The 235,289-nt window shown below is 41.1% G+C and overlaps 4 protein-coding genes and 1 long non-coding RNA gene across 25 annotated transcripts; 1 reads left to right on the plus strand and 4 right to left on the minus strand.

Moving 5' to 3' along the window:
* Window positions 1-37,611: 37,611 nt before the first annotated feature.
* BIN1 (bridging integrator 1) lies at window positions 37,612-125,432 on the minus strand. 14 transcript variants are annotated; one of them, XM_051786935.1, is made up of 20 exons: window positions 125,246-125,429; window positions 92,119-92,199; window positions 88,374-88,428; window positions 87,877-87,971; window positions 85,934-86,029; window positions 81,330-81,437; window positions 78,674-78,766; window positions 73,365-73,450; window positions 71,943-72,018; window positions 69,813-69,895; window positions 67,103-67,153; window positions 62,255-62,405; window positions 58,092-58,220; window positions 55,126-55,233; window positions 53,090-53,113; window positions 48,446-48,538; window positions 47,561-47,671; window positions 46,181-46,282; window positions 44,928-44,978; window positions 37,612-43,204 (listed from the first exon to the last, which is right to left on the minus strand). In XM_051786935.1, exons 1-20 carry the CDS (start codon window positions 125,327-125,329, stop codon window positions 43,097-43,099), a joined length of 1,785 nt encoding a protein of 594 aa, XP_051642895.1. In that variant the 5' UTR covers window positions 125,330-125,429; the 3' UTR covers window positions 37,612-43,096. The 14 variants fall into 14 exon arrangements, with proteins under 14 accessions (XP_051642895.1, XP_051642897.1, XP_051642896.1 ...); XM_051786937.1 differs by lacking the exon at window positions 78,674-78,766 and having other exon boundaries at window positions 67,109-67,153; window positions 125,246-125,423; XM_051786936.1 differs by lacking the exon at window positions 44,928-44,978 and having other exon boundaries at window positions 125,246-125,422.
* Window positions 125,433-138,495: 13,063 nt separating this feature from the next.
* LOC127470899 (cytochrome P450 27C1) lies at window positions 138,496-156,255 on the minus strand. 3 transcript variants are annotated; one of them, XM_051786950.1, is made up of 9 exons: window positions 155,764-156,255; window positions 151,170-151,306; window positions 149,528-149,727; window positions 147,019-147,228; window positions 145,583-145,746; window positions 142,792-142,958; window positions 141,930-142,008; window positions 140,740-140,943; window positions 138,496-139,004 (listed from the first exon to the last, which is right to left on the minus strand). In XM_051786950.1, exons 1-9 carry the CDS (start codon window positions 156,085-156,087, stop codon window positions 138,888-138,890), a joined length of 1,602 nt encoding a protein of 533 aa, XP_051642910.1. In that variant the 5' UTR covers window positions 156,088-156,255; the 3' UTR covers window positions 138,496-138,887. The 3 variants fall into 3 exon arrangements, with proteins under 3 accessions (XP_051642910.1, XP_051642909.1, XP_051642912.1); XM_051786949.1 differs by having other exon boundaries at window positions 151,170-151,360; window positions 155,764-156,242; XM_051786952.1 differs by having other exon boundaries at window positions 151,170-151,287; window positions 155,764-155,912.
* Window positions 156,256-156,425: 170 nt separating this feature from the next.
* On the plus strand, window positions 156,426-164,135 carry LOC127470914 (uncharacterized). 3 transcript variants are annotated; one of them, XR_007904453.1, is made up of 4 exons: window positions 156,426-156,561; window positions 161,753-161,846; window positions 163,653-163,729; window positions 163,818-164,135. It is a non-coding gene; the product is annotated as an uncharacterized LOC127470914 (long non-coding RNA). The 3 variants fall into 3 exon arrangements; XR_007904454.1 differs by lacking the exon at window positions 156,426-156,561 and adding an exon at window positions 156,568-157,506; XR_007904452.1 differs by lacking the exon at window positions 156,426-156,561 and having other exon boundaries at window positions 161,701-161,846.
* Window positions 161,030-179,012, minus strand: ERCC3 (ERCC excision repair 3, TFIIH core complex helicase subunit). The gene is made up of 15 exons (XM_051786924.1): window positions 178,959-179,012; window positions 178,664-178,869; window positions 177,365-177,601; window positions 176,669-176,718; window positions 175,243-175,378; window positions 174,869-175,033; window positions 173,640-173,844; window positions 172,412-172,726; window positions 171,093-171,277; window positions 167,716-167,918; window positions 164,168-164,264; window positions 163,863-163,980; window positions 163,015-163,133; window positions 162,412-162,564; window positions 161,030-161,840 (listed from the first exon to the last, which is right to left on the minus strand). Exons 1-15 carry the CDS (start codon window positions 178,975-178,977, stop codon window positions 161,706-161,708), a joined length of 2,343 nt encoding a protein of 780 aa, XP_051642884.1. The 5' UTR covers window positions 178,978-179,012; the 3' UTR covers window positions 161,030-161,705.
* Window positions 179,013-179,303: 291 nt separating this feature from the next.
* On the minus strand, window positions 179,304-231,865 carry MAP3K2 (mitogen-activated protein kinase kinase kinase 2). Of its 4 annotated transcripts, XM_051786933.1 has the most exons (18): window positions 231,589-231,864; window positions 231,244-231,377; window positions 212,375-212,444; window positions 209,960-210,078; window positions 208,317-208,357; window positions 205,749-205,848; window positions 203,745-203,858; window positions 203,010-203,109; window positions 201,941-202,071; window positions 199,771-199,850; window positions 197,819-197,886; window positions 194,764-194,859; window positions 193,208-193,414; window positions 192,323-192,471; window positions 190,357-190,488; window positions 188,920-189,049; window positions 187,649-187,826; window positions 179,304-185,929 (listed from the first exon to the last, which is right to left on the minus strand). In XM_051786933.1, exons 3-18 carry the CDS (start codon window positions 212,376-212,378, stop codon window positions 185,704-185,706), a joined length of 1,875 nt encoding a protein of 624 aa, XP_051642893.1. In that variant the 5' UTR covers window positions 212,379-212,444; window positions 231,244-231,377; window positions 231,589-231,864; the 3' UTR covers window positions 179,304-185,703. The 4 variants fall into 4 exon arrangements, with proteins under 4 accessions (XP_051642893.1, XP_051642894.1, XP_051642891.1 ...); XM_051786934.1 differs by lacking the exon at window positions 231,244-231,377 and having other exon boundaries at window positions 194,764-194,856; window positions 231,589-231,865; XM_051786931.1 differs by lacking the exon at window positions 231,244-231,377 and having other exon boundaries at window positions 231,589-231,863.
* Between the last annotated feature and the right edge of the window lie 3,424 nt (window positions 231,866-235,289).

Below are 235,289 nucleotides of genomic sequence, written 5' to 3' on the forward strand. Positions count from 1 at the left end.
CCTGCACTGCAGATCAGCTGTTCAGTGACAACATGGTAGGTCTGGCACTGCTGTCACCTGCACCTGATCCTCTTGGCTTGAGACCAAGCGCACCTTGCTCATGCACTGACAAGTGGGAGAAAGTAGACATGTCCTTCCAGAAAACCAGTGTCAGAAAGCTCAGCATCAGCTGTAAAGGCTTGTAATTTGTAATACAAAAGAGAAATCAAGTGAAAAAGGAAGTGTTCCAGCCTGTCAGTTCACCACAGAGTTTGGGTTTGTTTGTTTTCTAGTAAGACAGTGATAAATTGCAGCTTAGACTAATGAAGGGTACGGGGTCTCTGGGACCTGAAACCAGCATCCTTGAAATCTTATGGTGTTCAGTGAATGGAATAACTCAAAATTTGAAACAGTGTAAAAACAATATCCAAATATCCATGTTTTGTAACCTGCTCGGGGATTGAGATTTGTAGCAGAGTTGTTCACTTCTCTACTTTGCTTTTTAGATCTCTGGTAAACTGTTTAGTTTCTTTGTGCCTTTCTCCCATAAAACAGATTAACTCATTATCTGACTCTAGCTAGGACTTTTGAAGAAGAAGCATCCAATATGCTCAGTGACTGAGCTTGGATGAGGGAAGTGTTGAGGAGAGAGTAAAATAGAGCAGTAGCAGTCGTATTACATGACATTAGGCAGAACTTAACACTTTTTACTTTGGTTAGGTTTGATTCTGCCAGTTCCTTGCAGAAAGTCCCAGCCACAAAATGACCAGAGCCATCTTGATATTTAAATAATAAATAATGCTTAAAAAGTCATAGTCTGATAAGAAAAAGCTTGCAAGTACCTTGTTCATCTTTTCATATTCACAGACTTAGACTAGCAGGCTAACTGTCGTTATTAAAGAAATCTCATACTAAAGAAAACTGCAAGGAACCACTTCTCACACGTGCCCTTTTAGAACTTAGACTAACTAGTTCCTATAAAGCACTAGTTCATTATATACATAGATATACATGATGGTTCCTCATGCATCCATTAAAAATTAATCTACATTATCAGCACTTCTATAATTTTTATTATCATTAAGGTCACCATAAATTTTAATATGTTTTCCCAAACCTCTTTTAGCTACCCAGAGTATTCATACCTTATCAAAAAATTGTTTAAACAAGTAGCCTCCCAACCATCTTATCAATATTTTCTCATCCTATTTTCATCCTCTAAACATATTCCACTTGAAAAAATTAACAGCAAATGTGAATCTAAAGCCTTGAGCATGAAAGATATAATTCGCATTTGTGGGGAAAAGTAATTGGCTAAAAGTAGCTGATTCCTATTTCTGTAATGCCAAACACCAAAACTCCTAAATAGGTAGAACCTTTAGAAATTGAGATTCCTCCTACTTACAGTTATTAAAATATAACACCCCAATATTTTTGCCAGCAGTATCAGATGGCAGTATCAGATAGAAAGCAGAGGGTATGCTAAATGTGAATATAAAACACATGAGTTATTGAAAGGAATTTGATCTTATGGTTAAAAGTTCTGCAGCTAAGAGACCTAAGTTTGACTTGTGACTCTTTCTTCCATGGAAGAAAGAGTCAATTAGGAAGTCAATTAATAATTCGGTGCATCCATTCATCATCAGTAAAAACAGGTATTGCTCTCTCACCTCCTGGAAGAAGTTGTCTTGAAGATAAATACCTTAATGCTGTGGAGTGTTCAGACACTGCATGGACTCATTGTCTGAGTACTAAGTGCTCGGTTTTCTGAACCAGTGTTGTTTAATTACCGTTCCATCCACAATATTGTAAGAAATCAAATCCCAACTGAAAATAGCTATTCTTTTGTTATTTCATGCTGCACTATCGGAAAACTTAGAGGGGCTGTGCTAACAGAAAAGGAAACTGACTGTTAACAGGAAACAAACTCGAACAAGGTAGATTTTTTTTTGGTCATATCAGGAAATATGACCAAAAAAAAAATCAGGGAGATAGGGAAAAACTGCAGAAATAACCACTCTGCTTTTAACCATGTGGCAGAAGCAGTGTCCTTTAGAGCAGTACCATTAGGAATGGAACATGGGAATTCTGATTTTGTATATATGTGCCTTTATAAATGTACCTACATATATTTATTCATGTATTTATTCACATATGTAAATGAGTATTTTTCCAACTGACAGTCATGAGTTCTTTATCTGTCCCTCCAATATAGTTCACTGAAATGGGATGTATTATAACATAACCCCATACTAGTAACAGTTTTAAAATATAGAGCAACAGACAGTTTGAAGTGGTCCCAATTCATCTGTGATGGAAAGCAGAACAAAGACACTATTTTCAGGCTATAAAGAAGAAGGCATAAATGTTGTGCAGATCAAGAATCTGAACCTTTTTCCATTTACCCCAATAGAAGTTCCATATTAAATTAAAAGGATCATACTGAATTTTTAACAGCATGCCATAGCACTATTCTATTGTCACTTCACTCAGATCTAATAGTAAGCAAGCCACAGAGATAGAGAGAGGCATATCTCAGGATTTCAGGCCTGATTAAAACCTTTGGACTGTGATAAAAAGCACAAAAGCTACTGGGAAGTTGGGTGTCCAGACACCGTCTTTTAACTTTTGTCGTTTGATGTGTTGCTGATGTACCCAGGATGATTCTTAGAAGCCAGGTGAGTAACCATACTAGCTTTTTCAATAAAAGACTACAAAGCAATGTATCTAGGGTTCTGGAGAAATAGAGAAAGTTAGATACTCTCCTTTTCACCTCATGAAATAAACTATGATGATAACAATCCTGAAACATCTGTCTGTGTTGCCTTGCATTATAGAAATCTCATCAAAAACTAATTAAGAGCCAAATCCTATTCTATCTAGTTTAAGACATATTTCTATAAGCTTTTAGTGCCCCTTTTGAGCTAATTCTGTGATCTCATGAAAATAAGGCACTTATCATTACTCCCAGACATACAAAGACACAGGTAGGACCCGAGCAGCCCTTTTTTCCTGAGGACCAAAATAGCACTTTGCTCCCAGGTTTGGATCTGATGCACAACAGAAAGTGTCAGAAGGTCAACAAATATAATTAAATTCAAAGCACAAACAAGCAGATCTTCACTTCAGGCCACATCTCCAAACAGCAGCCAGTTGGCAGAGAGGAGCTCAGCAGGTTAGCCATGGCCTCTCTGCCCACTTGCTAGAACAAATGGTGCTATTTCAGTCTGCCATGCTGCAGGCAAGCGATTAACTCTCAGGCTGATGAATTGAGAGCAGAACTAAATGGAACAACCCAATTTTTCCATGGGGTTCACTAATCACAATTCACCACCTAGCAGGAAGATGTGTAATCTTAGATTTTTGCAGCCTTTCTGCTGGGTAACATGATTATATTGTAAAGCCACAATACAGAATGATGCTGTATACCTTTATGGAGCCTCTGATGGTTTAAAGGCATTGTAAGAGAAAACTCAACCCACATTACACATAGAATATAATTAGCTGCTGTTACAGAGAAGTTGAGAAGACAGGACTAAGCTGATCAATAAAAAGCCTGCAAAATCTCCCTGCAATGGAGCGATGTAGGAGAGGTAAACTCAGAATGAGACAGAAACCAAAAGAAGTGCAGGAGAGAAATCCTAAAATTAAAGAGAAATAAGGAGGAGTCATCACCTGTGAGGTGAAGAAAGCTATATAGAAGGATATGAGATTGAGCAGGACATGGGGAAGCTGAAAAAGGATTTCCAACAGACTGAACCAAAGCTAAAGAAGACAGGTTGTGAGAGATTGGAGGAGGAGCAGGCAGGTATTCATGGAATGGGACAAGAATAGTTTTAGTGGAGAGTTTCAATAGAAGAGGCCTGATTGAGCCAATATGAGGCAAGGAAAAAAGAAGAAGGTTTAAGAAATTTGACTTGAAAAGTGACAGGGGAAGTAACTTTCAGTAGAAAAACAAAGGAGAGCTGACAGAAACAAAGAAATGGGTGCAAAAAAAAGAAAGTCAGCAAACCCCAGGAGATGTGATCCTTTGGGAAACCAAGGGAGCGTGCTGTGTCATTCACACCTTATTTCATGGTTGGTTCTGGCTTTTGACAGGAGGTTCCACTTTTGCTTCATCCATAACCCTAGAGAAAAAGTCAAAACAGTCATTAAAATATGAGGCATTTTCCCCACTTACTTCTGGGACAGAATGGCAGGAATTTTGTTCCTAAGGAAAAGGTGGTGGTGACCTCTGACTCAAACAGGTGCCTTCTCCACCTAAAAAGTCCAAACCCCACAGCCCTTACAGGTCCCTACAAGAGGGGATGCATACAGCTGATACACAGCTCCTCAGATCTGCTCGGTTTCCCTTCTCTATGATTATGTCACTTTACTTGGCTCAGAGCAGCTGGCAGGAAGGAGCCTAATGGATGTGTTCAGATTGCTCACCTTTCACCTCACACCCATCCATTAACACCTCCCAGCCTGGAGAGAGAGCAGAGATGCTTCTGCCTTGCTGCTTGGCTGTTAATAACAAACAGCATTGGATGGGAAGCCTACAGACTCCCTGGTGCTAAAAGGAAAGAGTTCTCTCTGGCTTGTCTGACCACTTTTTTGCAGGTTGGTTTTCAATTGACTTTTAGGCTACCCTGCAGCAGAGTGCTCACAAAAGGAATAAGTCTGTTCTTGCACATGGGCCTTTCATCTGTATGGTAAGGTGGAAATAAAAGACTGTGCCACAGTATTTAACTAAGGATTCTAGAGCAATTGGCTTCCCATTCCCCATGGATAGCCTGAGATCACGCCTAGAAAGACTAATTGCCACAAGAGTGTTATGATCATCCAAAGACATTACTTAAACACATTCTCCAGCCTCTGCAGTATGTGTCTAATGGTAAACTGCTACCAAATTTAAACTAAGGTCCATAGAATACAAAGCTGGGAACCTTGGGGTCTTATAATTTATATTTCCTACAGAAGCTGCTGAGGGAACAGGGCTGGTTTAATCCCTCCCACCGGCAACACTCCCTGAAGCATAAACAGTACCCTTGGAAGCACCTCTCTCCCCCTCACCGCCAAGGCAGTCCAAACAGAAAGGCTGATGTAGGTTCTGCAGTGTGGGTGGCTAAATTGGCCATATGAGCTCTGGAGTCTCCAAAATGGAGAAAGTAAAAAAACAACCAAAAAAAACCAAACAAACAAAAAAATAAAGCACCAGCAACAAAAAACAAACAAAAAGCTAAACAAACAAACCAAAAAAGCCCAAACACACATAACTGTTTGGACTTAATCTCTTATTATCATTATAGTGCTGATGACACTGGTCTTTACCGCAAGGTTTTATCACATGCTATTTTAAAAAGAGGGGGTTGGGGTAAAAGGATTATTTTTGCTTTAGTTGCCTTACCCACGTGATCAGTTCTTTGAGATGAACTAGAATGAATGTCGAGGGGAGGGATTGTCTAGATACAGAAGGAAATCTTTCATCTTGAGAATTAATCAAACCTCCACAGAAGTTCAGAAACTTTCCAAAAGCTTTTTCCAATTTTTTGATCACTCCAGAGATCTTGTTTACAGCAATACACTGCAAGTCTGATCTTTAGAGTGGATTGGTATACAACCTTTTCAGTGCCTCATAAAAGGGAAAGATACAATCTGTAGCAGTCTATAATGTGCTTAATGCAAAATATCTGAGCAATAGCAGAACTTGCTCTGCAAAGGTAGGTCTTTTGGGAACTCGTGGAAACCACCTGAACCATCAGTAGACTGGAGCAGTCTGGAAAAACACAGGTTCACAATTGCTACTAAGATGTTTTATCACAGTTTTCTTTTCAATATTTTATAAGCTCAACACACCAATTAGTATGAAAATTGGACACTCACATCTGCTCAAAAGCAAGCTGGGGGCAAGTTAAAAAGGCGCCCTGTGCATCACACCTTTACTTGGAAACCATGGTTTATTAGTCATGGAAAAGTCCATTTTGCAATAGGAAAAACTGTAAACAGAAAAATTCCCTGCAGCGTTTAGTAACCTCGGAGCCCCTACACAGCCCCTGCCAGTTACATACACAGTAACCCCTTCGACAAGCAAAGTTCATACCTTCTCCTATGAACTACCTGCAATGTTCAAGAAAGGTGGGCTTTAGTTCATATTTGCTTTTCTCTCCCACACATTTTTTATAGTTAACATATTAAAATCAGAATTGGAAATGTAATAAACATTTCTTCTCAACCAGAGCAGAGTTTTTTTGAAGTCTGTTCATAAAGTCAATAAATCACTTAACTTTTAGTAGGATTATTTAGATGCTGCATATGCATCTATATCATCACACTTGAGACATAGGGCTTCACACTTGATTATAACAGCTTTAATATGATTTGACATATGACCTGGCAGCAACAAAATTCCTTGGTATGGCAATTTAGGCACCCTTTCCTCTGCCTTTTTTCCTGTAAGGAACAATACAGCACACAGATGTTAGTCTGATGTCCAGGTCATGGGAGTTTCCAATGTCTCTAAGTGGTCACAGCCCCAGGAACATGGGGAAAGGACTTGAGAGAAAGAGAGCAGATATTCATTCTTCTGTTTTAGAAGTGAAGCCTCAAGGCCTGACACACAGCATGCTCAGATCCTCTGAGATGGGATGCAGTGCTACCAGGGCTTTAGAGAAAGGGGAGGGCTTTGAAATTTGTAGGGCACTGTTCTCAGCATGCAGGTAATGAGATCACACTACATTGAAAGTCAATGAAGACTTTGAAGTTCTGACTTTACAAAAACAAACTGATTCTTACATTTTTTTGCCTTTCCCAAGCTTGCATTTCTGGCAGGCACCTGAAAAGAAATGGTAACTACATGTAGAGTAAATATAAACAATTACTGTGTTTTACCCATGTGTTATCCCAGTGGTACTTGGCATTTTAAGAGCTTAAAGTTTAATTACATTTTTGCTTTTGGTACATTGGACAGCCATTCACCTATGAAGAAAAGCATCTGAGAGGGTTTCAAGCACATTTAAAACACTCAGAAGCAAAAATTGCTGAAGTGTGTGAGGCTGGCTCTGTGTTTTGATGTGCTATAGAATAATGTATGGAATTATTTATACATTCGCTAAGTGGTGCATTTTCACTGTGCTTTCAGCTAACTTGCAAACTCCACTGGTCCCATCTCAGGAAAACTCTCTCTCCATATTTGTTAACGCTTCCTTGACCCATAGCACACTATTGTGTGGAAGGAGATATCTGAAAGTCTGCCCAGACTGCAGCGTTACAAGAAAAGGTGGAAAGAGATGACTGAGAACATTTCAGTCACTCCATTGCTCACAGAATTTCTTATTTATTCAGATTTCCCACTCCCAGCTTCCTCTGATGACTTTGGTTTCTGATGCCTTTCCTGCCATTCCTTCATGAGACAGGAGCTAGGGACCCTTCATGTCGAACATCTCTGAATATGTTAATTAGCAAGGAATCCTTGTTACAACATTAAGCTCCAAAGGTCGTCCACAAGGTCATAATGTTATCAACAAGAAGTCTGTCAGGGCAGGCTGAAATGGCCATGCAGAAGGCAGCTCTTGATGTTCATCAGGTGGGCAAGGGGGGCAGGGAAATGGTCATCACCATAAATCGCTGCAGAGGTTTCCTACTTGCCTGGTTACCTCCTGAGTCATGTCACCTACATGTGTTTGCCTCCTACGTCCCTCTCTTGCTGTCCTGAGCATTCACCTGCTGCCAGGGGCATGGAGCCCCTGCTGTGCTCAGCTCCACCAGTCTGCACTCTGGAGTGGGGGAATTGATTTTGCTAACACATGTCTAAAAACACAGCCTTTTCTGCTGTGGTAAATCAACACAGCTCCACAGGATCAGAACAATAAAACACAAAGCAAGCTGGGGGTCTATTTTCTCTGCCTGAAGGGTGCTCCATCATGCCAAGCTATGATTACTACAGTCCCACGCCAGCAATCTCCTCCATTTCTCAGGTCCAGTCTTGGTAGTGGGGTACAGGAGCACATGGTTGTTTGTTTTAATCTAATCACTATTTATTTTCAGTTATCTGGGAAAAGAGAAAATCTTTCACACATAGAAAGCCCTGTATTTCTTTACTTTTGGCTATGAGTGCAGAAAGACAGGACCTGGCCACAGAGGTTCTGTTTTGGGGAAAAGATGGGAAATGCGAAAGTGGGCAACAAAAGTATAAAAAAGAGCAAAAAGAAACAGAGGGAAATATATGATCAAAGAGAAACTTCTAAAAAATGGTCTAATATTTCTTATACATACATGTATACATATATGATTACATTTATATGTGTAAAATCACTGTGTACCTACATATGAAAATATGCATGTACGCATGTGGGCTTCACTAGAAAAGCCATTATTTTCATTCTAATCTGTGAGGGAAGTATGCAGCCTGGTGTGGTTGTTCAAAGAAAGAAGGGGGAGCATTTGACGACTCTAACTCCTAAACTGCCTCCTGCCACTTTCAGTGAGGCTTTTTTCCTCACTCAAAGCTGCCTGAAGGATTCACACATGCACAGATACACATATGCTTATCTCTTCGCTCAGATGCTTGAAAGGTTGTCCTGGACAGCAGTTACCTGCTCAGACACAGGGAAAACTTCTCTTTCACCAGCAAACTTCCTGAGAGGCCTCTGGACTTCCTCGCTTTTGTTTCATGTTTTGTTACTTTTTCTTATTTAGCTGAAGAAAATGGTTAAAGAGAAGTCCAGCTCCCCACAGTGCCTTTCAAAACCATTTCAAATGTACCTCACTGGGCTGAGACAGGTGTTTTTCTCTTCTTAGGAAAAAGAAAAAAAAGAAAAATAATAGAGAGTCCTTTTGCTCCTTTTTTTCCCACCCTACAGACTCTCTTTTTAAAAAGACACATGTGTTTCCACTTCTGACCAAAGTTTCACAGCAGGAAGACAGCATCTCCCCTACCACCAGCAGCCTCCAAGCCTCACTCTGTAGCCTTTCCATTCCACATGGAAAGGCTGCAGAGCTTAAGGTGTTACCTTTATTTCTCTCTGTAGTAGCTGGGCACAAATCCCAGGGTAGCATCACACCATGTTACTCCTTGTCACTGAAGAAGGAGAGGTTACAAGGACATTTTCATTTCAAGACCAGAAAGTCAAGTGTACCAATTGTTGATGCTTCGGAAGCCTATCTGAAAAAGCATGGTGGCTGGGCTCCTAACCCATACATCCTAACCCACACCATAGAATCATAGAATCAGCTGGGTTGGAAGGGACCTTTGAGATCATCAAGTCCAACCCTTGATCCACTACCACTGCAGTTACTAGACCATGGCACTAAGTGCCACATCCAGTCCCTTTTCAAAAATCTCCAGGGACGGAGAATCCACTACTTCCCTGGGTAGCCCATTCCAGTGTCTGACCACCCTCTCTGTAAAGAAATTCTTTCTAATATCTAACCTAAACCTCCCCTGGCACAACTTGAGACCATGCCCTCTCCATAACTCTATATGCTCTTGCAGAAGTGCTCCAGAGACACACTGAGGGTTAAGGAAGTGCAGTGACTGCCTGCACTCCTAGGCTGGACGGTTCTACCAAGTCCTGCCTCAAGGACTCACTAGGTATCAACACAAAGTTTGAGGTTGTCTGCAAGACTAGGTTGTGTGCAGGCCATCTGGACCTTAGGCAGGACTGGATTAGACTGTGGCACCTCTTCAGGCTGCTGGATGTGAAAACATACTGAACCAGGAATCTATCACCTCACAGAGGGCTACCATCCCAACGAGTGAGCCGTCTTCCTGCCATCCAGTTTTCTTTCCTGAGGACTCACTTCTCATCCCTGGTGTAGGATGTCCCCAGCTCACACCAGGGAGGTGAAACTTTCAATAATTATGGTTTTATCAATTAACCTTTCAGATTCCAACCCTAATGGGACTACTGCTGACACCAAGAGAAGGGATAAGGGGTGTTGTGGGATCAGCCCTTGCTAAACCAAGGGCCAGATAAGCAGCATTTTAAGACGTTGGAAAGTTATATCAAATACGATTTATAATCATTACTGTTACAGAGCAGATTCAATGAAAAAAGATAGAGCTACTTTGACAGAAATAAAGGCAACTACAAAATAACCTTTCTGAGGCACTAGCATTCCCATGCAAGAGTCTGAAACTGAATCTAGACTGCAATGAAATAGTTTTCTGAAAAACCATGCTACAGTCCATTGGCTGGGTCATGCACATGAGCTGAACTGTGACTCTTGGATCTAAAGGCATCAGTCACTCCTGTCAGAGCAGTGTTAGTAGTTGTGAAGCAGGAACCAGGATCTGATCTTTGTAAAGGGACATAAACAAGTTTGGTCAACATATTATTTGCTGTGTGTCTACACTGACAGCTGGATTGGATCCAAGACCCCTGGCCACCCTCTGATTTACCGGAGCCTTTTAGCAACCACATCTCTGCTTTAGCTCAGTGGTGAGCCAGAATTAGCCAGATCTCAGTCCTGCTGAGATCCCCAAAGAAAGGTTGCGGTAGGTCAAAGCAGCAGTAGCCCTCGGCAGAAAATGTCAGGTTTCTGTCAGTGTCCAGTCAGAGGGATTGTGGCAGCTCTGTGGGATCCTTTTCCTAAGATAAACTAGGTAAACATCTCATGCTTCTAAAGCTGATAGAGAGTCTATCCTAGAATGCTGTCACTTGGAATTGGACATAAATAGTTACAAAGAGTTTTGTAGCTGAATTAAGACCCTCTTCTCTTGGCCATCAGTGGATACTCACTTTCTCATCTTCTCAGACAAACTCTTACACTGGGTTGCCAAAGGAGCAACAATGTGTTCAGCTACAGTGTCCCTGCAGAAACCTGTCTTGGTTCATTATATCAAAGTCACTGTGGCTCTCCTGCAGGCTCTCATGTCCTCCAGTTTGGAAAAAGACAGCACAAAGTCAGGGCAGCGAGAAAAGAGATACTTCTTAGAAAGTCCTCCTCAACCTTTACTAAAATACAGCAAGATCTGAGCCCACCCAAGGGACACTCAAACCAAACCACATTCAAAGCTCAGGCTCAAAATCAGGCTGGAGCAGAACATCATGTTGCTGATCAGTACACTATTACACAGCAGCTAAGCAACACTAATTCTCCTCCTCCTTAGGCCTTGGTAACATCCCAGATAATACAGCATGGCTTATCTCCAGCAAAAAAAGGTTACACCATGATGCACCAGCTGCAGAGTAAAACCATGTGAACAGAAGGACAGTCACTAGTGCACAACTGCCTCCCAGTAACACAATGGGTTGCTTTAATTTGGAAAATTGTCTAAGCTCCATATTTCATAGTATCTCTTTTAATATGCATACTGGATGCTGTTTCTTACGTCAGCCTGTGTAGCTTAGGGCTCTTCTGTCATCTCTTATGGAGCACAGTTCTTTAAGCTTCCCAACAGCACCCTGTGCAGGTGCTGGGGACAACCACAGGCATTACCCTCCACACCAGGAAGACATGCACTGCTCCTCACAGGCCATCTCATCAACCTCTCCAATTGTACGGGAGTGATCCCTATGCTGTTTTATCCATTTTAAAGTCCATTAAGGCTGACACTTATGCAAATGTAAGTGTCTCATCCTTATTAGAAGGGATGTTTAAATTTGAGCTCCTAAAAGAAGAATATGTGTGCAGTGTATCCTTCAGGAGCCTCTCACACACCTGCCTACTGAGACATATGGGTCATTTCAACCAGCCACCCATCTTCTTCCCTGTGAAACCATGAGCTGCCTGCACAAGTGCCTGAGGAAAGCCAGAGCCATACTGACACCAACTGACTTGTTCTATGCCTGCACAAAGGACAGAGAGACATTTTAATCTTCATTAGCACAAAGCCATGCATCTGAAAAGGAAAAATCAAACACTAGGAAAGGGCAGGAGAAGCCTGAAAAATCACCACAAGGCCACCTTCCCACCCCTATCTTGTCATATCAGGAAAGGATACTCTGATCAGGACTGTAAATGGTACTCCTCTTCGTGAGAGAAGTTGAGATGAGTAGTTTTCTCCCATGCTCTGTTTCTCACAGATGCCACTAAATTGTGGTCATACAGAGCTAAGCTGTCATCCCTTTCCTGGAGTGACTTTGCCTACATGTGGCACTTAGGGACAAGGTTTAGTGGTGGACTTGGCAGTGCTGTGTTAATGATTGGACTTCCAACCTAAATGATTTTATGATTCTGTGGCCATGTTTGGTCACATTGCACTGTTTATTAAGTGATCTTAAAAACATTTTTGAAAGGTGACTCCTAGCACTGACATCCTTGCAGAGAGGAGGAACTGAGGCACATCATCGTGAGGGACCTCGCCTCTAGTCTCAGGGATTAGGAGTAACTGTAGCTGGTTTTGCAGCCTCAGAGTAATTCAGGCTGCACAGTCCAGGCTGGTGCTAAGTAGCTGCTGGCACTGTCAGCTTTTGTTCCTACAAGGAAATAATTCTTTGATCATGAGATTTCTCATACACATATATCTGGCATATACACATAGAATTAGTTATAACTGCCTCAATTCTGAGCCATGTGAAGTCATTAAAATTCATTCCAATTAATGGCAATGAGCCGAAAACAAATCCAACACCTGCAAGCCAGAGAGAAATCAGCAGTTACAATACTTTACATATGTCACCCTACCTTGGAAATTTTGCTGGAGCTTTAATGTGCAGGCTGTGAACTGAAAATAAGGATTTCTCTGCTCAGACAGATCTTTCCCACTAAGGAGTCAAGGAGATTAGAAAAGCCAGTGCCCAGTTAACCTCATTGTGGCACATTGCATGCAGCTGGTCCAGAACTACCTGCTTGGAGGAATTTGGAAACCTTTTTATCACCTTATAGCCAGGGAAAGTGAAGCACAGATGGAAAGGCACAATACACTAGAATCAGTCTCTTCTGAGTCTCACCTTGAGGAAGGACATACACAGTTTTTGACCTGATCTGGGTTGAACAAGCAGGCAGAGTCTGCAGTCCTGCTAGCCCACACTGCTTCAGAGGGAGCTGGGAGACAGGAATAACCAAGAAACCCATCTGCCAAAAGCAGGTACATGCTGATGGTGAGAACAACCCCACAAGCTGCTGAGGCCCAGCTGCAGCTGCCAACCTCTGCCCAAGACCTCTATTGATCAATTATAGCTCTCTGGGCAGGGAAGAGAACTTGAAAGCACAAGAGCACACAGGTCGTTTTCAACAGCCCAAAACATCACAGCCTCTCTCATCTCTGCACCAGCCTGTGAACTAGAGGGGATGGAGCTGCATCCCCTCCACAAAGCCATTTCCAGCTCTAGAAAGGTTAAGTCATGGGGATTTCACTTTAGTCTCACACACAGGAATATGCAAACTGCAAAAAAAGTAGCATTTCTTTGTGTCACTCCATCATGCATAATCTGGCCTGATGGAGCTTTTGGGAAGGGAGGTAGGAAAAAAAAGAAAAGATAAAAACTTCTGAAATTCATGTGAACTATTTCCCAGGCTTTTGTAACACAGCAGCACTTCAGAGACAGAGCACACATTGTGTTCATTCTCTCTCCTATCTGCAGTGTTGATATTTGCTTTAATGATTTTTTTTTTTCCATTTCTTCTCTTGGTGTTCAGTGGGAATCATCTGCATCTCTTTTTCCCTACCAGGAGTGAATGAACCATAAGTGCATTTTCTATTCAACTTAACAGACTGATTGACTAAGTTTCACTATTTCCCATCTGACTTTCATTACCCAGAATAAGATGGTAAGTCAACCTGAACTGAAAGTAATTAAGGGAGCTTTGGAAAGGTGGGGGAAAAAAAAAAAAAAAAAAAAAAAGAAAAGAGGAAAAAACCACTCTCTCCTCAAACACATAATTGTACAAAAATAACACAAAATGCAAATGACTTATAGATGCTACAATCTGGCTCATTTATTGTCACTTTGAAGACAGTAACTACAAAGGGCTAATATTTTTAATCTACTGACACAGTAGCACTGCTAAATTGTGCTATTTAGCATCTTCCAAAAACACGTCCTGGGTTTGTGTAAACGTGCCTGGAGGAAGCTAAAAAGTCATTTCCCATTCTGACATTCCCCAAAATACCAAATCAGGCAGGATATGGGACAGACTCACATGAGCTAACACTCTACCTCTTGGATTTCACACAAAGTGAAGTGCAGCACCTTCATCAGCATGGCTGACTACAAGGTCAAAGGGATATGGCTTTAAGGGCTGGGCTCAAGGCCAAAATATTTCAAATGTACCTTCTCCAAACTTGGATCTGCACTTGACAGGCAGGATTTCTTTTGTAGCTATGATCAGTAACAGGAGCTTCCAGTACTTGGAGATGACAAAGGCAAAATCCCAGAGAGCTATAAGGGTAATCACAGAATCCTGTTGGAAATGATCTAAATGTATTCCAGGTTACTTTGGAAAAAAAAATCAGACTCATGGGGACAACATGTGCTGAGAATGCCTGTGATGTCACGTTGCACCTGCTTCATCCCATAAAAATTCTCCTTTCAACAGGTGCCATTAAAACTCTGGTATTTGATGGCAAACCAGCAATCATTTTGGTTCAGGATCAGGGAGAAGGCAGGCAACAGGGCATGGTACAGTCTGCCTCTAGCCCAATATAAATTACGCTCCTTCAAAAAATCACACAATGGTGATTTCAACCTAGACATTATGTTGCTTAAACCACAGGAAGAGATAATAGGCTTCATATATTGTCCATCAGTCATATTAACAGTAAGAGGAAGCAGCAAAAACAAGCAGTAATGACAGCAAATCCCCAGGAATGAAGCAAGGATCAGCAGTGCAGGAGGAGGAATACATGGCACCAGCTTGTTTGAGTCCTTACCTCTAACAGCTGATAAACTCCTGCCATTGAATCAGCTTTTGGTCACTTATCTAAATAATGTTTCCCGTATAGCAGAAGGCTTCAGCAAGACAGGAAGAGCTAATCTCTGACATGAAAGTCTTCCTTCATCTCAGCAGTACAACAAAATGAATTAAAGATAAAAAATGGGTCAGGGCTTTACTTTGGGGAAGGACAAAAGCACAAAGCACAGAGGTTGTCCTTCCCCCAAAACTTACCAAGTGAAAAACAGCCACGTGACTGCTGCAGCTGCTGTGAAAGGTCCATGAGAGCAACAGATTTCTGGCCACTGTGTTTTACTCATGATCGTGGACTTGAATCACATACTGGATGTGTATTCATAGCCTTTGGGGGCTTTCAGATAACTGAACATTAAAAAATACTTTCCCTCGTTTCCAGGCAAATGTGCACTGCAGGGGATTTATCCTCTAAATAAGAGATTTATGCTCTAAACAAGCTTCTCTGTCACATTAAAAATAGTGAAACCTCTTATATCTTATAACAAAGAAGACTACATCTTCAAATAGTGTGTTTAAACATCCAACATAATGAAAGAGGATAATTTATGCATCCAATAAGAATCTGTCACTTTGTTCTGTGATGGTGAACAGTGTGAAATTCATCACTTATGCTACCTCCCAGCAGGAACTGTAGGGAACATGGATGTGAGTGGAGTGCCCTGGGTAGCTGGAGTCTGGAACGAGCATCCTCTACCAGTTTTTGTCAGGTTATGAGACTCCAGCATGTCCTTTGGAAGTTTACAAGCAAGAATCTCCGTAGATGAGAAACAGGCAGGGGATACAGGTGTACTGCTGTCTGTTCACCTGGCTTGTTTATAGGCTCTTAGTCTGTGTTTGTTGCTGGTATCCACATGCCTTCCTGTCAGCTGAGAAATAGTATGATCCACACTGAATCTTTCATCTGTGCTTAAGAAAGAAACATATCCAATGTCTTGCTTCATCAGCGACGTTTTTCTTCCTTCTGAGTTTTATCAGAAGAGCAAGATCTGGTTTATTTGGTTTACCAAATATGGTAAGAATCTGTTATCCTCATAGCACATCTGGTCTCCAGTGATATCAAGATCATTTATGAAAATTAAGTCTCTCCGAGTTACTTAGAGGACCGTTATTCTTCAGCTGTAACAAAGCAAATAGTAACAATCTATCCTAAACCCTACCCACACATACCAAATATATCTATTTCTCTATCATCTACCATTAAAATCTTCCTGTCCTCAGGCTCTTTCTATGGCACATCTAAGGTTCCAGCGTAGATAACAAACAGCCATTGGACAGCATGCCCTTGATACAACACTACATGTCCTCTGTGGGTTGACAGTGCTCAGCCAACCCTTTCCCACGTTCTGCTAATTTCTAGTGATGCCAGGTCCAGCTGAGCCAAAAACACATCAGCTATTCATAGCAGTAGTTCTGGAAGCAGTAGTGGCATGAGTTGAAATTTTTAGCAGCAACTGTCCTATCCTTCTACCTCTGCAGCTGCCCTGTGACCTAAAAGAAAAAAACTTATAATTTTTTCATGAATTATTTTTTAATTCACTCAGTCCTCTGACCCTGTTCCAGCACCTTTGCACAAACAGTGACTGTGCAGCAAAGGTAATAAGACCAGGAACAGCAAGGGGAAGGAAGGGATTGAATACCTGACTCAGTGTCATCATGAAAGCTTATATTGGGAAATCAAACCTGAATGTTCTCACATGCTTCTGAGACTTTAGAAACCCTTTTCTCTCTAATTGTTTCACTGATTCGTGTAATTAAATAAAAGTAGGACAATTGTCCTTAACATTTATTTACCTGGAAGTTTGCTGCTTCTGTTTCAGGCCCAAAGAAAGGCTGTTGTCCCCACCACTTCCATCGATTTTTAATTTTTTTCTAAGTATGGCTCTTGATCTAATAAGAAAAGATACTATCCCTGTCTGCCAATCTTATCTCAAGTATTTATGGCAATTACACTACTAGGGGCTGTAGAGTTATTTAGTTGTCAATATCTGATCACGAATTTATTTGTTCATAATATTTTTTTTTAATTTACCTGCAAGGCTGATTTTTCCTCCTTCTTTATTTCTATAGCAATCAATCTTCCCTTATGACAATGATCCTAAGCACCAGAAGCAGGAAAAAAGGCTCCCACCATGAAAGCCCCTGTTATTGGCTGCCTTAATGATGCAAGGCCAGAAGATGAGGGAGATGTTACTTTTGCTTGCTCTGGTCCAGTAGTTTTTGCGGGTTTGTGTCCTGCTTTCCCTTGAATCCCTATGCCTATGGTGTTCACTGACTCTGCACCTACCCACATCTCTCACTGGGCATTCTCCTACAGAGAAATGTAACTTCTTCAGGATTTCAACCTACAACACTTAGCAGAGTCTGGGTTAAACTTAACCAAATCTAGAGAAGCCAGGTCTGGTGCAGAAGCAGAGATCCCCCCTCCTCACCTTGCATCTAAATTGTGTAAGTACAAGCACATAACAGCTGCAGAACTACATTTATACAGCTGGTCCCATGCACCAGTTGATGGTGTAGATGTCACCATACCTTCAGAAAGCTGACCCCAAGTCTAGTGTCTGGGAGAAACCCACTACAGGGAGCAGGATAGACACAGCCAGCAACCACAGAAGTTTCCTCATAGAGAGGTTACCTTCATAAAGGACAGGTTCAAAGTTAAATTCCAGGTTAAAAAAAAGAAAGAAAAAAAAAATCAAGCTGAAAGCACAGCTGGGGTTGAAGGCAAAGGCAAGAGAAGAATCCTACGGGAATCCAGTAGGGTCAAACAGAAAGCCTTTGGGATAACAACAGATGATCTCTTATCAGATATACCAGGAATCACCATTATTATGCAGACATTATGCAAACCTTATACAGTAAAATCCTGAAAAAAATAGGTGTATAAAGGTTTAGTCAAAAAGCCTTCCTTTTTTTCACCTTTTAGTGCTGTCTGTGTCATACAAGGAACTCATGGGTCAGAGCCTCTAGCTAGAGTTTTATAGATGAGAAAATGTGGATGGGAAGGAGATATCATCCTTTCAGGTTGCCTGAATTGTGCTTATGCAGAGAGACCCCCCTTGGCTGCTTCATCTTCCATTCAACTCCTTTGTGTTCCTGGGGAGCTGGTCAACCTTCCTTCACTCATCCTGTTTGACCAGTTTGGTCATTTGGGGGGTGTTTCAGCAACCTGCCAGGTTCTTCCAGATGAAATACAGAGAGGAAGACTTTTAGAAAAAGGGCAGCTCAACAGAAACACTGTCCTCCTTATTTTTGTAAACACAAAAGCTCCCCAAACTTTTGATTTGGATTTGCTTTTAGAGGACATTTGCATGTCTGCAAAGCTCTGCCTGAACGCCAGGGCTGAGCAGAATGGACCCACATGCTGGGAAATTATCCAACTGCTAATTTCAACAAACAGAGCAGCTTCTGATCTGGAGCACACTGGAAGGGCAGAAGCTGCCAACCACTTTCTGCATGTGTCGAGGCTTTGTTCCTTTAACTTCAGAGGAGCCATTTTATCTCGGCACTCCAGCAGTGAGCAAGTGGAGGAGCCATGTCAAATGAAAAATAAAAATGAGCAGTGCCTATAAAAGAGAGATATCATGAGAACCTGCCACTTGGGAATAATGAAAGGCTCGGGCAGGTTGCGCTGATTGTGCAACCTACCCGAGGCCTGTCAGCTCTGATAACAATGGCAGCCATCAATTCCTGCAAAAATGGCAACAGCGTGAATTGGAAATTGTGAAGCACCATTTAGGGTTGAAATGAGATTTTCTTCAGAATGCATTTGTCGGCATGTTCCCGTTCACTTGAAAAGGGATGGACAGATCAGAAGGAACATGAAGTAGCCAGGATTGGGAGGTTTTTTTTTTTATTATTCCTCCCCCTCCTTACAAAGCAGTTATAAATGCCAAGAGCTTTCACAAAACAACAGTGGTTTCAAAGCTGCCAAAGGGCAATTTGAAAGTCAAAGGTATTTTCTTCAAATTACCTTGAAAAACGATACATGTTATGAAAGGAGTTTACTTTTTGGAGTGTTAAAGAGATACCAAAAATCCAATTTTATAGTCAGATTATGGAGACAGGCAGTGGGGGGCTCTGTAAAATTGTCAGAGCTCCTCTTTAGATGCCACAGATGTCTGTTTGCCTTTCACAGACGCCTACAATGAGGCATCAGACCGGACTGAAGGGGACAAAAGAGTTGTGGTTGTTTGGAAAATCTATTTTGTTAGAATATTAACAGAAAGAGTCAGAACTTCCACGAATGTTGCCTATTAATAGTGGAAAAAGCACACAGCCTGAGACAATGCTGGTCATACTCCCTGGAGAGAAAGGCTAAAGGCAGGTTGAGCCAGAAGAAGAAAATAAGCCCAAGACCCTCTTTGTCAGATCTAGATTACAGTATTTAGGATGTAGATTTTTAATTTAGTTTTGTCCCCACACTCTTTGGTGCGTGGAAAGGGGTTTTTTCTTTTCATTTTTCTACACAGCATGGCATCTATTATTCCCAGGGAAAAGAGCAAATCAAGTCAGCCCCCCAAATGCACATTTTCTAACTCTAAGAGTGGATAGATGGAGAATAACAGGACAAGTCTTTGAAAAAGGAAAATTGAGTCTGGAATCTGAACAGGATGAACACAATCACTGTGTTCAGTGTAGAGGAGAAGGTAAACCTCAGGATTGAATTTTGCCCCAAGATGAGCAGGAAAATATAAACCAGGGGATGGGTTCAGTCCTGTTACACAATAGAATCTTTCTGCTTGCAAGTCCCAGTTCTATTTTCCCTCTTTCTGTGTTCTTGAATTGCTTTTGATCCTTCAGAGAAAGAAGAATTGTTAAAAAGGGGCTACTTTTTGAAAAGCTTAACACACTTAGTTTCCAGCCAGTAGATATTTTTCTCTGAAATTACAGATTTCTTCTCCTTTTTTCAGTCCAGACTGACCAGTGACAGCTTTGTCCCTGTGGGCAGAGATGGCGCTCATCGACCCAAACCCAAACATGACAGTAACGGATGATGCCCTCAGACAGTTTCTAGGAGATAAATTCTAACTCAACTAAGTCAGAGCAGTCAAATCCAGCTCCCACTGGGGTCAGGTGTTCCACATTGTTCTTTAAGTCCCTCAATGAGCACCAAGTAGTCAGACAAGGAGGTAAGACTGATGGGAACTGGGAAGCCTTTTCCATCTCTCTGTTTCTTTAAAACTGAAAGCAACAAGTTGCCTCCTCTTCTCAGATAGTCCCTTTTCTGGTGAAACCAAATGTGGTGGACCCTTCAGAGAAGACTGTCCTGCATCCCCGAGCTGTGCCCTTTTGCCTGTGCTGTCACAAGCCCCATTGGGAATATTTTGAAACTGAAGTCTGTGACTGCATAGAATTTTAGAGGCACTAGAACTTGCTTTGTTTAACAGACAAGGAGCCACAACCTTGGTTAGTGCTCTCTGTGAGCCCTATGGAAGGAGAGACTGAAAGCACACTTTCCTCAAACTTTCCCCTCCACTTGTGACCCTTAAAAGCATATCTGCAATAAGGGAGCAAATCTGGCTTTGTGATTCCTTACACACTGTATTCATACAATCCAGGATATTTCAAAGAATCATTATGAATAGAAACAAGCTTCAGACAGTAACTCACTGCATTACTTTTAACTTGTGGTTTCCTTGCCAACTAAGCTTCTACAAATGCACTAGGACTGACTGGAGAATTTCTTTATGAATCAGAAAGGCCAAAAGAGAAAAAAGGGGGAAAAAATTGTTTTACACTTCCCATTGTTGCTTGATTTCTATTTAAGCTTCAAAGCTTCAAACTTCTTTCATCAAACAGATGGCAGATCTGTGTCTTCTGAGGCTGAAGTGTACATAGGTGCACACACACACACTCAAAACATCAATCCCTATCTGTCAGCTGCAGTAGACTCTTTCCTCCTGCATTTTACAGAGTAGGCTGAGGACCATGTTCCTCAGGCTACGCTGAAGTGAACAATTATGCAGCTGAGATAATAGATTCAGACTAAGGAGGATTGAAAGCTTTTTTGTGAAAAAATTTGTTGTTACCTTAAAAAGATTTGTGAAGTTTACAAAGCCAAACACACCGAAATCAGGAATTAAGTCCATTTGGTAAACAAGCTCTAGTTTGTTTGTAAATAACATGTGTGCATGTCATTTACACATGAACATCCCCCCAGTACCAGAAGCTCTGATTGCACCTGCTTTTTGAAAGCCCAAGTTTGTTGCTTCCTGACTGTTTCATGAAGTTTCTAAGGAGAAACATGGCTCACTCTGGGAAAATAGCATTCCTGATTCACATTAATGGCCAAATTGTTTCAGCTTGAGGGGGTGGGGGCATAGAGGGGCCATTTCCTCAGGTGGAATATTAAAAAGTAAGGCATTTGACCATTTTTGGTAAGTGTGGTTTGCCAGAGACATTACGCGGAGAGGCCCTGAGGGTTGGTGTTTCTCTGGCTGGTTCTCGGGCGCTCTGATTACAGGCTGCTCCCAGCCAGCAGTTACAACTGGAGCAATTTTTTTCCTTTTATATTTTATCCTCAGATGTTGGCTTTTCAGTCTTACCATGTGTAGGCAAGAGATCACAGAATATACTGTTTTGGAAAGGACCCACAAGGATCATAGAGTCTAACTCTTAAGTAAATGGCCCATACAGGGATGGAACGTGCAACCTTGGTGTTAATTGGCACCACACTCTAATCAACAGAGTTAATCTCAGATGCTTTGCTTTGCACTGAATAACATATTTTGCAGGCAGAGAGCACAGCCTGGGGGAAAGAGCAGCTCTGTTTCCAAGAAAAGTCCTTGGGGAGCATTTTTTGGGGGGCTGGTTGGAGCCTTGTGTACCCACCTTGTGGGAAAGCCTGAAGAGACTCAAATGGCAGAGCTGGATCTTAGTCACACACAGAAGTGAAAGGCACTGGACTGTCAGCACAGCAGCAGTGGCAGGAGCCAAGGACTCATAGTCATGCCTCTCTGGTGGTAGCTGCAAATAGCAGCCCCCTTTCAAGACAAGTCTAGCTATTCTGGGTGTCCTGTGCCACGCTTTGTTGTCCACTTCAGATGATGGAGTGATGCAAATTCTGCTTTCTTCCTCTGCCAGAGATTTCTATTCATTTTCATCAACATCATAAACCATCTTTCAGTGATTCATTTGTGCTAGAACCAAAGGGTTTAACCCTTCCCCCTGCCCTCCCTTCCTCATCTGTCACCCATGGTGACATGGTGATAATAAATGCATTAGAGACTGGGAGATGTTCACAAGCTGGTGGGTGCAGGAGAAGGCTGATGCATCTTACTTGGGCCAGCTGGGAAAGGAAAGCCTTGGGAACAGCATGGGGCTTAGTGTGTGCTTCCAGAACAGCCAGGGCATGTACGACGTTATTCACCCATCTTTGATATTCCACTTTCATCATCATCAGAAAGAAGTAATCAATTAAAAATTAATATCCCAGCTCGGAGGTAGCAGTATTATTTCCTAATAAGCTTCTTGCCAGCCATTGCAGTAAATCTGACATGACATAGTCATAAGAGGAAAAGTATAAAATTTCACTCTTTTTTTATAAATGTCTACTCAAAATTCATCTCCATGCTTGTAGAGGTTTCCAGGTATAGGGAACCTTGTCCCTCCTTCTTAAGCAGTGTAAGAAGCAGTAGTTAACAACAACTAATAGTAATATTTGGCTTGATGAAGCCTTTTGCAGTGTTTGGCAACACCCTCGTCATTAAAGACCTCTTTTTCCCCTGGGGTGCTTAACCATCACCATCCACCCACTGTCCAACAATTTCTTTTGTGTTAACTCCTGGCAGTCTTAGAAGGCTAAAAAGTGAGAAAGGTCTCATACTTTGTCTCACTAGTAGTAGGACCTCCATTCAACTACTCTCCTTTAAAATTTCTTGTCCAGAACATTCATAACCCATAACACAGAATTTCATCCCCTTATTTATCCTCCCTAAGGTCTCGTCCTTCCCAAGGGTGCTGGGACCTGATATGTTCTTGCCCCAAATCCTAGTGTTAAGAGCTAGAGAGAGGTTTTACTTCTTATTAACCCAGTACCTCCTCAAATCTAGCCTCTGCAATTCTCAGACTGAGTTATGTGCCCCACTGACTCAATGCTCAGTGTTCTTAGGCCATTTGCTAAGTACAAGCAGACTTTGTTCAAAGGAGGATATTTTTGGGCAGAGGGGATTTAGCAATTGAAGGAGGAAACAGCAGCAGTCAAAAGAAAATATATTGACTTGTCCATTGTGAGCTGAAAAGTCTAATAATAACCAATAAAGTTCCTCTACTCCCCAGCCAAAAAAATCTTTCTTTTCAGATTAACTCATCGCTTCTCAGGCTCCTTGCCTTCATCCCTTTAATGTTTAACACAATATATTAAAGCAGAAAACAATGCCCTCAGCTCTTTTTCAGGAAGGACCATGAAGTAAAGTATATAATAATCTGCCTCTTTATCTTTTCTCCAAGGGAATCTTTGCTCTCCTTCCCTCATAAACCTTCCTGGTAAACTGGTGCTGCTGATTATCTCCTGCTCTCCATTGGACTGGCTCTACCATTTGCTTTCATTCCTTTTTTGCTTTGACGTTTTTGCTCAGAGGTTCAGTCCCCAAAGTCCCAACAACCAATAAAACACTTGCAGAACACTTTGGGTTTGGACTGGACACAGTGCATGTAATCTCTTTCTGAAGAGAAGTGCTAGAGACCTTCACTCACCTCCAGCTTCTGGACAGAGAGTGAGATGGGAGAGGAGGAACCACACGTGGGGAGAGATCTGCCCCTTGCACAAGTGAGTGCACACATCTGGTAAAGTCCTTCATCCAGTAACGTGTGTTCCCTCAGGTGTTGCTGGCCTCTGCCAGTGTCTGACAGCCCCAGGAGAAACTGGATCCCATTTTATACTGGAAAATGGCAAAGCTGACCAAGGGCAGAGCAAGCATCCAGCCTCCCAGGTGACAGCAGCACGCAGAGCACAGACACCCTGTCTATCAGCCCTCTGTCTAAACCACAGGGCTATTAAGCTAATAGGCATTAGTGTATGATTTTTCCCACAGGAGCATTTATTTCCTTGTGTGGTTAACTGCTCTGTCTTGTATTTCTCACTGTCATTGCTGCATTGGCATTCTGCAAACCTCCTTATTTGCTGTTCTTTGCCCTTCTCTCTTGGGTTTCTGTCTGCACTGGGATTGAGGTAGACTGAGGCGTATTTCATCTTGCCTGCTGCAGTAGTGATGTTTGCCATGAGAGAAAGGGTTTGATCTGGGAGAAGGAGGGGGAGGATTTAGAAGGAGGAAAACAGTGAAAGAAACATGAAGGAAAAGCAACACAGGCAGAGAGAAGAGATTGAAAATGTTGATTTGACATCTGATGCTTCCAAGAAATTCTTGGCCATATCTACTAAGCAGGAGCCTTTGTGCTGCCTTTCTAGCAGCAGCAGGAGAGGCACAACAGCAGAGACTTGTGCTGCAGACAGTCAACAGAATATCTCATCCTCCTAAAAAGCAACTGCTGTCCCTGCTCTGAGGAATAAAATACTCTACCTGGATTTTGTGGAGTTTGCAAATCCTGGGAAACTGTGTTTGACTCCATTTTACACATTGCTACTTCTCCTTATTCTTTCTCTTTGCCTTTTTCTAGTTCAAGCCAAAGAGTCTCCATAGCCTTGGCAAAATATGGTATATGGCTAGGGGAAGTGAGCATAGGACCAGAAAGCAAATCTGTTTTCTGATGGAGCTCTTTCCCTTTGGGCAACACCGGGTTTAATTCCACATAGCCATAGAGATACAGAAAACAGATCTGGAAACAAGTGCAGATGGTCATCCACCACCATGACCTGCTCTGCCTAAGCACTGTTGACACACTGTTTTATAAGCACAACTAACCCCTGTATGGCTCAGGGTTATTATTTCACTATGCAGGGAGCAGAACTAAAGCACAGCAAGGGCAAAGGAGGGAAACATGGTGAGGGAAACCTCCAGCCGGATGAGGAGCAGAAGTCATAATTCAAAAGCCAGTTAGCTGTCTTGGGCATTGCCAAAGGTCAAGGCAAGCCCTGATGCTGTCTAGAACAAGTGGAGACACTTGCTTCCCAAATAGCAAAGCTTCAAGGATATTTCAGGCCTTAAATCTGTCACTGTACCAGGTTGGGATGTTACCTCTAAGGCTGGGATAATCCTGAGTGATGCATTGCAGAGAAGAGGCACACAACATACATATGCATTCACTTATACGTGTCACACAGCAGGATGCCTGTGACAGGACACCTTCCTACCAGGGCTCCTGAAATTCTCCACCACAAGGCTGACAGGAAACCACTGTAAATTTCAGGGTCTTGGGGGTGGATTTATGATTCATATCCAGATACATAAATGTATTTCTATATCTCTTTATACATCATGAGAGCTGCCTTATTTCTGCCTGGGAGCCTCTGGACAAATATACGTGCTTTTAAGCACATGGGCCACAGGTTTCACATAAAAAGCGCAGAGCATTCACATAGCAGATGTGTTGTCAGGGAAAAGAATACAGCTTAGGTACCTTAAGTCAGACTACAATGGATATCCAGGAAAAATAATGGAAATTCTTAAAATCAAGCTGAACAATGATTTTTGTGTGGATAAAGTAGACATACCTAGGAAAAAATGTAATATTCCTTTGTATTAATATCTATTTATATAACTTTATCTAATTAGGTAGGTAGATTATATGAAATAAATAGATTTCATGGATGACAAATTGCATAGGAAAATAAATGAAATATATTTAGTAGGCAGATTTTACATCCATATATCAGTTGCTTGAAGTTTCTCAAACACATAAAACTCTGTCAATCATCCCCAGGAGACAGGTCAGTGCTGAGAGCACAAATTAAACAGCAACTAGCACACCACAAGGTGTTTCAGACACGTGTGCCACTGCTACCTCTCAGCCAGATGATGTCCAGACAAAGTGCTGTCATTCAAAGGCTACACTTTCCTTTGGGACTAGACAGTGCTAACGATCAATGGCGTGGCATTTTATATTGTTCCTTTCTGATGCTTCCTACAGAGGTTGCACATTTTTCATTGCTACCACTTGTAGCAGAAATGTGTGCTTGGCACATCTAGTGACTTGAAATTCAGAAAAACAGAGAAATTTGAAATAACCTTCTTTTCCTTCAGGGCAGTGATTTAATATTGCCAGATGTGAACCCAAACTCAGTCTTGCCATAAAGCCACTTAAATTCCAACACAGCATGACTGAAGAGAGAGAGGTGTTACCAAACAGTGACTTTTTCAGTGTGCCCTTAATTAAACCCAGCATGGCAGGACACAGATTTCTGCAGTTTGCATCTGTGGGCTTTTTCCTATGAAACCCTAGATGCTCCTTCTGGGAATACAACTCCCTGTGTGTCAGCAAGGAAATTAAATCAGTGCACAGAACGCTCCAAACCATGGGGCAGCACTGCCACCCTGAGCTGCTCCTGTGGATGTACACACCAGCAAGGCAGAGCAAGAAGTTTAGCTGCATAAGGCAACAGGATCTTTGTGTTGACTGGTTCAGGTAGCAGCTCCCGTAGCCATGAAGCAAACTCTCAAACTGCTTCTGGTTTCAACAAGATCCTTTCCTCTCTGCATCACTTTTGGGTTACATCCCAGAAGCCATAGATTGTGTGGGACCCCAGGAATGAGACTCTAGACCCCGTGTCCTTGCAGCAGTGCGGGTGTACTCAATGCTCCCAGCCTGGCTACTCACAGTTTGCAGGTTCTCAGACATCTGCATCTGTAGACTGGGTTGTTTCAGAGACCTGAGCATGGATGATACCCCTCTATTCATATCACACTCATTCAAAGTCATCCCAATGACACAAATCCAGCATCCAGGTTGATCCTCTGCCTTCTGAGGGTACTGGTGTATGGCTGATCACTCATGTGGGTCTTAAAATGAGTTTTTATCTCAATATCCACAAGTGTTGGTCTTATATCAGGTGGCTGGACTGTAAACTGGAGTATTAGAAGCCACTTTTCTTCAATGATGAAGAAAAGCCCCCACAGGGCTGAACGGAGAATGGGTCTAAATTGGCTTATATCTGGATAGACATGATGTCGATCCAGATGTCTATCTAACTTCTGCTTTGGTCATTTGTCCACAAAAGTAGCACGACTGTTTTCCTGCTCTGTGGCAATGCATGCACTTAAGAGAGTGTGGAGGTGTCATCTGAGCATAGGAAATTTCAATCCCCCTTCAGGCTCCTGAGAAAACTCAAACCATTCCTGTCCACACGTGGTGCAACTCAGCTCCCCACACTAACCCAGGCCCACTTGCCAATGTTGTCTGTACCTGAACTAGCTGGCTTGATTCCTCTTTGGTCGACAGGGACAGCTTTGTCTGGTCTACATCTGGCATCTACCACCAGATAAAATGTACTGTAACCTATAGGTGCTTTTCTTCTCCCCTCCTGGGCACTGGACAGCCAGCTTAGCTGTAGGTACCTTCTGTAATAAGCTACCAAAGTGGAATAGATGTATCTTATTCCTAAAGTCCAAGTAATATGTTAACCAGGCATGGCACCCATATCTGTGATCTGTAGATAAAAGCCTGCCAGGTGTCAGCTATAACACCAGTTCATCAATCCAGATTCTCTGTGACACACCCATTGCTGAGCCTCCCAACCTTCATCAATGGGAGAAATTCTGCAGTTCAAACACAACAGATGCAATACCAAGTGTTTAAGGGACAGAGACTTTGCTTGGCACTGTGACATAAAGGCCTGTACCTGGGTGTTTACCTGCAAACTGTGGCTGCCTCAACTCTGACTGTAAGATTTCTTCTCTCTTTCCACAGTGTGCTATTCCTCTTTTACCAGGGCCACCCATCAAGCATTTTTCCCTGTTCACAACCTGCCTCCTGCAACTTCCCCCATGGCTGAGAGGTCATGCTGCTCCCAAGGGACCTGGCCACTTCACGGGGACTGTTTTGCCTCCTCACAGGAGCTGAGCCACCTGGAAGGAAGAAATAAGCCCTTGCACAAGCGTGTCAGTAACACAGCGGTTCCGTGAAGGGTTCATGGAGATACCCTGTCTGCAACATCCTGTGCAACACTCACCACACTGACTCTTTAACATTAGGCTGAATTTAGGAGCAAAAATAATTATATTCTTTATAATGCACAGGTCAGTGCTATAAATCTGGCTTTTATAAGTGCCTGGTGTGATCAGTGCTTTCACAACCTTTCAGTATGGTTATAACCAATCCTGTGGCTTTCACTCACCACGGGGTGTTGCAAGTGGAGTACTTTGGTCCAGCAGCCCAGGTACTTTTACACCACCAAAATTTGCTTTGTCACAGAGTCCATTAAGGGGAAACGGTGCTGTGCTTCAAAGCAAGTCTTTTGTACCCCTGTAAAATCATATAAATCTACCAGTCTCACTGCTGGGAGTGACTGCAAACAGGCTGAGGGAGTTTTGCAGAGATCCAGGGCTATTAAGTGCTACTGACTAGACTTGAAAACACAGGGCACTGCTGGTTCTTTTAAAGTCTGTGCTAATGACTGCAACACACTCCCCAGTTTCTCATCAGAAAAGTTGGCCTTGCCTTCTATTTTCTGATGAAAAGCCTGCCCAGCTGTCATTACGCTCTGCCCTTCTCCATCCGACGGCTGGACCACACCACTGGGTGCAATCCAGCCTCAGACAACAGAACTTTTATCCTCTGAGGAGTGGGCAACACAACTCACTTCCCCGTAGTAAAAAAGTAGGAAAGAAATTACAACTCTGGCAGATGTAGGGCTTTATCCTAATTACAAAACTCTTTTCTCCAGCTGAGATGAGGCCTGTTAGCTTTCCTCCATCCCATCCCATGGACCAGTGACACTTGCAAGACAGTTTGCAGCCACAGCATGAGGCTGCATGCAAGGAGCTTACCTCTTGCTGGGGCTCCACAGTCTCCCTCCTGCTCCAACTTTTTTCCCCCCAGATGCAGAGCCAGGCTGAGACACTGCAGAGCTGAGGTCTGCTTGAGATGTTTCTGCTAAAGGAAGGCAACCGCTGCATGGTGGCAGCAGCAGGGTCATATCAAAAGCCCAAAATGCCGTAGCGACAAGTCCTACAAGAGCTGTAAAGGAATGGTTTGCAAGCAAAGACTCACCTCTGTCAAAGCCCAGCTCAGGAGCCAGCCATGACTTTGGTTGTAGCAAGAGAACAAGACCTGAATGTCATAAGGAAGAATTAAGTCTGAAAGAAGCCAGAAGAGGAGGGCACTGTTTGTTCTCCATGTCTGACAGCTGAAAGTGGTCTGCTGCCCTGTAACCTTGAATCTGAAGAAGCAAAGTCGCACAGTGCTGTCTTTGGTAACACTGAAAGACAATATATCATTTCTGCAATGGCTTTTACAAGAGAGATGTGTTCGTTCCAGACCATTCCAAAAGGAAAATCAACGCCTAGGAGACATATTATGCTAGCCTAGCATAATACCAGGCTTTTGTAACAGTTTCCTGCTGAGAAACATGAATAATATTACTTTTGGAGAGGAGAAGCAGCCCATCTCATCCCACAGGAAGCCCCTGACTATGCCCATCACCAATGAGCAGAGAGAGAACAACCGTCACTCTCAGCCCACAGCAGGCACTCACAACAGAAGGTGCCAGCATAGGGAATGCCACATCCACTTTGGGACACGACCCCTGAATGCGCTGGTGAAACACACCACGGGGCCACTTCCTACACAGGGCTCTTATGCAGGTATGTGGCCTTTCAGGGCACTGTTTTTCACATGCAAAACAGCTCCTCAGGTTGCTGCCTGCTCAGGTATGGGCTGAGCTTCTGCCTGCAGATGAGGGCAATGGAAAAGATGTGACAGAAAATCTTATTTTATCTGAATATCTAAAGGAGACAAATATGCTAGTAGTTTCTGATGAAAATTGGATACAGTGGCCATCAAAACCTGCTCAGGGACTAAGGAGGACATGGGGTGAGAAACCTCTAATCCAGCCTCAGTTGCTGTGTTCTTAAGAGCCTAGGACTCCATAACCTCCTGTGATTATGCAGCAAGTCTGGGGCAGGACAAAGACCAAAGCCAGCTCTCTTGAAGCCTGTTTCAGCTGAACTTCCTTTCCTGACCCATCTACTCTTCCTTAGAGATGATCTCTAGTATTTCAGAGGCAATCCTTTATCAATGGAAAGGACATAAAATTATATATTTATCTTGTTTACTCTACTTCGGCATTGGGTATTTTTGTAACTGCCAGCTCTCCATGACACGAGTATGTTACTAATGTTTATTCTTAAAAATGGGACTTCTCAGAAGAATCTTGGCAGTTCTGACACAAAAACACCCATGATTTGAGTAAGATTTAGGCACAGAGGCTTCTCAGTCAGTCCCCACAAGCATTTATCTGAATCTTACAGCACCTCGACTCCTTAGAAAATCCAGCCCCAACATGACACTGTAGTCTCCCACTAGAATGTCTGAATTCTTTCATAATCAACACGGAAAACCAGCAGCCCCCATGCAATTATCCAGCTGACAGCTGCTTCCACTACAGCAGTGCCTACATTTGTATGAGTGAATATCAAAGTGGGACAGCTTTTGTACATCATCACAGGAGTATTTGGCCATAAGATGACTAAGCAGCCTATCAAAGCTGATGCATGTAATAACACAGATAACAGATAACAGTTTCCAACTACAACACAATGTATTTATTCACTTTTTACTCCCGTTTTCTTTCCTTATTTTTCCCTTTTTCTCCACTCAAGCAACTGCCTAGTTACTATCTCACACCTGAAAACAGGTGAAGTAGACGTGCTTTAGGAGTGCTGTTGCTGTGTGATATTCCATGGGTGTCAGCAGCAGTGCTGTCTCAAAGGCTTGCCCTGGCTACCTGTCCTGCAGAGAATTGCTGCTGAAACATTGCTCTCTTCGCTATTGTTGTGCCAAAAAGTCGCTTCACCTTTAGCCATGGAGAGCCCAGTTTTGTTTTCTGCAGCTCGAGATCTTTCTGCTCAAGCAAGTGTGATGGTTGGCACCAGCCCTGACCACAAAACCAACCCCTCAGTTTCAAAAACTAGGCTGAGCCCAGTCCTTCCTTTAAGGCCAACAATGGCTTGTTGAAGCATCCATATCCCTGGTCATACAGACTAAGATGTGAAAACTGCTTGGATAAACAATAAAGGGCACAGGCCTGGGGAGGGCAGAGGCAGGAATGACTTCAGTGCTATACATGCGTGGTCTACTACACACACAGAGAGGATGCAGTCCAGTTGCTACAGGCTCTATACAGAATGATGCAGCCATGACAGCTAACACTTTAGGAGGTTGTGTCTACTTCAGGCTATGCTTAATCCCTTCAGTGGCAGCATCATTTCTAAACCTACACATTAATAAAAAGGGGGCATAGGAAGAACCGTTCATCTCCCGGTGCAAGTACTTTGACAGAACCTAAATGAGGCCTTATAGGAGTTAAAGAGCAACAGAACAGTAGAAAGTTCAAGTGGGAATGAAGAAAAGTTATTACAGATTTAAACAACTGTGTAAAATCCCCAAAGCTTAGAATTAAAAGCTTTTTAAAAGCCTTGGATGGACTCATAGAGTCATCAAAATTTAAAGGCAGAACTATTCCAAAGTAGATGCTAACCAGACTTTTAACTCTACGATGGAGAAATAAGTGGAGCAGGAGAGGATTTTAAAAAATAAAGAAGAAAAAATTCCTTCAAAGCCTCTAATAGATTTGGGCTGGTCAAGCTACTGATAGGAGCACTTCTGAGTGGCTGTAAATCCCACACTTAATCTGCAGTGTGGAGCATGAGGCAAATCCACAACTGGTAAATGTATAAGAAGTTGCTGCAAAAGTCTGGAGTGAGCTGGGTTCCTCACACAGCCTTCTTCCAAGCAGCTCACCTCTCCAGGGCTTGCAGCCAGCATGCCTGAGGTAGGGGTCCTGTAAGATCTTTAATCTAAAGGTGTCACTGGTTGTGACTCTAAACATTGCCTTTCATCTGTCTTCCCTTGTCCTTTCATGCTCTTTAGCCTATTAAATATGAGGACTATTGTATTTCAGGGCTGGGTACATCCTTCTTGAGATTCAGAAACAAGGATCAGAGGGAAACAGAGGCACAGAGAGTACACACCCGAAAAGTCTCCAGAGAAAACTGTCTTTTGGGCATACTGATTCATATTGAAAAGCTTGGAGTTTAGCACTTTCTTTTTCTGGATATTTTTAATACTATCGCAGCAATTGCACTTTCTTTCCTCTTGAGTTTCCTAACACACACTAAGATCCACAGGATTCCCTCCTGCTGTTGGAGATAAAAATGGTGCAAGCCCAGGGCTCTTCTGAGGAGTGCTCTGTTTATAAGGCAAACAAAGCTGGTCAGCACTCCTCCAGCTGCACCACCTTACATCAAAAAAGATGTTGAATTAACAGAATTGTAAAGTTTTGTAGAATATTTGTAGTAAAAACGTTATGTTCTAGTGGTTTTGTTATCTAGTTTTCACTTTCACTGTGCATAATAAAAATGGAAAAGCTGAAACAGGAAAATACAGAAAATAGGAGTTCTGTGATTGGTAGAACAATATTGTGCATCAGCTCATTGAAACTCAATTTTAACTTTTTATCTCAATTTGCTTTTAAGGTAAATTTGGAAGTTGCAGGCTAACCCACAAGTAGCAAATCAAACTTTTGTGTCAACTCAAATCCACATTCCTTCCTGCACCACCTTATTCACACAAAATTTATTGTATTAGGACAATAATGGCAGAGGAGAACCCCCTCTTTTTTTCCCCCCAAATTTCCAGCATATACTGCTTATAAAGAGCTTGAGCATCAAAATGAATCACAATCAAGTAACAGGCCACAAGAATGGCACCTGAAAGGAGGAAACCAACAATATAGTCTAGTTTCAGGCAGAGAAGACCTTCCTGGCTGTCACACACTCATCAGGAAACCATTTGTTTATACGTTATTATTATTTATGATAAATGGAGTGTGCTCTAAACCCAAGGCTGGAAGAAGCTGTGCAGCTGGAATAAGATGCTCCTCAGATGGCTGCTCTGGGGAGACTGAAATGTTTTTGCAGAGCTAATTGCCTCATAAATTGGTTTTATTCTCCTAGCTGAGGCTAATGTCTTCTTTTAAAGTTAATAAAAAGAACTCAATTTGCTGATTGCTCTGGACTGGTACTAGCAAAAAGAGCTGTTCAGGGACTCTGGAAGGGCCCAGACAATTCCTCAAAGCCATTGCAGCTTGGTTGCTAAGTGGTGACAAGCAAGGTGTTCCCTATCTGCTATTTAATCCATTTTTCAGTGATGCTGTCACATTGGGCACCTTGGGTATCCCCAAAAACATTGATGGGGAGAGATTATAATTGACAGCCTCCTGTAGCAGACCCTAGGGCTCAGGAATTGAAAGAACAGAGCAAATGTTTATGCCAAAAGAGCACGTTATCAGCAAGCATGATATGAGCCACAGTGTCAGAGCAGCGCTCAGACCCAGACCAGCCTCACGCACTTCAGTGCACAGTATCAGAGCCACCTCATACCCATCCCATTCCATGGGTCAGAGCCACCAGCTCACTGGCACACCACTTACAAGTGCATCCCTCCAGAGATCAAACTCAGAGCAACTCTGCAAAGGTTTATCAAATGGGGCCTGGAGAATTACACATAAAACTGGTGCACATTGACAGCCCCCATGCACAGACAGGTGCTGTGTCCTGTCCCACCAGCCGTCACTCACAGCTAGAGCCTGGGAGCAAGTGGAAGACCACCAGCATGTACTTTTGTGCCCTGGTCAGGTAAGATATCAGCTATTCCCAGCTGGTGATCGTTACAACCCAAACTCCCTGCCCTTCCAGTCATGAAGTAAAGGAGCTCCCTATCCAACACATACCATGTGTGGTGGCTGGATGCTCCACGCAATCATTGCAGCACACTTACACCAGCTGCAGCCATCACACACAGGGGAGCTCTTCCATAACCTGAGATAATCGAGAAGGTGACAAACCTACAGCTTCTTATGTGGACAAAAAATTTCTCAGGAGTTAAGAGGGGACTGACTCCAGGAAGAAAACCTTAGCAGATATCTAAGGAAACTGCTTAAAATTCGGTGCCCCTCCACCCTCCAAGCACTGAAAGGATCAAGTCCTCTGCTAGTGCTGAGCACAGGGAATTCAGCTCTGATCCTCAGCTTAATTAAATAGAAATATGAAGTAAGAAAGAAAGGCTAATTAGATAGAAATGCAGAGTTACAGGATGTGAATGCTGATTAACCTAATAATAGACAATAATGCTGTTGAAGGAAGTTAAATGGATTGTTTAACGGATGGAATGATCTATAGTATGTAATATATAAAGTACTTAACAGTAAACATTTAATTACCAACTTCAATGGCATTTTTCTTCACCATATGGAGAAAAAGTGCTTCATAAAAGAGTTACTGGATGGGAGTAATTTACAGTCCTGCAAAAACATCTGTATCATACGGGAAAGAGCAACAATTCCTCAGACACAGCAGAATGCCTGAAACACAGTGAGCAATGCTGGGAGCTGCCAGATAGAGTAGAGCAAAGCAAATCAAATGCCCGTATCCCTGATCTGGTACATCACCACCTCTGTGGGGCAGGACCCATGGCCTTCCTGTGCCTCCCACAGGAAAGAGGACTTAGGAGGCAGAAGACAAACATGACACTTCACACGATGGCTCCAGGTGAAACTTGCTGAGGATTTAGGAAGGTGGTCACTTGTCACAGAGGAGCAAAGCCACCCTCTGGTGTGCATTATAGGGAAAGTTCTTAGAGGGCTGAAAGCATCTCTGGTTAATGTGATCATCAAGTGCAAAGCCATGGCCCAGCCACTAACACACCCTGTTCCCAGCACGGATGCTCTCAGTTTGAGCTTTCCTCAGATTTCCTCAGAGGGGCCAGGCAGAAGTCTGGCATACGGAAGGTGTTTTTCAGACATTAGGGATGTTTTGTACTGAGGTAAGGCGCTCACAGAAGCCTCGAGTGCCTCCATGTGGCCAGCTCACACCTAACCACAACATCACCTTCTACAGCAAATACAGCACTTTGTGCAAAATCAATAGTCATGTCTCTCCTGGAAGCCTTTAATAGAGATGTACAGAGGCAATCCTGGACATTAGAGAGGGGAAGTCACTCCATGAGGCTCTCAGGGGTCTCTGAATTACTGTGTGTGGCACAGGAGTTACTGAATATGCTTGACTTCTGCTACAGTAGCGAACATTGTGACAGTTACAGAATGTGCCCTAAAGGGGAACAGGATCCCCTTTGGGATACAGAACAACAGGCTTGCACTTCTTACTAGCACAGCAGCAGTCCTAGTACTATCACATTAATTTCATACTTTGGGCTGTGTCACGCTGCTCAAACAATGTGAACTTGTGCAATTTAATTTTAATATGTTGCACTCCTGCTAGAGCTTTACTTTCTCCTACCTTATCGCAAAGCAGCTGGGACAGAGGTGATGACCTGCACTTGGTGGAGCTCAATCCCCTCCCGGGCAGGGTCACCTCTGGAGTGGATTGCTTCCTCTTCACTTGGATTTCAAAAAGCAGCCTTGCTTGCATGTCCTCCTTACTGCATGGCTCTGTCATCCCCCCATGCCTGATGCAGCATAGATGGTACCTAAATTTCTATATATTAATTCATGAATAAGTGCTGAGACAAGCAGAGTACATATGGAGAAGTCAGCCTCAGTAAAAGGGAACATTTCAAAATGCAGACAAGAAGTGAGTTACCACCAGTGTTAGGAAAAGGAAAGCTGATACTAGATTGGGCCCCTGCCAGACAGTTGGCTACCTGACTCCGATAACTAATAAGTCCCCTTACAGATCTATTCCCCCATCTATTCCCCAGAAAAAGCGATCTCACCAAACACCTACAAGCAGTACATCAGAACAGCTCACAGATTCTGCCCATTGCTCCTGGCAGGGGGCTGCGCCTTGCACGGTGAGAAGTGATGCCTACTCCATTACCTGCACCACGGGGCCAAGGGGAGCAGGCTGGCCATTAACTGCTTGTGATGAGCTAATTAATCATGGGCATTTGCTGAACTCCTGTTCCAGCACCATTATTAATGGCTCTGTGGATTGGGCCGCATAGCAGACGGGCAGCAGAGGCTCCTCCACCTGCTGAAGCAGCAATCCTGCTCTGCTGAGGGCATCGGCTTCACCCACCCAGCAAACTGGAGAAATTGCCAAGAGCTGCCCCAAACTCCCATCTCCTCCCCAGGGTTGCAGAATGACTCCTAGCTCCACTTGGGCTCAAACTCCCCACCACAGTGTCTTCCCAGGTGGCACAGGCTGCCACTGAAGGACAGCCCTGCTACCCAACCACTCCCTTCATGTGGGGATGTCATGGAGCGACTGACACCAGTCACCACCAGTCCTCTACAGCACATAATGCCCTGGCTTCCACCTTGCCTGCTCCCAAGCACCCTGGCCTCACCTGGTGCCACATGTGTATTCTCCATCTTAGAGACTTCCTTCTCCAGCTGTGTTCCTGTTCTTCCCTCAATGTGCTGAGGGTTTTCAAGGCTGGACCCAGGGAACCATGAACCTAATGCTGTTCCAGATGTGCTGCCAGGGTTTATGAGGCCACAGCCTGCACACAGCCAATGAGACCAAGTGCTGCTTGTTTGGAGCAAGAAAACATCACTGGGAATGAATTATGCAGCTGAGCAGAGGTGGCTGACAATGAACTGTTCACTGCTTCCCCTTGGCCGGCCATCTTCTCCCTTCCCCTGTTTCCTTTGTATTTCTGGGTGATGGGAATGAAACTGTATGAGGAAGGGCAAACAGAAGGCATGCACAGAGCCTCCATGCCTCCCGGTCTCGCTCTTGCCCTGCAAGCTTCCAGCTGTAGCAGAGCTGGCCCGGCTCAGCCTTCTAGGAGTCATCATGCCACGCTAAGGCAGAGCCCGAGTCACCAACTGCAGTGATAGCTTCAGTGGCACAGCCTGCCTCTTCCCCTCTGCCACAAGACTTGATTCAGGTCCATTCCAGTGATATAGAGGTGAGAGGGTAAAAGGCACTAAGTGAAGGAATGATGTGAGCACAGCCTGGTCAGCTCCCTGTGCTGGCTCTGAGGCTTGAGCACCTGCATGCTAAAGCTAAAGCGGACTCTGGCAGTCCATTAATCAAAATGCTAACTGGCACTGATTTCCATCAGATCCTAGTCTAGCCTTTGGCCAGAACTTGCTATTTACACACAACGTCCCATGTGCAGCTATGCCAAGCCCGTCTAGAATGGGCCCCAAACAGCCAGCTATGAACTGTGAACCTCTCTAATCCTGTCCCTCTTAAGTCCCAGATCACTGTAGTGAAAGGGCAGCAACACTCCCTTTCTACTCCATTAGAGAGCAGATCCCAAAGCCAGCCTGGGAACAGAGATCAGGTGTGGCAACAGGCCAGAGGGAACTGGGAGAAGTTTGGCCAGATGGGGTAGAGTGCCCTTGTGGTGTCATATTCACAACAGACTTGCCTTAGAGAATGAAGGTCACATTATTTAGGGGTTAGTAGCTATTAAAAAGCAAAGATCTCAAATCCTTCTCTACGCTGCATTTGTTTGGTGTCTGGTCCTCACAATCAACTGGAACAAAGATGGCTACTAGAAGAGTTTATTGTACTGTAATTGTCATTCAGGGAAGGACTAGCATTGCCCTCTCCATCCCATGTGTTTGTAAGAACTCCCAGTGTTAAAGGTGCCTGGACACCAAACCACTTTGAAGCTACTCACCTCTTTGAGGAGAAAAATTCCTGAATTGTTTCGGCTTCTTAACATAAAGGTAGGGAAAAATAAGAGAGAGAGAAACGGACGCAGGACTTAGGATGACACAAATTATATTTCTGAACATCGCCAAGAAACAAGATGGGACAAATTCATCTAGCACTTGTCACTGGAACTGGGCATCACAGCTCTGAATACAATGGGAATTGTTCAGCTTTGTTTAAACAAAACAAAAATTAAAATAATAAAAAAAAACACTCAACCCCCAAACATTTCTCAGGTCATTGTGATTAAACTCAGATACTGAATAAACAGAAGGAAAAGAGATTGCTAATACATTGCAAAAGTAGTTCCCATTTAATTCAGTTAAAGAGAAGCAATAAGCCCAGGACTGCATCTGGCAAGTTTCAAGTAGGGACCTTCTACATGAAACGCAGACTAGGGTCAGGATTAGCAGAATATGCTGCAAAAACAGGTGAAGGAATTATAGCCATAGGACACATCAAAGCACAAGCTCATACAGACCAGTCTTCACAGCTGTAGCTTGTCCGTTTAGTTTCACAAGCAAAATTTCCAAAAGGACCTTCTAATTCTCAGACCTCATGCATCAGCTACAGACCTGATGCTTCATGAAGACTGGTGGTACAATCCACCTCTGGGGACCACAGGGACCCTTTCCATCAGGAGTCTGCTATGCAGAAATGTCTGAACCAGAGCATGCATGCAGAGAGGTGTCTGCACCAGTACCCGGGTGGCAAGGAATAGCTTCCCCTTTGGCAGCCCAGAGACAAAAAGCTGTTGCTTGTTTTCCTGATATCAGCACTATAAAGCTGCATTAGGGCATAGGATTTGCTGCGGACACATCTGTGCATCTTCTAGCTTTGCACTTTTTGCTGATGGGACATGGCCTATGCTGCCATCATCCTCAAAGAGCATGGGAGAGGCTGGGAAGTGGGAGGAGCTGGAGAGTGAGGCCAGATGATAAAAACACACAGGCTACTGAAATCAGAGGCTACTGTGTTAGATGTACACAGGCTTGTCTGTGGAAGATCTGTAGGTCTTCCTAGAAAGGGCTGAGAGACACCTCTGCATCCTCCACCAAAGAACATTCCCTGTTTTGGGGCATTGACTGCACAGCACCCAATACATTTTCAACACTAGCAGAGCATTCAGTGTGTCTAACACAAAGCAGGAAAGAGGAAACTCTAAACTCAGTGCCCTTGGCAGGTGAAGGGCAATTGTTATCATATTGACCATGCACATCTGTATTTGTATTTTGTTCTTAGCCCTAAATAAAGAGTTTCTGAACTTTCCTGGAACTAAGAGGTGAGGCAGTCAGCACATCAATCCAAAATGAAAAAGATAATGGATCATCTCTCCATCCTCTCCCAGCATTTCCTTAGCCTTGGGCCTTTTGCCTCCGAGACTGCTGCAAAACTCAATTGAGCTGACATCCCAATTCCAGGCAGAATATGGAGCCCTCACTCCTGCTTCACCTCCCCTTTGACTTGGGCGTGTCTGCCTTGGCCACAGTCTTTGGATAGTGGGGCAGGAAAGGGTTCTGCAATTGTGAACAAAGCTTCAAGGACTGTGGCAAACAAATCATACAAAGTAACACCAGCTCTGAGTAGCTGGAATGAACCTGCACAACCCCTTTTACTGCATCACCTTCACAGCCAAGAAACACAAAGGTGATAAAAACAGACAGCTGAGGAATGCCCATGGAAAACAGCAGCATATGCAGGAGTCTCACCTGGAACACCACATTCATCTTTATCCTGGGACCTTCCTTAATTCTATCTAATAAAGATATACTACTGACACTGCTAAGACAGAAAAAGGGAGAAAAAGCAATGCCTTATTTCTTTCTTATCAGTTGGGCAAATGATAATTCCCACTGCACAATAGGATTAGGCTCAAACTGGAGTAGTTTCATAAATCTATAGTCATAAATCTGTGACCAAACTAAGACCAGAGCAAGAGTGTTTTTCTAAGCCAGGCTACAAAACCAGTCAATGGCATGGGATGAGAGATGCTTTTATTGTTCACCCAGTAAAACAATCAAGTGGAAGATTATTAAATGGGGAAACAGCAGCTTTGCTGGGCCAGATACCAGGTATTCCCTGAAATGTATCCAGTGTGCCTGTCAGTGGAGCAGAACTGGGCAATAGGCTTCTTTGGGTTCTCTTCAGTGGATAATGTATTCGCAAAAAATACAGTTCAGGATTAACTGTAATCAGTCATCAAATTAAGAAGAAAGGCAAAGGTAAAAAGACTACTAACATTAAAACATTTTCTTTCAGCATTTTCAGAACAGGTTTCACATTTTTACTTCAAAGCAATTTGTTACAGCCCAAGACACAACATGCAACCTTAGAAATGAACGTTTCATTTTGGCATGAAAGGATTTGTTTGTTTGTTTTAATTTTTCCCTTTTTCATTCCACTGAGAAAATGGGGAAAAAAATTGTCTCAGGCCACCCTTACAACTTTTTTCCTCAGATTTTTCAGTTCAGCCCGCAAACTGAAAAACCACTGTGGGCACAGCCTACTTGGGAGTTCACTTGTCCCTCTTTCTATTTGAATCAGACCTAAGCCAAAGAAGATGGGAAATTCATTTCATCAGGTAATACCAACCAGAACCAAGGTATTTAGGAGATGCAAAAATACTGAAAATGGGAGGAGTCATGGCCGTTTACAGGAGGCTGAACATGACTCAGGAGATAGATCTCCTGGTTCCAAGAAACATTGCCATCTACAAGCTTACTGCTATGTCATCCTACTCTCACATAAGGCAATTTATAAACTGTGGGTCTGATCCTGCATTTTCAGAATCTGACTGAGATGTGCTGACACCACTTATCTGTGAGCAATGCAAGATCCAGGTAACCCACCCTAACCTGCTCTAAACAAGGGAGTTTGGGGCTTGGGGTTTTTGGGTTGGGGGAAGCAAATGGAGAGAGGCACAACACCCTCCCCACTGGCAATATTGGAGCATCACTTGTGACCTGAAAACAACATCCCTTTTTCACAGAGTGCTACCACTTCTGCAGGGACAATACAGTACTGGATAGTTACTTTGCAAGCTCAGTAAAATGAAAAGGCCTTACAAGGATCTTTGTTGGGACAGTCATCTGGTTTAAACACAGCAGAGGACAACAACAACAGCTAAAAAAACCCACAATAAATTAGGTATCAGCACAGCTTTCTAAATGGTCTAGAACACTTACTACAAGACGAAAATCACAGCTCTGGTACTTAGAATCTTGTCTTTCTTTTAAAAAATCGAAAGCTATTATCCACAGGTTTTGCATAAAAATAAACATTTTAAGCTGACAGCATTATGTTAATTGGATCAACCCGTTTTTTAATATATATATATTTCTATGAATATTTAAATGTATATTTTATATGAATAATCTTCAAAGGAGTAATGGGAGTCACAATGCATAAAAATAGATATTTTGGAAAAAAAAGAGTAATAATAAAGACAATCCTGATGAAAAAAAAATATATATATCAAACAGGGCAGTATTCTAAAGTAACAGCTCACCATACTACAACTTGTGGAGTCCAGTCCTTCCGTATTGTGAGAAGTTACTCCTAAATATGATTGGGCTTTCTAACAGTGATGTAAAATGAATTCCTGCACATTTAGTAAAAAAAAAAAAAAAAAGAAAAAAGGAGACGGGATTTGGGTATGTAGAACAGATTTGATATCTATTAATTGCTGTAAATAGCTAGCATGGATCTTCTTTCAAACTGAAAGCAGAAGGAACTCCAAAAATTCATGCATTTATAAGAATATATATGCTAATCAAAATCAGATCAGTCCCTCTGAACTAATTGTTTTTAAAAAACACAATTTTTGTCCTACAATGTTTTTTCTGTTGTTCTATGAGTAACCCAAACAGACTGGAAAAGGTGGGCTTTTCAGCAGTCTTTGTCAGCATTTTGTGCAGCTTTGACAAAAGCCAACTCCTAACAGTTCAAAAGATAATTTCAGAGTAATCCTGTCCCTTTGCAGCAGGAGGTAACCTCACTGTTAAAAATCCCTCAGGGCAAAACAATCTTGGGGCAAGAGGGGAAGCCATAAAAAATTAAAATAACCTGACTTGCTTGCCAGCTGCATCAGTATTCAAGTAAAGTTTAAAGTACCTTTGTGGGACTTTAGAGTCTTGGAGAGTCAGACCGGCTTATTTTAACAAGTGTAATATGCACTTAGAAATAGCCTTGTCATCTGCTTGTCTAAACTCAAAAAACAAAACTCAAAAACAAACAGAAGCAAAGGAAAGGTAGAGGAAAGGACTCAGCATCAGTATTAGACTGCGGAGTGTCTCCTTGACACTGACACTTTGATATTCGTGCCTTCCTTTCTAATGCATTAAAACATCCTGAAGTCACGCAGCCATTTTAAACGAGCATTTCAAGAGTCCAGTTTTTATAGAGGTTAACTTGATCATCAGCACAGCACTGGAGAAAGCTGATCTAATGATATTTCACTTACAGAACTCTTCAAAGGAAAATAAGTAATACAATTCCACAAAAAACAATGCCAATGAAAAACACAGAAAGCAAGTTGTTTTTAACTCGGTGTTTTTTCTGAGATATTCTTACAGGAAAAAAAATAATTCTTCCCTTATCTCTTTCTTTAAAAGCAAATTTTCTAACCAGTAGATTTTAGAGCTATCTTCCATCTACATGAATCTAAGCTTTTCTGAAATCACCTACAGGGTTGGGGGGGAGGGCCAGAGGTTTCCCTCTCCTAAATTTCACAGACATCCAAATAGGATGTTTGTTTTTCCTTGCTTCTCTTCTTGAATTTGTCCATTCCCCTTAGGATTTCACAGGCTAACACTACTGTGAGAATTTAAGTGTCTGCATTTGAAAGAACTTTGGACTGAGCACAGCTTCACACATTTCACCTTCTTCATGCCCTTTCCATGTAGTTTCTTCTATCTTTACATGTACGAAAATCACAGTTGGTGTAACATTGTCTTTAAAGGAAGAAAATAAAATACACGCACACACATACATTGTATTGGTGAACACTATACACTAAGTATTTTTTTCAACAGCATAACAGAAAGTCTGGCCTACTGTAGGTTGAACATGTAGGGAAGGCTGAATTTTTATGGTTGCCATGCAAGTCACCTTCAAGACAAAACAGATTAACCCAGCCAAGAGCAAATGCACCTTCTACTCTCAAGCTGTTAGACAAATACTGCCTTTCCAGGGATCAGGCTGACATCTCACCAATTCAGTCAATGCAGTATTTAGAGAACCACACTGAGTTGCTTCTGCATCAGTCCTTTGAATTCAAATGCTGTTTAAACCAAAGGGGAAAGAGGGTATCTGAATTGCCTTATTATTATTAATATGTGTATATTTCAATAACACTTTGAATTTCAATTTACTTCTGAAACCTTGCCCTTTGAGAAGAACACACCCTTTAAGCTGACTTTTTTCAGGCTTCTGATCCTTTAAAATTCTCTCTTCTTTTCCTTCTGTTGTTCTTTTTCAATTATCTATCAGAAAACTTGCTTTCTTCCAGCAGAAATGCAGCTGGTGGGCTTGAGCTTTCACTGCACCCGTTCTGTGAAATTCTCTGGGAAAACCCCTCGGCATTGGTCAAGTTCCTTATGCTGGATCCAGTCAGACTCCTTCACACCCATCAGCCATCCTTCATCCTGGAGGAGAAGACAGAAATCAGGTGCTAAGGGATAGATGTGAGCAGGGATTTTTGTTACAGAGTGCAGGTCAAGGAGGTGTCAAGGCATTATCAAAGCCATGCTTGTATTTGGCTTGGAGACAATCCAGGAGGAGTATGGGGAAGAAGGAAAAAATGCATTTGTTCCCTTTTAAATGGAGAGAATGCTCCATCCCACCAGAGCTCAAATTTAACCCAGACTGTGCAGACACTGTGAAACTGTAAAGAATGAAGTGTAACAGAAATATGTTGTAATTTACACCCACTGAAGCAGGAGAAATTCTGCCAAAAGAGACCCTAGAGCTACAGGATGGGAATCACCTATCTCACCTTTCACCATCTAAACATGAGGGGTCCAGCATTTTCCATAGTCATAAAAGTGACAGACACATCCAGAGTGTAATTCAACCCATTCATCTTGGGCACAGGTATCTGGAAAGGATGAATGAGTCCCTGGAGATGCGCATCCCCTGCTCCAGTCAGAGCACCTGATGACTGGCATTTTAGAGCTGGTACAGGCAAAATAAGTCTTGTTTGCTATGCTGAAATTCTGATCCATGAGAATTGGGAGCTGAGAAGCTCAATTCATCTTCCCAAAACTCAGGAGTCTGTTGGGCTTGATGCAGAGTGAGGTCAGCAAAACTCTCAAACTTTGGCTACACACTCAAGGTCTCTCTGAAGGGTCTTCCCTAGCCACCAACCTATACATCTATAAACACAGATGAATTTTCACTGAGGCAAATGGAGTCCTGCTTGGCAGAATCCACTCATGAGGAGAACCAGACTTTTCACCTTCTGCCTGCAGGCTGTCTAGCACTGAGATTTCTGCTCCATCCTAGGCACGTGAGGAAGACAAGATATCCAAGGTAGGAAGGCTGCACTCCTTGCAGCTCAGGTGTGCAACCACCCTATTTTCTACACGCCTTGGAGCTGCCACCATGGAAGCACCCCTTCAGCATGCAAATGTACCCTCTCATGTGAGCCATTTGCAGTGGGGTAGCCTATGGGTTAAGGGTGCAGCATGAGGCAAAAGAGCTGCATAGCTCTGGGTGTCTGCAAGCTCACTTAGCCCTTGCTGCTGCCTTAGATTTGAACATTCAGGAGATGTCATGAGAATGGCAGGAGATGGGAGCCCATCTGCAGCAGCCAGCTGCAGGGGCTGTGGGAGGATTGACATGCCATAAATCAGGAATACAAACAACTAGGCAGAAGACATTGGGCCCAAGTGTCTGGAAGGCAGCTTCCAGCTCACAGCACGCCAAGTACAAAAGCTCATCCATTTGCACATAGCGTCTGTGCCATACAGCATGCAGCACTCCCACCTCATCCTGCTACCAAGGGTCTCCTCAGCTGTAGGGATTAGACACAAGGACCCAGACTGAGCCCTGACAATTTTAAACCATGCCACTTAAGTGCCAGCTTAGAAGCACTGCTGCCCTCAACCCTTTCTTCTATCAAGAGAGATGAATCCAGGCTTGGATGATATATCCACAAACTGATACCTAAGCTGCAAGATGGGGACATGGACCACAGTCTGTCATCCTAAGCTTCCTCCACTCACGTGCATAGTTCATGCACATGTTAACAGCCAGCATTTTCTGGCTGGGGATGGTTGAGGTTAGCTGTAGCACAGGATGCACTGTAGAAGGGTTAAGGGGCTTCAGTGCAGCTACAGTGTTATGTTAGCAACACTCAGAGCTCACCCTCTGCAGCTTGGAGAGTCTCGAGTTCATGGCTGTTGCACCCACATCCAGCTAGAGTGCAAACACAGGGCGTTGAAAAACTGCTCCACAAACGCCAACTCCTACCACAGAAACTAGGGAAGCTGTCAGGCTTTTCCCCGTCCAGAAAGCTTTCTGAGAAAGAAATGCTCAGAAATGCTTTTGTAGGGCAGTTCCACTCAGTGAAGAGTCTTGTCTCCAGAAGGAATCACTTTGTGTTCCCCAAAGAGCCCTTCCCCCCTAGCTCTGTGGGAACTGTTGGCAGATTATAGCTCCATTTCACAGGTATCAGCATGATCTGCCTCCATAATTCACAAAGCCAACAGAGGATCCACATCTTCTGAGGTAGTGAACTACCTCACCTTCCCTTTATCCCTTGTGGAATCCAGACCTTGTCTGGACTTGACCAAACCCAAAGAGCTGATGACTGCTGAATCAGTTTGGAGAATTTGTTTCTTTTCCAAACAAAAATCTGGAGATGTGAGCATGAATTTTATAAAATCACCATCTCTCTCAGTGGAAGTAGTAAAGCTGCTGCAGATTATCAGCTGGGTGCCCCTCAAACACAGCAAGTGAGGAGGACTTAGTCAAAGCTTCCAGAAATAACTCAAAGAAAAACATGGCCAATTAAATTCAGGTTGAAGATGGGCAGCAAGACTGTTCTTCAGGGCTGAGAGACCTGCACCAGCCTTTGATTCTGCTGCCATCTCCTGACCAAACACAGTCGTTTGGAAACAGCCATTGCTATGGTGAAGTATAAGCCATCATCCACCGCCAGCTGCTTTCTTGGAGCTCCAACATTTCTCAAAACAGGAGAAAACATCATCATAAAGTGTGGATCACTCCTTTCAATGCTACGGTCTGCACTTTAGTGATCACAGGGAATGTGCATCAATTTAAGGGGCAGTGAGGAGGCAAAATATGGGCTCTGTTGGGCTCCCTGATCAAGAAAGCCATAGTATTGGCTCAAATGTTCTGACAGGGACAGGAACCCACTGCTACTCCATATGCTTTACGTAGGATAATGTCTCTACTTTCCAATAACAAGCAGAGTCCTCCCCTTTGTTGCAGGAAGCCAATCTCAAGCTCAAGGACAACCGGTTCTCTTGCCAGCTCCCAGCCACAAACTAATGGCTCTGCATCCAGCCAGCCGACTGTTAGTGAATAAAGAAGCAGCTCTAGAAACCCCACTGGCTCCACATGGGCCAGGCTCACACCCCATCTTCCCCACTCACCTGCTCCTCAGGGTTCTCAAATGGAATCACAAGCACCACATCCCCGGCCTTCAGCTGCAGCTCATCACTGTCAGTGGCAGTGTAATCGTGCATGGCCTGGACCTACAGGGAGAGGAGAAGTGGGTGAGCCCAACCTTCTCTCACCCAGCTCCATAACAGGTGACAAGGCTTTCCTCTTCATTGATTCACCGGATGATTCAGGTTGGAAAGCACATTTTGAGGCCATCTGATCCAACCTTATGCTTAATGTAGGGTAAGCTTTGATCACAAATGTCACATCCAGGGGAATAACTGCTTCCCTTAATTTAATGACTACAGGCTTGTTCATACAGCCTGGCATGCAGCTCTCCTTGGCCACAACAGAATCCTGGTGAGTCTTATGCAACTTGTTACGTATCGGCACCTCCCTGTCCTTTAGGAGAGTTGAATTCTCATGGTGTGGGCACAAAAACCTCACAGGGTGGAAAGCCTGTGTCCACTTGAATGGTGCCCTGTATTCTTTCTGCAGCTGGACTGCAAGACTATTAGGGATCATAGCTTCCCACCTCTGTCACAGCAAGCAGGGAGAAGAAATGTAGGAAAGAATATTAGTTTGGATGATGATATCCATGTTTTCTCTTTAGTATTCAGCCTAATGCCTTTCAACATCTGTGTTACAGCTTTTCTACTTCAAACCACAGCTCTCCACTTTGAGCACTACAGTCCATAATACTACCTGTAACCAGCCTAAATGTTATGAGCCTCCTATTGTTCATCGGCTTTTACCATTCTTCTGATTTTAGTAGAATCCCAGAAAAAAAAAACAATGGACATGACTAAAGCAGAAAAAAGCATTTCTATAGCAGGATGCTGTCATTTCTCACTTTTCAGGGCATGATGCACCTATGCCATATTGCATTATACACATTACATTTGTGGTCTATCCTCATCCAGAATCACTCCTTCCTCCACACCTATGAAAAAAAGCTGCAAGTGATCTTCGGCGTATTCAGAACATCCACCCAACTTCCCTTCCTACTGCTTTATTTTTCTCTGTTCATCCTGGCTTTCTCATTTCTCCAAACACAGTCCTCTGTTTCTTCTGGTGTTTCCAACTCTTCTCCAATTACCACTTGCACCAAGACAAAAACAACTGCAGCAGAGAGAAGGGGTATTTCTACCCAGCACAGTAACACCTTTAGATGCTGATGCTCTTACCAGTCCTTTGAAACATTTGGAACTGCATGAAGCTACACTGAGGAAGGTGTATCTCTCCTTCAACTTCCTTTCTGCCTTTTAATGTGGCATAGCCCATGGACATGCTGAGCGAAAGCAACTAATTCATTACAGGAAAGAAAAGATAATCACCAGGAACTCAATGCCCCACCGCCACATACTCACCTTGAACAGAAATCCTGGGGGCATGTCAGCTCTTTCAGATGAAGCACCTGCTTCCACAGCGCCATTGACAGTTGCAGGGAAAGTTTCCACAACAACAGCAGGCAGAGAGGTCTGGTAGGCAGCGGCAGCCAAGGAAGGAAAAAAGCCATTGAGAAAAGAGAATCCAAAACTGAAGCTCCAAGTCCATCCTGGAGGATCCACATCCCAACCATCCCATGGCTTCAGTGGGTTTTCCCCGCACACCAGACAGTGACAAAAAGACCCCAAAGGACAGCAGAGGCAGTAGTGAGAAAGCAGGACTGGTGACTGCTGTCTTCCTCTGCCTAAGACTGCAGAAAGGCAGAGATGATTTATAGTTTTTCTTGGACCATAATGCCCAGTATTTCCCATTTGCTGTGGTCACAATGCATTCTTACAGAGCCCTTGTGGAACAGACAACTCACATGCAACAGCCTGTAAGAACCAAGCTGCCATGAGTTGGGACCTACTCCAGTCCCCTAAAAACATGGCAGTGTCACCAAAAAAAAGAGGAAGCCTGGATATTCAGGGGACATAGGCAGAGCCCAGGGCAGGTAAAGTAAATGGCAAGCAAGGGGGAATCCAGCAGACAACACAAGCCTAGGACAGCATGGGCTGTGGACTGGCTTCACAGGATGGGTGAAGGGACAATTCTTTTAGTGAACCTTCCAGCAGAACTTCTCCCTAAGCACTGCACAGATAAAATGCAACAACTAAGCCTCTGAACAAGAGCACTGCAACTCCTCATGGGGCAGGGATGTGCTTTTCCAAGCTATGCAGCTCTTTTCCCAACCCAGTCTCCCACATCTTCTGTATAACAAAGGGATGTGATGGAGAAAAGGGACTGCTGTCCCTTGAGGTATTTACCGATCCTGAGTCAGCTTCAGTTTTAGATGCTTCAGCTCCAGCTGCTGCTTCTGATCCAGCTGCTTCAGCTCCTGCATGGGCTGCTTCTGCAGGCTGCAACACAAAAGTTATCCCGGTGGGACGTTATTCTCATTCCAGCTACATGTGTGAGCAGCAACGTGCAGCCAGCCTGCCCAAGTGCTCTGCTGCTGCCTGCTGCCACCTGCTGCAAACAGGCGAGACACTGCAGGTTCTGGCTATGTTTCTTCCTCCCTCTTTCTCTGCAACCTACAGAAATTACCACATAGCCTGAATTGCCTAAATTCCCTCACTCCAGGCTCACAGCAGGAAATCAGTGAAACTCCAGAAATTTCGTGCATCTCTTGCTTTTCACGATTTAAACTGCAGACCTACTTTACACAGTATCTACCATTATATCTAGATTGCCCACTTGTACGTGAATACAAGTTCTCTTGCATGCCAAAGTACAAGGATCTCTCAATAAGCTACTTCCAAAGATACAATTACAGAATATTTAAGCACTTGCCACCTCCCAGAAACAGAAGAGCATGGTAGTAATGTGTTCAGATTTGGAACTTAGTCTGGACCCAGCATCAACATGACATTAACTCTGTTTTAACACAAAACTAAAGATATTCATTTGCCCCTCCCAGAAATTGCAGCAATGCAGGAAGTATGTTGCATCTGGTAGCATCAATGCTGTAGATCATCCCACTGGGAGATGGGCCAGGCAGCATCTGGGAAGACTCCCAAGATTTGCCATTTTTAATACATGGGAATAACCAGCTTTAGTATACCTACATGCCTCATACATTTGATAAACATGTTGTCCTGGTTCAGCTGGGATACAGGTTATTTTCTTCCTAATAGCTGGTACAGGGCCATGTTTTGAATTAGGTTGAGAGTAGAGTTGATAACCCACTGACATTTTAGTTATTGCTGACCAGTACCTACACTAGGTCAAGGACTTTTCAGCTTCTCATGATGCCCTGACAGTGAGGAGCCTGTGGGGCACAAGAAGTTGGGAGGAGACAAAGCCAGGACAGCTGACCCAAACTGGCTGAAGGGATATTCCATATCACATCTCATCATGCTCAGTTTGTAAACTAGGGGTAAAGCTGGCCAAGGGCCATTGCTCAGAAATGGGCTGGGCATCAGCGGTGATGAGCAATTGTTCTTCATTTGCATCACTTGTTTTTCTTTAGTTCTATTTCTCTCTTATTGTTATTTTCCTTTCCATGATAATTGATTATTATTATTTTATTTGAGTCAAGCTGTTCTCATCTCAACCCACAAGTTTTCTTACTTTTACCCTTCCAATTCTCTACCCCATCCCATCAAGGAGAGGGAAGTAAGCTGTCAGGGAAATGGTGCTTAGTTTTCAGCTGCAGTTAAAACATGACACATGTACCCCTGAATACAATAATATCAAAACAAGACATTGTCCAGATTCCTTAATGTTGCAATTCTCATAGTCCCAACCTTAAAAAAGCCCAGTGTAAAGCAATGACCATGGTAACCCTTAAATATACACCCATCTGGCTACTAGCCGTGCACTGGCACAGTGCTCCAAGTAGTATTCTAATAGCAGCAACAACAAAGAAATATCTCCTTGATTTGATAAAAATCTATTACTATACCTTCAGCTGCTCCAGTGGTGTCATCTAATACATGCTTTCCTCTCCTATCACATCCTTCCTCATGTCTCCCCATTACCATGTCCACAGGCCTATACTGCCAGAACACATGACAAAGAGCAGAGCTGTTCCCATCCAACAGAGGATTCCCTCTGCACCTTTGGTAGTGCTAAGGAAAATATATGCATATGAAATGATACAAAGGCTTCTCCTGTGTAATTGGATTCACTCCCAGGTTGCTTTTTATTTGGATTCAGTGAAACTGGAATTGGGACTGATGCCAGGCCAACTCTATCTGGCCAAGCATGTTTTTTATGTGGACAAGTGAAAAGGAGCTCAGTATGAGGGTTTTTTTCTTAAAAGCAGCTAATTTGCAAAAACAGTATTTAATAATCAGAGAAACTGAACCTAAATTAATCCCCTGCATTTCAACATGTCAGCTACTAATTTTTCTATTTTATATACCTGTGGGGCATCCCAAGGCCTATAAAAGCATTTACAGTTGTGGAAAGATACCATAGGGAGAAGAAGAATTGCTCACTGCTGTTACCAGGTTTGAAAGCTTGGCTTATTCCAACAGCAGCATCATACACACCAAATACAAGTTTTCCAGTCTGCAGAACTAAGGAAGCTCTGCTGCATTCACATTTCTATGCAGTTGTTTCTCTTGGTCTATGGGACTACATAACCATACAACAAGTCTCTCATTAGCAAATTTGCAGATGACACTAAGCTGGAGGGGGGTGGGTGTCGATCAACTGGAAGGCAGGAGGGCTCTGCAGAGGGACCTGGACAAGCTGGAGAGTTGGGCTGATTCCAGCGGGATGAGGTTCAACAAGGCCAAGTGCCGGGTCCTGCACTTTGGCCACAACAACCCCATGCAGTGCTACAGGCTGGGGACAGAGTGGCTGGAGAGCAGCCAGACAGAGAGGGACCTGGGAGTTTGGATTGACAGGAAGCTGAAGAGGAGCCAGCAGTGTGCCCAGGTGGCCAAGAAGGCCAATGGTATCCGGGCCTGTATCAGGAACAGTGTGGGCAGCAGGTCCAAGGAAGTGATTCTTCCCCTGTACTCAGTGCTGGCGAGGCCACACCTGGAGTGCTGTGTCCAGTTCTGGGCCCCTCAGTTCAGGAAGGATATTGAGGTCCTGGAGCAGGTCCAGAGGAGAGCAACAAGGCTGGTGAAGGGACTGGAGCACAAGTCCAATGAGGAGAGGCTGAGGGAGCTGGGATTGTTCAGCCTGGAGAAGAGGAGGCTCAGGAGAGACCTCATCACTCTCTACAACTCCCTGAAAGGAGGTTGTAGCCAGGTGGGGGTTGGTCTCTTCTCCCAGGCAACTATCAGTAAGACAGAAGGGTATGGTCTTAAGCTCTGCCAGGGGAGGTTTAGGTTGGATATTAGGAAGAAATTCTTTATAGAGAGGGTAATCAGGCATTGGAATGGGCTGCCCAGGGAAGTGGTGGATTCTTCATCCCTGAAGGTTTTTAAGATGAGACTGGATGTGGCACTTAGTGCCATGGTCTAGTAACCACGGTGGTAGTGGATCAAGGGTTGGATGATCTCAGAGGTCCCTTCCAACTGAGCTCATTCTATGATTCTACGATTCATCAACAGCAAAAACACTTCAGAAAGCTTGAAGAGGAGGATTCCCCAGCTATAGGAGCTCTTTTTTGACCATGTATGGTATGCCAAGGTGAGAACTGGTATGGTGAGAACATCTTGACTAGTAGCATTCCCTGGTTGAGTAAACTGTCCTTTGGGTGAAATCAGTTTCCAGGAAGGGAGTAATGGCCCAAAACACTTTTTACACCCAAAACTGTATGTACAGCTCAATCAGAAACAGTCATACCTCACCCCTGCCCATCCACTTCAAAGGAATAAGATTTTTCCTTGCTAAACCAGCCTTTCCTCTCTTACAAAGACAGACTGACAATGCACATACAGGAGAATGACAGGTGTTAAACACTGATGGCTGATAAAACACACAAGGGAAACCTCTTCTTCAACATCACCCAAGCTCATGGGAAGGAGAGTACCAGCTACAGGGAGTCCTTAGGCCAGGTTCTCAGCCACGGCTAAGTCATGTCCTCCCAAGTACTCACTCTAGGTAGTGATCTGGCCCTGGGGAATGGAAAGGTTGGTAGGACTCAATTCCCCAGCATAAGCCAAGGCTGTGAGCTCACACACTGGATACAGCCAGCTCAAGCAGCAGGCTTGAGCGCCCAGATCGAGTGTTTTCTGTCCCCACTGCTGGCTGTTGGTCCAGAGAGACTAAAAAGTAGTTATGCTTGAAATATCTCACAAAGAGCTAATGTGCAGCAACCTGAGACCTTCCCAGGCCAGATGGATATAGAGGGCATAAATGAGGGTCTGGTTTTGGTTCAGATGCGGAGCATGTATAGGGTCTCCCTTGTCAGTAAGCTTCAAATTGAGGTTGAGGCAGATGCCAGGTGAGTCTTGGGCCTGCACCTAACTTTCGGTGTAGACACAGGGGGAGCTAATTCACATCAGCCTTTCTGACAATGACGGTCGATGAACAGGAAACACCACAGATAATTCCAGATGTGTACATACCCAGTGGTACAGGCAGTAATGATGAAGGGCAGCTGAGATATTTATGCATTGCACACAAGACCAACAGGATGTACAGAATTTAGGAAATACTGCGTTGTAGAGAGTGAGCATGATGCTGCAGTGGTGTTAAGTATGAGGTGAAAGTCACAGCATTATGCCAAGAGAAAGATGAGTGAGTTAGCAAGAAAAAGGATGGGTTTGTGCACGGGTAGAGTCATAAGTTTTAGAGTGCCAGACTTGACTTTCAAACATGTCCCATGGTTGCCCCTGGGGCTTCACAGATGGTGCATAAGTGCATTCAGCAGTACATATAGCAACTTTGATTCGGGGTGTGCAGAAAGGAAGAGTGGTGAGGGAAAGGAGACAGGTATGCAGAGATGGCATTGGCATGTGAACAGTACATGATGAGAGATGAAAGCCATATGAATTTCTTACCTCCCATAAATCCCAAGGTAAAGACTAAGCATGTCAAAGAGCAACAAAAATAAAACATGTTTATACGTGATTATTTCAGTGAGTACAAACATTACAGACGCTGATCAGACTGAAGCAGACATACACATTCAACAGCACTTATCTCTGCAATTTTTTGAAATATTTGTTACTACTTGAATTTATACACCCCTCCCCACTGCATATTCAAATCTAAGCACCAAGGCACTTGAGTAAGGGTTTTTTCTACCTCTGGTATGAAGGGAGACAGTCAAGCCACATTCAGTTATCAGTGGCAGACCACATAGTCAGAAAAAAAAACCAACCAAATAAACAAAGAAAACCAAACCAAACTCATGAGTTTGTGGTCCATTAGGGTTAAATGTTTCCCCATATATCTACGCCCAACAGAGTTAGCATGATTTCAGAACAAGACATCAACTGGTGCCCCGACCCTGGCAGCTTTCAAGGCCAGGCTGGATAAGGCCTTGAGCAGGTGTAAAGTGTCAGTGTCAGGTGCAAAGTGTCTCTGCCCATGGCACATGACATTGGCACTAGATGACCTTTAAGGTCCCTTCCAATCCCTTAACATTCTATGGTGTCTTTGGATTAGTAGTGAAATATCTTAACCTCTTTGACATACTGCTCACCCTATGGGAAATAAATCTGACTGCTTTGATAACTAGGTGGTTTTCACTCGGTTTTATACTTTGGTTACCATTAGAAATTATCAATTTCAGACTCTTTCTTTTACAGACTTCTGAAGCTAATAATAACTACATTAGAACACCAAATATTCCATTGCTGAGCAGTTTTGGAAAACCAATTTAGTGTAATATTTGTTGCTTGCTGAAAGGGTAACAAATAATTCCATTTTAAGTTGAATTTATACTCATATCCTATGTCAGTATAACCAATTATCTAAGCTATAACTGGTGATTCAGAAAAAAAATTCTAGTAAATAAATCTAAAAAAAAGCTTATCCTGTAAATTTATCTTGCAGCTTGTTCTGTAAAGCAAGTTCTGTAAGGCAAGTAGACACAAAATGCCTATCTGCCCACTTAAAGTTCCAAAAAGGGGTAGCTTGCCATATTGGCGTATATCAAGTTATGATGATAACTGCTACCTTGCAGATACAGTATTTTAATTCAGGAGAATCAAATGCCTAATGTTTGATCTCTTTAATAAGAGAGGTCTTATTCCTACAAAAGTCTGTGCCATACAGACCTACTTGACATGAGAAATACGGTAAACATTCCAATTATGTTTATTACAAATTTTAATGGCATCCACAAAAAATAAGCAGTCCATACATATTAAATGTAAAGTCTCAGTGAGGACAACAACCAAATTCAGGATGCATTTCAAAGCCTCCAGCCATTTAGACATAAAATGAAGTGCAGTGGTGGTGGACAGGATGGTGAACAGGACCAGTTACAGATCAGACCAGAATTAGGGCTTTTTGATACCACGCTGTGTGCAGCCCTGTGGCCAAGGAGGAAGCTACTTCTTAACTAAGAACACAGGCTATGTTACACACAGAAAAAGAAGGGTTTCACATCACTTGAATATCCCATCTACAGCTTTATTCACCTTAAGTCACTGCAGATTATCAAAGTGTCTATTAAAAATCCCTTAGAGAGCAATTTATAACAGGAACACAGAACTCAGGCTGAATTCTTACCCATGGAGTCACAGTTTAAATCCATATAGCAGACAGAGGATGCTAAACTAAGGAGGGACATACATTAAGTTGAATGAGGTGCCAATAAGTAGATCATAAGAGCAAATCACAAGCATCCCACAAACACCTAGTGCCAGACTGTGGCCAGGCTAGTAGCCATCTGATTCTCACTGGACTTGCACATCCAGCAGAGAAGACCAAGGTGCCCACCTCTAGTGCCCAGGCCTGGGCTCCCACACGTAATGCCCAGCCACCCACAGCTCGGGTCCACATTATCATTCAGGTGACTGCAAGTCACAACACACATGGCAACAAGTCAGTTACAAAGGGAGAAGGAACGGTGATATGAACCAACCTGGGAGGCGGGTGTGGGGGTCTTCCCCACAGTGGCATCTGGTTTAATGGGATCAAAATCCAGATCCAACAGGCTGGCTCCCTCCTGGAAGGGCCCAGGGGCATCAAACTTGGCAGCAGTGAGGAAGAAAAGCAGTACGAGCATTAGACACACACGCGCGTGCACAGTACAGGGAGGGCATGTGATATCCCAGAGCTAAAGCTGCAAGCGCAGAAGACATGGTGGCAGTGCAAACACCTGATGTGACTCCTGACTGTCTGCATCCTGCAAACACAAGCAGGTAGCACAGGGTGCCACTGTAAACCAAATCTGAGCCTTTTCCACAGGACTCATTCATCATCTCACCTGGCCAAATGAACTGACGTGGTGTAAGCACCTAACCTGCTGTAGTCAAAAGGATCACTGCCACTGCCAAATCAGAAAGGCTGTTCTTCTATTTATATCTATTCCTCACAGCTCATCCAACTGCCTTTGTACTGAGAGACCAAGACTGACTCCCTCAAACACATACAAAAGAGCTGCCATCTATACAATCTATCTCAGGAACAAAAATCCAGGGACAAAACCACTCAGACTGCTGGAAGGCAAGTCTGGGAAAACTCAGAGCTAACTACCAAAGCTCCTAATTTCCTCCTGCCTTCTGAGACAGAAACACAAAATACGGCAGCTCACTCTAGTAAGAGATTTGAATCCCTTCCAAGTTCAAAAATGCCATTTTCAATGGTTTCCATTTCTGGGCAACCCAGAAATATACACACACAAGTCTTCTGAAAAACCATAAATTTGAGAAGCTTTGCTACTCTCTACAATTTCAGCAGCATAACTCCCTTTGAGTGATTAATGCTCTGCCTAAGGACAGCGATGGCACATTTGCTCATTGCCATTAATAAAACAGTCACTACAGAGGACACGAGTCATTAGTATTCAAAACCTGACTATCACTTTTGTGTTTTAGATTTAATCTAACCACTACAAGACACTCCTTTCTACTCTGCTTCAGAGGAAGCTGCTCTCTCCAGGAAGTCAGGAAGATTTGCCCCTGTTTCCTCTGATCTCCCAGGAGACTGGCCTTACTGTTTCAGTGACCTTTTCAACAAATGTGGCAGGTTGGTCTCCACAGTTATATCATAGCCCCACAACAGAAAAACTTCTGGAAAGTAGCAAGACACACTATTTAAGAGAAGTTCCCTGAATACTACCAACACCACCATAATTTTCACGTCCTCTAGTTTCTCTTACTCCAATTCTCTTAGAGATGTTTCTCTCCCTTATGAATGTGTCTTTTTGGCATCCACAAGGATGAGGACAAGGAATCAAGCTCTCTCATCTCCCAATAATAAACCCTGACCAGTATGCAAAAACCAACTGGCAATCTACTATGCTCTTCCAGCACATCCAAGCTACCCATCAGAGCAGTTCCAAACCCAATCTTGAGTTTCATTTGGTAGTGATACATCAAAGGCTGCAGTCATGGAATAGCCTTACCTGCCATTCAAGATTTAAATGCAAGGGCTAGCACCCTTTGCCTTTATCCAGATCTTCCACAAGACAGCTCATTGAAACTAAGACATCTCTCATTGGAACTAAGACATCTGACAGGAACAGCCCTGGGCAACACACTGAGTGGTAGGAGCTGTTGGGTACTTCAGTGAAGATTGTTTTGGCAATCAGAGTCCTCCCTTGGAACTACCATCTAATTGAAAGTCACAGCAAATGCCACCCTGGGTCAGAGCACTGATCAGGTGCAGAAGAGCCAGTCTGACTAAGGGGCTGGCATTCACGTGGAAATACATGATACAAACCATGGAGCAGACAGAGCTGTCCACTACAATACAGGAGAAGGAAGCACAGAAAATGATAGAGTGTTGCTCAGCTGCCTGTGGTCCCCGCCTTCCAACACTGATGTCAAATCATCTCTCTGCTCTGCAATGCAAAATCTGACATGGACTTCATTCCCTCCCCACTTCATCTCTGCTCCTCAGCAGATGGGTGGAAGGTGGCAAACCAGAGGCAATGGAGCAGCATGATGTAAAGAGAAGTTAAGGGCTGAGTCACAGATGAGCACTAATAGAGACATTATTTGTGCTTTAACAAGTATTTAGGGAGAAAAATATATACACATGTATACATATATATAAATATATAAAGTATATGCAGGTATTTCATGATACAGCCAGAAATCTGGTCAGGCTCTTATATACATAAGGACTGCCATTCACCTAGATCCAACACAGAACTCCCTACCTGGGCATCCTCTCTGGCAGTGATGTAAATAAAAGTGAAAATGAAGAGGAAAATATATAATTTGAAAATGTTTTTCCTTTTTCAGGGCTTCTTTTCAGGTGCCACCTGACAAGAAATACTGACAGACTGTGTAAGCAGTCCTAACTTAACAGCAGGCCCATCTAATTGCAGGCCTCCATTCTTTGCAAAGGGAACTTCATGCAATTCCTGTTGGTCTTTCCTAGGCAGGAGTGGGCTTTAAGCCACAAAACCCATGTGTAAAGGCATAGACAACACAAAACTGCCTTCTCCCAAAACTGGTAGAGATACCTGGGTCACCAGTTAGGGCTATACATGAGCAGAAAAAACATGCTTCATCCATACTCAGGATCAGTGAGTCTGGAGAGAGCATATCATTGGATATGAAGACAGCTGTAATCCATGTGCATTGCTGCTGAACAAATGCAGTGATTACTTTCTGGCATCTTGACCAGCTGCATTTCTCCTATTTCTTCTATGAATGAAAGCTCTCAAAGGACAGTGTGTTACTCAAGGCTTCCTTCTAGCCACCCTCCCCTTTAAGGTAGCCTCCTATCTAACCTACTGCCTTCCAAGGTCCAAAGCTGAGCTTCCTTTCCTCCTTTACCTGACCAGGTTTCATAACTTAACACCTCCAAAGAGAAGAAAGGTTGAAAGGAAAAGTTCAGAGGCAGACAAAAATTAGGCAGGGCATAGCAGCTAACCTGCGAAGGGGTTGTCACACTTATCTCAGGGACAAAATTGTCATCAAACAGACTGATGATGTTCTCCTGCTTGATCTCCTTGGAGGGGGTGACTTTTGGAGGCGGAGGTACCGGAGGCCCTTTCCTCAACTGCATGCAAGTGAGCACACGGCCACAGCACAGACGGCGACACCCAAAAAAACCAAAGACAGGAACCAGGTTAGTCACAAAAACTGAAGGTGAGGGGAAACCACAATCACTGGCTTAGAGCAGGGTCCAGTCAACTCCATCTGAAGAGGGAGGGAGTAGGGGGTGAAGGGCTGTATTGAAACAAAACAAAATAAACAACCACACGCCTCCAGAGAAGGTTTGGCATCATTAGTTACACTTCAGCCGTGGGCAAGTTTCCCTCTGCAGAGGAGAAGCGTAACACAATTAATATGCATTGACAGGACATGCATACATAATTAAAGCATGTGCAACCTTCAAAAGAACCACTGGGAAGGGAACAGATCAATTACTGAGAACATGATCCAACAGAACAGACCAGCGCTGCCTCCCTTTTCTGTACTTACCATACCTAAGGGAATGAGAGAACAGGCTCAATTTGCCCTACTATGGACAGGTGACCATGAGGACAGACTGATCTGCCCAGTACTGGCTCTCTGGTGCACTGGTTATCAGTGTGCTGTAAGAAAGGTCTGAAGGAGCTCTTGATGGTATCTTAGCTTTAGACAAGAACAACTCAAACTTTCATGAAGCCACAACTGCTGTGAACCCAACTCTGCTCTCAGTTTCACCAGTGAGCACTGACACTAATGAAGTCATGTTTTCCAAATGGAGATCCCAGGGAATGCATAAAACCATCTGACCCGGTAACTCTAATACCCAATAGCCACCATCATGCTAAAGACTCAGCCTGACACTGCATTCACAACCCTGTGGAAGTTGTGGTAGACCCTCCCTAGATCAACCCATCCACATCCTTTTCACCTTCTCCTGTGCTCAAAGCTTAATGATCATTTCCAGGTCAAATCAGACTTTGAGGAGCTTCTACTGTGTTGAAATAAAGCAGCCATACAAGTTCCCAGCACCAAAGCAATGCTTAGCACTGACAATGCTTTCCATTTACAATACAGTTTTACAGCTACTTGATCTTCTCATCATACCTAGGATCCCAAGGCAGACTGAGAGACCTGACAATGTGTACCCAGTCTATCAGTGTCAAGCCCAGATCTGAAACACAGAAATCCTTGGCTCCTAGTCCTGTGTTCACATTCTTCCAACTTATAACTGAGCTCTACAAGGATTTATTTAGATTCCTAAAGATGTGCCTGGTCTTCTACAGGGTTAACCTACTTAATTGAGAGTGAGTGTGTATGAAAACACACAATTTTCCCCTGTATAGCTAACTAGGGGAAATAATGAAAATAATGTGTTCTTTCAACTTTTCACTGTTTGCAGAAGGTGGTGTGTCCATACTCCCTGAGAACAATCCCTTCCTGAAAATCCCCTGCTTGCAAGATGAGATCAGAAATTTCAGAGAAAAGCTATTCTCAGAACCTAGACACCCTCTGCAGAAATGAAAGGCTCCAATTACTAACTCTAAAGTAAAAAATATCAAAACTTTTCTGCTATTTATTTCTCTAATACAGTTAGTCTCCTTCCTTCCGATGCATTAGTGTTTTGGAGATGACCACTTCCACACTGTCCAGCATTACCTCCAACAGCAGTCTAAAATCACATTTCAAAGACAAGATGACTGATGTTGGGTTATACCTACAAATAATTCACTCACTAAAAACTTTGTTGTCTAGAATAAAGCAAATCCTCTAAATTTTTTCTGCTGATTTGGATCCCCCTATGTTGAAATTCAACATAGTTGCACTGATTTCAAAAGTCTCATTACAGCATTTCAGTGGTGTAACTGAGAGCAGAAGTCTGACCTTTGAAGTTTCACGGGCTCCCTGAAGTCCTGTGTCATCATCAAATCACTACACAGAGAGCTGACAGCATTCATTTCTTCCAAAAGACAGAAATAAACTGTTCTCAAGAATTAAAGGACAGTAAAAGAGGTTTGGTGTTTTTTTCTGGTATAGGGAACAGTTCAAAATTTAGATAGCATTTATTTGGTCACTCCTGTTTTGTCGTCTTTCTTTCCACAGCCTTTGCTTATGGTTTGCTTTAGTATTTCAGACATGAAGAGGCCAGAGAACTGTTCTTGCTTTTTGCGTTTTGGTCCATCCTCCCACAGAGGGTGAGGCCCTCCAGCCTCCCTTGGAGGACTGTTGAACAAAGCACTTACCCAGAGGTCAAAAGTAATAAGACCTGTGAAGACGTCAGTATTAAAGTTGAGCAGACGCTTGTGTTTCCCAGCTGGCTGGCAAGCTGACACGCACTTTCTAGACTTTATCCATACAGACACTAGGCTTGGCTCTGAGTATGAAACTCCTGCCCTTGTCTTCCCTCCCTCTGGAGCCAGCTCCATCTCTTACCAGGTAGTGTGATTATGGAGTGGAGCTCTTGCTTTTCACTGTAGTGATGCCTGGGGGGATGAATTAAATATAGACTGGGAACGAGCTGCCAGGTGGTGGCAGCATTAGCTGCAAATACCATTTCAGTCTCATCCTGAGGCCCATCCAAGGTTGCAGGGCTGCACTGGAATATTCTGCTTGCTTGGCAAGGGGTGCTTCTAGCCCCATTCCTGTGGGCAGGCAGGCAGGCAGCAAGTGAATAAGAAAGCACTTGCGGGCTGGCAAAAACAAAGGTTATCTGTGCTATTTAAAGGAAAGGGAAGAAGCCAAATTCATTAAGACAAGTCCACAGACAGGGTGAGTGAAGTCTGCTGTGAACAGCTTAATAAATCTGTACAATTTCTTGTTTAAAATTTTAGCCAAGTTCTGTAAATCTCTGGGGAAAAAAAATCAAAACCAAACCCACAACAGAAAGGCAATTGTGGATATACTATCTTCTCTCCCCCATACACACAGTCTACTCCAAGGTCCTAGCCTTGGTCATGGTCAAGCCACTCTAGGCTGTGCAGAGACACTGGAGAAGTCCTGAAAAGACACTGCCAGTCATCCACACATCTCACAGGACTGGAACTTTTTGCCTATGCAAAAACATCCCCTTCCTGTCCCTGCATAATCATAAAAGTCAAAAATGCAGTAGAGAGAAAAATATTCTGAGAGGCTCTCCAGAAACAGGAGACAGCCTACCCCACAGGCCTGGATTTGGAATAATGCTGCTACATATGGCAACGACAAAGAAGTTATGGGTTGCACCCGTCTCCTTTCAGAGGCAATAGGTTTTCCCATACCAGTTTGGCCAGAACCTCTCTCAGCTTTAGTTCTTCCTGGAAGACTACATCCTAGTGTCCCACTTACTGAGATACAAAGATTGGGACCAGACATAAATTTGTTCTAGTTACTACTTTTCCCTACTAAGCTTTTCTCCCACTCAGCAACAGAGGGACAGAAAGAGGAAGTAAATGTTTTATTTTCCTTAAATCCCAAAGTCAAACATATCATATGATATGCTGAGTAGCTACATCTACTATTTTGAACATGCTGCTGGCTATCTCCTGTGTATGGAAAGACCTAACAAAGGGCATATAGAAGACTCCATATAATGGACAGTCTTCCTGGAACTCATGTAATTTCTTCATAGCATAAGAATATAACCCCTTTATTTTTAGCATAATATGTTATCTTGGTAGTAAAGTAAAACATCCAAAGTACAGATGTTCTCCTTATTAATAATAATTTTTTTTATTTTAACCTTCTTCATCTACAGAAGTTCTTGAGAAGAAATTGGACCATTGAATTCCACAGGTTAATTCAAATGTAAAGAACAAACTTCCTCGTCTAGCTACAACTCCATCCTCCCTGGATCTTCTTGGTCATCATATCAGACAGCAAAACATATTACTGGCCTTCACCCTGTAAAGCCATTCAGAGATACTCAGTTCTTCCCTATATGATACAGAGATGACCCAGAAGCAACTCGAATTCTCAGGAACTTTCTCAGGAACCAGTGAAAGAGAACAACCACCATGTCACATTCTGTGTTCTCAGTAGCAGGATGAGGTCCAAAAAAGCAACTGCTGGATGTCTTTGACTCACAGAGCTTGTGCCATCAGTGGTCGTACTGTGGAGACATGGTCAATGTCATGGGGACACTACCTGAGATGGTGACTTTGGGATGCTTGCCCCAGGCGCTTCCAAAGTGGATGGTTCCAGCTCATGGTTGACAGTCTTGGTCTCAGGGCTGGTGATGGGAGATCCATCTGGTGGAGGCGAGGGGCTTTTATTTGCTTTCGCTGGGGTGCTGTCACTGAAGGAAGTGGAGAGAGAAAGGGAGAGATAGGGAGAGAGAAAGAGAGAGAAGTCTGAGCCAGGCCTAGGAGGAGTTTTGCTAACCAGACCAGACCAGTGGCCTCCATTATCTCTTTGCTTCACTGTCCAGATACATGATGAAGATATCTGAAGCCTCAACAAGCTTCTGAGAAGCATCTTTGCTGAGTCACTTGCACTCCAACACACTGCAGCAACATTACTTTGCAGCACTCACTTTAGCTACTCACTAAATTCCTATAGAATAGATACACTTGCCTCACACACAAGAAAACTAAAAACAAAACAACCAGGCATACTGATTTTGCTAGATTCTAACCTACGTGCCTGATATTAAGTCACAGTCTTTAACACTGGGGAAGCAGATGGGGAAAGGAGTTCTTTGCTTTTCATTTAAGTTCTACAGATTAGAATTTTTCTGTGTGGTGGTCTACTGACACTTGCATGGGTTATGACTAATAGATACGTAATACCTGAATAAGGCTGTAACCATAGTAACATTTACTTCTATGCGGTACAAACTGGCTAAGCCAGAAGAGAGGCAAACTAGACAGAGGTTTCACAGATCATTCTAGACAGCAAAGAAACAGTGAGGTTCCAGCTGGTAATAGATATTTCACTATTATGAAAAGTCTCACCAGTTGGTCTTTATTCCAAGACTGCTTCTGACACACAGAGGGATTCTTCAGGGAATTAAGTTGCAAGAAGCTACACCAATGGCATTTGTTGGTTCATAGCTTGGACAGATTTGGGCAGATTTTTCAAAGGAATGACAAGAGGCACACGCCTTTCCCTAGAGGGGTGCCTTGGCTGAGTGTCAAGTCAGTGCTTTAAAGTACAGAATTATGAAAATTTGGTAAAATATTGTTACCAGAGAATTTCAACAGGGATGAAGGTAACAATCAAATTCTCAGGAACAGCTGAATCATCTTGGTTGAAAGTCAGCTCCCACAAAATCAACTAATCAATATATCTCAAGTCATACAGAAGTACACACACTGGTGTGGGATATTTCAGCAGAAGTGGTTACAGTTTGGCCAAACTATACACAGCTGAAAACAGAATATCACAGCGTATTGCAAAAAGGGTGTGCGACCTCATCTGCAGGATATATTTGCCTCCACTTATAAAGTCATACTTCAGTGAAGTTGAAGGCCTTGGGAGAGGCTGAAAAAAACAGATCCTTTCCTACAACTTGATACAATAAATCCTGGCATAGGGCCAGAACTAGAGCAATGCAGACTGGATTCTGAAGGGACATCAAGTCATTTATTTCTTTGCTCTGTCCCAAGAGGGCCCAGAGCTTCAGACATGTGCATCCACTCACACTTGGGACACCTAAGTTATGGTGGTCATTGGCTAACATGCATGATGGCCTCATTCCTAAACATTTGTTTACAAGTGGGGGATAGCAAAAGGAAGAAGGGATAGCAAGGCATTTCAACAAACCTCCCCTTCCAAGCAAGCATCTCACCCTGGTCAGCATTCCAGCTTTCAAGCTCCCCATTCACTTCGCCCTCACCCATTCCCCCCACTTTCTCCCCATATCCACATCCCACACGCACATTTCCCCACAAAGCACTTGTTCTCAGGTCCACATGCAGGTCGGACACTTCGGATGACACTGATGCCAGCAGCACACCAACATGATGCAACAAACCCAATGACGTTCTCTGCCAGCAGCTCTCAACCAGGGGCACACACACCAAGGGAAAAAGAGGGAAATGAAAAGGAAAAAGAGAAGACGGGAGACTAAAGAACATGTACGCCAACCCTCGCAGCTCTTCAGTCTGACTGGAAATGCCTACAGTGTCCTTCCTCGAAGGTTCCCAGAAATCATTTCAATACAGTGGGTTGTGTGACAGATTTTGCAAAATTTACAAGGTTGTGCTAGAGATTCAAAATAGTACTGGTTGGAGGGTGAAGGTAAGGAAGTCCTGATCTAAATGGGAGCAACCAGGAAACAGCAGGAAATGACAGAAAACGTCCTCTGATGCTGGGACGGGGGGGGGGCTCGGGGGAGAACCACGTTGCCTTCCCCAGAGCTGAAAGCACTTTGGATAAGATGGGGGACAGAGCGATCTACACCTAGACTGACAAGACTTCTCAAATGCCCAGACTACACTGGGAATACTGGGACTACTGGCTATCAGCTGGCCTACCAAGACAAGGGTAAGCTTTTCCTTCTAGGGATTTAAAAAGACCATTTCTCCCAATGAAAAAGAAGTTTAGGCTTATTTTCTAAAGGCCATGAAACAGCTTTGTAGTGTCTTATTTCTGGTGCCTGGTAATTACTTAATTTGGAGATATATTGGTAAAAGGCTCCCATGTGAGTCAGCCCTTGTAGGATGAGGGGAAGAAACTGGGCTGTGAGGGCCTCACACTAAAGACTTCATTAAGTCACTACTATTTACAGCTTGTTTGATGTGCTGGCCAATGCCCCTAGGAAAATGCCAGTGCTAATTTTGGCTGAGCCTTTTTCAGCCCCTCGAGTGGCACCTTCATTCCTACACTTGTTGCATGAATTTAGCCAGTGCAACCAGCATCAAGACAGACAGTCACCAGGATCCTGTCCTTCACATGTCCTCAGGGAGCACACACAGCCCATACAGAGCAAAGTCTTGTCTCCAACTAACTGCTTGCTCCAGGAAACACAGGAAAAAGCTAGAGTGTGGGGACTGTACCCATTGACCAAACACGAGTAACACAGTAAAAGCAAGCCAAAATGACAAGGTCATTGCTCTGTCTTTTTCCTTCCCATGAGCAACTGGAAAATGATGCCAAATCCAGGAATATCAGGCGAGGAAGGCAAGGGGGTGTCAACTTTCTTCTGCAAATAGAGAGCTAGGAACAGGGTCAATGCAGTTACTCCAGCTGAAAGGAAAGTAAAAATCCCCCAGCCTGTTTTAGTGCTGCTTAGCTCTCAGACCCTTCACGGGGCTGCTTCATTTGTTCTGGAAGAGCAGGGTAACATCTACAGATGGGATTCCCGTGCACTTGCAACAAGCATACATTAGAGGATGAAATCTACTTTCCAATATGGCAAAAACAGACCAGTTACCTCCTGCCAAGTTCTCAAATTAGAAAGAAAAAAAGGCTGGCATCTCAGCTAAGGCTCACACAGGGCCTTCTAGCCAGAAGTAACTCATTTTTTACCACCAAAGCATACTGAAGAATTATTAAAAAAAAAAAATAGAGCACCTACATACCCAAACCTGTGATGACACAAATGTACATTCTTTCTGCAGGTAAAAGACTGACCAAGCCCCAGGCCCTTCTTCCCTGCACAAGGGACTGCACATTTCTCTGTGACTCCAGCTGCTGCTCTAAAAGCAGAAATCCCCAGCACAGCCCAGGTCAGGCACCTTAACTGCTGGGCCAGTTGGATTTTATCAAGGCAGAGCAGGAGGACATTGTGGCTAGAGCTCATCGAGGTGAGATTTATTAGCTCTCCTTCTGCTGTAGCAACCATCCGTTCCCAGTGACTGGAAATATTAGACTTCCTGCCTGGTACAGGTACAACACCAGTCCAACAAAGGACAGAGACAGACATCCAGAAAAGTACTCCAGTGAATCCTCATCCTCCTTTTCCTATAGTAGAAAACCTCAGAATAGTAACAACACAAGACATTGCTTCACTACTTTCTGTTTGAGACGTAAGTACCAAGAATCAGCTTCCCTGTTCAATTACCATTCTCCACTCTCCAACCTCCCACTTCAGAAAGGATGCATGGCAGAGACAAAGAGAAGGGCATGACTTGCCCTAGGTAGCAGGAAGCCAGAATCAGAAAAGCAAGGATACCAATCCACCAGCACTTGCTTTTATTGCTTGCAGGATACCATCTTAATAATTCTATTTTTGTTCTTCCTATAGGAGCCCCATGGAGGGAGTACCAACACAATGAATAAAAATAAATGAAAATTAGAGGAATTATGTAGCAATTCCCACTTTGCTCCAGAGCATGTTTTTGTCAGTCCTCAACTTATGGTAACTCTAGGCACTGTAGCAATCCAGTTAATCAATGCCATCACTGTCTTGAAAGGCAAGATGCAGGCATTAGTCTTTATACAAGACAACAGACTTCCTTTTCCTTCAGCTCTGCACAAAATTTTAAATGGATAGAGCAAGACAGTGAGGATCCTCAAGAACAGAGCAAGTAAGGAGCAAAGCTACAAGTGTCCTTCTCCCACCTCATCATCCTTCCAAATGCAACAGGTAGATAGAACAGGACTTCTGAGTGTGAAAGACCTGTTTATTGGTCCTCCCTGGCCAGGAAGGAAATGAGAATACAGCATTTCAGACTTGTTCAAATGGGCAAACCCAATAGTTAAAGCTAGAAGTGTTAAAAACCTAAAATTGATCATATATCCCATGGAAAACACAGCACTGCATTTTCCATCACATAAAACCAACTGGACAGACAATGCCTGAGTTTTCACACTGCCTTCTTAGATAGGAAAAGAAGCAAGGATTCAAATCAGGCACACAAGCAGTTAATGGGATTATCCAGACACAGAGATCTCAGCAGGACCCAGCAGGCCATGAACACATCACATCATGCAAAGAATCCCTCTCCCACCACAGGGTTAACACGTGCCAGGCTGTTAGAGTCCAGCAACAGCCTCTCCAGTTTTAGGAACTAAATCAAACACGTATCGAAATGCTGCTCTCCATACCGGTACCTGCTCATCTTTTTCCTCAGCCTGGCGAACAGTTTAGTTTTCTTTCTGTTGAGGATGGCACGCAAATCACTTCAGTTACAGGATGGCACAGTTAAACCAGGAAGCTTCCATGCACCCATTTATGTGGTGCCACAAAACTCATTGTAATTAAGACAACAGGATCTCCTTTCTCTCTCACACACACACAAACACACACTTCATTCCTAGAAAGCTATGGCCTGGTTTGGAGAAAGTGGGAGAAGGGTTTTTATACCTGTGAAAGATCTATATACATGTAAGCAAACTAGAATTTTTCCTGCACTTTGGAACATGGGGCCATGGTGCACATGGAGAAGAAAAAGGAAATTGTATAGACCACCAGAGTCCTGTAAAAGTCCTTTTTTTCACAGCTGCTCACTTTCCACTGTGAATATTGCTGCAAAAGAAACAAGTTCCCCATTCTCCTTTACTTATGTGATCTGCACAGTCTTGTACATGGAACTTAATCATCAGCTTTCCTACCATGTCTTTTTCCAGTTTGTCCAATCATACTAGGAAAACGCTACTGATCTCCTAGCTCTTCTAGGCATCTGAGCCCTGAATGTTCAAACTCTTTCAGAAGCAAATCCCAAACCCGTGCCTGAGGTTCCCAGAAATACACCAGCTGCTCTGTGCTACTGTGCTACACTGCCAGCATCAGATTCATCAACCACAGTAGTATTTCTGTAAGGCCTCACACAAATGTCATAATGATATGTACAGATAACTGCCTCTCTTCTCACACCTCCTCATTCATTTCCTGCTATTGTATCAATCTCCAATCCTTTTCCCAGTAGAAAAGGGCTAGGGAAGCATCTGCTCCTACTGCAGACCACAATAAGCTATTTCCTCCCACACACTTTCACTCCAGCCTTGTGCCACAATGAGAGGCCAGATGTGCAGCAGAGACAGAAGTGCCTCACAGCATTTCCTGGTCACTGCAAAACATATTTACTACATTGGCAAACCTTTGCTACACCCTCCTACAACACCCTGCCCCACTGTATTCAGGAGGAAGAGAGTTGCTCTGGGCCAGGTCTGGCATCTCAGCCAAGATGCAGCAAGATGAAGCTGCAGCACTCAGATTGCTCCCCACACAGGGACCTCTGCACGTGCTCTCAGTTTTGGCTTTTAGGGCCGTGTGGTCTCATAGCCAGACAAAGAGCACAGAACTGCAGCTGAGATACCCATTACAGTCCCAGATGAAGGCAGCAGTCTGTGGGGGCAGGAATTGTGAGAACAGGTAATTTGTTCATTGAAAGCTCTTTCAGGCCAGAAACTTCATGCACAACAGCAATGAACATCTCTGGGCCAGATTGTCATTGCAGCCTGCAATTAGTTTTTCAAGGAAGAAAGAAAGGAGGAGGAAGGACCTAGACAAAGCATTGGCTATAGCCTTTATCTGTCCTGCTACCTCATCCTCCTCCAAGGACCCTGGAGGATGTTACTAACAGAGACAATGCAGCCCACAGCAGCAAGAGGATGGGCACCACAGCCTCCACACAAGGTTACAGTCTGGTTGAGTTGGGGTGATCAACACGCTAACTTGGGAAGAAGACATCATTTTCACAAGCAGCACTTCTACTAGCATCTCTGAAATCTGGTGTCAGCAATCCAAAATTCAGGGGCCAAATTCAATTCAAACTTCCTTGTTCTTTAGAACTGGCAAACACCACACACACTGGAGGAAGAAGGCACACAAGTCATCTCTGCATGACTGCAACAGAAGGTTAAACTGGGAGGAGCGACAAGGGAGCACAGAGGTCTCAACAGCTGTTCTACCCCTTCTGAATCAATGCGCTCAGACCACAGCTTGCCCTTACTTCATGCTGACTTCACCTCCTCCCTCCATCAATACACCAATTGAGGACTTGGGCTGTGCTCCTGATTGCCCAGCACGTGGGATTAGCAGCAGCTGGAAGCCAGAGCCTAACACTATTTCATCACTCACACACTTGGATGAGAGCCAGTCAGCCTAATCCAGAGCCCAACCTCTCCCTCCCTTCTCAGTGCTAGAGAATGTGCAGACTTGCACTTAACCATACAGGATAGGACCCAGCTGAGGAAACAAAACTAAAGGCCCAAAGGACACTCACTCCTTGCATACACGCAGATTGAAAGTTCTCTGAGGTCAGGAGGCCTCATATTAGTGACGCTGCAACTCCTTCCTCAACACACAGAAAAGGAAATCCACTTCATCTGGGTATATAGGACGGGCATAAAGGCTTTGGCAAAATGGTGATTCCAAGTTTGGAGGGCCAAAGAGGAGGCTGGGGAACTAAATAGGCTCTTGGTGCTCAAGCTGTAGGTACACAGTGGAAGCTTTTGAGAGAAAGAACAGGACAGGTGCTGGGCAACTGGACCCAGAAGGAAGAACAGCTCAGTAGCACATGTCAGTGCATGGAATTAGACTTTAAAAAAGCAGAGCTGAGAATCAGTTGCCTACATATCAGCACCTAGTGAAAGTTTAGGCCTCCAGATGCTAACCTAGAAAGGTAAGAGGTATTGTATTGTGTCAGCCAGCGCCAAGTGCAGTCTTGGACATGTTCTAGGAAGTCTCAGGAGGGCACTGTCAGGTAATCAAATCACTTCCAACCGAAAACATGGAGGTTTAGACATCACTAGGCAGAGACATCCCTGTCCCTCCTCCCCTGCTGAGGGAAACACACTACCCACAGTTACTGACCTGGGCTGTGCTTTAACAGGGAAGGCATTGCCTGAGTACTGCTTGTCTAGACCCAGCAGGACATCATGAAGATTTTGGTTCAACTGCAAAATACAAAAACAAAAGAAAGAAAAAGAATGAGAAAAGAGCACGAGTGCCAGAAGAGAGTCTGGGCTGGCCTGCACAGACTGACGAAACACAGGCTTGTGCCCAGATATGCACACAGATTCAGCTATCCCAAGAGAGAACAGCCCTAAATCTGTTTCCACTTCTCTGTGGAGTATGAAATGCTATTGAACATTCCCATGTTCCTCATGGGAATGCTCTGTCTTCCTTACAGATCACCCTTTTAGGTTCTCTATCACTTGGCCCTGCTGATGTGCTGCCTGGTGCCACTGCAGAAGCAGGGTGAGTGTTTATCTAAGGGTCTGTGTGCTAGAACTGAAGCTTCACTCTGGATTTGTAGCCAAAAGCTGTTCCTCAGACCTGCTTATCAAATCTATGGCCATTTCAGCTGTGGAGTCAAAGGCAACTAGACTTCCAGTCAACAAGCTTTAACTTCACAGTCTGCCTGGGCCATCTAGGTTTAGGCAGCACCTAGATATCTTTGCAGAAATTAGGGGTTAAACGCTCCCTGGCACCAAAGGCTGCAATAGTCACTTCAGACACTCCTACTCTGAAACAGCCAATCCATAAATAAGATGAGACACCAGATTTAACACTGGTAGGAGGAGGGATCCCATGTAAGGGAGGATCCCATGTAAGGGAGGAGGGATCCCAGTGTCGGAGGTATTTTGCAGGCAACAACAGCAGTTAATTGGATGTTGTAGCAGTAACAAGAAACAGATGGTTTTTATGGAATAAAGCAAAAGCTCTGGTCTCATACAAAACTCCTCAAGAAAGAAAAATCTTGACATCATACAAGAAGAGCATTCCTGTCTAACAAGCACCTTTCCCATGTTTTGTTGAATGTAAGTTAACAGTAACAAACTGATAATTATAACAACCCTCCCTATTCTTAACAGTTAGTTCATCCCTCAGTGGAGAAGAGCAGGCTATTAATTGGAAAAGACCCCATAAAATGTCAGCAGGGCTCAAAATTGATGCATTACACCAAGTCAGAAGGCCCCTGACTGTTGGGAATTGAAGGACTATAATGTTTCCTGTTGCTTAGCAGCTGCCTTGTTGTCAGGATGACATTGGGGAGTGGAGGGAATATAAGGGTTTTCCAGATGGGCTCTCAGTCCCTCCTCAAGATTAGTGCAACATTTACAGAGGGCGTGCAACTCCTGGAAGCAGCATACACACCTAAGGAATTCAGGAGACTTCTCTAGCTTTTAATTGAAAGAACAAGAACATATTTGTAAATTATACTGGTAATGGAGGACTTTCCCACAGACTGGTCTGGAGGTCTCCTCTGGGTACTGGCACAGAGCACCAGGATCCAGCTTGCCACCACCACCTTACAACACTGCTTACTGCTGTGATTCCCAACTCATGACAAATTAGTAGCCCATATAAGGGCCATGCTAAGTACTCAAATGCCTTCTTCTGCGTCACAGGGCAGGAAAGAAACCAAAGCAGAGAGGTACTGCAGGGAAGTGCCTTCTTGAGGGACTGGACTGAGGCAGGTCTCAGTCTTTAGCCAACTTGCAGACTGGCAGATTTCCTGCTGTTTTCAACCCCACAGCTAGGCTGGATGAGGGTACACAGTAACCTGCTACCAGGCAGCAGAGGAGGAGGAAAACAGATACCATGCTGAATAACCTGAATGTGCCCAGGTTATAGGTTACAGATCCATAATGGAGACGAATGAAAAAATGTAGCAAGAGAGAGATCTGAGAATGGCTTCCCTTTCCTCTGTGGATCTGCAAACGAGTGCTGTCAAGTGACATGAACTCCCCACTGCTGCATGGCCCTGCAGTCTCTTCCCTGTACTCCATCTCTTTACATTACTATGTCAGACAGCCTTTGTCCAAAGAAAAAAACTATGGGTTTATACTTTTCTCTGATTCAGGGTTGTTTTTTCTTGACAGTTTTTTGGTTGTTTTTTTGTTTTGTTTTTTGGGTTCTTTTTTTGGTGGTGGTGGTTGTTGTTGTTTTTTACTAGCAGCGAAGAGGATAAGTAGGATAAGCTGTTAGTTGCCTTACCTTGCTCATTTCTTTATGGAAGTTCTCTTCTAGGCCTGCTATACTCTGGAATGTGTTGACATAGAAACCAACACGACTGCCAAATGAAAAACAAGACAGAAGAACTTAATGGACACAATGCTCTCCCTATACTTTTCAATTCTGCCCCTTCTGCTACGTTTCACCCACCATTCCCATTTAAATTGAACTCTGTCAGGTCTGGCACATGTGGAAAGAGAAGGGTGGCAGGGGAGTGTGAAGGGGGTGATGGAACAAAGGCTAGGTATGGGGCAAACATATCCAAGGGGAGAAGGAGACCAGGTATATGATCTGAATTTGTGCTGGCTAAAGGGAGAGGGAGGTGCAGGGCAGGGAGGAAAGAAAATAAAAATATGAAAGAAGGGGAAAAAAAGGTGCCTGAATAGGAAGATGGAAAAAGGATGGAGGCTGTGATGCAGACAGAGTGTTGGGAGAGCTGGGGGAATTAGCAGGATGACAGATATCAATTCCCTCTGAAGTCCCTCAGCAACAGGGGAAGCAAAAAAGCATGAACTGTTTGCTTCAGAGGCAGGAAGAGTACGGAAGCACAGGATAGACACAGAAAACAATAGGGAAGCAGAAGGATCAGCTGGACAGCAGGAGCCTGTGAACAACCTGTAGCACCTTAAAATCTCAGCAGCTGCCTGTCACCCACTTGCCTCTAGCCAGCCTGCCAGCAGCCAACAGAGAGTGCTCTACCAGCACTCAGCTGAAGGAACAACAGCAGGAGCGAGATGGTCACCAAGGCCAGCAGCATCATGGTTCTGCACAGGGAAACACCCAGATGCCTGTATCCCTCCCAGCTCCTTCCTCAGTCCGGCCTGCAGGCTGCTTTGAGCAAGGACACCTACCCCAGGCTGGACAGAAGGCAGACATCAGCACTTCACTTTCCCACCCTGCTGCCACCCACTCTCCATTCCCCACAGACCAGCACTGCCAACCCAGACATGACTGCTGCATTCAAAAATAAGAAACTGGGACACTTCTAGGAAGATTTTGACTGCTTTCCACTGTGCCCTCCCCATAAATCAGCCTCTGCTGCCCTACAGGTCATCCTTCAAGCTAAATGTCAGTCTTTTTCTTTCATCTCCCTTTTCATCACCGCAGCCACTGGTATGGCAAATCCACGGTCTCTCAAGTATTCCAGTAAAGTTGGGCAGAGTTGGTAGGGCAAAAGGATTAACTGGACAAACAGAGAAACACAGTTTCTCCCTGTGGTAAAACTGTATTTTTCAAGAAAATCATGAAGCAAAGCCCAAAAAGCATAGGGTGAATCTGGCTGGGGGGAAAATCCTAGGACAGACTGAGATGACCCAGAAAAGAAGAGCACACACCCCATCCAGACCAAGAGCTTGGTTATTCACTTCCTTCCAACCAGCCCTCGGGAAAACTTCCAGCACTCACCTATTCCATAGTGAAGGCAGTTCCTCCTGCAGATCAACATTCATCTCTTCAAACACCTTCTGAGCCTTTACTAACTCTTCTTCAGCCTTAATAACAGAGATGGGAGATTGTCAGCTCCAGTACAGACAAGTATCCTGCAAGGCTGAGACAACTGTGACTCTTTTGACTTCTTTGGGAGACCAGGCAAAATTCTGGCATGAGGTAATCAGCATCCCAAGTGAGTCTCCCAGGAACCAGGGTTGCATCACAGGTGACCTGATGCCCCTTCATCATGAATGTGTTACTCTCAGGCTACCTCTCAATGGTTTTCCCCATTTGCATACTCAGAAAGTAATTCAAACAACAACTAATGCGTTTTAAGTTCTATAAATTTCCCTAGCTTCAAAAACTGAATGGAGTTGGTCAAGCAGTTCAGCCTTGAGCTTGGATATAGATGAAGGTAATAGGGCCTCTGTTCCTTGCCAGGTCCCAAAAAGAGTTGAAATCCATTCCAAATGGCATTAGAGAAGAATCTTCCCACGTGTGGACTCTTTATGCTCAGCTAACATCATGCCAAAGCCCCGTCTCTTCTGAGGAAGGGTGGAGGTCTGCATCCTTGGCTGATACAGCTCTCCCACAAAGCTGATTGGAGAAGCAAGGAAGAGTATGCAAAGCATGAGTTGTGCCAGCAGGAGGCCAGGCTGCAGGGCTTGAGCAGTACATCTTGGTTTCAGTGGTCTCACACAAGCACAACCCTTGGCTGGTTGTCAGCCACCAACACCAAAAGCAGTATGCCTCGTACAGGACCTCTTTCTTCCAGCTGAGGGTCTAAATTTGACCTGTTCATTGCACCTAGACACTGACAGATCCCAACACTGATGGATGAATTCTGTCAGGTTTCAGTGACAAAAAGGATGATCCTGGTTGTTCCTGACAGCAGACACCAGTAACAAGCCCATTCCCCTTCCTACATTTGTCCCAGGTAATTTCCTCCTCTTTTCAGTGTCCTGACTTAAAACTCAAAGTTTTCTAAATAAAATTTTATTCTGTTTTTATTCTGCAATCTACAACAGCACAGTATTCTCCCATAACCATGTGCAGTGGGTTACAGGGTGGAAAAATCCCTGCATGAGCAACTTGACAACACATCTTTATCAGTAAGGTCAGCACAAGTGCTTATACATGCGACAACAGCAGGAATGTCACAACACCACAGGCCTCTGCAAAGAGCTCACAAGCCACAGGAACTGGATCTCCCTACAAGGCTGCAGTCAGATTTCTACCCCTTCTAGAAATCAAGTTTTATCTTCTTTGTGCCAGCTTAATTAAAGAAATCCAGCTTACTGCTCCTTAGTGATGCATACACACAACAATAGGATTGATGGGCAAAAGGGCTTAAAAATATTTTGCAGTTCAGAATCCTGTTCCTCACAGAATTGTGTAGGATTCTTACACTCTGTTTCTCTCCTGACTTATGAGCAAGCCACAGAAGCTCCTACTTTCCATCTAGCTCCAACTGTAAGCGGGTTGTTCATTGCTGCCCAAGGAAAGGCTAAGGCTTTGTACTCAAGATCACAGGAGAAAGTTTACTCCAGAAAAAGACACAACTGGTAAGTATTCAAAAGTTAAGTAGACTTTGTGAGGAACAGACAGGGGGAGAAGGGGTCATGATGCTTCCACCCAGAAACCCCTGTTTCGCTGCTACACTCACTGAAAAACTTAACATTTCAAGAGTTTGCACAAAACCACCAAAAACCCTTTTAAACAGAGACACAGTTTACGCTGAATCAGAAATAATGATCATAAAGACTCATTCTGCCTTAAAATACCTCTATGAATGAATACTTCTAATGTAACCATTTTAAAGGAAATAAAAAACCCAGTCCATCCCTTTGGCTTTACCTTATTCTAATTTCCAAACTATAATGGAACCAGAATCAACCCAGGAGATGTGGTAGCTGGGAGATGAGACAACATTCAATGCTGTTAGTTTTACAGATATGGTGAATAGTAATAACATTCTTTCCCTCTCTTGTTTACCTGTTTATAAGGTCAAAGAACCTAGAAAGCAATGCGTGAATATTGTGACATCCCGAGGCAAAGGCAAAATCAGCAACAGGCAACGTTCACTCTAGAGTAGTTGTAGGAATCAGGGATCCATCCAGTGCCTGTGGCTCAGCTACTGCTCTTATTCCCAGGTCTAGCACTGAATTAATTCTTCAGTCCTTTGTTAGTCCAGGGATTTTCTCACCAGTGGGATTTACTTTGCTTGGAAGCAGGAGTCCTGGCACTTGACAGCCCTCACTGGTTCCAGCTAGAGCCGAAGACAGAGACAACCTGGTCACAAGGCCTGCTAGAGGACAAGCCGGCTCATGCAGTAAGGTGGGGAAAGGCAGACACAGGTTTCAGAGCAGAGCCCATTGCTACCATAGCCGTGCATTTTCTGTTTCAGCTGCCACCCTTGCCAACCTGATGGAAAACTGAGGCCAGAACGAGATAATGCCCAGGTCCCCAAAATACAATCTCAGAAAATCTTTCTCTCCTCTCCCTGCCTGAAGGGGGAAGGTTTGAGCAGAAGCTGGACAACACAAATGCTTTCCTGACCTTCCACCTAGCCAACGCTCAGAGTGCCAAGCACCACCAGTTCAGTTGTGATGGAGGGCGGGGGAGGAATTATTCCACAGCTTCTCTTACTACCATGCATGTCAGCTCTCACGAGTGTCTGGCTATGTCCAGCCTAGTGCTTTCAGACCATCTAGTGACCATTCCTCTTCAGAGACTATGCTGTGAACTGTGGTAATTAAGCACTGCTCAGTAAATAGTTTAGATATCCATGAGGCAGGATTAAGGAGGAGAGCTGGGAGCCTCCCTAGCCCCACAAATCTCAGCCAGACTCAGCTCTCAGAAGGGCAGCACAGCCCAGGACTCAACTTACTGACTTTCTCCTACAGACAGAGATATTTTTCTGTTATCATTGCAGCACCAAGGACGTTGCTTTTTAGATTCAGCATGTCAATGGAGCTTAGTCAAAAGGCAAGAATTTGCTGTTCTAAGCCATTTTCCCCTTTGTTTCAAAAAGTACAGTCACTAAAATTTCTAAGTGGGAGCATGCAATAGCAACTCCCCCAGGAGACTTCACAAAAAAACCCCACTGTTGTTTTTGTTAGTATCTGCTAAAGTCCTAAAGAGGGAGGGACTTTGCTTCATAGTAGAAATAACAGATCTCACTGACCCCATTTTAGCACAGAGGTTGTAAAATTATCGGGCAAGAAGAGACAGCAACACAGCTGCTGGTAAAAGGAAAGACTTTTTTTTTAGTCTTAACATTCTGAAGCTTCTCAGTAAATGGAGCATCATCAGCCCTCCCAGTTTTATCAAGAGCTTAATGAGATTTAGGGCTGTCATTAACACCTTCAGTCTTGAAGTCACGCAAATGTAAAGACTGCCTGTTCATGTTTGGGAAGGCAAGCTGGAAAAACCTACAGGTTCAGAATACCAGCTAACCTTCTTTATTGAGGAGGTTTTTTGTGGGTTTTTGTTTGGTTTGGGTTTGGGTTTTGTCTGGGGGTTTTTTCTTAGTTTCCAATAAAAATAAAAATTAAAATAAAGAGAAAAAAAAAACAAAAAACAACCCTGAATACTCACACAAGTAGAAACAAAAAATTAAGGTGGGCAATAGTATTAGCTCAAGAATGAAAGTGGAAAAAACTTCGAGGACTTAAATTGATTTGAGAGTATCTGTGGTCACTGAAAATATTAAAGTTGTGTATTAGGAGATTAACACCCCCACACCACAGTGGGTGGAAAGATTACACAGTCCCTTGCATATGCTTTAGGACAAAGTCACGTACAGCGAAATTTTCAGATGACTCTTGGTACCCTGTCTAAGATCCGAGTGCATGGATGAGGGGGCACTTGTAGGTACTGGGCAATCTGTGAGTAGTGGCATTACTCTCACTGACTCCAGCCAGTCTGAGAAGACAAAAAATGCCCAAGAGCTGTTTTATTTATATATTTATTTGTGGCTTGAGAAACTTCCCATACCTGCTTTCTAGTCCTCCAGAAATACCACCAGTCAAACAGACCAATCAAGAACCACAACTGTGCAGACAGATCCCATCTGGGCCAGAAGAGGCACGGGAAAAGCCCCTGGCAGCTTGCCATCTCTCCTCCCTTCAGTCAAGAATGAATACATATTTCCTCCCTTTGCTCTACATCTTAAGCAGGGTTGTTAACAGCTCATCTTCCTCCAGGCTTTACTGACATGGTAATCTAGTTTTTTCCCTGATCTGCAGTCATAAACTGACTGTGAAAAACCCAGGTGCTTCTTAAGGTGAGAACAATTCAGTGTTTCTAAACTGAATTAATTCGCTGACAAGGAATGTGAAGACATAGGAACATTCAAATGAGAACAGATGAGCTCACCAGGAACTTGTGAGCAGGTAACTGGCACTCTCCCAGTCTGGGTAATGATTTACTATCCCTTGCTCATTGAAAGCCTCTTCTCACTGACTTCTGTCAACTCCCTCTTATCCCTGAAAGTGTTCCAAGGGAAACACTGAGGGAGATTTCATCAGGAAGTCACACTTCTATGGAAGTACGATTGAAATTTTATTTCCTGCAGTTTCTCTGAGCTGCTCTCATGTCCCTCAAAACACTATAACTTAAATTCTGACAGATGATGCGACGATGACCTCAACCTAGAACTGTTCAAATACATCACATAGGGTGCAACTTGCCTGATCTGGGCCCACCTCTTCTCCTACAGATTTTGAAACCCTGGATCTGGAAATGGCTCTTTTAAACCACAAGAGCCAGGACAGTGCCCATTTGGGAAACCTGGACTTTACCACAGGAGAATGTTGCAACCTAACTCAGCAGCCACAGAAATTGTAATGTTATTTCTTTCCAGCTTTACTGAACAACATGACTGCATAAGTCAATTTTCCAGTGTTTCCTCTTTTTCTTTTTTTGAAACACGAACAATAAAAATTGACTGCTTCTTTTAGAGGAAAAAGAAAGCAATAATTGGATGAACTGTACTGCATCATCTTCTGTCTCAGCATTATTCCATAGCCTTTCTTCCTCCACATTTCATTTTAGGGGGAGGAAACAGTAGTCCAGTATTAACACACCTGACTAGAAATCAATCAGGCAGGCACAGATTCACTCACTGGTCAGCAACTTCCATGTGTCCATGTGGCTCAGGAGCACCAAGGACACGTAACAGAGGAGACTAGAGTGAACGTTGCCTGGAGATTACTTGCATGGTACAATCTAGAGCCCAAAATAGCGCATGCAGGGTTAGAGCCAGGTAGATCAGCAGTCACCTGATTTCGGAGCAGATTAGTTTGTGCAACGAGGTGAGCTTGTAGCTTCCCTTGACACCACTGAGGCGCAGCTTTCTCAAGCAGCGAAACAGGCTGGGGGGAGGGAGCATGTTTGAGTGAAAAAAAGAACAAAAATAAACAGAGAACAAGAGAGACACAAACATATATCTTTTAGGATAAAAAAATTAAAATCACAACAGAGAGTGTATTTAGAGGCTGGGTCAAACCAGTATCACCAAAGCAAGAGAAAAAAACAAACATCCTGGGACCGATCAGTTATGAATCCTTTGAAGCATGCCAAGTTTAGCAGTAATTAATGCTCCCGTGTGGGCTGGATACTGCAGACCAGCCAGGCAGCTGTAAGAGCAACAAATACAGTTGTTAGTGACCTAGCACACAGACAACCCTACTCCAAGGCATGGCTGTGAAGTTGGAGCTCCTTGAAGAGAGGTCAGGATTAATTAACCATCATTATTATTTGCATGCAACAGCTGAAAGTCCATAGTGCTTTATTTTAATGGTAGGATGTAAGTTTAGCAATAAGAGGCAGGGGTCCTGGGTGGGAAAAGAACATCCATATATTAGAAAAGAGAGACCACATAGTGCCAAAAAGTATAGTATTGCTATTTCTGTTACTATACCATGAAACCTCAATCAAGTCAGTTCCCACTTGTATGCTGTGTCAGAAACATGATTTCTCTTTCCTAGGGGCCTGTCATCATATTCCAAAGAAATTTACAATGGAACAACCCTACTTCAAAGGTCACACAAGCAAACTGCAGGCACAGGAACAGAGAGGTGAACTACCTACACCAGCCAAGTGCACGCTGAGCCCTGGCTGTTGCCCACAGCCCGACAGAGCTGCACGACTGCAAATGTCAGACCATACATATATAACTCTCTGGGACTTAGTGCTCCCATCTTTGCAGGATCAGGACAGTGCAACGTGTCACATATTATCTTGTGCATGAGCTTATGGCCTAAAGCACAGAGATCTGATCTGATCCAGTGCACATTTTGGCTCACAAGAAGAGTCAAATCAAGTACTAAGAGACTTGCACAGGATGAATCAGGAACAGAGCACCAACTCCTAAATCTCAAGAACTTCACTCTTCAAACTGCACTTTTTTTCATACTTGTTATATCAACTTAGGTGAGCTTTGGGGGCAACAGCAAGTGCAGCAATGATGAAGGCAGCCAGCCCCTAGTGCAGAGCACTAGGTACCAACCTGAGTGGATCAATTCCAACAAAAACCATTTCCACTGCAGCAAAGATCTCACAGGCATGCACCAATAAAAATAACACACCCCATGGAAATTCTGGTCTTACAAACACAGTGAATTAGTGCTTTGAACTGAAGGCACAACCAGCTGGGCCTCATGCCTTGCATACAGAACGTAGACTTGCTTTGCCACACAAATGATACAAAGACACCTGGGCCATCAACCTCTCTCCCCTTTTGTCTGTCAAGGTTAATCACAGTGCATGCACTGGGTGTGTAGATGACTGAAGAACTGCATCTTAACAATAAAAGTATTGTGGCCACTAGATGCACATCTTTCACTCAGGGGAGAGATGCATCTTAATTTCTTCCATGCAGGAAAAACACCAGCATCTCTCACATAAGCCCATATTACCCCTACCAGAAATAACTCTAAGCAAAGGATGACAACTCTTGTCAGCCTGTAAAAGATACAAATCTTTCCTGCACTGCTTCTACCCTGAAGAGTCCCAATGTGCCATGGCCCACACTGAAGAGAATTAAAGATGTCTCCCCAGCACTGGACTATTCTGTTGTGTCAAAAACTGTCCTGTGGAGTGAAGCACATGGATTCAAATAACTTGGGGTACAGGAGTAATCCACAGCTCATTTTCTGGGCAGTATTCAAACCATGTACCTACTCTAGAACAAAGTTAGCACTACGATTTTTTTTCAGCTTCATTAAAAAAAAAGTAAACTTTATTTTTAATTAAAATAAATTTCATTAAAAATAAAATCCTTCACTCGAGTGTTGGGCATGCTCTGCAGTAAACCCTGTATCAAGCTATTCACAGGCATAAAAGAAACGTGACAGCCATATTTATTATCCAGTAATTGTGACCAACAGACAACATAACACATTCAACAACTGTGCATAGAGTGCACTTCCATCAACAAACTTGAAATTCACACTCCTAAGGGTCTCTGTCCTAGGATATCAGAGGACTTCACAAACACAATCCACCTCAAGCAACACTCAAACACTACTCTAAGATGGGGAGAGAGTCCCAAGAAGTAGGCAAACTGGAAAATTTTTCAGGGGCATTGCAAGGTTTTGCTTCCCCAAGAGATGCATAGGCTTTTGAGCCAGAGGTTACTGGTCCTGTAGCATGGGAGTAAGCACATGCATTTAGCCACCAAGAGATGCAGACTGATGATGGTGGGTCTGAACCAACCCAGCAGAGACTATCCTGTCTTCTAGGAGAACTAAACAAATGAGAAGGAAATACCTAGCAAAACCTCACCAGTTCACAACACCGCAATGATCTTAAAGGTCCTTTCCAATGTAATTGATTCCATGAAAACACAGTGAAGAGGTACAGGTGCACTTAAAAGCTGCTCAGTAAGCAAATGCAAAATGATAGGATGGCTGCATATCCTCCTGTTTGCTTTACCTTTGCGATTTTGGTTTCATCCTTCTTCTTTGCAGTTTGCAGGGCTTCAAAGTGGTGTCTGGCACTGTCATAATCCACAAGCTTCCTTCCTCGCTTTGCTATACGAGACTAAAAAAGAAGGAGAAAAGAGTCATGTCAATCTTCTCCAGCAGCCAAAATTGCAAAACCTCTCAGGAAAACAACCCTCCTCTTCACCCAGTTTTCAGAGCACCCCATGCTCTGCCCACACAAGGACACTCACTGGATCCTCCATACAGGCTGCCCAGAGAAGCGGCCATGGGAGCCACCTGTGACAACCACCACTCTAGAGGGAGCTCCTCAGGAGGCAAGCAGACAAAGCCAGGGAAGGTAAAGGGATCCAACCAACAGGCCCCACCTCTGGTTGACATTAATGTTTTCAGAACTGTAGCTCCATTGTTTCCTAAGCCCCACTGCTTCATCATTTTCAGGGCTTCCTGGGGGCTGCAGCCAGTCTCTAACCAGTTCACTAGTTTGTGTGGAAGCTTACAAGTTTAAGTTCAACAAAAGAAGGCGTTTTCATTGTGAGCACAGCAAAAGCATTCATCCATATGCTCAGGATATGCCTAGGACAGCCCTTTGGACCTTGTGACAGGAGCTGCAGACAGAAGTGACTGCAGCCACGGGCAGTGGTCTGCTGTCAGTCACTACTGAGCAAGGGTAGCGTGAGGGAAAACCTGCAGCACTGTATAACCAACAGGCAAGACACACCAAAGCTGTAACAAACACAAGGGTTTGTTGTGAGACTGTGTACCAGACTCAGACTCAGGAACGGAATCCTGACAAATCCACGGTTGCAAATCCAGGATAGAAAGGCAGACCTTTGGCATGATCCTCTCTTACCCTTCATCATCTGAGGTGCCTCAGGCTCTCTCTTCCAGCAGAGATGCACTATTTTGAGGCTCTGGTCCACTGGGCTGCCCTATTTCAGGAATTATCCATCCCCTCAGATCCTTGCCTCCCACACTATCTGCAAACACCCCAGACTATCTGGGTTGGAGCACAGGTCTTCCCAGCCTGACCCTAACCCCCAGCAGCTCAGACAGCCTGGACAAGCGTCTGTGATCCGCAGTCTAGAGATAGGCTGGAGAACAGAGTGAAAAGGCATGGCAAAGAGCCAGGAAGGCTTCTAATTAACCACATCACCCAGGGACATAGAAAGTGCAGAATGAGGAATCAGCATTTGGATTTACTCGCAAAAGCAGAATCCCCCTCTCTACTGTGCTTGGCAGGGAGGTAGGGTTTCGTGTCCCCAGGCTCCCACAGATAAGCTGCAAAACTGCACTCTGGGCTCATCGCTCTGCCAGACCAGCTGGGACCAGTTCGCACGTCTCCCACACATGCTCCTATGAACTTCCAGCAAATGCTGGTGCAGCTCTGTGTGAGTCACAGCAGATCTGCAGGATCTCAGCCACACACACACCCAAACTAATTTTTAAATGTTCAGCTAAATCCGAGAGGAATCACGAAGGAGCTGAGCCACCCCACAGCTGAGGTCACTATAAGACATCTCCCAGACATCATGTTGCCAGCCAGGAGACAGGGTATTGCAGGGGGCTCCAGCAGAATGACAATCTCTGAGATGCTAGTTAATGTATCTTGTGAACGCACCAGATAAAACACACGGCCCAATCTGGGATTTGAGGTATGATTTTTCCCCCAGGTCAGACTGGTAGAGATAGCTGGAGTTTTCCCCACCTCTAACAAAGTAGCCACTTCTAGGTTTTCCTGCTACCCCACCAGGCAGTTTGATTCAATGTCACCCATCTCTCAAACAAGGTCACTCCTCCCTGTTTTTGCAGCTCCTGATCTTCTAACACCCACCCTCATGTTTCCAGTACATGGAAATGCTGCAAAGTACAAACACAGTGTGTGTGAGCCCTCCTGGAGTAACCACTGTCCACACCACTGCCTGTGATGGCAGTAATAGGATTTAGCCCAGTCCTGGAAGGCTACAGGAATTCCTTGTATGGCTCTAGGACAACTGAAGGTACCCACCACTAAATGCATGTAATAGCTGAACTCCAACAGAGTTTACTACTTTGCAACAAATCTATCTTAATTTGAGCCTCCTTAAAAAAAAAAAAAAAAAAGAGAGAGAGAAAAAAGGAGAAAGAAAAACAAAGCCAAACCACACCCTCCTTTACTGATTTCATTTTAAAACTAATAGGACACCAGTTTCAGAGCAAGACAGAAAATTGCCAACTCCACAGCTATTCAGAACTTGGGCGACAGTTTATCTTCCCTGAGCTCACTGCAGAGACTTATACTCTTATTGCACATTCTGCAAAATCAACGAAAAACTCAGAAATATTAAAGATTATGCAAGAATCCTACTCTAAGAGGTACAGACAGTGACCTGCAAAAAAAGGATAAAGTACTTTTTGTATTCCCTTTTGCCAAGTTAGAGAAAATAGATAGGCTTTGTTCAGGGGTGAACAACCAACATTGGACAAATTATTCTCTTTAACATACAAAATCCCTTGCTAAAGGAATACTATGTTTTCACATTCCTGCTGTGCATCCCTTTGCAAGTCCAAAAAAATTCAAGGGAATTTTTCCAACCCCTCAAGTGAAGACAAATTCAGAATAAGTTAGCATTTAACAAAAAATAATGCATGCATGATCTAATTCATCACATATTTTGAAATAATAGAAAACAGGCCTTCACATAACTAAAATAAAATCATCTTCTCTCCAAAAATCATCTTTTGTTATCACAATAATGTCAGAATTCCAGGAAAAACAGAAAATTTTATTTTGTGGAAAACAAAAACCAGAAAACTATTACTACAACAACAAAAAGCAACTCAAATATTGTGTAAACTACATAAGACTGGGTGTTTTTTTCTGCCAACCTCAAGAACTCTAATTCCTTCTGTGAAGCCAAACTACACATCTGTACAAGCGTAGAAACCTTCAACAACTGCATTTCTAGGAGTTTCTACCAGTTGAAGAAAATATACTTGATCTGAACACTTCTCAGTGCTCTGGAGTAAGGAACGTGATGCATCCAGGTGAATGACCAATAAAAATATACTGACCTTTTTAAATTCATACCACTGGAAGTCCATTTGAAAGAAATAGCCAACTCTTGTGAAATATATCCATATTTTATTGTAAAAACCAACATAAAACCAAGTTCTCACTCGTTTCAGGAAGGGAAGCAGAGGTGAGTAGTGCTCTCTCTAAAACATTACTCGAATTGTGCATAAAGTTGCTTTTAGGCAATAATATAAAATTTTCCTCTTCTAGAGCATCATCTGAAGACTGAGAAGAATATTAGTAATAAACACCTTTGTGGCCCATTCAGAAGTCACAAAGTATCCATAGGAATTCAGTACCTAACACCTTGAGTTTTGGTGGAATTTGAGTGGTCCCAAGTCTTGTGCTCCTCTTAAAATCCCACCGTAAAACCTCAGAAGAACCCCATCAGATTTAAGAAACGATGAAGATACTCAACATGGGAAACATGACACTATGAGGTGACCCAGTGCACAGCCAATGAGGCTGGTAAAACGTGATTTGGACCAAAACAGTGCCAAAGTCTGAGCCTACAGCAAGCCCCAAATAAACCCTCCTGCTTAGGAAGCAGCGCACAAGGCTCTGCAGTGCTAACTGAGGCACATGGCATCACCCTACATGGAGTGATCAGCTCTACAGCCTGCAGTGGGTGGAAAGCAGCAGCAAGCCTCTTCGCCCTTCCCCACTTCAGACTTCCAGGGTCAGAAGAGGCTGGAAAAATGAAGCAAAAACAAGGAGTCCCAGGAGACAAGGACACTGCTGTTCAGGGCTCATTTTACAAGCCTGTGACCTGCCCCCCTTTGATACAGCACGATCCTCCTGAAGCAACAAATATTGACAAAAGTTTTAGGAGACATGTGGTGGAGAAAGGGTTGTTTTCACTGGAAAGTATCCAACCTGATATTTCCATATGGTGATATCATTACTAGTGCTTCCATATGGTGAAGACATTTCCTGCACAATCCTGAAAACGAATGGAGAGGAGCAAACTGGGGGGGAAGGGAAGGTCACAGGACTTCATTCAAACCCAGGTCCTTGGATACAGTCTCTCCCAAAAAGATATCCAGCGTTCCCCTTTCCCTGAAAAAAGCTGTTTATACACACAGCAGGACTTCAAGGACTCACAGAAATCTGCCTTCCACACCAGTCTCTACTTGTAAAGTACATTTGCCACCAACTTCTTCCTCAATGTTTTTGTGCTTACAAGGAAGTTAAAAGACAAAAGGACTAAAAAGAGAGGTTGAGAATTTCTGAGCTATTGCTGACACTGCCCCCCTGCATTCTGATGCAATGAGGAATTTGATGGATCCCCCTGTTTCACACTTATGTTTTCTCTTCAGCATCTTTCCCCTGGATTCTTCACTCTCATTTTAAGCCCAAAAGTAGAACAAAACATTTTCACATAATCCAGAGCTGCAAGCATCTTGGCTGCTCTCAAAGAAAACCTTGGAGTAGCATAGCACACACATCCTTCCTAAAGAAGATGGGGATGCAAGAAATTGATCTTTTGAGGTTTTATCTGCTGTTAATCTCTAGATGAAAAGATTTAAAAAGAATCTTACTTTAATATCTGGAAATTGGCCAAGGTATGTATCCATGGTCAGAAGTGCTTGATCCACCAGCTTCTGATGGAAATCTGTCCATAGGAGATCATTGTTCTGAAAAACAAAGGTAATGAGCTAACTTTTAAGAACACAAGGCTCCACATTTCTATTTTTTTCTCTGTGAATGCTACAGTCAACAATCTCAGTTCCCCAGAGCTCTTAAGAAATAGCAATTTCTTTGAAAAACTAAGGAACAGAGTAGTTAGTTGAAAACAGAGATCTTGGCAGAAATGTACAAAGCCTGATGCTGCTAATTCAGGTGACCTCTCCAAGAACAAAGTGCCTTTGAAGACCTGTCTTTCCTCCTGCAATGTTAGACCAAGTCCTTACAATGGAAGGGAAGATGAATGTCAGGCGGGCTTTACCTCCTTCTCCCTGCAGCCACAAAAATGGGACACCTGACACCTCGAGGCACCATTTTCTGCTTTTCATTACAAAACAGCTTTCTGGAGGATCATGAACAATAACAGAAAGCTATTCTAGCAGTCTTCAGCCCTCACACCACCTGCATCCACAGCCCAACAGAGGTCACAGCCAAGACTTGTATCCTGAACTGTATCCTTGACCTGATCTCAGGCACAGTAATTTGCTATCAACACTTTGAATTAGGTGAAAATCACCCCTCTCTCCTGTTTTTTCACTTGAACAATGGGTTTTGGCTAAAACATTCAGGAAAAGCTACCACTTTATGGTTTTTATTGGCAGGAATAACACTTCTCTCTCACCTGTCTTTTCACAAGAGGAATATAAACAAGGCGTTAAAGGGGGAGGTGGAGGGCTGGAAATATTCCTGCAGACTCAAAGAGTAGCTACACTGAGTTCTCAGGACTGCTCCCTCTGACCTCTCTGGCTCAAATTTTCTGAAGGGTCAGTCTTCCAGGAGGCACCACAGCAGCTCAGGAAGAAACAAGGCCAACAGAGAATGTGAAGCCAAACCAGCTGAAATGCAACTCCATTATTTACTGCAAGAGTACTTCCTAATGCAAAGTTTCCATGCTAATGCAAGAATTGACCTGGAAATGTTCAGGTTTTGTTTGATTTATCTGCTTTGAAGTCATTATTTCCTGGGCAAGATGCAGATGTTATTTCAGGTGAGACCTTCTGCAGGGAAAAGAAGGGGAAGGAAAGAATCCTTCTCCTGCTCTCTTGTCTATTCCTTCACCACTGCTCTGATGCCACAGACAGCTGCAAATAAGCCCAATCCTGCAGCTTCATGGCAAATGGATCTACAGAGCTGAACTGCCACAGCTGCTGCTCAGCAGAACAGCTGAGTAAAATAGCAGAGGGTGCCTGCCTCCAGCTGGACCCACCACATGCACATGCCAAGGGGGATCCAAGCTGTCAAATGTCAGGTTGTGCCCTAAGCTCCACAAAACACACCTGGGCAAGTTGGATGAGCATCACCTCACCAAGGGATGAGAAGAACAGCAGGTTGGGGTGACACATGGCTCAGCCAAACAAGGAAGCAACTGAAATAAGGCAGCTGGTGGTACTGCCATGACTGAGAGGTTGTTGCAGCTACACAATGGCTACACCATGCTTTGGCCACAGATTTATCTTCTTCTGTCTCTTGCACAGAGCATAAGCAATACATCCAGTTAACTCTATTGACTCTTTTGTCATCCTCTGTCCCTGTTTAGCCACTTTTAGCAGAACAAACAGCTCTTGGGCATAAGCATACCACTCTGTGTAGCATAAAAGCATCTGGGGACAGTGTCCTACACAGACAAAAATACAGGCCATATCCTTTCAGCCTTCCTTTCTTCCCAATGCTGAGTTTGTCTCCAGTTCTTCTGCAAAATCACATGCCTGAAGAAATATGGTGCACAGACATGGCTTTCAAAACTCATCTCTACTGACAGAGCAAGTTTGGACATCCCCACATCCTGGACAAGTCTTACCTCTGCTATTTTATTTGTGTCATCTCTTCCAGGCCAATCTGGCTCATAAACTTCCTGCAAACACTCTGTCAGCTTCTTGGAGGCCTCGTGCATAGCTAGGAAAGAAGAGGGAACTGTTCAGAAAAAGAAGAAAAGTATACATTCCTCACAGTTTAACCCTCATCCTGAGGAATGGAGACACAGGAGATTTACTAAATGTCTGACCCTTGATAACACAGAGATAGAAGGTAACCAGAGGGAGAAAGGAATGAAGGATGCAGTTGCATCAAACCCTTTGTGCTTGTCCTCCCCTAGCAGAACATAATAAAGTCTATCTACTAAGACAGCACAACCCCATTCCATCCCAGCTGAAGGATTCAGAAAAATCCATCACCAGACAAGGCTGACCTTTCCTACAACTCACACCTGAGGAACACAAGGAAGGGGGTGGCTGCAGAAACCTCACTGTGTAGGTAAGCACTAGAGGGGAAACAATCCTCTGCTTATGCAGACCTTACCTTTCACGGAGGCCAAGTAAGTTCGGAGGTCCTTCTGCAGCCTTGTGCCTTCGGACTGTGAACATAAGGGGAAGATCATCAGTTATTCTCTCATATAAAGACAGCATAAAAAAGAGGAGTCAAGGATTTCTAAAGAAATTTAAAGAAAACTGATCTTGCAGATGGGCTATACCCCAGTCCCATGACCAGATGAAACACAAATGTTAACAGGAAGACCACACAGTCCTCTGACTTGGCAAGCCCACAACCAGAGGCCTGCAGGCATGTTTCGCCAACAATACAACAAGGTACTGAGTAACCTCATGTGGGCAAATCTGTGATTTACTCTTCCCAGCAGAGCCAGCTTTAATGTCTTGGTTTCATACAGAGAACTAGAAAGTGTTCTGAGGGCAACAACTAGTTTATGTGCCAAGGGCTAGTGGGTCCATGCAACAAATGGAACTGAAGGGAGTCTGTAGGATACAGAAGAGAGATGCAATTGATTTAATTTGTACTGGTTTTGAAGCAGTTTAGCTCACTACTTTTTCCTGCCACACTGAAAAACAAAACCCCTGTGTGCAAAGTGGTTACAAGGGACGTGTGACCAACCCAAACATCGTGTCTGAATTGTTCTGTGCAGCAGGACTTGCAAATACAGTTAATCATCTTTAGCTTTACTGTGGAAGTGGCCTGCCAGCAGCAGATCTCACTCACTAGAAAACAAAGGATTGAAACCAGAAGCTAGGCTGAATTTTAACAGTTTGAGCCTTCAGATGACACAGCTGAGTGTAGCACAGGAACTCAGATTAGAAAGGGTCACAGAGACTTTTACATCAAGTTGATTCAGGCACGCACACATACATGAAGTCCTTATACAACTGCTGTCCTGCACTAGGACAAGCATAGTCAGGCTCACCTCCCCTCTACCTTGCCATATGTCATCAGCAGTGGGGCAAAGAAGTACTCCCAAACCCAGACAGTAACATTATAGACAGAAATTAACAGAAAAGCAAGGCTTGAGAAGTTGACTAATACCACCACAGAGCATGTCAGCAAGGGAAGTAGTAAACATTGAGGACACCTGTGCAGGCAACCTATGGACTATGCAAGAAGTACAGAAAAGAATTTGAGAGACACAGATCTCTGTTATAAAAGGATTTCTCTTAACCTGTGGGATCTCACTGGTTCTCTTAACCTGTGGGATTTCACTGGATCCTCACTATCCTCCCAAATTATCTGTAAAAACAAGAATGCAGAAAAGCGACCACCTCACCTCAGAGCCAGTCTTTTCCTCCTCTTTCCCAGTTCGTGTCCCACTGGAAGGGCCCCCAGCATAATGAATTTTGACAGCTGAAGACAAGTCCAGAGATGGGAAGCTCACAGGACATCTCCAATAGCTGCCTAAGAGCTACCGTCTCCAAGAGCAGATGTTTCCCATCAGCCCTCCCCACCACTCAGGCACCTCTTGTCTCAATTGAGCTCATGCTGTCATCCTTTGTGCTCTCAGTGCAGCTGCACTCTCCAAGCAGAGGCTAAATCTGCCCAGCTGTTAAAGTGGCAGTGATAGCACAGCTTTGTGGGGAAATCCATCTGCTTCCAACAGCATGGCCCAATTTGTTTTCCATGCCTCGAAAGTTCTGGACGAGTTCATTGGATGGTTTACTGCCATCAACAAAGGAAATGAGGGATGAGAAAGAGCTGACTAGTTTTACAAACGAAAGTCTCATAGTCTGGAAAAGCAGTGGGAACCAACACAAACTGAGTACAAGAGGAGAGGAATTATGATCACATTTGCTGCAAAAGTCCTAGAAGTTCTTAAAACACAGAGCAAATAAATGTTGAGCTGTTTGCTGACTTAAGGTGAATGTGGAAACCTGGGCACATCAAGACTTTCCTAATAATGCAATCAGAAAGAGATGCCAGAGTAATCGAAGAGCACACACACAGAGGAACATCAGGAGAGCAGAGATGTTCTGTCACCAGCGTGCAGCAAAAGATCGGCTTTCCTCCAGACTTACATTTCACACTGCAGCAGACTTTTTAATGAAAGGCCATAGAAATCTCATGGATAACTATACTACACAGACCTCTTATACACGTAAAAATAAAAACAGGTATGTATCTATGCACACATAGCTGAATTTTTTTCCCTAATCTGCTTAGTATGATAACAACTCCTCAGCCCTGCATATCCTAACAATCCAGCTAACTCACATTTATGGATTTCCCCGTAAAAAAAGGTATAGTTTGCATTTATTTTAGTAATAAGGAAATTGAGGGCCAAAGCAAAATGAACAGATCCCAAGCAGCAAATGCAGAGCATTGTCTTCAGCTTTTTTGATAAATTATTTGGGGAATTGAGTTCATGGTCTGCCCCTGCAAGATGGGAAAAGAAATTCAGATGTAAGGGGTACAAGAGAATGCTTCTTTAACAGGCTTCTTAGTGCACCACTGGAACTCATGGCTTTGGAAATTGAAAAACCATCCCAGACAGTCACATCTTAAAGTTTAGATTTGAGGGTTTTAGTACTCCTCCTTTAAAAAGGCTATTTCCTTATTGCTGATACTTAAAAATGATACAAGAAAAAGTCACATCTGGTAATCCCATGTTGTCAGAAAGAAGCCAAAATGTATTCCACTGTGTACAACAGAATATCATTGCTGGACATGCTATAGACATGTTGCGTGAACTTCTGGAGCAACAGCTACTATTGCTGCCAAGAGAATGAGCATTAGTCTCCAGGAATCTGCAGTCAGCTCTGGTTAGACATAAGTTAAAGTCAGACTGAAGGATTTTCATTATATTCAGCTGTGGCAAATCTCTTCTCAGCTGGTTTTGTGACACATAACCACATCTGTTGAGTCTTAACAGACACAATGCAGCTGCCACTGACAGCTCCAGAAAAAGGTACTAAATGTGTCAGGGCACAAAGAGGATAAAAGATTTTTTTCAGCACCACCTGAGCTATGGTGTGGCACAGATTTCCTGCCATGAAACAGAAGCAATACTTCCCCTAACAGCAAGGACCAGGGTGCAAACCCCCGAGGTAACTGGTGTTTTCCTCTCCTCTGGGTGGCTGAAGGCTCTAGATAAAAAAAATTAATAAAAACTAAAACAAAACACACCCAGTTGAAGATAGAAACCTACTGCTGTTGAAGTAGGAGGGTGGGGGGGGGAAATTGCTACACTGTTAAAATATTTCTGTGCACTAAAATATAGGGATGAGGCAGACACGTGGAAGATTAATGACTCAGGCCTGACACGGTGATTGTGCAAGTATGGGGAGGAAGTCAGATTTAGGTCTTAGCCATGAAAGGATGTTCCCTTTTCACCATTGGCTTTCTTTGTCTCTTCTGCTCTTCACTTAGGAAACTGAAACTGCCTTGTTCCATTTAATTTTTTATTTCTAATCTGTTTCCCATCCCATCCATCTTTCAGAGACACAGTGTTGCTCTTATATCTCTGCTTCCAACCAAGCAGGAAAAATTACATTACAGAGCAATTGCTAACTGAAGGAAGTGTTCTGGTTCAGCTATTTCTTTTCTAAACTTGAGTCTAGAACAAGTATTTTTCAGCTTACACTCTCACTGACTCCACTGGAAGTCACTGTGTAATTTCTCATAAGTGAACAGCTATGAGTTGTGGGTCACTTCAGTAGGCTTATGTCATCATTTAATTTAATGGACTTGAATTGCATATTGCAGCAGATGACTGGAAGCTAATACTGAAACCCAGGGTGCAATTACATATCACCAATTATCTTACCAGCTGTTTGTTGAAGTTCTGCACACACTGTTCAAACTGCTCATCTTTTGTTTCATCTGCTTTACCAAGCTTCTGAAGGACCTGTAGGAAGAGAGAAGATATGGAACTTCAAACTCAGACACAGCAAAGCAAAGAAACAATTGCAGTTTTTGCTCCTGAGGCTGACAGAAGGAAAGTTAAAAAGTCCCCTTTATTGTTGCACTCAGAATTTCTGGAACATTTTTCCACATTGTCAAAGTTTGAAAACAGATTTACAGATGAGTCAGGAAGAACTCAAACCTCTTATACTCTGCTGTATGTACTGAAGAGCGTGACTGAGGCTTGTGCTTCACTGGTCTAATGCTTTTTGCAGACAAGACAACTGCAATCCAGTTGTTTATCTCCTGATCCAGCAAGAAACCAACCACATCCCTAAAATGCCTTGTCTTGTGCGGTTACACTTATTCTGATTTAACACTAGTCTCTGGTCCAGACAGGGTGGGGTTTTGCTCCCAGAACGACTGGAGTGCCATCAAACACAGAAAACTGCATAGAGATCTCCTCAGAGAGAGAAGGTGGCTGGAGCAGTGGAAGTCCCAACTTCTTTCCACCTTTCTCAGTAGGCACATGCTTGACAGGAGCTGGCTGCTGTGAGCAACTGGGACCTTACACCATGAATCTATGTGACACTCAGTTTAAGTGTCACATCAGAGTGTCAGCAGCCAGTCTTGCTCCTTTCACCACCTCCCTGCTAAGCACAGCTCCCCACAGCCTGAAAAAAATCCTTATCGGACTCCTTCTCTTATCACCCTTCTCTCTTAATCCCCTCTCCAGGGGGTTAAGTGGATCACTCCCAAGCTTTGAACAAAAAAGCACTTCATATTCTGAGCAGGCAGGTAGGTCCCTTGCAAAAAGGCTCGGCAAACCCTAGCTGTGGAAGAGGGCAGCAGCTCTTTGTCATGCCCCAAGCAACTCCAGCTGCAGGGATACTGAGATGTAAACTATAACTGGTTGAGATCAATTACATCATCTTTGTTAATAAAAAATAAAACATGACCATGCAAAAAAACCCAAAACAAACCAAACCAAACAAACAAACAAAAAAAGGCACCTTGTCTCGCAGGGCCACTTAAAACCAGAGAAAAGCCCACCTAGTCCTCAGTCACAGGAGGTTTTGGGGGAAAGGGTACTGAGGGAGCACCTCAAAATAGCCCTGCTGTAAAGGGCATGATTGCCATAGAGACAGAAAGCACTGGAAAGCTGCAGTCTCTTTCTCTGCTGAGCATACCAGTAGCAGTCCTTTACTCACAGACCCCAGCCATCATGTTCAGCTTCTTTTGGGAAAAAGGGGATTAAGATCGAAAAAGCAAATGCCTGTCACTGACCTCAGGTCTACAGGTAGGCCACCATTAAGTGCCCCCAGAAGAGCCACTCTGAGGAATTGCCAGGTAACACGACAGCAACCCAAACCAGCTTCCTCCATCTGCCTTTGCTACTTGTGGATCTTTGCAGAAAACATAAAGAGAATTTTTCCCCTGCAGGGCAGAGATCAGACTTTCATGATTGGTCCCCAAAGCGGAATTGAAAAGGACTATGCAACAGGATGTAGAATAGAATATTTTCTGTTTGAAGGGACCTACAACAGCGTTGATTGAACTAGCAGAGTCCTGTACACCAGACACTGGCGTCTCCTGTGTTCATTCAATCCAGCAAAGGGGAGCACATCCCACAGCAACACTTCTGCTGAGGCTGCACATTTCTCTCCCATGCCAGCAGGAGAGAAGGATTCTGTATGGCCTCGTCTTTCCCATCAGGTGGTATGAGGAACCTCTTCCAGAAAGAATGTTGCTTAAAAGCCCTGTGTTCAGCTCTACTCCCCCAGGCTACCAGATGCACGGAGCAGGGATTTCCCACCTGCTGGGTGACTTTCTAGATATCCAAAGAGCCAGCATACCAATAGCACCCACCACCAATAACAATACAGTAGGCAAGCTGTAAACTCCAAAGCAGAATGATGTTCCCAATGTGCAGATCAATAGAATTACTGGGCATATAAAGGAGCTTTTTATGGGGCAATGCATCTGCCTGGCTAATCAGGAGATGTGATGCTTTCAGGCCTGGAGAGGAGGAAAGGAGACCTTTTAACTGGGAGGAATCTGGAGTATGCCACTAGGGTCAAAGGTTTAGAACAGTCTCAGAGCTTCCTGGTGTAAAACACAGAGCAGCACTCTAAGACTATTCATTGCAGCTTCCCACGTGTCCAATGAGTTAATCTGCAATTCCATTGCCCCCTGGGGGACATGCACACTGAATCTGGGGTTATCTGGCCAGCTGGGAAGATCTTGTTCCACTGTGCTGAGGTGCTCTGCACAATTCCTGCAAAACGCTGGGCACTGGAAAGGGCTCTAACTCACAGCCTATCTCTAAGGAAAAAGCTCCTGCTACAAAGTGATGGAGCTGCTTTGAATGAGGAGAGAGTAGGCAAGAAGAAATCCTGCATGATTCCACAATGACAAGGGGAGGGTAAAAGAGAGGATTCGGTGATGTCAGCAGAGGAACAAGTCAAGAAAAACAAAACTGGTTACAACAGAGAGGCTGTGAGAAGTGAATCCCTGGCTACACAAAAAACCAAACTGTTCTCGCTTCCTACACTATTCCCCATCTGGTAGATGAAGTCTTGTGCCCTATGCCTCCTGGCCCTATAGGCGAGTCCCAGCCATACAGCCCCCTGATCCCTTTACCTGCTATGACACAGCAGAGACACAACAGCCCTGGGCTGCAGCAGGGCAGGGGTTATCTTCTCATAATGCTTTCCCTCAAAACCAGATCTGCCCCACACAGACAGCCCAGAGGTCAAACCCTAAGTCATCTGAGCAGCATAAAATGATGGCGCCACAGTGCTGCATCCCCCCAAGCCTACTCCCAGCTCTCTCATCAGAGAGCTGTCCTGGCAAGTCAAACTAACAAATCCCTCTGGACTCACTGAACTAGCCAGGGATGGAGCAGATGGCCCTGGGTGTGCTGCTGATTGCAGACATGTCTGTGCTCACTGCTAATAACCCGTGAGCTCACAGGACAACTCCCCTCCCCAGGCTGGTACGTGCCGTCATAGGTCAGGCTATTCCGGGTGAGCCACGGCTGCTCCCTCCTCTCCCCTGCGACAGTTTTTAATCCTCCAGCTCACTGCAAAGCCAGATAAAGTTCGCATGGAAACTTCAGGCTCTTTGATAGCTATTAATGGAGCAGATTTACCAGGGTAGGAGACAGGAGTCCACTGCAGCTCCCAAATCTCAGGGCAGATCAGAGATGGTGTGATCTGTCAGCTGCTGTCTGGAGGCAAACCACACCAGGCGGCTAGAATGGATCTGGCATTTAAAAGATTAAGCGGCAACCATGGCTAGGTTCCTTTGTCTGCCCTTGACCTGAGAAGTCCTGGCCCTGAATAAGGATAGGGACCATTTCAAGATGGTGCAAGCCTCCCCAAGGAGGGAACACTTTGTATGAATCCCACAAAAAAACTTGTGGAATGGATTTCAGAGGGGGCTCTAGCTGTGTGTTTCAGTCTTGCTTCACTATGGTTTCACTATGACAGGATGGGGCTGTCTCCCCAGCCAGTGTTTTTGGCCTCAGGCACCAGACATCATTTCCAGTGTTGCTCAGAAATCAGGTCTCTTCTAACAATTATAGCTAGACCTGCAGATGCTCTGCATATCTCATAAACTAAGACCAATAGGCCAGCTACTGCAGCATCTCCAGAGCCAAATTCCACCCTTGGAGACTCAGTTTTCCCCACATTTGAATAAAATCAACGAGGATAGTCAGAGTTTGACTGAAGCTTTTTTCAAAAGCAGCTAAAGATCCTAGAAGGCAAGATGCCATTAAGAGATAAGGAAATTATCACTTTCCTCTCATATCACTGATGTCTTTGTAATCTGTTGTTGTGGGCAGAACTACTATCAGTAAGCTTGGATTGCTATACTTTGAGAAGTAACAGAGAAGAAGAGAAAGGGAAATATGGAAATCCTCATACCAGAGACGTGGCATTTTGCTAGCAATAGTCAGAGAAGTAAAGGCGTGACATAGCCTTTAAAAACAGCAGCTCTTCCCAGAAAAATGGAAAAGTTGCTTTGGAATTTGCAAAAAGTTTGCAACCAAGTTGCAGGTTCTCTTCAGAGGTAAGACCATTAGATTCATAGGATGCTTGAGCACTACCTAAATACCACAGCTTTGTAGGACTCAAAAGGAAGCATCTTATCTGGCTGTATCCAGCTGTCTACAGGAGGAAACATTCCTGAATGACAAAGCCCCACAATGATTAGCATAGGGCCTCCAGTGCTTTGCTTTGAGCACTGGGCATGAGGACAATGAAGATCTGGAGATCAGCCCTGTGACCATCAAAGTGTCTGATGTAGAGCAACAATCACCATTAAGGACAAACACTTGCTGGCAGTGCATCATCAAGAAGCATCAGACTAAAATGCAGCTCTGCTTTGCTCAAAAAAGCAACTGTTACAGTTTCATATTTATGCTTTCTAATAAGGAAATATATACCAGCTGCTTAATAAATCCACAGTTCTCAGTCAGCACCTTTCCTCACTCCCTCCTGAAATATCAATGCCACAACACAAAAAAAGTCCTGAAAATCCAAATATTTTCAACAGGCCCCATGTAGACTCATTATGTGAACTAATAACCTAATAAACCTCTACTTTTCATGGCATATGGATCACCCAGAGCAAAGACCAGTTTAGAGAATGCAAGTGATGTGTAGGAAGACAAAAAAAAAAAGTATTTATTTTGTGGATCCCAAACAAAGCTAAATCTGCCTCTGAAACATCTGAACTTAGGGTGGTCCAGCCCTCATGATAGGGGAGTCATTAAGCCCACAGCCAGAGAACTTCAAGACTGCAGGTCCACACCTTACTCCCTACTGTATCAGAGATAGACTGCAGTCACATCTTACTGATATGGGCCCAGTGCCCATAAATCACTCATCTCCTGACCTCTCCACCCCTCATCAGCAACACCTCTGACTTTTACTGTATCTGCCAACTCCTGTGGATAATCTCCAAGTGCCAATTGGGCACAGAGCCAGTAACTACTGTGACTAATTCTGAATTGCAATAAACTGGCAAGTGCCAATGGGTCAACTAGAAACAGAACAAATAAATCTTTGATCTCAGGCTGCTGCCTATTATTCCATGGAAGACATACTCGGAAGAGGAGAAGAAAATAGTGCTCAAGTCAGATGGAAAGCACAAAGCCACATAACTTAATAAGTTACAAACAAAGGAAGTTTCATAAGCTTTTTTAAGCCTCATTTCTTCTGTGCCCAGATGAAATGTGACTTGCCCAATGAAGTAGATTTGTGCTCATGGAATAATCTCGTTTTTGCATTCAGATTTGTGGAGAAAAGCAAGAGCAGCAGTGAGAGTCTGCTCCCCCTCCGACCCTCCCAGGGAGGGGGCCACGTCCTCCTGCCCTCCACGCTTGACTCTAGGCTGGTTTTGGGGACAGCCTAGCTTTCCTCATGCAAGCTTAACACAATTAAGTCTTTCTTTGAAACAATTGGACAAAGGAAGATGGGGGTGGAGAGGAAGTAACTCCAAACATATTAACGCTTCATTTTAAATTGAGGAAATTATTCCCATGGCTGAGCAAGCACCAAGACCCTCAGATCACTGAAAGATGGGAAAGGGCAATGTCATACTTGATGCAGACAGAGTAGTTCTTGTTTGCTTCTTACTTGCTAACAAGGTTCAATAGATCCCACAGAGACAGGACATTGCCTCCGTTACTTAACTAAGAGTTGGGAAATGAGGATTCAATACAGCATTTTGTTAGACTTCCTGAATGACCTGGAAAAGTCGTGTCCAATGTCACATCCATCCAGCTGTAAAGAGGAGTGTTTGTTCAGCATGTCACAGAGTCACCAAATTTATCCCTGGCATCTCCAGCTGTCAAATGGGAGGGAGAGGAAAAAAGAGACGAGATGAGATGACCATCTTGAGTACTCAGCTCAAGACACACTGAGTTTGATTTTCCCAGGTTTCTCAACTAAAGTGAGTTTGCATGCTTAGCCATATCATAAACCCAGCTTCACTAGGGAAGAACCCCCCAAATAACTAAAAATATAATTTTCTGTTCATATCCCCCAAAAATATGCTAACAGTGAAGAATTTAAATCATTAGGATAGATTGCATGAAGATCCTTTGCTAATGAAAGACTAAGACATGAACCACAAGTGTAATTTAAGCCAGACTGATCCCACTCTACACAGGGGACGGAACTTGTAAGGTCCTTCCAAAGCTATTCTTCCCAAAATCCAAAGATGACAGCTATGGAGGATAGCTTTGTCCCTGAACAAATACTCTCCACAAAAAGACCTCATTCCTTCCTTCATACTACAGTTAGAAGTGTAACACACATTGAAGTGTGACCAGATAACAGTATTTTTTATTACCTCTCCTAGGAAAAGTCCAAAATATGCTTGTAAGGACTTGTAAAACTGGCAATGTAGAAGCCTTCTTTTACACAAGACCCTACAAAAATATCCTCCCAGTGGTCAATAATGAAAACACATTTCTGAAAAAATCAACAGGTTTGTTTTTTTTTTTGAAGTCATACGACCAGTCCCAAGATCTTATTCAGTCTAAGAACAGGTTGCCAATTACAAGCCCTCTTCTTCCAACAACAACTACTGTGAACACATCCCCATGAAGCAGGTTTGCTCTATCAGCTACCAGCAAGATGGACCTTGGAGATCTTTAGAGGGAAGATACCAGGAAAAAACTAAGCCAGCACCACATGATTGGCCTGGCAGCAAATGTTTTCATCTCTGCAAAGGTCAAATCCAGAATGCTTGCTGTCTTCTCCCAAAAGCACAAATCAAGATGAAAGGCACAAGGACACCAACCACAGCTATATCAGGTACAGTACAAACAACACATTGCTTGATTGCACCATCGGGGAGAACAGGGCCCTTCCACACTTCACTGTCCTGCCTATATCAGGCATGGATTTACCAGCGGTGTGAAAGTGGATGCTATCCCCACGTTACCAGTCACGTACGTGTTCCCACAGTAGGCAACGACACGAGAAGTTCAGCTTCCTCCTCTTCCCAGAGGATCACAACTATGTCCTCGACGCAGAGCTGTGCAGACTTCTCAAGTGACTTTTTCTTATGTGGAAGAAGATGCAAAGGGTAGCTGAGAGAGCCCAGCTCAGCTGACATTACTACAGGGCTGCAAAGGGTGCTGTACTGAAGTACACTAGTCTGTCTCACAGTGCACCAGACAACATAGGGATTGTTGAGCATACAGGGATTGTAGGGATTGCTGAGCATCTGTATCTATGAGTTTGGCATATGAAGCCAGAGTGGGAGAGACACCTCAGGGTGCTTTGGGGTTTTTTTCCTGTTTGTTTTAAAGAGAGAATGCTCCTTCATCTGTTAAAGCAGCAGCATTGTTTGCTAAATCCTTAAAGAGGGTACACTGCAAAGCATGAAGTGCTCTTAGTTATCAATTCAGTCACTTCTGTCCTTCACACGGTTTCCAGTTCTCAGATATCCAGATCTGATTCAACCTCAGCAGCTTTTATTTTTGACAGCAGTCTCAGAGCTCAGTTACCAGCCTTGGACAAGATGGCTCTATGCTCAGCTCCACACTGGAAGGGCGTCGACAGATGCTGAATATATTACGAACAAGTGGACATGAGCTGCCACTCCCATAGCAGAAGAAAAAGGTACTCTGAGGAAACTTTATCACTATAAATCGATTGGAGAGGGTCTGTTAAAAGACCTTCCAACTGTTTTTATTCCTGCTGTGCACCATACATTCATCGGCATTAAAACAGGTCCGTAAAACAATACAAAAATGATAATTTAAAACTGCTGCAAAGTATTGCATGGAGAGCATTAGGCAGGTAGAAACGGCTCAAAACATCTCTTTAATCTGATGAAGTGTGGAAAGAAAAAGTGTTTCCAATTCTATTTTCCTCCAAGAAAGGCAGTGCAAATCTACCACTCATACCTTTATAGATGTCAAATGGAATGTCTAGGGATTTTGGTACTATCCCATATGTAGCTACTGAAATAATAAGATTCATCAATCAGTAGAACTCTGCACCTTTCATTCACAGGACTGCTGATGGACAGACTCCTCCCTCTCACCCACATCTGGTACACTATGCCTCAGAAAATCCCAAATCCAGGCAACCAGGATTTCTGATTACAGCACCAGTACAGCTGCAAGCCTGGTCTGCTTTGTATCATTGCTCACTGTATACAACCTCAAGGCAAAAGCCCTCTCTTCTTCCAGATTTGTTTGATTAGAGTGGGATCCCGACCCTGGGGTTTTACCCTTTGGAACTGCTGCAGTACTAATGCATTATCACACTAAAAAGAATGAGTCTGGACCATGTGTCCAGCTTAGGAAAGGACAGAAGGGTTGCAAAGCATACTTAACTGAAAATCTCGAAGTCTTCTACAGACAAAAGATGCAGCTCACTCGACAAATATCAGGTGACAGTGGGTAACACTGCTAGCACTGCTTACATAAGTGTAGTTTCGTAAACTTGAAGAGCAGGGAGTGAGGGAAGTGAAAACAGAGAGGAAAAGGGATGGTAAAAAAACCCTTTCCTGCAAATTTTTTCCCATCCATCATAGGTAGCCAATCATATCTGACAGGGAACTCAGAAGCAAGGTAAGGTAGATACAAAGACATGTGGACTGCTGAGACAATGGAGCAGTTCTGAAGGGGTTGATGGAACCAAGTCCCTCTACTCTAACTGCACATTTGGACCTTCATTTTAGATTGAAAAGGAGCCAAACACAGGAGCTTTCCTGCCCTATAAAGGATGGCTGAAATCACTTTTCTAAACGCTGGTGTTGTTCTCAGTTCACCTGGTTTACTCAGGTGGCCTCTCTGGACACTACTTGACACCAGACCTTTCTGCCTAAAGTACCTCTGTCTGCACTGTCTGCAGTCAGAGGCGAACTCTCCAGAAACATGTGGCCAATAAGTTGTTCACGATGTTTGCCAACGGCTGAGTTCCAGCTTTCACTGTACATTTTTCACCATAATGCCAGGGGAACATTGGTGCAAGTCCTTCATGCCTCTAGTGGAGGATACAGAGCATCCAGCCCTCAGGGCCAAGTCAAAGAGGAAACTATTTTTATTTGGGTTATATGACCTGCTGCCAGACCAGGCCTGGGAGAAGACAGCATCAGGAGAAAGCCATGTTCCTGAAAGAATGAAGGCTTACCAAAGGTCTGTAATGGGAGACAAAACCATTCCCCTTTGGGTCATTCATCTGAAATAGCCTTCTATGCGATATTGGTCAAAAGGTGCTCTCACTCAAGCACCTTTTAACAGTGTAAAGTTATGCACAAGCTTAGGACACCTCTGGCTCAGCTATCACTGGACAAGGATCTGCTCCTCTCTGACTCTTACTGTGCTTCAGCACCACTTGCTTGAGGATCACATGGAACAGGCTTCCCTGGTAGTTCTCATCCCCCCAGGCAAGGCGGAGAAACGCATTGCTGGCTCTGCTCTCTTGGTCTGTTCTACTATGGGAGGGGGAAGGATTTTTCCCTTGCAAGGGGTTCATTAACAGGAGAAGCTTCTGAAAGAGTAACAGGGATGCACAGCAAGAAATGAAATCAACAGTCAGCTAAGACTACATGTTATTCCCAGATGGCTCATGGACATATACCCACAAAACATGTCATTAGCTGTGCACAGGTGGGACTAAGGCTACCAGCCAACACTAAGTTCAGCTTGCCCAAAAAAACCAAAAATACAAAGTCAAACTGACAACCCCATAGTTATGAAAAACTACCACACATTTCATGAAAGCAAATCCAAAGTGCCAAAGTAGGTAATAACCCTTCAGCACTCTGGTATCTCGAATAAGGATCTAGAGCAACTAGTCCATGAAAATCCATGAAGGTTTAACGCCTTCCTCTTTCACGTTCAGCCATGGTTTAAAATTTCTGTTCCATTTTATTTGCAGAAGGCCTCTCCTGTTTTTTTATCTTATTAAGCACACACATGCAGACAAACACCAAATCACCATCTAAACTTAGACTGGAGAAGTTAACTCTGCTGTAAATGTCACCAGGTTTAAGCCATGGCTGGGAGGAGAACAAGTTTGTGTTACTGTCAATCAAAATTCAGGCTGAGACATATTGCTGTATCAAACACCATTGCCAGCTGTCTCCCCTAAAGCAAACACAGAGTCTATTCCCAGAATCTGCAAGCCCTTGCTGTGGCCATTAATAACCAGGGGAACTGTCAGCAACCTGCAGGCCCAGTTCCACATGCCACCACTTGATATTACAGCCTTGCTTGGAAAGGCTTGAAATTGCAAGTGGATCTGCATCATTCATAGAAAACAAGAACATTTTATATATGAATCAATGCACCTGCCTCTGGTTTGCAGAATAGCACACACAAATGGACAGGCTCAGCTCACCTGCATCATCCCTCAGGTGTGTGTCACAAAGAACCATTTGCTTTGCACCATCCCAGTCACACCCTGTTACAGAGCAAGAGGGAGGCAGCCTTGTACCTGCAGTCTCATCCCTCAAAAGGACTCACTGAGAACGTAAGATTATTTGGGAAACAGGTGGATACTCAGTGATCTGGGAGTAAATCCCATTGCTTTTGCTTGAATAATTCCAGCTTTGTGGCAGTGCTTGTGGACAAAACCCAGCCCACTCACTTCACTTTGCACCTCAGATATGAAAGGGTGTAAAGAAGGGGATGTTGTGTGATACACTACAGGCCCTAAATTTCCAATATGCACCCTTTAAAGCAGAGCAGAGACAGTCCCTATAGAAAAAGCAGAATAACCAGAAAGAAGACATGATTTGTGGCTTTTGTTCATGGAGCAAAACTGGGCAGTACCTAAAGGAGGGGAGTTATATCACACACCCTGGTCCCTAGGCATGTATATCACTGGAATTACAGTCACCAGCACCTGAGCACCCCTTGCCCACCACATTACTTGTCATCTTCCTGTTTATCCAATATCCACCAGAAAGCATCTGCATGTCTACAGATATCGTCATCATTTCTTCAATCCTTTTCTGTCATCATTAAAAGGATACTAATATCAGTCAGAATCATAAGGGTTGCTAAGACATCCACATGCTCAAGTGATACCACCCTGCTACTCTGTCCCAGCTTCCTTCTTGCTCTGTGATCTTCTATTCACCATCCCCACACTCCTTTATTATACAACTGGTACACAGAAGCAGTGCCACCGTTCTAAGTGGTCTCAGCTCCTGCAGGAAGAGTCAAGCATACAGTTCTTACCTTTCCTGCACAGCTGACTTTGCCCTTAGCATACTTTCAAAAGGGCCTCAAGGGGCCTCTTGGAAATTCAGGGATCAGAGTCTGGGTGTGTCTGCTCCCTCCCACAAAAGTTGTGCAAATCAAAGTCCTTTTTAAACCTCTTGAGCTGTTACAATGCAGAACCATAAACTTATTGCACTCAGATAATAAGCAAGAGGGGAGAAGTGTAAAGTTACAAGAAGGATAAGTTACCTTACCAGAAATTATTAACTCCAGTCGTATTTTTTATCAGCCTCAGATCCCCACTTTTAAAATACAATGCCCCTTCCCATCTCATCTCAGTACAGATAAGCTAAAGCCACCTGGTATTTACATAGGTTAATGTTTCTCATTTAAAAAAAAAATGGGATTAGCTTCACTTCAACATAAAGAAAACTCCAGAACAATTTCAAGATACCATATAAACTGATATTTGTAGGGTGTCTCTGATTTTATTCCTTTGGCTGTGTCAATTGTGTTGTTTACAGGAAGCTTAAAATGGAGACAAAAGAAAGGTATTCTATTCTGAATCCTAGTTCACTCCTACATGTGGGCAAACTGTTGTGCCCTTTGGTCTTGTGGCATAAAGGCCAGCCATGATCACAGGAGCAGTTAAGAGAAAGGGGAATATCTGGATTGTTAACACAAAGTTTATTTAGCATAGTTTATATATTATGAAGATTCACCTATTTATTAATGCTGTGAACACTAAGTCTTCATGCTGGAGCAATCATTAGCAGCTTGCAGTCTGTAAGTACACAAGTGAAAGCAGCACAGGAATCAGAAAGGAACTTGCACTCCAGAAGAAAATTTCACATAACCTGTAGCTTGAGCTGTGATGTTCATTGTCACCATGGTCAGGAAGTCCAGGACTATCTCTGGGTTCACCACAGACCTAAGGAGAAAGCATCGCTTCCTCTCCCACCAAAAAGTTTGACAAAATCCTTTTCATGGATTCTCTGTGGAAGTTTTCAGCTTTTTGAAAAAAAAAAAAAAAAACAAAAACAAACAAACAAACAAAAAAAGCAAAACAACAACAACACACTCTTTCAATATTTTGTTTTCTTAAAGCTGAGAGTTTCTACAGAAAACACTTCTCAGTGAAGACCTTATTTTGTCAGTTTTCAGCCACATCATTTGTCATGATAATGAAAATGTCTTCATACCAACCCAGATACAGAAGATTAAAGACCACCTGACTTGTTCTGTGAGTCATTTGGTGCTGATCTTGTTATAGTAACAATAAAATCATAATGTCTGTCTGGAGCCTGAAGGCCTTGCTGACCTGCTGTGGCTAAAAACCACTTATTCTATAGCTAGCAGTAGTCACAAAAGGAAGGTTAGAACTGCATCTAGTTACTTTTATCTCCTCTTTTCCAAGAGTTTATTTGCAAAGGGTTACCAGAAGGCAGCAAGTCCAGTTACAACTCTCGGTCTCTGGATCACAGCAAGACTCTTTAACCACATCACTGCTGTTCAGCTGATCTCATGTGTATTCACTGTTGTCCACCCTTGGTTATGTCACCACCATCTGCACAGCTTTGTGAAATCCTCTCTATCATTTAACATGCTCTGCACAAACACCATCAGGACATCTTTATAGTATTTCACAAACTTTTTCTAGATTCCCTTTGTAGTACCAAGAGTTAAGCTGACATGCAATAGACACCTTGCACTACACTGGATGACTAGGAAGGATTCAAGTACATAATCTACTTAAGAAGTTGGACCAAAGAACCTCCTAATACATCTCTAGTCCTGGATTTGCCCTGCAGCAATATGGACACTGATGCCCCAGCCTTGCAGCAAGTTAGCCCTAAAAGGAATGCGGCCAGATTCCTTTTCTGTCCACAGCTGGCTGTGCATGCTGCTGCAAGATATGATGGCACTGCAGGGAAAACACAAAGACCTGTCTGTGTACATGGGGACAAGACCAAACCTAGCTTAATATACTTTCTATCTCATACTTGATGCATTAGAACCATGTCCACTAACCAGTAAGGCTGTGCTCTGAGCCCAGCTCATTTTGTACTGTCTGTACAGTTCACCACCACAGTGACAAAAGCACCAAGGCAGATTTGCCAGTGTAGGAACACTTAAATGCCAGCACTCCATCCAACTCACTCTGCTGCACAAAATTTAACATGAAAGCCAAATAACAAGAAAGGACCAGATAAGCTTTTGTGCTTCTATCCCACAGGATGCATTTAAATGTCTTGTTACAACTAACAGGGCAAGTTATGTATTCTAAAACCTCCCTCATTTAAACATTAACTGTCTCCAGACAGTCATGTACAACTTTGTGTGTAACGATCAGTCTCCCAAACAGCTTTTTGAAAAGCTTCTGTCTCTGGAACAGGGTATACCATGTTTGAATCTTTACTATAAGGTTAACATTTAAAGCATTTTTATTCCAGATAATTATGTGCAAGTCATTTTGCCGTTCTTTATCCCAAACATGAAATACAGCAGAGGTCTTTTCCACTTGCCCAGCACCTTGCAGTGGATTTGTTCCACCGGTAACTTGAAATTGGCATTTGTTCTGACACAGTCCCCCTTATCCTGGTAGTTCCCCATCCTGCTTCTCCTCCTGGTGCTGATTAAGTCAGGGAAGAAGCAGAACCAGCAAAAGAAGGAAAGTAAGATTTCAATGACTAAACTGACTGAAGGGTTTGTTCATCTATTCAGAAAACTAAATTCCCAGAGAATGAACCCTGCAGAGCAGAGTCCAGATCTATGTTTAAGGGGAACAGGAAGGGCACTGGTTGAATACATGAAATAAGGCAGAAACCACAACAGATGATCTGGCACTGTAGGAGGCATCAGAAAGCAGCCACAGTTGACACACGGGAGTTGCTGTAGAAGTTACTCCTTCTCTGATTACCCCTGAAAGCAACTGTCAGTCAGGAGGTAAGACGAACAGCGACAGCCAGGAACACACAGGCATCAGCCAAGCAACCTCACCATGTGGCAGTTTGGCAATAACCAAAAAGCATCCTTCTGAGCAGAGACAAGTGAGGCATTTGGTGCAAAGCCATCTCACCACTTAGGCAACCAGATCTCAGCAGGTAATTTTGTTTTGCCCATGTTTGGATGGGCACAATGTTAAGCTCTCACCAACATATTCTGCTTCTAGTAGTTCAGTGTGGCATCGGTGGGGGTCATCAGGTTTTATTAAAAAAAGTACCTCCAAGAATACAAAGGACACGTGAAAGGTACACTGCCAGCATTCATCTAACTTCTTCAGAATGGAGAGAAAAATCCCACCGAGTTTTTAGACCACTGCCACAAACAAATCTGCTACATCAGTGCAGGACTGGGCCAAGAGGATTCCAGATGCAGATCATCATGTTAGGAACAAAATAAAGGTCTGAGCTCACTCCACAACAGTCATGCTAAATTTTGGTTGAACTCTTTTCCATTTGCAGACTCCAAAAAGTATTTTTTTCCATGAGGGTAAAGACCCTCCATAATTAACCTGTACACAGAAATGTGTCACACACAAAAAAAAAAAAAAAAAATCAAGCTCACTTGAGTGACACACAGCACCATGAGCTTTATGCCTGGACAAAAGAGGCCATACCAAATGGCAGAGTTTGAGAAGGAGGTCAAGAGCGAAGTTGTTCTCCCATTCATCATTCTTAGGGCTGACATGTGCCACTTTCACATCCTGTTCCATGCCTGCCTTCACCCTGGTCCCTGAGGCACCTTTGTCCAGGGATCAGGCTATTCTCCAGTGATACTGCTGCCAAGAGCTTCAGCCATGTCCAGCTCTACATTCAAAAACCTCCTGCCAGCAAGAGGACAAGCAAACCTGACACTTCCAGTGTTCTCTCATTCCTTTTTAACTGAAATTTTAGGGAAAAATTTAGGGGAAATAAGGGGAGAAGTATCTTGGGGGGGAAAATGGCAGTGGAATCAGCAGTGGAAAGAAAGGCTGCCTGAGGATCCCTGCACAATGAGTAACCAGACACCATATGTGCCACAGAAGCCATCAAGTGCTGCTGCAGCCTGGTAACGTTTGAAGCCTGTAACATTAACTAAAGCAAAGTAAGCTACTGCTTCCACAGAGTCCTAGGTCACAGGCCACGTGGAACAAAGAGAGGTGGTAGAGGAGCAGGTGAAGGGAGGAGAACTTGTATCTACAAGCCAACCTACGTGAACTGGAAGAAAAGTTTTGTGTGCAGAGAGTGATCTGAAGATCCATGCTTGGAGTAGGGGGGCAAAGAGACAGAATCAGTGCCATACACCCAGCCTTCAGCTTTTGCATTAAAACTACCTTTCAAAAGGGGAAAATTGAAAACTCTGCTCAGCGAAGCAAGCTGAGGACAATCCAAGCACATGTGGAAGTACTATAGGGGCCTGCCTGTGCATTACTGTTTGCTTAGAATCACAAACTGTAAACAGTACAGGGAATTAAACACACAGCAAGGCCAGAAGATACTGGGTTGAAATTACAGATCTGGTAATAAACATAAAAGAATGTCGCGTGATTGTCAGCATGTGGTCTGCAGACTTCAAGGCCAATGAAGAACAATCACGGAAAGCAAGCTGTATATTTGGCATTTACAGAGAAGACCAAACCCCCTGGAAAAGAAAATTAAGGCCGCATGACTCAAGAAAAGGCTTGAAGCCCTGTTCTAGTTCATCTAGAACATGGATAAGACTTTTTTTCCTGAGGTACATTCCTCATCATGGTTCTAAGGGAACCTCCTTCCATCCCACTGACACATTCACGTACCACTCAGCTAAGGGGTTGGAAAAACCCCCTTTACCTTAGACACAACTCACAGTCTTCCAGGTCTAGACCCTCTAACAGGAGCCAGTATCCAGTGTGTCTGACAAAAGAGCACTTCATTAGACTAACACAACACAGTCTACTCCAGTTATGAATAAAGACTTCAACCTGGAGTGAGTGGGGTACAAAACAAGAGAACCATAGTGATGAGAGTTCTTTCCAAATACATTATAAAGGTTTCTCTGTTTTCTGCAATTCCCAGATAGAAGTAAGGGGAATTGAGTAACATCCCTTTCTTGATCTTTAACACAGAGCCATGCCAGGCCTGCCAGTACAGCTGCCCAAACATGGCACATCCCATGTTATACATCCAGTACTTCCTAATCCAGCCATGAACCTCCTTCCTCAGTACTGCAGGCGTCAGCACACCACGTGCTAACCCACACAGATGTCTTTCTGGTACAGTCACATCAGCCTCCTGGGCAGCTCCCACGTACTAATTTTGGTTCGGCATGATTTTAATAAAAAAATGAATCATGACAGCAACTAGCAAGTGTTCCATGGCTGCTGCTACCCACACTGGTAGCATGTGGCATGTGCACACTCCTCTGTGCCTTCATTTCCATGAGGCAAGTGCCAACACCCAAATACTTCCACTATCACCTGCAAGAAGGAGGTAGGCATTGAGGCTGTTGTCATTAGTTGTTGCAGCAGCTGCTCCACTCCCCACCACACTGGATCATGCTGCAGATACCTGCTGGGCAGGGGATACAGTGTTTCAAATATTAAACATGAGCTTTTGAGTTCTCATTGGCAAGAGACGTGCTCAAAGGCCTCTCTTCCCCACCAGCCATGGGGACAGAGTAAAATCTCCCTGTTGGATCCTATCCTGCCACAGGTTTCACTTCTCTCTCCTTAAAACAGCTCTGCCACCACAGCCAAGCCTGGACAGGAACTGGAGTGCTCCCACGGACGGAAACAAAAAACCTGAGAAAGGAGAAGAACTTCTTGTACCAGGTGGGTGTTCCCCAGCTCATGCCCCCAGTCCCAACCTGCTCCTTCAACACCTCTCCCCAGCAACACTTTAGTTTCAGTGATGTGCAGCCTGCAGAGTTTCAAAAGTATCAAATGTTAGAATTGCCTGAACAAAGACAGGTTTTAAGGAAACAAAACAAAACAAAAACCCAAAACAAACAAACATGCAACTGAGATTAGTTGCATAAAGTATCTTTAAGAGTGAAGACAGAAAAGAACAGGGAACAAAGTCTGTTTGTCCCTGTCTATTCACTGTTTGTTATCTGCACCTGGCCATAAAAGGTCACATTCACCCTATATTTAGCTTCCTCTTGTGCAAACCTCAACCACCATTTCACTCACACCTTTTCCCTTCTCCCTCTCCCAGAATATGACAATTGGAAACACCCTCTGGCCAGTGTGGTGACTCCAAGCCAACACCTGTGCATCCCAGGAGGCAGTGAAATCCCTGCATGATGCACCAGGAAGAGGCAAGTGCTTCGAAGCACGTCCATGCTCAGGGCTGCAGCTCCCAACAAAAGGAGCCTTTGTCCCCTGGTGGCCTTCGGCACAGGCTGTGCCAGAATCAACAGGGATTGATTCCAGCAGCGCTAGGAAACAGGATGGGGCAGGAAAGAATAGGCTGGGCTGTTCCAACCTTCTGTGCACCTCTGACTTGCACTGAGGGGGGTTGCATACCAAAGGGACCTGGCTCTTAAGAAGTGTACCATCCTAAGAACCTTCAGGCACTGGAATCCATCTTCTGTAGACAACTTAATCAACCTGTCTTGCCAAACTTGTATTTCAACAGAACTAAAAATTTCCCATCCATTCCTAAAGAAGGACAATCACTGCCAAGCCTTTTTCTTTCTCAAGATAAGCTGGTGGATCTCGGCATTTCAATTTTTTTTTAACTCTTAATTGTACAAGGAAGATGAAGATAAGTCAGCCACATTTTCAGACAAACCTATTCAAATTCAAAGTGTTTTAGGAGCTAGTTTATATTTACCCAAAACTTTGGCTTTGCTCACCAAGAATCATTTCCAAACCTCAGTTTATACACACACTTTCCATAATGCTTCAAGTCCTCACCAAGATTCAAGCCGTAAGAAAAAAAAAGTGTGAATTTCCTGTTCTAATCGACATAGAGTATGACCCAATATCATGAAAATCAATCTGTAATGGCAAAGCTCCAAAGCACTTCTGTGTGTCCAGTTTCCATCTAGCTGTACCACAGAAAAACATCCAACTCTGGGGCAGCCAAAACTAGTTGGATTGTGCACCAGAACTCATCAAATGCTCACAAGAAACAAGAAAACTGGGAAGGCAAAACTCAGAATCAAGGTTTCACAGGTAACATGAACTTGTCATATCTACTACATGCTGTTCATTTAGGTGTAGTAAGTACCAAGAGTAACAGGTATTATTGAGCAGGAAATGCACCCCTGAGTATCCAGGATCCTTAATTACATACAACTATTTCAGAGCATAGGTACTATTGTATATTGCCTAAATCATTAATTAAACTTTTGTATGAGAAAAGAGCCAACACACCTTGATATGTTATTTCCCCAGTAACAACCACAGCCCTATTATTAAATGCAGTCTAGGATCAAAGAGGCAGCTTCATCTGGATTCTGGTTGCACAGCTGCCACAGGCAAAGGTTAAAGATGATGGGAAAAGAAAGAAAAAAAGAGAAAGAAGAATCTAGAACAACAACTAAATAGATATTACTGTGTAATAGCACAAATCCTGAGAAAGAAGTCTTAGCTTGGAAGAGGAAGGGTTGCCTGTGTTTCAGCTGGTCTATAATTAGAGGACAGAAAAATCTGAAAAGTGAGTTGTCTGATGTGATAGCTTCAGGTTTTCCAAGAGCAGAAAAAAGCAACACAGTCAAAGCAACAAAGTTGTCCTTTTCTGACAACAAAAAGGAGCTGCAGGCACATCCACATGACCAAGCTTCTAGGGCTTCCCCTGGATCTCACTGGGGAAAGCCCTTCTTGGTAGCTGAGGAGGGTATCCAGGCCTTAAGTTCTTGGGTTTCTGCCAAGTACAGTGATGGCTGGGGATTACCATGTGGGATTGAAAGGAAGATGTGATTTGAAGTAGGAACTTTAAGGATGCACAGCTGATGCTATCTAGACGTTTGGAGCTTTGCAGCTGATAGGACAGAAATATATGCAGAATCAGAGCCCATCACCAGTAGATAACCAGTTTCTTGTGAAGGAACAGTATCCAGCTGCAGCTATTTTTCAACATGCACCTGCAGATGAGCATGAAATTCTTGGACATCTTCCTCTGAAACAAACACAGAACCTTCCTCAGTATCAAAAGAAACAAGTGCATCACACGACAGCACTGGTACTGCCCCATGCACTGCAAGCACAAAACACTTTCTTTCTCATCTCTGACTTCAGAGCAGGGACATAAATAAACCAAAGATGCTTGCTGAAAGCAGGCAGTCTCTGTTTCTGCCAATCTTCACCACCACAGACAACACAAGCCTAATACATTTCTGCTACAGACAGCAGGGCAGTCTTACCCACAGTACAACAGCACTGTCAGGAGGAGAGCAGGCTGTGTGCAAAGGCTTCACACACATATGCATGTACCCAAAGATTTTTTTCACCCAAACACAGAACCACTTCCTCCTCATTATTTGAAGATGTCAGAATGAGACCTCTAGAGAACAACTTGCCCATGGCTGTACAAGGAGTCTGCAACAGTGGTACAAAGCAATCCTAAATTACAAGTAGGTCAATACTAAACATCAACATTTATTACAGAAGGAATGGAGAAACTGTCACACTTCCTTTCAAAACAGGAAAAGCTGCACTGAAAAATTGCCTCTCACAGATGCACTGTTAAATTTTGTACAAATCATGATGCCTTTCCATATCTTTACCTTTCCTTTCTATCGAATGGGGCTAGTATTCTCACATAGAGGAGGCATGATAAAAAAAAATCAAGTGTATGATTTCACAACTCCTGAACGTTATTCCTTACCATTGTTGGGACCATTGTGTTAGCAGCATACATACGCAAGATAAGATTTCTGGCAGGTAGGCAAGCCCAGCTGGTAGCTGGTAGCAGTAGTTGAAGGAAACAGAGACATTATGTTCCTGGCTCTCAGCCTTCCAGGTTTCAAGCACTGGGTAATGGTGAAGGCAAGATGAAAAACTTTTGCAACCTTGAGTCAGCTTTGCATAGGCTGAATCTCAGCCACACCAAAAAAAACTCAAAACATTCCCAGATGGTCAAAGCGAGATTTACTGCATCCAGGATGCATAGATATTAGTCCCAAGATATACTAACACAGGTAAATAAACAACAGTTACCCTAACCCTCTTTTTTTTTCCTGCCGCCCATGTGTTACTGGCTAGAACTAGTTCTGAAGCCCAAAGAAATGAGTTGCATCAGTGCAGCATGCCTCAAGGACAAAGCACAAGGACAGAGGAACTGACTGGCTGAGCCCACATCATCATCTCCTCCTACTGTCCCCCCTGCAAGACTCTCCCAGAGCAGTCACAGCTGACTTTTAGCAGAGAATATCCCAACTTGCACCCTTTTTTTCTTTACAAAACTGGAAAAAATCAATCCAAGCATGACTGACACCTAGAAGGAACACCAGAAAGAATGACAGCAACAATTAGAAAGCAGATCATTGGATTGTAGTAAGGAAGCTGTAGAGCCAGACAGCAAAGGCAGAAGAAAGAACGATACATGAATTTTCATCTCTCAGCCCATCACCATGAAAATAGATTCTGTTTTCATACATTTTCATCAAGTTTCCAACCACTTGTTAACAATCCTGCTTATCCTGGCCACAGCTTCAGGGTAACGCATTAATAATCTATCCAGGTTGGTACATGCACATGGGTTAGAGTAGAAGAGCTACCATTATTACTGGGGACAATATTCTATGAATAAAAATATCATCAGAAGGTTATTATAGTCAGAAAACTAAGGGAGGTGGAAGCAGCAGAAGGAAGAAATGAAGGAAGAATTTGTTCTCTTGACACACCCTCTTCTCCATTTTTTAATCTTCATCATCCAGAGACTCCTTACAGGTGAGTGCTTAAGCATGGCACAAGAGTCTGCACATCTTTCAGACCCCAGCTTTCCCCTTTCTGCATCTTTCCCAGTAAATTTACCACAGAAAAGATCTTGGGGATGGGGGAGGGCAGGTCAAGAAAGAAACAGGAAGGACTTGGATAAATACTCACTGCCCAGCTCTGATAAGCAACCCTACACTAACAGAGCAACTGAACAATGCACTCTGCTTGAACCAGCTTTCTCCCCAACTCCAAGCATTTTTTTTTTTTTAAAAAAGGACATCAGCCAAGTCTTTTGATTTTCCATGTGCAAGGGAGCTGATGTGTACATTATAAAGACTTTCTTAGTGCCACAGATCCACTAACAGCTCAAGGAGGAACAGAGAAGGAAGCTCTGAAGGCAGCAGATTCCAAACATGACAAACTCACCTCCAAAAACAAGTATTTGTTTCATCTGATGAGGAAAAAAAATGAGTAAATGAGCTTTACTTTCTGTTCTCCACTCCATAAAACAAAGAATTAGACAACCCTTAAAGATGACACCTGGTTCCTCAGCTTCAGGAGACTTAAGAATAGCTAGGTGTAGGACTCATCAAGCAGAGCTGGGACAGAGGCCAGTGCCCCAGCAGTGGCATCACCCCACTGCCCCATGGTCATCGATTCAGCCATACTTTGGGTTTATTTCCACTTCTCCCTTACCTCAGGGCAGATCCTCTCTTGAGCAACCTGGATTGCTAGTCTATCCCCTGTCTCTGTACTTTTTGCTGCCACTCTAGTCCCCCATCCAGAACCCACTATCAAATGTACCTATGCAAAGAATATAAAAATCAGAATATAAAAAGAATATAAAAAAACCTGAAATAAAAATAGCACAAACAGAGGGATATTAATAGGGTAGCAGCATAAGGAAAGGAGGAGAAAAGGTGCAGCTGGAGATGACACATATCTGTGGTGATGTGGTTTAAGAGTGACATGAAACTGCTGGCCCAGCAGGAGTAACTGGGTCGGTTCAAACTTTAGTCTGGCAAAGACAAGATTTTATCTGCAGGCAAGTGGATGGAGACTCACACAAAGTGTTTCAGCAGCAGGTGTGCAGAGTAGAAGACAAGGCAGCGAGATAACCATTCAGAAGTGGTGACTTCTTCCACCAGAACAAACTCAACACCAGAAACAGGCACCTACCTTGAGAAGTGTGGGAGATTAAGAATCTTAAGAGCTTAAGCTGGCTTCAGACTTCTAATGCTTCAACCTTGACACCTTAAGCAGATGGCCCAGTTCCAGAGGTGCTGAAAACTCTCAGCTTTACCAGTATTAGGGTCATCCTGACCATTCAGCCTTGGTTTGTCAAGTCTGGGGTTCACAGGCTGCACATGTCTACCACTCTACCACATAAATGCCCAAGAGACAGACCACTGAACTGACAGCTGTTAGATGTGCTAGTGCAACCAAGCCATACGCAGTTGTATGCCTAATTCATAACTTTACGTGCAATTTTTTTCTACTTAGTTTGCTCTTATGCAAAGCAGGCAGCTAAAACCACTGAATTCTTGAGTTCCCACTATTCAGCCAACCAGAAACTGGAGAGAATATGTATCTATCAATATCCTGTAAATAAAGAAGGAGGAAATGTCAGCCTCCAAGAAAGAAGGTAAATTTCCACCCTACCTGCTGTCTGCCCAGCTTTAAGAAGATATCAAATAGAGATCAAAAAATGCGGGCACAACTGGGGAGCTACACAGTAGCTACATCATAGCTCTGTAGTTAATAAGGCCAAATGGCATCACTTAAATCATTTGGCATCAGTGTGACATTCCAGGCAACAGGATTTCAGCAACATCAATGTCTATTACTTGGGTAGGCATTTAACACAGCTTAATTAAACTCTATCTATAGCCAACAGTAACACTAGCAAGAGGAATAGATAGTATAAATAGTGCTGTTTGCACAGATCCCCCTTCTCAATTCCTCTGCCTCCTCCTCTGCAACACTCATTTTATATGCTGATACTTTTGCAAGAAGTATTTTTATTTTTATGCAGGCCCTAATGAGAAATGGAACAACCAAACCAGGAAAAAACATAAAAGGCATTTGAGGCCATGTGTGAGCTGGAGAAAGAGATAAAGGAGCAGGTGTGTGCTAGGAGGGAGAGGGGCAGAGGAGCTCTTATAAGGCAAAGCAATGCTAGAAGAGGCATTCCAGAAGAGACAGGCTGGATGCAGAGCCTTTAGAGGCTAGGAAAGCTCCTGTATGGGTTCACAACCACCTTGCTGAACAAGGATGGGAGTTTCTCGAATGCAGGACAGATACAGAACACGTAACAGGCACGATGGGGTGAAGGGAAGACACAGACAGTTGGAGCAGACATTGAGACTCCCTGAGTTGGAGGGCAATAGCTGCAAGGGATCAGACCTGGGGGAGAGATTTAGGAACAGTGCACTCCACAGCCCACAGGTTGGGTTAGAGAGTATGGTTTGTCCCATCAAAGTGAAAACATAGGGATTAACATAGATGATCAGCTCTTGGTTATTCCCAAGGGGCTTTTGAACAGGTCTTTTTCCTTTCCACCCAAGAGGACTGCTTTTACTTCAGCAGAGCTGAAGGATGGGTAACAGCAAATTGGAGAACTGCGCTTGATACACAAAGTTCTCCTGCTGTGAATGAGTGTTAAGTCCATCAGCTTCTTCGCCAAAGCACTTGCTAAGAATCTGGGCTGTGCTGTTTTTGGAGAGTAAAATCACCACAAAGTGCTCCCCAAAGAGCATCCTCAAAAATTAAGGCCTCAAATGGAGACTTGGGACTGCCAGCTTAGAAGACATTCCAGCTAAAAACACCCCACCACCAAGTCAATCACCTTCATCCAGCACGGCACCAGCTCTTTTAACCTACCATACCCACTGCCTCATCAAGAGGGTATCCAGCCCTGATAACACACACTTCCTCTCTGAATTATTATGGTCACCAAGGGTCAGGGAATAAGGAGAGCAAAAGCCTGCAGCTTGGCATAAAAATTCTAGTTCTGGCAACTGACTCCAATATCCATTCACAGACAAGTCCCAGACCATGAGCAACTGAGTGCAGCATATCACTGCAGGGCTCTATGATCAACTGGTCACGTCACCCCAACTGTCTCTGACTCCCACCACAGTCAGACTTCAAACCCTCCCCTCCCAGCCTGTACATACAGCTGTTTTTCCTCTCCAAAGAAAGACAATCTATTTTTCCAATTTCTTCAGCTTATTTTCATAAAAATTTTACTGTTCAAAAATAGCCCTCCACTCTTGCCTACAAAGCAATCCTTATCAAACTTCTGCAAAAATATCTCAAAATCCTTTTAAGTCTTCTGGAATACAGAGTTTTACTGAAACAAACCAGAATTATCTTAAGTAACTAAGACTATCCAGTATTTACATTAGAATTTTTTTAGGATAGGGAATGGCCATTTTTGTTAATACACAATGCAATCACACTGTAGATACTAACAAATAATCATAATGTCTGTAAACATGATGAGGGAAACATTATCACAGTGGATATATCCTCTTAATGGTTCGAGTTTGTTAACACACACTGCTAAACTTGGCCTTTTGCAATGGTTGTTCAGTCTAAACAGATAGAAAAGAGAAAACTCCCTTGTATCCTCCTACTGTAGAGGTTGGTTCAATACACAGAAGAACAGTCATTTCACTCCTCTGCTGAGGGAACTGTACCTTAAGGAGTGTTTCAGTGCAGAACCCAAGGGTATTTCTCCACCTGAATGATTTTAAACTCTTCCTGAGCACTCTTCCTCTTATAGAAGCTGCCATCCCACTCAACAGAATTTTTCCAAAAACATATTTTCAAGTAACCTTTGAAATATGTTGTGCCCTGCTACAATAACTCAAACCTATTTTGGGCCTCTTGTATCAGAATCAACATTTGGACCAGAAGGGTCATGTTGCACCCACAGAGGGTAAAGAAAGTATCTCCCCAAGAAAACATTTGATTGCCTGAAAATTCAAAATTAATGAGCTGAACATTCCAATTCCAGGAAAGGAATTCCCCAATTTTTTTAAAATACACTGTTTTTTCCTCTCAAGGTATTGCCCATTTCCCCCCCATAAGTACTGAAGAAATAGGAATGGAAATAACACTGGTCCTTCCACACTCAGACTCATGGAGCTGGTAGGATCAAAAGACTTTAAAAGTTATAACATTCAGGAATAGTTAACTTTACCTACAGGGGTACTAGAGAGTTACAGAACTGGCATATCTGTAAAGTGAAAAAGACGCAAAGATCTACATTTTCTTCAAATGCCAGTCTTTATACCTTATTCAGCATGTTTATCAGTCACTGGCACCATTCCAAATAAATCCAACAAGATAGAATTGCTACTTCACTCCACAAATACCATCAAACTCAGCTCTGAGTTGGTTAAGTCACAGATTATTGTTTCTGGCCTAATAAAATGTGCAATCAAGCCAAGTAGTACAAAGGAAAAAAAAAAAAGCGTAAACACTTCTAGCTGTGTTTTCAAACAGTGTAGTTTCTGTACCATTGAAGTTCCCTTTCCATCCCTGATGGCAAACAAGCCTTCAGCTCCCTCTAATACAGTTTCAAAGCAGAGTATTAGCAATTGCCCAGTGAAAAATGTTTGTACTTCAGCTGTATCAACCTCTAATCTCTCTCCTAAAGAGCTAACTTTGAAAACAACTGAGAAACCGGTGTGGCTCTTAAAGCAAGTTTAACAAAAAGTTCTAAACATACTTAAAATAAGCAAACCAAATATGATCAGTGAAGAGTTACCAAAAAAATAAATAATTTCAGAACAGGTTACCAGCTTTCTGAATTTGCACGTCAATTCCTTGCAGGGAGGCCAGTACTTCAGAATTCGATTTCTGCATATCATCAAGAGATTAAATACAGCCCATGGTTTTCACAGAGGGATTAGTTGTTGTTAAGCACTTCTTTCCTCCTTATTGGTAAAGTTTGCACTCTCCATCCTGCCTGGCAGCCTATATTAAGAACACACTGCCACCCAGACTTCTCCTTTCTTGTAAAGAAAGGGACAAAAAGAAAGGCGACACTGTCTGGCTTTCCTGACTCTCATGACTCTCCTAACTGCACTTCTCTGGAAACACCAACTTGCAAAAACTTTAACCTGCCAGCCGCAGGTCTGAGTAAAGTTTACTCCAGCACAGCCTAAGTAGTTGAAAAATCTATGTTATACGTGTGTACTTGCAGAGGTCTGAGCAAACACAGTATCTATTCCTCATTTCATAAGCTGCTTCACAGTGATTCTGTGAGACCTCTGTCTAGGTCTGTGAATGCCAGAAGTTCTGGGTTTCCAGTTTTCCACAAAATATAACTAACTCCCTGCACTGGCAAATCCTTCCTCAATGCAAGCTCTCAACATAATAAAGGAGAAACTCAGAAAAAAAAGGAGAGACAAAGGGAAAAAATTAATAAAACAATTGTAAAACTTAAGCAGGTTGAAGAGTTTCTATTCCCAAGTGCCAGGGCTGTTCCTTCAGACCACAGAACTACAAATCTAAAGAGAGGTATTTTCTGAGTAGCAGCTAAGAAACAAAACTATGCAAGCAAGTTGGCATAATGACAATGTAAGCCAAAACACAAAAAATACTCATCAATCCTATTTGCTGCTAATAAATACATTTTCAATTTTTCTCCGGGAATGTGGGGCAGAACCTACCCTGAAGTACTTGCCAGCTTTGTGAAGATCAAACAGCTTCAGAGGCTAGCAAAGACAAACATGTTCCAAGGGAAACCTGAACTGTCTGAGGTCCATCAGTCATTTGGATGCCCCTGCTGAAGAGACACCTGACAAGATTTATTCATCCCTTGCACCACTGCCAATAGTTCAGGCATATCTGCAGAAGTTCCTCACTTCCATTCAGACAGTATTAAGTAGTCAACTAATACCACATTTAAAATTGACTTTAACTAGTAAGACAACAGAAATTACTTCACTCTCTCTCTCAACCCTTTCCTGTGAGAGATGTTCCCTTTTAGCTCAGTACTATGAATGCCAGAATAGTACAGGTTTGCTGGCACTCGTGCATTTAATATTGCAGGTATTGGAGAAAATCAAATATACAGGCCCTCAAGAGAAGGCTAAAACACAGCCTGATGTCAGAACGGACCTGGATGCACTATTCTACCTCAGAGAGTGTACCAAGTATGCTTTATCCATATTTTAATATTCGTTCCCATCTCAGTGCTCTGGGGTAGAGAATCCACAGTCAACATTAGTACAGTCCTATCCCACATGAGAAGCAGCTGGTCTGCACACTCTGAGCTGGCCAGCCCACTTAGGGACCTGAGCTGTGGTCAGTTCAAGATGACAGATCTCTCTGTTCTGCTTGGGCATGGTCATGTTAAGTTGTCAGTACAGAATTTCTGGGAAGACAGACTGATCCTTCTAGGCACAGGTAGACAGCCAGGACTGTAAGATGATCCTTGCAAAGTTGCAGAACTCACAGAGTGGGCAGCTCAGGTGTCTGGTCACCATCATGACAGCGGAAAAAATAGCCACTTTAATACCTGTTAACCTAAGATACCTTCTTGTCACTCCAGAAGTTTCTAGAACCAGAGCTTTATTACAGATTTGATGCCAAGCAACAGTCTTGTCTCTCTGTCCAAAGAACCATGAATAAAGTAAAATTTGCATTATTCCCAAAGACCCCAGTCCAGCTAGATGCTGAACATCTCTGGCTGCGCTCAGCTTTCCTCAATGGTTTGGCCAGCCATGTCATCTGCAAGTCACACACCAAGAGCAACCCTGATGTTGGGGGGAAAAAAAGAAAATATTTCTGCCTAGAAACACAAACCTTGCTTAACAGTCAACATGCAGGATGGAGAGGCCAGACAAGTTTGATGTCACCCCCTGAGAGATGAGGTCTGTAACACTAACTCTATACAGCCTAGAGCCTCACTGAGAAGAGATCTTCCAGATCCCACTTTATAAACCTGATCTCACAGGAACTGCATTGAAGAGGATTGGCCGCAAGACTGGAACTTACAGGGAACATAAAGTGATGAGGAATAGGGCTGGGCCTTTTCCAAACAGAAAATTCATCCATCCATGAAATTCTGCTTCTTAAAAGAAATTTGTTAACAACAGCCAGACAGAGGGGCACCTTCAGCAGGGCACTGTAAGCACCCTGCCAATCAAACCATTCCATGGGCAAGGAAACATGTGGAGCCTGGTTTCCTATTTCACCTCCTCCCTGCCCCATGCAGATTATCTGATACCAGTAATACAGTCTGAGCTCATACTGGAATCATCTGTACATTAGGGGCATTAGTTCAGATCTCTCTCCTCTATCCAGTGCCCATTTTCCAGCAACCCTTAGGCACAAAGTATCTTTAAGACTCCACCCACCACCTAAGCCCTGCATTCTTGAGAAAGCAAGCTAACAGAAATAAATAAAAAGCCCTTTTCTTGTCATCTGGGGAGTAGCTCAGGAAAAACACAAAAAGTTTCATGCCAGATCAGTAAGAGAACAATTCTTGTAGCTCTTCAGGCTATTTGTACTTCACTGCCACAGCAAGTCCGATTGCATAGGGTAGAATGGTTTGGTGGCAAAGACAAACAAAAAAACATAGAACCTTTGAAGAGATGGAAGGATCCTGAAGGAAAACCAGTAAGGAACTTCTCCCAAGTAGGTAGATATGATATTTCTCAATAATAGAGCTTTCTGCATCTACCATTTTTATTTAAATCCTCTCTCCCTATCTGCAGTTTCTACAGATCAGGCAGCCTCTGATAGCTGAATTCTGAAGACAGCTGTATTTAAATTTGGTTTAAGGTTCTTGGGTGCTTCTCATTGGTATAGACTCCCACCTGCTTCCACAGGGCTGAGATTTCATTCCAGGTATTCTCTCCTGCCATTCTCCACCTATTGGAACTTGTCTTGGAAGGAGAAAAAAAGTCTTATCAGGGCAAACTCAAAATGCAAATCATGCCTTCTGCAAACCCCATTCCACCCAAACCACAATCTGTGAGACTAGGACTGCACAGCACAGCCTCCTTGGACTGTGCAGCCAAAGGAGAGCAGAACTTTGCTCAGGCAGATGGTTTAACCAGGAGAGCTTGAAACACAGATGTGGGTAAATATCGGTAGGATAAAGTAAACCAAGAACAGAAAGCAGAAGTGACATCTCATGGCAACACAGCAATTCAGTGACAGAGTCTACAACCTAAATGTGATACCCTAACACAAGGGAGTTTGGATGTCCAAACTAAACTTTGCCAGGTCCTGGAAAACAAAGCCTTCTCCTTTGGTTAGGGATGGAGAGAAAAAAAGGGGGCCTTTTTGGTACATCAGAGTAAAACCATGACAAAATATGACAATCTATTCATGCCACAGAACACAGACTCCTCATTTTGCCCAGCTATATAACAAAAAGTGAGAGACCACTACTACTATAAGATAGGAATTTCCCATGCTCAATCTAAATAAAAATAAGTTCATCCCTTTATACTCCTTTCTACACAAAAAACCTCCAAGGCAAAAAAACCCAAACAAACAAACAAAAAGCCACCAAAACAAAAAACCAAACAAACAATCAAAAACCTCCCAAAACAAAACAAAAACAAAACAAAACACAAATAAAAAAAACCAACCACAACTTTCTTTCCAATGTCAACTTTACATACAGCCAACACCATCTTTCCAGTCTGAATCTCTGCCTTACGTGCTGAAGGAAAGAGCTTGATCCTGTGAGTAGGACCCTCACCACCAGTCAAGTTACTAACCCCCAGTTCATTTACTCTCCGAGGTCCTCCTGGAACCCCGCAGAGGAGTTACCCTCACACTAGAATTGCGTGAAGTCATCAAAATTCTGTTTGAATTTGTCCAAAGCATGTGCAGACTGACACATCCAGAAATGGGACATTCACAGAGGAAAATGAGAAATGTGGAAATCAGGGAGATTTTTAAAAATTTGAAAAGTGTAAGATAGAAATTGGTCACAAAGCAGAAACATAAACTTTAACCACGATGATGGATCACAGACATAAAGAATAAGCCTCACTAACAAAGTTTAAAATAGCTTGCAAACACAAGGCTCCCTCTAAGACACCGTGACAGTGGAGGCATTAAAATTTTACTCCATTTTAAGAAGTTTAGAATTACAAAAGGTCCAGAGCTCAACATCTCAGAAAATCCTTCAACTAATAGAATAGAAGATGACTTCCAGCCTAAATATCCTAATTTACCCTAATTAGTTGCTAAAGGTGATATAGGAGTTAGCAACGGTTAAGTGACTCCTTTCTGCAGGTGGGTTCCCCTGGGGACAGTGGCATCAACTTATTTGATACATTTCACTGGCTAATGGACAAATTATTGCCCAGTATTGTACTTGAGGCTACCTCTGAGTAGAGACAAAGGTTAAATGCCCAAACCATTTGCAAACAGCACAGTCAACCAATCTGCCCCATTATTTCCTGTGGAATTGCTAAAGTGTCTTCCAAAAATAGCCAATAGTTTTGCTGAAAGGATCAAAACAAACAGCACTTCTGAAGGAATATCTTACATAGTTTACATAATAGCCATCTCAGAAGGGAAAAAAGGATGTGTACAGTGTTTCAGAGTGAATTCTGCATGGAACAAAAAGACATCACTCTTTGCTTAACACGAGGCTTAAATTCACCATGAAGGAAACTGCTGAGGTCAAAGCGTCAGGGCTCAAGTTGAGAGGGAGATATCATTCGAAAGGGAAGAACTTTTATCCTAGATTCAAATAAAAATAAGATATGTAAAAGGAACACTGTCAGCTTGTTTAAGGAAAAGTTCAACCCAGTCAGCATCCCTTCCCAAAAAATTAATACATTTTTAAGTTGTGTACCCAGATCTACCTCTGCACACTTCTGCTTACCTTCTTTCTTATTATTTAACACCTGGTCCTTATCCCTTGACACTTGGTTTACCCTTCCTGCTAAACACAGTACCACAGTTAAAAACTAAATACCACAAGAGTAATACCAGTACGGTGTCATAACCACTGATGAATTCCGTGGCACATCATATTCAGCTGTATCCTTCCTCACCACCTGAAAGTTAACATTCACGTATTTGTCTCAGTCAAAGTCTGTCCCTCAGAGACATGTGTAAAATTCCAACACTTCACTAAGGAAGAATTGTTACAGATGATACTGTAGCAGTATGAGGGGGCAAGTCAGAAGATGAAGCAAGCAATACCATATTTTTCTTTTCTGAGAGCCCAGAGAGCAAAGTTGTTCTGTTTGCATTAGGATAACAACAGCTGAAGGGCCTAGAATTTGTGTTAGCTTATTAAGCAAGTGTTATGGGTTTTTCCTTTTCTCCTTAAGGGAAAATAAGCTGTGCTTTCTTCTCTGTAAAGAGATAAGAAACCATTTTCAGATCCTGGAAATCATTTGCCATACACAGCTAAACACTCGATTATTACTGTTGTCCTCATTCTCACAGCCCCAGTCACCACCAGGGCGTTAGTGAGGAAAGTCAGGAAGTATGTTAGATCGCCAGCTGAGAGAAATTTGTGGAAAATTATCCCTAGGAAAAGGACCTGTGTGCCTTCAGATAAGAAGTCAGGGAAGGGCTTGGCAGGCCACACTTGGCTCCAAGCTGCACCAGTAAGTACAATAACTTCATCAGAAGGCCAAGGAGCTCAGCCTTTACCACCTACCTTAATATTAATTACAAATATGGTTGCCATCTGGTGGCTAACACAGAATGAAGTTAGCATCTGCGATGAGTTCAGGACCAGGTATCAGGAGACAGAGTCCCTGTTCTGTCCCCTCTGGAACCACAGTAAGGTGAAAAAAACCACAGATGTGGCCACAATGACTCTTATGTACAGAGTGAAGCCAGGACCTTGCTGCTGCAGTTCCATACTGGACCTGCTAGTCACTTGGGGTGTTTTCCAAGCAGTCAGGCAAGTTCAAATAATGCTCCTAGTCTTGGTAAGTGAGCTAAAACTAGTGGATACAGCATGTGCTACATTAGGCCCAACTGGTTTGGACTGCCATTCTGACCCAGCAGCGTTTTTGAAGTGTCAGAGACTGGTACAAGGCTCAGGCCAGCACTGCATCTAATCCCAAACCTCCTAGATTTAATCTAGCTGCTAAAGATAACTCCCCGGGGAACAAGAGCAGCAGTGGGCAGATTTGTTCTCCCTCCCTCCCTCAAAGATGCACCAGTCCTTATTCAGTCAATGTCATCTCACAGCAAACCACTGAAAAACAAGACGAGCGTGCCTGCGATAGAAGCAGCTGATCAATGTCCCTGCGTAAAATGCCCGATAATCCCTACAGAGAGCAGACATCTGGCATCAGATGCAGCATGCCAGAGAAATGAACACGAAAAGTATCCATTGCATATTCCTGGCACCTTTTGCTGGCACAGGGCTGGGTGGAGAGCAGCGAAAGGGCCCTTGGGATTCAAAAATCTCCCCTCTCTCAGCAGACATCGGCACAATCTTTAAAAGCTGTATGGCTTTGGCTTTACCACCATTCCAAAATCAGGAGCTCAAGGTCAGTACATTAAGTAGCGACTATTATGCTTTGCTGTTAGAAGATAAGCAGCAGTGTCCACCTCCTTTTCCTCACCATCTTTTGAGGTTATGCATTTAGTGCTATGGTATAATACAGAACTGCTCGTGAAAATGCTGCATAAAGCACAACCTAAATACCATAAAAAGAAGGTCTCCTCCTTGCTGAAACAATAAGCATCTACAGATCCAACACAAGCGTGCGGCGCTCCGTCCTCCCTCCCAGCTCCCGGCTGAATCCGATGCCATGTTTCTGCAGGCGGACGGTAAACCCTTACCGCTCGCAACAGGGATATTCTCCATTCTCGGGATGCAAAGGGGCCCTAATTCCGCAGGCAGGGAAAGCAGCTGCCAGTCCCCCGCCAGCACCCACTGCGAGACGCATCCCTGCTTCGGGGAGGGGTGTCATACCCGGTACCCGCATCCCCCCAACCCCGCATCCCGGGGATGCCCCCCTTATTCCAAACCTTCTCCTGCGCCCGGGTCAGCTTCTTCTGGACGTTGCTGGCGATTTTCCCGGCCGTGACCCCCTTGCTGCCCAGCTCGGCCATTTTGCCTTCTCTTTTTAACGGGCGGCTGCGAACGACGGACCGCCAGGAAGGGGGGGAAAACCCGGCGGGCAGGCGATGGCCCGACCGTCACCGCCACCTCCCGCCTGCCCGTCCTCCCTGCCCGGCCGCCTTTTAAAGGGATAGTGCTGCCGTAAAGGGAGAAGGGATGGGGGCAGATTTTGGTCAGATTTCGCCCACCCTGCCTGCCCCCTCCGGGTCCCCACCGCCGCCTGTCCCGCAGGGGGCAGGCAGGGTGGGAAAGTCTGTAAAGCATCGCAAGTGATTCATCTTAGGTGACGGTAGGAGTTTGCTGTCCATTTCATCCTGCAGCAAAGCAACATTTTTATTTAAAGAGAAAGGGAAGGATATCTGGAAATTAATCGAAGCCCTGATTTTAAAAGGCAAGCTGAAATTTCAGAAGATTCCATCCTTTAATCATAGAATTATTAGGGTTGGAAAAGACCTTTAGGATAATTGAGTCCAACCGTTAACCCAGCACCATCGTGTTCACCACTACCATATCCCCAAATGCCACATCCACACACATTTCAAACACTTCCAGGTATAGCGATTCCACCATTTCCCTAGGCAGCCTCTTCCACTGCCTGACCACCATTTCAATGAAGAAATATATTTTCCCAATATCCAATCGAAAGCTCCTATGGCTCAACTTGAGGCCATTTCCTCTCGTTCTACCTGGGAGAAGAGACCAACCCTCACCTGGTTACAAACTCTTCTCAGGTAGAGTGATAAGGTCTCCCCTACCTCTCTTTTTCTCCAGACTAAACAACCCCAGCTCCCTCAGCTGCTCCTCATAGGACTTGTGCCACACTTGTGCCCTTCACCAGCTTTGTTACCCTTCTCTGGACACATTCCAGATGCCTTTCTTGTAGTGAGGGACCCAAAACTGAACACAGAATTTGGGGCATGGCCTCACCAGTGCCAGGTACAGGGGGACGATCACTTCCCTAGTCCTGCTGGCCACACTATTTCTGATGCCACTGGCCAGGATGCTGTTTGCCTTTTTGGCCACCTGGGCACACTGCTGTGTATGTACCAACTTATTATGGGTGCCTGGTAAGTGCCTTCACCTCAGCCCTGTCTCTTGGAAAACTAGAATAATCAATTTGCTAGCTTGTCTCACAGGAACCTTATGATGACTACTTAGTTATATTTGTACCTAACTTGGTGCTGTGGTGGAAGCTCTTTTACATATTTTTGGATTTGCACAAGAATTTGGACTCAGCATGGCTGCACATGATGGCTGTTCCAGTTGAGGAGTAGTGGTGACAGTGGAGGGAGGTGTTTTGTGTGTCTCCACTGCAGAATACACTCCAGTGATGGGACATTTGTCAGAAAACCAACCATGACTGCACAGAGGGTTTTATATACATAACTTCCCCTGAATTCCTGCTACCTTAGTCTGTATGGTATGACTCTTCAGCTGTGTCTCAACTGCTTTTCAGAGTTGTTGCTGCTGACCTGCCCTTGTTCCCTTTCAGTGAGCCTGGACTCAGTTATACTGCCACTGCTGTCATCCCAGCAGGGCTTTGGTTGTGCTTTGATAGATCTACCGGGCAAATACCTTTTGTGAAACTCTATTCCTTTACACGACAGGACAAAGTTCTGCTTCCTGGAATAGAGGAAGCACCTCAGCACTGTTATTCATATCCTAATACTCGGCCCCAAAGCTTCCGTTGGTACCACACACCAGGGCTTGGACAAGTGGAGAAGAAATTCTTTCCTTGCCTTTTTCTGCACACTCACCTTAGTTCTTTGTGAGAGCTCAGCACACAGTGTGCACACAGCACCCAGTACAGCACCGACCAATCCAGTGCTCTGCAGAAAATTTAGATATTTAACAACTTCGTCTTTGTTTAAGATGGAGACTATACCTCTTTTACCTATTCAGCCAGGCAGAGAGGGACCTGGGAGTCTGGATTGACAGGAAGCTGAACGTGAGCCAGCAGTGTGCCCAGGTGGACAAAACAGCCAATGGCATCCTGGCCTGGATCAGGAACAGTGTGGGCAGCAGGTCCAGGGAAGTGATTCTTCCCCTGTACTCAGTGCTGGTGAGGCCACACCTGGAGTGCTGTGTCCAGTTCTGGGCCCCTCAGTTCAGGAAGGATATTGAGGTGCTGGAGCAGGTCCAGAGAAGAGCAACAAGGCTGGTGAAGGGACTGGAGCACAAGTCCAATGAGGAGAGGCTGAGGGAGGTGGGGTTGTTCAGCCTGGAGAAGAGGAGGCTCAGGGGAGACCTCATCACTCTCTACAACTCCCTGAAAGGAGGTTGTAGCCAGGTGGGGGTTGGTCTCTTCTCCCAGGCAACTATCAGCAAGACAAGAGGGCATGGTCTTAAGCTGTGCCAGGGAAGGTTTGGGTTAGATATTAGAAAGAATTTCTTTACAGAGAGGGTAATCAGGCACTGGAATGGGCTGCCCAGGGAAGTGGTAGATTCTTCATCCCTGGAGGTTTTTAAGATAAGACTGGATGTGGCACTCAGTGCCATGGTCTACCAACCACAGCGGTAGTGGATCAAGAGTTGGACTTGATGATCTCGGAAGTCCCTTCCAACCCAGCTGATTCTGTGATTCTATTTTAATTGAAAGATGGCATCTAAACCTACTTGTGTTCCAGGACAATTTCACACAGCCATTACTTTGCCAGATGAAGATTGTTGTCTCAAGTTTATACACATAGAGAGTAGTGTAGCACTCACTACTGCAAACTAAAGCCACAGAAAAATGTTGAAGGTGATAACTTGAGAGAGCTAGGCCAGATTTTCCAACTTAAATGTCATTTATTATTTCCATTTCTGCTTCAGTACTATTTCTGTTCATTCAGAACTTAAAATAAAAACAATTGTCTTTCCCAGAGCCTTTAGAAACTGTGGGCAGAGAACCTGTCAACACCTTTGTGTGAGACTTCATGAGACAGTGCCTCTGCATTTCTTGCTTATTATGACAATGGCTTTTTTTCTTTTTAATGACAAAACCTTAATTCAGAAACCAGTTTAAATCCATACTACACTTCAATTGTGTTAGTAGACATACTATTCCCATTTAATGAAATACTTGGGCATGTGTTTCAGTTGTATATGAGAAAAGTGCAGTGATCCAAGACATTCTCAGACTGAAGCGTGTGCATACCCATGATGCCACTCCATATTACAAACTGCAAATCCATTCAATTCCTTTGTGGCTTTACATTTAGTATTCATATTTCTGTATGATTAGTATTTAGTATTCACTTAGTATTCATCTTCTGTAGATAAACAACAGTGTCTGACATGCATCTGAATTTTTCCATACTTTTAGCCTTACTAGGTATTTTCATATTACTTTTTTTCTCCAACCTCATCCATAATTCAGCAGCATCTCACTACTGAGTATCATCTGGGAACATAATTAATATCCCATTTCCTCTGTCTCTCACCCCCATCTCCTCCTTCTTAGCTGAGCTTTTACGGGTGAAAGATGCACATGTGGTTAAACGTTTACAAAATAACGTTTAAAAGAGCAGATGTCTCAGGGTCAGAACACATTCCTCTCCATCCTACCTCATATATTTACTTCTCCTGCTTAGGTCTTTTCTTCAGCGAAACTGGTTTGGAAGGGATTTTTGTCTGATTGCGTCCTTTCAAGTGAAAAGCAAATGATTGCAGCACATGAGCTGAAAAGAGAGTCCATGACAAACATCAGACAATTGTGAAACAAAATCATCCAGACACACATATTCACCACAATGAAAAATGATGACAAACCGTGTACATTTTAAAAGCTGGGATTAACAGCAAGCATCCACCTCTCAGCATGAGTCATTTCCCAGTTATTTCTGTGCTTGATTGGATCAGCACCAAAGCTACAGAGCATTTCCCTGGCTCCAGGTGTGTTGCAAAGGCATTCCCCTGGCATGACCCAGTGAAACCACATACTGTGAGTGGCTATGCATCTGAATGACCATATAAGCCATTTTAGCCAGGTGATATATGAAGGTTGTTGCTTTGTGAATGGGAGAGGCTTCAGTCTTGTGTCTATCCACCCTTGTACTGACCTCAAACTTACAGCATTTTACAACCTTAGAAATGTAAATAATTTCACTTAGACTGCACAAAATAATAAACATACAGGCTTGCAACTTATGTTTGTATTTGTTTGTGCTCTGTGGTATTGTAAGGCAGAGATGTCTAACCTTTTGGAAGCCATTAGTGACAGATTCTGCACAATTGAAGTTAAAAGAAATCAGACAGTGCTTATGTGCACCTCCCACAATGAGATCCATTAAGTGCAATATGTGCACAGTTGTCTAATCTATTCTAACACTAGACCCCAGGACACTTAATTTCACCTGACTATATCCAGGTAAACATATCTAGTTTAATTTGAGTCACCTTGGCTTCTTTTATAGTCAAAAGAGAGAAATCAGTACCTCCAAAGGATGAAAAAGATAAAATAAAACCTCCCCCTTAGCTACAGCAGGAGATTAGATGAATAGCTTAAATAGCTAAAGTTAAGACAGCCAGATTGGTTATGAAACCCACCTGTAGTCCATCTCCCTGGTGACAGGATGATTCATTTACACAGTTCATGGGGAAGAAGCAAATCTGTCAAACACACTAGCACAAACACACATCTTTAACATGTACATACCACCATTGCTTTTTTACTGCTTTCTTAATTGATTAATACTCTAGTCAATAATGCTTATGTTAGGCCTCAGCCCCATAAGTGCATTTCACTTCTCAGATGTCTCATTAAAGGGAGATGAACTGCTCACCTGTTTACAATTAAACATATGCTTAAGTGCTCACTGGTTTGAAGTCTATTATTTTGTAATTTAGGTACAATTTATTCCCTTCATTGCACAAATTGTTATTACAGCTCTTTTTTTCGTTTTTATTATTATTCCTGTTTTGCCAAGTTTGTCCATCTGGGAGCAGGATGGACATGATTCTTAATTTAAATTCAAATAAATATTTAATTTTTAAAGAGTGATTTCAGCAATGTGTCCATTAACATAGTTTTATTTTTTCTGACTTGAACCTTTTAATTGTAGTTTGTGTGTTTAGAGCTACAAGCTGTGATAATCAAAATATATTCATTTCCCTGAAACTGGTGGAAAAATCTTTCCTGTATATTCTAATTCATTTAAATAAAAAAAAATTCTAAAATTAAAACAGCAGTAATCTCCACCATTCATGGAACTAGAAGTATATATTCTCTGTTCCAGTTATTAAGAAGATTAAAACCCAGTTAAATTGATTTTTGTTTCCTTTCAGTAAGGAGTTCTGGTTTTAAGTGTATAATTACTGTTTTTAAAAAATATTTAATAGAGTTGAGTTCATTAAAGATGTTTATGATAAATATAAATAAATCACTACTGAATTCTTAAAATGCTTATATTTATGCTAAATAATATTATTTGCAATAAATTATTCCAAGAATTCGGAGGCCCTTCTCCTCATGTACTAATATAATGCAAGATGGGTCTATTTCAATCACAATTTCTTGTTGTATTCAAAGTTGAATTTCAAATATTAAACAACCTGGTTGTTTGGATCCATAGTTTTGTTCCAACTCTAACCCTGGCCATAGCACTACAGGTCAGTTGGCCTCACTCACTGCCAGCACCACTCTCTTGCTTCAGTGATGTCAGTTGAAGGATTAACTTAAGACCAACACCTTGAAAACAACAAATTACACAAAACGTGTATGTAGCAAAATCTAATCGAGTTCTGATTCAACCCTGACTGCCTAAACAGCCTGCTTACCTATTTTTCCATTGAAGATCATGCATTCTTCTGGGACAACATTCTGAAAGAGCTTGCAAAGGTGACTTCTGTCTTTCCTTTTAACCTGATAACATTATCAAGGGTAAGTCGGATATCAACTTCACCACTATCTAGTTTGCCTTAAAATTCCTTTCTGACTGACTGTATTCTCATGGAAACTCTTTGTTCTCTCACAGAAAGCTGCTAGGAAGGATCAGGAAGTTTCTGCCATAAAAACAGTAGATAAAACCTTGTTGATTAAGTGTTCTGTCCTTTAAACCTAAAGCAAAATGAAAGAACTTTGATTTAAAAATAGTGTCAAAATTCCTATGTGCCCCATTGTGCAGGAAAAGAAGGGATTTGGCATATATGAAGCAATTCTTTTTTCACTGTCATCAATCAACATGGAAGTAGGCAAGTGAATCGTGCTTCCTTTGGAAATTACTCTGAGAATTCTGGAAGTCTTCTACTATTTATTGTAATATCTTAAAAACTAAAATTAATTAAATACTCAAATAGATAGGCCAATTTGTCCTCATCTATAACTATGGTAGAAGACCTGGCCCATCTGATAGAATCACACGAAGGATATCATATCATCAGGATACCAGCACAAACTATCAGTGAAATAAATAAGATATTTTCCATAAAACATACATGCACAAGGTTTCATACTTGTGATAATCATACCAGGTAGACTTATGTAATTGTCACAGTTGCCCCAGTTGTGATGTCTTCTTCCTTGCTTCCCTTTACTGAGAGCCTCATTTCATTTCCTTGGCAATGAAATTGAGTGACTTATTCACTGAAAATTATTTATGAGAGCTATCTCACCTTCAATTAGTCAACTCACTATCAACACGAATTTGTTCAGTTTTAAAAATTATCCAACTCATTGCTTTTGAGATCTGGGATTCGATTTTTCAGAAAATTAAGATGGTAACTTTCTGGTTTGGGCACGTGCAGTTTTCTGCAATATCCAATATACTATTACTGTAAAATGTATTTTATTTAATATTTACTGACATTTATAATAGTGTTTTCTTAGTCCTGGATCAGGACTGAACTGCAGAAAATACAGCACAGAAAAATGTAAAAAACAATTATATTTACCTGTAACAACTCAGCCATTTCCACCAGATTACTTTATCAACTCTCTAAAGACTTTCATAAAGACTCAGTGAAAAACAGTGAAGGCCTCAAAAGAATCAATGATCCACAGTAAGTAACTTAAAAATTAGCAGTACTTCTCTGCAAAAGCCATTTTTAAAGTCACTAGTTTTACTAAAGGTAAATCAATACAAATGTTTGCATTTCTGGTAAAAAAAATCCTATGCAGAAAAACAATGCTTCTGGGTATTATGGGGACTTTGAGGAACTTTATGCATGTGATTTATTTTTGACATCATTATTTGGTTCACACCAAAGGGTTAATTTCCAGTAGAAAGTACAGGCTCAAGAGATTAAAAGTAGATGTTTACTGTAGTAAGCCTTCATGCATTGGGATCACTTATATTATTTAAATACCAGCTGCATCACTCAAATATTCCACCTTAAAAATAATGTGGGTCCATGCATTGTAATGGTATGCATTTGGAAAACCAGGAGTGAAGTATAAGCCATTTTGAGAGAAAAGAGCAAACAATCCCATCAAAATGGTTTTTACTGCGAACAGCTCTTTGTTATTACAAGCTCAATTCTTACTTAAATTCTAAATACTATACTCAATTGATGTAGGTACTTAGCTGTTTCCAACTCTGGTAAATTAGCACATTTCTTCCACTCATGGGCAAATATTTGATCCATGATTGACAATGGAATAGAGTCTTAGAATTGAGGGTCACTTAGTTAGAATTTATATATTTCTCTTTGCAAATTTTGTGACGTTTTTCCATGTCATGCAATGCTCTGACATGTTCAAGTCTCCCTGCCAAATTCAGCAGAAAACATTTACAGTGTCCTTGAGGGTTTGATATGTCACAGCCTTGTGCAGTTATCAAGGTCATCAGCATGCTGGAAGTATAAACTTAGATGTCAGCCTAAATTTCTGGTTTGTTTTCAGACCCCATTTTGAAACAAGGCAACACTACCAGATAAATGAACCAAACATATTGTGAAAATTTTTCTTAACGTGTCTTTGCACAACTGATGGAAATGCATACTGTTTCTGCTACTGTACTCTAAAAGCCAAAGGACAAGTCTGGAAATGTTGCAGCATCGGAGGATCTTTACTATGAATTTTGCAATACAGGATGCTCTTTCAAACCCCACCTTTTGGAATCATGGGAATTGGTGTACAGACAGGAAAAAATATCAAAATCTGAAACCCAAAAACTTAAAACCAAAGAAGGGTAGGGAGAATTAAGCCATCACTTCAATGCTTTCATTTATTTTAAGGCATTCATGGCCTTGAGTCACAACCTACACCTTTTTCTTGGGCATGGAGGTAAAGATAAATTTATTTTAGGTATTGCAGAAATGTCCTGCTTGGAAAACAAGCTTCCAGAAACTGGTAGCAAATAGAAACCCAAAAGGCAGCTGTTAAAAGTGAACAGTATTTTTGGTCTACATAGCACTAGTGAGGTCCATCACATTAAGACAAAGCTAACTGCCTGGATAAGAATAATCTTGCACAGCATTGTCTTCTGGATGTATGCATGATGCGACATCTTCTGAGATCCTAAATTTAAAACAAACAAAAATATTCCTTCCCAGCATGCCAATAAGATCCAGGTTTACCAAGAATTACATGGTAAGAATTTAGTAAGGCAAGCAACCGTACATACCCTAAACGGAGCAACAAGTAGGTACAAGCCACTTGCAAATCCTACCAATACTACATCTACTTAGAGCCTCATAGGGGTGTGGCAATCCTAAAACCACATTGTTCTTTCCTGTTGAAATTACATATTTGCATTCTATTTAGAAAGCTTTTTTTAAAGAGGAGGAGAATAAGAAGGTTTGACCTTGCCATTAATGAAATATTTCCTGGAGATATTTAATTAATTATCCTACGCACAAAACTCACAGCAAACAAGTCTTCATCTTCCTATAAAAATATCAGAAAATATATGTGTAAACAGACACAATTCATGCTTTTACACAATATGGAATGGAACCATGCCCTAGACACATTTTGATAAAGCTAATCAGATAAGTTGTACTCTTTTTAAAAAAATATTTTACAGGTTTCTTCTCATTGCAATGGAAGGATAGAGACTGTTCTTTGGACACAAGTACTAGTCCCACATTATCTTGCAATTAGAGGTTGCTATCCATCCCATAGGAATGTCCAGCTGATCACAAAGACTATACTGAATATGTATTTGTCTTGGCCCCTTGGTTAGAAACAATAGTCACTAAAAACACCAATCAGAATCACAGAAACCAACCAAGGGAAGTGTCTTTTAGCTAGCAGTTCTTACCCCTTGTTGAGTTGCCATCCTCTTAAAAAATAGTCCATAAAAACAGTAAAATCTGATAAGGCTTCCTTGTTTTAGTCCTTCTTTACAAATTCCTGAGAAATAAATAATGGATTCTCATTGCTCCCTGGTGCTGATGCTAAACATCACTCTTTCCAGTCAAGTTGTCCAACATTAAATTTCCAAACTTTAGATGCCAAATACATGTTAATAAAGAATTGGAGGGTACTTTCATTTGTTGCCTTATCGTAAAGACATTTAAAAATAATGAACTCTTTTCTCCTCTCTTTTTTCCTAACACTATGCAGTTAAAATAATAGTCACAAAAACAAAGCAAAGGCCTAGGAAAGATTTTCTCCTCTGAGAAGTAGCCAACTCAGTGGAAAAGCCTTAGGACTCTGACCTGACCCATCACCTGGGAAACATAAGGTTATTCCCCATTCACCATATATTTTTCTGTAATTTAATTCATTTTAATGTTGCCTGAATTGAACAATTGATATTTTATCACTTCTCATGGCAGAAACTCATTAATAGACCACTATTTTCGGTGCCACTGTAAAGATGACTGTGTGCTATTTGTAATTACATAATAATTATATTATTTTATATATATATATATATCTCCAAATAATAGCATAAATTTCATTTGGTCTCTCCCACAGTATTAGGTAGTGAAATGCCAACATCAAAAAATAATTATGAATGTACGTAATACCAAATTATGCATCAACACAACTGCAGTAATTACAAGTACCACTCTTGTATTCCAATGTGGCCCTGTGTCGTGACAGATTAAAACATTAATCTCTACTATGCACTCGCCAATAAATCCTTGTCAATCAAGGTGACCCAATCTCAGAAGATACAGAGAGTGGAATTTAACAAGCTGAGACTGTTCGGAGTGAACCCAAAATTTACAGCCTTGAAAACATACAAACATTAGAGACATTTGCTTTGGTAAAGCAGTATGGATGTATTAAATCTTTCCTGCCTCAACTTAATCTGACAAAGCCAATGAATGGAAAACTGTAACCATTCTGTGCAGTCTTCCCTGGTGAGGTGATTGATCAGCTGCATCACAATATGAGTTAGAAAGCTTTGCCAGGTGAGATTCTTGTCTCAGAAATCTGCAAAGTTGGGATATTTTGTAACCACCTTTAAAATACAGTGTACACTTTCCAGAGCCAGCATCTATTTATGTTGCAAAACTAAGCTCACTAGCAACTAGTAAATGAATATTTCTTGGATTAATTTGGTGCCTTCTTTCTGTGTGAAAAGAATTGCATGTAATTCCATACAACTTCATCTGAAAATAACTGGTGTTTGATAGAGTTATCATGATTACTATCCATATATTATTTATGAATGTGTGACCATAAAAGAAACATCTCTAAATGTGATAGTGAATTACGGAATGCTTTTTCAGTGGTATCTTAGGTGAGTATTTTTAACCAAGCCCTTCCAGATATATGTAACTTATTCCCCACATACCTTTTTCATTCTCTAACATCTAGACTTAATGCTTCTTTTTTGCATCTGGGATGAGACTATCTCTGCAGTATCTGGGAATCTCCAAGCAAATTCAAGTGTTCACTCCTATCTGCATAAAGGAGACAAAAAGACTCACAAGCTGAGCTACTGAGAGTAAGAAAGAGTTGTCTAAATATTTCTTATCCTGAGATCTAACTGTGGTGGCAAACATTCTCTTGTAGTGTTTATCCCTTAGACACTTCCTTCCAAAATCCCTGATTCCAGCCTTCCTTTTATCTGAATAAAGTGGGCTGCTTCAGTGAGTTTACACTCCAATGTAATTGTTTCCCAACTACATAAACACTTGACAGCAAACACTGTGTTTCAAACAATTGCTAAGACTGGTACAAATACCCTCTAAATGGTGTCAGAAGATCTACTCTTCACTGCAATGTTTACCACAACAGTGCCTGAAAAAGTCAAATATCTCACTCAGTTATTTTCTGTCTCCTATAGTCTTATCTTACCCAGACTGTGATCTCTTCAGAGTAGGAACTGTCTTTATTTTGAATTTTGCATGATAACAGGTAGAGTGTCAAAGCTCAATGATTAACAAACTCCGTTAAAGACAAATCTCAGCAGAAGGCATACAGCACTGCAAAGGCTGGATTTTTTTCTAAGGGAGCCCACGTGAAACTTTGGACATACTGTACTTTTTTTTACATGCAAATTCCCATTCTAAACAAGCATACACAAAAGATGAACACAAATTGAGCACGTTTGCACATGCAAGGGCTAAGAATCCTTGTCAAACAAGTATAACCAAACTACTGTATTTTTGAGAAGATGTAGTAAGTACCTTTCTTTTAGCCATGTATATATAATTCCTTTTTCCATAGATCCGTAATCACAGACTTTCACTAAGGAATACTACGGAGGCAGCACCACCTAGTGGTACCAAAACCACAGTGTAGTATTTTCAATGGTTTCCTTGAAGAGAATTCCATTGGAAACATAGAAAAAACTCTCAGATTAAATTATTTTTTAAAATACCCACATGACACCTACATGTTTTTGTCTCTTTTTTTTTTTTTTTTTTTTATTCAGCAAGAACATGAATAAATAATATTTGCAAGGTCTTGGTATACATGTACATATTTTCTGTTGTAAGTACCTTTTGAAAGGGAAAAAGGTATGTGAATGTGTGTATTAATCACAGAGGATAAAGTATGTTTCTTTTTATTGTACATATATATAAAAATATTTTTTTTTAAATGATCAGTTATTAAAACAGTTACTACTCACACCTTTTTTTCCAACTTTATTATTTAATACTGCAGGTATAAGATTTAGATGAAAACCTGTATAGGAATAAGAAATATCTAGCAGCTTTGGACCACTTAATATTTTCTGACGCACATTCCAGTGAGCCACATTTTATCTTGCTTCAACATATACAGTCCACACAGAGCCAATCACTTTGCAAAAATCAGAAGGGTTCAATGTGTAAAACCAGTTGTTTTCCACAGTGACTGTATTAGCATATGTATTTACATCTGTGCTAAGTAGCTGTACAGCGCTGTGACTATCACTTGGTAGCACTTTAAATCATCCTGCCATCTGCTTTTCACAGGGCCCTGTAAATCCTCTATTAACACTTCTGTGACACTTCAGGAGGTGAAAAACTCTCCAGTGCATCTGCTACCGTGGGAGCCTCCCTGCACAAACTAACACTGTTCTGGAACACCGAGAATTGGGGATTTGTTATAGCTCTTCTGAGTTTTTCTCTGGGCATGGACAGGGTAAGTTTGGCATTACCAAATATGTAAATCTTTAGTAATTATATGATAGCATTTTTTAGAGTTATGAGCATTATGTGAGAACATAACATAGGAAGGAAAACCTCAGTGATCAAAACTACCATTTTTATATATATCATGTGAATAGTACACACATCAGGCACACAAGCTGCTCTTGCCTCATCCCATTTCTCTCAACCTGCCCCATCCTCCATGCAGTCCACAGCCCACCTCTCCAGTTCCTGAACTTTGACCTCATGTGATATTTGGTATGGCCCCACAGACACCACTCTGAGTGGCTCTCCCGCTCCCGTTCCCAGTCCCATGTAGCAGCATAGCTCTTCTGTTTCTAGCTCCAAACAGCGGAGTTTGATTTTTTACACTTCATAGTCTTATTCTTTGTATCATTAACACTCTTCTATGTATTAAGCAATTAATCAAAACATTAACATTAGAGTCAGTCCTAGAGTATTTCTTGAGTAACTTTGCCATTATCTTTCCTCCAGAATGACAGTACCCTTAACATAATATTATCTTTCTTTCTGCTAGGTCATTACACACTTTAAATTCTTGTAAAATCCCCATATTTTCTAGCTGCACTAGTAATTTCCCATGAAGCGGTGAACCTTCCAGTTCTATCCAAACTTTAATATGCTAAAGAAAAATGCAATTATAAATAGTCATTAAAATAAGACTCAGAACTTGTAAATTCTGTATAAATATTTTATTATGTATAAAAGACAACTTACATGGATAAAAAACGACTGAATGACATTAACATGTGTGAATTTACTTTTGGTTGTTTTGGGTTTGTGTTCTTTTTTTTCAATGCATGTGTTATTACTAGAAGTCTTTCCAGGTAAAAGGAGATTCCCAGTGCAAGAAGGAATTTTTTCAGTATATATTTCCATATGTGTAAATAACTATTATAGGACAGGTAATTTCTCTTACATACTGCTACAACTAAGGCAGAACATAATACTTCGTCATTTTGCCAAATACCTACAAACCAACCAACAAGCATGTTTAAACATCCATAAAATGCAAGTCTGTTTCCATGAAAATTGAATAAGTATTTCCAAAATATCTGAGTCTCACTTTCTGTCAGAAAATCTCATATTGATGGAGTTTCCAGGAACCAAAAGTCCATGGGTTTTGGCATGAACTGGTTTGGTTTTGGGAGAAATTTTGATCTCAAAATTCTGAAGTAACTGTGAAGATAAAGAGGACAAGTATTAGAAAAGCTGCAAAATTACAGATGAAGATTAGCCTTCAAAAAAGAGGACATAACAGACTGTCACAAAAAAAAATTGTGTTGCAGTTTCTGTGGAGCTGAAAGTGTATGATTCCCATGCAGGAAAGAAAAAATAGTTGTTACAAGGTAAAGATTATAGTTCAAAATCTTCCTCCTCTGATTGAAGGAAGACTAGTCCAGTTCTTTCTGAGGAACTTCCACATAAGTACATTAAACAGTCTGCGTTATCAAAGAAACTAAGGTCTTTTTCAAACTTTGTGAGGTTCATCTCTATCTATTTCAGATTTCACTTCCTTTAATATCAATCAATATGTGCAATTATAAAGAAAGCAATGAGTCCCAATCCCATCAGATATATTTCTCTTCCTGGGCAGATGGAAACAAACCAAAAACAAGAAAAAAACTGTCCAGTGCACCAAGTGAAACAATCATAAATCAAGGAGTCAAATATTAGAACCTCTCCTGAACAGTCACTATAATTTCATCACACAATTCCTCTATGCATTAAACCTCTTAATGAAACTGAGATAATCACTTGCAAACATAAATTACTGTGCTTGTTTTGGCTGGGATAGAGCTAATTTTCTTCACAGTGGCTGATATGGGGCTGTATTTTGAATCTGTGCTGAACACAGGGTTGACAATACAGAGATGTTTTTGTTATTGCTGAGCAGGGCTTACACAGAGCCAAGGCCTTTTCTGCTTTTCGTACTGCCAGGCTGGCGAGGGAGCTGGGGATGCATGGGAAGCTGGGAGGAGACACGGCCAGGACAGGTGACCCCCATTGACCACAGGGATATTCCAGACCATATGACATCATACTTGGTATATAAAGTGGGGGGAAGAAGGAGGAAGGGGGGATGTTTGGAGTGATGGCATTTGTCTTTCCAAGTAACCATTACATATGATGGAACCCTGCTCCCCTGGAGATGGTGAACACCTGCCTGCCCATGGGAAGCAGTGAATGAATTCCTTGTTTTCCTTTGCTTGTGTGTGCAGCTTTTCTTTCCCTATTAACCTGTCTTTACCTTAACCATGAGTTTTCCAGCTTTTACACTTCTAATTCTCTTCCTGATCCTGCTGGTGGGAGAGTGAGAACCATGACAATCACAGAAATCATGGGCTAAAACAAACTTCAAGAGATTTATCTCACACATTTTGAAGCTGAACAAACAATACACCAGCTATCTATTTTTAAACTTTCAGGAGGGAAATACCATGACTTCCTCAACTTTTCCTAATATTAAACATGGAACATAGAAAAATTCTACTATTTGTTGTCACACTGTGATCAGTACAAGAATATAAAATCTATTTTACATCTCTGTAAGTACTGAATTCTTCTAAGATACTGAAACTGAGCAGATAGCCATCCTAATAGACATTAAGGAAGACTTCTGATGCACTTACAAAAGCCTTCTGTACCAAATCCGTTTCCTTAACAATCTTACCTTTAGTTTTACTTCACGTGTACTATATATTTTTTTCCTTCTGCAATGTAGTTTACCAGTTATGCTACATTTCAAGCATGACTGTTTTCAATTTTTTAAGCCTTTGCAGTATAACTACATTAGACAACACTCCAAAACAAGGTTTTTGAGCACTGTAAGACACCCAGAAATGGTATATGCAGAAAAAAAAATTCATATCAATTTATCTTTCTTCTTGTAATGCTGTCACATCGTTCTGACCTGAATCAGTGCAAGATGAATTTCCAGCTCTGCAATTCTTTTCCCAATACAGCTTCGAATTCCATAGCCAAAGGGGATGGAACCAAAGTTGTCTACTCTGTCCAAGTTATCTTTCCTCAGCCAGCGCTGAGGTCGGAACTCGTTTGCCATTGAGAAATATTCCTCGCTGTATGAAGTAGTGTAATGACAAAGTGCCAGCTGCGTCTGAGGAAACAAATTATATTCACATTCAGCTAACTTCAATACAAATAACAAAATTAAAATGCAATTACTGTAATTTCTGCAATATGAGGTGATAAAAATTAAGTATCTCTGAGTAATTCTAGAAGATAAAAGGATATCTAGAAAAATCAAATCCCTTTCTCAACTCATCAAATGAAATAATCTTCAAGTTGTTTTGAATGTTGCTGGGTATATTAGAGAAGATGCAGTGGGGAAGGTGAACAAAAGTCACAAGAATGAAGAATTGTTTCAAAAAGCTGGTATGAGAGAAAGGGAGGAGAGATTTGAGTCAATGGAAAAGGAAAAAAGAGAGGATAGGAATTAAAAAACCCTACAACACTCTGGGGGGGGGGAACAAAACCCAGCAATAATTGATGTCCTGATGTTCCCAGTTAAGGGGAGGGAAGCAGGGGGAAGATGTGTGTAGAATAATATATTACCAACTAAGAATCCTGATTCTTTCAAAGGTACGTTGCTATAACACAGGAGTGCTGTCATTTAAAATAAAATCATACAATTCTAGCCTGATCTCTGTGTAATCTTTCAACAGTATAAAGGAAAGATTAATAATTTAAAAAGGAAATTAAACTCTTTCTACAAGAAGAGTTAACAGGCAAAGAATTAGAAAACTGCAAGGATAATAAAATTCATGCTTTTTTAATTGAATTGTAGCACTACATAGATGTTTTTAATAGACTCCACCCTCAAGAACATTAAGAACAAGTCATGATAATAAGTTTGATCAGTGGGTGAGCGCCCAAATAAAAAATACGAAAACAACAGCAACAAACCAATTATATAATCCATTCATGGAGTATAAATGAGTGTTATTGAAATACTTTCCTCTCAGTGTTTTAGATTGGTGAAATCTTTTAAAAATCAATGGAGTGTATATATGTTGTAATAGATCACATTTCATACACAAAAATTAAACTCTGCTCTTTGCTGAGGGCTGCAAAAAAACCTACCCCTTTAGGTATAAAGTATCCTCCAACGATCAGGTCTTTTTGGGTCACTCTTCCATTTCCTGGCAATACCGGATATAAACTAGAGAGAAATATCCATCAGAAGTTCAATAGTAATGACCAATGCAATTAAAAAACATTTAGATCCCAATTTGCATTTACAGATACATGATACGAATGCCATATCCATTCACAGCAGAAAGGTTTTTCAAAAGTACAGAACTCCTTGGAGATTCAAGGACCTTGAATCATCTGTGAGAATATGATCATTACCTGAGAAAAGTTATTTACTAGTAACTGGAGGCTGAGATATTTGGTCTATATATTTATTTGTTTTACACATGTACAAGCATGCACTTATTTGGTCAAGATGGATATATTTTAGCACTACTGCTAAAGCTGAAAAAGCCTTGTTGATGCCTTCTCTAAAATTCTCTTATTCCCCTCACCTCACAATGAAAATTTATTATAAACATATTAAAAAAAATATGTCACATGCCTTTAATTTAAATCAAGAAGCTTAAAATCATTGAAGTGACACTGCAAACTACCAGTGTTGGGGAGGGGATTGTTACACTTCATCCTACAAAGGGCAAAAATCAAGCTTGCAATTACTTACCTTAACAGATGTGTCCTACATTTGTGATACCACTTCTACCTTACTTACAAAGATTAAACATAATATAGTCTATCATATTCATCACTTAAGCATCCTTGGACACAATACTGCTACAATAAATAAAAGCAACACATAGCAATAAGGACAATTGAATACAAACTTATGTACATAGCACAGACTCAAAATCCATTAGAAAAAAAAGAAATTAAATTTTTCAGTTTATTATTACAGTTGTCTGCTACTTACCGCAAGGTTTCTTTCAGCACGGCTCTAATCAAAGGCAATTTCGGGACATCATGAGCAACAGGAACTTGATCTTTGCCCAGCTTGTTGACTATTTCCTCATAAACACATTGCTGAACCTCTGGGTGCTTTGCCAACAAGTATGTTGCCCAGGACAAAGTAAAAGAAGTCTAAGGAAGAAACCACAATCATCATCATCAAGCACAACAGAAGTAGATACAAAATAACATCAAGCCAAGAAAAACAATCAGTTTTCAACTATATGTTTTATATGTTTAAAGTTTTATAACAGACTGGCAATGATTCATATCTGGATTCAATGGGATGTTGTAAGATTTCGCCATCCCCTCCTTCATCCCTTTTCCATCTAAAAGTGCCCCATATACCGAAACAATCCATGTTGATATTTTCCCAGTGAAATATAAAAAGCAATAGACAAACCAAATGCAAATGCAACTATGTAAACAATATTGAAACATAAACATTCTAAAGAGCAATGGATTAGGTTAACTGTTAGTTTTCAATATGTTTTACCTTCCTCCCAACAAAAACACTTCACAGGAACCAAGATAAGAGAATACTTTTATTTACTTAGTGTTAAAATCTTTTTTCAGGCCAGGACATGGTTGGCTTTCTGGGTTGTAAGCACACATTGCCAGGTCAATGTTGAGCTTCTCATACACCAACATCCCCAAGTCCTTCTTTTCAGGGCTGCTCTCAATCCATTCTCCACCCAGCCTGAATTTGTGCTCAGGACTTCCCTGGCCCTGGTGCAGGACCTTGCACTTGGCCTTGTTGAGCTTCTTGAGGTTTGCATTGTCCCACATCTGAAGTCTGTCCTTCTGGGCGGCATCCAAATAGTACAACAAAGCTCAAGGTTATTAAAAAATGTGTGGGTAAAAAAAAAAAAAACAGCTTCTGGAAATGCCTTATTTTGGTCTTATGTTTTAAGATCAATTTAGAATGCATGATGTCATCATGATGGTGACCTTTTATGTCTTGTCTTCAGACTGGGGTATAATGGCAGAAGCATCATTCTCTTAAGCTTTTCTCTTTTCTCTTGCAATATTGAGTGGCTGTGTAGTCTAAAATACAACCATGTTCTATTCTGCTCAGAGACAATTGTGCCAGCTGTACACAGAACTTCTCTGATATAAACACTGTTACTTCCCAGGTTCCCAACTCCTTCATAACCTCTTAAAAATTAGCACTATTACAGCTTTGTAGCCAAAAACTGCCTTACAATTTTGTTGAAAGCTTCTATAATCCTCTAAACCTCTTTTGTTTTTTTCAATAAAATGAGATCTGAATTGACAGCAGAAGGAGAAAGAAAGATTCCCTAAATTTTCCTTTGTACTTGGAAATGAGGAAATCAGAAGTACTGTTCTCTCACAGAGACAGTTCCCAGATGTGAAAGCTGAGTCAAATGGAAAGAGAAATTCTTGTTGGCATGAACTTGAACATTGTCCTTTTAGTTTAAATAAAACTCTGTTGCATACTAAAAAAAGGAAAATTAATGGTCTGAAAGATCAGAAAATGAATGGGATGAATAACTGTACTTTACTTAAGAACCAAACATAAAAAAGATCTGCAAACTCATAAGCCCTTGGGATATATAACCAATGGAATCATATTCAGCACATAAAAAAGTTTTACATATGCTCCTTATTTTGGAATTCAAAAATGATTGCTTTTAGGGGTTTTGTTTTCTTTAGAAACCTTACAAACTTTCTTAAATCAAAAAAGTCTGAATTCAATTATCCAGGTTTGGGGTTTTTTCCCCTAGAGGCCATTTTACTTTTTTACTTATTTTAATCTTTTCTTCTCTAAGACTACTAAACACAATCCTAGCACTTTCTTTATCAAATTAATATAATTCCTTTTAAAAAACTGTTCAGTTACAATCATTTACAATAACAGTGTTCATTGATATTCTAAATAATTCTATACATTGTATATATAATAACTCATTTTTATCTTTCCTGAGTCTGTGGATTGTCACGCTGCAGTCAATACTAAGCTACACTGATTTCATATGATAGGAATGAGAGGAGGGTCAGATGCGTATGTGACCTTAATGTTTATGTTTCTTCAAATGGTCTACATGACAAATCAGAAGAATAAAGGAAGAGAGATGCTTAAAACATTTTCCTAGGTGTCAACATGTTGGATACACCAGCCCCATTAGTCCTGAGACCCCTACCACAGCTCTTTGCCTCCCCCTGACTGTATGTTGCCAGCACAAGCAGGGGCAGGGTGAACTTATGCCTTACCCACATCAGTGCTGGTCTAACAACCCCCTCCTAATGGACTCCAGCAGAAAGCAGATATCTGATCCATAATGTGTGTCCCAGTCAATTTAATATGCGAAAATCCCTTACCAAATTCTACATACAAGTTTATTGATCAATTTTTTTCTCACACTAACTTTCAGCGGCCTTTTCTATTTCGGTTTATCTAAAGAAGAAAAATACCAACCTGTTATGCAAACCAATAAAAGAAAATGTGTAAAATTCAAGTTGAATGTAAAGAAAGTTGCTATTTCATATGTTTAATAAACTGAGGAACTGACTCCCAAGTGATAGGTTCCCGTTAACCACAGCTAGAAGAGAACACTGACTCCATTCCAGCAGAGAGATTACACAGCTCAGTAGGTATTTTGCATTACTTAAAGATGTCATGACTTAAATGTGTTAAATTATGTGCTTGTAAACAAGCTATCTCTAAAGATAGCTGCAAAATGATACTGGTTTACAAAAACAACTATGCACAAGGAAAATTATAACAAGCTTACTGTGTCCACTCCTGCCAGAAGCATTTCAGTCATATTGGCATAGATCTCTTCCAAAGTAAGTTCCTTACTCACTAGGAGGTATGTAAGTAGCCCACCATTCACTACTTTTCCTTGGTCCAGCTGAGACTGAATAGCCTTCAATTTGTTGTTAACATGGATCTGACCTTTGGGATTCAAAAAAATTGTTAAGAGTCCATTTTTATTTTTCTGTTGGTTCCATTCAGTAATGACATTTCTCCCTCATGCTACATTGTACTACACAGCCAGAATAAAAAAAAAAAACAAAACTAATCTTCTTTCTCAAGTTCAAAATAACTGAGAGGTCGTGGAGGTCCTTGGGTACTCGTGGTAAGGAAAGACTGAGCTAACGGGAACCTCGGGAGCTCACAGCACAAGAATGCTGAGCACAAAGGATACAAGAGACTACAGTTTCTAACAAGGAGAAAAGAAGGCTCAAGGTCAAGTTTTTATGCCCACCTGGCTTGCTTTCTGATGACTCTGCAAGAAGTGTTGAACTCTGCAGAGCCTGCTGCAACTCAGCACAAAGGCTGCTACAAGACATTAACAGCAACCAGAACTTAATTACTCTGAAGACAAAGATGAGTTGCGTCAAATAATAACAAAAATTGAAAAACTTCAAGGGATGACATGTTGAGCAATTTTGCCCAGAGTCCCATTTGTACCTTAGAGACTACAAACATTATCTGCAGTCAAATCAGGGTTTTAAAAAGAAGAAAAATCCTCAGAAAGTTAATGCCACACAGAATGAGACAACAAAAAAATGAAAATGCATGCAGCTTTCTAACATTCAGAGTTCGGGGTTTTTTAACCCTCTGGAATATTAAAAAAAAAAATTGCAAAGACAACTCCTTCTTACTTACATGCAAGCTGATTCATAAAGTAGCCTGGAATGTTTTATTTACCAAAAAAACCCATATTGTACTACAGCAGTGTACTTCTATGTCAACTTATATGCTTGTATGTATGTAAATAAACTTCACAAAGAGTTTAATTCATTGTTAGAGTGGAATTTTTTAGCTTTCTAGTCAGTTTTAGTGGTGATTATTTGTCAGAGTGTCTAACTAAAATTTTGCTGAAGTCAACAAAACTACCCTCATTAGAATTGGAGTGACTTAAGATAAAACCTTGGCAAAGAATTTGGACCTGAAGCAATGACTGGGGGTTGAAACAGATGAGGACAAATAACAAAACAACTGTATAAAATAGGGAAGTGTCTGAAGTGTACTGGTAAAATTCTTTCTCACTAGATTTTTTTGGTTTTTTAAATAGTTCCCTGGCCAGTCTGCATTTGATGTGAAATTTACTTCTGCCACAATGTCTTCTTATAATTTTAGGAGAGAAATGCATCTTGTCCCATTCAAATACACATAGAACCTTCAGAAATACAGCTGAACTTTTCTACTACTAAATCTTACTAAATTTGAAGAGTCCATCCCAGGATCTGCAGAACTCTCTCCAGGGTTTTGGAATAAGAGGACGAAGCCACTTGGGCATAGCACCTGCATACATAGTGATCTTAAACATACTAAACATCAACTCCAGAGCCTTAATATATTCAACAGTCTGCTGTGGGATGTTGTTTTCCAGGCAGCCCAGACGGCATTCATACAGAATAGTCGCCACACCTGCACATACAAAATCAAAGAATTGGCTATACACATGCATAAATACATATTAATAATTTAAGGAATTAAAATACTAACATGAGGGAACCACCTTACAAGAAATGTTTAGTTATTATTACTACAGTTGGAGAACAGATGAAACAGAAATTCAAAAGGCAGTGAAAAATCCCTGCTAGACATTGTAGCAGACAGTAGTTGCTATGTCAATAATGCTCTGCATGAGAAGACAGCCAGGAATTCCACCAGAAGTAGAGCAGCCCTCCAGCACGCTCGCTGTGTTTTGCATTGCACTAGAAATCCCGAGCCTGCCGCGTTGGCCTCTGAATCCACAAGGACATGCAAATCCAAAGACAGTTCTGATAACTGGTGACAACGCAGGAGTTTCTACCAGTGGCTGTGTCTGTCATCAGCTGGAAGTAAATGAATACTGAGTATGTATAAATGGATAAAGAGCTTGCACTCCAGATGTGCTCTTAATGCACATAGTATACTCCACCCAGCCCTGAAAAACAGCGTGTGTGTGACACTGCTGCAAGTGACACCACTGACTGTCCCTTGTTCTGATGTGCTGTAATTTCCTCAGATGTTTTTCTGCCCCTCTAGAAACACCACCACCACCACCATCCCCCCAACCCCTATCACCAGAGACCAGTACTTTATTTATATTTTTTTATTAAATTATTATTCTTCTGAACTCTGTACAATTTCTTCCATTTATTAAGTTAATTCCTACCCATCTATTAGTGTCCCTGCAGTCTCTCGGATCAGTTTTTGTAAACACACCCAAATTATTAAATACTGGACCGAACTCAAATAGAAACTGCCCTACTGGAATTAGGCAAAATGTTCTCTAGGTTTGATAGCAAAGCATTTTTTAATTACTTCCTGAACACAGATTTCTAGCAATTTTTCCTCCCAACTTGTGAAATCTAGATCATATTACCCAGTTTATTTATGAAAACATCATATAGTACGGTATAAAAGCTATTCCTATTATCAAAATACTCTTATTTAACAGTTTTTCTAAAAGCTAGTGGGGTTACTCAGTAATTTAAAAAGGAAATTCGATACTTTCTCAAAGCCATTTGCATCAAATGAAATGTTTTAAAATAAAATTTTAAAATAAATTTCATGGGTTTAATTTCATTAGTAAATAGTTTGTTCACATATTTCCAAGAAATATTATAACTTAACTAGATAATTAGAGTAACTGATCTAGACACTTTAGTCTCTTTTTCCCTGTTTTCCCTGTTAAAAACAGGTACAATAGATAATAATGTTTGACTTTGATCTTACATTTTGGTTTCCTGACCAAAGTTACAGTCTAAGTTAATTAAAACTGAATTTGTATGGGAAATAAGTGCATGCCAGGCACAAGTTATAAATAAAAAGCTAAAAGAATGTGAAGAATTTAAACTAACCCATCAGTAAAGTGAATCAGTAAGCTTAGAGTTTAAAATTCCATAAAATTGGTAACTTTTAGTTTAATGCCAATTTTAGACACTACTAATGTGAAACAGACCAAACAGGCAGACAGCAATTTGATAGAGTATCTTCATAAGTGAGCAATCTGGAAGTTTTTCAAATTCCAAATTATTCAACTGCCTGTCAGAAAAGAGTCCCTACTTTTTAAAAGGCATTACATATAACATATAACAAGATTGGGTTATATGCAGTCAGTTCAAGAAATGCATGAAATATGAATCACCACTAGATTTCTGTAAGAACACAGGAAATGCCATACTGGCTCAGGCCAGAGTTTCATTTAGCATTCCCTCATTAGTGGTAGCCAGTGGCAGATGATTTTAGAGCAAGCATAACAATCCCACACTTGGCACATGTAGGCAGGGAAAAGCAGTACCCACAGCAGTATTCCACAATGAGCTATGAACTGAACACAGATACATCACACAGGGATTACCCACCTGGAATTTAACTGGTGTATTGTGAAATAAACATTTCTTAGAATCACACTATTAGAAGGTAAACATCCTTATTCTTGAGAAATGAATAAAAAAATATAGAGTACTGAAACCGTTTAATGCCTTGATTGAACATTTTACCTATATACCAGCATTTCCATGGGAATTGTTCCTTAATACAAGGTATCATTTCTTTGGACTCTACAAAAGAATTCTACTGATACCTATTGCACTAACTAGGAAGACACATGAAGGCAGAATATCAAGCTTCCCTTTTCAGCTCAATCACAATGAGACACTAGTCATTTGACAGAAATGCCTAACCATAAACACACTTTTCACATTTTCTTTACAGATGTGATCCAGCCCGGGCTTACCTTCCATCGAGTACTTGAAGAAAAGGTTGTTAACATTGGTTACTGTTTCCCCATCCTCCTCTTGACTTCTGAGGGTGTGGATTCTTTTAATTAAGTCTTTGATAACTTCATTGACTCCTTCAGAGTAAAAAGCCACATCTTCGGGTTTCAGAATTTTTTGCCTCAGTACACTTCTCATTTTTAGCCATTGTTCACCTTCCCTGGAAGAAATTATTAATGGTATCTATACACAACTTTCCTTAACAATCATCAGCTGGGTAAAAGCTCTGCAATGAAACTTTGTGATTTTTCATTGCAAATAAAAGCAAGTGGTAAAATGAAAATGATAATAATGTATATTTGTAATTATGCTCCTACATTTTTATCCTGCATTTATTGCACATCCTCATTAAATTTCAGTGTTGCAACATGTATGTGCAGGTGTAAGTCAATCTCTGGTTTGAGTGACAGCTGGCACCATAAATTCCATTACTGATACATCACTTTCAGCTACCCTCATTCTAAACCTACAAAGTAACAGGATAGCAGACCTATCTATAGAAAAACAAGTTACAGCTAAATTCTCCTTTAGCTGAGCTATGTATGGAAACCTTCATGCTCAAGGCTAAAAATCTGAATTGTAGCATCTGCGCGATGCTCTGTATGAGCAGAGTATTTGGGAACAGGGATAACTTTCAATTCCTCATGAAAATAGGCAATTGTCTTTTATGTGTCTATTTTAAATTGTTATGTATTTCCCCTTATTTTTTTTTCACCTGGAGCAATGCTGCTGCAAAGCAGAGAAACTTATTGATCAGCAAAATAAATTATCTCTTTAATAATCTCAGATATTTTCTGATTATCTCCTGATTTAAGGTATGATTTCACAAAGTATCAAAGAACTGTTATCTTGAGTGGGAACTGCAGCTTCAGATTTGAGCCTGCAGTGCAATACATTAAGCCTTTTGCTACCATGAAAGAAACAGATTGTCCATGACTCAGAAAATTAGTTTCCTGCTAGATAAGCATCCTATGTCTGTGGGGACTGTGAGTAGTTGCCAGTGGCAATTAACTACACCCACATGTACTGCCAGGTTATGCAAGTTTTAAAGACAGATAACTCCTCTAGAATCAGCCATGTACAAAAATATCTGCATGGGGATGCACCACAGTGTGAACTGATCATACTGTGACTTCTCTGCGTTAATGTACTGAGGGTGCACTTTGGTGAACAATAAAACTAAAATTAATCTGAGCAAACAAGTCCACACAGCACACCTACAACCAGATGCAACAGTCTAGATCTGAAGCAATAAACCCACATTTGTGCAGTGCAGAGCCAAAGTTAGTAAGCCCTGTTCTGCAAAACAGCTTGCAGGTGAGTCAGTTCAGATAACTCTATTTGAAACACATTCCCAAAGAAAGTCTTATGCAAGGTAGCTCCCTGCACATTCAAACTACCCATCATTACCATCTCTTGGAAACTTCACAAAACAGAGAAATTCACAGCATTCACCACAAATTCCTGCCGTCTTTCCCCCACTAACCACACAATTTTCCACACACAGAAAAGCCTGATTTCCCAGATGACCTGTACAGTCCTTCAGAAAATGAGCAAACTTTTACAAGAAAATAAAGAAAATTAAGGAGTAACAATACTTACGCAGAAATAAGCCCTGTGGCTCTCCCTCGTAAATCCCTGTACTCCTGCCAGGATTCCATGTTAGCTCTTTGTGGTGCTCTGCCTTCTGCTCGCAGGACTTGAGCAACCATGTCTCGATCTGCAATGGATACAACAAACTGGGGACCAAAGTGAGACTTGAAGATCTTTCCATATTCCTGAGTGTGTTTTTGCTACAATGTCACCAACAAAGAGAAACAGAAGTCAAGTGTTACTAAGGAAAACTCTCACAAAAGGAAACGGACAATTTGTCATACAGTGAATCGATCTCTCACATTTAGAATTTGATACTCAGCCTTTCAGTCAAGGACCAGTTTGAAGTGTCAGAAGAAAGCATCTGAGAATTACTGTGAAATATTCAGAAGGAAAACAGAGAGGTCACACTGTTCAGGACCTCTGACTGAAAAGACCCAAAGCTCTAAGGCACAAAGTGTGAGTGAAACCAAACACTGAGAAGATGAAAGGATTGCGGCACTTGAAAACACATCCCTTCAGATCAAACAGGTTAGAAAGAATGTCTGCAAAAATGAAAAACATGTGGGTACATAGGGTTAAATTAATGCCTATTGTAAATAAATACTTACTCTATCATTTTATTGCTTATAGAAAACCCCTACGTGTAAGTTTCTCACACCTAACTGAGGACAATGACAGCGCAACAGCCTAGTGAAAAACTGCATTTTGGGACAGCTTTGTCAGAGTAAACTAGAGAAAGACTTATGTTAATTTTGCAAATGAAAGGGAAAGGTAAGCTCTTATTCCTGTGCTTGATCCACAAATCATATGATTCAAGCAACAGGCAATTAATAAAGAGGATAGGAAAACATTAAATTATGTATAAAAAAAAAGAAACCCAAAAAGTTTTCCAGTAAGATTGCACTATCACCATCCCATGAAATCTTACTGATTATTTCAAATAAATTTCGTTCTGACATGGTCATAAAGTGAAACAAAATTCCCACAAATTCACTTGGAGTTTAGATACATCATCATGTCAGAGGGGAAAAAAAGTTATTCAAAAGATATTAAGACTTCAGAATTAAATTTTACAGTCTCTATTTCTGGTTAAAGTATTAAGACAAGCTAAACTGAACAAAGTGTATGCCAAAGACATCTGCTTACAGAGATATGCTGATTATAAACCAGAGATGTTTGACACCAACTACACTAGTGAAAGTCTAGTGTTGACCCAAGATTAGCTTATGTAAAGTACATTTTTATTCAGTCTTGATTACAGAGATGAATTGCTTAATTGCCTATAATAAGCTTAAGACTCATGAATCATTCTTCAGAATATGGTACCAAGTGCTTAAAAAAAATATAACTTTTTCTGCCTAGTTTCCAAATAAAACAAGATTTGTGCAATTGTGGTCTCTGCCAGTCACTTCTTTTGGAACACAGTGGCCAACTTCAGTCTGGTTTAAACAAAGTTAAAGGTCTCCTACATCGATATTCTTACCCTTTTCAAAAATCAGCATCTGGATTCAAATGAAACCCACATATTAGTCATCCTGATGAGGGAAATGCTACAGCAGAAATTCAGCTGTTGTCATTTCTGCTTGATCTGCTCCTAACCAAACACCACAGGCAGAGGAATGTGTGAACAAGCACACCCAAAACCCAAAGTATTTCTTGCCTTAAAGATATTTTAGGGATACTAAACTTGGAGATAATTGAGAGCGTGCATCTTTAAAGGAAAGCATAAATTGGGAGGTGAGTGACGCAAGGAAAAATCAGTGGAGTGAGGGAAATACAGGTCACTAGTCATAGAAAAACAGTTTCAACAAATTTTCCTATTTATGGAGCAGTTTGTTTTTTCCCCCTGATGGTGAGGTTTACATGGAACAATAAATTTTGACAGTAAATAAATCAAGTGTAAAGCTATTCAATCAAATAAATTAAATACTAGTTTTAAACCAGAAACAGATATGGACAAACTATTTGGACATCTCTTGCTTTCAATAGACTGAACTCTGTTCTATCAACTTCATGTCTAATGAAATGCCCAGGATTTCTCTTTCGTATTTTCTTTCACAACATGAGTTTTTCTTTCCCTTGTTCCAAACCTTAAAAATATTACACTCTAGTGCATAGCAATCTCACACCAGTTATCCTCTCACACATCATAAATTAAAACTGCCAGCACTCAAATCCCTCCCTCCTCACCTTTCTTTTCTTTACACTTGCATAGCACTGATAAGACAAAAGAGATCTAACTCCATCAAATTAAGAATACTTTCCCTTTGTCATAATTGCTGTAGGCGAGACTAACTGGAATCATGTTACCGAGAACAGAACCTCCTTTGTGAAAAAGCACCCTGCTCCCCCACCCCTCCTGGATATAGGGCAAAAATATTTGTGTGCTCTGAAGGACATCGTCTAAGTAGCTGTACTGGTTACCAAAGGGTTTTGGATTAATTCATTCCTGATGTTCACTGTATTGTTAAATTTAACAGACTCTTATTAATCCAGTTAATGCCTATTTGCATTCTGCATGCATGCAGACAGGGTATCCTGTGATTTTTTGGGACTTTAAACAGAATAAAAACTAGTATTATATTGCAACTTATAATTCCTCACACTTTTCTTTCTGTGAATAATATTCATTAAAGAAGAATATTGACATATCAGCCAGTGATAGTGAAAAGCATATACTATTTAGGTTGTCTTACATTCCCTTTAATATTTTGAATAATTTTCACTGTTTTGACAGTGAAAGAACTTGAAACCAATGGTAGCATCCATCTTTTTTGGTGTTATGAGACCATGGTGAGTGCCCCTCAAATTCTGTGCACCACCACATAGGTAGAGAAAAAAAAGAAATAGAATGAAACAAAAGCTTTAGATGACCTGAAGTTTCATCTGCATGCATCTTGGTTAGCAAGCAATCAAGCTGAACAATTAATCATTAGCAATTTAGTTTGGCTGCCATCAAACACAGCATAAACCCAGGAGCCCTACATTTCTTCTTAAAAATCAAAATGGTAAATACAACAAAGCTGGGCAAAACCAAGCAACTTTTGTGGGTTTTCTTTCTGTTTCCTCCCTCTTTCTAACATTTTTGGGCCTTTTGTAAATCTTAACTTTCCAGTTTTGATTCTCAAACCAAAGTTCTTTTTTCTTTTGTTTTCCTTTTCTGATTTTATTTCCTTTTCTCTTTTTTATTTGTTTGTTTGTTTTGTTTTTTTCTTAAATTTCAGCAATTTTCAGGCAGTGAACCTCTTGCAGCTGAATCTCTTTCTAGCAATTTGGGAAAGGTCACTAAGAAAAGCAAAATAATAAGTGCCACATCTGAGGTATTCCCAGAGAAATCTGTACTGCCAGTGGAAAGCATTACAGATCCACAGCTGCAAAAAAGTGAAAACCATAGCTTTACTTCTTTACACACAAGCGTTTCCTTTAGAATCGCTTAGACTACGTGGGGAAAGGGCCCCAGGAGCTGCACTGTGACTTTTTAGGAATGAAACCCACGTTTGACCAAGCAACCAAGAGAATTCATCTCTGGATAGCTACAGGCTTACGGTAAGACTGTTGCCCGTGCCAGCATCCCCGAGGGGGATCCTCGTCCACCCAACTCCCTCAGTCCCCCGCAGGGATGACGGCGCCTCACCCACCCTCGCCAGGTGCCACCGGGGAAGAGGACACGCTTTGATCTGGGTGGCACCACAGCAGCGGAGATGCCCAAACCAGGGGACGCTTCTCACCCCCGCCCGGCTCTGGTTCGTTTGACCGTCTCCCACCCGCCAGGTGACAGGAGCCGCTCTCCGCCCTCCCTCCTCCCCTCCCGCCGTCAATCCGGCCCCGCTTCCCCACCGCCCACTCCCCTCCCCGGCGCCACCGTGGTGGCCAGGGGAGGGGGCGGCAGGGCGGGCAGCGCCAGCCGCCATTCCCGGCCCCTTGTCCCGCATCCCCGGGAGGTTTCAAACCGCCCGCCTCCTGCCGAAGGGACGGCAGCGGGGCCAGGCGCAACTACCGCCCCCTCGGGGGATCTGCATGGGCGAAGTGTATTTATGTAAGGGGAGGCTGGAGTAGAAGAAACAAAATGGTCTCTGAATGCAGCGGAGCGGCGCCCCGGCCGCGGCAGGACCCCGGGCACCCGCACAGCTTCACGGCACGGGTGGGCGCTCCGGTACGAAATTCCACGGGAGCCCACGCTTCCCAGCCCTGCTCGCCAAAAATAAGCCCTCTGCAAGTTTGTGAAATAGCCCTGCTAAAAAAAAAAAAAAAAAGCCTTTATTTTTAATTATTTTTTCCTTTCAGCCCGAGGTGCCGCCCCAGCGGTTCACAACGCGCACAAAGATGCGCGGGCAGCGCTCGCAGCCCGGGGGTTGCGGAGCGGGAGGCACCGGGGCGCGGGGGCAGCGTGTGATCCCCGGCGAAACAAAACTGCCAAAGCCTCCAGTGCTGCGGGAAACGGGATGGGGGATCCCCTGAACCCCGGCTCTCACCAGCGCGAAGGCGGCGCGGCGATGCCCATCAGCGGTGCTGCGAACGCGGTGATAGACCCGGTGAGAAAAGTAAAGGTTTTAAGTAACCCTGGCGTGATTAAAGCGTTAAGTAGGCGAGTGAGCTGTACCTGGATTTCATGAATGCGGCCGAAGCCGTCCTTCCAGAAGAACTCGTAGAGGTTGTAGAGGGTGTTGGGTCCGGGCATTTCGTGCAGGCTTTTCACCCTGCCCAGGCGGCGCCGGGGGGCCTCCAGCAGCTCCGCTCCGCGCCCTTCGCCTTTGTTCGCCGCCTCTTCCCGCGGGCTGCTCCGCACCGCCAGGGACTGGCTGCTGCACAGTCTGGCCAGTCCAGGAGACCTATTGCTGGCAAAAAGTGCCTGGTAAAAGTAAGTCCTCTCGGATTCAATCGTCTGCTTGCATTTCATCGTCAAAACTCTTGTGGAGAAAGACATGGTCTTTTAATTTCAGAAGGGTCAGCTTTGCTCCCGCAGCTGCTTTTTATTTGGTTGGTCTTTCTTCAGTGCCTGCTTTAACTTGTACAAGCAGCACTTCTCCAAACTCTTACTGCATGAGCATCAGTTTACACAGACCATTAGTTAACGCTCCCTCCCCTAGGGCTGGAAAAGGGGGGTGGGTCTGGGATGAGACTTGAATGGAACGAACCTATTATTTTGTATAATTCAAAACAGATAAATTTACCCATTATATATGCAGCCAAAGTTCAGTTTTTCCCTCTTTTCGTGATTAGTTTGGCAAAAAGCTCAACCCATCTTTCTCCTACACTAAAAAGGTGGCGTTAGGGCTATTTTTTTCTGGGGCATTAATTCATTCCTGTATGTTAGAAAATAGGGTATTTTCTGCAAGAAGTTCTCTTAGAACCGTTCATCATCCCATAACATACATGAAAAACATTTGTGCATCCACATGTGAGTAGCAATGGTTTTACACAATAACCTTACAAACAGCTCCTGTCAACTACAGTATGCAGGGATGCTATTTGTATTGCATAATGATTTATCTTTTGGATGTGATACACTCCATAAGCAGCTTGTGTCAACTTTGTAGGAGTCTGCACGGTTTCAAAAGTGTTTGTGTTGTTTTCATGTGTATTTCTGTGTAATTCCAAATGTGATAATCTGTTAAATGTTGATTAGTTTCAGAAATTATGTGGAAGAGCCCACCTTGTTTTTTAAATGAATCAGAAGTTCAGGTAAAACTTGAGAAAAAAAGAGTATCAAGTAAAATCCACATTTTTAGAACTTAGTTATGAATAAACTGCTGGAAAAGTAAGTCTAGTAAGCTTTGAAGTTAATAGCTTTTGTTTTCCTTATTTATCTTCATTTATATTTATATATTTATATTTCCTTATTTATCTTCATTTATATTCATTTATATATTTAACTGCAATCCAGTTAAGATCTGTGCACATGCTTACTCTTGCCACTGATAACTCCATTGAAATAAATACTGAGAAGTTAGACAGGTGCATCAGTCTTTATAAATGCAACTGTAAATATTACAAGAATAAAAAGTAGATGGTAAAGTCTTAAAATCTGCTGAAGTACATGCTGGTTTAAGCTAACACAATGTCTTTGAAATGGGCTTCATCATACTCGAAAGGGTCCAGAGAACTGCAACAGAAAAAAAAATTGAGAAGGTTTAAAAAAATTATATAAGCGTGAGGTTAAGAAACTTATTTCATCTGGAAAAGAGGACTACCGGGACCATGACAACAGCCTACAGATCTGTACATCTTTTGTTAAAGATGTCAGAGATAGAAACATAAAATGATGGGCTTAGTTCACTGCTACAGATTTCTGGTTACTTTTTCAGGTAGCCTTGGTACCTCAGATATTTTTGGGATGTCTCAGGTAGGTAGCCAAGGTACTGCAGGATGTAATTGCTATCGTGGAACTTCCTAAGAACTTCATAAGAACCTCTGTCAGGCACACTTGGGTGTATCACAGTCTAGGTTACCGCTGAAGTTTTCCTTCTTAGGTTTCTATGTGGTGCAGCTACATTGTTTCTTAATATTGGTCTAAGGATGCTTTGAGAGACACAGTTACACTTTAAAATTATATTCATATTGTAATTTCTAGATTGCTGGAGGGAATATACGAACTCTTCATAAAAACTCCTGCTTGCAGCTATCAGTATGGTAGATTTTTTTTATTATTATTTTGTCATACACCATTAGGATAGTGTAAGCATCTGCTTGTATTAATATGCTAGTGAGATAAACTTAGATACAGCATGTTGTAAAGGCTACAGTTTTGCAACTATTGTAGTTTTCTCTGGGTGTACCTTTTTCCAGTAAATTCCCTAATTTAGAATTCTTCACTATTCACTATTTTCCCACCGTTATCTCTTTTCCATCAAAATTATTGTAGGACAGAGTATTTCTATCCAAGATACTTGAAAAAGTTGCAGAGGTTTTGTCCTTTAAGTACTTCACCAGAACAGTACCTGCTTTCCCCCTGAGGAATTTCTGGAGGTGGCAGTAGTCCCAGTTTAGGGACTGTGTTGTATAACCCCACTGGCACTTGGTGTTTCAAGTGGTTTACTTATTGTTAGATTTCTGTTTGTTTGCATGTTCATGTTACTTGGAAGATAAATATTTCTCTCCAGCTTATACATTTATCAGATGTCTTAACACTGACCGGAAACACACTCACAGTTTTTTAAATATAAACAATGACATTTGTCTCAGCCTGTTGGTCATTGGAGTCTGAAAATATTTTTTATGTAACAAGTCAGTTGTGTCTTTTGTTATTTCAAACAAGTTGGAGCACGTGCCCCTTCACAGCAGACATGCCTCAGTTTTAGTTAACTTTTGTTATGTAACGGGATCATAATATCAACTAAACTTGGCTATTCAGATTATGTGTTATTTTTGGATAACTTGTCTTCAAATCCACAGTCATGCTGTTCTCTCAGTCTAGACCCCCTAATGGTCTGATTAATTGTACTTTGTTACCTTCGTTTAATTATTTCTAAATCCAATTTAAACTTGTTCTCCTCTTTGCTTGAACTCTGACAAAGTTCAGTTGAACGTCTTTGTGTCAATAACACCAGTATTCAGAGTCAATGGCTACATTATCATCTTACCAGGAATTCTGTTTTTTTTTAGAATTATTATTTTAGAATTATTCTCTTGGCTATATCTGGCTTGTAATTATTTGAACATCATTTTATGATATCCAGTATAATAAATATTGTACTGTTTTATGTAACTGTTTAAATAGCTAGAAGTATAAATCATCTACAAATAAAATTTATGGAAGTAAAAGAGAGTTGATCAGAGGCATTTAACTTTGCCCAAGTAACACCCTCAGCTAAGACTACAGAGACAGGCTCTTCAGAACATTTGTAAGGAAGAAAAGCTGAAGAAATGTAAGCAAAAATTTTCAGTTTAGTTTAAAACATCTCTTCACTAAAAAAGCCATAGTTAATCACGATTTTTGCCATTTCTGACTGTCCTCAAAACCCATCTTCTGAAAGATCTTTTCAAGTTGTGAAGTTACTCCTTCGGAATTTTAAATGCTTTCTAAAATTCCCATGCATTTTCCTGAAAGGGGAAAAAATTTGAACTTAACATGCAAAATACTAACTGAATATGAAGATACTTAAATCAGAAAAAGCTAACAGTGCCTGGTGTTGATAGCACTTAACAAAAACCCTGTGAACCAACTGTAAAGAATTCAGCTCTACTTGTAGACTTCTCATAGGTTTAGATCCTTGCCCTGTGATTCTTACGGTGTACGACACTACAGTTATCCTGAGAACTTGCCCTGAAGTCCCATGTTTTTAAACACACTAGAAAAAAGTATGGCACTACTAAAAATGATGACCATCAGGAGGTGTAAGGAGCCAGAGAAACACCATCTGGGTGTAGTTCAGTCTTTGCTGAGCTGTAACGCTGCTGAAACGCCACCCCGTGGTCACTGTGCCCTTTTAGTCTAGAAGGTCATTTTGATGAGTAGCAGCATCACCCTTCAAGCTTTTATGCCTTCATACAGACACTCTTGGTTTGCCACAAGGATGAAGAGCACATAAGCACAAGCTTCTGGTACAGGTGCTACCTGGTGCAGCAGCGACTCATCTGCAGTGAGTAAATGCACACCAGTTTGCCACTTGCAGCTTCAGTCTGGAGTAACAGCAGGCGGTAATTACTGCAGTTAATCATATCAAAGTAATTATTCCTACAGTTTGAACACCAAGATGCTATCACTGATGCATGGAGTCATTCATACCTTGTAAAATTACTGTGCTTTACTTGATGGTGCATGTACTGCATCCCACACAGACCCATTACTTAGAAGAGTAAGATCATTAGTCATCATGGCCATGATTTACTACACATGAACTAGAGCGCTGTCCTAAATCCAGCTACTATTAGTACCACAATTACAGAAATCAATAGTAAACCATTTCCACATTTAGTAGGTTTTTTTCCAAGTGTATGAAGGGTGCAGAATAGTTCCAAAGCAATTCATAAAGCATGTTAAGAAAGAATTATGCAGAGGGACACTGGCTGACTTGCTCAGCTATCTCACTGTCACAGGTCCCTCCCATTGTACTAAATTATCATTTTGCTACTAACTGATGCCACCTCAGCTGGTCCAAACTACTATCAGGACTAAATAACGCTTTAAACTGGGGAGAGGAAATCAGCACCACAATACTGCACATTCATCTCTTCCTTATAAGCCACTCAAGCACTGGCTGGTTCCAGTTTGTGAGGCAGAAGACTCAGCACAAGAGAAAGAACCATGTGTTACAAGGTAGGGGCTCTGAGCCCAGAGTTTAAACTGAAGCAATTCAGTTCCCTTTTCAAAACTACCTGATTCTCAGACTGAAAACAAGCACCAGCTCTTCTGAATTTTGCTTCCAGTATTTCCACACTCTCAATTTGTGAATTCATGCTAATAAGAAACAGAACTGGTGTTTTTCTGAAGAATATTTGTCAAGTAACCAGGATAGCCGTACCATACATGCTCCTTCCAGTATGGTAAATATTTATACTAACCTAGTTTGAACCAACACATCAAGATCAACCTTCTTTCATAGGTTGTTCCTAAAGCTCTACCAGCAAAAACCCTCCACCTCATAATACAGCACCAAGTAGTGTAACTGTTACAGCATTAAGCAGATGTTATTTAAAAAGCATTCTTCTGCCACAAACCACCACCATTTCTCCTCTAATTTTCTAGAATTATACTGCAGTCTTCATTAAAAAAACCGCAAACTCAGTAATCTTTCCTTCATGCATTCTTCCAACTCACCTTGTTAGAAGTCAAAATGCTTTTTGATTCAGTAATAACTTCTGTGGTGACACTGCACTGTTGAGCAGTTACGATGGTTTTATTGCATGGTTAATAAATAGAATATAAATGACAAGGGAAACAGCTTTTATTTTAGCAACTTCTCAACAGTAAGAAGAAAATGAGGAAAACAGAGCATAGACTTTATTTGTATTTACTAATGCTTTCCTTAAGTTTACTTTGGAAAGAGTCTCTCTCTTTCTTGTCCTCAAACTTCAAAATATTTCTGACCAATTTGTTAGAATTTTAAGACAGGTTAAGTCGCAAGTATAAATTAGCTCCCAGTTTAAAAATATTACATAAAGTGCTCCTTACAGGATTTGTTCAGCTCAATGAATGATTTTTATTTAAGCATTTAAAAAAACAGTATTTTGTTGAGCAAACACAATAATCAGATAAATAATATTTCAAACATCAGTACAAACTTCATTTACAAAACCTTTTCAGAATTCTTCTGAAAAAGAGTCTTCAGCTGATAAAAATAAAATCTATTAATTACCCTGAAAACCAGACAGGTATAACCAGGATCCAATCACTGGATAGTATTCCTGTGGTAAGATTTAGTTCCTTCTTTCCTTTCACATTCATCCATGTGAGCACATAATTTTGCTAAGTAAATATGTGGCTATACAGTCATATAAAAAAATTCTTTTAAAGGACCTGTCAGAAATTTCAATTCCATCTTTTCAGTTAAGGAAGCAGGTATACGGAACCACAGTTTTAACAAAATGCACACGTGGAGGGCATCACTTTCGGAAGCGTTTGAACAGCGGGTGGATGTGTTTATTTGTAGATGCCTTACTCCGTGAGGAATGGTATTCCATGTAAACAGTGTCATCTGCTCCAGACATCGAGCTCATTGTGCCTGTTCGACGGGACACCTGCAGGTACAAGGAGAATTGGCACGTTCTTAGTGTGTGATCACAGACCAGCTCTAACCTACTGACACCCACTGGCTACTGGGCAGCACTGCCCATTGAGTGACCCTAATGCCAAAAACCCTTACAAGTTCTTCTATTGAACAAAAGTGGCCCTTATGTTTCTGCACTCTGGGTATGAGGAAATGAGGGCATGATTCAAGGAGCATAGTGCCACACAAAAAAAAGTATATGCTGTGACATATTTGTATCCTAAAGTTTTTAAAAATATTTTCATTGCATGTGACTTAGGAGATACACGTGAAGATCTGTAACAATAGATGTGTCATCATCTCCTTCAAATATGATGGGAGGACATTAATTCCATATCAAATTTCTTCCTAGTGCTCAAAAAGTGAATTATTCCAATAGCTAAAAGCTAATACAGCTTAAAAAATAAATCTGTTCTCTAATGTTTCATAAAAGATACCAGGTCTAATGCTGTCTAATGACAGCATTACACACAGAACTGGATGGAAATTAAATGGTCCAGTTCTGTCCCATCTGTGGACATCCTTTTCAGAGAATTCATTACCTGAGCTGACTTTGAACCATACTCTCCAGCAACTACTTCCTCCTCAGCATCCAGGTCAGATGCTTGCAGGACTTTCTGGAGAAGCTGTTGCTGTTCTTCTTTGGTTGAAAATGAAAGTTCTTCTTCCTCCATGCCTGCCAGCTTTGTTATTACCTAAGAAATAGAGCACAGTACAACGTGAGGGCTCTTCCTCCTCATTGTTAGCTATTCAAAACCAAGACAAGGATTTCTGATTCCATACCCTGTTGGAACTGTCTTTGACTTTTATTAATGGTCTAAACAGCTTAACACTACAGACAGCACAGATACATATAAAATCTTACTCAGTGGTGTACATATACATACATATAGCTGGAAATGAAAAATACAAACCTTTGGAGGAAGAGAAAAGAAAAGAAAACAGAAAAGCTCTGGGCAAATGGATGTCAGCTATTTGTATCTGTCCCCACAGATGAAAAAACAACACTGGAACAGTTCTCGCTTGCGAGAAAAACCTCCGTTAATGCATTCCACAACCAGAATTCTTAAATATTTGATCTAATACTAACATGAATGAATATGAAAATTAGGCTCCAAGTATAATAAATGGCAGGGCCAAGTTACCTTGAAGCTGTAACCCTGATCTACAAGGAACCGTTGCCGTTTTGTTGAGTATGCCATTTCCTGAGTGTCTTGGGATACAAGAGAATAAAAAAAGGCATTGTATTCCTCTGCAACCATGCCTAGGACACAAAATCATTCAGTGATTAGTAACAAAGAACAAAAAAGGAATAAATGCTAAAAATAGGTGTTTAAATAAGTTGTCTCCATAAAAACTATTTGCAAAGTTTAGCTGCACCCAGACCTTGCATAAACTGATTGACACAGCATAGGAACTCCTACTCTTGTTCTTAATAATTGAGAATAGGTGAAAAAGAAAAAAAGGAAAAGGAAATGCAGATTAACACAATCATACAGGTGCTCTGAGAAGAACCTGCTTCTTTATTCTGCTAGGCAAAGTGAAAGATAAAATTATTTTTAAGTCTATTATGTAAAGAAGCAGGCAAAAGTAATGCATGTCAAAAAAGCTTAATAAAGAGACACAGGGAAAGTTTTATCCATGTAAACCAAAGTTTGCAATGTTTTTGTATTAAAATAAGTAAGACAAAAATACTTAGCTAAGAATTCATAGGGCTATCTGAAGTCCAGGATGTACCAGGGCTGCTTAGCATTTATTTTTTTTTAACTTAATTTTCTTTCAGCTTTCCTTTTTCCTTTGGAAGTTCTCCCATCACTAAGCTTTACTGACCCAGAAGATGCTTCATATATTCATTCACTGGTATGTAGGCATACTCTCTTTGACTAAAACGTAATCCAAGGAGGATATAAAGAAACACCAAGAACATCCAGTGTCTCTGCTACTCTAGGATACTATGATCCAAGGCCCAGAGCCCAACCACCATCTCCTTTACCTTTTTTGGCTCTCAGCACTCGTCCCAGCCTTTGAGCCTCCTGCCTTCGCGACCCACCATGGGATGAAATCTGGATGAGAACATTGGCTTCTGGCAGATCGAAGGACGTGTCACCCACCTACAACAGAGCAACAGCCTCTGAGCAGGATCTTAATTCCACGTATCACCAACAAACAATAAATACAAAGCACACCTTTCTTTGTGAGCTGCAATATGAAGATGTCAAATGCACACCATGCATGTGTAACTTCAATAAAGTTGACTCTGACAACAGGTACAAGGATGCAGTGCATGTCCTCACTTACCTTGGAAATGAAAATAGTGTTGATTTTTGGATTGTGCTTGAAGTTTTGTAGAATTTGCATTCTTTCCCCCTGTGCAGTAGGGCCATATATATAGGGTCTGAAAAGAACAAAACACGCAAATGAAACAAATTCAAGATTTCTCACTCATTTTGTATGAGGTACCATGGCAGGGAGAACAGTACACATCTGAACAGATACAAAACCAAAACATTTTGGTACAGCTTTCAGTTTACTTTTAACTTCTTTGGCTCTTCATGGCAGCTGCCCAGTGGTTTGTAGAACCCTCTGCAGGAACCCAGTCAGCCAGAAATTCTGACTGTCACAAATGTTTTGCAATTATGAGCACCAATGAAGCTGTATATAAACAGATCTAATACATTTGCTAAGCCTATGTGAAAGACTGAAGGCAGCTGTTAAAATAAAGAGATTTTTTTCCTCAAATGTACTGAGTTAGCACAGTGACAGCTGCAACCTTTGCTTCCTATTTAAACACTTGAAAATCCAGGCTTCTCTACCAAGGATACAGTGAGTGTCATAAACTGGGGCTGGATGTTGTTCTGGGAAAATTATTGTTGCTTTTAAAGCTAACCTCTTGCCCCTTCTAGGACCTTCTGGGCCTGAGAACAAGGTCCCAAACATTCCATGAGCAGCTCACAGTGGCATTTCACCTAAGGTTTCTAACATTTGACAATGAATCACATGGAACAGTCAGTATCTCAATCCTGAAGGTTCACACAAACTCTCAGTTGCCCACAGACTTTGTGAGTAACTTGGACTAGTCTGAATTTCCCAGGGTCTGGCTGTTTTCAGAACAGAGCTGAAAAAACTAAAAAGCTTGAAACAGCAAAGCCCACACACACACACAAAAAAAAAAGGCATGCAGGACAGCACTGCTTTGTCATCTGTTGCACTACTTTTCCAAGTGCTGGTTAACAAGCATTTTCAAACAACAGGAATCAGGTTCTACAGTTTCTATTTTGTTCACATTTCCATAGGTTATTTCTAACACAAGGAACCAAGTTCAAATTTTTCATTTAACATTTAATATTGCACATACATGAATGGCAGCTGAACATAAACATGCAGTGCATAGTACTAAAGTTTTCTATTCTTATCAACTAATTCCTGTGCATTGGCTCCTCTTACTGTCTTTACTACAAACTTTATTCTAGTTTGGTTTTTTTAGCAAAAAATCCTAGTCACTTCTAATCTAATTTTTCTATTTAGTGTACTTAACCAGGTATTTAGAAAAATACAGCTAAAAATTGAAGGTGGTAAATGAGTTAACTCTGAAAAAATACCATTACTACTCAATTAGTAGCATTCACTAGTATTTTAAGTCTCCTTTTAAATTTCATTTATTATTTAGATTGTAGTGGTTTTAATCCCCAAAACTTAAATGGTAGATTTAAACTGAAACTAAAGCATTTGTGAGCCTTTCTTTTCTTAAGGTCACCAAGAAGGGATTCAAAGACATTTTATATTAAGAACAGAAAAACCCCAAGCTCCTGGCTATCAATCCTCCATTTTAAAATGCCCAGATTCTACTTGACAGTGATTCATTGACACAGATCTAAGTACTTTCCTGAACCTAGAAACATTCAATGCTAGATGGATTTTTTTTTTTAATGACTCATTTTCCTCACTGCAAAAAGACATTTGAGGGATTTGCAAAGATAGATCCCTCTCCCATTAACTGACAAAACCACAGAGGCACAGTCCTTCAGAAACAGTGATTTAAACATAGTTCTAACACCAGTAAAAAGCAGCCAGCACATGAGCTCTTCTATACTGGATGACAGACTCATGACAGAGGAAAAGCTGGTTAAGCAAATTTGAATTCTACGGCCCCAAAAATTACAGTCAAAATAATTCCTGTCATGTGCGTGGCTTTTCCCTGATGGTTCCCCAGTACCGAAGGAAAGGGAGTTAAGGGAGGAGTCAGCAGTAACAGCCAGACCGTGGCTACCTCTCTGTCCATCCAGGAGCCCACCCACCCTGCATGCTTCCATGAGAAGTGCAGTGGGAACTGTGCTCCCACCCTCCGCACAGCGCTCACCCTTATGTGCTGAGCTGCTCTCCTCACACACATGTAATTCCTGCCCTACCCAAAACAACAGCTCCCTTTCTTTTAGCTGCTCACAGCAAATGATGATACAAATATCTCTGGTTGGTTAAAACAAAGACTCCCTCACCTTCATCCAGCACTGCAAGCCTCCTTTTTTGGTAACACTGACAGCCAGATAACCTGGAGCTCCATGAATGATGACAGAAACAGAGAATTCACTCAAGAACACCAAAAGGGAGCACCTACTATTTCTTTAACTGGTTTTCCTACCACGCTTCTGTTGCATCTACCCCACTTAAAACTGCTGTGCTATGTAGCATCACCCCTCCCAGCATGCCCTTTGCTAAAGGCTTTGTCTGTGGTGCACTGAACACTGCTAGGGACATTCCAGAGGCATCATTACAGCTAATCTCTGTCCAGACAGATTAAAAAAATTATGAAAGAGACCACGGGTGTTGGAATTCATCCAGCACCATCAGCTCGGCTTGCTCTTTGATGTCACAGCACACCAGCACCACACGGCTCTTAAAATACACTCAGAACTGATCATGAATTTTGGAAGTTGGAAAATGGAATTTGGAAAGTGTAAGACTTGTGTTTTGCTAAGGAGTACTGCTGAAATTCCTAGACATTAAATCATACACCTTCCAAATGCCCCACAGCTTCCAGCAAGCAAGACATTCTTTGGGTTTGTCAAAGAACAGATGAGGCCAACTTCTATGCTTATTTCCCCAATAATCTCTGTGCCTGATCCTGGCAAACTCTCCCTGATCATTCATACCCAAACCCTACAAACACACTGATGTTGACCCCTCATTAAACTCTATTTGTACAACCTTCCATAACTGCACCCATGTTACAGGCATTTAAGGTATCCAGGAGCTCTCAGGAGAAATATACTCCTTTTGTTTATTAAACAATTACAACAGTTCTAGGCAGTGCGCTGGTACAGCACACATCCCCAGAAAACTTGTCTTAGGTTTTTTAGACAGGGTTGAGACCTTTCAACAACCTCAAGAGGAAGGCCCTGGGTCCCAAAAGATCTTCAAAGATCCAGAGTGTGCATACTTGAAAACCTATGTCTCAGAGACAGGGGAAGCTACCATTCATTAGAGAAAACAGTTCTAGTGATATTTTTAGAAGCCCCTCCCTTTTCAACTGGATCATGATGAAGATGATGATAATAACAACAAAGATAATAATAGACAGAGAAATACTGTCCTTAACAGAAATATGGGATGTAAACTTCTCTGAAACAAGCGCTAAACAGAGATTCTTTTCAAACTGTTCTACACAGAAGTAATGTTGCAGTGCCAGTAAGATCCATCCAAAAATACCCTCCTGAGCTCCTTTTTATACAGGAGGATTGGAATTAAAGCATTACAAGAAATAACAAAGACTATTGAAAGCTATGAGATTGCAAGGAAATTTTCATGGAAGGAGGAAAACAACAGTGCCATCATTGGTTGTGAACACTTACTTCCCAAGTCTGACTGCATATTCCTTCAGTGCAAACACATTGTCAGCAAACACGATGATTTTATCATTCCGTCGCTCATGAAACTTAATCAAGAACTGGCAGGCTCTGAATTTATTTGGGTTCATGGTGTACAGCAGTATCCTTTTCTTTGTTTTGATAGCTACATATTCTCTGTAAAATTCAGGTGACATTGGGCACCAGACCTACGATTAGAAAACACACACACATAAATTAACCCTCTGTTATTTACTCATTTTATTCCAGTGGGAATAGAAAAAATATTGGGATGATAATGGATTAGCACTTTCTGTATAGTGCAGGCCACAGGTTTTAACACAGTAATTTCTGTATCAAAATGAAAGCAACCAGTTGGTGTAGTCTCCAGCACTGCCAAAATCTGTTTAACCTCATCAACATTTCAGCCTTCCAAAATGCTTTGGCATTGAGATCAAAGACAGAAATAGGCAGTGGGACTGGAACAAGACTGAAAGATAGTTCCTTTATGTTTCCTACTTAAGTAATCTAGTGAGCACTACTACTTGTTTAAGAGCAATCAAAGGAATGAACTGTCTGTATAATTTCCCTGTCACAGAAGTCAAAGCTTTTTCCATAAAAATTTTTATCCATATTCTGAAAGCTGAGACACATTTAGTCTTCATTACAGACCAAATTTACCAATTTTTTTTCATATACCCACAAAGGAATGACCTTTATTTTAACAGCTAAAGTCTAGAACTTCCAAAATACTAGGAGTGATTAGAAGTTTTCAACAGACTTTCCTAAGCAATTATTTTATTATGTAAATAACTATCATAGTACTCCACAAGCCTAGGCTTATTTTTTCTACTGTAGCATGAAAATAGAAGAAATTATGAAGTTTAAAAGTTTATGCCAATGATATTACCCTATCAATAGTATATAATCATATGATCCATAGGGCACATAATTTAGAAAACATTTACTCTGCTGTATATGGGTTATTCCCCCATATCTATATTAACAAAATACTGCAGAGAAAAGTCTCTTTAATAACCACCATTCAGCTGAGGAAGTTAAGTGATAATTTGCAGTTTATTTGAACATGAATTGTTCTGTACTGTTAATAACTAATTTTTTGTTTCAAAACATTTTTTCCAGTGAGTTAAATGCTAGATTATGTGTTTTTCATTCCTTGACTACATTAAAAATAAACTTATGCACTGAATAGGCTCTGTTATTATCCTGTGTTGTCTGAATGAAAGACTTAAAACTCTTGAATCAGAAGGGAATTACATCAAAGTGACAATGAGATATGAATACTGAATATCTGACTGCAGTAAAAAATTTCATCTATTGCTCAATACCTCTGACTACATGGCAAACCCAATATATTTTGTATTTGCATTCTCTTCTGGATTTGAAAATGGGTAAGATCTACTTCTCATCCCAATGATATCTTCATTTTTACATTTTGCAAGACACGCACTCCAAGCCAAAAATTTAGTACAGCCGCTCAGAAAGGGATTATCTGTAAAATACAAAACTCTGAAAATACAAGTAAAGAACAGGTTTGTTGTATTCTTCCAAACTTTGTGTAACTTTTTAAACTGTGCTGCTTGTTCTTTTTTAGAGCAGTGGAAGAGCAGCAGCCACAATGACCATGACCTGCCCTGTCAGACAGATGCACTGCCCTCTCTGGTCACCTGGAAAGAACTGTGCTCCAAGAGCAAACCAGACACCTTCCTGGCTGTAGAGAACAAGCCAAGTCGACTAAAGATGCTACTGCTTGATAACACATCAAGAAAATCTGAACAAATATACAATGCAGTTGTGCATGTATTGGACTTGTTATTTATCAGCCATCAGTACTGGGGGTTTTTTATGATTTGTTTTTGGTATGCCATCTAATGTCAGTTCAAAATATTGGCCTAAAGAATATAAACGTGCAGAATTTTCCCATCATTCACAACAAAACACAGTCCACGCTTCACTCTTCAATGACTAAAGGGCAGTTCAGGGATTGAGAAGAATTCTGCTCACAAGGCAAAACTACCCAAAGTGCCTAAATGGGCAACTCTGAATTTGAGGACTGGTTACTCCCCCTTCATCCTAGTTATTTTCTAGGTGCCCTTCACTTGCATTCTGTGAATTCAAAACACTGGGTATTTTCCTTCTGCAACCTCCAGTTTGCAAAGTGTTCAAAACAGATGACAGCTGACCTGCATCTGCATCTTTTATTCCAGTACTAGAGCTAGGAAGAATTGCATGAAATTAGCAAGACAGGCTTAAAATAAACCACAAGAATAGTAACAATAACAACAACAACAAGAAGACAAAAAACCAAACCAACAAAACAACAAAAAGAACCAACACAAAAAATCTCCACAAACAACAGGGAAAAAATCCCCCCAAACCCCAAAGGGACAAGAAACAGTTATGAAACTACCATAGCATAGCTGCTAAAACTTTCATTCAGTGAGAGTCTGGACAAGTTCATGAAAAAGCAATCTACTGATACTTACAAAGGAACCATGTACAGCTTGTAAATAATGGAGAGCTTGGAGACATGACAGGAAAAGTAACACATACGTTTGCCCTGTTTTTATACTCTTCCCTAAGTATCTGCGTTGTCAATTATCAGAGACAATACATTAAGTCAGACTTTTAGGCTGACTCAGAAATTATTTTAACATTCTAATGTGCCTGTGTGAAAGACTTCCACTTCTCTGATACCAGATTTTTCTCTCACCCATATGCTGGAAAGAACAGAGTTCACACCATTATTATATTGGAAAGAAATGGTGAGATCTAGTCCTACGTTTTCAAGTTTCAACCTCATACATTCAGGTTTGAAATAAGCAGGTGTTTTCTTACGTTTTTTAAAATTTCTACTATCCTTCTTTGTTTTAAGAGTTACAAGAATTTTTCTCAACAACTACAGACTGTCTACCAGGTGCTGTCTCCAGAAAGCAGGTTCCAGCACAGCACCTGATGTTAAGCTCATCATAACACAACGTTAAGCTACCGCAGAGAACTGACTTTAAGATACAAAGTCAAATAAGAGAACATGAATGTCAACTGCATCAAACCAGGTCTACAGCAGTGCCCTGTTCACATTTCCAAATGTTGACTGCAACACAGCTGATCAAGCACCACAATCCCCACAAACAGAAAGAGTGCTGAAGTCACTCCAAAGAACATGTGGCTACTGGATTTGTCCCATGTTCATATTGACCTGCAACAGCCTTGCCTAAGCTACAAAACAAATGAAAAGTCACAAGGGCAGCTGTTTTTCCCAGTTAAATACTTATAATTTTATACATCTTCCTTAAAAAAAATAACAAAAAGTTATAAGCATACTAAATAAACACTAGAAGTACCAAAAAGCAGAGCATCACCTCAGCACACTGGACTTTAGCAATGTAGCCACTGTTCTGCAGCTCCATCCAGTTGGCTTCATAGAGCTTTGGTCCAATCAGGAAGTTCAGGTCAACAATTTTATCATCTTCTCTGACCAGGGTAGCAGTCAGCCCCAGTTTACAGTGAGCTTGTACAATAGTGAGCACACGTCTGAACATTTTTGCTAAGAAATGCAAGACAAATTTTTTGTTTACTTTCCTGAATGGTTTTAGAAGACAAATACTGCAACTTAAAAAAAAAACCCACTTTCATCAACTCCTGAGCACAAAGCAAGCACAGCATTGGGAAATTGGATCCCGTTTCACATACACTCCTAACAAATCTGTGTTACAGCAAAACTTCACACTGATTGCACCTTTAGTTTGCATTGTCAGTGTACTCTGAAAATCCATGTAAACTTGAAATCTTTATTATTTCACATTCCCCAAAAGAAAATTAATATATTCAGAGGTACCATGGCTTATTATTTCCTAGAAAGAACTATGACACAAGGACTTCAGGACTTGTAGGATATGGCAGAACTACTCATCTTTAGTATTGCTAGAGGTCACAGAGGAGATGCCATACCTTCATTTTTATGAAACCAAGAAAGAACAAAAGTGACAGAACAGTGCCAGCACTGTGCTACTTCAATAAAGTGGCAGTTAATCATCAAGGTTTACTTCTGAAGTCTATTATTTCTGTAGACACCAAATTATATTCAAATGAGAATAAGGTAGAGCAGCTAACAGAATCCTGGGTGGTATTTTTAGCCAGGATTATTCTACAGACACTTTAATACTACATTATTGCTTTCCAGTAGTATAGATCTCAATTACATAGTAATTTCAAAGACAATAGCTATTTCTGGATGGTAAGCATTATAGTTATTCAGACTATATTGAGCAGAAATAGATATTAAAAGCTAGCCTGCAGTGCCACTGCATCTCAGAAGAAAATAAGGCAGATTAATTCCTCTCCTGTTCAAATACAACACAATTATACAAATGTAATTCATGTATTTTAAGAGCACTTTATCAACCTACACATAACCTCTACTTTACACTGCCATTATAGAAAACACAGTGTCCAATTTGAAGGATTTCAGAAAACTAACGGTCAGCTAAACTGCATAGTATCAGGGGAAAAAAAGAAAAAAGAAGTAGAACGAAGGAGATTACTTGTCTCAAAACCCTAAGCCATGGGTTTACTCACTATATGAATCAGGTGAAAATCAGCAAAAAAACACCACTTCTGAAAGAGCAGAGAGACACTAACATGGCATGTAATACAAAAGGTTTGCAGGCCCTTTCCTTACCAGGGATAGTGTGTACTTCATCAAGTATCATAAGGCCCCACTCTTGACTTTTAAGCCACTCCATTACTCTTTCTGCTTCCCAGGACCTTTTTGTCGTGTGCCCCAACATGGAATATGTGCTGATGGCAACAGAACAGCCAATGGGCTTGTCTTTGGCATCAGAGGTGAACCGACAGATCTGGCTGTCATCGATGGTGGACCACATCTTGAACTGGGCCTTCCACTGCTCCACGGACACTGCAGAATTCCCGAGCACCAGGCACCGCTTGCGGACAGTACATGCAGCTGTCACTCCAACCAGAGACTTGCCAGCACCTGCAGGGCAAGAGGAGTGACATTCATTAGTCATCTCTCAGGTAGAGAGTAGGAGGCAAACAAAACAAAAGAGCAGAGAACTGTGAGAGGATATGAAATCATGCAAGGACAAGTTCCTCGTTGTTTCTTTGCTGCAACAATCTTAAAGAAACGGAATATTTGTTTCTAAAAAAAACGAGTGGATTGTCTACTGGACACATAACTGCATTTTCTCAAGAAAATAATTGTAAACAACGGCTTTGACAATCAGAAGCAATCATTTTTGATGCTTTTTAATTTCAAAAGCATGTTAAATTACAGGTGGCTACAGAAAACTTCCCCAGAGGTGATCTACTCTGTCTCTCCCAGTTATGTGCATTCTCACACAAAGAAGTCCTTAGATCTTCCCATTCCTCCTTCACACTTCTTTTCCATTGCTTCCCATACCTTGTCCCAGTCTGCACATTCCTCATTTCTACCTCAATCTCCCCTGCCCAAAACTTGTGCACACAAGCTCTTTTCTTCCTTAGAACCCTCACCACCTTATGCCACATTTGTATGCCCAGTTCCCCCCCATCTCCCTATTCCTAACCAAGGAACACATGATGCCAATGCCAACAGGTTTACATTTCACTGGCAGATGGGCAGAGATGACAGAGGGCGCAGTGAAAGTGTGAATGGCAACCTGAAGGTACCACGGCCACCCACCAGCTCCAGCTCCGCAGTCCCTGCAGGGACACCAACACAGCTCTGTTAACTGGTTCTCCCCCAGCACAGCCTTGCCACCTGCTCCTAAAACCCAACAGGACTCTGCACACTGGTACCACAACAGTTCCTGCTGCTCTGTGAAATCCAAGAAGATGTCATATTTGGAATTCCCTTTACCAAAGGCAAATAAAGAACAAAACTCCTAAGTACCAACATAGAAACTTACCACATGGCAAGACAATAACACCAGACCTGGCTCGTCCATTTCCAAACATCTTCCTTAGGCTTTTCTCTTGATAGGGCCTGAGGACAGCAGTAGGTTTCAGATCTATATTAATATCAGGATTCACGGAATCATTTCTGAAATCATATTCTGCCAGCAAGGGGTACTCCAAATGGATACAACGCTTCTGAAGTTCTTCAATCATCTCCTAAAGAGGAAGTAAAGCTTCAGATGGTAAATTCTCCATATCTGAATTAATTCTTTCTTTTATTTTTCCCTAGAAACAACTAGATGATATAGTACCAAGTGAAGTTACTTCTATTTTTTATGCTTATGAAGTCTGCAAGAGTTAAGGTTGATTCCAGAAACTTTATCTGTAATCACCCCTGCCCCCTCAAACATTTTAAATAACAGTCATTATTAGAGAGGCCTTTTTAGGCAGATGGAAAAGCATAATGCATTCATCTTGGATGTGCTGCTTATCTGGCAATGACTAAACTACACCCTGAAGTCCTACAACAATGAGCTCAGTAACAGACACAAAGGGTTCTGTGTGTTACACAGAAGGACCTACTAAAGCCGCACATCTGTTATCCTGAAAACCTCCATACCCTAGTATGGAAGTTATTCCACCACAATGACAGGTTGAGTCAATCACCAAGAGATTGTTGGTTTGGTTTGAGTGTCTTAAAATAAACAGAACATCTATTAAGTTATCTTCTATAAATTCTTTTCCCCCCAGTAAGCCACCACTAGAATCACAAAGTCCAAAAACAACTTGAAAAATTCTACAAAAGCTCTCTGAAGGTCAAGCAAGGACTGTGCTCCAATGTCCAGCTCTCCTTCTTAAGTAATGAACTTGGAACCACCAAGAGTTCCTTCTGCAAACATGAACCACAAACCAAAAAACCTCTCTGAAAGCAGCCCTACACTGAATTCTCGCTTGTCTTGCGCAGAGCAACGCTCAGCCCCATGGGACAGGAACCTCCCTCAGCCCCTGAGCCTCTCTGGCCTGTGAGCACTATGCAGGCAGCAGAGGAACAACACCCAGCCTGCCAACCCCTGTAGGAAGACTCTTCGATTTTGGAAGGCAAAAGGAAAGAAATGTTAATGACTCCCAGTGATCTCCCCTAGCAAACAGAACTATGGCACTTCCCATTCAGTTCTCATGTTTACATCCAAGTCCCGGCACATTCCCCAAAGCTACAAATGCAGAGGTTAAAATACCATACCTGTTTGACTTCAAATGACACTGTCTGTGTTTCCTCCTCCTCCTCCTCATCTTTGTCCATCTGTTCATAAAACTCAAATAAGTCAGCTGGGACATCTGGCTTATTCTGAGTATCTGTTCCCTGTGATGTTGACGGACCAAGGCCTCCTTCACTGGATTTGGCAATCTGAAATAGATGGACATGAATTTTCACCAAGGGTTTCATTAGAGACTTACTCTGGCCTCCTCTCCCTCACAAACTTATGCTCATTAAAGAGCCACAGATTGTTGCAGGTAGAACCCGCTGATACAACAAACAAATAACCACTCCAATCTACTCAAGAGTTTATCTACCTTAATCTCACTGCAGTACTTTTAGAACATGCCCAAACATACCGCTGATTTACTCGTGAATGTCTCCGTAATGAGCTCTGTTTCTTCACCCTCAGCATTTCTCAGGCGACAGTCTTTAATTACGTGGTCTTGCAGAAGCTGCTGAATAACATCAGGGTGGGTACTTTCCACAAAATACCTAAAATTAAAGAACAAAGAAAAACATTTTTATGAACTATTCAACTCAATAACTCATAGGAAGAGTGGTAGAGATGCTTAAATACACAGTTGTCCCAGATGCACTCATAAGCATCCAATCCTGGGGTGCTAATTTAAAAACAGAGACATTATGGCAACCAAAATTTTTAAAGATGCCTCATACCAAAAGCATCATGTACTCTGCAGCTATCCATCTTGCTCAAACATTCTCTAACATAAGTGGGAAAACTCCAGCAGAATTGCCCAGAGCTCTCACATACATGTCTTATTTGTGACTGCGACACAGGTCAATTTTTTTGAGATTGAACTGAGGTGAGACTGTGAAAACACTGGATGTGGTGTTTTAAAGTCCTGTCTACAGCACCAAAAAAGCACAAAAGACAAAAATCCAAAACTTCCAAAACACAAACCACCTAAAAATTTAAAACCAATGCATCCTGGAGATTCATCAATAATGACGCTGGTTTGAGATCATAGTTAAAATATGAGCCAAGAGAGACTTAAGTGGCATGAGAGAAATCTTCTCAGAAACAAAAAAGCTTGCCAGCAACATCAGTGCTAGTTCTACCCAAAGCAGCAGGTTCAAAAAAGCAGCAGCACAAGCAGAGCATTAGATTATAGTCCCAGGGCTTATCTATGGTTGTCAGACCACAGAGAATTTAGGAAAAAAATAAAAGGAAAAAGAGAAAACACAGGCAAGTTACAGACATGGTCTTCAGGTTCCTGCTGTCTTCTTCTTTTCCCTCCCTACTGCAGAATCACAGGTTTAGATACATGAGCTGACCTCTCGAGGTCCCTCCCAGCGTTGTCTTCTAGGAACCTAGTCACAAGCACCCACCTCTTGCCAGTGAATTTGCTTATCCTTCCCGAGTAACAGATTAAAAGTCAGAATACACAAGACTGCAGGACAGTGTGAAAAACTTGTCTAACCAGGCTCATGTAAATTAGGAAGGAAGGAATGAAACAATGATCTGAAAACCTCAGGGATATATTGCAAGTCCAAGCAATAAAGAAACAAGCTAGAATATCAAATTTGCAACCTACTTTAAAAAATATTACAATAACCAGCACTAGCTCAGGACATCCAAATTGAATTCACTGGTTAATGTACTAAATACTTCCAGCAACTGTAAAAGTGATTCTCTACCCAGAGCTGCTACACTCAGCTGGGAGCTGTGAGACTCAAGAGCTACTGAGAGCACTCACTCATGCACAGGTCTGTGCTTGAAATGCTTCCTCTGCCACAAGAGTTAAGGAAGAAACCACTTACCTGTTATGTTTCAGAACCAGCTTCACCTTCCCGTAGCTGACAGTACACAGCTACAAACAAACACAGCAGTCGTTAGGAACATGCAAAAGAGCAATTCCATGTTTGGGACCAAACGCTGCAATGGGTTTAGGGCTTTGTGGGGAAGCATGTTACCACAAAACATTTACTTGCAATGCTGTTCTGATCATGGAACAAACCTGAAAAGGTATTTTCAGAAGACGCTCACATCATCTCATGCAGGAAATCAGGCACAGGTATTCAGTTTTTATATCTAATTCCAATCTGCTTCCAAGACTGTGAGAACATAGTTGTAGGATAAGGCAGGCTATGTCTTATAGTGCCCAGCTATTCCAGGCTGCTTCCCACACTCATAATCTTCCTCAAGAGCAAATCTGAGGAAGCTCCCCCAACGTACAATTCCTACTGGCTCAAAGTATCTACACAGACACTTGGATGTATTTTTTTGTAAAAAGGTATAAACCCCACACAGAACATATTATGGAAATAGTGTATGTGCAAAAATACACTTTAGAAGAAGACAAAAGATAAAATAATGTTCTCTTGAAACAGTGACAGAATACAGCAGTCAAAAACAATGAATAATTAAAAAACAATAAATCAATTAGGCAGAGGCAAAAGGAAAGGATTTCATTAGTAGCAACAGATCTACTTCCAATGCCAATAAAATAGCCTTACCTTGATAAACTGAATTATTCCATCTGGGACACCAGTCTTGCTCAGTTTTTGTAAATACTCGGTGATATCACTTGTCTGTAAACCGACACTGACTGCAGCATACAGGGAGTAAGCAGTCAGCTTGTACTCGTGAATGTGGGTGGGTCTGCACACGGGCTCAGCAATGGCAACCAAAAAGTCCTGTGCATATTTGTAAACTGGAGAAAACGCTTCCAGAAAAATATGGCCATCAGGAGCCTGCAGAAATAATGAGAAATGCTCAGGGCACAGCAGTACTGGTTGAATGAATCAGGGTTTTCCTATGAAGTAGCCATAATGACACAGTGACAATCTGCTATTTAGGTAGTAAGACACTACTGGGTTTCAAAAAAAGGGTTTGCCCTAATGAATTTACAAGAACACACGAGATGCAGAAACATAAATTTTGTCTTCTGAAAGGGTCCAGACATTGATTTGTCCATGTCCCTTCCATGGCACTAAGAATAAACCACACCCAAATCGATAAAGCTTTTCCCAACTGACTGGTCCTTTTTTAATGCTAAACAAATGGTTTGAGCAGATGCAAGCTTCCAGTCCCATTGCCCTGAAACAATAAAACTCCTCACTCATTTTACATAGAAGGAACGAATGGAGAGGGAAAGGAGGCACTTGGGTGTCACAGCACTTGGTGAAAGGCACTCTGCAGACGCTGCCAGGGTAACCACCTCTTCTCTAGATGCTACGCCACTGACCAGGCCCTAGGCTGGTTTACTAAGGTCCCTTTCAGAACACAGAAAACAAACAGCACCAGTTACGGAAAACGGGACCAGTCTGTCTTAAAGCTGTTTCACTCCAACAAACAAATCCTGTCGCTGCATCGCTGCAACAAGTTCCACTCGTGTCATCAGCAAACATGCCTCTACGGGCTGTTCTACGGCCCACCCGGAGACGTCTGGCTTTAGGTGCTCCACGGCACCCCCGCGGAAAGGGGGGCCCGGCAGCGGGGCCCTGCCTGGAGGCTGCTGGGCTGTGAGCAATTCCCTGGGCATTCCCGGGGGCTCCCATCCCGGGTGTCCCCGCACAGGCGCTGCAGGGGCCGCCCCATCCCGCAGCAAACCCCGCTTTCAGCGCTCCGAGGCCACTCCGGGGCTCTGCCCCCCGCACATCCCGGCCTGCCGGGGGCGTCCCCGCCCGGCCCCGCAGCGGTCCCGGCTTCTCCATGGGGGAAATCCCGGTCCCTGCCCGTGTCCCGCACTGACCCCGCCACGGCCCCGGCTCCCAGCGCGTCCCACGCCCGGGCACCGCCGACCCCGCACGCACCACCCAGAGGGGCCGCGAGTGGTGATCGGCCTTCAGGGGCATCTGCAGCCGGTAGTCCTTGGCCCCGTACTCGTCCACCTTGGTGCCGCTCTCCTCCACCTGTTTCCCCGCCGCCGATGGCACCGCCTCCTGCGGCTCCTTCCCGGCACCTTCGTCCTCATCGTCTTCGTCGTCGTCGTAATGGCGCTTCTTGGACTTCTTCTTATCTGGGAGCAGAGCGGGAGCTGTGACGAGCCCCCCTCAAGGGCCCCCCGAAAGGTCCCCGCGCCCCCAACCCCGTCCCGGCCCCTCTCACCCCGCTCCTTCCTGCCCATGGCCGCCGCGCGCCGCGCTGCGCCCGCCCGCGCGTCACTTCCGCACGGCCCGGGGCGGGGCCGGACGGGAGGAAGCGCCATCGATTTTCTGTTCCTGGGGCCGCCCTCGCCGCGGGGTGGGACGTGCGGGCGGGTAGAGAGCGGAGCCTCTGGGGCAGCCTCGTGTCAGGGAAAAGAGAAAAATAGTTAAAAAATAATAAATTAAATAGAGGCTTCCGCAAAGTGCATTGTGAATAACAATGCAAAGGGCAACTCGGAAATGAGGTACGAGAGTGACATTGCGCGATGCTATGAAGTACGGGGTTCTTAAAAGAGAAATCACACTGTTGTCCCTACAGAGTGTTTTAATATATTTCTAAGTACAATTCGTGTCTGATTTTGGAAATACAAATACATTTCGAATGGTTAAAAACAAAAATTAAAAAAATATTTTGAACATCAGCCAGCTGAAAATATATTTATCTAGTAAATCATCTCTCAAAGCTTTTATATATTTAATTATTCTAACTAAACATAGTACCCTTAAAAAACAAGTTCATAAAAATGTAGAAATGAAACTGTGGAATAAGATTACTGGGATATATACACACACATTCAATGCATACACAGAATTACAAGGGGGGGTTGTTTGTTCATTTTTAAGTTTAGAAGGTTGTTAGACAACGGAACTAGTAAGCAATGCCCAACTCCTGAGTTCCTCAACCATGATAACCATAGGCTAATTGTTTAATTCTTTTTATCTTTTTTTTTAAACACAAGATATTCCATGTAAAGCAGCAACAGCAGTGCAGTTACTGGCAGCAACATCTCAAAAGTAATAAAAAAACCATACATCCAGACAGTAGTACATTGCACACACACGTGATTCTCATACACCCACTGACAATTGGTCAGAGTATTAAATCAGTGTACAAATTAAATATTTCCAAAAATGTGCAAAAAAGTCAACGTTGATAGAAAAAAAACACCTTTGTGTACATACATTACAAACTGTGCCCAGCATTCAACTGAGAGTAAAAACATTTACAGTGAGAAACTGATAGATTAAATAGAGAATTTAATGGCTACATAAAAATGTACATTAGATCAAGAGTAAATTTACAAATTTTTATTCATAGCTTCATGAAAACTAAAAGCCTACGTTCCAATTAATCTAAGTCTCCTCCACGTATTTACAGTGATACTCCATTATACAACTCCTGTGAGGTCTGAGATGACAGACACTATATTTTAATAAACCATTCCAATTTTAAGTTGACACCACCTTTTTTACGGGTATTAACAAGCAGCAAACACTAGGGAACCAACAATCTAATGGGTGTTCAAAAAAAAAATGCAATCCTTGTTTTTATATCACATTATATAAACCTCTGGGGAAAAGTATCATCTAGTTCTAGGGTAAAAAGCATGAAAAAGCTCTATTTGCCATGATTATCCACCCCAGAGTTGGAGTATCCTTTTCTTTATCTCTCAGCAGAAGACCCTGACCTCCAATCCTCATCTGTGGACTCAACATAAGGGCTGAACCATGAGATACAACTTTTATCTGTTTTAATCCAGTTCCTCTCCCTTTAAAATAAGTGTATGAAAACCTAGTCCTAGCCAAGGCGTGACTGCTTTGAAATGTGAGAACTTTTATTTCCTCCATCCCACCTACCCCTCAACTCCATGTGTGTATATATTGCTAGAGAAAACCCAAGGATTGCTCCAGGAACCCAGGAGCTGCAGCGTCCTGGGTTCAAATGACAGGACCCCTGATCTAAAGCTGTACACACACCTTTTTCAGGAGCTATCGGTGGCCACCACCTATGCAGTGTTTAAGCTCTGTCAGCTAGAAGGAAAAATAAATCATGCAGGCTAAGTGGGGGAAATAAACAGAGAAAGGAGCTCCTTTGTTTTCTGATCATGGATTTTGATTCAGAAGATGCGGGTTGGGAGAAATTCTGCCTGACCCTTTGGTGTGCATTAGTGGCTCCTCCTGAAGGCATCACCAACACCCAGGTAGGTAACTGTGGGTGACATCTGACTGTCATGTTGAGAGGACTGACTGCGTCCCAGCAGCTTTCTCATACTGTTCTCACTATGGCACACAAAGCAGGTTAGGTCACAAATCCATCTTCATGGCGTTCCTTAAATGTCCCAAAGCTCAAACCCAGTTATAGAAGTCACCAGGTTTAGTCACCAAGCTTATGCATTAGTTTTAGAATTACAACAATAAGATTAAATTAGAAAGAGCTTTAAAAAGAAAACTCTTCATTTTAATGCGGGCATGAATTTTGCATATCAGAACAGCAACTATGAACACCCATATCTCTGAAACATGGGCAGTGTCTATCACTTTTTAGTAGTACCTGCTTTACTCAGTCAGCGACAGCCTACTGGTGGATATACACTATCTATAAGTGACAGTACTAATCCATGAAACATCACTTTTGGCTATATGTATACGGAATAGAAAAGCTTTGGTAATTGTACGTGATTCTACACTGCAGACTTGTCATTGACACAAGACAGCAAGTTACCAGCAAGAAGAAATTACAACGGCAGTAATACTTTCGCTTTTCCAGAAACATCATAGGGACTTACATTCAAGCACACACATTATACTTTTCTATATGCGTGACAAAGTCTTTCAAGATTAAAAAGTATGAAATTGGTTATAAATAACTGTAGATCTGACCAATTTGCTCAAGTCTCTGAAGCTGCAGTTAAGACATCACTCTATGTTGTCCAAAGAATGGCTTGCTGTACTGCGCTGTACCTACAAGTGCTACGAGGCTTTCAGTCAAGACAACGGCAGGATTAGGATTATCCAAAAGGCACAGGAAAGAGTTTCATGGGCACCATGCTAATCTCATTGAGAAATCTGTTGGTTTGCTTGGACATACTGTATTCCTATGCACTGAAAGTAAACAGCCTTACAACTACAATTTCAAGCCCATTAAAAACTCCGCTGCAGAGTCTGGTACCCAGACCCAGGAAGGCAAATCCCGACTCTGTTATTTCTGTGACTGCAGACAAGTCCTCTTTCTGGTATGTGCATCAGTCTATGGTCTCCAGAATGCAAATACAAAACCTGTGTTAACACAGGAAGCCAGAAATCACTTTAAAATTCTGAATTTAAACGTCTGCTGCACATTATAACTCAAGTACACTTTTCAATGCAGTTAAGCGAACTCTTGTTTGGGCACATTGAAAAAATCCATCCTCTAAGACTGCTTTGGTGACATGGAATTGTATGACATATTTCGATATGGTGTTCTAACATGAATAAAAATTAAGGCATACATATAAAAAGGCACTAGCTAAAAAAAAACCTTTTCATTTTGTTATACTGAAAGGACTATTTAGCTACAAATCACGTTGAAAGTCAAGTTGCAGTTTTAAGACTATATTTAAATTGTCAAGAAAAAAAAGACTACGCAGATTTAACTTTGCAATTATTAGATCCATACCTTTTTGAGTTCTTACGTGGATATTTCTATCACCCAAATTAAAAATAAACAACTTGCTCTAACACAACACAACTGAAACTTTGAGTCATCCTCTAACAGGACTGTTAGTTACATCATTAAAACCATACCACAGAAGTAGCTTAAATTTTGTTACTTAATACGAGCAACAGACAGCATATTAAAATGCATTAGCAGATAAGTAGGTCTTTTGAAAATAGACATACTCACCATGAACACCGATCCTTATTTTTTGAGAGCACAGCTTCATTGTGGTGTTTACAGAAAAGCAAACCAACCCTGCAACATTACTGCTTTCACTGGCATTTTCTTGTAATTGAATTCAATAATTAGGACTAATTCATGATTCTAAAATGCCGGTGGCTTTTTAAGTGACATACAAGTTGTTAGCAGGGATCTTTACATCTCATTTACTCTAAGTTAAGCAACTTAAGTCAGTAGAGAAATTCTCCATAGGGTGAAAAAGACCTAGCTCAAGCCTAACCTTGGTTAAATTCATAAAATTTTACTGGAATCACTGGAACTGAGAAATGTCCACTTCATTTAAGCGGGACAGTCTTTACATTGGCAGCTTTCTGACATGTTAAAGACATGATGAAAAATGCATTCTGAAAATTCTTTTTTTCCTGGCTCCAAAACACCGACCATTGTCATGACTGAATGCCATTTTTTAGAAAAGGCACAAAAGCAGCAAACTTGATTGTTCAGTAATTAAAAGTCACAATGAGGAAGTGATATTGCAATATACATGACCCAGCACTGTCTCACAGAAAGGACACATTATAAGAAAACTAGATTCTGAAAATATTCAAGCTTCAGAGAGTGCAGTTTCTCTTTAGAATAGTATATCTAAATGTTATGAATGCTACAGATAAACCTGGTTACATTTTCCCTTTAATGTCCCTTTTTGGTAGTATAAAATTTCCTTACCTTTTCAGATATCACTGACCACTACTGATTTTTATATACATTTTCACCTTGAGTTTAGTACCTTCTTAATCTGTTTGAAATCAATCATTTCAACTATATGATCTTTAAATTACTGACATAAACTATTAGGTTCTACACTAAACTTCCCATTCCTACTGTCCCTATATTTTGCTTATAAAGCAAAGGTCCTCTAGAGTAGAGCATATACCAATTCTCCTTAAAAACTGCTTCACAGCTTTTATCTAGTGACTGAGAAGCAAAAAAAGAAGTCAGTACAAGCTGACTTTCCTTTCAGCCTCCTACACTTTTCCTGATCTGACTAGTTCTTCCCATGCTCAGGAAACTTTGCACAGTTGTGTACGCTGACCGAAAAAATTATAAATTGGGTAAAATACTCACAAAAGCTGAAGAAGTCACCACTCTGTCTCGGGAGAGATGGCCTCGAAAAAGTCATTCTTACTCCACTACAGGTAAAGTGATTAGGATAGATCCATACTCCTGCTTATGCTCTGGTACAACATTTGGAATTTAGCAGAATAAATTCAGAAATCTCATAAATGACTGTGGGAATGGGTAAGCTTATTGTTCTATCTCCATGCACTTCATCACTCTGATAGTCCTCTAAAGATATAGAATAGGTAGAGCCTTGTCAGAGTGGACAAGGGTTACAGTACCAGCCCACTCTGCCTTTACAAAACAACAAAAGCAAGCAATGAATCATCCAAAACAATAAACATAATTTCAGTTCTGTAGTCCAATAGTTTATTTCCAAATGCCCCTTTAAATTATGTTCTGTTCTTCTACAAAAATATGGGAGTCTGACTTTTCTGCTGTGAAAAGTCAGTTATTCACTACACCTGATCAGTACCTGGGCTTCTTGACTGAGAAGCATTATTTCAGAGTTTTACTTCTGTTCTTTTATTATGCTCTTTCAGAAATAGAAAAAGTGATTAACGTACGCTTTATGACAGTTGGAAATCTGACAAATACCAATCATCTGGATTCTCAGGATGGAGTAATCACATTCATGTTATTTAACTGCTGGCTCTCTTTGCACTTTTGGCCTATTCTTCATACAGTTCTCTGTGCTGTGCCTTCCTGTTCATGAGGATTCATCAGTGTTACCTTATTAAAAATATAACTGGAGTCTTACCTTTCTCAGTGACTTACTCCTGATGTTCAAAGATGTTTAACTTTCAGGAATTTTCAACACATCTAGATGACTGACCTGCGTTACTAAACCAATTTTTTTTAGTGCACAATGGGAAGAATTTTTTATTATTCAGGCACTTGATGTTGACATACATTCCATCCTAGCGCCTCTTAACAGCTTTGAAAACATTTCTTGTAGCTCATTCTGAATCAAGTAACTCATATACTGCACAAGGATTAGTCCCTCCCTTTCCCCTCCAGGCATTCAAGGGATTGTGGAGGAGAACTGACTCTCAACATCACTATTTTTTATCAGCTAAGATAACCGTCTCCCTCTAAGCTTATGCAACAGAGGTTCTCTTTGGCAGATAGAGCAGGAGACATTCTCCTAACTATTTACATCCAATAGCTGACCCTTGTCTAGTATGGAAATTTTCCCCTTGCAGTATGGTAGTACCTAGGTGTTTGGGCCTATAATCTGTTTACCTGTAATTATTTTCCTATTAAGATAATACAATAATTCTACACCAAAACCTCTAACTAGTTTTGAGCTCATTTTGTTATTTTCTTTTGGTCACATAGAAGTACCAGTTAGACACACTGCTGTACATACAAAGAGTTCCAAGTTCTTCCAGTCTCGTCATTTAACTCTCAGAACTGCACATTCCAGCCTAAACTGTAAATTCCAGAAACTGATTAAAATGTTAAAATATAATAAGAACTTAGAACTCTCTGCTGCAAGTATCTACAATATAGAGAAGAATCACAGAGAAGTAATCTTCCTGTCCTTTAGCTGCATGTCTATTTTTCCCTGCACCCTGAGTCAGTCAGCGGTGTCAGAAAAAGTCACACAGTTCCTGACTGTCCAAGCATTTGTCGGTTTTTTCCCCTTTAAATAAGGAACAAATATGTACTAAAGTGCTTTATCTACATCAACCACATCAGTACATTATAGAAACAAAAAGTTCTAGTCCTGGTGGGGTGGGAGGGGAGAGAAGATTCTCATTTTAGATACAAAATTTAGATTGTTTACAATCTAAGTGAAACAAAGATTCAAGAGAATATTCTCTCTCTTGTCTTTTTTTCTCCTTTTTCTTTGTAAAAAATAAAAATAAAAGTGCAGTCAAATAGAAAATAAATGCAGTAGATGCAAGCCAAGTTGAGGCAGGTGTTAGTGATAGTGTGCAAACGTGTGTCTTAGCAGTTCATCTGCAAACGGTCGCAGCTTGGCCTCAATAAAAATCCGTTTCAAGAAATCCCGAGCATGGTCAGAGACGTGAGGTGGCAGCTGGGGGTTGGTTGGCTGAGTGGCAATTTTAAAGATGGCAGCCATGGCTTCGAACTCTGCCCACGGGGGCTTCTCCGTGAGCATTTCTACCACTGTGCAACCTACGCTCCTGAAACAGAGGCAGAAGTGAAACAGCAGGTTAGAACAGAGTCACGCCCTTCTAGGAAAACAAGAAAGAGCAGAGAGGAACTAAAATACTACAAATAAGTAGCGTCCACTTAACACTGCAGAGCAACTTCAGCGGAAAACAGGCATTGAAAAAAAAATAGCATGTACAGCAGTACATGCCTTTATCTCAAAGTTACACGAATCACTACCTGCATCTCCACTTTTTTACTTCACTGGGCCAAAAGCCACTACACCTCAGTGAAGAGCTAATTAGATATTATCCAGGCAATACCAACTGCATTATGGCACTGCCAGCACTCAGTGCTCAGCAGGTTGACAAAGTCATGCATGCAGCACAGCACTTGGAAATGTTCCTGCTCCTTGAGGCCGAACAGAAATGCAAAGCATCAGGAATGCTCCAAGCACACTGTGTGTGTTGCTCATTAGAAATGCACAAGTTCTCACCAGTGAATAATGAGTAAACATAGTATGGCAGTTGAAAATTTTGAAAACTCTTCTTTCTGGTATCTTCCTCTTTTAGTCAAGGATACTAAAAATAAATTTAGATTGCCAAACAAAATTTTAAGACCCTAATCAATCTTTGTATACAAAGCTTATGTTTAAAGGACTTAGGAAAACAGAAGGGCATATATATGGCCAGAGAAACTTTGTTCCAGAAGTCCTGAAAGACAGCCCCTTCCAATAACAAGTGAATGATACTGCAAAATGGATAGGCTGGAATAATTTCCAATTCTCAGGAAGTCTGACTGTTTTTCAAGATACTTGCAAGAATTTTTTCTGTTAGACAGAGGTATGTCGTCTTACACAGTAAGGATTTACTCACTGACAGAAGTCAAACTTCACTATTTTTTCTTAAGTTTTACCCCAGATTTTTTCAACCAAAACACACACATTAACTGTGGCACAAATACTTTAAAGCTGAACAAGTCAACTGCTTGAAATCTGTAAGGCTGGTCTATTATTCCAGTATAGCAGAGTAATTACTAAGTGACCTGAACTAGCCTAAATTAATTTCCCTGAGGTTAGAAGTATTGCGATTGGTTGGATATAATGTGATTCCTTTTTAAACACAGTGTTACTACTCCTGCACATGTACTGCTGCCTGCCTATTAGTCCATGTTCACAGACCACCTGCAGTTCAAGGAGTCAAATCACTACAGTCATCTGTTCATTGGAGCTGGAGCCATGTTAGATTGGCTTTACGCAATGTTTTGCTAACGTTCATGTTTGAAAATTACCTTTACCTCTTAAGTAGTTAATAACAACTTAAACCAAATTTTTTTGATACTCCCACTTAAATCTGGTTAATTTGCTCTTAAGTGTTAAACTTTCTGCCTTGCATCAAAGGTATTTCAGTGGTGAAGTTTCATTAAACAACATTGACTGAACTGATGTTTCAAAGTTTCACGTATTGTTTTCACCCAGTACCTCTCCAGAATTTAGGAACAGTCTGGTAATCCTAACTTCATGCAAGGTCAATTCAAAGGATTCTCTTACGATCTCTAAACTGACAGGCTGAGAAGTTGCCAGGTAAAAAATTCCTGAATTCCAGTGTTAGGTTCTCTATTGTCAGTGCTCGCATTTACCACCTTCTTCAGCTTACACCCCAGAATGAAACACTCCAACTTCAGAAAACAAACACCTACACTGTTGAAAATGAAATTACACTTTTCAGTAGAGAAGTTTTTTTTTAACGTACCAGATGTCTGCTTTTCTGCCGTATCCTTCTCCACTAATAACTTCGGGACTCATCCAGTAGGGAGTTCCTGTGACAGACTTCATTCCTGTACCAGAGAGACAGATAGTCTGCAGTCGTTTGCTGGCACCAAAGTCACCAAGCTTCACATTGCCTGCTGAATCCCGCAGAATATTTGCTCCTGGAAGGAAGAGAACACAGCATTACATTCATGGAAGACTCAATGCTTTGGTATGGAAAACAGTAACAGAAGTTTGCATTCAGTGATACAACACAACATCATTCTAGAATTTCAAGCCAGAAAATTTACTTTCTCTGCTCATTTCTGTTACTCTATTCTACAGTTCAGAAAACAATGAATTGTACACACTGGTTTGCATCCTAGGTCTTTTCTGGGAAGTGGCAGTCACTTTGTAAAGGCCTCCTGGCAAAATAAGGAATGTGCCACACACAGGAAATAAAAAGAAATGAGAAAGGTGTTTCCACAGAACTGAAAATGTCTTCATACTATATTAAAGCAAAATCTCAAACTGTGTTACAGATTTGTTCAAAACAGTTACTTGCACAAGCATGTACAAATTGACTGTGATATCTCATCCTCTTTTGGAACAAAAGACTATTGATACAAAGCAACAGGAGAATGGTAAAAATTTTACAGAATATGACAGCATTGTGTTCAATACACCTGTTTTGCACATCACCATCTTCCTACATATTCATACTTTGCTTATGCAACACATGCAAGTCACTTGTATCTAGCTGCAAAAAGTAAATATGTTTGTTTAATCAGGTTTTCTGGTAGCAAAATGGAAGAAGTCTGAGTCATTTTATCAGGCAAGTCACCTCTGCCAGTGACTTCCTGCACCAGTGAAGTGCTGGGTAATCTCTATATAACTGATTAAACAGAACTCTGTAAACACAAACTTTCGAGTCGTGATGCTTTTCCTCTGCACATTCTATCTATTTCTAATGACATCATACTCCAATGCATTTAAAACTATTGATACTAAAATAAAATCAAAGAAATTTATCTTAATTGTTTTGCAGACAGAGACTACAGAAACATTGTCAAAAATCTGCTAGAACATCACAAAGATGCTTATTTTTCCCCCCTCAGGTTACAACAATGACAATAGTAAAAGATGGAAAGCTATCTCATTGATTTTAAGTCAGTATTTTGGCATTTCAAACTTAATTACATTTTAGTGCTTCACATAAGACTGGAAAATGATCAGTAATAAAGAGCACTGAACTGTGCACAGAACTATCTTTACCTTTAATATCTCGATGGACAATCATATTACTGTGCAAATAGTGAACTCCTTCCAAAATCTGCCGCGTATATTTACGAGTCACATTCTCTGTGAGTGCTCCATACGATTTCAGTTGGTCTTTGATGGAACCCTATGGCACACAAGAAGTATAAAACACACTTCCAGAATCACAGGTGAGCTAATAGTAGAGTTGAACTTCAACTAAATTTATGCCTGAAACACAGATATTTTAAAGTTACAATCATTCTCAATATCAACTTAAAAAGTACGGATATGGTCTTACCTCCACTGAGAAAAATATATACTTTGACCAAAGGAAGACTGGGCAGAGAAGTCATATACTGAAATATTAAACTATTAACTTTAAAACTGTCAGGCAGCTGAATAGTTCCAGTGCAATGTAGAGAAAGAACAGCACTCTTTCACTCCAACACCACTCTCAACCTTTTCGATGATTAAAAGGTGATGCTCAAGTTGGACTCAATACATACCCTTTACTTATGTTTGTTTATACTCTGAAAAAAACATTGTCAAGAAAAAAACCACCACATGCTGGAGGATAGTGCTTTATGTAAAAATTAGGAGGTATGCAAGTCTTGGCTTAAAATAACATTGAATAAAAAATTCTTGGGTTTTTGCAACTACTTTTGTTTAACCTGGCTTTGTCACACAGAGTTACAAACTGCTAAGATTACTTCTGTGACACTGCCCTCCAAATATCAGAAAAATTCAAGAAGCCCCTCAAAACAAAGTCCAGATCTCACTTAAGGAATAAAGAAGCAAACAAAAAACTCACCACCACCAACAAAACAATCCCCAGACACCACTTTTCTCCTGTGGAGTCTCAGGGTAAGTAGAATGCTGTAACTATTCATAAATACAGAGACTCTGTTTTCATACGATCTCATTTTATTTAGCTCTGCTGACCCCACTTGGTGAGAAAATGAAAATGTACAATTTTCTGACCTTATAATATTTCCTAACAAAGCAGTAGAAGAGCAGTTCAGCATGTATGTAGGTGCCACACAAAAAACAAGCACCAAGATTATTTTCTGTATGCACTTATTCCCACCCTGATCAGAAAACCACTTCTTGTTTTCCTGAAATAATTGAAGCACAGCAAAACAAAACAGTAAAATTCAGGAAGATTCAAGAGTTTACTAATGATAGTATTGTCTTTTCAAAGATATTGCCAGGCACTCCTTATGCCAAAATCAAACACAAAGAGCTTTTGTACAAAGCACCGTAATTCTGAAAACCCAAGCAAGCAATGGAGATGACGGGCGCTGTAAGCACTTGTCAGTACCCATCTTTGGCAACTGTTTTTAACTTGGACAATTTTAAATATCTGCGTGTACTTATCCAAAAGCTGCCTGCCTGGGTGCTCGTCACACTGCACAAAAAGGGTGGCTGAAGTGTTCAGGCTCTCCTGCTTACCCCAGGCATGTACTCCATGAATATTGAGAGTGTCCTTTCTGGCGGATCTCTCAAGAAGCCGTAATACTGAACAATCCTTTCATGCAGCAGATTTTTCAGTAACTGGATCTCACATTCAAGTGCATTTACTTCCTGAAAGGACAAAACAGACAAGATTTACCATGCTTGATGTGGTAACAATAATGTTTTGGATTTGGATTTTTTAAAGCAGAACAGTATGTACATATTGAAGGGTTATGCAAACTAAGTAACAAAATACTCCTGCAGCTTATGTAAAGTTTATCATTTTATAACAAGAAAATATCACTGTTAAATTGAAGTAAGTAAAAAAACCAAACTATGGCTTTTCTATAAATTATCTTTGGGATGATTTTGCTGTTATTTCATTGTTTCTCTTATTTTGAAGTTATGTTTGTTTGTTCAGAGCACAGCAGATATCAATATGTGTGACGTCAGTGATCATTATGCAACATGTCATAAGCCTCCAACTGGATGAAAGAAAACAACAAAAAAACAAAACACAGGAAAAAAAATCCCCTTAAATCTTTGTAGTGAAATAATTAGCATTAATTCTTAGCATTTCTAGGATGATAGACTATGCTTTAAAAATGGCTTTGAGGACCACTTGAGATTGTAATAATGACATACAACAAAGCAAAACATTAACACAGCTGGTGCTTTCTATAGAGCTATCTGAAACAGTAAAAATTTTGCAAACAGGAATATATTTTTAAACGCACTGTATAGCAAGATGCTGGAAAAACACTAACCCATGAATTCAGATTTAACTAGATTCCAAATTTCACCTCGAAGTTTTTCATCAAAACTTAATTTTTATCCATCACAGACTGATACCCTCACACTTCTGAGGTTAGAAAGAAAACAGATTTTTTTAACACAAAGAGGTACGTATTACAAAATGCTATGGCAAAGGAGGTCACAAAACTGTTGCTACAGGACAGATACTACTATATTTTATATTTAACAATTCCAAAGCATAATCAGCTGTTCTGTTACATTTTAAAGAAGTAGCAACAACAACTACACTAGAAATCTACAGCACAAGTGATTCTTGACTTTTTTCCTTGATCCTACATCACTAGTAGCAGCAACTATAACTGGCAGCCACTCAATTCTGCAATCATGCTTACACCCATTGTTTTCCCGGCCTTGCTCCCCACAGTGCAGAATGCAGTCCTAATGCAGGAAAGTAATAATTCTCTTTCCATCCTGTAAAAAGCAGCAAGTATGATTTGGGAAAAGAAGAAATAGAAGATTGATGCTACTTTTAAGTAGTTTCTCTCCGCCAGGGTCCAGTAATTAAAGATGGACAAGCCGCATTTTAGAGAGAGAATAAATTGACAAGGAAACTTATGTGCTTTAGATTGAAATACAGTGAGTAACAGCAGCTAGTCCTGATGAGCATAGCTTAAAGAAAGTAAAACAAAAAAACCAAAACAACAACAACAAAAAAAATCAAAACACAGAAAGCCCATCAAAAGATAAAAAAGAGATAAGAATCTCAAAGTGTCTTCTTCATAGCCAAAAAAAATATCCTGAAGAATTTTCTTCAGCAACGTTTAAATTTGTACAGTTTTTTCTGTTTATAAATGGAACTTGTTCTAATTTCTGTAAGTATAAATAATTATCATTTCAGAGCACACTTCATAATAAATTGTTTAATTTTAGAGACTGAGACTGCACCAAATCAAGTTATGTACGTTCATTGCATAAGTATATGCCTGAAACTTAAAAAATGGGATGTAACATAAAAGTCAGGTAAGCAGACTAACTATCTGTGGTATGAACAAAGCAGGTTTACTAACAAGGACACAAAAACACAGTACGTGGTTTAAAACACATTCAAAACATGCTCATCCTATTCAAGGAAAGGAACATCAGCCTAGTCCAAAACACACCACTTCAACAGAAGCCCTTTACAAGGTCTCCCTTTGGTATCACTCACCTTGCTGGTTTCTGGACTATCAGGATCAAACTGAACTTGTTTAACAGCTAGTTCTCTTCCAGTATCAGCATCGTAACACAGATAGACTCTGCCAAATGCACCTTGACCCAGCAGTTTACCAAGTCTCCAGTTAGTTGGAGCTCGTGGTGCTGAAAATATAATATGTTTTGGTTTTCAAATGAGCTTGTTATTCAGCTGATTGAGAAAAACTGGAATACACAGAAAATAATTTTTTAAAAGACTACATTTTTCAACAACAGAGACTGTGCACCCTAAACCTCCCCATATAAGTTACAAAGATCAATAAAACTTCCTGTAAGATGGAAAAAATGAGCTACTTAAATTTATTTACAAAATAATTTGTGGTAGAGATAAACATACTTAAAATAAGCAACAGTTAATCTGAAAAACAGAAAAAGCACGTTAAACAAACTTAACTTTTTGTTAAAAATCAAGGTATGATTAAAATGTACCAGTTATTGAAGTCATCACAAAGTATACTTGCTCCTGATGTGCTACCACAGGTATGAAATAGTACTACTTATGGTCTACAGTTTAACAGAAAACTTGACCAACATATGCAAAAATAAATAGTAACTGCAACCTACAAAACCGTCTCAGGTCCTCAGGAGTCTAATAAATCATCCAAACTATTTTTACAATATTTTGTTATCACAGATGTAAATTCCATATGAAAATCTATATGAAGGTTGGCACAGTAAGCCATGAAAATACCGATGAGGATTAAGTCCTGAATTTTTCCTATTCAGAGAGATAAAACCACATCACTCAATTGCCTGTATTTTGGTGACATGCTTCGTTTTGACACAGTATACCTATAAGGTAAGAGTTTTACAGCAGAGTTCACAAAATGCCTTCACTTACAGCGACTGGGTGGGCTGATGTCCATGACTGTCAAGGTAGGATTGTCTATGTCGCTTCCCCTCCTCCTCATTCGGTTATCTTCGTATTCCGGTGTAAAGACGCTGCTTCCGCTACTCGTGCTCAGCGAGTGATCAGTGGGACTGAAACTAACTGGCGATCGGAAGCTGTTCCCCTGAGTCCTTCTGGCTCTTGGAAAAGTTTTACGACCTTCAATGATATACAAAGAACGCTAATGTTACTCTACAAAAAAATAGTGCTAAGCAATGTGTGTATGCAAATAATTTATGAATTCTACACTATCTAGTTCAAATCTGCCACAGCATATAAAAGGACACAATGATCATGAAATTTGCTGATTTAACTTTCCACCTAGAAGGAAACAAACATTCATCACAGATGTATATAAGGATTAGACTGAATCAAAACCTTATGTTTAAGTGACCAAAATTAGGATAAACTTCTGGAACTGTTCTGAAATGCTTCAGAAACCTGGAGGGCTGTAAGAGGAGAAAGGAAAACACCCTGCCTCTGCTTTTATTGCTCTATTAATGTGCAAATATCAAATTTCTGATAAAAAGGAGAACGAGATACAGGTTTACAATCCCATGTGCCCAAACTGGCATCTTCGTTCTGCAAACCCGTAAGAACTGAATGCAGAGAAAGACCAACACATGCAATCAACAGGAAGAGCACAAAACAAAAGAAAAAAAACCAAACCAAAAACAAAGACACAAAAAGAAAACAAAACACAAGCAATGTCAAATTTGGAGGTGGCTGCAGCAATAGAATTAAAAAAAAAAAGGGCACTGATCTTCAAAACGTTAATTACAATTAGATGGCTAATGCAATTTATGTTAATCTATTTAGATAACACAACTATTTTTAGGACAGCATCAGGTGATGAAGTTTCATCCTACAGAACTCAGCAATAGTTGATGGAGTCTTTGATTCATTAGGTATTACACTGGGAGAAATTTCTTCTTAACACTTCTCAACTACTGCTCGACACACCCAGAATTCTGAAAATCCTTCAGTTGCTTCTCTTTCCTTCCTTTAGAAATTTAATGTGTTAAATTTGTATTAATGTTATTACTGTTCAAACCAGTCTTGTGGCTACATCAGCAGGTGCTGCCTTGCATTCCAACAATTGATTTCATTCTTGGTTTAAATCACTGCTCTTCAATTTTATTTATTCTTTTAATCTAAGAAACTCCTAACAGCAATTCCACTGTGTGTGAGATTCCTTAAAGCAGAACAAAAATTGACAAGGTCAAAAGCTTATACTGGATGACTTGTGCATGGACGAAGATAGACAACATTTATACAGCTGTGCATATGAGTCAGGAATTCTGTAGTCCATAACTTTACCAGATGTAAAACTGCTCAGCAGCTCTATCAATCATTAGAAGTTTAGCAAGTGAGTTTGGGGAAAGAATGTAAGGTTTCAATTTCTCCAATACTTTCATTCATTAAGATTTTTACAAACTAATTTTTTTAATTCATGTTTTAGGAAGAGAAAAACAGATTAATTAAACTGCTGCAGTATTCACACTTACCATCATTGTAGTCTTGTTGATGATATGAAATATGGTATCTTCGGGGATAAGTCCCCCCCTTTCCAAATTTCTCGAATATTGGGATATCATACTCTACTAGAAAATAAAAAGATTAAAAAATTTAAAATGTGACAAGAGCATATTAAATTAATCACTTTTTGGTATTATAAACTTAAACATGGGGGAACATATCAGAGGATATGCTTCAGTTGAAGCATCAGAGCAAAACCAGATTATAGAACAAAAGCCACAAATCTGTCAACCCGCAAGAACCAAAAGGATGTTCAGTCAAAAGTTCCAAGGATCAAGAATTCAACAGCTCAAGAGATTTGCTTAAAAGAAAGTCAGAGGACTACGGCAGGCCTAATTACTCCAGTTTTAAAAGTAGTTTGTAGAGGAAAAACTGCTCTGAAGAATATAATTTAAAGATGCATAAATATGAAAAGTTAGTGAATGAGTCAACAGAGCTTGAATTACTGAACTACAATCAATAGGTCCGATTTTAAAAAGTATTGAAGGAGAAAAGTATTCATAAGATAAAGGAAAAAGTCCCTCATGCATAAATAATTGGTTAGAAGATAAGTACATAAGAAGGGAGGAAACGGTCAACAGCTTGACAGGAATCTGGGTTAAAACTCATGCAGTTTAATTATGCATGAATTCTCTGTACAGAATAATGAATAGTGAGGCGACAAAATCATTCTGAGAAATAAAGCCAACTGAAGAATTAGAGAAGGCCCTTAAGAGTCTACGTGACTGGATGTTAAAGCAGCAGATGAAATTAAATGTAGGTTTATACAGATGAAATTAAATGTAGGTTTATATAAAGGTTCGTGATAGAGACTTCCAGTAAGGAGCAGCTGAACTCTGTATTGGCTAGGAAGCAAATTAAAAGCTGTAAATCATTAAGATACACTGAACAAAGTTTTGGTCTACTCCTCCATAAGGAATGTAGGCCTCCATATACTAGAAAAGCAGCAGCTCAAAGGGAGACAGAGGTCCATAAAAAAACCAAAACAAAACAACCCCCACCCCCCCCCCCCCAAAAAAATCTAACAAAAGAAAACTCTCCAAAAAACCAGAATCATGAAGTGCATACTTCTTCCTAAAATACAATAAATTGCACAACTTCTTGTTGCAACAGACTGTTGAAGCTGAAAAAGTTTATACAAGTTGAAGTAGAGACAGGAAAAATTTGTGAAAGGAAAAAGATCCAGCAAATCACAGAAGAACATCTTGCATCTGCAGAACCCTAGAGCTATACATGACTAGGAATATATTCTGAGGGAGGAATACTACATGCTCCTCTGCAGAAGCCTGGTACTGGTTGTGGCAGGAGGAAAAACTAGGTCAGATGGATATTTTTTCTGCTTTTGTTACACATCAAATCATGGGAATAAATACTGAATATGGAATTAATGATTGCTGTCTATCCCACTGTTAACATACCAGAGCATCCCAAAGGAAAAAAACGACAAACTCACAGAAAAAAAAAATTGCAAGATCATCCTATTAGAAAAGTAACCCGAATAAACACAAGTAAACTAGATTAAGATTACATGAAAGGCAAACTAATTTCTGACATTTCCAACTTTTTTGGTATTTATCTCTGCCACCTAAATGTTTCTTATACATTTTTATTTAAAAGTGGTGCAATCTGTTAAGCACTCTAGAATCCTTAAAAGAAAAAACTCACCACTGCACAATTACCTAGATAAAGCTTCACAAACAAAATAAAAAGAAGCCTTAAAAGTATGTAATAGACCAAAAAAACACAAACCCCCTTTGATTTACTGGAAACTAACTATTGTTCAACAGCAAAATTCTGTAGTGAGGCGTGACCATGACAGACACTTCAGAGCACTTTCAAGGTTACCCACTGCACTTCATAGCCTGAATCCCGCACAACAACTTGGATTCAAGCCAGAGTATGGTATGAAAAAAACATTAGTGTTGATGATTAATTTATAGGCACAGCACACAGTTCTCCTTCATCCTTTCACTTTGCAGTGCTTTCAATTACAGAAGTCATAAGCATTTCAAAGTGATCATTATTTCACACAGGAGAAAATGAAGGCCCCACATACTGGTTTTGGCTGGGAAAGAGTTAATTTTCTTCAGAGTGGCTCCTATGGGTACTATGTTTTGGATCTGTGATCAAAACACGGTTGATAACATAGGGATATTTTAGTTATTGCTGAAGCACATTTGCACATAATCAAGGCGTTTTTTTGTTTCACACACTGCCCTGCCAGCTGGTAGAGTAGGTTGGCGGGCACAAGAAGTTGGGAAGGACACATCCAAGACAGCTGGCCCCATATGACTCAAGGGATATTCATCCTATACTGTCTGAGGTTGTGCTCTGCAATAAAAGCTGGGAGAAAGAAGGAGGAAGGGAAGACATTCGGAGCGATGGGGTTTGTCTTCCCAGGTAACCTGTAGGTGTGATAGAAATGGAAATGGCTTTCCTGGAAATGGCTGAACACTTGCCTGTTGATGGGAAGTGGTGAATGAATTCCTTGTTTCCTTCTGCTTGTGTGTGCAGCTTTTGCTTTACCCGTTCTACTGTCTTTATCTTAATTCATGAGTTTTCTTACTTTTACCCTTTGATTCTCTCCCCAGTCCCATGCAGGGGAGCGAGCAGGCGGCTGTGTGGGGCTTAACTGCCTACTGGGGTTAAACCACAGCATCCCAAAATGAAATAAATTAACCACAGTTATATGTCAACTTAGAGATGGATGTTACAGTCCAGTTTAACTAACTCTTGTGTGCCCCTATGCACTGCAATGTTTGTTCTTTTCACAGAAGCAGACAGTTACACTATGAACACTAACAGTGGTGTCACACACAGTAATATGGAAGAAAACATTTAGAAATGTTTAGAAAACTCTTTTACTGTGCTCATTTGGATTGGATTTTGTTGCTTTGCCTTCTCCTACCATACTAAGTTTGTGTAATACAATAACTCTCAATGTGAATGTACCTTCTTAGCCTTATTATTTGCTGCAAGAGGAACAGTTCTGGAAAGCTAGTATGTCCAGAGATTTGTACCTACCTGAGAATTCCTGATGATTATCTGGATAGCTCTGCGCTCTTGGCATCCGAGATTTGGGATAGTTGTCCCTGGAAGAGTAAAACATACAGAATCTAAAAACTACTGTTAATCTACTACTTCAACATTTAATCTTACTGTCTCATAATTCTTTACAACTGATGAAAAGCTACTGCTAAACAAGTTGCTGCACCAGTTTAACTGGGTGGAACTCAATTCTGAAACTCAGATCTAGTAACAATGGAAGATCAGTAACAATGGAAAAGCTTATTGAGTTTAACATAGTAAGAAAGCAACAGACTGTTAATGAGCAATAATATTAGTAAAAACATGAATTATCACAGGTAAAGCCACAAAGGAACACTGTTATGTTTAACATCTTTATGGCTAAACACAAAGGTTTACAGACTGGCAAAATCTGTTATACAGCCTACAAAAACTCTTGGGGAAATTTAACCAAAGAAATTTTAGAACCTTTTTATGAGGAAAAGCATTTCCTCTTCTCTCCATGAAAGTCACAGGATTAAGAAAGTGATTTTGTTAAGTTATAGAATGATGAAGAATTTTTGGTTCTTATATGATCACATTGTTTCTTACCTACAGTTGGTATGTAACTCCCAGCCACCAAAAGGAATGGATGGGATTGCCAGTCAGAGCAATCGATTACAGTATATTTCCATAAACATACCAAAACAATGTCCTCCTTTTTCTGGTAAGAATTTCTCTAATGGGTAACAGAAGCTAAATGAAGACACAAAACCTACACCTTTGTAGGAAATATTTCAATGGAAAAAAAAAAAAAAGGAAAACAAACTAAGTAGAGGTGACAAATTGAGTAAATAAAAAACAACTAAAAGAAGTTTTGAAGAAGAAATATGAGTTGTATTAAGACTGCTTTATTTCCCCTTCTTCCACTTACCCTTACCCCACAAAAACCCTAAAAATTTGGCAATTTGGTAGAATTTCTATTCTATGGAGCTACATTAAACATTAGGTATGTATAACCTATCACACTACAACCACAAAATACTTTTCACATCTATTGTCTTCTTGCTTGTGAAATGAAGACTCGTTATTCAACTCAAAAATGTATATGTTAGACCAAATGTATTTGTGTTCTCAAATCACATCATCTCATGTGAGACGATACTATGGAATATTATAGCTCTTATTTAATTGCCACAGGCAGTGATTTCCAATTCTTTATATTTTTACCAATTAAATAAAATAGGACTATGTGTATAGCAGTTCCAAATAAACAAGTAGCCAATCTGCACAACATTACACCCAAGGTTCTTTTTCTGACCAACCATAAGCCAAACAGGAGTATGTTCTGCTTGGCTTCACTGGTGGACAGTGACCCTCTCAAAACATGAATCTCCTCAGAGGTCATCCCAAACAGACCTACAGACCTTCCCCAGTACATGCTGCCTCTTGCTAAATGATGGGCTTTAACAAAGGAAAATAACTGGAAAGCCTGCAATGGGAACGAAGGGAGAGGAATGGACAGTAATCACCAAGAAAAGGACAGGATTATCTAAATGATTCGACCATCTTCTTAAAGTGGGTACCCTCTGCCTTGGCAAAGGAAAACCTACTTCATATGTCAGTGCCTTAGAACTGTAAATTTAATGGGGTGGCTCACCACCAGGGAATATACTTCACACATATGTAAAACCTGACAACACCTACCAAAAATCTTCAGTGCATTTTTGTAGGATCTGAAGTCTAGTTTTTTTTTTGTTTCAAACACAAATTATTTAAAAAAAAAAAACGAAGCTACTGTATTTTCCAAGTATTAGTAAGCAATTAAGTTTGAATAAGCTTTTATAAACGTTCTGTAACTTAGAGAGGAATTTCTGGAAGAAGCTCTGTCACTGGAGAGTTGTTATACATCACAACTGATAAATTATACAATCTAATAAAGCTAAATAATGAATGTAAATAATTTTTACCCATCTAATGGGCTGTCAAGTGAGGGACAGCTTCCCGAGCCAGAGTTTTCAGGACTGCTTAAAGACAATGGATCCAGCATCTAATAAATAACAAACAGAGGAAGACCAACAAGTTCAAGTCTGGTTTTCAAATTTTTTTAAAATACTTTAAGGTTTCTGCTTTGAAACAGCTAATAAAAAAAAAATCCAAACCAGATAAGAGCTGGTAAAAACAGAGTGGAAAGCTAATCTGTTGTCTTAAAACAAGCTCCCTCCTAAAATGAAGTTTGTTTTGGTATATTATGTAACATCTATTATTTTCTATGAATTGGGCACCAGTCTTTTGTTGTAAATCAAGCAGTTACCCCTCCAATTTTTATGATCTGTGCTGCATCTTAAAGGTCCTGGGCATACACTTTGTCGAACGCCAATCAAGGACTTATTAAAGAAATGTTGTCCAGAAAGTGAGTTTGCACTCTGCAACTCAGCCACTTATAAACTCTGTATTCGGGAGGAGAACATTTACTACAAGTTCAGCAGTTTTACTCCTCTTTTCTCATGCCGAAAAGTGGGTCCTGAAAGGATAAGAAAAGCTCACCTGCTGCCATATTAACTACCTCTATAACCTAATGCAGTATGGTCCAAATGGTAGCCCACGGCCCACTTTTATCCAACCCATCATCTCTTCTGTACAAGGGTGAGGTCTACTGTCAGTGTGAACAGCTGTGCTCAGACAGATCAACAGCAGAGCAGAGCAAAGCCCTCCACTCTCTAATTCCCTTCTTGTCTTTGTCTGGCAGGCTGTGACAGACAAAGGCAGTATGGCCAACACTCTCCAAGGTGATGTGGCACCTTAGGGGGGAGGGAGCAAACAGAATTTGTGAGCTCCCAACACCCAAAACTGGCCCTTGAGGCTGTAAAGGTTGAACTAACCTGGCTTTCCATGAAAGTAAAATTCATTAATTTAAACCTGCTCACAGCTTACACAGCAATGCATACATGACAGGTTACATACCTCTTGAATACTCAGGAGTGAATGGACATCCCAGGCCTCAGGTATCATCTGTCTGACCAGGCATGATCAGACCAAAAATGACTTGGCCCCGGTCAAAAGTAATCATTTCACTGAATGAATCTAGACCTGGGATGGATCTGACCATGTGGCTATGATAAAGAATAGCACCCAGGTTTAGAAAGTAGGAAATTCAGTCTCTATCCTCAGCTCAGTCATTAAAATTGTGCAACAAATTGCACAATCCCTTTGCCTCTGTTTTTATTCTATCATCTGTCTCTCATTTAGTCAGCTCATAAAAACCACTGCCTCTTGCCATTTGTAAATACAGTGCCAATGTCAACAACAACTTGAAGTGATTTGGGTATGCAGCATTATTTTTCTTTCCTCCTTAAAATATCTTTCTCCATTGCCAATTCTGTGAGCCATTACATTTCTGCTTCTTTTCCTGCTGTTTTTAGGGGTAATTTTAATATTCAGAGAGTAGAATTTTTATTCTTGCTGAATGTGCTGATATCCTACACTAGTAATGCAGGCGAGTAAGAACAACAAAATAACATACATTTGTGATCTTCACACAAAACCCAAGTGACTCTGGAAAGTATTTCAGAGCTTATTTATGCCAGGCCCACCGCCATCCCCTTGCCTCTACCTCAACACAGTATCACAGAGAATCACAGAATATTCTGAGCTGGAAGGGACCCACGAGGATCATCAAGTCCAACTCTTAAGCATCAGTTAAGTCCAAATAATTCTGACAAATCCAAACTCTTTCTTAAATTCTCCTTTAATTACCTGGAAAAGTGGTAAAACTTTCTTTCTTACATATCCTTCTCATTAAAATAAAGGGGTTTGTGCTTTCTAATGTAGACATTTCTTCTGTTATTTATATCTATCACTACCTCACTCAGCTAACATGGGAATTAAGAATTCTATCTTTGTCCTTGTAGCATATTTAAAACATATTTAAAAATTTTAAAAATTGAAGAGACTTACAGAGAAAAAAAACAGGTTCTACAAAACTAAACAGCACAATTATTTCAACCTTCTCTCACCAATCATGTTTTCTAGAGTTATCATCAATTTTTTTGCTGTTCTTTCAAACAGTTCCATAACCTTCAGCAGTATTTCATAAAGCAACCTAACAAAAACTTTAATTTTAATAAATCACACACCTACCTGATCCATACTTTCTGGAATGAATTCACCTTCACTGTTGATACTGGTGAAGGACCCATTTCGAGCCACCTGATGCAGCTCATCTGGAATGTATCCTGGGGGAGGTGAACTCCTATCACGAGTATTAGAACCTTTTGAAAGAAAAAGGCCAGTCAGAGTCTCTACATTAACCCAGAATCCAGGGGTTTTACTCAAATGTTTCACAGGCACTGAGCCTGCCTGAGTCACTTCTTCCTTTGGGCATTTCCCAAATGCCTGTGCAATGCAACACTTAAGTATAGCATTTAAATTCTGCAATCCAGGAATTATGAAAAATTTGGGGCAGAGTTGCCTCAACAGCATTAAAAAGAATTTTCATTATACAGGAACAGAAACACAATTTGTTCATGCATCTAGCTGGGTAAATTTCTTCTTTTGAACAAAATCAAAATCCAAACCCTTCCACCCATGTCAACTAATCCTTTCCAACTCTTGAGAATTTCAGTTTTTCTTTGTAGAATATTAAGTCTGTAAGAACACAAATATATATATTCATAATAAATGCATAATAATTAACTCGTCTGGAAAATTATTCATGAAACTCTCTAGTTTCATAATTAAATTTTGAAGTTAACATCACACCAATTTCAAAATATTAATAAGCAAAAACGTTATCTCAATGCCTAAATAAGTATCTTACACAAATGTTCAGACATTAAAAAAATATGAGGGTCCTAAACTGAGCAAGAAAACACACTGCCATATAAACAGATTTTTCAGTAGCTCATTCCTGTATCTGAAAATAAAGGGGAGTACTAACATCAGGTTCTTAGGTTACCCATCAGTTATCTCAAATAATTCTACATACATTTATTTACCTCTGGGGGTTTTGGGTAATTTTCTGTATTATATATATTTAAACCACTTTTAACTTAAAATTCAAAATCCACTCCCCCAAGTGCAAACTACAGTAGAGTCATTAATGAGCACGAGAAATTCAAACACTGTGTGTTGAGAGCAAAATCCTCATGAAGAGAATACTACAAAAGAAAAGCTTTTACAATTAAAGCTATTGAAATATTCACCTTACCTATTACAGACAGTCGCCTTTTCCTGTCTGTCACACCGAACACTGTATTATCTAAATCTTCCAGTGAGGGCAAGGGTTCCATATTATTTACACTGGGTGACTGAAAATGCATAAATATTACAACCCGCTGTTATTACTTTATACTCCTCACAATGAAAATACTTTGTAAACTTTACAGGCTTTGTGCAGTACATTCCTTTTTTCGAGCAGTCAAAAAAGCAGTTTGCCAATTTATATCACAATCCATCTATTTTAGTAGCTCATTCTTACTCTTTAAAAATAATTTTCAATATGTACCAGTACACAAATCCTATGAATATCAATGTCATGGTTTGTTAGATAACACCAAAATACCTCAAGCATTTAGTCTATAAGCCACTAGTCTTTGCTACAACAAACACTGAACTTCCCACAAAGGAGTGCCACCAACGTGTGACTTAAAGAACAATTTCAAATAACTACTGTTACTTAAATTTTATGTGCTTTTCAAATCTGTATCACTTTATCATCCTACTAAGGAATACTTTTCTACCACTGTAGGGAAGACAAACAAAGAGAAGGATCTAAGAAAGAATTAAAACTGAGTAAATACAAAATGCTAATGGATGTTTAGACTGAAATCAAGAAGCAATCAGTATTATTTTCAATTGGAAAAATGCCATCTTTAAGAAAAGATACAAATAATACTTCAATATGAAAACTCAGGAAAAAGACATTTAGCATGTCAATTCATACCTGTGTATTTCCATGTATTACAAGCAATATCTTGAGACTCTTCATATGTACACTACGGTCAAGCAGTTCAACAGCTTTGTCCAGGTCATCCTGTGTGGTTAATGGAATTACAAGCTACAAAAAAGGGAGGGGAAAAAGAAAGTCTTAAACAGGACACAAGAAAAAAATGAGAAAGTCAAGTGCAGAGAAACAAATAAAGGGAATCTTTTCATTCATACCAAACAACTTGAAAATAAAATTTATTAAATGATCCCTCAAGTTAGCATCAAAATGTCCAAAGTTCAACCTTAACTCTTCCTTCAGATGCCTTCACTATTTACAGCAGGTGGAACAAGTCTTCACAACCAAAGAGCAACCATTTTGCATATATGCAACTGAATATCCTACAAGTTTCAGAGAAACAGGTGTCACAGGATCAATGTATTTACCATTGCCTAAATTACCACAAGTCTGTAAGATGAACAGAAGTCTTATTTTACAGAGCATAAAGCAGACTTTTGTATCTCAAATATTACAACTATACTTGTTTGAAATTGCATCACTAACAGAATTTCTCCATTGAAAAACAAAATTTGTCAAGGAAGCGTATCCTTACTTCCTTAAGGAAAATGTGATCCACATGCAACAACTCTAGTCCTCACTAGAATCTTACTTGGATCTAACTAATTAGAATTAACTTAGTACACATGTATCTTTAGAACAGAAAATGTTATGCCACTAAAGTGCTACTGAGATCTGAATTCCATAACGCGTAAGATCGAGCTTGTGTTTCAGGAGTGTACGTTACAACTTCTACTTGTAACAAAGGAACAACACAATATAGATTTTTAAATCTATTCTACTTGTAAGAGCATCAGTCAGTAATGCTTAAAAACATCACCAGGCAAAATACAGTAGTTTTATACAAAAAGAAACGGGTCTTGATAAAATGAAGAGTTTGTACATTTGTTAAGTTGCAGTTTTAATCCTAATGACATGTTATCACCATCCCAATTCTGAAAGGTGATGGGATGATTTGCCAACTAGTGCTGAAGTTGACAAGAAGAAAACCTACTCAAATGCCTATGAATCTATCAGTGGAAGGAGCTGAGGCTAAAGCATTATGAAGGGCCATCACTTTTGACCTTCCTAATCTCCAAAAGCCTTCTGTTGGAATTCTTCATTTTGAGGATCAGTTTCACAGAAGTGTCTGATAATGTTACCAACAAACAGCAATTACTGGCACTTTCTTCTGCAAAGATGCGGATTAGATACAGCAATTATGTTGTGCATAACCCCACGAATAATCCCTTATGAACTTTGCTGACTCAAGGCAAAACCCAGAAGTAACTCACAAGAATAGATCCTGCATCTGTAAATATATTTGCTATAATTCCATCCCTGTTTCTAAAGGAAAGCTGGAAGTAATATTGATCAAGCATAAGTGGCTTGACAGTGCTGGCACTGTTTCCAAGAAATCTTTGGGAACCAGCCACTTTAGGAGGAGCAAGAGCTAAGTGTATTCCTCCAATCAAAACAGTAACTAAATGCAGCATTCTAGCAGTTGCCTAACAAGATTAATCCTTAAAGAAAAGAGTTTATAAGAAAGGATATCATGGCTAGGCTTCACAAACGAAGATTTAGGAAGGCTCTATCCACGTTTGTTACAAGCACACTGAAGAAAGGATAAATGTTACTTCAAATTTACAAACACAACAAAGCTCAAAAAAGTAAAGACTTGTAACAGAACTGTGGCAGATCAGGAAGACAATTTACTCATTCCTAACCAAGTCTGAGACATAATTCATTACGATACTCATGAAACATTTCATGTATCTCCTGCCTATCCTAATTTGGACAAGACTTACATATTTGAGAAAACATACACACACATACTAGAAACCCAGGAGTTTGTCACAGGAGTAAGTTTTGTCACAGGAGTGGTTCCCACTACTTATGAGAGCAAATTTCAGCCTCAAAACAATCAATGTCCAAGGCAAGAATTTAGAGGACACAGAATATTACCTCATTATTGCTGTAATGTAAATCCATAGTCTGTCCAAAAGCAACTTTAGCTTTAGCTGCAAGATCTTCAAGTTTAACAGGCCTTGGTAATTGCAGGATCCTGAAAAACAATTTAAGTTTTAAAGAATTTTTGTCCATTACCTATGAAAATCTGGCAACTCATTACTTAAGAACTATTTTAGAACTAAATTTATTACTAAAAAGACCATAAGAGACTATGCTTCATTCACTGTCCTCCATATTTTGAGACTTTAAAAAAAAAAGAAAGAAAAGCAGTGAAAAAGTTAAAAGGGATAATCAGGCACAGAATTAGATTTCATTATGACTACTTTACTTGCTTCTATATGGCTTGCTTAATGCTTTGCAAGCCTCCATTTCAGAGGCAAATTCTTAGAAACTTCTAAAATTTTCTACTCCAGAAAACTAAGACAATGGAGTACCACAGGCTGACAAGCATAAACATCAGAAAGGAATTACTCCCTTTTTCGGAAATCTGAAAGACTATCTTGTCACCATCCTTACCATAATGAACTACACACTCAAACTGCCCAGTCCATCACTAACTGTGCTTCAAATGTGCTCCTGTAAGAATGGTGCAGTTGCAGGTCAACAAGTCAGATTTTCTTTTAACTCAATGTTTCATCAAACCAGTTAGCCCAAACTGCCCTTTTACTATAGAAAACTACTGTATTTTTTGAGATACAAGAGCATTAAACAAAAAAAGCATTTAAAAGTGATTAAGCTATTGAGGTACATCCAATTCACATTCAAAGAAGAAAGAGCACTCAAATTCTGTGAAGCAGAAAAGTTAGCAAAGGGTAACTGTTCCTTTCATCAGTGGTTCGGTTAGTACTACACTGGTTAGGGGACAACTTTCTCACTGAAATGAGGGTAGAAGCCAGGCCACTTCCAATTAAAAATTATTGTTAAAAAATAAAATCTTAACAAAACACCCAAAACAAACAAGAGCAACCAACACCAACTCTCACTGTAGTTAACAATTTGTGCAACAAGCCTACAATTCTACCCATCACACCACCAGCTCCTTGGAGCAAAGTGCCACATTCACCACTGAAAGCAAGTCTGAAATCACTTCTGTTTTTCACTTCCCTTTTTCAAACCTAGTGAGAAATCCATTGCATAACTTATTTTTCCTGCATAATTTCATTACTTTATCTTTAGATCTACATGCTCAGGCAACAAAAGTATTATAACTCATGCTGAGCAATGAGCCTGGGCTGCCCAGTACCTCTGGGCAAGAAGGCTCAAGGCACTTGGGATAGTGCAGAACAGAGCTAGGCCCATCAGCATAAAAGCTTGGGAAAGGTATCTTTCCACACACTTATTTTATGCTTGTTAAGCAATTCATATTGAATTGATTAACTTAGTCCACTGTGAAAGTGAATTATGATAAACTGCAAAATGCACCGTCCATGCAGACTGGCAGCAAGTAAACATCTCTCTGTTTTAAATTCATGCTTTTCCTTATTTCACGAGAAATAGTTAGGTAGAAGAGTCCTCAATTTTCAAAGCTTTCAAAAAGACTTATTTCCTCCAAATTACTTACAGCACTCAACCATTACTGATGCACTTTTATGTGTGATGTTCAGAGAAGTGATAGAAAGAAGCTGGAGAATGTTAATACCGAGGGAACTTACTGCTATTTTACTGCTCCATGTACAGAGAGGGCACACGCTGTAATCAGCATGGACACACACTCAACTACTGCACATCACACCAAGGGCTGCCCAGAAGTAGCATGTATAGGTTTCATTCTGAAGCAATTACGAAATTTACAATTTCTACTGACAAACAGCATGACCAGGATATTATTTCCTTTTTCCTTAAGTATTTTCAAAGATCTTATTCTATAACCATTTCTCTGCAGGCAGAATGAAATTTTATAGTTTCAGAAAGAGACAGGCAGGCAAAATCAGTTGTCCACAACCAGTTCTGCATGGAGTTGTACACTGAATTCTGTAAAAGCTTTTAAGCAGTCATCAGAGCAGTGATATATACAGATGCTTGTATACTTTAAGCAGATGCATCAGCCACCTCATATACAAAATGAAAATAAATTTTAACTGATTAAATAAAAGCAATCTGAATATAATAAATTTTCTTCTTACAGTTTCATACTGGTACCTCCAAAGTACAATCCAATACTGAGATTTAAGATCTAGACCTCTTTCTCTGGGTGTTACAGTAACAATAAATTATCATGCATTTATTACACACATGACGAAGCAAAAAAATTTATATTCTGGTCTATTCAAACTTGAGATCTACTTTAATGATCTAAGTAATTGATCACGGCTACAAATACCCATCTGAAGGGTAACCAAATGAAGGATCCTCCATGGGACATAGGTACAGTATGATACTTCCACATTTATGTATACTTAGAGCCCACATTTCAAACACTTAATTATCTTTAAATTGTGTTCATATCAAAATTAAATTTAAGCTCAAACAAAATACACTTAGAGATCTGCAATACTTTGAAACTTTATGATAAAAGCACAACAAAACTCTACAAATAATTAAGAGACAAGACTGTTCCCTTACCTTTTTTCACCTCGATGTTCAAATTTGACTCTAACATCATTCTGTAAGAAAAGACATAAAGGAACCACTATTAGTTTGTTAATACCTCCTTTAATGAAGGCCATGAACTCCCATTCAATAATCTTACACCAGAACTAAATTCCGTATTAATTTTCTGTCCTTTCCAATACAACAAGTATCTAAATAAGCTACCACTGCTGAAGTACCTGATAGAAGCTCAAAGTGTGTAAAAATACAAAAACTTATTCTGAAGTACAATGAATGCTTCTCTAAGTAAAGACATTATTTTCTATCAATATCTTTTAATATTATAACAGATTTATGAGTTCAAATTCAGCGTGGAACGGTTACCAAAAAGTTCTCTATCCTGAACAGGCAGGTAGATTTAGCTCCAACAACAGGTTTTTATGTACACTTTGTAGCTGAGCATTCCAGGTTTAAGAAACATATCTTGTTTCATAAGCATTACCATAGAAACCAACACATGTAATTAAGCCAGCAGTCATGCAATAAATTTCCCAATAACCATATCTGTATATATTTGCAGAGGAAATAAAGTTTGCTTTTTGCAAAATCATAATTTTAAGAATCAAACTGTATTAGCACTTACTGTAGGCAAAACAATGCAGGAAAAACAATAATGCATTATCCAAGTAACAATGTTGCATCTTCCAAAACAACTGATTAACAAATTATTACTTTCAAAATTCATAAATCGAAACAGAAGGATAAACATTTCTTCTACCTTTCTAAACATGTATTATACTCATATCATTTTGGATCAAAAATGTATGTTACCACAGTGTCTAAAGTCACAGCTCAGACACGAGTTACATGACATCAGCAAAGCACCACTGTGATATACACTGAACTCATACAACTTTTAAAGCACAGAATGAAAAAGATGTAGCCATTAGGTTTCGACAGTTTAAAAGCCAAATATATAGGAATATATATATTAAAAGGTTAAAATAGGCATAAATGGAAATTTCATTAAATATTGAACTGTAAATTAAGGATCCAATCAAATAAACATACAGTTAATGTATGTTTGTTATTTATGGGTAAAAATCGTTGTCCTCTCCTAATCTCTCAGTATAGTAGTTCAAACCTATCAACTAAGTATTTACTACTTATTCCATTTCTGTTTAGTATCTAGAGAAAATACAGCTGAAAAGAACTCACATTTCCAGCACATGAACAAACAAGAAACCGAGGCCAAAGATGCAATAAAAGAGCTTAAGCATGCTTCTGCTGCTGTACTGACATTCTTTGGTGTGATATAGGTGACAACTGGACAATCTACCAAACCTATAAAATTTTTCTTGATATTTTAAAATAGTATAGTATCAATATAATAATAACAAGAACTATAAAATCACTCTACACACAATGTCAAAATACCTCTATGATCTTCAATTTACCAGTACAAGAGTTATTTAAGCATATACTATGATCTGCTCTCAAATGCCACCATTTCATTTTGCTGATAATACAAGAACACGAACAAAGAAAATGGCAGCACATGTGGGAGACTAACAGCTCATTCTGGTATGCTCACTGGTCTGGCAAGAAAAACTATTACAGAAGTCACAGCAGGACATTCCATGTTCAGTAGGTTAGTGAAGACATTTAAAAATTACCTGTTTTTTAGGTGAAGATGACTTTGGTTTTCCTGTTTCTTGCTGGGGCAATACAGGACGACTGGCCTTATGAAGCACAGCCAAATCCTGCATGATTGAATTCAAAGCTTGCTGCTCATCTGCTCAGAGAGAAAGACCAGACAAGTGTAAAAGACTGTTACATTTGAAGGGCATTACTGTTTCATTTCACAATTAGGCAAGCATTATTCTAAAATCCAAAAGTCCTCATTACACTCCAATACATAATTGCCAAATTAAAAAAAATTGCTGCCACATTGCAAATGTTTTTATTTTATTTATCATTAACAGTGCTTAAGGAAATAAACAGCTTAATCAGTAACCACACTTAAATAGCAAGTTTAGAAAATCCAAGTCATAACAGAGACTAAGCTCTACACAACTGCAGGCTGTATTAATAAAAGAAAGGAGGTGTAGGGGGAAAAGCCTTATCTACTTTGTTTCAAATAGTATGGATGAGACATTTACTAGAAATTACATTTCCTGCCCCTCTCAGAAAAAAACACAAGTACTTTTGAACCATTTTCCCTCTGTCCTGAACAGGTATGATCATGCCCACTGGAAGCATACACAAACTCCCAGAGGAACACCTCAACTGTTTGAGCATCTGCTGATAGCGTATGAAGTAATGAAAAGAAAAACCAAAACAAAAACCAACAACAAAAAAACAACCCATAAACCAAAAATAAAACTCTACAGAACCTTTCCAGGACTGAAAATACAGAGGATTTTAGGTCTTAAAGAAAGAATTCATAAGGAGAAACAGAAGCATTGAACCCAGGGGACAATTTAGGGGCAGGAGTGCTACATAACTTAGGTTTCAAGTTCAAAAAAACCCTAAATCCTGAAGATCTGCCACAACTGTGACAGCCTGAGGCCATGATAGACAAGATTTGCCCTAGAAATGGGATGCTCCTTTAGACAGGAAAACACTTAGGAGCTCAAAAGCCTGTACATTTACCACTAAGAGAAATTTATTTCTAATGTTTTGTTCCTTGCCACAGCAATAGTACCTGCACTCAGCATGCATCTGGAACACTTGATGACAAAATTTATCTACAAAAGTGTTGACTGTGTGCCTTCACGCTCCTTCACAATGAAGGAACATTGTGAACAATTCAATGTTTGTTGAAGAATTCATTGCTAAATGCTGTGATTTACAAAGAACTGTATTTCTCAAACACGGACCTGAGAAAAGCTCAGCATTAAAATTAGCAAGTAAGCATTCCAAGTGTTCGGCAACCATGAGAATTCCTTCACATTCTATTAAAATACAACCAAATATATTTATTATACAAGTGCTCTAATTTAATAGATTCCTAACAGATCAGAAAGCTGGTCTGAAAATGAGTACCTTTGATCATCACTCATGCTGTCATTATTCATAACTCTACTAAGATATGCAAATCTATAAAAGCAAGTTTTACTAGCAATATTTAATGGCAGAACTGAAGGCGTTCTTGCAGCTCAGTTATTCTTTTCTCACACTAAAACACACTTCAAGATTTGCCAAAATTAAAATAAGAAACTATTTTATTGTGTTATAGCCTATTCTAGTGCTCAGCAATGGTAAAAAATAAATTGATGTTTTAGCAGTTGATTGGAAATTTCTTTCCCAGTGGTCACTATGTTGCATATTTCATGAAACCAAAGAACTGTGGTAAACTGTTTAAAGTTTACTGAATATCCATCATGACTCAACAGTCACTACTCTCATGCAAAATGTTGGAGAAGATCAGAAATCTGAAGAATGCTGTATTCCCAGATTAGGCAATTTGATTATTAAGCATAAGGTTAGGAACATTAGCATAACAATAAGAGATGAACAAAAGCGACATGAAAATGTGCGTGTTGTGGTTGGTTGGTTTGCTGGGATTTTTTTGAGAGGGAGCTCCGATAAATGATTACAGTAACAACACGGTCAACTCATTAAAAAGCACGCACAGCTTGAAAAACTGGCATAAAATCTAAAGTAATACAAATGTGCTACATATTTAGAAAAACAGACCATCTACACAGTCTTGGCTTTGCATTGCAATGATACAAGATAAAATCCTTTAATATAGACTTTGTGGTTTGGGCTTGTTTTTTTCCAACAGTCATTACCATTTAGAGGACAGTAAATACTCTAATACCATGAATCTCAATTTCCTATACTTAAAACTTTAAGTTACCACATAGTAGGGGAAAAGTGTTATATTCCAAGAAAAAAAAAAAAGAGAAATATTTTGAATACTGCAAAGCTGCTGAACACTGCCTTTCATATTGGTGCTACACTGTCTTAAACAGCCAAAGCACACATTTCCTAGGAATTGTAGTACATTAATGGTTTTAGCACTCAATAGAAATGAAGAGTATCTGAACTAAATTTTTATGTATGTTACACATAAGACTTACCCATTATGGCAGTGAGTCTGAAAACTCGAACTTCAAGGAAAGAGCTGCTTCATTAGCATTATTTTATTCCCTAAAAAGCAAAACCAAAAACCCCACAATTACTGAAGTTGTCAAAGCCATGTAAAACAGTCAACTCTTCATTGTTTATGGGCAGTTTTTCTAATATTCTACATAGCATAAGGCACAACTTCGATTGCATAATGCACAAATACAATGTGTGGAGAAAACAGATTCTGCTCCCAAAGCCTCACCAGCCTCTGAGCAATGTACGTACTTTACGAAGACATAAAAACCTGAACTAAATATTCTTCTAGACTTAAGCTGACTTTAGCCTCTACCTATACCCCTCAATGATGATTAGTAGCTTAATTAACTGTAACACTCTACTATATGGGATACCCACTACTCCAGATTATTAAAAACTGATTCTTTTTCTACAGGTCCACACTGTATCTGGTGTTTAAAGTTACGTAGTTATATATATAGTTATATATATAGTCATAGTTAAAGTTATAGATAGTTAAAGTTATAGATAGTTAAAGCTTTAGATAGTTATATACAGATACATATAGTCTATATATATAAATACATATCAAACTCACAGCACAAATCAAGAGTCATCCACACCTACTGATTATATAAACTCAAATTTTTCACCATAATTCAAGAACATAACATAGATATCCTAACATTTCTGAAAGTAAATGACTCTGGAAGACAGCAAGTATTAACTTTTAATATACAATATATGTTATACAGAAAAGCAGAAACATAAGGAGCACTTTTATGAACAAACCCAGTCACATCATCTTTAAAACTGGCCAACTGGAAAAACCCAATAACAAAGGACCAATTAAAATAATCTTTCTATGAGATGCCATTATGGATGTTAACAGCAAAAACCCAAAGTCATATCCCTAAACAGACAATGAGATTTGTTGCAATACGGACTACCACAGGAAAAATTCTGACTTTTTTTAATGCAAGAGAAGAAAATTCTTATTTCTTAAGCAGTCACTGTAACCAAGTAGGTAAGGTCTATGTCCCTTGTCCCTCCTCCCTTTTGTTGACTGCAGTGGACCATCCTTCCTTCTGACTCAAGAGAAAAAGATTTACCTCACACTGATAAAAACAAATTATTTCCCTGCTACTTCATTCAAGGAGCTACACTAATAGAATATGACTCATTTTTTTCCCCTTCTTTAATCAAAATTTGTTTTCCTATGGTTTAGTGTCAAATGACCCCTGAGATCAGCATGGGGCAGTCTGTGCTAAAAAGAAAGGGGAGGAGCTCTTTCAGCACCAGTCAGTCAGGTTTCCTTGCTTGAATATTCTGCCAATTGTCTATCTAACAACAAATTAATTCTAGTTTTTCAAAAGACTTCTGAGCACCTTCAGTTCGGCATCTAAGTTTTTGGCATTGTCTCTTACATTGGACTTGAGAGTCATATGAAGGTCTCTCCCAAATAGTGCCTTTTACCTATCAGATGAGTCATCTACTACTGTCTGTTTCAAGCTCTATAATAATTCAAGTTTTTCAAGAAGACCCAGAGGTCCCACTACATAATCAGAAATCAGTTCGGTAGAGAGAGCACACAAAAGAGCACATTTGAACTAAAATAAATCTAAAATTATGATGGATGTGCACTCAGAGTTACATACTCCAAAGTCTATGGACAGCCTCAAAACAGTACCTGAAACAGTTTCCAAGTACTGTGGAAAAGAAACTCCCATCTAATGTCTTGTAAAGTATTAAAGTCTGTAAGAGTATGGGAACTAAACCTGGCCTGGGTGGCCCACAGCCTCACGACCCAACCCTCTGCTTTCACTACTAACATGGTCTTCAGTCTCTTAAAAAAACCAACATAAACCAAACCAACAAGCAAATGCAAACCCCAAAGCAAAAACAAAAACTGAAAAGGAAAAAGCTTTTGTTGCTCCATAACAGAAAAGGAAACACATGAAGACAGAAAAGCAGGGGATTTGTACTAATCTTCAGAGAGGAAAACAGGCTGAATTTTCACTTATTTGCTGAATGATAGTGCCCAATATCACTCAAAATAAGGAAAGTATCTTTCGACCTTGCTGTCACACAAGATGCCAGGAGAACTGGTTTACTTAGTGAACTGGGATTACCTTTATAGCCTTAAATATCACAGCTAACGTTTTGCCCCCATATCTGATTTTTTGCATCCTTTGCATCCCTAAGAGTCAAAAAAGCAAAGCAGAACATACATTAAATTATTTTCTACGCTATGTTTTTTGTATCACCAGTTGTCTCGGGAGATCTTCCAAAGAATTACTCATTGAAGATGCTCATAAAACATCTTTTTATTTCTGTATTTGATTCAACTGTCTTTAAATGAGAGCTAATGTAATTTTCTTATGTCTGTTTTAATTATATGTCTTAATACATTAAACATAAAAATGTGTTTCATGACTTTGGATGAAGTACTTCTGTAATACTTCCTTGAAAACACTTCAAAGAAATACAATAGTTCTCTGAGGCATTTTAAATCTTCTGCCACACCTGAAGAAAACCACACCAAGTTATATCTCCAAGCAAAACCACCCCAGATGTTCTGTCTAAACACAGCTGGAAAAAAACCCCAAAACAACTTGGAAGCTCAAGATATTTGAGCTACAGGGCTCATATAAGGCTGAAGAAGAAATATTTTAAAAATATATTCTCCAAGTTGCTCCAGCCACAAGAATTCTTTCTTTATTATTAATTTGTGGCATCTCTCATAAAAGAACATAAGTTAATAAATGAACATAAATTTATTTTCTCTTCCACTTCCTTCTTATTCCTTAAAAGAAAAAAAAACCCCACAACTTAGGAAAATTAAATTTCTCTGAGTAACTTATATATGTCTTACTTTATCATCCCTTTTAACCAAATTTCTTTCTATTGAAATATAAAATATAATTAATCACCAACTAAACAGCTTGACAGCCTTTCTGTTAGCATTTAGTGTTACTTCAAAAACAAGTAGCAACAATAAAATCTCAATTAAAAACATTACTCAGATCCAAATTTATGAAGACCTTTATGAATTCACCTTGTGATTTGAGAAAACACTTCTGGTTTTAACTGCTCATTATCACAATGGGCTGTAACAACAGGGTGGGTGTGGAGAGTGAGCAAGAACAAGCTAACAAAAATCAACGTTTTTTCAAACAGAAGTATATACATTCCGTAGAAAGGGAAAAAAGCATACCCTGATCCATGGCTGGATAGTAGAGTTAGAATAGTGCACACATACAAGAGTAAATTACAATCCAGGACAAAAAAGGAAGCGAAACAAAAAACTGGAACTCAGAGAAAGACTCAGGAGAAGCAAAGGCTGCAAAACACAAAGAGCAGATGCAAAGATAGAATAAGATTATGTCAAGGTCTTGCAGAGAGACACAAGCAGCCTGAATTTGAATGAAATTAAAGAAAGGATAACAGAGAGTGAATTTCAAAAAGGTGTTTGCTACTCTTATCACATCATCAAAGAAGAATATCCTAGCAACAGCATTTTGGATATAAGGGTGGAGAGACGCTGATTCATATTCATGATTCATTTCCTACCAGCCACCTTCCAGAGTCTGGAAGTCTTTCAGAATCTGAGAATGCCACCAAGGAAGAAAATATCCAGGTGATTCTTGGAAATTGTTTTTAGCTTTCTCAATGCAAATGAAACAAAGACTGAGGGCAAGTAAGTCATGTGGCCAATAATGGAGCTGTTCAAAGGCCCCGTGGCACTCCTATAATAAACACAACCCAATGCCCTCTTGGTTACTGAAAGATAAAAGTATACAAGTGCTGGCACACACATTACATCGTCTCTCATGACTGACTTGGTCACAGTCAAAAGCTTGTAGGCTAGGAGAAAAAAGCTTTAACCTCACACAGTAGAGGAAGTAAGCAAGCAGGTGCTATATGGAATATTTAAGTGATCTAGAAAAGGTGTTGTAGTTCTATGAAATACAAAGATACATGGTGTGCAGAAATGAAATGGCTCCTACAGCATTCAACTTCACAAGAGAAGTATAATTTTTAAAAAGTAAAATTAGCTATGGCTACAACAAGAGCCTTAAACTAATCATCTGAGAACAGTACAGGCAGTATATAACCACTTAAGAACATAAGCCAGCTTTAACGCTGCTCATGTTAAAAATCAAGAACAAAAAAAAAAAAGGTGAAGCAAGCAATCTAGCTTAGCCTGATTTTGTATGGATTTTAGACTCATACGGTAATATTTTATCTACACATAAAGGTACCTTACACCTTTGGAGTCCAAACCTATTTCAACAGTGGGGCAAGAACCTCAAAGATATCAATTCCCTAAAATAAATTTTCTGTAAAATAAATGACTGCAAGGATACATGGCTTCCAGTTCTTACACCAAAGCAAAATGATATCGTGCAAACTCAATAAGAAAGACGCATTGTAATTATTTCCATCACAGTTAAAAGATTAAATCAAACTTCTACTATATTAGACATAATCTAAGCAAGTTAAACCAAAACAACAAGAAATCAAAATCTGTGAGCATTGCTATTCAGACACACATTTCTCTATAAAAAAAACAGATGATGCAAAAAGCCAAGTAAAAATCAAGAGCGTGCATTCACAGGTAATTTTTCAGACTGTAGAATGGACAATAAGAATCAAAGTAACACCATAAAAATTTATTTCATAGCCAGAAGAATGAGCCAGACAAAATGGTTTTAGTCTAAAAATGTTATTCCTAAACAATCAAATGCTTGGTCTCACACAACCAATCTCTTATAAATCACAGTAAGCAAGGCTGAAGTGATCACCTACTCAAATATACCTACTTAACCTTTAACCAAAATAATGTGCAGCACTGTTTGTTATGGGTTTTATTTAAAAAAAAAAAAAAACAAAACAGTATCTGCTAACAAGACAAACAGTAATATCTAAATATGAACTTTTGTGGCCTTCTTCATAGCTCGAAGCAACTGCTGTCATAAATGACAATAATGACACTGCATAGGGTGACAAGCATAGAAGTCAGCATTGTTACAAGACATTAGGAGATACCTAAAAGAAGGTAACTCCATAGAAATGAACAAAAATAAGAGGATTTTATATTGACATACACACAAATGAACACTGGACAAAAACCCACTCTTTTCAAAGACTATGAAAGCAGCAGTAGTATCATAAAATCATGAAGGATTGAGAAAATAGAAGTAAAGAGCAGTAACAAGAAAAAGTCTAGGAGTAACGCATCAGATGTGAGATCAGCTTCAGAAAAGCTTGGGTCTTTAACATATTGTAATAATATATAAGAAAAGCTATTCACAGGAAAAGTAGGAAAAGGAGAAAAAGATTAAACTAACCTAAATCAAAAGCCAACAACAATGACAATTGATAAATTAAGGTAACATTTGGAAAACAAAATGAAAAATAAGACTCAGTGGGTCAAATTTGGAACACTAGAAATGGAAGTTTTACTGGGTGAATTAAAAAAATAAAAATATTATTCCTGTCACAGTACTATGTGATCTTTTAAAATTAAAAGATACTGCAGGGGAATGAATGAATGAACGAATGAATGAATGAATGAATTTATGTTTCTCAGCCAGCAGGGAGGAATCTTGTCTATCAATATCATGTCAGCAAGGGCATGAGCCACAGAGCAGTAATATTCTCCTCCTTAGTTCTTTGTCATGTAACCCCTTCTACTCTGAAGCACTTTCTTCCTCCTTCAATTTATCCCAATTTTGAGATGAATTGCACTGGACAGGACAGACTGAGATGGTCCACTCACTTGTACTGTGCTAGGAGAGACTGGCAAAACAGCGGAACCAACCAAGCTCTGTCAGTTGACGGCTCAGAGTAAGGAAGACACACAACCTAGAGTAGTGTCTCTTACAACCAGGGCAGTAATTCAGGAATGATTACCTGTCCTGGACTCAGGGAACATTAGACAGAAATTTTATTCCCCTTTATTTTTATTTCATAGAATCATTAAGTTGGAAAAGACCTCCAAGATGAGTCCAACCTTTGACCGAACACCACCACATCAATGAACCCAGAGCACTAAGTGCCACATCCAGTTGCTTCTTGAACACTTCCAGGGATGGTGACTCCTCCACTTCCCTGGGCAGCTAGTTCCAATGCTTGACAACCCTCTCAGTGAATAAATTCTTCCTGGGAACACAGCCTGAGGCCATTTCCTCTTGTCCCATTGCTGGTTGCCTGGGAGAAGAGGCCAACCCCCACCTTGCTACAGGCAGCACCTCACTACGTGGTTTTCCACAGTTACCATCATTCACCAATTCCATCCTGAACAGCTAAACTAAACCCTTCTACCACCAGAATGACTGTTTGACAAAATAAGCAACATCAACACATCAAATACTTTTTTACAGAAAGAACAATCCTGGCTTATTTCTGCTAAAGTACTTGGACTTATTTTAAAAAATATTTTAAGTCTTGTTCTGATTGCATGTAGCTTAGTTTACATACTTCCAGTTTTGGCCCTGAATTTGCTCACTCTCTTGTAATGAAACCAGTTCATTCAGCACCCCAAGCTATTTTAACCTATTGTACAGAGACCAAACAACCTTAAACAGAGTAACATGAGCCAGCAACCTCTATCAGCATGATGGGCTTCATAAAATTATAGCAACCAACTCATTCAAAGTTAACATATTTTTTAATTACTAGTAAAAATATATTAAGGGACAAAAATACTCTCAGATACCTGGTTTATACTGAATTTAGATAGTGAAACAGCAATTGGTGATAAAAAAAACAGGAAGAAATAGCCAGCATCCATTTTTTGTTCCAATTTTGGAAAAAAAAAAATCAAGAGGTTGTGTCCAAACCACAGCAGTGTAACTGGAATAGAAATTTCACCACCCACAAGAACAGAGAGATACAATGCAGTCCAAGAACTGCCAATTGTTTATCTTCACATCAATTGAGAGTAAAATACTGCAACACTTAGCTTGGTTTCTACCACAGTATTAAATGGAAAAAACACAGTAAATGCCTTAATTTCAGGGTTTATTATCACTGCCAAGCAAAATATGTCTTCTTGAAATGATTACAGATTAGTTAACAGAACTAACTGCAGCAATTATCCTACTTAGTTTTTTCCAACATATTTGGCTAAATATCACATGACATTTTAGTTATTTGCTTTAAAACCTCAATTAACTAACAGGAAATCATCAGTTGATGGATTAAATAAAATACTTCGAGATACATATTCCTGCTTAACAAAAAATACCAGTGAACACGACTCCCAGTGCAGTCCCCTGAAGACCAGCAACGATCAGGCAGGCACAAGAAGACAGATAAGTTATGGCTTAAGCAAATGACCTGACTCGTGTGAAAACAGTTGCAGTCCAGCAATACTTATTTCAACACCATTACATAATTTAAACACATATAATAATGTATTGTGGTTTCCCTCCATTTATTATTTATTAAAAAAATAACATTAAACACGTTTTAAAAAAATATTAACTGCATTTATGGTGCTAAAACTGACAGGACTGCTTTTTGAACTTTTATCCTCCCTGCAACCAGGAGGGCACCACCCATAATTAGAAGCTGTATTTTATGCAAGTCTAAATATTGTGGTTTATTACATTTATTCAGTAATGGTTTTGCATTGAATGCATTTTGACATAAAGACAATCATTTAGGAAACTGGAAAAAAAAGTTGCAGCTAAAAGACTGGACAGTTTGGCAAGAAACAATTCAGAAGAATCATTAAATCCCAATGTGTAATTATCTAACATAAGTGCAATACAACATTAAAGAGGCATAATGGAATCCTTGTGCATATAAAGATGTAGTGTATGCAGAAGCCATCTTGCTTCTGTACACAACCTACAGGGACACTGCTCACTGCAGAGCACTGGGAAGGCTGCACACAGCAACTGTGGGATGGCTGATCAGTATCAGATGGATCAGGTGTCTCTACAATGTGCAGACTTGAGATTTCTTAAACTGAAGACACTTAAAATCTTCCTGGCAAGCAAAAAAAGTGAACTTACGTCTCACTGAGCCCACATGACCATGCAGACTTACCTCATCTGTACAGTTAGGGACATGATTTGGTATTTGTTTGTTTTCTGAAAAGAATGGTTACTAACTGCAATCTTTCCAGAGATCAATTTAATAAACAAATAAAAAATCCAAACCACAAAACAAAACAAACAACAACAAAACCCAAAACAAAAACAAAGAAAAAACCAACCCCCAAACAATAAAACAGACCAGACTTGCATAAAATACAACTTCTATGGATAGTGCCCTTCCAGTTCCAGGAAGGATAAAACCTCAAAAAACAGTGTGGTCAGTTCTAGCACCACAAATGCAGCTCTCTCTCAAATTACCTTGAGAAACAGACTTCAGAATAAACTGAAGGATCCAACATGCCCAGTGACAACAGCAAAACTTCATCCTATTTAGATTAAATCTTTAGTTCCTGTTGTTCTAGAAACTGTAATTTGACACATTCATATAACATTTATCAGCTTGATGAACAATGATCTTGACTTGAAAAACTTAAAATGTGCTGGAAGGTTTGAGTATGTGAGGACACAGTTTTTAAGGATTGTTCTCATAAAAATGCGAAGTAGCAGTTCAAGATGAGTTTATAGCAAAATTAGGCTTTTGAGATAAATATCTTAACACTTACAGCAATATTCACAAAGAGTAACCATAGTTGAGGAAAGCTAATCTCTCTACACTTCCTTTACAGTTGATAGGGAGAGATAAGCATATTTAGAGAGTTTCAAGGCACTTAAATGCAAGTTTCCTGCTTTGAATGAACCTCTTCTTTCCAAGAAGTATCAAGAGCCTCTATTACCTAACCCTTCATAAGTCCACTCCATTTCAAGCACACAAAAAAAGATAAGACTGTAATTGGCCTCAAACAGAAAAGCATCTACTTTCCTCAACAAGATCTCTTTCTTCATCTAATTCAAGTTTTACAGAACTTCTCCATTTCCTGTATCTGTCATTGCCTCAGCAGCAGCCAAAGCACTTGACAGCTCATTTCTCAATCTAACTGAAGAATGACTGCTGATCCATCAAGCAAATCTGTCTTGAAAGTCATGATGCTTTCTTAAGATCTGTTCATGATTCCAAGGGAATAAACCACCATTATTATGAAACAAACGTGTATTTTAAATTGAGGAAGGGTCACAACAGTTGAAACTTGGAAACAGGGGCCACAATAACACCTTGCAAAATACTTCAGTGTGCCAATTTTGCAACAGAACATACTGGCAACAAATTGACTGCTCATACTTCTCTACTCTTACCCAAGACTAGATTTTCTCACAAAGGTATGTTAAAAAGTAATAGACACAGTTCACTGGACTACAAATAACTGCATCACTGCCTCCAGAGCACTCTGGCTCTTGGAAATTTATCACCACCACTGTGGTGGAAAGTCTCAGAGCATCACAACACTAAGAATATATTCCTTACCATTAACTACGCTATATGCTAAACAAACTGCTTAGTGCTATTCATATCACAAAAATGTTCAAGATATTAAGATAACATTACAGTGCCCACAAACTCGCACAGTAAAACACTTCCACGATGTTTGTAACTTTTTCCTAATCTACTGTTTTATCTGAACTGAGTAGCTGCATAAAAGGTGTCTCAAATAAAACAGGAGCAGGAAATTTTCAGAATCGCAGAATACCAGGAAACATGCACTATAGGGTGTGTCATAATCAGATTTAGGTGCTTCTGTTTCTCCTTCTAAAAAATCTCAGTTGTGCTCTCAGCTCAGCACCTGTTGCTGCCATTTGGAGCTCTTCTGCTGAGGCTGTCATGAGTGGCATCAACGTTAGTTTCACTCCAAACTTACTACTAGCAAGTCTAAATATTTCTGATGAAGGGCTAAAGGTGTTACAATGAAAACCATTCCTCACTACCAATGTCCCCATCCAAGATCCTACAGGAAGATAACTGTTTCGGTTCTTTTTTGGTTGGTTGGGTTTTGGTTGTTTTTTTGTCCAACAGACATGTAGCACATACCTTAAAAGAATACAGTATAGTTCTCTTCCTTGTGAGAGCATTCAAGTTCAGCCAAAGAACTAATTGTACACTGTATGCAAACTTATTCTTACTATGGGTATTGGCAATTCCTGCAACCTTTACTATTCTAAGAAGACCAGGCTACAACCAGTGACAAATAAATGAATTTTAAGAGTAATCATTCACTAGAAATGGTTACCAAACTTTTACTAAAAAAGTAAACCTATCACAAACCACTTCTAATCTATGAACATTATTCTACAAGCAAAAACAAAGTACATCAGAAAAAATGCAGGCTTCCAGCAGAAACTGAGTATTGCAAACAACTGGAGTATTTCAATTAATGTACAAGAGTGATTACACACAAATCATTAGTCAGATATTGCTTTTGAGGACATACATAAGGAAGCACCTCCTTAAACTCCAGTAACTAGTTCTATCCTTTTCAATTAACCTTCCAATTTTGTGATTGTGATGGACTGAAATATGACCATTTTCAGAAATAAGCTACAGAAATAAACCAAATCTCCATACCTATAGCAGTTGTTTTAACTATGGCTGCAAATCACACTACCATCATTTCAAAGCAAGTACCAACAAAATTTAATTATAAGGACCCATATGAGTCTTTTTGATTAACATGATCCACCTGGCATTTTGCTTGACACCAGCAAAAACAGAATCTAAATCTCCAAGGACATATTTGTGTCTTTACCATGAAGACATCTCAGTCCCATTTACTACACATCTTCCAAATTTTGCAACAAATCAAAGAGGAATCCTCCTCAGTGAACAGTCATTGTTACGAAGTATCTTACTCATTCCTCAAAGCACAGTTGTTCCTCAAAGCACAGTTCTTCCTGCACACTATGCAAGGCAGTAATACAATAAGGAAATCCAGAGTACAGTAATATAACTATGATTTTCTTCCTCTACCCTGCTGTCATGTTCTCCTACTCCATTGACTCACCATAACCTGTAACTTCTGCCTAAAATGCCTTTCCTGGCTCACACTCCCATCTTCCTAGTTCAGTACTCCACTTGCTCTCCCCACCATAACTCAAATTAACTTTGTACATTCAGTCAGACAGTTCTTCCATTATTTCTATCCTCAAAAATAAGAGCATAAGATGTAGGACAATCTCATAACATGCTGATATGGAATATTTAAGTAGGATAAGACATTCATGAGCCATACAAATTTCCAAAACAGCACAGAAAAAACACTACTGAATCAATCTCCAAGGTTATAACACTCACCAACGACAACAACAAATAGCAACTAATTTAACCAGGGAGCCTCAGTTATGGGTAGACTCGGACCACTCATGCTTGGGACGCTACAGAGAGCTCAATAATATCACCAAGAAGACAGACAAGTGTGTACCTGATATACATCAATGGAAATTGAAAAAACTCTCGTGTGCATCTGTAGGTAACACATACTATGCAAAATCCAAATATTCTTTTACCACACACAGAACATGACTGTGCAGCATTTTTGTAGCCAGCAGGTCTCACCGAACAGGTCCAAATGGACAAACTTCTAAGTTTTTATCCATATGCAGTAGGCACTGTTTTTTAAACTGGATGACTGACATAGGCAAACATATGAACATATTGCCAAGCTATCAAATACACAAACTCTTTGTCCCTTTGCACTTTGGAGAATCTGAAAAAAAAATGTTATTCAACCCAATTCCTCATAACAACAGTTAAACAAAAATATAACAATAGAAATCTAGTTTTGTCAACACACTCCAAAACAAAATGCAAAGACACAAAGACAAGGTACTGTCCTAAGGTTTCTTTCTTGTACCTCCCCTAGCACAGCGGGTACCAAACCATTACAATGACATCTATGATGCTTTATAATTATACTTTTCCCTTAACTGATAAAAATGTAAGAACCCTCATAAATACAGCTATTAAGGTAAACTAACTACAGACTCAAAAGTTCCAGAGGAAGGATTACTATGTCTGTGCCCACACCTAATCATCACCTTTAAGACAACAGCCCCACTGCTAAGGTTGCATTTCTGTCAAGGGAGTACTCCTGCTTGTCCACAGTAACTGCTGCTTTCCAGCTGAACCCCAATGACAAGCAGGAGATCCAGAGCAAGCAGATAATCCAGCTGAAAAAGATTTATTTTATGTTTTCATTAACCATCAGCTTATCTAACTGATCTCACACTTCTACAGTACCAACACCAACATAAAGAAACGAGCAAGAACTCATGCTGGAACCATCCCTCTTGGCCACTGTACAGATCTGGATCTTGTAAAAAGATCCTTTAAAAGACAGTCATGCATAAAGCAAGGATTCCAGAAAACTACACACAGTTAAGTGCAAACTGTAACAAATAAATCACAAATAATGGACATATGGATATTTATGATAGAACAGGGAAAAGCAGATAAGCCTGTTGCAAGAAGAGATCCTCACTTTCAAATTTTGGTGCACTCTGAACGTGTGTATAAAGAACTGATCTCAGTCACTATCACGGTCTAGTTGGATTTCTGGTGCTGGAGAAGTCTCACCAAAGGATTTCTTGCAGTCACTGCATAAAAAGACCCACCCTTGCATGAATAAATTGGTTAAAATATATAAAACATAGGACAGACATAGTTATTGTTTTCACAAGGAAAGAGAATACCAGTGGGGCTCCACAAGAGTCTGTGTTGTTCGATACATTCTAAATTATCCAGGAGAGAGGAGCAAGGTAAAAAGTTTTCTGATACTCCACAGCCTATTTGTGAGAGCAGGGAAAGGGCTGACTACAGTAGAGGCAGTGATCTTTATCAGACAGCACGTATGAATGGAAGTGATGCAAGTTGGGTGGAGGGGAGGAAGGAGAGCAGCAGGTTCTAACTTTGCACAAAAGAAACCAATGGACTTTGCACTGAATACTGTCAGCACCCAGAAATTAAGTCAGTGTTAGGAATTATGAAAAAAAACAAACAACAAACAACACAAAAACCCAGTCTGAAACAGATTTTTTTCCACATCTTGAACACTTCAGCTCTAGAAGAGGATGTAGCAAAGCAGGAAAAAGTACAACTGAGGGCATCTATTGAAGGAATGTATTGAAGGCATCCAGGGGAAAACAAATAGGCAAGCTAGGACTCTGGTTTCAATAAGATTTGGGTGAGGGGAGAAAGTGGTAAAGTGCTACAAAATTGTATGAGGAACAGAGAGATATATTGTTATGTTGGACAGAAATGGATTGTTCACTCTCCTCCAATTGAAATGTAGTACCAAAGGAAACCAATACAAGTTAAAAAAAAAAAAAAGCAGATTTTAACAGAACAAATAGCATACCTATAGAATTTCTTACCAAAGGATATTTGGATGCCAGATGTTTAGCTACATGTAAAAAAAAGACTGAGGATAAAAAGTCTGAGGATAAAAATCCAAAGGTTACTAACTACACAAAACCCACATCAGATTTAGAACCAACCTTTACTGGAAACATTTCGGGATTGAAAGAATATTCACGCTAAGTATTACACACGCTTACACTGTTCTCAGTCTGCCATGAGCTCTCATTCTTGCTCACCACTGAGGGAAGAATACTGGATTATCTTTTGATCGATTTCATTATGGATTAAGATTTTAACTAAAACTCATCAGGTACTTCACCAATAACATTGATATTTTCATTTTAAAGTCTCATTCAGTATTCACAATACTGCCAATATCAGAGACACAGAGGCATAACAGATATTCCATAAAGGAAGTGGCTGCGGCAGTTTAAGAAATCACTGATTACATGATCCAACCTCATCCCTGCCTGAAGTTACTGAGCTTACTGGTACCAGCAGTGCAAGAAATGCTTTTCTAACTGCTACTTTATACCAAATCAATTATCATCAGGATAATGTGGGGGGAAAAAACCAAACTAAACCAAAAAGAAACACAGAGTTGCTATTGATTTTTATTAAAAAAAAAAAGTAATTGTGGTACTGCTAACAACACACATAGTATGACAAAACAACAATTAAATACAGGTTGAGCTTTACCAATCAGTTTTTAGCAGTTCCGTTAATAAAAATATTTAGTGACAATTCTCACACTCTTCTACAGAATGTCATATCTTCTTTAAAATTTTAATTACTGCTTGTGGCAGTGTTTTAGTTCTCTATTGTCTTTTTTTTAATAAAGTCAAACAACAACTTGATCAAGATGTTTTCCAATTTTCAAATCTTTGTTCAAAGGTGAGACTGTAGTTCCCATTGTTACCATTTTGGTAACACAGCATTCAAACTGTTGGCATTTACAGAACTCCTGCTTAAATAATTTTAAAATAATTCTGAGGACACGTAAGAGGTAAGCAACACTGACTGCTTGAATACTTCTTCCAGCAAGAAACCAAAAGAAGTCTCCTTTAATAATCATTATTTGTGTCTGTTTCATTTTTTTTGTGAAGAAAGTGCTGATGAAAGAATCACAAAATTTGTCCCATCTGTGATCTAGCCTCAAAAATTATGGATAAAATCATTTACGTAACTCAGACAAAATGGAGTAAAACCAGGGAACATGTTGAACACATCTGTTTTGTAGCTGACTCCGCAATTCTTCCAGTAAAGCATGCCTAGAGGATAAAAATTTCTTCTACTATGTCATTGGACCATATGACATCTCAAAATGGCAAAAGGCTTGTTCAGGTACGGTTACACTGACAGAAGGTATCGCAGCAATGCAATTTACCTCAAAGACAGCACATGTGTAACACCAACCAATAAAGACACATTTTTGCCAAAAGAAGCTGCATCTAACCCTAAGAGAACTTGCTCTCAATCAAGTTCCCTGTTGTAGAGCAGGCTTATGTTCAAAAGCCACAGGGATTGTATGTGCTGGAAAACAGATACGGAAGAGCAATGATTGCATATTCTCCTGTAGAATAACTTACTGAAACGTGATTCTACTAAGTCTAGAAATGCTTAATAGAAGAAAATTAACCTGAAATGAAGACTGAATTTGAACGATAACTTCCATTTGTATATATGAAGAAAGAGATGCCTGATTCAACAAATGCTAATAGGAGCTCCTGTGTTAGCAAATGCAGGAGCCAAGGACCTGATGTTGTTGGCAGGGAAAAGATCCCCAACAACAAAACAAAACCAAACCCCAACCATACCTGTATGCACACACCCTAGAATGACATTTTAACAAGTCTGTCACGTTACTTCTGCTGCAACTTACAGAGTAAGTTAATTACTTGGTTGCTCAAAGACTTTGTTTGGAGAACTTGGAAAAAGACACAGACAAATCACATAGAGCCCAGTGAGAGCGAGCAACAAAAATGCTGTTTGCACAGTTTAGTAAAGAGAAGTCTGAAATAAAAGGAGACAGAGGAACAGTCTTCATGTATGCAAACAGTTGGTGAAAAGAGCACAGAACTCATTATCCTGCATGAGTAATAAGAGTTGGATGAGAATTAACTGGCTTAACTAGCACCAAGACAGAGACTCAAGTTAAATGTTAAGAAAAGCCTGCAAACGATAGTAACAGTCATGTACTAGCTATAAATAGATCAGTGAAGAGGTGTGGTATTCCCCTCTTCTGAGTTTTTTAAGAAAAGATCAGACAAATGTCTGCCAGACGTGATTGCAGCATATTTGTTTCTGCCTCGAGTAGGGGCTGACCTCATGAAATCCCTTCCCTTCTTACATATCCATCACTTATTTCTTCATCCAAATGAGAACTGTTCATCAGTGTTATCATACTTGAACTTCAAAAGTACAGCATAAATATCTGAAGCATATGAATTTTATTACACTGCTCTTATCAGATGTGCACTTTGTGGTAGTTTGTGCACTTAGCACAAAACATCTCAGGAAAACAAAAGCAGCATCTTTTACTGCTGCAGATAATCCACAGAAATGGGCAAATGATGAGTGGAAATAGAGAAGGAGAAGCAAGCAAGCGAGAATGACACAGTGAAGGATCTGAATTTTAAAAATGGCTGAAAACAAAGTTACAGCAAAGAAAAAACACTTCAGCCTGAAGAAAGTTATTTTCCTCTCATGTGAAAAAGCAAGTTACACTTTGCTGGTATATTTTCAAAAATATGCAATAATTTGAGATATAGAAGTAAACATTAGTAAGAGTTCACAAATGGACAGGAAAAAGACACGTCTCTACAGGCCTCCCTGCATTACCAATTCCTGACTCTCAGTTTTTAAAGGACAATGCACATCCTTCTGCTTTGGCCAACTTCAAGTAACCTCATTAAGCTGGGCCCTAAACTATGCCATATGTGTATTTGTGGGTTAAACTGCCTCTACAGCGGTGGTTCCCAGGGAAATCCCTGGAATATCCAAATACAGAATTCCATCTTTCCTTTTTCTATTGTTACCAAACCTTCCACAGCTTCTAAAAAATTACTCTGAAGGTGAATACATTAAAAGCATCCCAGAAAAACCTAGCATGTTTAGCCTAAGAAATTGGGTTAACATAGAGCCATAAATTGCATTTGTCATATCAAGATCTCATGCCAAGATCCAGAAGTGAGAAGTGAATCACAGCTAACACGCTGCATTCTGAACATGTTCCCACTGCCCAATTACATGTTTCCAATGTTATTCTGCAAGCTATGTGCAATTATAGCATGCATGATCTATTTTGACCTATTCCTTAGCACTACAAAATGCCAGAATACTAAAATAGCAAATGCAGTATTTATTCTTTTAAAAAAAGATTTTTCTTCCCTCCCACAGAAAAACTGATGCCTAATAAAATTCACAGATTTTTAAAATTTTTTTTCTTAATGTAATACTGTGTCAGCTCCACTTAAGTTTTAAAAGCTTACATTTAGAAATTAAACTTGCAGGTCGACAAACTTAATGGTTAATTAGATAAACCTAGGTGGAGTCACTACTCCATATACATATTTACATATGAAAATGAGACATTTTCTGCAAACGTATTTGAGATGTATTTAACTGCATAAATCAGTCACATTTTCACCATTCATTTATTTTTCTCCAAATAGTAGTCTAAACAGAAAATATCTAAAAAGATATTACTAGAAAATACATTCATTACTCCAAACTAAATGTGTACCTCTCCATAGATCAGAACACTTGTGGTTGTGTGTTTGTGGAAGAGGGGGAGTAAATGAAGAAAATCAATCCATTATCATTCTCAGGTTGCATTTTATAAGAAAACATTATTTTTAGTTCACAGAATGCCCAGGTAGAGAGCCACTGAACAACCTGTCACAAAAATAAATTACATGTTACTCACTACTTTTGACTTAGTTTGCTGATGTAAAAAGTCAGCCTGAAGTAAAGATAAAAGACAAAAAAATAAAACTTCAGGTTGCTAAAATATGCAAAGCTTTTTTCAAGTCATTCTCCATAAATACTTATTATTAATGATAGGGTTTTAAAAAACAAAAATTCTGATTTGTACTTAACTATGAACACTTTATTTTAGAAAACAGTAAAGAAAAATGTGAAGTAAAAACGACAAATGTGGCCTAAATTTACAGCATGATCACTTTGTTTGCTTTCTTCAGAAGAAAACTTTATAATAAAACAATCTCTTCTGCATTTATCCTCAACAGGCTTCAAATTCCACAAGCCTGTGCACTGACTAGCTTTCTAAACAACCACAGCAAAGAACTACTGACAAGTCGATGACCAAAATTGAAAGGTTATTTATTTTTACCATAAATTAGCTACTTTTATCAATGTAAAGCAAAAAAAAAAAAAAAGCTTCCCTACCACAATATTAAACAACAAGATAATGCTCGTTTCACCATACTAATAAATTCTACCTGTCACAGCTCTCTGCCTACTCACATATACTATAAAAACTCACAAGATTACCAAACACCACAGCTATCTTAAAAAGTTTCCTCTGACAGTTTAGAAATCTCAGCAAGCCAAGGCAAGCAACTCAGAAACATCTGTTTTCTTTGCCACAGTCTTCCATTAGTGACAGGTAAACCACCTGTTTAAACACTGACACAGAGTTCATCAAGGCAAACTCTACACAGATTTTTCTTTTCTCCAGCAATGATTCAATCTGATAAATGTTATCTTCCTATTCTGTTTTATCAAAATACAATAAAACCTTAAGAAAATCAAGTTAATTATATACAGCCTCACTATCTGAATCAATATCTGAATCAAATTTGGGTTCAATACGTTTCAGCGGCAATCATGATGGAACAGAAAGCATAAAGAAAACAGGAATTACAGCAAGTTCTCATTTTAAAATAGATTTCTGAGGAAAGCAGTTAATTACCAGGCCACTGTAAGCAAGGGCATATATGAAAGCAGGAAAAAATAACAACCAAGAAAATTCTTTTAAGGTTTTTCAGTGTGGCATAAATACTAACTCATCAATGCCCCTTCCCTTAAAAATATCCATAGGGAATCCCATAGGAAAAGAATGTTTTGTAGGGTATTCTGCTAGTAAGTGCTATGCCACGAGAGAACGCAAGACAAGCTTGTACACATTCATTCTGCACACACATCTTTGCCATACACACAGCAACACAATTCTGAAGGCCTCTAACTCTGCAACGTGCTGCATTGTTTAAAGAAGAGAAATGTTGTAGTTGAGAGACATTTTCTGCATGGACCAGAAATCTCCCTTATTTCAAGGCAGGCTTCTATTATCTTTCACCACCCTCTTAGAGGACACTCCATGACAGAACTAAAACCAGATTTATGAAGCAAGAGAGGAAACCGGGGGAAAAAAACCCCAACCTCGTGGGTGCTGCAAGGCTCTTCAAATGCAACAGGGGAATAAATAATCCAACATTCACTTTTTCCCCTGACAAAAACATCTCGCAGTATCTGACCTACATACCCAATTCACAGCACCGCTACCACTGCAGAGCAATGTGAAGACGAGAGCCCACAGCATCACCGTGCGATCGCGGCGAGGTTTACGGGGGACACAGAAATATTCGCAAAGCTCGTAAAATACTTAAGGTTTTGCAGCTGCAATTTAAGCAACGAAGATCAGCGAGCGTGTGCCCAGCTCCTCAAACAACTGCACCGCCGCGCAGCTCCACCTGCATCGGGCCGGGGCCGTGCCCCCCAGCCCGGGCACCTCCGGCAGCCGCGGCCGCCCCACGGCACCCCGGGGCGCCCGGACAGACCCGCCCCCGGCGCTCCCGCACCCCCGGGGCCGCCCCGCGCACCCACCGACCTGTGTGACGGCGGAGGCCGGGCGGCCGCCGGGGACCCCCCGCGCTGCCCGGCGGCGGCGGGCGCAGCCCCGGCTGGGCGGGCGGCGCGGAGGGAGCGGCCAGGATTCCGGAGCGGAGCCCACCCCCCCGGGGGCGGGGGGGAAGGGGCCGGGGCCTGCCCGCGCCGGGGCACGGCGGGGACGGTGACAGGCGGCGCCGAGACCGGCGCGGCGGGAGCGGGGGCGGGCGGGGGCGGCGGGAGCGGGGGCGGGGGCGCTGCGGCCGCGGCCGGTCCGGTCCGGGGGTCCCGTCGGGCGCGAGGCGCCGCCGCCGCTGCCGCCCGCGAGCTCCGCCCCGCGCGCGCCGGGCCCCGTGACAGGCAGGGAGCGCGAGGCGTCACCGCGCGGCGCCGTCACGGCGAAGGGGCGGGGCGCGCCCAGGGGCTGCGGAGGCGCGTGCGCGCCGGGCCCCCATAGAGCCGCGGGTTCGAGTCCCGCCCGGGGCCGGACCCTCCGCGGCACTCACGGGCCGAGGGCAGCGGGGCCCTCCGACTCCTGCCGCCGGTTCCAGCCAGGCGAGTCCAGTCTAAGGAAGGCCCAGCCTAGTGCAGTCCCGCGGCTGCGGGATCTGTGCCGTTCAAGGGCAGGATATGAAGGCGCACCCCCGCACCACCATGGCCAGCGCTAACTGCAAGAAATCCCTCGCCCCGGCCAGGCCCGGAGCGGCAGCTGCCTCAGTCCCCCGGTGACGCTCTTTAGGACAATTCAGAACGGCGCTGCCGCCTTCAGGTTGCCCATTTCTCCCAGGACTGGCTGAGCCCTCTCTGCAGGAGCCACCCGCTTCCCTCAGGAAGTCAACACACGCAAGGAAGAAGGATGCTATCCCAAATTAATCAGCGAGGAAGCACTCCCTGATACGTAGCAGGACAGCTATTACTGCAACACTTGAAGTCTAAGTCGCCGATGACTGTAAATAATACCATGGCACTGTAATTACTTTTATGCAAGCTTAACAATAACCTTACAGGCATGAACCATGTGTGCGAGATGCACGAATGACCTGTGCGTGTTTAGCAAACGCCCTTCTGAGACACCCTGGCAGGCGATGCGCGTTCGGAGAGCGCTGTACCGAGGCACAGCGACCTGCGATCTGTGCTGCGGCACCTGACTCCAGAGCACAGTAATCCCCGCTGAGGTGCTGCTCACATGCTGCTTTCTGGTCATGTGCTCAGAGGTATTTAACATGTAAGACAATTAGAGGTTTGTAAAGCCTGGACAAGCCCTCAAAACCTACCCAAAACAAGGTTATTTTGATCACCCTAAACAAACACGGGGAAAAAATACCTGAAAGGAAGTTTAAGCTTTACATGTCAATTTCCATTGAAATTGACATATGAAACTAAAACATTGCACCGGAAGGTCCGTAGCTCGAGTATTTCGCGATCTTCCACTGAAACAGGCTGCAGAGAATGATGAAAACAAATGCTAGCATTGTTTTAAAAATCCATTGAAGAGGACGGTGCTAAAGAAAGACCAACTGATGAAGCACATTCAAGAAAGGCACAAGGCACTGAATCACACTGATTCCAGAGCCAACATGAAGGAGATATAGTCATCTCCCAAAGCTAAGACATTTTGTTCCACAGTTGGCAAAATTGTCAGCGGTGTTCATGAGACACTTGTCATGACCATGAGTCTTTAACCAGACAGTTAAACAGGTAACCTTTTCTGCCAAATGATAGGGCCAAGAAATAAATAGAGCCAAGAAAACTGCTGATGTGTGATGCTCCTGCACCATCAAGCAAGATCAATGAGCCGCAGCTGCTTACACAGCTCTGAAAACACATCCAGTGTTTCCCTTGCCTTAATGTTACAGTTCATGGCCATTTGTCAGCTTTAGCATCCTGCAAATGGATTTCACTAATGGAGGAGGGGTTAGTGAACAGTACATTTTTAAGACAAAGTTCCCTCACTTCAGAAGAAGCCAGAAAAGGTTGTGGAAAATCATCCCACATTCCTCTGCCCCTGTGGTCCTTTGTATATCTGCACAAAGCCTGCGCAGCACAGAGCACTCTCACATCCCAACAGTTCTTTGCAGAGGCATCAGTACTAACGTACCATAATCCCTAAATCACAGCATCTTCAATATAAGGAACAGGATAAACAGCTAAATATTGACTTTGAGATAAAAAAATATCTATTGACACCAGGGACCAGCACTTATGACACTGGTTCACAGTGAGCTCAGCCCAAACCCAGGGGCATGTTTATGGGATCAGGTGTCATGCTACAGGAGTAAAATAAAGCTTATAGAAACAGTGTAATTGCTGATATGGAAAATAACAGTATAAAAATAGCTGACGGGAGCTACAATAAAGTATATCAGTTATTTATGCATTCAGTACAAACCCTGTACAGGCCACAGAAGCTGGGAGGTGTGGGGGTGGAAATTATAGGGTAAGCACATCTTAGGATAGTGTACTCAGGCAATTGACTGAAATCTGGCAGAATGGCTCTCCCTGAATTCCAGAATCAATACCTCATTGCAAAAAGAGGTTCTCACCTCCTACATGTATTGCTTGAGGCTAACCAGCCCCTGTATTAGTAACACTACAGCCATAGCTTCTAAACTTCAAATGGGAACAAACCAGCCCCTTTTCATAGCCATGCCATCCTCCTCCTTTTTCTCCCCAAGTTTCTCTTCCTCCCCACCACTCATTCCTATAGCCGGCATCATTTTACCACATTTTGAACTACATCCAGAAAAGGACCTAGTTACACTAGAGATTAATTTCACATATATTTAAGCAAATGAGGGGTTAACTGGCAAAGGAACAAGCTGCTGGAGACAGAGCAGATAAGGGAAGACAAAATGGCTTCTTCTGGGAACAAAAGTAGTGTAAAGTTTGTGATGCCAGAATGTTATAACATGATCCAGGAGGAGAGCCAACAGTATTTATAAATTTAAATCCAGCTCACATGCACTGAGCAAACAGCCGCATTATTTCAAACCTTTGCTAGTCATGTCTGCTACGCTCCTCTGCCTTTCCATGACAGAAAGAAACATGTGCCTGCATCTCAGTAGTTCCAGTTCCTCCCAATACAATGCAACATCACTGGAACACTGATGCCAAGAGAGGAAGAGCAAATAGCTTGGGGGGACAGCCCTAAACCACTGCTGGGAAATTCATAAAAATATACTGCACACTCTAAGTGAGCCTGGGCAGCAGTACTGATAGGTTTGTCTGCTCCAACTCCATCACTGAAGTTGATGAAGCAATTAATTTACCTTTAGGACTCAGCCACATTCAGTAACCCTGAACACAGACACTCTTGACCTTACTAATAAGACAATTCCCCCAATGCCTGCAGCACTCAGCCATCTAACACAGGTCTGCTACTTGAGGTGGCAAGAGGAGACTGGGAGACGCTGATGAGAAGTGTATGAAATTACAGTATCTGGCAAAGAGCATTCTTTCTTAAAGATTATATGGGATATTCTATACAACTATTCAGAAGACTAAACATAGCCATAAATGCTTGTTACAAGCAATGGTTGCCTTGTATTTTTTCATTTACATCTTAAGGCAGACAACAGACATTACTGCAGAATGCCACTGCATAGACTATATTCCCTTTAGCAAACATGACAACTGTCAATCTTTAAAGAATGAAGATTTTTACACCACAGACTTCATTTTACACTAAGTAAACCCACAGAA

This window comes from Manacus candei, unplaced genomic scaffold (assembly GCF_025592945.1).
Source record: "Manacus candei isolate 608988 ecotype Guabito, Panama unplaced genomic scaffold, ASM2559294v1 h1tg000023l, whole genome shotgun sequence".
NCBI classification, from domain to species: Eukaryota; Metazoa; Chordata; class Aves; order Passeriformes; family Pipridae; genus Manacus; species Manacus candei.

Coding starts and splice junctions, on each gene's coding strand:
- BIN1 (XM_051786935.1), bottom strand. CDS start 125,329: ATGGCCGAGCTGGGCAGCAAGGGGGTCACGGCCGGGAAAATCGCCAGC. Junction 87,972..88,373: donor TTACTTGGCCTCCGTGAAAG/GTAAGGTCTGCA, acceptor CTTCTTTCCTAG/CTATGCACGAGGCCTCCAAG. Junction 78,767..81,329: donor ATGAAACCAAAATCGCAAAG/GTAAAGCAAACA, acceptor CCCTCCCCCCAG/CCTGTTTCGCTGCTTGAGAA.
- LOC127470899 (XM_051786949.1), bottom strand. CDS start 156,087: ATGTCTTTCTCCACAAGAGTTTTGACGATGAAATGCAAGCAGACGATT. Junction 142,009..142,791: donor GTGCTGAAAGAAACCTTGCG/GTAAGTAGCAGA, acceptor ATTTCTCTCTAG/TTTATATCCGGTATTGCCAG. Junction 140,944..141,929: donor GATACTTTATACCTAAAGGG/GTAGGTTTTTTT, acceptor TTGTTTCCTCAG/ACGCAGCTGGCACTTTGTCA.
- ERCC3 (XM_051786924.1), bottom strand. Junction 176,719..177,364: donor GAATAATTCAGTTTATCAAG/GTAAGGCTATTT, acceptor GTTTGTTTGTAG/CTGTGTACTGTCAGCTACGG. Junction 175,379..176,668: donor CTGGTTCTGAAACATAACAG/GTAAGTGGTTTC, acceptor CTTTAATTTTAG/GTATTTTGTGGAAAGTACCC.
- MAP3K2 (XM_051786933.1), bottom strand. Junction 199,851..201,940: donor TTCCAGAAAGTATGGATCAG/GTAGGTGTGTGA, acceptor GTTATTTATTAG/ATGCTGGATCCATTGTCTTT. Junction 192,472..193,207: donor CATCAGCCCACCCAGTCGCT/GTAAGTGAAGGC, acceptor TTATATTTTCAG/CACCACGAGCTCCAACTAAC.